General features: G+C 41.6%; 6 protein-coding genes and 1 pseudogene across 9 annotated transcripts; 4 read left to right on the plus strand and 3 right to left on the minus strand.

The window, feature by feature from the left end:
- Positions 1-55,810: 55,810 nt before the first annotated feature.
- Positions 55,811-69,163, minus strand: RBX1 (ring-box 1). Its single transcript, XM_061204430.1, has 5 exons — positions 69,055-69,163; positions 67,059-67,137; positions 62,313-62,383; positions 59,077-59,162; positions 55,811-56,002 (listed from the first exon to the last, which is right to left on the minus strand). Exons 1-5 carry the CDS (start codon positions 69,130-69,132, stop codon positions 55,990-55,992), a joined length of 327 nt encoding a protein of 108 aa, XP_061060413.1. The 5' UTR covers positions 69,133-69,163; the 3' UTR covers positions 55,811-55,989.
- A 20,449-nt stretch (positions 69,164-89,612) lies between these two features.
- XPNPEP3 (X-prolyl aminopeptidase 3) lies at positions 89,613-145,806 on the minus strand. Its single transcript, XM_061205516.1, has 10 exons — positions 145,652-145,806; positions 135,841-135,957; positions 124,155-124,562; positions 121,577-121,779; positions 106,653-106,715; positions 105,693-105,806; positions 98,475-98,560; positions 95,963-96,143; positions 94,763-94,883; positions 89,613-93,274 (listed from the first exon to the last, which is right to left on the minus strand). The coding sequence occupies exons 1-10, from the start codon at positions 145,713-145,715 to the stop codon at positions 93,108-93,110; spliced, it is 1,524 nt and encodes a 507-aa protein (XP_061061499.1). The 5' UTR covers positions 145,716-145,806; the 3' UTR covers positions 89,613-93,107.
- DNAJB7 (DnaJ heat shock protein family (Hsp40) member B7) lies at positions 139,977-140,632 on the plus strand. Its single transcript, XM_061205505.1, is given in 4 exon segments — positions 139,977-140,172; positions 140,175-140,342; positions 140,345-140,414; positions 140,416-140,632. Coding segments are annotated over 4 exon segments (651 nt in total).
- Positions 140,807-140,888, plus strand: LOC133101853 (U4 spliceosomal RNA; annotated as a pseudogene).
- A 369-nt stretch (positions 145,807-146,175) lies between the features above and the next one.
- ST13 (ST13 Hsp70 interacting protein) lies at positions 146,176-173,868 on the plus strand. Its single transcript, XM_061204728.1, has 12 exons — positions 146,176-146,466; positions 151,663-151,720; positions 153,791-153,866; positions 155,566-155,636; positions 160,111-160,177; positions 165,759-165,843; positions 165,965-166,075; positions 168,318-168,420; positions 169,524-169,640; positions 170,278-170,326; positions 172,407-172,540; positions 173,049-173,868. The coding sequence occupies exons 1-12, from the start codon at positions 146,357-146,359 to the stop codon at positions 173,175-173,177; spliced, it is 1,110 nt and encodes a 369-aa protein (XP_061060711.1). The 5' UTR covers positions 146,176-146,356; the 3' UTR covers positions 173,178-173,868.
- A 4,692-nt stretch (positions 173,869-178,560) lies between these two features.
- On the plus strand, positions 178,561-231,662 carry SLC25A17 (solute carrier family 25 member 17). Of its 4 annotated transcripts, XM_061204910.1 has the most exons (10): positions 178,680-178,711; positions 204,523-204,627; positions 207,774-207,834; positions 210,619-210,685; positions 212,047-212,198; positions 221,495-221,611; positions 223,004-223,149; positions 223,238-223,333; positions 225,385-225,467; positions 230,939-231,661. In XM_061204910.1, the coding sequence occupies exons 3-10, from the start codon at positions 207,780-207,782 to the stop codon at positions 231,084-231,086; spliced, it is 864 nt and encodes a 287-aa protein (XP_061060893.1). In that variant the 5' UTR covers positions 178,680-178,711; positions 204,523-204,627; positions 207,774-207,779; the 3' UTR covers positions 231,087-231,661. The 4 variants fall into 4 exon arrangements, with proteins under 4 accessions (XP_061060889.1, XP_061060893.1, XP_061060890.1 ...); XM_061204906.1 differs by lacking the exon at positions 204,523-204,627 and having other exon boundaries at positions 178,561-178,711; XM_061204907.1 differs by lacking the exons at positions 178,680-178,711; positions 204,523-204,627 and adding an exon at positions 187,023-187,158 and having other exon boundaries at positions 230,939-231,662.
- A 51,808-nt stretch (positions 231,663-283,470) lies between these two features.
- MCHR1 (melanin concentrating hormone receptor 1) lies at positions 283,471-285,939 on the minus strand. The gene is made up of 2 exons (XM_061205461.1): positions 285,858-285,939; positions 283,471-284,631 (listed from the first exon to the last, which is right to left on the minus strand). Exons 1-2 carry the CDS (start codon positions 285,937-285,939, stop codon positions 283,652-283,654), a joined length of 1,062 nt encoding a protein of 353 aa, XP_061061444.1. The 3' UTR covers positions 283,471-283,651.
- Positions 285,940-288,358: the final 2,419 nt, after the last annotated feature.

Below are 288,358 nucleotides of genomic sequence, written 5' to 3' on the forward strand. Positions count from 1 at the left end.
CGGTGCTTTGTGACCACCTAGAGGGGTGGGATAGGGAGGGTGGGAGGGAGACGCAAGAGGGATGAGATATGGGGATATAAGTATACGTATAGCTGATTCACTTAGTTATACAGCAGAAACTAACACCAATGTAAAGCAATAGACTCCAATATAGGTGTTAAAAAAAAAACAAAACACCACTACAGTCACAAAAGGTCATATATTGTATGATCCTGTTTTGTTTTGTTTTTTGGCCGTGCCAAATGGCTTGCGGGAATCTTAGTTCCCCGACCAGGGATTGAACCCAGGCCCTCAGCAGTGAAAGTGTGGAGTCCTAACCACTGGACCGCCAGGGAATTCCCTGTATGATCCCGTTTTCATGAAATGTGCAGAAATAAGCAAATTGATAGAGACAGAAATCAGATTAGTGGTTTCCAGGGCCTGTGGAAGTTGGGGGGAAGTGGGAAGTGACTGCTAACGGGTACCGGGTTTCTCTTGGGGGTGGTAAAAATGTTCTAAGATTGACTGTAGTGGTGATGGTTGCACAAGTCCGTGGATATACTGAAAGCCATAGAATTGTACACTCTAAGTGGATGAATTGTACGGTATGTGAATTACATCTCAATATAGCTATTAAAAAATGTCAAGGAGGCAGGCTTCCACGGTGGCACAGTGGTTAAGAATCCGCCTGCCAATGCAGGACATAGGTTCGAGCCCCGGTCCGGGAAGATCTCACATGCCTCGGAGCAACTAAGCTCGTGCGCCACAACTACTGAGCCTGCGCTCTAGAGCCGGCAAACCACCACTACTGAGCCCTCGTGCTGCAACTACTGAAGCCCGTGTGCCTAGAGCCTGTGCTCCTCAACAAGAGAAGCCACCGCAATAAGCCCTCGCACCACAACGAAGAGTAGCCCTCGCTCGTCGCAGCTAGAGAAAGCCTGCACGCAGCAACGAATACCCAACGTAACCATAAATAAATAAATTTTAAAAAAAACCACAAAAATGTCAAGGAGGCAATTGGGTGTGCCCCGGAGAAGAGAGGCTGGAGCAGGAGAAATAAGTTGGAAGTTATTGGGCCACAGACAGGGATGGGAGAACTCTTACTGGAAAGATGAGTAGAGGGGTAAGAGGATTCAGGACCAAGTCCTGGGACCCTTCATCACTGGAATGAGGAAAGGAGGGGGGTTCAGGAAAGGAGGCCAAATAGGAGCAGACAGTCGGGTAGGAGACACCCATGTGATGTGGACAAGCTGAGGAGGACTAGCTGAGGCCAAGAGAGGAGAGTCTTTTGAGAAGGGGGAGGGGCCAAGTGTGTCACAGGCAGCGGAGTGGGCAGCAAGGTGCAAGCAGGAAGCAGGGCCGATCCCCGGCTGTCTGCCCCCTTTGGCAAGAAGTCCACGGTGTGCCCCAGTGAAGCCTCCCTGAAGCAGCAGGGGGTGTAGTTAGGTGAAGGGGAAGGAAGAAGAGCAGAGTTTGGTGCTCAGCATGCCAAGGACAATCTCAGCCCTGCTGCTCCCTGCCTAAGTGACCTTAGGAAAGACACGGGGCCTGCCTCCTCAGCTCCTGAATGGCCTTTTCGGGTTGATGAGGAGATTGAATACTGTACCCTGTGCAAACTGCCTGACACATAGTGGGCACTTTAGTTGTTAAAAGCTCTGGCTCCAAAGACAGGCAGCTAGCTGTGTGATCTAGGCCGGTTTCCTTAACTTCTCTGAACCTCCGTTTTCAGGAGGTTCGAGGGTATATTAGTCAAATCCACCTCACTGGCCTGTTGCAAGAGTTAGATGACAAAATGTAAGTAAAGCATTTGGCAGGGGGCTGGGACACAGGAAGGGCTTCACGAAGAGCTGGATGTTCCTTTCTGCTCTCAGCCCTTGCCTTGATGCACGCCTGGGCTGGGTGACAATCGGGGGCCATGGGGAGCAGCTCCCACTAACCATCTTCCTGCAGGGCTGGGCCCCGGCCCCTAAACAGCCGTTCGGCTCAGCCAGCCCGGCATCAACGCGCCACCAAGAAGCCTGAGACAGAGCAGAGCGCTGGGCCTTAGCTGGAGCGGGGTGAGTGTGTGCACGTGGCCGGGTGGGGGGCCTGTAGCCTCTCCCTGGCTGGTATTGGCTCGCAGATCGGCAACATGATCACCGCCTTGACCTCGGGAGGGAACAGCTGCTCTGAGGCCATCCCATGACTCGAGTACCTCACATAAAGCCCCCTTAACCTTGGGCAGCTGCCGCGTCCACGCCAACAGCTGGGCCCCGCGGGCCGTAAATCACTGACGACACAAGCCGGCCAGCGCGGCTGGCGGCTGCTGCCGGGGGTGGGGGCGGGGCGGGGGCGCAGGCAGGGCCTCAGAAACACTCCCCCCGCCCCCCCCAACCCATTCCATTCAAGCCAAGGGTGGCGGCTTTGTAGCCTTGCTGGGCAAACTTTCCTCAAATCCGCAGAGGTCTTTCGACACAACAGACGCTGCACTGCAGAAGCAATGTGGACGTCCACGGGAGGCCACGTGTATAAGCCGAGCCGGGAACTGAAAAGTCTGACATGAAAGTCGCTCGATCACACGCCGTGGGGCTGGCGGGGACCGGCGAGCCCGCGTCTCCAGCCGGAGGCCCCGCGCGCGCGTCTTGCCTCGGTCCTGGCGGCGAGCACCGGGGCGCACGGGAAGCCAGCTAATCCCGCGGATTCCACGAATGCGCAGAACACACGCTCCGCGCTGCCCGCCGGCGGCCACCGGGCAGAGGCAGGGGGACCACCACCCGGGGGACTAGGACACCCGCCCCGGGGTATGTTAGTGCAGGGCACCAGAAGACAGCCTGGATTTTTCCATTATCTGATGAGAGCGCATTCCAGACCGTTCATCCACGTGTTTGCTTTGCTCCCGTGTGATTTGTCTAGAAATGTCTGTAATGGCATTTTCCCTTTAACATCGTAATAGGCAGCGGAAAGGAGAAGAGTATTAACCATTCTTTGCCGTTAGATTCCTCATGGCAAAGAACTGGCAGGTGGTGGAAACAAACGTGGGTGTCAACTACCTTCTGGCAATCGTCACCACTTGTTTACATCTTGAAAAGAATGGAAGGAAAAGTGCAAACGTGGAAACAGTTGTTTTAGGTGCTGGAGTGATTTGCTTTTAATTGTCCCTGGCAAAAATAATCTATGGGGTGGGGAGGATGGTAGCCCTGGGGCCCGGTAGTGACTGGGAGGGGTTTCTGGGTATGTTCACTTTATTCACCAAGCTGGACACTTACAATTTGTGTGCTTTTCTGTGTGTTATATACTGCAATAAAATGTTTCCTTTAACAAATGTTTGTGAATGATATCTTCTTATTTGTAAACAATAAAGTATTTTCAAAGTTACTCATAATAGGATGAAAGGGACTTTAGTGATTACCTAAACCAATTCCACTGCTGTCCTGATGAGAAAGGAAGGCTCAGAATGAAATTAGTCACTGAGACCCACTGAGTCAGAGGCTGAACCAGAAATGGGACCTCAAAACCCTCTCCCTTCCGTTCCACTGAACCAGGTGACCTCTGCAAGCCTGGATTAAGAAAACTTTTAGAGGATCATGGTTTTTTTTAAAAAGAATAGTGGTAACATTTTCAAATTTAAAAATCAATACAGTGTTACTTTAGGTTTTGAATTGGTTATATGTACAAAAGCTACAGAATTCAAAAGTCACAGAAAAGATTTATGATACAAAGTGTCATTCCCATTCTGAGGAACTCTGTCCCACTCTGCCCCAGGTGCCACTGCAGAGACTTCTGTGCATCTTTCTGGAGACAGTCTGTGCCTGATTAACATGCTCCTTTCTTATTCACAGAAAGGGAACACACTGGACACACCATTCTACACCTCGTTCCCATCACTTCATTAACACACCCTGAACCCTGTTCATTTCAATACCCTTAGCCCCTGCCCACCCCCAGCCCGCTTTTAAAGGCTATAGAGTGATCCTTTGTATGGACTATTTAAGCAAATCCCCTATTAGTGGACATTTAGACTGTTTCTAGCATTTGATATTAGATCGATGCTGCAGTATATAGACTTTTTCATGTTGTTAGGCAAAAGTGTAAGTAGATTGTAGGATAAATTCCTAGAAGTAGTATTAGTGGATCAAGGGTGCATCCACTTAAAATTTTAGTAAATATAGCCAAATTGCTAGCCATAAATTGTGCCATCTTACAGTCTCATAAACAAGGTATGAGAGCACCTGTTTCCCTCTACTCTTGCGACACAGTGTTTTCAAATTCTTTGGACTGTGCCGATCTGATAGTTTCAAAAGCATATGTCAGGCTAATTATGACGTACGTTTCTCTTATTATGAGGCAGACTGAACATTTTTTCATTCGCTTGGATCATTCGTTTTTTTCACTATGAGAACCATCTATCCATATCCTCTGTCCATTTTTCTATTCCATTTTAAATCGGGTTGTTGGTTTTGTATTGTCAAATTTTTATTTGGAGAATATAATTTACAGAGTGAAAAAAATTACACCCCTTCAGCACAAAAATCACAGTTAATTTTGGTGTGGTCCTTTCATGGTCTCTTCCAGGAGCATATACATATTTTTACATTATTACAACTAATTAATAAAACGTAGTGAGTACTTCCTGGGTGCTAGGCATTGTGCTAAACAATCATAGGGGCACATGAAATTTCTTGTTCTGCTTTTTCACATAATGTAGCAGGAGTGGTTTTTCATGTTGCGACACTGTCTTTATGACTCTCATTGGCAATGGCTACTTAGCATGCTGTCAAGATAGTGGATATCCCATCATGTAATTAGCTGTTCTCTAATTGTTAATTTTCAGTTGTTGCATCTATTGCCTTATCATTTCTGATTAGTAAACCCTTCAAATCTATTTTAAAAATTAAATTCTTACATTGATGTTGTAAATTGCATCTTACCTTAACATCAAATAAATATCTTTTAAATACTTATAAATATTCAATCATCGTAATTAAAATGTTTGTCTCATGAAGTAGAGGGAAATGAAATAGCAAAAGTAGCTACTGGCTGGGGGAGGGATAAATTAGGAGTTTGGGATTAACATGTATGCACTACTATATATAAAATAGATAAACAACAGGGACCCACTGTATAGCACAGGGAACTATACTCAATATTTTGTAATAACCTATAAGGGAAAAGAATCTGAAAAAAAATATGTATGTATAACTGAATCACTTTGCTGTACACCTGAAACTAACACAACATTGTAAATCAACTATACTTCAATAAAAAAAATTAATTTGAAAAAAAGTAACTCGTGGTTATAAAGGGCACACACAAACACACAATATATATGCGTACGTTGTTCATATATTACCTACCACAGCTGCTTTTCCATTTGGTGGAAAAGTCTCCCATAATTTAAAATTAAGGATGAAAAATTATGTCACTCTACTTGCTGCAAAAAGTTTCATTTAAAACAAACTTTATTTGTAAGCACTTTAAAAACTAAATGAATATACACACTTTTTAGTGTGACTTTCTCCTCAATATCAATATAAAAAGTGAGTGCAATTTCCCTTCACATAGCATAAAACTGTAAGAAAAAGAATTACTTTTTCCCTATGCTACCTTTAACAGTATGGTTGTGAAACTGAAGTGGCTGCCATTATATATGCTTATGTATGTAAAAGCTTGTTTTACAAAAAGGCTTATTTTTCTAAGTAGAAATGCTTTTTTATAATGCCAAGTTAAAAAAGAAAAATAAAAAATTACACAAACAATATGAGTAAAATCATATTTAAAAAATAAATATACCTAATAAAGGGGAAAAAAGACTATAAGGAAATACACAAAAAAGTTTACAGTTGAGTTACCAAATTTTCTTCTGTAAGGTAATATTAGTTTTACAATGAAAACCAAGAAATAAAAAAAAATAATTTTAAGGAAAGAAATGAAATCATAACAGCTCTCGAACAATAATCTGATTTATGGGCCAGAATATTTGGGGAAGAATTTCTGGGGTCCAATGTACAGTGGCTCGTCCCAAACTACATGGCAGGGCCTTAATTGATTGTTTTCACCCATGCACAGCCAACTCAGAATTCAGACTAGGCAGGATCTCTTTGCCTTGGAATAAAACAGACCAGAACTGATGTCAGATGTGGGCAGGGACAGATCTGAAAGGGGCTTCCCACCCAGCGGTTAAGGTTCACCTGCTCTATGGACGGACATCAAAATGATAATTATGGGGACAAGGTAACCCAGCACCACGAAAAACTCATTGTATTAAGTGGTTGTGATTATAGGTGAGTCCCCACTTCCATGTTATAGAGCATTTTCTAGTTAAAAAGTGGGTGGTGAGCAGAGCTGCAGGAGAGATGAAGTGTTCCCAGAGTGGGAGACAGAGGGGAACAGAATTCTGAGAAAGAAAATGGGGAGGGGAGAACCAAAAGAGCACAGATTGCTCTGGTCATTGTGACACAGCAAGCCCACGAGGGCATCTGACTTGATTTTAGTGTAGGAAGGCCTGAACTCTTGCCTACACACCTGGATGGGTGCAGCCAAGACAGACAAAATCCTGTCGGTCCCCAGTATCCCGGAGTGAGGGGACCTGCCCCTCTGAGCAGGGGCCCAGGCTGTCACGTGGGGTTATTTCTTTGCTGCACTGGTGAATGGATGCTCAGCACTCCCGGCTCCTCGTATCAAATCACCCAGCTCCTTCCCAGAGGTTCTCTCCCTGAACACCCAGGGCTCTGCTTGCTGGTCTCAACGTGCTAACAGGTGGTAGGTTGCAGTTTTCTCTGTGTTGTGGCTCTGAGGTTTTATCACTAACAAATGTGGTTGCCAAGGCAACCACACAGCTGTTTAGTCTCCTGATACTCGTCCACCTAGGTTGGCTTAAGTGGCAGGAGTTTGGGGCTGTATTTGGTGTTCTGTAAACTCTCTCATTAAATCTTCTTTACCTCAAAAAAGCACATAGAAATGGCCACTCAGTGGCTGTCTGGGTTCACACTGCTAGGTAGAATTCTTTCTCTCTTGTCTTCCTCCTTGCCTATCAGACAAATGCAGAGATCACCAGAGGGAAGGGCCGGTGTAGGAAGGAGGAGGGCATGGTGTGTCCAACGAGAGGCTCAGCCATGAGCCGAGTGGTGGTCCTTTATTCTTGCGTTGCTCTTCACAGCTTGCTGTACAAGCCCCTCCCTTGCTGATGCCACCTGCCCAAGGTCACACAGCCAGCGTGGCAGAGCTAGACACAAATTTCAGTGTTCTTATGTCCAATCTGCTGCTCTTTTTCCTGCACCAAGAGGGGGAAGCTGGGGAATCACAGAGGAGGTGGGTCTCCAGGGGAGAATGGGAACAGCAGGGAATCACTGCTCGGCTATGCCACCCCAGGTGCCAGGCCACATCAGCCAGCTCAGCTTCCTTCAACCCCAGTGAGAAACAACAGCTTCCTGGAGTTCAAACTCACAGAACCCAGTACCGACCACAGTGTGCTGAAATGATCCGTTACTTGCCTGCCTCCTTGTAGTGAACGCCTGCTTTTGTTTTCCTAGCACCTCTCTTTCCACTGGGAGACCGACCCTACCCCATCCCATGGTGGGATGGTCACTCCCAGGGACTTGACCACCACCTAACTGTGGGACTGGGCCCAGTAGCCAAGGTTTGGACAATAATGGTGCCAATCTCAGTCCAGAGTGACCGGTCAAAGGGGCATGTAGCCCAGTCTTGGCCAATCAGTTCTCTCCAGTCCATCTGGCTTAGGGACACCAGGAGGGACAGTTGTAACCTTTGAGGCTGGAGGCTGGGGGTTGCCAGCAGTGGCCTTTCCCACCAGATGGTGAGGGTCTGGCTGTGGCCAGAGGGAATGAGACAAACATGTGAGGAGAAATAGGGACACGCAGAGTCAGGAAAAGGAGAGCCTTGCCCACCGTGTGCCATCCAGTCATTCCTACAGCAATGCCTCCCCTGGGCTTCCCTGTTACCTGATCACCCAATTTCTACACCAATTCAAGGGGAAGCCCAGGTGTATTTCTTCTGGCTGGGCTCCAGAGTTACCAATGATAGGAATTACCAGAGTTGCTGTATACTCTCAGGATAAGTGAAACACCCCAACATAAGTGAATCAGTAGAGAACAGTGCTTAAGAGCATGGTTCTGAAGCCAGATTACATGGCTTTGCGAATTCACTAGCAGTAGAAATTTGGCTATATTACTTGACTTCCCCTAAGCTTCATTCTTCTTATCTGTAAAATGGGAATGATAAAGATACATGCATCATAAGTACTCAATATATGTGGGTTGTTATTATCACATGATTGTTATTGTTTGGGCAGATGCTAATAGTACCCGACATGTATAGTGAAGTTTGACTCTGTTAACTTATTCTTTTATTGTTTTTTATATTGGTAATATTTTCATTTGAATATTTTTTTTTTTTAATGTTAGCAGAGGTTCATTTTTTTTTAATTAGTTAATTAATTAATTAATTTATTTATTATTTTTGGCTGTGTTGGGTCTTCCTTTCTGTGCGAGGGCTTTCTCTAGTTGCGGTGAGCGGGGGCCACTCTTCATTGCGGTGCGCGGGCCTCTCACTGTCGTGGCCTCTCTTGTTGCAGAGCAGAGGCTCCAGACGCGCAGGCTCAGCAATTGTGGCTCACGGGCCTAGTCGCTCCGCGGCACGTGGGATCCTCCCAGACCAGGGCTCAAACCCGTGTCCCCTGCATTAGCAGGCAGATTCTCAACCACTGCGCCACCAGGGAAGCCCTGAACATTTTATATGTATTTGGATTATGAAGAATTGTTGGCTAATACCGTTACAATTAACATTTTTTGAAGGCTCACCGTGTGCCAGGCGGCATGCTAAGTCCTCTACGTGATGATCTCACAGCAAGTATGGGAAGGAATGTTTACAAGCCCCTCCTCTCACGGCTGCCTCCACAGGAAAGGAGGGCACTTCACCCAAATGCCCACAAAGAACACTTCCAGCCTTTCTGCCCCTTCCTTGCTCCTCCTTAAGGGGACAGGAGCTAACCCAACAGTCAGAGCTTGACAATCATTTTCTTAGTGGGTGGGGTCGTTTTAAAATGATTGGCAGGTGCCCATTCCCTTTCTTTTCTACCTGTGACGAGCTGTGTGGGACAGGTGGCTGGTCTCATGCACTTGCAGCTTTTCTACTACACCTGGTGGGATGTTGAGTCAGGCCGCACCTGGGTCCAACCATCTTTATTTCTGGAGGAGAGAGTAGGAAGGTGGAATATAGGCCCATGGCCAAAGGGAAATTCTCAACACGGTTAACTAAACGCCCTGGATTGAAGTTATAGACTGCCCAAGTCAACAGAGTGTTTTATCTAAAGTAACCTATGAAGATTCTGGTATATGGGCTTGGCAATTACAGAAAAGAGAGACTGAGAGAAAAACTAAAGATTGAAGTAATGTAGGTTCCACTCACCATTCACCTGGGAACCTCTGGCCCAGAGCCAAGAGAGAAAGACGACCCAAAGCTGCTGTGTCTCCAGTCTACTCAATTCCAACACACTTGCCCCATAGCGTGTGGCCCTCTCACCATACTAACAGTGATTCTAATGCCGAAGGACGGGGATTTTTCACAAGACATCAGCCTGCAGATGCAAGCTAACTACTTCCTTTGGTGCTTATCAGTGATCTTCTTTTCTAAAACAGGAGGGGAAATTGGTTGTGTTGGACTCACTGTGGGAGTGCGTCATTGCATCGGAGCCCTGGAGGGGATAAGAGGTGAGAAGCATCCCGCACCCTTGAACAGTACATCACTTGTGCTCAGAGAGGGTGAAGCATCCTGCCCATGGCTGCACAGCAAAGTGGCACAGCCTGGATTTGAACCCAGGTCTGCCTGGAAGCACAGCCCATGCTCCTAGCTCCTTGACTGCTTCCGTGGCCTAATTTAGTAGTTTACTCACTTAAATGTTACAGAAACAGGAACGTTCAGACCAAGAAAGCTAGAAGGAACAGGTAACCATCTAGCAGAGCCTCTTACCCAATGTGGCTCCCCTTTTCCCAGCATCTTTAGTGGGCGGTCAGCTCATCTCTGTTCAGATACCTCTAGGGATGGTGAGCTTCTCACCTCCCTCCAGGCCAGCCACCCATCTCATTGTTAGAAATGCTTCCTTTTTTGGCCCTGCCGCAGCTTGTGGGATCTTAGTTCCCCAACCAGGGCTCGAACCCAGGTCCCCTGCAGTGGAAGCGCAGAGTCCCACTCCAAAATGCTTCCTTCTAATAAAGGTCCAGCTCTGCCCTCTGGACCCTGCCTAACCTGTTTGCCAAATCCACAAGACTGTCTTTCCTTTACTTGAGGCCTGTGTCCCCTGGCGGCTTCGTTTGTGAACATCTATTGTTCTCTTATATGCCAAATGCAGAGATACACACAATGCTATTACTGCCCTCATGATGCTCACAGAATAGAGGGGGAGCCAGTTGTAGACACAGAAACCAACAAACCAGAGGAAGAATAAAGTTAAGGGAGACACTGCAATGGTGGGGTTACACGCAAGCTGGCAAGAGCAGAGACTCCTCCACCGATGTGCTCCCAGCACCAAACGCAGCTCCTGGCACCCAGCTGGGGTTTAATTAATGTTGAATGAACAGAAGAGCCAGTGATGCCAGGGAAGGGTCCCCTGGGAACATGTTCTCCAGCCTGGGGCTTGGAGGAAAGAGCTGTATTGGGCCAGGGGGAGACTGAGTCTGAAAACCCCAGGCTTTGCAAAATCCAGATTTACTGGGTTTTTTTTTTTGGCTGCGTTGGGTCTTCACTGCTGCATGCGGGCTTTCTCTAGATGCAGAGAGCAGGGGCTACTCTTTGTTGCGGTGCGTGGGCTTTTCATTGCTGTGGCTTCTCTTGTTGTGGAGCACGGGGTCTAGGCACACGGGCTTTAGTAGCTGTGGCTCACGGGCTCTAGAGCACAGGCTCAGTAGTTGTGGCCACGGGCTTAGTTGCTCCGTGGCATGTGGGATCTTCCCGGACCAGGGCTCGAAACCGTGTCCCCTGCATTGGCAGGCAGATTCTTAACCACTGTGCCACCAGGGAAGCCCCCCAGATTTACTTTTAACATTGAAAACTTGGGAAATCTCATATTAAAACCTGGACTTGGGGGGCTCTCCTGAAAAGTTGGAAGATCTTGCAAACTGGGGCCCACAGTTCCTCAGGTGACTGTCTCTCTGTGCTGAGAAGCAGGGCTCCTTCCAGGCATGAGCCTCATTCTCCTCCAATCAGCTGCTCCCACTTACACTTTCCTGCCTGGTCCTCACAGGCAGCTGTGTAGACTCTTGTATTGAATCCACTCCCCTCAGTTTCCTCATTACTCTTATTTGGAAAGCTTTTAATTCAGTGATTCTCAACTTGAAGGATGCGGGAAAGACAGCCTCTTATATACTGGAAAGATTCTAACACAACTCCCTCCCCCTGTCCTTCCTCTCCGCATGCACAATGAAGATCGCTGTGGGAAGCCCAGCCACACCCCTGCCACGCTGGCAGTGCTGAAGTGTGGAAATTCCACCCACGAAGTTTCCCTGATCCTGCGGGAAGATGTGTAGACTCTCATCTCACACAACAGCATCACCCCCCTCCTCTCTAATCATCACTAGAGTTTGTCACCTAGCAACACAGCATCCATGGGGTAGCAACTGCTCACCAATTCATTCATCCCTTTAGCAGACATTGACTGAGCTGCTCCCACGCCTGGGATGAGCAGGGACTCAAAAAAGATTTGTTGCACTAATGAATGAAGATATGGGGATGAATGAGGCCCAAAAGGAGGTCAGACTCTGGAGAAAAACAGATTTAAAAAGAAGACTTGTAATACAGGCCATAATAGATGTGTTTATGCATATTTTTATTCCAAGGAGGAAGCCACAGTCCTGTATAGGAAAGTCAGAGAAAGAAGAGGGAGTAGTTCAGTTAGGTCTTGAGAGAGGGCAGGAGTTTGTTAGGACAGGAAAACGGAACAGGAGAACCACGTTCCCGGGCAAAGGAACATCATAGGCAAAGGCTCCGAGGTGTGGAACTGCATGGCAGGTCTGAGACCACAGAAAAGTTCAATATCAATAGAGCAGAGGATGTACCAAGATTCCTAAAATCTATATCCACAAAGGTTCAAGCCAGTCCCAACGCTCAGACAACAAGACCAGAGTTCTTTTGAGACAGACCGTAGACTCGTATCCACGCATGGCCCCCTCTGAGCACAGGGCCTGGACTGCCCTGGTCAGGAGAATGTTTGCAGAATAAAGTTGAAGATGAAACAGAGACTGGAAGGGAAGACAGGAACCATCCACATACCAGGCACAACCAAGATGCTGCCTTGGTGCTTCCCAAATACTTTTTTTTTTTTAAATTAATTAATTAATTAATTAATGGTTGCATCGGGTATTCGTTGCTGTGCGGGCTTTCTCTAGTTGCGGTGAGCGGGGGCTACTCTTTGTTGAGGTATGTGGGTTTCTCATTGCAGTGGCTTCTCTTGTTGCGGAGCACAGGCTCTAGGCACGTGGGCTTCAGTAGTTGTGGCACGTGGGCTCAGTAGTTGTGGCTCACGGGCTCAGTAGTTGTGACTCACGGGCTCTAGAGCACAGGCTCAGTAATTGTGGCACACGGGCTTAGTTGCTCCGTGGCATGTGGGATCTTCCTGGACCAGGGCTCGAACCCGTGTCCCCTGCATTGGCAGGTGGATTCTTAACCACTACGCCACCAAGGGAAGTCCCCCAAATACCTTCTTACAGTAAGTCCCCTACATATGAAAGCGTTCCCTTCCAAGAGCACATTCATAAGTCCAATTTGTTCGTAAGTCCACCAAAGTTAGCCTAGGGATCCAACTAACATAATTGGCTATATAGTACTGTACTATAATAGGTTTATAATACTTTTCACACCAATAATACATACATAAAAAACAAACAAAAACAAAAATAAAGAAAACATTTTTAATCTTACAATACAGTACCTTGAAAAGTACAGTAGTACAGTACAACAGCTGGCATACAGGGGCTAGCATGCACATTTGCATCTTTGAAAGTTCACAACTTGAAGGTTCGTATGTAGGGGACTTACTGTACTTGTTCCCCTCAAGGTTGTTACACGGCCCACAGGCCCTTCCAGAGCTGGCCCTGCCTACCTCCCCACCCTCACTGTATACTCCTTCCCTCGTTCTGTTCTTCTTACTCATGCTGGTCTGTTTTCTCCATTCATTAATTCCTTTATTCATTTCCAGGCAGGAAAACAGAGACCAAACCAGCTGTTTTAGCAGGGAGAAATTAATGGAGAAAATTGATTCAACAGATATTGAAGGACTGAAAAGGTGAGGGTGGAACACAGGTAACACTGAGATAGTAACTGCAGGAAGCAGCTACCTCCCCTGGGCCTGAAGGACAAGGGCAAGGGCTGGGATTGTAGAATCTACACACCTGGAGGAGGGGCCACGGAGCTTGGACTTCGACGAAGCCATCATGACGGCACTGCACCCCACCCCCATTTCCTCAAAGCGCCCGTTGTTCCTATGCACCCCTAGGCTTCCTGGTGCAAGCACCCAAGACTCTCTACCTAAAGGACTTTCTCAGGGCCACAGGAACATGCTCAGTGAGAATGCGGGAAGTACGGAAGTGCCAGGACGTTAACACTTCCAGGGCAGCCCTCAAAGTATGGGAGGTGGAAGTTAGTGGTTAAATACCATGCTTCCCTAATCCTAGTGTAGGACAATCCTGAGGACTTCTCTGCACGCCTCCCAGAGGGAGTCTGCGATGGAGCCCTAGTTGCCCACAGTGGTAACCACTCATTAATGCACCCTGTATATCAACCACACCCCCTGTACATCAGCTTCCTTACCTTCCCCGTCTTACTTTCCCACTACTCTTACTAGGGTTTCGTGGAATCATTTTCAAAATAAGCTATCTGCTCTCAAATTCATGCTCCATGGGCCCCTCCTCCAGGGGTGCAGATTCTACAGTCCCAGCCCTTGCCCTTGTCCTCCAGGCCCAGGGGAGGTAGCTGCTTCCTGCAGTTACTATCTCAGTGTTACCTGTGTTCCACCCTCACCTTTTCAGTCCTTCAATATCTGTTGAATCAATTTCCTCCATTAATTTCTCCCTGCTAAATCTGTGTTTGATGGAATCGAAAACAAGATGTTACCGGAAGTGGCTCCAGGAAGTAAACTCTCAGAACGGGATTTTGGAATTGGATCACTTACCAGTCAGATGGCAATGAGAACCCTGTTACTGATGTTGAGTGGGACGGCGATAACCCCAAACATGCTGGGCCAGCGCAGTGACTAAGACTCTCACCTTTGGTAGATGGGGATGGGGTACAGGTGGAAGAAGCTGCATTGGCATCTGCAACGACGCTGTCACTTGAAAAACACGAGGGTAATGGATTATTACAAGGATGGTGGGGGGGACTTCCCTGGTGGTCCAGTGGTTAGGGACTCTAAGCTCTCACTGCCGAGGGCTCTGGTTCCATCCCTGGTCAGGGAACTAAGATCCCGCAAGCTGTGTGGTGCAGGCAAAAAAAAGGACTGTGGGGCTGGTTGGCTGTTTTAACTGCCGCCCAGAAGGAAGAAAACAATAGGCTCAAGTCAGTCCACTATCAACTCAGAGCATAATGTGAAAGTCAGAAAGTCTCCATAGTGACATCTAAAGAGACCCTAATCTCCTGTAGCCGGAGGAAAGACAGGGCTGAAAATCAGGCCCAAGATTTTATTTATGAGTTACAAAGGAGACTGAACTCACAGCCCCAGCAAGTCTCCTCTGCTAGGGACTGGAAAGGGAAGGAGTGGGGCTCTGAGGCCTGGATGTGACATTTGAGTAGATGCCGCTGAGAACCTAGAGCACCCAGAGTCACCATAACCACCCTGGACAGCAGGACTGGCCCCTCCCCTTCACTGGGGAAAGCAGCTTCCCGTTACCTGGAGACCATGCGCAGGCCTCATCAGAGGCAGATGTCTTCCACGATGACACTTGTCCTCCTTGAGATCTGCCCTTTCCTGCCCTTAAGGATTCTAGAACAAAAACTAGGGTCAAGTTTTCCCCAAAGAGCTTCAGAACCTGGCTAATATTTTCCAGCAGGAACAAGGAGAACATTCCTGGGAATGGATCCTGCTAGTGAAGGACCAGGGAGGGTGGTGCCTGGAATTATAAGGCTGGAATGGGGAGAGTTTATTGATGTGAGAGGAACCCTCTCATGATTCAGAATTTAATATTCTGGCAAGGACTTCTGGAGCCAGTTCTGGTACCCTTTGGAATGGCCCCTTCAAGCCTGGAAACAATGATGTCCCACAGAAAATTAGATGGAAATGCTGGCCTTGCTTTAGCAGTGTGAGGAAAAGGTCAAAAGCTGAGAGAGGTAAGCATGTTAGGATGGATTACGTTAAACCAGTGAACCTGACCATGATCTCTAGAAGACACTGTCTTCACTAAAGCAGTACGGAATGTACCAGTGAGAGGTCAACATTGTTGAGAAACTCAATGGTAGCCATTCTCTGTGGGCCAGGGTTTACATAAAAGATGCAGCTGTCTACCTGGGCTCCCTAGTGCCAATATGCATGATAGGATTCTGAAATAGCAGAGGCCAAGTGGTAGCACTTAATCAACAGAGGCAAGACACGCAAAATGACTGTAATGGGGAACAAAATGGGAATGGCAATCAGGTGGCCTTTAACGCAGAGACCTTGAGGTGATTGATGGCTTTGGCAGATGGCTGATGTCAGGCATTAAATTGGAAAAGTCTAAATCTCTCACCTATTTAGCAGACATTAGCTGGTTCTTATGCCCAGAACCCATCAAATGAAGGCGAGGCCAAGTCCCCTCAAGAAAGGACCCTGCAACGCCACAACAAGTAGTATATACTTATATACTTCCATGGCTTCTCCAAAAGGACTTTTAATCATTTACCAGAGTAACTGTACAATACAGAACAGAGGAATGCCAAGATCTTCTGAGGGCTCTTATATATGGGTCTGAGCTGACACTGATACAAGGAGACCCAAATACCATCATGGCTCCCTTGTTAGAATGGGGGTATATGGAAGCTGATGATACCTGGAGTCATGTTCCTCTGGTCATTTCCCAAATCTGTGAGTGAGTAATCAGAATGGATATACTTATTAGCCAGCAGAACCCACACATTTATTCTTTGACTTAGAGAGTAAGGACCCTTATGTTTGGAAAAGTCAAGGAGAAGTCCCTGAAACCGCTGGCGTTCTTTCCTTGGCCAACATCATATATCAGAAGCACTCTTGCATCCTAGGTGGAATGGTAGAGATTAGTATCCTGTTTAATTCATTGGTCTAGCCCTTGTAAAAGCCAAATGGATCATGGTAGATGACAGTGGATTATTATAACCAAATGGTAGCCCTAGTCACAGCTGCTGTGTCAGATGTAGCATCTTTAGTGTAATAGAGCACCAACACAGCCTCTAGCACTTGGTATGCAGCTATTGATCTGGCAAGTACATTCTTTTCAATGGGCAAGAAGGAGGCTCAAAGCAGACTGCATTCACCTGTGATGGACAGACGGCCACACTCACAGTCTTACCCCAGGGCTAAGTTAACTCTTCTGCTTTCTATCATCATATAGTCCTAAAGAATCTTGATCAACTGGACACTGATCGTATGATATACCACATCATCTTGAAGCTGCTCGTCTGATAGGATGTTAGAATGATCTCTAAAAGGCACAGCTGGAGTGTATAGCTGCTACAGTCCTCTGTATGTGGTCTGTAACTGCTCACAAGGTTAATAGTTATTAATTCCTTCTTCCACTACCCACTCTGTTTCTTTTGCCCTCAGCCAGGACTTCATCAAGTTAGGGTTCTCTACCTGGTAGAATGCCTTAAAACTTCAGGTCTAAAAGCAATTAAAACAAAAAGCAACTTCATGTCTAAAGGGTTTTAATTCTCAGTGGCCCTGATTTGTTGGGTTGCTTTAATTTCCCATTAACTCTTGCTACTCGACATGGAAGTAATAAGAGGTGTTACATAGGATCCTCTGGGTTCCAGACACAGTTTTGCAGCCCCCTTTGTAAGTAACAACTTGCTTTGCTAATTGGGGTGAATCACCCCAGCCAGTAGATAACCTCTTTCTTTACCAGTTGGGAAGTGCCAAATGTCCAGATTCCAATTGAATGGAACCATAGCCGTGTCCCCTAATATTAGGAAATATTCCTCCTTTGGGAACTAAGCCCTCCCATCAAGCTTAAATGTGTGGGAGCAGGAATTGAAAGTAGGTGTAACCGTGAGAGGAGCTGCTCCTGTTCCAGACCTTCAAACAGCACCACGTATCGACCACGTGTGTAAGACAGGCTCCCATCCTTTCAGGGGGTTCTTCTCAACTGGCATCAGAACAGAACATTCAGTAGGTCATTCCACCATTCTTTCAGGCCAGCCGCTTCTAGGTGATGGGGTACATAGTAATATTACTGAGTTCTACACACGCGTGCTCACAGCAACAATTCTTTTGCTAAGAAGACATTCCCGGGTTTCCCTGGTGGCGCAGAGGTTGAGAATCCGCCTGCCGGGGCTTCCCTGGTGGCACAGTGGTTAAGAATCCGCCTGCCAATGCAGGGGACACAGGTTCGATCCCTGGTCCGGGAAGATCCCACATGCTGTGGAGCAACTAAGCCCGTGTGCCACAACTACTGAGCCTGTGCTCTAGAGCCCATGAGCCACAACTACTGAGCCTGCGTGCTGCAACTACTGAAGCCCGTGCGCCTAGAGCCCGTGCTCCACAACAAGAGAAGCCACCACAGTAAGAAGCTGCTCACCACAACTAAGAGTAGCCCCAGCTCCCTGCAACTAGAGAAAGCCCGCGTGCAGCAATGAAGACCCAACACAGCCAAAAATAAATAAATAAATAAAGTTAAAAAAAAAAAAAAAAAGAATCCGCCTGCCAATGCAGGGGATGTGGGATCGAGCCCTGGTCCGCGAAGAGCCCACATGCCGCGGAGCAATTAAACCCACGTGCCACAACTACTGAGCCCACGTGCCGCAACTACTGAAGCCCACGCCTACAGCCTGTGCTCCACAACAAGAGAAGCCACCGCAGTGAGAAGCCGGCGCTCCACAACGAAGAGCAGCCCCCGCTGGCCGCAACTAGAGAAAGCCCCGTGCGGCAGCAACAAAGACCCAGTGCAGCCATAAATAAATAAATAAAAATAAATTTATAAAAAAAAAAAAAAAGAAGCCATTCCCTTGATCGGATACACTGCTGAGTGAAACACCATGAAAGTGCAAAAGGCATTCCAAAAGACTATGGATGGTGACGCTGGGAGAAGCATTGCTGACAGGAAAGGCAAATCCTATGCAGAATGCATATTTATTCTAGTAAGGAAAACTGCTGCCCCCTCCATAATGAAAGGGGTCCAGTATAACCAGCCTACAGGCAGGTGGCTGGCTGGTCCCCCTGGGGGATGATGGCATGCAGGCTGGTAGGTCAGTGCTAGTCTCAGCTGTTGGAAGGGTAAACACTCAGGAATGACAGGAGCCAGATCAGCTTGTCGAGGGGATGGCCTTATTAGCCGTACATATTCTCCATCCCTGTCACATGGACCCACTTGAACCAGGGTGTCCAGGGAAAGAGGCTGACTGACAGCTGCAGAATGTGTCATTTTGTCCACTTGATTATTGACATCCACAGTAGATGTCCCCTGAAGAGCATTCACATAAGACACAAATATGGGGGACTTCCCTGGCGGTCCATTGGTTAAGAATCCGCGCTTCCACTGCAGGGGGTGTGGGCTCAAACCTTGGTCAGGGAACTAAGATCCCGCATGCCACGCAGCACGGCCAAGAAACTAAAGAAAAAAAAAAAGGCAGATACAAGTATGTCCACACTGTGCCCGTTCTGAGCGTTCCATCCACATACCTCCTCCCCAGATTCCGTTACTCATCTTCCAGCCCTGTTCCTTCAAGTCTCTGTTAGCCACGGCCCGTAAGTCAGTCTAATTTCAGGTCATCTCTAAGTCTAGACCATGTGGACAATGAAATATTCTGCTCCAAGTTTTGCCCCTTAGGAAGATTTCTCTTCACCATTGTTTTTCAAGAACACTCATGATTGGGGCTGTAATGCTGATGGGGTGACAGGTGATGGGGAACTTTATAATGGAAGGATCAAGCTGAAAACACCTGACTAGTCACAAACAGAAACAACCTGGCTTTATGTGATGCATTGGGAAGTTCACATCCATTATAAGGATGCCATCAGCAAAACCCAGAATGTAGGAAATTCTAAAAGACAAATGATCTGGTTTCTTAAAAAATTTTTCAAGGAGGGAGAGGAAATGTTATAGATTAAAAGAGGCTTAACAGACATATCAATCAAGTGCAATATGTGGACCTATTTGGACCCTGACTGTAACAAACCAATTATTAGAAGATCATTTATGGCATAATCAGGAAAATATGAACACTGGTGACTGGATATTAGATGATATTAAGGAATTATTATTAATTTTTTTAGGTATAATTATGTTGTGGTTATGTTAAAAAACAAAGTCCTTAACTATTAAAGATTGAATCCATACCTGTTAGAGATATATACTGAAGTCTATTTATGATTGAAATAGAATGAATTGTAAGATTTGCTTTAAAATAACCAGGCAGGTATAGATGAAACAAAATTGTATGTTGATAATCATTGATGCTGGATGATGGGTATGAGTTCATTATATTATTCTACTTTCGTGTAAACCTTAAACTTTCTATATTAAATGGTTGTTTCATTTTGTTTTAATGTATCTTGACCTTATGCTCTCTTTGGCCTCATTTCTCTAGTTTCTCTTCACATCGAAATTTCTTCAAAGATTAATCACTCCCTCACTCCTGTTCTCTCAATTCTCTCTGGTTTGGTTTTCAGCTCTGTCGCTCCTTTTGAAATTATTCCTGCCGAGGTCACCAAGGGTGTCCCTGTTACTAAATCCAATGGTCACTTTTCTATTGTCCTCCTCTTCCTTGACCTCTCTGTGGCATTTTACACTTTTGATCCCTCCCTCTTGCTTGGAACACTTTCTTCCCTTGACTTCTGAGAGGCCACTCTCCTGGTTTCCCTCCAACTTCAATGGCCACTATCTATACCAATTCCAGTCCCACGATTTTGAATACACTACAGGTTCTCAACTTCTGGATTTAAATCTCTAGCCCTGCTCTCATCCCTGAGAATTCTTTCAACACCTTGCTTTGTGGTATCTCCACTTGGATATCTCAATGGCAGCTCAGGTATAACATGGCCAAACTCCATTTTGGTTTCCCCCATAGCTGCTCCTTCCCCAGTCTTCCTCATCACATTTAAAAGCACTGCCATTCATCCAGTTTCCCATCCTTGAAGCCTCTCTCCTTCAAGACCCCTGTCTAATCCATCAGCAAATCTGGTCACTTCTACTTTCAATTAGTGCCCTGAATCACACCTCTTCTCCCCAGCTCCCTGGTTCCTCTCTGCTCAAGCTCTCACCTGGGCAACCTGATATCCCAGAAAGCATTGCCAGGGCTTTCACCCATCATTTCAGTCTTTCCACTCCTTCCACTGTTTAATCTCCTTTATGTTCATCTCCACTCCTTAACGTTTTAATCTACTCAATTTTTAAAATGTTTTCTAAACAAACAATGAGCTTTCCATCAGAAGCCAGTAAGTGTTTCAGGGGGCATAACTGAAATCTGGCCTGATGTCAAGGATCTGTTTCACAATGCCAGGCAGGGGCAGTGGGTGGAGAGTGAGGGACAGACAAAGCCAGACGGTCATCAGTTGATCATTGTATTTGAGTGATGCGCACCTGGGGGCTCATTTTACCATCATTACTTTCGTCTATGATAAAAACGAAGATGACCGACTTCTCTGTAACTTTATGGACAGGAAGTCTTACCGGGCCCTTCAGGTCCGAGCTAGTGGCTGTGATCTCGACCATTTAGTGAGGGCTGACTGTTATTAACCGCTATTAGCGCGGCACTGATCCTTCCCGAGCTCCACCAGGGCAGGGGCCCAGCGCTCTCCGGCGGGCTCACGTCTGCAGCGCCCGCCCCCGCCTCGGTGCCTGCTCCAGGCCCGCGGCCAGAACACCTTGGCGGCAGCGGAGCGAAGACGGGCTCCGTCCAGGCAGAGGCCCCGCACGTGCAGCCTCGGGGACCCCGGGCACCTGCCTCCCCCGCCCCCACCGCGGGCACGCGCCGCACCGCCCGGGGGGCCGGATGAGGACTGAGACAGCGGGATGGCGATGGGAGTCAGCGAAGGTTAAGGGTCGACGTCCGTACAGAGCCCTGGGGTGAGGGTGGACGGGCCGAGGGGATCGCGAGTCGAAGCCAGAACAAAGGTTGGAAAGAGCAGAGCCCGAGGGCGCGGCGGCCCACCCAGCGCCGGGGCTGGAGGGCGGGCGCGGCCCGCTCCGCCCGGGTCCAGGTGTCGGGGTGTGGCCGGACCAAGCCGGCCGCGGCCGCCGGGGTCTCCCTCCTCGGCGGAAGTGCCCCGGGGCGCCGGCGGCGCGGGACGAGCCTGGGGGCGGGGCGGGCGGGGCCTCTGGGCCGCCTGCCCGCGCCGAGCCGCCCGCCGTCGCCTTTGTGTCCGGATCTGGGCGAACGAAACCGCCGCCGGCTTGCTTTCCGGTCCGAGTTCCCTTTTCAGACCCGCTCCCACCCCCTCCGCCCGGGCCCTCGGAGGCCGGAGGAGAGACTCGGTCTTTTAAAAGCAGATGTGGCCCCTACCCGCGCCGCCTGCGGAAGTGGCGCGGTCCCCGAACCTGGCCGGTCCCCCTCCCCCCCGCCCCCCGCCCCGAGGCAGCTGTGCGCGGGCCCGGGCCGCACAGCGAGGCGGCGGGGCTGCGCCGTGCGTGGCGGGGCCGCGGCGGGAAGGCAGGGGCCGGGTGCCGGCGCGGCTGCGGCGAGGAGACTCCGCAGAGCAGGAGGCCGGGTGCTGGACGGTCCGCCCCCATTATTCGGGGCCCGGGGGTCGAAGGCACGAGGACAGAGTAGACAGGACGCTGCCCAAGGGGCAGGCAGCGCTTGCACACAGGATCTGTGTGATGTCAGCAAGCCGCCTCTCTGTGCCTCGGCTTCCCGGTCTGTATAATGGGAATGGCATTTGTGCGGGGTACCTGCGGTGCTGGGCAGATCGCCCCTCGGCCTCCTTGCTCCTGAAGGAGATGCGCGCACAAATCTAGCAAAGGTGCCATAATACGCTTCCACGAGGGACAAACCCAGTTACACAGGTTTTCGCTCCGTCCTCCCATTAAATATTCTGAGGCTTCTGGCACCGGGCCTGTGCTGGGCGGAGGCTGCCGTGATGAAGGCAGGAGGCTGGGCCTGGAGGAGCCAATAAAAGAGACTCTTCCCCTCTGGCCAGGAAGTAGGCCCTGGAAGCCTGCGGAAGCCAGCCTGCCTGCCCTGGGCCCTTCCGTGTGCCAGGGCCCAGGGTCTCCAGGTAGTGCCGTCCACTTGGAGTATCTACTCCCTGAACTGGTTTTAGAAAGGCACGTGACCTGAACACGGTTGGTGCTTCTAAATGATGGTGAGATTACTCGGTGTAGACTGTGAGAAGCCAGACCCTGACCCTTCAGTAGGCTGAAAGATCCTTTTCTGTTGCCACCTCTGCATTATAAAGAGCTCCAAAGGGACCCCCTTTCCTCCCCAACTTTTCTCAGTCCTGCAGTGCTTAGTGCCTGATGCCTTCCCTCAGTCGGTACCAACACTGTGGCTTACTTGGTCTTATCCAGGGCCTGTCCCCAGGCTGTTCAGTAGGTGAATATTGAGTGAATGGAAGAAGTCTTCTTTTGTCCCCCCCTGCACGCACCCCACAAGATGTAACTAATTAATAATCCCACCTACCGTTTACTGAGTGTCTGTGCTGTGCCAGGTTCTATGCCAGGTGCTAAGTTCATGCTCTCCTATAAGAGGGGGCATAGACAGGTCACTTGGGCAGTGCAGCCAAGCCCAAGCTGGACGCTGGCGTTGGATGGACTCTGGAGGCAATGGGCTGCTCAGCCTGCTCGGCCAGGCTTGCACAACTCCAGTGTCAGAGAGGCCCGATAGTCCCAGCGCGGGCACCTGGGCGGTCATTCTGGAAGCTTGCAGGACCATCAGTTCAGCCAGGGTCCAAGTCCTACTGATTCTACCCCTAAATGTCCCTCAACTCCATCCAGGTCTCACCATTTGTCCCCAGATCATCATCCAGAGCACCCTGCCCCTCTGACTGCCAGTTCTCCCTTTTTAATCCATCCCTACCCTACATCTTCTGGAAAAAGCAAATTCCGTCCTTAAAACCCCAGGGAGTGGGCTCTTTGCCCTCTGAATAAATCCACACTTTTTGGGATGGCTCAGGAGGCTCTGGCCATCCCAGGCTCCATATCTTTAGCCTGTTCTCCAGCCACCCCGCTGCAGGCTTTACGATGCAGCAAAACGGAACAGTTCTCACTTCCCTGCCTTGCCTCAGCTGGGCCTTCCCTCTGGGGTCCCACCATCCACACCTGCCTCTCCAGGAAGAGCCCGATGGTCCTGATGCTGCCAGATCGAAGTCACCTGTTTGCTCTTCTGGTTCCTCTGCGAGGACTGTGAGCTCCTAGAGGGCAGGACTGTCATTTCGCACAGACTCCCTAACGTCCAACACGCCGTGTGTTGAGTGAGTCGAATGAATGACACAATAAGTGAATGAAGGGGCTGCATATGAGGCCAGCCTGTCCCGTGGCCTCCAGTGAGTTTCCCAGGCACACCTCAAGCAAATAACCCTAACCTGCTTACACTCCACCCAGCAGAGAAGATCAAGGGCAGGTCGAGGTTGGGAGCTATGAATCCAGGAAGCCCCAGGCCTTGCCACAGGGCACTGCTGAAGGCCAAGTAAATCCCATCCCTCCCCCACCTCAGGCCACCCTGTTGATGATCCCAGAAAACTGTTCCCGCACCTCAGTTCCGCTGCGTGAGGACACCTCTGGGCTTCCCGTCAGACTTTTCTGCAGAGGACGGGAGGGATGGGATTTAATATTAGCTAACATTTACCACCTGCCAGGGATTTGCGAAAGGCTTTCTATGTATAATTTCATTTAATCCTCACATTCCCACTGTACAGTTGGGAAAAGTGAAGCACAGAGAAGTTTAGCAACTTGTGAGGATGCGAAGTTTCAGAAAGTGTCAGGGCTGGGATTTGATCGTAGGTTGTCTCCCTCCACTATGATTTGAATTTAGGATAAACAGTGGGCCTTTCTTGGCTCACTGGCTTGCAGGGGCCATGGGCTACCTGGTGATAAGCTGGTCTTCCTTCCCTCTCAGTGCGGTTGAGAAGCAGAATCTGAGGAAAACTGCAGAAGTGACCTTGTTACCACAGTAACAGCCCTGTCACTGCAACTGGGATTTTGCAGGCAGGATATCAGCCATACCAGCACGTGCCTCACCTGAGAAGTTCAGGCAGCACCAAAGTGGCTGCACCTGTTAGGGTTCCAGGGCGGTGAGTGGGGCAAGCCACAGAGGTGGGCCCAGGGGTGAGGGACCCTATTATATTGTGTCAGACTGAGGCAACTTCCAAAATATAAAACATGCAGGACAGTGCCCATCGTGGAATAATTGCTTTTCTACTCAAAAACCTTCAGTGGCTCCAAATAATCTGCTGTGATTTACCCCTTTGGGATGAATAGGATGTGGACTGGCCATAATGTGTTTTCTCACCATTAAAAACAAACATCTAGGGAATTCCCTGGCAGTCCAGTGGTTAGGACTTGGCGCTTTCACTGACGTGGGCCGAGGTTCAATCCTTGGTTGGGGAACTCAGATCCTGCAAGCGTGGCCAAAAAATAAAAAATAAAATAAAAAAATAAAAAGCCATCTAGATTCTAGCTCTGCAATTCCTCTCCCATCTGGGCTTGTTTCTCACCTCCACACCCCATGGACCCAGCACAGACCTACTTTAATTTTCACCTTGACCGCTGTGATAATTTCTCCCTTATTCTCCCACTACAAGCATCCATTTGCCCAACATGTATTTCTTAGCTGGAGGCTGTACTTGGAGCTGGGGACGCCAAAGAGGAGGCCCACTCCTGCCTCCTGGAGCTGGTGGTCCAGCAGGAAGTGCACGCAACACCAGCCATTGTCAAAACCCAGTCATGCTGAGTGTAAAGATATGGGGAGCTCAGGTGCTCCTGAAATGCTCAGAAGGACAAAGGTGAGCTAGGGGAGGCATGGGGTGAAGGGCAGAGAGATGAGAAGCTTGAGGGCTGGGCAGGGCTGGAGCCCAGAGGGCATCATACACATTACACTGCAGGCAATGGATGCGGGGTCCACTGAGGGCAAGAGGGAGAGGCAACAACTTTGTCCAATTTCTTTTTTTTTTTTTGGCCGCACCATGTGGTGTGCGGGATCTTAGTTCCCTGACTAGGGATCGAACCTGTGCCCCTGCAGTGGAAGCATGGAGTCCTACCACTGGAACACCAGGGAAGTCTCAACTTTTTCCAAGTTCTAACCTGATTACCCCACCATGGGCTCACCGGGATAGCCCTGGGACCCGACAGCAATTCCAGCCTTGGTCTCCCTTGTAAAAAGGGGGGACTGGGTGAGATAGTCTTTCAAACCTTTGAACAATTTTAAACCCTAGAGAAAGGTCAGATTTGCAGCACAGAACGTTTTCTCAGGCTGGAGAGAGGCTACCCCAGGCCTCTCTCGCTGCTTCTCCCTAATCCATCCTACGATACCTGAGGTTACAATAAAGGGCCCACACCCCCTCCCCATTAACTTGGAATGTTGGACTTTCTATTTTTCGAAGTAAATTAGAAGTTTAATATATAATGGAATAGAGCTTTAAAATGTCAAGTCACTATAACACTAGGGATACTTTAATAGGAGGTAACTGAAAAAAAAAATCTTGGCCCTACCTTGGAACATTACAACCACAGTGAAAATGGATGAACTATATCTGCATAGACCAACCAGGAATGAGCTCTAAAACATAGTTGAATGTTTTCATTCAGGAGGGCCTGTAGAGTATGAACCCATATTTTTTTTTGTTTGTTTGTTTTGTTTTGTTTTTGGCTGCATTGGGTCTTCGTTGCAGTGCACGGGCTTCTCATTGCGGTGGCTTCTCTTGTTGCAGAGCACGGGCTCTAGGCGTGTGGGCTTCAGTAGTTGTGGCATGTGGGCTCAGTAGTTGTGGCTCGCGGGCTCTAGAGCGCAGGCTCAGTAGTTGTGGTGCACGGGCTTAGTTGGTCCGCGGCATGTGGGATCTTCCCGGACCAGGGATCGAACCCGTGTTCCCGCATTGACAGGTGGATTCTTAACCACTGCGCCACCAGGGAAGTCCAATCCCATGTGTTAAAGGTCTCATTTTTTTTTCAACTGTAAAATGAGGATATAAGATAGTGGGACCTCACAAGTTAGTTGTGAGGATTAAATGAGTTTATGCTCCTATGACAGGAACAACGCCTGTAACTTGGTAATCACTCAATAGATGTTAGGCATTCTTACTGTTCTTAAAATTATTTTGGAAACCATTGGAAGTGTGTACTCCACAATCATAACAGTGGTTGGTGACCCAGACATTATAAGCAAGTAAACACTCACACAAACATGTAATTGTTAATTATGATAAATGCAAAGCAGGAAAACGGACCTGAGGGTCAAGCGTGGGAGTCAGCAAGCAAAGGGGAGGATACAGGTTTGGGGTCTCCTACCCAGACCACGGGAATTCAGTACTCAGGAATTAGGGTAAATGAGACTTCATGCTGAAGGGAGAAAGGTTACTAAAAAGAAGCTGAGAATTACACATTATTGGGTGGAGTCTCTGCTTCTTCAGAAAAGAGTGGATGGAATCGTCCCCAAAATGCAAGTTGCATAGTGTCAATTCTAGGCTTAAAACCCCTCAGTGGCTCTCTGTCCTGGGGATAAAGACCCAATTCCATGTTTTCCACCAAAATTGGGCCCCACATCCCCCCCCAACCCCCCACCATTCCTCTGATATCTGGCCTTAGCTGCCTAGCTTTTCCCACCCGAGAGTGGTCCAGGAATATTCCTTCGGCCCAGACAGCTCGTCCTCAGCTGTTTTGTTTTATTTACCATTCCCGCTTCCCCCTGCAACTGCCTCCCTGAATGTCTCCAGGGCCTGGCACATAGGAGGCCCTGGACAGACACATGCTGAGTTTCCATGTCCCGGCCATCTGGCCCATCCACAATGCCCCTTGAGTGACCTGCTCCCTCTCACCTGTTTCCTGAAAGACTTTCTCGCTCACATGCCTCCATTCACCTCACTAATACCTGAATAACGTTTGGCTCCAGATGGAGGCTCCCTCTTCTGAGAAGTCCTCCCTGACCACCCCTCTGGGCTTTCACACTGTGCTATAATTGTCCCCTCCTATTGTCACACTGCAGTCAGTACCTCTGCTCCTCCTGGAGCTTAGATTCCAGTGGAAGGAGACAGAAAACACAAAAACAAACAGGAAAAAATATGTAGTGCTATGGGGAGAAGGAAGGAGGCAGTGTGGGAAGAGAGGTGGCAGTTTGGGGTAGGGTGGTCAGGGGAGTTCTTGCGAGAAGACCTGCAGGAGGAGAGGGACTGGGGAGCCAAAGCAGACATCTAGAGGAAGAGCAGTCCAGGCCAGTGCGGAGACCCTGCCTCAAGGAGTACAGCCAATGTGACTGGAGCTGAGTGAGCGAGGGGCAGAGAGGAGGAGAAGGGGGCCCGGAGTATGTAGACTCTGAGACCTTTGTAAGGCCTTGGGCTTTTACTCGGAGTGAGGTGGGAAACTTTGCAAAGCTGTAGGCTCAGGAGGGGCAGGATCTGACTTAAAGGAATGAGCATTCATTGCACCTGCCCTGGCCAGGCTGAGTCCTGAGGACAGAGAGAAAAACAGCCCCCCAGGGGCTCCCAGGGCAGTGGGGTGGCCCCCAACCAATTAGAAAAGCCCCTCCCACCAGCACATGGATGGATTGGAACACTTTGCCTGACCTGTATAGTGTGTTCTGATAAATATTTATTAGGTATAAATGATTAAGACAAGTTCCCTACCAATTTCTTCTCCTTGTCTTTCTCCTTCTGTGCTTGCCTTGCTTTCTTCCAGAAACATTTATTCAAAGCCTATTATACTAGCAGCAGTACTGGATTATAACCCATAGAATAAAATATCCACAAATCCGTACTGATACAAATGAATGAATGAATAAATGAATAACTAAATAAGTAAATGCAGGGAAGGAAAGGACAGCTCTTTCTTACAGAAGGATTCCAATTAATAAATGCAGAAGGAATGAGGGAAATAGGAGCTCACCATTAGAACACCATAATAATAAGCATGGGAGGCAGGATCCACTGATAGATGCAAAAATTAGTGGGAAAAGTTTAAGGAGAAACAGAATATTTGCATTGTCTAAAAGATATTTATTAACTACAAAAGGAAAAACAATAATTGGACAGTGGAAAAATCTGGCAGACATCATCTTAACCAAGTGATTAAGCTTCATATCTCAAGAATAAGACATCTCAACATCACTTACCCCCTGATGTACTGAAAAGAGGGCCACTTCTGTGTTATGCTTCCCCTGAAGGCATAACCTCCCTCTAATGATGAGAAAACGTGAGATTAAACCCAAGGTGAAGGACGTTCTACAAAACACCTGACCAGTACTCTTCAAAAGTGTCAAGGTCATGAAGATAAGGAAAGACTGAGGGACTGTTATGGATTAGGGGAGACTAAGGTTACATGACAAGTAGATTCGACGTGGGATCCTGGATGGGACCCTAGAAACGGGGTGGGGTGGGGGAACACTGATGGAAAAATTGGTGAAATCTGAATAAACTCTGTAGTCTAATTAATTGTATTGTCCCGATGTTATTTTCTTGGTTTTGATCATTGTACTGTGGTTATGTAAGATGTTAACCTGAGAGGAAGCTGGGTAAGAGGAGATACGGGAACTCTCGGTGCTATTTTTGCAACTTTTCTGTAAGTCTATAATTATTTCAAAATAAAAAGTGAAAAGAGAGGACTTCCCTGGTGGCGCAGTGGTTAAGAATCCGCCTGCCAATGCAGGGGACACGGGTTCGAGCAATGGTCCCAGAAGAGCCCACATGCCGCAGAGCACCTAAGCCCGTGCGCCACAACTACTGAGCCTGCACTCCAGAGCCCGTGAGCCACAACTACTGAAGCCCCCGAGGGCCCGTGCTCCCCAACAAGAGAAGCCACCGCAACGAGAAGCCCATGCACTGCAACGAAGAGTAGCCCCCGCTGGCCGCAACTAGAGAAAGCCCGTGCGCAGCAACGAAGACCCACGGCAGCCAAAACTAACTAACTAACTAAAAGAAAAGAAAAAAAATTAAAAAAAATAAAAGTAAAAACACCTGCAATCTACAACCTAGAGATAACAACTATTAACATTCTGTAGTCTACCAGTGTCAATATTTAAAAAAAAATATGTGTATGTGCCTGTGTATTTTACTAAATACAATGTATTTACTAAATATACAATGTATAATCCTTTAGCAACCTGTTTCTATCATATATTGCCATACCAGTAAATAACCGACCAGTGGATACTTTTTAAGTCTTTTACACCCTGGGTGCTGCAGATGCAGAGTTAAGCCTGATTTCCCACCTCCAAGGGAGACTGCGATCTAAGGGAGTGAGCAAACTCACCCCTGTGACTCAGTTTGCCCCTCTCTACGATGGGAGTGCCCTTTCTACCTCCCAGCTGTACAGTTTCAAGGACAGAATATTCACTCCGCTGCCCAGGCCTCCCTTCCAAGGGAGACGTGGACTTGATTCTAGGCAGGGAACAACTGCCAGGATCCATCCCAGTGGCCTCCAGGCCTCTGAAGGACAGTGTCCTGTGCATAGTAGGCACTTAAATTAATATATTCCCTAGCTCCACTTCAGTGGCCGGGGTCTCACTGAATTATCACTACTTTATTGTCCTTCGCATGTTTCTCTGGGCAGCGTCCCTGCCTTCCAGGCTGCAGCAGGGACTCCTCCGGGGCCCAGACCGCCCCCTCCCCTGCCCGTGGCTGCAATGTGGTTTACAGTCGCCTTTCTAGCTTCCCCGGACCCCGGGCTCGTCAGGCCCCCAGCGCCTGGCAGAGGGTCCCGCCCAGAGGAAGCTCTCATAAATGTGTGTTGACTAAACAGGAAAAGAAAAGCCATCAGCGTGCAGGACCAAGAGGGCGTGTGTTTAATCAAACTCCAAACCCCAATACCAACTCCTCAGCGACGCTTTACAAAACGAAGCGCCGAGAAGTTGAGGATTAGTTGGCCGAACTGTTCCCCCCTTTCCTTGGGAGGCGCAGGAGGAAGGATGAAGGGGGAGGGAGGGGTGCTGGTTCTGGGCAGGAGGAGCGGGACCAGGAAGAAGGGCCCCTTCGTCCAGCCACTGTGCTCTGCTCCGTGAGTCCCTGGGGTTGAGAAAGGGGGAGGAAGCCCCGGGCGGGTGTCTGGGGCTGGCGTCTCCCGTGTGGCAATCGTGATTGCTCCAGAGCCAGCACTCCCCCTCGCCCACACTTCCTCCCAATCTTCCCGCCCCTTGGCCCTGGGCCCGCACCCCGGCCTCCCTCCTTCGGGCTTGTTTATCTACCTGGCCAGGTGCAGGATGCTGTGAGGTGTGCTCCTTCGGCCTCGCTCAGCCTGGGGGCCAGGGCTATAGCGTGGGAAGCTGTTTTGTTTCTGCTGTAAACGAGGGACATCAGTTCAGATGGTCTCCCCTTTAGTAGAGCTAATGAGTTGCTGGGGAGAGGGAGCCCCCTTGATCAGTTTACAAAGACAGGGGGACACGTTGCCCAGACCTTAGGACCTGAGCTCCTCGCGGCAGGATCCAGACCCACCTCTGTGAGGGTCCCCAGTCGGCTGTACAGGGCCTGGACTTTCAGCGGGGAGGGGTGGAGGAGGCTTGGGAAATATTTACTGAATGAATGAATGAATGAATGAATGAACCATGTTAAGTACAGCTGCAGTGACCACAGGGCAAATCAGAAAAGAGCAAGAATTCCAACGTCAAGCAGACAGGCCTGGGTTCCAATCCATTCTCTGCCAAGTATAACTGTGTGACTTGGGATAGCTGTCTAAAAAGTTTTGAGCCCCAGGTTCCTGTAAAATGGAAGCAAAAACATTTTACCTTCTTTATGAGATTTGTGTGGCATCTTTGTAGAGTATGTGGCACATAATAGGCTTAATAAACAGTTACTATTGTTGTTAGTATTGTTTACTAATTCGAGAAATGTGCATCAAGCACCTACTATGTGCCGGGTGCTTTCTAGGTACTTGGACTGATCAAACTTTCTAGGTACTTGGAGTTCACTGAACAAAACAAAGGACTCTTCTCCTCAGGGGGTTTGCATTCAGGCAGAGGAGAGACAATAATACAGAGTGAAGTAAGCCAGAAAGAGAAAAACAAATATCATATATTAATGTATATATGTGGAATCTATAAAAATAGTACAGATAAACCTATTTCCAGGGCAGGGATAGAGACACAGACGTAGAGAACAGACATGTGGACACAGGGGAGGAAGGGGAGGGTGGGACGAATTGGGAGATTAGGGTTGAAATATATACACTATCATGCGTAAAATAGATAGCTAGTGGGAACATGCTATAAAGCACAGGAAGCTCAGCTCGGTGCTCTGTGTTGACCTAGATGGGTGGGATGGGGGGTGTCCAAGAGGGAGGGGATATAGGTACACATATAGCTGATTCACTTCATTGTACAGCAGAAACTAACACAACATTGTAAAGCAATTATACGCCAGTGAAAAATTTTTTTTAAAAATACAATTGATTTTTGTAACAACAACAACAACAAAAACAGCAACAAATGAGTAAATAAAGCAGCAAGTTGGAAAGTGATAAAAGCCAAGGGGAAAAAAAAGCAGAAAAGTATGGGGAATGAGGAGTGCAGGGGGTGGGGTTGGATTGTCATTTTAAATAGGGTGACAGAGTGGGCCTCATTGAGAAGGTGGCGTTTGAGTGAAGGATTTAGGTGAGGGAGACAGATGTGCCAATATCTCAAGGAAGAGTATTTGCACAGGAGGCACATGCCCGAGCAAAGCTCCCCAGGTGAACCGTGCCTGGTTTGGCTGGGGGCGGAGTGGCGTGGAGGCAGTGAGCAGGGAGATGACGTCAGAGGTCAGGCGGCCAGATCCCACGGGGTAGTGCGGGCCATGGTGAACTTGGCTTTTACTCCAGGTGGAAAGGGGCCACTGCAGGGTTTTGTGCAGAAGAACAATGTGATCTGACTTACATTTTAAAAGAATAACCTGGGCAGCCAGGTTGAGCATAGACTGAACGGGGTGAGGGGTGAGTTTGGAAGAACAGGTGCAGAGGTCCTGGCGGGGCAGTGGTGGCAGTTGTGGCAGTGGTGGCGGTGAGAAGTCATCGGATTCTGTATTTTGAAAGTGGGGCCAGCTTGGTTTCCTGAGGGTTTGGATCTGGAGTGTAAGAAAGAGAGGAGACCCGGATGACAGCAGTGCTGAGCCTGAACTAGCAGAAGGAATCAGGTGCCACCAACTGAGATGGTCAAGGCTGCAAGTGAACCGGGTTTGGGGAGGAGATCCAGAGTTCAATTTGGATGTATTAAGATCTAGATGCCAGACATGCGCACAAAGATATCTAACAGGATGCTGATGTAAAACAGAGTTGTTAGCGCTGCTATGACTATTTTCCTCCACTTTCACACCCAGTCCTCACGCCAGCCAGTGAGGAAGGCAGGCCAGGGATTATTCCCCCAGCTTGACAGAATGGAAATCCTATAGAGTGTATACCCAACAGAATTGAAAACAGGTATTCAAACAAATACTGGTACATGAATGCTCACAGCAGCACTATTCACAGTCGTCAAAAGGTGGAGATAACTCACACGTCCATCAGTAGATGAATAGATGTGTAAAATGTGGGATACCCATACAATGGGATATTAGTCAGGCATAAAAAGGGATGAAGGACCAATACACGCTACAAGGTGGATAAACCTCAAAAACATTATATTAAATGAAAGAAGCCAGTTGCAAAAGACTACATATTATGATTCCATTGATATGAAATATCTGGAATAGTTAAATCTATAGAGACAGAGAGCAGAATAGTAGTTGCCAGGGACTGGGGGGAGGAGGAAATAGAGAATGATTACTTAATGGGCACAGGGTCTCCTTTGGAAGTGATGAAAATGGTTTGGAATTAATAGGGGTGATGGTTGTACAACATTGAAAATGCACTAAATGCCACTGAATTATACGCTTTAAAACGTTTACATTTATGTTATGTGAATTTTATCCCAATGAAAAATAAAAAAACCCTCTATGAAGAACCTAATGCCAGGCTTATGGCACCCTGCACCATGCAGTGACTCCCACTGCTATTTTCCCGGAAGCCTGTGAAGGACTCTCACGAGTTCCCCATCTCCCTTCTGAGTAAAGTAGCCCAGTGAAGCAAAGGAATGTATCCCCTGCAAGGTCAGTTTAGGGCAATTGGATTTTGCAAACTCCAAACCAGGGAATCTGGTCTGACAAGCATGGGATTCACATCTGAAATCAGCCCTGCCCTGGAAAACCTGTGGCTGGGGGTTGCTGGTGTTCCAGGGAAGCTGTGCTTCCTGGTCTGTTCTGGTTGGGGAGGAAGGAGCAGGAACTTCTCAGAGCTGCCCTATTTAACCCTTCAGGGTCAATGCTCCCGAGCCGGAAGGGACTTTATGGATCATCTATGAGGAAATGGAAACTCCAGAAAGATAAATACCTTTTCCCAAGTACCCCAGCCAGTAAACGGCTGAGCTGGGACTAGGAGGAAGGGAACCATCGTGGATATAGCACCTACTCCACGTGCAGGAGCCTCAGGGACATTACCTCAACCACTCTGGCAAACAGCTCTTGGCAGCTCCATCTGCAGATGAGATTCAGGGAGGTTTAGGGACCAGGCTGACATCATGCATCTATTAAGAGGCAGGGCTGGCAGCTGAATATAGGTCTACCTGACTCGTACAATCTGTAATTTTTGCTAGGCCTTTATCTGTCTTCACATGTGTATCCCCAATACGGAGGAAATGAATGAATGAACCAAGCTCTTTCCAGTCTCCCACACCTCCATCCAGATTCACCCTGATCAGAGCTAACAGACGCTCTGGGGCCATCACATGGTTGCCATGGTAACTGAACTTTTAGAACTTTTAGAAATAGCAGCTGCAGGCAATCCAGGACAAAACCAGTGAACCCTTCTTTTGCTGCACTAGTTAAGGCTTTTCTGTCCAAGCTGACAAAGGTTAACACAAAGCAGCAAAGAGGAGAGATTCCTTAACATACTTTATTGTTCTTGACCATCCTTGTTGACCAAGGACCCTTTGTTTGCCCCACCACTGCCACCTTCACCACACATCCATGGTTTTAAAAATGGTATCTACTGAGGACATCTCCCTGTAAGTGGTAACGAAATTGTAACCCCGCTCTTTACACATCAACAGTTACAGAGCTACCACCGGAGCTTCAGATCAGCAGGAGACAACCACCATCCCCCCACAGGGTTGACAGCATTTTAGCCCAAAGTCAGAAACTTGACAGTTTTATTAAGTAGTGCATGCCTGTAAGGGTTTGGACTTTTTGAAATATGGAAAATAGCTTCTTGAGGCCATTTCAAACAAAGCAAGAAGTGAGAATGAGGAAATAACCACAGCTACAAAGAACTTTCAAAGAGTTGTGATTATTTTGTAAATGAGAAAGCCTGAACTAAACGGGTGGTTTTCTAGGAAACCATAAATTACCAAAATCAATCCTTGGAGACCATTAAATTTTAAACAGACCAAATATCACGTAAGAAAACGAAAATGTTATTAAAGAGCTATTCTCACACACACAAAGGGGAAAAAAACTAGCAAGTCCAAACAAGACTTCAGGTGAATTCAACCAAAACTTTAACGAGTGATGAATAAAAATGCCATTCAAATGGTTCAAAACCCTAGAAATTATAATAAGAAAGCCGCTACATTTATTGAGTCCCCATGTGGCAGATACAGTTCTGAGTGTTGTATTCATTTAATTCTCACAATAATCCTGTTGAGAAGATAAATTATTGTTCTCATTTTAGATATGAAAAAACTCAGGCAAAAGCAGTAAATAAATAGTTTAGGGTGACACAACTAGTAAGTGGCCGATCCAAATGTGAACCTAGTGAGTTTAGTTCCAGAATTCACTTTTTTTATTATTATTTTTAATATTTATTTATTTATGGCTGCGTTGGGTCTTCGTTGCTGCGCGCGGGCTTTCTCTAGTTGTGGTGAGCGGGCGCTACTCTTCGTTGCGGTGTGCGGGCTTCTCATTGCAGTGGCTTCTCGTTGCGGAGCACGGGGTCTAGGCGCATCAGCTTCAGTAGTTGTGGCACGCGGGCTCAGTAGTTGTGGCACACAGGCTTAGTTGCTTTGCGGCATGTGGGATCTTCCCAGACCAGGGCTCAAACCCGTGTCCCCTGCATTGGCAGGCGGATTCTTAACCACTGCGCCACCAAGGGAGTCCCCAGAATTCACTCTCTTAACCACTACGCCGGGTCAACTCTTCCAAATTCCTTTTATGAATATTATATATCAATACCCAAATCTGTCAAAGATAGCACAAGAGAGGAACACTACAGACTATCTCATTTATGAATATAACAGCAAAAATTGTAAACCTAATATTAGCAAATAAAATCCAGCCACACAAACAAAAATTATATACTACAACTGAGCAGGGCATACCAGGAAAACAGGGTGGTTCAATATTAGGAATACCATTAATATTATTCACCATATTGACAAATCATTGGAGAAAAACTGCATGATGATTATGACATAGATGTTGAAAAGTTATTTGAAAAAATTCAAAAATCCATTCTTGATTTACAAAGAAAATCCCTTAAGAATTGGAAGGGAAGGATGCATCCTTAAAATACAATTACACCCCCCCCCCAACATACATATATACCTCAAGCCAGAAAGCCAACTTGTAAGAATAAAATATTAAAAGATTTCTCATTAAAGTCAGGACAAAACAAGGATATCCACTACCATCACTTTTTAAAAAATTTATTTTTATTTATTATTTATTTATTCTGGCTGCACTGGGTCTTCGTTGCAGCGCGGGCTTCTTTAGTTGAGGCTCGTGGGCTTAGCTTGCGGTATGTGGGATCTTAGTTCCCTGATCAGGGATCGAACCCTGACCTCCTGCATTGGGAGCATGGAGTCTTAACCACTGAACCACCAGGGAAGTCCCTGCCATCACTTTTATTTATAGTTGTTCCAGAGGCACTTACCAATGTAATTAAACAAATGAAGAGGAATAAAGATTAAAAAAGTGATATAATTATTATTTACAGGTGATGTGATATAATTATATTTTAGAAAACCTACAAAATTCAACTAAAAAATTGTAGCACAAAGAGAATTCAGTAATGCATCTAGGTACAAATTTCATATACAAAAATCAATAGCCTTACTAGATATGAAAAAGATTGTTTTGAAAATATAATGGAAGACTTACATTTTGGCCCAGCAATCCCTCCTCTGAGAATTTATCTTACCAACATACTTGTGCATTCATTCATTCATTCATTTATTCATTCATTCATTTATTCTGCAATTATTACTGAATGCTTACTTATTCAGTATCAGATACTTTTCTGAGTGCCAAGAATACAAATAAATGAACAAACTGACAAAAACAAAACAAAACAAACAACAACAAACCCTTATAATCTGGTGGTAGGAAACAGATAATAAGTATAATTTTATTTTTAAATTTTTAAAAGCATTTATTTATTTGGCTGAGCCGGGTCTTAGTTGTGGCACATGGGATCTTCATTGCCACGTGCAGGATCTTTAGTTGTGGCATGCGGGATCTAGTTCCCTGACCAAGGATCAAACCTGGGCCCCCTGCATTGGGAGCACAGAGTCTTAACCACTGGACCATCAGGGAAGTCCCAATAAACATAATTTTAAAAGTAGGGCTTCCCTGGTGGCGCAGTGGTTAAGAATCCGCCTGTCAATGCAGGGGGCACGGGTTCGAGCCCTGGTCTGGGAAGATCCCACATGCCGTGGAGCAACTAGGCCCGTGAGCCACAATTACTGAGCCTGCGCGTCTGGAGCCTGTGCTCCGCAACAAGAGAGGCCGCGATAGTGAGAGGTCCGCGCACCGCGATGAAGAGTGGCCCCCGCTCGCCGCAACTAGAGAAAGCCCTCGCACAGAAACGAAGACACAACACAGCCATAAATAAATAAATTAATTAAAAAAAAAAAGAGGGGCCTTGCTGAGGGCTACCTGGCTAGTTACTGAAAAAGCTGGCCTGAAATCCAAATCTTTGGACTCCTGATAAATTTAAAAAAAAAAAAAAAAAAAAAAAGTAAATGATACAGTGTGTTAGAAGATGATGATTACTATCAGGATAGGGAAATTAGGAGCACTGGGTGGTCATGATGGACCTCCTGGAGAAGGAAGGAGGTAAGGGGCTGAGCCATGTGAAGATGGACAGGGGGCAGGCACAAGTTCCTGGGGTGGTATTGAGCCTGGTGTGTGCACATAAAATGAGTCATGTGTGTAACAGCAAAAGATTCAAAGAATAAGTTATTCATCTATAGGGAACCATTTAAGCAAAGGTACATCTACCAAAGTCTAAGGAAACTCTCTGTGATGTGAGATGGGAAGATCTCCAGGATATATTGTTTAGTGGAAAAAAGCAAGGAGCAGAATAGATTATAAGGTATGCTAGCTTTGTGTACCCAAAGGAGGTAAATCAATGTTAGAAAGATGTCAATTCTTTTTCAAATAATTTATAAATTTAATATGGGCTCCCCCAAACGGAATCAGAAAAGCTAGTTTTTAAGAGCTAAGAACATTCTTTAAAAGGAGAGTAAGGAGGGGGGCTAGCCCAACCAGATATTAAAACATATTGTAAAACTATGGTAATTAAGATATTGGGTTGACCAAAAAGTTCGTTCAGGTTTTTCCATAAGATGTTACAGAAAAACCCAAATGAACTTTTTGGCCAACCCAATACTTTTGTATGGGAACATGAGTAGAGATCAACAGAATACAATAGAATATCCAGAAACAGATCCAAATACACACAGGAAATAATTATGTAATAAATTGTCCTGGAAATGTTGAATAGCTTTTCAGAAACAAATATATTTGTATCCTTCCTGCATTACTTACACTAAAATAAGCTGCAAAAGGCTCAAAGATATAAATCTAAAATGTGAAACCATAGAAGTACTGGATTAAAAAAAATTTATAATCTTGCAGTGGGATGGGCTTGCTTAAGCATGACTCAAAACTCAGAACTCATCAATTCTGACCGCAATAAAAGTTTTAAAATTTTCCATGGAAAAAATAGCAAAACCAAAAGACAACAAACCAAGCAATAATTTATGCAACACATGTACATACATACAGACAAATTTCTGTAACATAAAAACAACTCCTATATATCAAAATGCAAAAGTCTATGATCCTATAGAAAAAGTCCCCAGATATGAACAAAGAGTTCACACAAATGGAAATTAACATGGCCCTTATATATATATATATATATATATTTTTTTTTTTTAATTTTTATTCATTTATTTATTTATTTTTGGCTGCATTGGGTCTTCGTTGCTGCACGCGGGCTTTCTCTAGTTGTGGTGAGTGGGGCTTCTCAATGTGGTGGCTTCTCCTGTTCTGGAGCACAGGCTCTAGGCAATGGGCTTCAGTTGAATAGTGCTGATCTAGATTGAAACAAATTCTCCCTTCAGCTGCTAAGTCACTGAGCTACAGGGTCTGGAGGACTGGTCCTTCCGTATCCACCAGGACCACTGTGGGAGCCACCTGGCCTCAGCCTTCTGAGGCCCAGGCACGGCTGCTCATCCCACCGTGCCTGTTATCCTCGGTCACTGCCCCAAATATCAGCTCTTTTGGCCATTTCTTTTCTCCACACCGCTCTGTAATTCCCCTCTTGTTTTAACAACCCTCTGCTCTCCACCTTCTGAAACCTTTTTCCTTGGTTCTTTGGAAAGCTGATTCTTGGGCAAGAAAATCACCTACACCCTTACTCTTCTACCAGCACAGCCTAGGGTTTACTCTGGGACCCAGCAGGTAAAGAAAACGCGTGAAGTGTGAAGGTCAAGGGGTGAATGCCCGTGCCCGCACTGTGTGGTGAGAACTGGGCAAGCTGGAGAGTTCCTGTGCCCTCACTCAGCTCCAGGCTGACTGTTGGCACGTGGGAATGTGGACCCAATAGGGCCAGACCTTCAGATGGTTCAAGAGAGGCCAGAAACCCTCATATACCCCTGGCGGGAATGTAAAGTGGTACAGCTCTGCCGAAACCATTTGGCGGTTCCTTAGGAAGTTAAACATAGTGTTACCATATGACCCAGCAATTCCACTCCTTGGTATATACCCCAGAGAACTGAAAATGGTTCACACAGAAACTTGGACATGAATGTTCATAGCAGCAACATTATGTCCAAGAAGTGGAAACAACCTGAAAGTCCATCAAGGGATGAATATATGAACAACATGTGGTCTAGTCATACAAAGGAATATCATTCAGCCATAAGGACAAATGAAGTACTGACACGTGCTACAACATGGATGAACCTTGAAAACATGCTGAGTGAAAGAAGCCAGACACAAAAGGCCATTAATTGTATGATTCCGTTCATATGAAATGTTCAGAATAGGTAAGTCCATAGAGACAGAAAATAGACGAGTGGTTGCCAGGGGCTGGGGGAGAAGGGAGAATGGGGAGTGAGTGCTAATGGTACAGGCTTTCTTTCAGAGATGATGAAAATGTTCCAGAATTAGATAATGGTGCTGATTATACACCTTTACAGATATACTCAAAACCACTGCATTGCACACATTAAAATGGTGAATTTTGTGGTATGGGAATGATATCTCAGAAACAAAGAGAAAGAGGCCAGCAATCTGGCTCTTTGTGAGAAACCTGATATTTTTCATATTGACTTAATTTTTGAGCAAGCAAAGCAAAGTAAGGTTTGGCCTGTAGGCTACCAGTTCAGAACCGCTGAACAGAAATCACGCTCTCCTCTGAGGTCACCCCTTCCTAGCACCCCTCCCTCGCTCAGCGGTTCCTTTTTCCCCCATTCCTGGCTCCTCTTGCACCCGCCCCAAGGCTTCTTCCAGACCATCGTCCTTTCCTGCCTCCTCTGTCTCTGTCTCTCAGCTGTGCTCATTCACTGACAGCTCACATTCTATCTTCCTCTCTCCCCCAGTCCCTCCTTTGTTCTTTTTTAAAAAATATTTATTTATTTGCCGTGCTGGGTCTTAGTGGCAGCACGCAGGACCTTTGTTGCCCCGTGCGGGGTCTTTTGTTGCACGTGCGGGATATTTAGTTGCGGTATATGGGCTCTTAGTTGCAGCAGGTGGGATCTAGTTCCCTGACCAGGGATCAGACCCAGGCCCCTGCATTGGGAGTGCAGAGTCTTAGCCACTGGACCACCAGGGAAGTCCCCCTCCTTTGTTCTGCTCTCTTTGTGTCCACATCTGAGCCCCTCCTTACTTTCCAGCTGTTTGTTCGTTGCTCGAACTTCCTGTTCTTTGACTTCAAGCCTGTCTTTGACTCCACTCCTGTCCTCACTTCCTTCCCCTCCCTCACCGATTCCACAATTCCCCACCTTGGCCACTCTCTTGACAACATTCTGACTTCTCTCGACCTGCCTCTCTGTTGTACCTGCCTGGAAGCCCCAACTCTGGGTCAGTCTGATTGCCCTTCCTCTCCCGGGGAGCACCTGGGCCCTGAGCTCTGCTGAAGAAAATCACAGCACCACAGAGTCTGGTGCCATCAATTCATGGACGGTGACATAACCGGGCCCACAAATACCGTACACCAGCGACGCTGTCCTCCTCATCAGCTCACCCTGCCACCCTCCACAGTGGCTATTGAAAACCCTCACCACTCCCCCCAAACCTCTGACCTCACCTTCTATTCCACACAGAACCTGGAGGCCTTCAGACAGGAACTCTCCCATCATCCGGCCACTGATGCATGGATTTGACAGGTATTTAAGAGGTTAAGTTGATGGAGATAGATTGGCGGTAAGTTGTATAGATGAGGGAGAAGGGAGATCAAAGGAGACACCCATGGGGAGCTCCCTGGTGGCCTGGTGGTTAGGATTCTGGGCTTTCACTGCCATGGCCCGGGTTCAACCCCTGGTCAGGGAACTGAGATCCAGCAAGCCGTGTGGCATGGCGTGGCCAAAAAAAAAAAAAAAAGGAGAGAGAGAGATGCCCATGTTTCTTACTGGAGCCTAGATGGATGTGGTGCCGTTTATGACATGGGGAAGACTTCACAGGAAGAGGCAGAGGAAGAAGGGCAGACCCTGAACCAGAAAGCAGGAGGGAAATCTGGGGAGTTTGGCATCACAGACGTCAAGGCAGATACCAAAACTGAAGTTACAGAACATGCGATGGGCTGAGAGCAAACCATTGCCACATATATAACAGATTCGTCATGGAAAACATAGAGGCTCTTGAAAAAACAGGAATGACAAACAACCCAATAGAAAAGTGGGCAACTGATATGAGAGGGCGATTTGCAGAAGAAAGGATCCAAATTTCCAGTAAACATATGAAAAGATGTTTGATGTCCCTAGAATTAGAAGAATGTAAATATTATGGGTTGAATTGTGTCCACTCCCCCCGCCCCCAAATATGCTGAAGTCCTAACCTCCAGTACCTCGGAATGTGAACTTATTTGGAAATAAGGTTGTCACAGATGTAATTAGTTAAGATGAGGTCATACTGGAGTGGGGTGGGCCCCTAATCCAATATGACTAGTGGCCTCCTTATAAGAAGAGGGCCATGTGACAACCGAGACCCAGGGAGAATGCCCTGTGGGGACAGAGAATCAGAGTGATACACCAAAGACTGACAGGCACCGCCAGAAGTTAGGAAGAGGCCAGGAGGAATCGTCCCCTACGTCCCCTAGGTTTCAGAGGGAGCACCACCCTGTTGACGCCTCGATTTCAGACTTCTTGTCTCCTGAACCATGAGACAATACATTTCTGTTTTTTTTTTTAAGCCACTAGGTTTCTGGTACCTGGTTACAACAGCCCTAGAAACTAATACAGTGAATTAAAATAACACTGAAATGCTTTCTTATATTTCCCATCAGCTTGGAAAAACAAAAACAAAAAAGATGTAACATCCAGTGCTGTCAAAGACATGAGACAATTCCCCCCATGACTGCCCACTGGAGTGGAATTTAGTGATGCTTCATGGGAGGGCCTTTGGCAGTAAACCATCAAATAAAAATGAAAAGGCCCATGACCTAGAACTTGGCAATTCCTATTCTTTCTGTCCCTGGAGAAATACACGTGTTCACAAAAGAGTCGCGTGTAAGAATGTTCTTTGCAGGAGTTCCCTGGCTGTTCAGTGGTTAGGACTCCGAGTGCTTTCACTGCCGGGGGCCCAGGTTCAATCTCTGGTGCAGGAACTAAAGTCCCGCAAGCCGTGTGGCCAAAAAAAAAAAAATGTTCTTTGCAGTACTGTTGTAATGGCTCATCCATCCTGTTCATTGGTAGAGAATGCTTACATAAACTTGTCTCTTCTCAGGGGGGATTTGCTGTGAAGTTAATGAAGCTTAAGCTTCAGGGCCCCTCACTTGCAGCAGCCCAGGAGAGAATCTAGCAATTTCTCAATGTAACTTTGTAATATTTTTCTTAAAGAGGTTCCCCCCAAATGCATAAACTTCAGGACCCAAAAAACTTGAACCTGCCCCATCATACTATATAATGCATGGCAACAGTTAAAAAGAGATGCGGCATGGGCTTCCCTGGTGGCGCAATGGTTAAGAATCTGCCTGCCAATGCAGGGGACACGGGTTCGATCCCTGGTCCTGGAAGATCCCACATGCCACGGAGCAACTAAGCCCGTGCACCACAACTACTGAGCCTGCGCTCTAGGGCCCGCGAGCCACAACTACTGAGCCCACGTGCCACAACTACTGAAGCCTGTGCACCTAGAGCCTGTGCTCTGCAATGAGAGAAGTCACCGCAACGAGAAGCCCGCGCACCACAACAAAGAGTAGCCCCTGCTCGCTGCAACTAGAGAAAGCCCGCGTGCAGCAACAAAGGCCCAAAGCAGCCAAAAATGAATAAATAAATAAATTGTTAAAAAAAGAAAAGAGATGAGGCAGACAACAAGAGAGTGGAGGGTTTCACCAAGTGCAGGTCTGAATTCTTACAGAGAAGGACTGAAAGTGGCAAGTTGGTTTGTTATTGGAAGTTCCTGTTGACCTGGGTGGGCAGTTTCAGTGGAATGATGGGTAAGAAATGGCAGACTGCTAGGAGGGATGGTGACAAAGTGGGGACTGTGAATGTGGACAGTCCTTTCAAGAAATCTGGCTGTGAGGAGAGATGAACTGCAGGAGGAAGTCTCATGAGGGAGGAAGAGGCTTGAGCCACTGTGTTGAGGAAGAAGAACCAGATAGGCCTGAACATTGAGGTTAACAGCAATTCTGAAAACATTGGTCATGCGGTTGCCTAGCCTCCAAACACTCTTCCAATTTGGGGCATTATCTCAAGCCCCCATCTCCTGTCACAGGAGCAGAAATGGATCAGACATCACCCCCTTCCACCCACCCAGAGTAGCTAGCCAAATTTTTTGAAATATTTGATTTCTACTACCGCTTGCTTCAACTAGAATTTCATAAAAATTGGTATTTGATCTGACACACTTTTGTATGGCACGCTTGCACGGGCTTATTTTTTGTGGGCTTAGTACGAACCCCCATCTTGTGCTCTGTCATTCAGGAACCCAGAGTCCTGAAAGTCTGAGGCTTCCTGGGCAAATCCCTTTCCACTGTGAGATAATCCACCAAATAGGAAGATTCTTATAACACTCAACACTTTGAGATTTTGGTTCCCTGTGTAAGAGGTAAAATGATTGAGACTTCGTGCAAGTCTAAGCTTGCCTTTGACTAACTGTGTGCCTTTAGGCAAGACTCTTAAATGCTCTAAGCCCCAATATCCTCATTTGTAAAGGGGGATTATTGTACTCCTACTGATGAGGACATCCTACTCATGATCTGGGAGACCTGAGACTGAAGAAAGAGTCCGAAATGGTTCTTGTGAACAAGTTGTTATGTTTTATTCCTTGGACCTCAGAAATGGGGACTGAGAGAAGATCAGGGCCTGTGGCCAGGGCAGCCAGTTTTGGAGGCCAGTGCCTGATGAGCTGGGCGAGTGTGAAGAGCCCTGCCCAGTCAAGGCGGTGACTCCACCAGCCACCCAAGCTTCTCTGGAGGACAGGTTAAATGCAAGACTTACACAGAGACTCGGGCAGCAGAGTGACACAGAAACCCAGAGATGCACAGAGATTAAAGCCAAAAGTAGAAGTCTGCTGCAGTGGAAGCTTTGAGCATGCAGAACTCATGAAGTAGTAAAGGCAGAGAGGCGGTAGGTGGTGGTAGCTGCAGACGCTGTTGGTGCCCTGCCCCGCGGCCCCTCCATCCTTCTTAATTTACCTGCAGGTACAGGAGATGCTTTTCTGCATGCACTTAAAAAAAAAAAATTAATTAATTAACTTTTGGCTGTGTTGGGTCTTCGTTGCTGCGCGCGGGCTTTCTCTAGTTGTGGCAAGCGGGGGCTACTCTTCGTTGTGGTGCATGGGCTTCTCATTGCGGTGGCTTCTCTTGTTGCGGAGCACGGGCTCTAGGTGTGCAGGCCTCAGTAGTTGAGGCACGCGGGCTTCAGTAGTTGTGGTACGTGGGCTCTAGAGCACAGGCTCAGTAGTTGTGGCGCAGGGGCTTAGTTGCTCCGTGGCATGTGGGATCTTCCCGGACCAGGGCTCAAACCCGTGTCCCCTGCACTGGCAGGCGGATTCCTAACCACTGCGCCACCAGGGAAGTCCCTGCGTGCACTTTTTACCTCTAGTATTCTCAGGGCTCTGCTTCTCAGCTTGAGGGTTTTTTTCTGGAGATGTGGGGACTTGCTCAGCCCTTTGTGCTGGGCAGCCCAGAAGGGCCAGAGATTTGAAACCTCTAGGGCAGTGGGAGTCAGCGGATAAACCCCCCAGGAGCACAGCGCTGTGCTGAGTTCTGCGAGGCTCCTCCCAGTGAGACTGGGCCCCAGCTGCCCACAGAGGCTTTCCTCACTTCCTTCTCCCTTTCACTTTCTGTCTCACTTTCCCTTTCCCTTGCTGTGCTTCCGGGAATCTCCTCCAAAATAAGCTATCAAGTTCTTGTCTCAGGGTCTTCTTTGGGGGAATGTGAATTTAGACAGTAGCACTAGAAGAGAGAAGCAAAATGGAAGATCTACTTCAGGTGCTGAGAAGCAGTGGACACTTGCTCAGAGACAACCAGATGACGGCCTATTGAGACATTCTGGTCTCCCCAGGCTGAGTGTGCAGGTGAGGATGGTTTCCCATTAGACAAACTTCCCAGTGTGTCTGAGGGAGCCTGAGTGTGTCCCTGGTCCTTCCAGCCTGAAGGCACATAACCAGCCTTCCCCTAAGGATAGTTGTCGTTTCTTAAGCACCTACTATGTGCCAAGCTCTGCACCAGGCACTTCACTTTCATTATCTCTCATTCTCATGACAACTTGCAAGGGGGGTAATATCATCTTATAACAAACAAAGCAGTGTGGTACTGGCATGAAGACAGACATGTAGACCAATGGATTAGAATAGAGCACCCAGAAAGAAATCTTCACATATATGGTCAAAAGATTTTTGAGAAGAGTGCCAAGACTATTCAATGGGGAAAGGACAGTCTCTGCAACAAATAGTGTTGGGAAAACCGGATATCCACAAAAAATGAAGTTGTGCCTTTACCTTATACTATATACAAAAATTAACTCAATGTAGATCAAAGGGCTAAATCTAAGAGCTAAAACTATAAAACTCTTAGAGGAAAAAATAAGAGCAAATATCCATGACCTTGGATTTGACAATGGTTTCTTGAATATGACACCAAAAGCATAGGCAATGACATTTTTTAAAAAAAGATAAATTAGACTTCATCAAAATTTAAAACTTCTGTGCATTAAGGGACATTATCAAGAGTGAAAAGACAGCTCACAGAAAGGGAGCAAGTTTCTGCAAATCATGTATCTAACAAGCATTTAATATCCAGTTTATATAAAGAACTCCTACAACTCATCACCAGACAACCCAATTAAAATGGGTGGGGGGGCACTTCCCTGGTGGCACAGTGGTTAAGAATCCGCCTGCCAATGCAGGGGACACGGGTTCGAGCCCTGGTCTGGGAAGATCCCACATGCCGCGGAGCAACTAAGCCCGTGCGCCACAACTACTGAGCTTGTGCGCCCCACAACTACTGAAGCCCGTGCGCCTAGAGCCTGTGCTCCACAAAGAAGAGTAGCCCTTGCTCGTGCAACTAGAGAAAGCCCACGCGCAGCAATGAAGACCCAACGCAGCCAAAATAAATAAATAAATTAAGTAATTAATTTTTTAAAAAAATGGGTGAGAATTCCCTGGCGGTCCAGTGGTTAAGACTCTACACTTTCACTGCCGAGGGCACGAGTTCAGTCCCTGGGTGGGGAACTAAGACCCCCCAAGCCACGTGGTGTGGCCAAAAAAAAAAAAAAAGGGTAAAGGATTTGCATAGACATTTTGCCAAGGAAGACATACAAATAGCTAATAAGCACATGAAAATATGCTCAACATCATTAGTCATTAAAGAAATGTAAATCAAAACTACTATTGCTTCACACCCCCTAGAATAGCTATTATTTTTAAAAAATGGAAGATAATAAGGGTTGACAAGGATGTTGCTATGGATCCAATTGTGTCTCTCCCCCATCCCTAATTCATAGTTGAAGCCATAGCTCCCAATGTAACTGTATTTGGATATAGGCTGAGGGAATTTTTGGTAAATATTTATTTATTTATTTGGTTGTGTCAGGTCTTAGTTGTGGCACTCAGGATCTTCGTTGCGGCATGCAGGATCTTTCATTGTGGCTCGCAGGCTCAGTAGTTGCAGAGCGCAGGCTTAGTTGTCCCACAGCCTGTGGGATCTTAGTTACCCGACCAGGGATCGAACCTGTGTCCTCTGCATTGGAAGGCAGATTCTTAACCACTGGACCACCAGGGAAGTCCCATAAGGGACTTAAAGTCAAATGAGGTAATAAGGATGGGACCCTTATCCAATAGATTTGGTGCCCTTTTAAGAAGAGGAAGAGAAACTCTACTCAGTGCTCCCTGGTGAGTAGAAGGAAATCCAAAAAAGAGGGGATATATGTATATGTATAGCTGATTCACTTTGCTGTACAGCAGAAACTAACACAACATTGTAAAGCAACTATACTCCAATAAAAATTAATTAAAAAAAAACATAAAGAGGAAGAGAGACCAGAGTTCTCTTTCACTTTCTCTCCCTAAGTTCATGCACCAAAGAAAGGACATAGCCGGAAAGTGGTTATCTACAAGCCAGACAGAGAGCTCTCACCAGAAGGCAAATTTGCCAGAACTTTGATCTTGGACTTTGCAACCTACAGACCTGTGAGTCATACATTTCTGTTGTTGAAGTTGCCGAGTTTGTGGTATTTTGTTATAGCAGCCTGAGCGGACTAATACAGATGTAGAGAAATTAGAGTGCATTGCTAGTGAGAATGCAAAATAGTGCACTGCTGTGGAAGACAATTTGGCAATTCCTCAAAAAGCTAAAATTTAACATGTGATCCAGCAATTCCACTTCTAGGTATTTACCCAAAGGAACTGAAAGACGAGTCTCAAAGAGATATTTGTACACATCATGTGCATTGCAGCAGTAGTCACGATAGCCAAAAGATGGAAAAAAAACAAGCATCCATCAGCAGGTGAATGCATAAACACAATGCGGAATGTACATACAATGGAATATTATTCAGCGAAAAAAGGAATGAAATTCTGATATGTGCTACAGTATGGATGAACCTTTAAAACCTTGTGCTAATGAAGTCAGTCAGACACAAAAGGACACATATTGTATGATTCCACTTATATGAGGTACCTAGAATAGGCAAACTCATAGAGACAGGAAGTAGAACAGAAGTTACCAGGGGCAGGAGGGAGGAAGAAGTGGGGAGTTACTGTTTAATGGGTAGAATTTCTGTTTGGGATGATGAAAAATTTTTAGAAATAGTTGGTGATGGTTATACTATGTTTGAGTGCACTTGATGTCACCAAATTGTACCCTTAAAGTGGTAAATTTTATGTCATGTGTATTTTATCGCCATTTTCAAAAACTTGTAAAAAACAAAAACAAACAACAACAAAAGCATGGGAAACAACCCAAGTGTCCTTCAACAGGTGAATGAATAAGAAAACTGTGGTACCTCCATGTGATGAAATGGATAAAATGGAACAAACTATTCACACACATGATAACTTGGATTAATCACAGAGGTATTATGTTAAATTAAAGAAGCCAGTCTTAGGCTTCCCTGGTGGCGCAGTGGTTGAGAATCTGCCTGCCAATGCAGGGGACACAGGTTCGAGCCCTGGTCCGGGAAGATCCCACATGCCACGGAGCAACTAAGCCTGTGCGCCACAACTACTGAGCCTGCGCTCTAGAGCCCACGAGCCACAACTACTGAGCCCATGTGCCACAACTACTGAAGCCCGCGCACCTAGAGCCCATGCTCTGCAACAAGAGAAGCCACTGCAATGAGAAGCCCGTGCACCGCAACAAAGAGTAGCCCCCGCTCGCCGCAGCTAGAGAAAGCCCGTGCGCAGCAATGAAGACCCAACGCAGCCAAGAATAAATAAATTAAATAAATAAATTTATTTAAAAAAAAAAACCCAGTCTTGAAAGGTGACATACTGTATGACTCCATTATATGACATTCTTGAAAAGACAACACTGTGCGGATGGAGAACAAGTCAGTGGTCCTCAGGGATTAGAGGCGGGGGAAAGAGAGAGCGCGGGGGAGGTTTTGGGGGCAATGGATTGTGGTGATGATTACACTAATCTGTATATACATTAAGATTCATAAAACTATTCACCGAGATGTTTTAAAAAGTTGAGTTCATTGTATGATAATTTTTAAAGAAATGAGTGACTCAGATCAAGTGACCTGTCCAAGGTCACATGACTCCTCGGTGGTGGGCTGGGATGTGGACCCAGGTTTATCTCCTTCCAAGGTTGCCTCCTCTCCACCGGCCCAGGCTGCCTCTCCAAGGGCTAGTGTGAGGGAAACACGAGATAATGGAGTGAAAGCCCTTTGTAAATGGTTAAGGGCTACACAAATGTCAGGCCTCCTTATCAATCAGGGAACATGGCTGTTCCTCCAAGCCCCAACTTAATGAACAGCATTATTATTATTGATTTGTACATTCAACTCTGACCTTCAATATATTAAGAACTGAGCTTCTAAAAAAACAAAGCAAACAAACAAAAAACAACAGGTGGCATCTTCACTCCTTCCCTAAATGTCATGTCTCTAGAAGAGAAAAGAGCTTAAAAGAGGAATATCTGCCCACAGTTTAAAATAAAAAGACTGCCTACTCTGGGTCATGGATGACAGCATTGCAGGGTGGGCAGGCCTCTGCAAGTGTGAGGTGGAAACATCATCACCAAAGACCAAGAGAGGGTGAGCTGAATCCCCTGGGTGTAGGTAGGGGGAGGGTTCAGTGTCAACTGTGGGCCCAGGGAAGAGCACACTAGTTTTTGCGTCAGACCAACCTCAATTAAAAATTTGTCTCTGCCATGATTCCCTACAGTGAGAACTTACACAGTCATTTAAGCTCTCTGAGTCTCATTTTCTTGATGTGTAACATGGTCCAGAGCAGCACTAATCTCAAAAATAGATTTTATTTTTGTGAAGATTAAGCGGATGGTAAAGTTCCCATCTATGGCTGGCACATCATTAACAGTCAATGAATAATAAATAGTCATAAAAATAAACATCAGCAATAATTACCAAGCTCTTAGACTTATATATAAAAAGATAACACAAAAATAATTTCAAAGCAAACCACAACTATTACAGGAATCAGAAAAAAATACATCTACACCATTGGTTTAAGACTATTTCCCAGTAGACCACCAAACCCTGATCAGACAGTTGGCTTGGTAGGCATGAACAAAATAAATGAAAGAGCAGTTTATTTGTTCATTCCTTTGTTTTTTTATTCAACTAGTGAAGGCACTGTGGTAGGTGCTGGGGATTCAGGGGTGAATAGGACAGGTGAGGTTTTTGTTCTCCTGGAAGTTCAGAACCAGGTAAACAAGTGATCACATAAGAGACCAAGACAATGTAGATCACTAAGTGCTGCGCGGACAATAAAATGGGTTGATGTGATAGAGTGAATGGGGTGGCAGGGAAGTCCTCCTTGGGGAGGTGACAATTAAGGTGAGTTCTGAGACCTGGAGAAGCCAGCCATGCAGAAATGTGGGAGAGCCCCAGGCAAAGGCCAATGGCCAGGTGATGACTCCCAGAGGTGGGGGGAGGGATGGAGCTCTGCGAATACCAGAGGGAATGACATTCTTAGATGACCTCGGGAAGGAAGCCAGGGGTCAGCTCACCTGGGGATGAGGTGCTCTGGGTAAGAAGTTTCAATTTTAGTTATAAGTTCAATGGGCGGCCAAGGAAGAGCTCTTTAAACTTAGTTAGACGATGCATATATTTAAAGCAGACTAAGATCTCCAAACAGAGGTTAGCTGTGTCAATGGGCTGTTACTAGTCGAAGCCTATTGGCCAAGGCTGCTTCTTCTGCAGAGAGTAGGGGTGGGCACTGCCTACTTTTGCTTCAGTGAGGCTCCAGTTTTAGGTTTCCAAGATGAAGCCCCTTTAGGAGTCAACGTATTATTTACTTGGATATATTAACGCCCTCAATCCCTTTACAGTCCATTCTTGCTTGCCTAGGATCCTCTTTTTCTCTGTCTGTCCGTCAGTAATCCCAGCTCTTATCTCTTCGATGTTAATTTCAGCAGGTAATCTAATTTTCTTTATTTCTCACTTTTCATCCCTAGGTATACCATTTTTATTCTTCCGCCTATTTGATTTTTTTTTGGCCGTGCCACGAGGCTTGTGGTATCTTGGTTGCCCCACCAGGGATCGAACCTGCGCCCCCTGCAGTGGAAGCATGGAGTCTTAACCACTGATCTCCAGGGAAGTCCCTCTTATGCCTATTTTAAAAATGAGGATGCTAGGCTCAGAACCTTGTTCAGAGTCACCTCGTGTGTTGGTAGCAGAGCCAGGATTTTAACCTAAACTCATTTGACCCCTCACCATGGGAAGACAGTGGGGATCAAGAAGGCTTTAGGGAGAAACCTGAGTAGGAGTGTGAAAACACACAGATAATGCTGTATACTCAGGAGGACAGGGATATAACGAAGTAAGATATAATGACAGCAGAGGAGGTGCTTGGAAACTCAGGTAAAGCAAGAGAGAGAGAAGGGCTCCAGAGCTTTACATCTTTATAGCAACACACGGTGGGTAAGTAATGAAGAGTGAAGTTGTCAGTGTGACACAAGCGGCTAAACGCAGTCTCAGTTGTCTCCAAGATGCCCTGGGATGGGAGTGGAGACAAGGAGCCCAGAAACTGACTTTGTTTAAAAGCAAAGATCTGATAGAAGCAGCGATTAGGTAGATCAGATGAGATTGTGTATATGAGAGTATGATGGAAGTGGTGAATTGTGAGGCTCATCCTTCAAGAGCTTGAGTCACTGATCTTGGTAAGTGGAGCCTTCCAGAGTCTGAAGACAATTTAGCATCTTAGGGGGGGATTCTTTTTTCCTTAGTTTAAATGTGAGAGAAAACATAGCAAGAATAAATGAAACATTTATTTATGTGGGTTATAAACGACCCACAGTGTAATCTGCCTAAGTGCAATCTCATTTTTGCATGTTGTATATATTTTTTACTGAGGTATATTGTAGATTTCTTATATTGTTGCGATCACAATGCCCATGATAATTCTATTTCCTTTTGGCATCATATAATAAATGCTTTCCTGTGTTTCTTATCAGTTGGCACAATTAAAGAAAATATTCTACCCCATCGAAGTCTCATCGTGTAATTATTATTCCACTTGATTAGTGTTAGAGCATTTCTATATGTTTATACCTTTTGGGCAATTGTATTTTTAAGAAGTTCTAAAATTCAGTGATGGGAATTCCCTGATGGTCCAGTGGTTGGGATTCCGCCCTTCCACTGCAGGGGGCACGGGTTTGATCCCTGGTGGGGGAACTAAGATCCCTCATGCCAAGTGGCACGGCCAAAAAAAAGAAAAAGGAAAAAGAAAAGAAATTGATCAAATATGGGACAAAAACAAAGGAGAGAAAAGACAGGCAAAGGACTCTTAGAAGAGTGTTCTGTTGGCTGAGGAAATGAGTGAAAAATGTCAGATGACATTATAATAAAATGATGGGCTTTTTAGGAATGTTTTGAGAATGAAAAGGAAATGGTGTGGGCCTACCCGTTAGGGACAGGAGGAGATAATGATGAGCGTTGAAAACCAAAGACCTGGCCGATTGTTGTAGCAGAGTGGATACGGAGAGAATGTTGGAGAGCTCACAGCACCACAGGGCATGTTGGGGAATCAATCAGGCTCAGGAAATGGGTGGCAACTGGGACCACGGCCAAAATGATGCCACAAAACTAGTCTGGGGAGGTGTTGGCTATTGAGGCTGTTAAACACCGGATGCCACCACCCATTTGGCCGTCTGCACTGGGACTTGGGTGCTACCCACAGCCGTAAGGGATGGCAGGTTGAGTATCTCTGATGGAGGTTAGCAACCCTACCTTGCTCCAGCTACACAGAAACTGGAGGAGGCAGGATTCGGCATGCTCAACGTCTACGATGGGAAGTGAACTCTGCATCCTTCAAGGTGGGGCTTTCTCAACTAGTGGAGGGGGCATCAGACCAAATTAAAGACTCGTTTCAGGTTGTAGCAAGGAGACTAATGACAGCATGACCAGTCAAGGAACTGCAGTTGTTTCAGAGAAAAATGAAGAAGGCCTGGGCTCTGTCAGTGGCGGTGGGAATGGAGAAGAGGGTACAGACTGTAGTGAGAGTACAACAGCAGAGTGAATAGAGTTTAATGACTACTTAGATGCAGAGGCGGAGAGGAGAATATCTAAAATGCCTTTGAATGCCTATGGCTTCATGAATTGGATGAGTGGCAGTGCCATTAACCAGGCTAAGTCATCCAGGAGGAGGGGTATGCTTTGCGAAAATGACAGGTCAGTCATTTTTGACAGGCTGAGTTTGAAGTGTCCAAGAGACGCACAGCCAGGGAGAGACAATGGACACATTTGGGTGCCGTGTTCCTAGACAGTAACTATGCAGTGGGGTGCTGGTAAATGACTAACAACAGGCTCTCCGGAGAAAAGAAATTCTGATTTGTAGCATTTCTCAATTCTGTGGTGTAAATACAACCACTATGGTCAATTTCTAGGTATCAACACAAGGTTACTAAGAGTGGATTTGCGGGACTTCCCTGGTGGCACAGTGGTTAAGACTGTGCTCTCAATGCAGGGGGCCCAGGTTCGATCCCTGGTTGGGGAACTAGACCCCACATGCATGCTGCAACCAAGGAGCCCACGTGCCTCAACTAAGGAGCCCGCCAGCCGCAATTAAGACCCGGCGCAACCAAATAAATAAATGTTAAAATAAATAAATAAAATATTAAAGTTAAAAATGAAAACATTGGAAAAAAAAGAGTGGATTTGGGAAGAGATGCACACAATCAGTTGTCAAGAGGCCACCTGGGGGTCCACTATGGTGACTATGGGTGAGGCTGAGGTCTCCCAGACAGAGCAGAACCCGGAGAACAGAATCTTCAGGGACGGACTGAAGAAGAGGGGCTGCCGGAAGGAATCTAAGAGAGAATGGGCAAGTCAAGATCAAGCCCAGATCTGGGCCCTGTCAAGCTCTCCAGAGGTAGCTTCCACCACTCATTCATTTTAAGCAAATCTGCTAGAAGCTATTTGAGGGAAAAGACTTTGTCTACTTCAGCTGTGTCCTCTAGGTTTGGAACACAGTAAGCGCTCAATTAATTCCACTAATATCTTAGGGAAGAATTATGTCCACCAGTTTCATGAGGCAACACAAGAATAACTGAATTGTGTTACAAGGAGACATTTTGGCTCAATGTAAGAAAAACCTCCTAGCAAGTCTTGCAGACGTAGACACCTTGTTTGGTCTGCTCCATACCACTCCCATTCTTCTGGGAACTGTCACTCTACCTTTCAACTCTGAGGTTCTCAAGACCGTCACTATTTTCTAAGTGAATCTACCGATTAGTCCAGGTGTCGGCACCTGACACAGCTGGGATTTTTGGAATCAGGACTTGGAGTAAGTCCCTCTCTTGTGGCAGAAACTGGGAGAAGAGGTGGCAGAAGAGGTGTCAGCATCCAGGATTTTCCTGCCATATATGACGCTAGTTTCAGGGATTCCCTGGCGGTCCAGTGGTTAGGACTCCGCGCTTCCACTACGGAGGGCAAAGGTTTGATCCCTGGTCAGGGAAGTAAGATCCCGCAAGCCGAACAGCACAGCCAGAAAAAAAAAAAACAAAAAAAACCAAAGCTACTTTCTGCGAAACAGAGGCAGGGAGAATCCCAGCAGCAATGCCCCAGTTCTATTCATTCATTCTTAGGTCCAGCTAGTTCTCTGTCCCTTTCTCTTATTACAGGACATAGCCCCATAGCCCTCTCATAAATGTCCCGTGCCTTAGAAGCTGGATTCGGGTACCCTGCAACCAAGGGTCCCAGTGAATACCCAAGCAGAACTCTCCAAACGTGTAATGCCACCTGTGTGAAAAATGCTGTGCTCTTCACCGCTCAAGTATTCATGCAGTTTGAATGGCCACTCGAAAAGGGTTTAAAGGAACGGATTTCTGCCGAGGGTGGAAGCTCTAAAGTAACAGCGACGGCAGCAGCCACCTCTCCGTAAGCACTTGCTCTGTGTGGTGGCAAAGTGGGGAAGCTGCGCTCGATCCAGGTTTGAATTCGAAGTCCTTAATTACTAAGCTAGAGGTTCTCAAACTTTTTAGTCTCAGGATCCCTTTATGATCTTAAAAGTTGAAGACCCCAAAGAGATTTGGTGTGGGTTATAGCTATTTACTACAATGGAAATCAGACCGAGAAATTTAAAAGATTTTAAAAGAACAAAAACCCATCACATGTTAACGTAAATATCTTTATTAAAAGTAACTATTTTTCAAAACAAAAAATTAGAAGAGTGGCATTGTTTTACATTTTTGCAAATCTCTTTTATATCCGACTTAGTAGAAGACAGCTGGATTCTCACCTCTGCTTCTTCATTCAATACGTTGCTTTGGTTGAAGGATATAAAGAAAAGCTGGCCTCGTACAGTCATGCAGTCGGAAAGGGAACTTTGTGAACCTCCTGAAAGGGTTTCTGGTACCCTCGGAAGTCCTCAGCCCATACTTTGAGAACCACTGCAGTACACTAACCTGCCTCTCAGTTAAAGACTATATAGCCATTGAATTAGTATTAGACCTGGCAGTTCTTTCCATGGCCAAGGCATTTTAAACAAACTGCAAAGGGTGGTGGTGGGGAAGGAAACTTGAATTCTCCTGTTAACTCAATTTTAAATGACATCGATTTCCAACTTGAGTTCATAGATTACTCCTTTGGCAGCCAAGATTACTTATTAGATTTCTTCAAGTTTACTTTTCTAAACTAAGAAGAGAAAGCGACATGTCATACACAAAGTTAACATTTGTATAGTGTTCTTAACAGTTCACAAAGCCTCTTTCTGTGCCCACGTGACGCCATTTAGTCCTCAGCAGCCACTTTACAGAGGAAGAGCTCGGAGCAGAGAGGCGACTTGCCCAAGACTGCCATCAGTAGCCGGGCTGTGGACCAGGCTTCCTCGTGACCAAGAGACGCGCTCGCAGGACAACTCTGCTCTGGCTCTAACGAACAAACATCTCACTTTCAAAAGCTGGCTTTCCAACCTAGAAAGAGGGGTCCCTTTATGTTCACTTTTTTCACATACACAAGAGGCGGCATCTGTTCTAGAATCCAACTGGATTTTATTTGACACAGAATACAATATGGGTGCAGGAATAGCAAACTGAAAAGACAAAGCAGAAAAAACACGGTTCTATCTAATTTATAATTAAGTAACAGGAGGGCAAGTCATTAAATGGCTAATGAAACAGTTAGGCTTGATGGAAGAATTCTCTTTTTCTAGTGCCCATATCTGAAAGACAAGGTAAATTATTTAATTAATTCCTTAGTAATTTCCTGTTTGAGACTATAAAACCTGCTTAAATATATCCGCAAACTCGGTTAAAACTTTGAAAAGAAGTAAGTGACCACAAGTGTGTGCCAAGACCGGGTTACGACCCTGGTCTCTGCCCCTTTCATCTTACCGGCCCCTGTAACATCTTACTTATCACCCCCTTCTTATGACGGTCCCGCCCCACCACGGACTCAGCTGCACCCGCCTGACTCCTTCCAGTTACCAGGCAGATGCCCGGCAGTAACCGGGAGGCGAGAGGGAGAAGTCAGGGCCGGTGGTTGTTAAAGGGAGCTCCACCTGTTTGCCCCAAGCAGTGGCTCAGACAGCATGAACTCTTGGCCTCCCCTACCTGTGGCGGCCTCTTCACCTCAACTCCAGTCCTCAGGCAAGTTTAGGGTAAGGCAAATACAGAAACCAGTAACTGAACAGCCTTCAATTTCAAAATCTATCACCAGTTCCAATTATAGCCCTGAGTCCACTCAGCACTGCAGAAAGAGAACTGTGGAGAGAAACTAGGTATGGAGATCAGGTCCTTTCTGATTTCCCCAGAAGCCAAAAGTTGGCTCTAGCAAGATTATAAACAAGGGCAGTTAATTTCTTCCACATATAAATGGATTTTTCTTTTTTTTAAAAAATATTTATTTATTTATTCACTCATCTGCATCAGGTCTTAGTTGCGGCACACAGTGTCTTCATTGCCGCGTGCAGAATCTTTACTTGTGGCACGCAAACTCTTAGTTGCGGCATGCGGGATCTAGTTCCCTGACCAGGGATCAAACCCAGGCCCCCTGCATTGGTAGCGTGGAGTCTTAGCCACTGGACCACCAGGGAAGTCCCTCAATGGATTTCTTGAACACAAAATCCTTCATTATTATCTTACTTAATAATCTTTTTTTTTTTTAAATAATAATTTGTGTGGGTTTTTTTTGTCTGTGTTGGGTCTTCGTTTCTGTGCAAGGGCTTTCTCTAGTTGCGGCGAGCGGGGGCCACTCTTCATCGCGGTGCGCGGGCCTCTCACTGTCGCAGCCTCTCGTTGCGGAGCACAGGTTCCAGACGCACAGGCTCAGTAGTTGTGGCTCACGGGCCCAGTTGCTCCGCGGCATGTGGGATCTTCCCAGACCAGGGCTCGAACCCGTGTCCCCTGCATTGGCAGGCAGATTCTCAACCACTGTGCCACCAGGGAAGTCCCTTAATAATCTTTTGTTGTGGTTCTTTGTGGGCAGTTCACCTCTGATTAAAATACTTTGTTATATGGATGGAAACCAGGGCACTAGAACCCTGCATCACTGCTTCCATCATCCTGAAGGGCTACTAGATTCTTTAAGCACTTCACGTAAGAAATTCACTTACATATTGTCTAAAAAAGTCCTCACAGGGTAGAGCTCCAGTGTGTGTTAGCGGGCTGGAGAATAACACGGAAGTTGTCCATCAGATTAAAGCATGCTGAAATTTGCTTCTTATGAATTTGTTTTCCCAGTGCACTGATAACCATGGCCAGGCAGTCACCAGCTGGATACAGTGACAGTGTCAAAGCCCAACAGGAGGGTTCTTTACACCCCCCACTTCTTAGGGTCAGCCCCAGGCACATGTAATGGGCTACGTGAGACAGTTTTGGTCCAAGACGGAACCTGGAGCCTGCCCCAGGGCAGAGCCAATTACAAAGGCCTCTTGAGAACTTACAATAGTGCTTCTGCCTTGACATGTATTACCTGTCATGGCTCCACTCAGAATGCAAGCTCCCCAAGGACAGGGAAGGACTGTCTCATACATTTTTATATCTTACACATTACTTAGCATATACTTTGCTGAAAGGAATGTGATGGTATGAAGATATTGAGTATTTGGCAGGTTTCTTAAAAAATGAACATGCATCTCACAAGACTTTCAAAATTCTTTACCAAAATAAATAATCAAGTCTAAAAAACAAAATAACTGTACCAATAAGTGATTTGTAAACATTTCACAAACTAAAGAACCCTATTTATTGGTTTTTAAACATAAGAATATTCTGCTAGTCAAAACTCATATTTAAGTAAAAATCTCCCTTTTCATTAAAAATTTGATCAAGAAAATGACTGAAAATTCAACAGATAAAAGAGCGGTTCGCACAAAAATATAATAGGCATAAAATATATAAAAAGTAGCCCAATTTCACTGAAAATTTTTAAAAATGCAATTGAGTACTAATTTTCACCTGTCAGTAGCTAAGATGGAAAAGTTTGATACCAGAACACTGGCAAGAAATGGAGAATGGAGCCTCCTGCTTCACTGTTTGTAGGGACTGTGAATTAGTACATATTCTTGGGAAAGGAAAATCTGACACTATCAAAAATAAAAACATACATACTCTTTAATCAGAAATTCCTCTTTTAGGAATTACTACTACAGATATAAAAAATTCTACATGTATATCCAAATACATTCAAGTACATATACGGGGACACTCGGGAAAGCCGCTAAGAAGCTGCTGCTGACGGTCACCTCCAGGAAAGAGATGAGAACAAGGTGAGACTCATCTTTTGTGGAATACTCTTTGACCACTTGAACTTTTGAAAATTTACATGTCATGTTTTATTTACATACTACTAACAGCCACGACAATAATGATTTAGTTGAGATAGCCATAAACGCTGTATCAGAATTAATCAGCATGAGATAAACCAATGAAACATGATAGGTGGATATAATTCTAGCCCAAAGCAAAGACACTTGACATTAGTTAGCCCCTGGAGCCTTATTACTGATGTGATTTTGGAAATATTTAATAGTTTGCAAATTCTCATATTTTCTACTTTCATAGAACCTGGATAGTTGGGAAACTCTAGGCTGCAAGCTTCTAATCTGGATTCACCTATGCATTTTCCACATAGATGAGTCCTTGTCTAACTAACCAAAAGCTAGTTTATGAAAACAACGCATGTTCCATGTCTCCATCTTCTAAGACTGTGCACCCTCCAGCTTGACGTGAGTCCAAGAATGATACTGACCACAAAGCCCAACCTTAAAATGTCAAAACATCCAGAGACACCTACTTTTGGAATTCCCACTCTCTGTTGTCCAACGGACACACCTGCCGTGTTTTGAGCCAGCGGGAGATGCAGTGGAAGTGAAAAGCATGCTGGAAGAAAAGATACATTTTATTAAAAATAATTCTGTGAAGGCTCAGCTCTCTCATGACAATACATCTCAAGGCAGTGGGGTAGTTACACACAGGGGCTGGAGAAGAGCGATGGAAGGCAACACACAATGGGAGACAAGAGGTCAACAACGGGTTACACCTTGGTTAGGTACGAGGCTAAGTCCAGTGAAACATGTCAGAAACGTCATTCCTACAAAAGGAAGAATGCATTTAGGAAGCATGGCGGTGTTCTAGCAGTGAGCTCTCTTTCCCTAAGGGAAGATGGAGCGGGGCTTCCTGGTCCTATGCGGCCTGTAGGGGAGGCTTACTCTACTGGGACTCACGCAGGGAGGCCCTTGATCACACTCTGATCACACTCGGATTTCAAACATTCCCCCTTCTTGGTCCCCAGCTGCCCTCCCCCCCCTGGAGAAGGGAACCCCAGGAGCAGAGGCATCTACTCAGTGCGGGGAGTGCACCACCCCTGCCACCCACCCAGAGCTGAGAGGGGCACTTCCCCGACCTTCCACACCCAGCTCAACTCTTTCCGAAGGACTTGATTTCCCGATTTGTTTATAGGTGTATTGATATGACAACAGCCTGGTACTCAATGAGCCTTTAGTGGGTGAGAGACTGTGTCTTAAAAAGGAATGAGATAAAAAATTAGGGTAAAAGGAAGTATTACGATGGGCACACTGCACGCAAACAGCTGAAAGAGCGTCGAAGGGCTTATTCCATGATCAAGACAGGAAGTAAGAGGGCAAAAGTACCAAGACTACTGGGAACTGACAGGGAGCGAGGAGTTGGCCTTCGGATATGGGGAGAAGGAAAGCCTGTGTGCAGTTTTTTGGTACGAGTTAATGACGTGCAGACGCTAACCACAGCACCTCTGCAATGGATGTTTATCCTCCGCCCCTGCTCGTGTGAGCAGCGAACTTGGACGGAACAACAAGAGTCCCCTCACCTGAGCCATGATGGGTCGGCTGAGTGGGGACAGGGGAGAAGTGCTGACACCCCAACACACCATGAAAGCTTTGGCAGGCTTGGCTTAATAACAGCCCTTAACTCTGGTCAGCGTGTCCCCCCAAACATACATGGAACTTAAGAATCATAATGTGGATTATCATCTGTGAATTGTCTTTGCACAAAGACAGAAAGAGAATTCAGTGACAAACACTAGAGTCCGCGGCTAGTGCACTGGGGCTACTCAACAGGACAGACTCTCCCAGAGCAGTGGCCCCTTGCAAGACCCCTTTCCTCCTGATGCTCACACAACTCATTATTTCTGAAAAAGAGAAAAAACAAAATTTCCGAAAGGCAGAAAGCGGAGGCATTTTTCTCAATCCCCAGGCGGTGGGGACAGGCTCACGTAAGGGCGTTCAGGACACCCTTCTCCACCTCCCAGCTGCCCCGTTAGGCACCTTGCAGCAGTACAGGGTCCTGTACTCCCCAGCCACCTCCGAAGACGGAGGGAAAGACGGGCTGCAAATGAGGCTGCAGGGCTGGTGACAGCACCCCTGAACGTCCCTGTTCCCAGCTTTCTTCCTGTTAACCACCCAAGGCATATTAACGAGCACACTGAGCAGTCTCAGAACACACTTCCTGGCGCTTCACACTTTGCAGGCGGTCTGCAAACATCCACTACCTCACTGGAGCCTCCAGCAACCCAGGCGAGCAAGCATGACGGCTAGTATTATCTTCATTTTACAGACAGGAAACTGAAACCCAGAAGAGTTAAGTGACTTGCCTAATTCATAGAGCAGGTTAGTAGAAGACCCAGCACTAGAACCTGGGACTAGTCCAAAGGTTTCAGGCACACCTGCTGGCTCTTCTTGGTGGCAGGCTCTCTGAGCTTGACTCTCCCGAGCTGAATTTAAGGAGAAGCTCACTCCTTTTCCTTCCACCACAAAGTGACAAGGTTCTTAGTATACGCCTGGATGCCAGGGAGAGCAAAGGGACCGATAAGCTTTATTCTTTATCCCCATAAATGATAAACACTGTCCCTTGGCCAGGGGCTACTGTGAAACTGTCGAAGGGCCCCAACAGCAGGGAGAAGGCGCCCCACAAGGTGTGGGCTGGGAGGAGAGCCTCAACCCGAGGGAGAAAAGTACTGATAGCTCTCTCTTCAGGAACTACAGCCACCCTAAATTTTATTTATTTATATTTATCAACAAAGACACTTACTGCGTGCAGGAGGTGTTCTAAGCAGTTTTTTTTTTTTTTGAGCAGAGAAAGGTTTACTGCAGGGGCATGCAAGGAGATAGGTGGCTCATGTCCCAAAACACCCCCAACTCCTCTAAGCACTTTTTAACATAAAATCACCTCATTGTAATTGTGACACTATGCAATCTACTATCAGCTCCATTTCATACGAGGCTTAGAGAGGCCAATACCTTGCCCAAAGTCACCTAGCAAGTAAGTCCCAGAGACAGGGAATGATGGTCTGACTCCAGAGTCTGACTTCTTAGGCCTGTGTCATGCTGGGAGCCCTCTGTCCCCTGGGCACAGGACGCCCGGACAGGACAATTTTAGCTCCTATGACGGGGACTACATGTCTATAAGGATGAATTTTTAACACGTGCTGGAAATAACATATTTGATGCCTATTATCCTTCACAGCTGTCACTCCCTGGAAGGCTGTACATTCAGTCCAGAGATGCTGTACAAAACATTTCTGGCATGAGCCACATTAAAAAAAAACCCCAAATCCTAACTTAGTACATTTGCCACACCTAAAACACACACACACACACGGACACTCAATTTATTCACCTTAGTTCTACAAGACACCTAGCCTTTTAAAAACGTGTTACGAAAGTAAAGATTTCCACTAACAGAATATTCCAAAGACTGTGCCATAGGCTTTGAAGGCAATTCCCAAAGATGAATCCCCAAAATGTTGCTGACAAAAGTTGGTACACTTTATAATTAAGACAAACTATTGTCTCTGCAATAATTAATAATTTTTACCCTATAACAGGTGAACAGTACAATGCTTTTGAATCTTTTTTTTTTTTTTTAAATATTTGTGTACCTTTTGGGAGGAAAGTGGGCTAGTCATTTTTTTCCTAGTTAGTTTCAAGACTGGCAAAGCAGGAAAAGCGGTACTATGTTTACAAGCCATGCTGATAGGGAAAGATGTTTCCTTACGTTACAGACTCCCCACGCAACGGTGCACTCTTCGGAAGTAGCAGACGCCTGGTTGGCTTGACACTCTATGCCTGTGGGAACAAGAGCAACAACCTTTTCACCTACAGCTGCCCTACCTGCACGATGACACGATGACGCGACTGGGGGTGGGGGTTGGTGGTGATGGCATAAACATGAACAAAATCTCAAGTGGTTAATTAGTCATAATTGTTTTTTAATGAATGTGGAAAGGGGTGAAGAACAGAGAAGCCAGAGATATGACTTAACAGCATGCTTTGCAATGAATCCCTCCCCTTGTTGAAAAACAGAGTAACGAAGGAAAGAGCACTTTTTAACTCTGAACATAACCTGACTTGTCCAAATGACAGTGATTCCTCCTAATCTGGTAAATTTAGTAAATTCTTAAAGCCACCTCATAACTCTTACTGTTCGGAGAACTGGCATCTCTATTCTTGGTGAATGCTTCCTCTCAGGCCCTTACGACACCCAGGTTTGCCACATGCTCTAGTCCCTAAAGGAGTCAGGCAGACATATGGAGCTGGGACAGAGCAAGTAAAAGGGGGTGAAGAGGCCTGTGGCGAAGTGCCGTGTACGCTCTGCATGAGGACGTCAAAACTCAAGTCCTTAAAACACCGTCAACACAGCAGATCTGTGAGGCCAACGGGTTAGAGGAGACTCGGGGCTACCACTTAGCGACACTTATTGCCCCTGAGGTGATTCTCACTGGTGAATGGAGCAAATTACTGCAAATGTATCCAAATATCAATTTCACAGAGGGGGAAGGGAGGGAACTTAAATAGAATAAAAAATCTGACTGAGATCCAGAAAGGATGAGTAAAGCTCTATTGGGGATAAATATTCAACGAACAAGAATTACTAATGTGTAATTTGCTTTCTCTGAAGGTGGTAACTAAATGGAGTCTCCCTTCTGAAGAACAAAAAGCTTCAGGAAAGACTATTTAATAGGAGACAATTACTTCAAACTTCCATAGGCGGAAAATAGTAAGATTGTACGAAAGTAATGCTGAGATGTTAACGCATACATTTGGTCTTAGGGGAAGAGATATACCATAATGCTTTTTCCCCCACCCTTCAAAAATATGAAAGGCAAAGGATCTGAAATCACAGAAGTTGCTTATGCTACCCAGATTCACACTACAAAGAGAATAACTGGTTTTCCTTCTGATAAAAGTGGAGAATCTAGGGCCTATGCCATATATTCAAGAATGTATGGGGGCTGTGAATGCACCCGATTCAAAGAGATGGCAGAGAAGATAAAATCTGATGTCTTTCAAGTTGGATCCTCTCACTTAGATGAGGACTATGTATTAAGAAATTAGCTAAGCAAGAGGCACAATTATTATTATTTAAGTAAATAATGAAACTGTTTCAAGGTACATTATGTTTAAATTTTTCTAGGTCTACGTATTTTTAAGGGGCTGTTGTTCTATGCCTAGCGCAAAGTAGGCTCTCAGTACCTGAATAAGCAAACAAAAAACACTTCTATAAATAGAGAGAATGGGGGTCAAATATACATTTATTCTTATCAGAAAACTCCTAACAAAGAACAAAAATATATTGTACAGCACAGGGAATATAGCAAATATTTTATAATAACTTTAAAGGGAGTATAATCTATAAAAGCATTCAATCACTATGTTGTACACCTGAAATTAATATAATATTGTAAATCAACTATAATAATAAGAAGATCAGAAATAGGATTGCAATACAGAACGTCAGATAAAAGGGGATAAGGCATGAAAAATTACTAAATACAAGTGTAAAATGTTCTCAAAGATAAAATGTTTTCAAGCTTTTGGTCCAGAGGCTGAGCATTGGGGTTTAGTCGTTTGTTTAAACAGGGGAAGGAACTGTTCTCTGTCAGCCTAGAGAAGACAAAAGAGCAGCACACAACAGGTTCCTATCAGACCCCTGCAAAGGCAGAAGTTTATTTCATGTGACTTATAAAGCTTGAGGACTTTTATACTTCAATACAAGAGCATTACAACCAGAGGACTGCTAAGGAAGCAATGGCTTCTTCTTGGAAGTGAAGAGATTTCACACTTTGAAAATATTGATGGACCTGTGGTTTTAGGAAAAGACTAACTTACGGGCAGAGGCTGGGTCTAAGCCCTTCTGGATGCCCCCTTCATCTGGAACAAGATTACCTGAGGCAATGGAGAAAATTACACCTAGCAGATTGTGTTCTTTAAAAGAACCAAGAAATAGGGCAATGCAAAATAAGTATGAGCTATAGTAGGACAGATAGTATCAATCTGGATTCCAAAGAGGAAGTCTTCAGACCAAGAGTGCTTTGTAGGTGAGTTCAACTGGAGCCCAGCCATAATCACTCGTTTATTTACGGCTCTGTATACAATTATTCATTTAATGCCAGATCAGAATTTATTAGAAAATGGCCACTGCTAAATCAAGATTCTTATTTTCATCTTTAACAAAAGTGTCTTTTTACAAGCATCATAATTCATCTATTTTTGAAAGGAAGACAAGCCCAGTTGCAGCAACCAGATTTCTTTTTAGTGTCTGTAATAAACAGAAGGGTATGTTCCATAAGGGTAAAGACCTGATCTCAGGTCTTTTATCCTAGACCTTGCAAAATGCCCAGGATATAAATATTCATCAAATGAACATAAGACATGACTTGAAAATACTCTGTTTGTTATAGGAATTCAGTGTTCTACTTCTGCATCTGACATTTAAAATATATGATACAGCAGGTGGCTAACTAAAAGCCCACACTGACCCCTCAAGTGTTCAACACTAAGAGAAGACAGAATATCAGTGGCCTTTGTCTGTCACCATCTTCCCAAGAAGTGCATTCTCTTGCATCCAGAGAGACACACAATGACTTAAATACAGAGGTTAAAAACAAGTCAGGATTACAGAAAAGAGCCCCAAGAAAGTAAAATTTTCTCTGGGCACAACTCCTTGTGAAAACGCACAGCAAGGAATTGGCAAGCACGTAATCAAAAACCCCACCCTAGCACATTTAACACTGTGCATGTGTTTTTCTGTGATGGGTTCCTTCTCTCTACATTAAACATCATGGTAGCTGCTGATCTGCTTTGACTGTTGTGTGAAAAGGTAAACAGGGTCAAAACTCAAAGAAACCAAGGGCAGTAAACTACCAACACATGCCATGATTGTTGTCCCACACAAAATATTTGATTTGTGCTTTCCAAGTTGCAATGACCACAGACTAGTCTCCTATTTTGTGTTTTTATTATTCACTGAGCAAATATCTAGTGAGAACCTATTATAGTTTCTCACTAGATATAGTAGTATTAGAGTACGAGACACTATGCTAGATGCTAGGAACACATCAGTAAATAACATGGAATTATAAAGAACCAACTAAATTAAATGACTGCTACAAAGGAAACTATAGGATGTCTTGGAAATATTTAACAGAACTGTCATAGCTTGTGTTTGTGTGTATGTAAGTATGGTCAGGGAAAACATCTCTGAGCAAGTTCAAGGTGAGATCTGAAAACCAACTATGGGTTAGTTCTACATTGCCCAATAAAGTAGCCACTGGCCACACGTGAGAATTGAGCACTTGAAATGTGGCTAGTCTGAAATGAGATGCTCTGGAAGTGTGAAATACACTTTGAAGACTTAGTACAAAAAAAAAAAAAAAAAGTAAAATATTTCACTTTAAAATATTGATTACATGTTGAAATAAAAATATTTTGGATATAGTAGGATAAATAAAATACAAATCATCTGTTTCTTTTAACTTTGTTAATATGAGTACTAGAAAACTTTAAATTACGTTATTTGCTCACAACTGAGGCTTACATTTAGATTAGACAGTGCTGCATTAGACAAAGATAGGGGGAGAAGAGGTGAAGAACATTTCAGCAGAGGGAACAGGATATGTAAGGGCTCTAAACAAGAGCATGGACACTTGAAGAATGGAAAGAAAGTCAGAGGAGCCACCAGAGTAAGCAGGAGAGTGGCTCAAGATAAAGCTGAAGAGGCAGGTAAGTCATTTAAAAATTAAGTTATAATTTCAATTCTAGAAAGTTGCAATTTCTTTGCCCTATTCCTGATCTCAGTAACAAACCATTTTAGTACCTGGATGAACTAGTAACTGGATGAATAGTGACTGCCCCTGGTGTGATCAACATTCTTGCCCCTACTACGACAAGGATACTAAGTCCATCAACAGCTATAATCAAACCTACTATGTGTTGACCACTATGTGTAATGAAATATGTGGAAATTTAAATTAAATTTCTTTAGAGCAATTAACTGCCTATTTAGATGTCGGCAGTGATGTCCCCTTAACTACACTTGGGCTAACACTGAAAATCCATACTCAGGCTTCTTTTCTTCATAAATCCCCAGCAAAAACTAGTTCTAACAGAACATTTTAGCTTAAAGTTATTTTTCTTTCTTTCACTATTTTTGCCTTTGAGTCTGGTTACAAGATGGGAAACAGAGAGGATATAATCAATAGTACCTCTGTGTCCAAAATTCATTCTAAAGGTGGCCTTGCCATCTTTAGATTGAGTAGATTTATTCTGAGAGAGGGGTATGCCTGCAGGACATCATAAAAAACTACTTTATTTCAAACATACCAACGGACTAGATGCAGAAGACCCCAAGTGCTCTGACTGTACTTTATATCTCCTTGTGAAGAAGAAAACTGGTCACATCAGGATGGCCGCAATCTCTGTAACCTTCTCAACTTCCTCCCATCCTCCTCCAATTACTTACAAAGATCCATAATGTGGTTCCGGCAGATGGCACAGTTATCAACCACAATATCCCAGGCCCAGAGGGCTACCGCATTCCACTGCAAAGAGAAAAAGGGGGAACAATGCACTCTACTCTCCTTGTAACACAAGCATAGACACACATAGAACACACACACGACACTCTAGGATTTCATGCTGCAGTTATCATCTTTTTGGCCACAAGGACCACTAAACAAAAGAGCTTCTAGAGGTTACATTACTCTTATTTATTATATCAGAGAGCAAGAGTAAGCTACACGTACGCTCACCCATTCTCCAAACAGCTGAGTATATAAATACAGAAATGAATGTCATCTTTTAATTTTATTTTTTCCTACAGTTTAGTCAGCCATATCAATGCAAACAAATCAGGAATAATTTATAAGTGCCTGTTTTAGGTCTAATAATCACAAACTTGAATTACTGTGCAGGTTCTCCTGGCAGTTGCAGAAGAGCTCAGTTTCTGCATAAAAAAATATCTGCTTTTCAAGGCGACTTTGGAAGCAGGAATGGGGAGGTTGAAAACAAGGAACAGAATGAACTAAGATGATGATTGGATCATAAAACGGGTAATCGTGGGATAAGCTGGATAACTAAGTACCCAGTGTCAATAAACAGAACAAGGTCATCACTTAAATCTTACAAGATAACTGCACAACAAACTCTAAAATTCACTAGAATTTTGTTTAGTTCCTATCATCAAATAAACTGTTTTCAACTTTTACATGCTCAGACTGTTATATTCAGTTAAGATAATTTCCATAAGAGTTTATCTAAAAGTAGTATTTAAGTAACTCAACCCTCTGGCTTCTGCAATTATAAATATTCCCAAACTCCCTTTCATCCACGAATTTGGTGCTACTTCTCAAACCTTCATCTCTTTCAAGCCTAATTCTCAGTGTCTAGTAACTTCTTCAGCACTTTTCACCCTACAGCTTCAACTTGGAGGAAAAAAATCCTACTTCTATTCTTCAACATGGCTGCTGGCTGTAACTGAGCATGCAGGGCCCACAATGAAACGCCAAAAAGCACTAGGAAGGGGAATATTGTCAGGGTTTAGCCAGATGTTCCAGGAATAACGTCTTCCCTATTTCAGGTCTTCATTTTGTACAGATCTGTTTTATCTTAGGTGGGAATCGGCACTTTTCTCCCAAACTGCTGGCAAACAACTATAAGGCATTTCATGCAAAAAGACACGTCCCACATTTCTGCTTTCCCACTTTTACCAGGTCGTTCGCAACTATTACTCAACCCTCCCTAAATGACACAAGATTTGGGCTCGCATTTTCTTTTTAACAAATTCCACCATGTTTTTTTTTTTTTGGACAGCGGGATTCTGAATATGACCACAGGACTGGGGCGGCTGTGTGACAAACCAACAGACCTCTCAGAAGAGCCGAGAGTTACACTCGAGACACTTTAACTCGGCAGGGGCGAGGACCAGAGAGGGCTAATGGAGGCCTCGATTAGGCGAGGACCGGGTCGGGGTCCCTCAGAGGGACCCCAAGCTTCGGACAGGGGCGGGGCACGGAGATCGCCAGCCCGGGTCCTCAGAGGCCTCCAAAGCGGTAGGACCTTAGGTTCCCGGCTTTCGCCACACCGCCCCATCCTCCACCCACCGCAGCACTCCGACTCCCCCTTCCTCCCACCCCACCCTCTCCTTCCCCACCCCTCCACCACTCCAGTGACAGCTCAGGCGCTTGGCTCCTGCAGCCAAGCCGCAATCCCGCGTATCTCAATAAGCACCTCCGTGATTGGCCCCTCAGCCTCCTAACGAAACCAACACTGCCACTGACAGTGGGCGGCAGTCACGCCGATCAACCCTAAAACCCGCCCCCCGGCTTCCTTTCGTGGTACCCTGTCCCAGGAACGCCCTGAAGTGAAGCCCTTTCCTCCGCGCCTTGGTCATCCTCGGGCCTGCCAGCCAGATCCACGCCTCTCTAGCTTCCCTGAGGAAGGCGCTGGCGAGACCCAACCTTTTTCACTTCAAAGCGCTTCTTGCCCGCGCCGCTGTTCGTGCCGCTCGGGGTATCCACATCCATCGCTGCCGCCATTTTGGAAACACACGCTCCGTCGCCCGGCTACTGCGCCTGCGCGTCAGCGCACGCCTCGCTCCCCCTCCCGCCCCGGCACCTCCTCCCGCGCCCCACCCCTCACTGGCGCGCGAGGGGCAGGTCGGGGCGGAGCATGTGGCCACGCCTCTTAAAGGCGCTGGCGCCGTGCCCCCCCCAACCCCCACCTACCCAGCGTTGGCGGAGAGGAGGCGGTGGCCCGAGCGCCTGGGGCGGGGCAGGGCGGGGCCGCGCCGAAGTGAGCGAGCCGGGTGGAAACGTTCGAAAGGGCTCGTTTTCGTCGCCCTCCCCCGGGAAGCCCCCGGCCACACTCCCTCAGCTGGGGCGGCGGCTGCTTCCTCCGCTTGGGCCGCGACCTGCAGCACCGGCCCCGCCTCGCCTTCCCCGGCGCCGCGGAGCTCCCCGGCTCGCGGGTCCTTGTCGCGTTCTTCTGGGGAAGGGGCGAGGGTGGGCGTCCCGCCTCCCGCTGCCGAAACCCGAGACCTCACACTGGTCTTTCCAGATCCTGACCCGCTTACGAGCCCGGCCAGAGTTGCTACCCTCCCTGGGAGGCCTGAAGCACCGTTTGGTTTCCTAATTCCAATTCGAGAAATACTCAGGATTCGATGGGGAGGCTGGAGCCCCCGCCTCCAGTGTCCTCCGCAGGATCAAATTGAGCAGGCATTATGTAGCCCTGCCTTCACCTGCCCACCTGAAATAGGTGGAGGGAGGAGGCTTAGGAGACTGGGAGATGACAGCCACAGCCCACCCAAAATACCAGTCCAACTCGGAATGGCCTTTGGTTAAAGAACACGATTTACATTTAACTCACTTGAGCACACACTTCCCATTCCTCAATTGGTCATCGGACTATGGGGTCCTTTCTCCTTAATTTCGGTCCTCTTTCCTCTCTTTGAGCCATGATCACATCTGCAGTCACTGTACTTCTTGAAGTATTTCTGTGAGGCATTTGCCACTTATTCTTACTGGTCATTCCTTCCCAGCCAAGGCACCTGAACTTTATGTCACCCTCCCATTTCTAGACCAGCCCCCCCCCCTTTTCATCTCTAATCTTGCAGAGGTATGACTCTGCTAGATCACTCTTAAATCTTGTATTAGCTTGTTTGAAATCTCATATTTTCTATTAAAAGAGAATTGAAGAGTGATGGATTGTGTTGACTCCATTGTTAAACCAGAAGAAGTAGGATTTGTTTCCTTGTCTTAATCATAAACAAGAACAACAAATCTGTGAAAACACCACCACAGCTTTAACCAGACTAGAATAGAGAATAATTGTGTGAGACCTTAAAGCATTATAGGAACCTGACAAAGTTTTTCTAAGCCCAAGTTTTGTTAAATTAATGATTCCATGTTAAGAGTTCTGTCATCTTATTTATTGTGTTCCTGCAGGAATACCCGAAACGCATAGTAAACTAAGGTGTTGAGTGCATATTTATCCTTCATTCAACAAATTCACTGAGTATGTACCAGGTCCTGTTATAAACAGGAGAGACACTGTGATGAAGACTCTAACTCCTGGTAGGGGGACAATACACAAGTCAACAAATAAACACATCAGAAAATCTCAGATATCAATAAGTGGAAACAAGGTCATGAGACTGAAGGGAGATGGAAGCAATATTAAATTCGGTGATCAGATAAGGCCCCTATGAGGAGTAACATTTCAGCTGAAGTCCTTCCAAGGGCTTAAAAGGCCCTGTATGATATGCTTCCCATTCATTTTACTGTGCTTTTCTTCTTTTCTTTAATGGTACATGTACCTTCTAACATTTTTTCACTTACTCATTAGATTTATTTTTGTGTGTGTGTCCCACCAAGAGGGGATTTTTTTATTGTTTTCTTTATTGGCAACAAATACTCCTAGAACAGTGCTTGGTAAGTTGTAGGTGCTCAGTATGTGTTGAATGAATAAATTTGAAGCTTATTGAGCAAGGGGAGTGTGGTAAGAGATGTTGGACAGGCAGGAAGGGGCCAGATCAGATAGGGATTTTATTGAAGATGTTATGGGAAGATATTGGAGGGATAAAGTAGGGGAGGGGACTAACAGTGACATAATCTTATTTAAGTTTTTTAAAGTTTTTAAGCTTTGTAGGAAGAAGGTATTGTAGAGGTACAAGAGAGGAAGCACCAACAATTTACAAGTTGTTTGCTTTGTAAAGAGCTACAGTGGGGCAGTTCCATTAAGCTATGAAAACCTCATGTACTGATCTCTCCTTTGGAGATTTAACTTGCTGTGATGATTGGCCACCGCGTTCTGTATACTAGATCCTGCTGCATGAACCTAAGAAAACTTTTTGTAGACCCCATACAGATTCCTATCCTTCAAAATTTTACTTAGTTTACAGTGCCATAGGTTGTAATTTTACTTTAGTTCTATTCAGTTCATCCATCCATCCATTCTTTCATTCAACAAATATTATTTATTTATTTATTTAAAACTTTTCCCCTCCCCAGCAATGGTAGGTCAGGAGCACAGGTAACAACCTGGACTTTTTAATTTTTTAAATTTTTTTTAATATTTGGCTGTGTTGCGTCTTTGTTGCTGCCCACGGGCTTTCTCTAGCTGCGGCAAGCGGGAGCTACTCTTCATTGCAGTGAGCGGGCTTCTCATGGCGGTGGCTTCCCTTGTTGCGGAGCACGGGCTCTAGGTGCGTGGGCTCAGTAGTTGTGGCTCATGGGCTCTAGAACTCAGACCCAGTAGCTGTGGCGCACGGGCTTAGTTGCTCTGTGGCATGTGGGATCTTCCCAGACCAAGGCTCGAACCCGTGTCCTCTGCATTGGCAGGCGGATTCTTAACAACTGCGCCACCAAGGAAGCCCCTCAACAAATATTTCTAAAACATCTACAGAACCTGCTGTGTGTTAATTATACCATGCTGATCTGGATAAAACGACATCTGACATTTTAAGTACTTGCAAAAGTCCCCTTTCATCATTGAACTTATGATGTGTAACAAGAGAGGCAATAGTCAGTTCATGATAATTCCAATGAATTTTAGGAAAGGGGAAGTACAGGGTGCCTTGAAGCAGAAGGACAGTCTGGAGGGTGGGGGAAGTCTTCTTAGAGGAAATGTTTTGAGATTGAAGGATGAGCCAGACAAAGAGGAGTGGATGCAGTGGTATGCTGGTAAATGTTAAAAAACCAGCTCTTAAAAAAAGAAAGGGGGAAAAAAAAAAGCCCTGATTTGTAGCTTTAGCAGCCAGATTGCAAAATTCCTGAAAATTTAACAATTGCTTCCGTAAGCTGATGCAAGCTGGCTCCAGCACTCACACATACTGAGGGATATGGAAGAAGGTGGCGTTCCAGGTTGAGCCAACAGTGTACAGAAGGAGCTGGAAGCTGGAGAATGCATAGTGCACTCATAAAGAAGCCTGGAATGGCTGCAGTATGAAGAGAATGAGGGTGATATAAAATGTCTGCAAAGATGTGCAAGAATCAATTGTTAGTCTCTCTTCCCAATTCTATATTTAGCAATGTCATGTTGTTAGCTTGAAATTGGCCATAATCGAGTATTTACATTGTGGAAATCAGCCAACACTACAAACCAGGGGTCCCCTTACCCTCCTAGAGTCAGTTGTTAAACATTTACTGCTGGTATGGACCAGGTCTTGCAAGAATGTTCAGTAGAGCCATGCAAAGAGTTTTGGTCTTTATCCTCAGTGATGAGAAGCCACTGAAGGATTTTAACTGGTCAGCCACATGGTCAGATATGCCTTTTTCAAAAGTGCTCAGCGTGTTAATGGAGACTAACTGGGGAATCTGGACTTCTACCTCTACCCTCCCTTGCAGGAGCAGTGTCAAAAAAGGAAGGTTTAAATAAGATCCAGAGTCTCATAAAATAATATTAAGATGTCCAATTTTAGTTGAAAATCACTCAACTTACCAAGAGCTGTGAGATCTAAAAGTGAATGAAAAAAGACTATCTATCAATAGATGCCAACACCAAGATGACAGATGTTAGAATTATCTGACAAAGATTTCAAACCAGCAATGATAAAAATTTTTCAACAAGCAATTACACACAAGCTTGAAACAAATGAGAAAACAGAAAATCTCAGGAAAGAAATAGAAGAGATAAAGAAGACCCAAATGGAAATTTTAGAACAGAAAAATTCTATAACTGAAATATCTCAGTGGGTAGGCTCAACAGCAGAATGGAAGTGACAGAGAAGAAAAAAAAGTCACTGAAATGGAAGATAGAGCAATAGAAACTACTCAATCTGGACGAGAGAGAAAATAGACTGAAAAAACAAAACCAAAAACCTCCAGAGCAAAAGTAACAAAAGATCTAACATTTGTGTCGTCAAGAGTCCCAGAAAGGAAGGACAAAGAGAGCCAGGCTGAAAATGTAATTGATGAAGTAATGGCTGAAATACTTCTCAAATTTGGCAAGAAACATAAAACTATAGATTCAAGAAACTGAGTAAATCCTAAATAGGATAAGCCCAAAAAATCCATGCCAAGACACAATTAAACTTCTAAAAACTAAAGAGAAAGAAAAAAATCTTGAAAGCAGCCAGAGAAAATGACAACTTACCTATTGAGGAAAAATAATTTGAATGACAGCAGATTTCTCATCAGAAACCATGGAGGCCAGAAAGAAGTGGCAAAATATTTTTTCAGTACAGAAAAAACAAAAACAAAATCTGTCAACCCAGAATCCTATAGCCAGTGAAAATATTCTTCAGCAATGAAGGGGCAATCAAGACATTCTAAGATGAAGGAAAACTAAGAGAGAATTTGTCAGCAGCATACCCACCCAAAAAATGGCTAAAGGAAGTTCTCTAAAATAGGAAGGAAACAATAAAACAAGGAACCTTGGAACAACAGGAATAAGAAAGAACACACAGTAAGCAAAAACAGAGGTAAATGCAATAGGCTTTCCTTCTCCTCGAGTTTTCTAAATCATGTTTGACGGTTGAAGTAAACATTATAAGACTGTCTTATGTGGTTCTAAATTTATGTGGAGGAAATATTTAAGAAAATTATAAATGAACATAGAGGAAGGTAAGCTATCTATACTTCACTCAAACTGGTAAAATGATGACACCAGTAAACTGTCATAAGTTATGTATATATAATGTAATACCTAGAACAACCACCTTAAAATATACAAAGAGATACACTTAAAAACATTATGGATGAATCAAGATGGAATTCTAAAAAATGCTTAAGTATCCCACAGGAAGGCAGGAAAATAAAAATAGAGAAATGAAAAACAGAACAAACAGAAAACAAAAAATAAAACAACAGACTAAATTCTTAACATATCAATAACTACATTAAACATAAATGGTGTGCATATACCAATTAAGAGACAGAGATTGGCAGAGTAGATTAAAAAAATGACCCAATCAATATATACTGTCTACAAGAATCTCACTTCAAAAATTATGATATAGGAAGGGTGCCAGTAAAAGAATGGAAAAAAGATATGTCATGCAAATATTAAGCAAAGGAAAGTAGAAATGACTATATTAATATCAGATTAAGTAGACTTTAGACCAAAGAATATTACCAGAGAGAGGAGGTAACATCATAAATGCTAAAAAAAAAGTCAATCCACCAAGAAGACATAGCAGTTCAAAATGTATATGCATAAAAAAAAAAAAAAAAACCGTGCTGCAAAACATGTGAAGAAAAACTGATAGCTTTTAAAGTAGAAATAGACAAATCCACCATTACAGTGGCAACTTTTAACACCTCTCTTTCAGCAATGGATAGAACAACTAGACAATCAGCAAGAATATAAAAGAACTCAACACCACCAACAACCAAAGGGATCTAATAAACATATTCAGAACACTCCATCCAATAACAGCAGCATACATGTTCTTTTTAAAGTGCCATGCAGCATATACCAAAATGGACCATATCCTGGGCCATAAAACAAACCTTAGGGCTTCCCTGGTGGTGCAGTGGTTAAAGAATCCACCTGCCAATGCAGGGGACACAGGTTTGAGCCCTGGTCCGGGAGGATCCCACATGCCGCGGAGCGGCTAAGCCCGTGTGCCACAACTACTGAGCCTGAGCTCTAGAGCCCACGAGCCACAACTACTGAAGCCCATGCACCTAGAGCCCGTGCTCCGCAACAAGAGAAGCCACCGCAATGAGAAGCCCACGCATTGCAACAAAGAGTAGCTCCCTCTCGACGCAACTAGAGAAAGCCTGCGCGCAGCAACGAAGACCCAATGCTCTGTAATGGCCTATATGGGAAAAGAATCTAAAAAAGTGGATATATGTGTATGTATAACTGCATCACTTTGCTGTACACCTGAAACTAACACAACACTGTAAATCAACTATACTCCAATAGAAAAATAAAAAATACATTAAAAAAAAACCTTAAAAAATTTTAAAGAATTGAAATCATACAGTATATTCTCCAACCACAATGAAATCAAACTATAAATCAATAAGAGAAAGGTAACAGAAAATTCTCTAAACACCTAGAGACAATAATCCATGGGTCAAAGATGAAGTCTTTTTTTTTTTTTAATTTATTTTATTTATTTATGGCTGTGTTGGGTCTTTTTTGCTGTGCACAGGCTTTCTCTAGTTGAGGCGAGCGGGGGCTACTCTTCGTTGCGGTGCGCGGGCTTCCCATTGCGGTGGCTTTTCTTGTAGCGGAGCACGGGCTCTAAGTGCCCGGGCTTCAGTAGCTGTGGCATGTGGGCTCAGTAGTTGTGGCTCACGGGCTCTAGAGCGCAGGCTCAGTAGTTGTGGCGCACGGGCTTAGTTGCTCTGTGGCATGTGGGATCATCCCGGACCAGGGCTTGAACCTGTGTCCCCTGCAGTGGCAGGCAGATTCTCAACCACTGCGCCACCAGGGAAGTCCCAAAGACGAAGTCTTAAGGGAAATAAAAATATGTATATTGAACTGAATGAACATAAAAACAGAACTTGTCAAAATTTGTGGGACACTGCTAAAACAGTGCTGAGAGGAAAATTTTTAGCACTAAATGTAGACATTAGAAGAGAGAAAAAGAAGGACTTCCCTGGAAGTCCACTGGTTAAGACTCTGAGCTTCCACTGCAGGGGGTGTGGGTTCGATCCCTGGTTGGGGAACTAAGATACCACATGCCTCACAGCGCAGCCAAAAAAGTAAAAAAAAAAAAAAAGAAAAAGAAAAAGGAGAGAGGAAAAGAGTAAGTTCCCATTTCAAGAACCTAGAAAAATAAGAGCAAAATAAACCCAAAGCAAGCAGATTGAAAGAAATTATAAAGAACAGAAATCATTAAAGTTGAAAACAGAAGAACAATAAAGAAAATTAAGGAAACAAAAAAATAGGTTCTTTGAAAATATCAATTAAATTGACATACTTCTAGCAAGACTGACAAAGGAAAAAGGGAGAAGACACAAATTACCAATATCAGGATTGAAACAGGAGATATTATTACAGACATAAAAGTATCATAAGGAAATACCACAAACTCTACACATAAATTTAACAACTTAGACAAAGTGGACTATCTCCTCAAAAAACACAAATTACCACAACTCACACAAACAAACCACAAACAAATAATTTGAATAGCTCTATAACTATTATGGAAATTGAATTTATAATTTAAAAAAAACACATCATGCATTGAGTTATCAATATTTGAACAGCTTTATTGAGATGTATTACACATATCGTAGAAGGCGCCCATTAAGCGTACATTTTAAAGTTTTCAGGATATTTGTAGATACGTGCAATCATCACCACAGTCAATTTTTTTTTTTTTTTTGGCTGTGCCACGTGGCACGTGGAATCTTAATTCCCCGACCAGGGATTGAACTGGAGTCCCCTGCATTGGAAGCATGGAGTCTTAACCACTGGACCAGAAGGGAAGTCCCTGAATTTATAATTTTAAAGTTTCCTCAAAAGAAATCTCCAGGCCCAGTTGGTTTCACTGGAGAATTACACCAAATGGTTAAAGAAGAATTAAACCAATTCTACAAAATCTCTTCCAGAAAATAGACGAGCACTTTCCAATTCATTTTATGAAGCTAGTTTTACCCTAACAAAACTAGACAAAGACAGTGCCAAAAAAGAAAACTACAGACTAATACCTCTCATGAATATAGACACAAAAATTATTAACAAAATATTAGCTCACATAATTTATCAATATACAAAAAGAATTATTTACCATGACCAAGTGGGGTTTATTCCAGGGAGGCAAGTTTGGTTCAATATTTAAAAATCAGTCAGTGGATTCTACCATATTAACAGGTTCAAGACGAAAAAAATCACATGATCATATCAGTAGATACAGAAAAAACTTGACAAATTTCAACATCCATTCATGATAAAAAAAAAACCCTCAGAGAAATAGGAATAGAGGAGAACTTCCTGAACTTGATAAAGGACACTTACAAAAACATGCAGCTACCATACTTAATGGTGAAAAACTGAATGCTTTCCCCCTAAAATTGGGAGCAAGGTAAGGATGGCTTCTTTTATCACTTTTATTCAATATGACACTGGAACTTCTAGCCAGTCCAATAATGGGGGGGGGGGGAACAATATAAAAGGCATATAGATCAGAAAATTGGCTGCGTTGAGTCTTCGTTGCTGAGCACGGGCTTTCTCTAGTTGCAGCAAGCGGGGCTACTCTTTGTTGTGGTGTGCGGGCTTCTCAATGCAGTGGCTTCTCTTGTTGCAGAGCACAGGCTCTAGGCACGTGAGCTTCAGCAGTTGTGGCACGTGGGCTCAGTAGTTGTGGCTCGCGGGCTCTAGGGCGCAGGCTCAGTAGTTGCGGTGCACGGGTTTAGTTGCTCCGCGGCATGTGGGATCTTCCTGGACCAGGGCTCGAACCCGTGTTCCCTGCATTGGCAGGTGGATTCTTAACCACTGCACTACCAGGGAAGCCCCAAACTGTCCTATTTTTAGATGACACATAGTTTGTGTAGAAAATTTCAAGGAATTAAAAAAAAAAAACCAAACTCTTAGAACTAATATGTAAGATCAGTAAGGTCACAGGATACAAGACAAACACATAAAAATTAATTGTATTTTTATGTACAAGCTATGAACATGACATAGAAATTAAAAACAATATGCCATTTATGATCATCAAAAAATTAAAGTTATAAATTTAATGAAACATGTATAGGACTTGTATGCTTAAAACTGAACAGCACTGATGAGAGAAATTAAAAAAAGAAAACTTTTTGAACTTTTTTTTTTGCCATGCCGCACAAGTTGCAGGATCTTAGTTCCCTGACCAGGGATCAAATCCGGGCCCCCGCAGTGAAAGCGCCAAGTCCTAACCACTGGACTGCCAGGGAATGCCAAAAAAAACTTTTTTAATAAATGGAGACACGTACTGTGTTCATGGAGTGAAAGATTAAACATAGTAAAGATGTCAATTTTCACCAAACTGATAAAGTTGAACACAATTCCTATCTAAATCCCAGCAATTTCTTTTTTTTTAAGTTACAGACAAAATTATTCTAAAATTTATGTGGAAAAGCCAAGGTACTAGAGCAGCTAAAACAATTTTGAAAAGAAAGAATAAAATGGGAGGAATTACTTTATCTGCTTTTAAGGCTTATTACAGGTAATCAAGACTGTGTGGTACTGGTTGAGGAACAGAGAGATAGATCAACGGAACAGAGCAGAAAACCCAGGAAAAGACCCACCCAAAATGCCCAAATAAAATTTGAAAAACGTGCAAAAGCAATTCAGCGGAGAAAAGAGCATTTTCAACAAATGGTGCTGGAGTAATTAGACATTCATAGGCAACCAAAACCAAACAAACAAACAAAATCCTTGACCTATTCTCACACCGTATATGAAAATTAACTCAACATGTATCATGAACTTAAATAAAAACATAAAACTATAAAACTTTTAGAATAAAACATAGGAGGAAATGTGCTGGATTTAGGGACAGAGTTCTTAGACGTGGGACTTCCTGGTGGTCCAGGGTTAAGACTCTGCCCTTCACTGCAGGGGGCTCGGGTTGGATCCCTGGTCAGGGAACTAAGATCCTGCATGCCGCACATGGCGCGGCCCAAAAAAAAAAAAAAAAAAAAAAAAAAAGAGAGAGAGAGAGAGAGAGAGATCAGAGGAACAATTAATAAATTGGACTTCATCAGAATTAAAAACTTTTGCTCTGTGAAAGACTGTTAAGAGGATGAAAAGATAGTTACAGAGTGGGAGAAAGTATTTGCAAAACAAGTTTACGACAAAGCGCTAGTATCTAGCATATAGAAGGAAATCTTAAAACTCAACAGTCAAAAACCAAACCAATTAGAAAATGGGCAAAAGACAGAAAGAGATATTTTATTGATGAGTATATGCAGATGGCAGATAAGCACATGAAGAGATGCTCAACATCATTAGTCATTAGAGAAATGCAAATTAAAACCACAATGAGATATCACTACACACGTGTCAGAATGGCTAAAATAAGAGCTGAGACAACACCAAATTCTGGTGAGAATACAGAGAAACTGGATCACTCATACATTGCAGGTGGGAATGCAAAACGGTACAGCCACTTGGGAAAACAGTTTGGTAGTATCTTTTTTTTAAAAAAATAAATTTATTTATTTATTTTTGGCTGTGTTGGGTCTTTGTTGCTGCGCGCGGGCTTTCTCTAGTTGCGGCGAGCGGGGGCTACTCTTTGTTGCGGTGCGCGAGCTTCTCATTGCAGTGGCTTCTCTTGTTGTGGAGCACGGGATCTAGGCGCGTGGGCTTCAGTAGTTGTGGCACGTGGGCTTCAGTAGTTGTGGCTCTCGGGCTCTAGAGCGCAGGCTCAATAGTTGTGGCGCACGGGCTTAGCTGCTCCGCGGCATGTGGGGTCTTCCCGGACCAGGGCTCGAACCCATGTTCCCTGAATCGGCAGGTGGCTTCTCAACCGATACGCCACCAGGGAAGCTCTGGTAGTATCTTTAAAAGGTAAACATGCAACTCCCATACAACCCAGCAATTGCATTCCTGGGCATTTTCCTCAGAGAAATGAAGACTTCTGTCCACTTTAACATCCATACACAGGTTTTAGCAGCTTTATTTACGGTAGCCCCAAACTGGAAGCATCCAGATGTCCTCCAGTGGGTGAATGGTTAAACTGTGGTACCTCTATACCACTCAACCAGAAAAAGGAATGAACTATTGACACACGCAACTACTGGATGACTCTCCAGAGAATTATGCTGAGTGAAAGAAGCCAATCCCGAAAGGTTACATACTGAATGATTCTTGAAATGATGAAATTATAGAAACGGAGAACAGATTAGTGCTTGCCAGGGGTTAAGGAGGGAAGGAGGTGGGGGGGAAAGTGGTGGGGGGCAGGGGTGGTGGTGGGATGAACTGGGAGATTGGGATTGACATGTATACACTGATGTGTATAAAATGGATCACTAATAAGAACCTGCTGTATAAAAGAATAAATAAAATAAAATTCAAAAAAAAAAAAAAAAGAAAGAAGGGAAGGAGGTGGGAGGGAAGTGGGTGTGGCCATAAATGGGCAACTTGAGAAAACTCGTTGTGATGGAAATGTTTGGTAGCTATGTCAATATCCTGCTGAGGATGTTATACAAGAGTTTTGCAAGATGCTCCCACTGGAGAAAACTGAGTAAAGGGCATTGAATCCTACTGTATTATTTCTAACAACTTGCAAGTAGAATCTACAATTATCTCAAAATAATCAGCTTAATTAAAAGAAAATGCTAGGCACCATTTTAAACTATAGACAGGACTGAATAAGGTATTATATCTGCCTTCAAGGAACTCATAGTCTATCTCGTGAGGAGTTGAGCATATAGCTGCATTGCTTAAGGTAGATGTACACAGTGTCCAGAGTTTTGGACTTTCCAGAATCCTCTGACCTTGTTTTGGTAGAAATATTGCCTCTTTTCCCCTTTCTCCTCCCTCACCATCCATTCGATGTGATCAGGACCAACTACAAAATTTGCAGTGCCCTGTATAAACTGAAAATGCAAGGGTCCTTGTTTAGATATGATTAAGAATTTCAAGATGGCAACAGCTGAGCATAAACCATGTGGAGGGCCCTTCTGAACTCACAGACCGGTGCAACTGCACAGGTCACACTCTTGCGATGCTGGCTCTGCTTGTGATTCTGGTAAGACTGAAAATCCCCTTCTCACCTCCCTTGGCAGGAGATGGTCCTGAATCACCCAGGAGTGGTCATTCATAATATCTCATTGCCCTGGTTACTTCTATTAGAATCCTTCCGGGGAAGTCATATATAATAAAGCAGGGAGAGAGAGAACTCTGTTTCCTCTGGGGTGAGTTATTTATTGAACAAATATTTATTGGGTATCTTCCATGTGTTACACATCAGAGATACAATGGTGAACAAGAGGCATATAGGTAGTCCTAGCCCTCATGTAGCTTATATCCTACAGGTAGAGGCAGATAACAGCAATGAATTACAAATTGGGTTAAATGCAAAATAAAAGAATAAGTGGAGATGCTGTGAGTAGAATAACCAGGGTGGCCAGATATGTACGATTACTATTGTATAGAGGAGGAAAGTGAAGGTAAGAGAAGGTTAAGCAAATTGTCTTAAGATCAGAGAGCTGGCAAATGGCCAAGGAGAAATTCTAACGCGCGTGTGTCTGACACCAACTGCACCATGCCAGTTTGGAAAGTACTTACTTCCCATAAAGATGGGAAGTAGCATAGTGTAGTAGAGTTTTTAAGGGCTCAGGTTCTGAGGCATAGCTAAATTCAAATCCTGGCTTGGACAGATTATTTTAACTCCTGAAAAAGTCTTGCTTTTCTCATTTATAAAATGAGGAGTGATAGGAATTGTTGCTACAGGGAGTAAATGAGATACCGCACATGGAATGATCAGCCCAGCACATCACACCTAGTAAGTGTTCAATGAGTTTATAAATCATAGTTTCAAGTCCAAAGAACTGAATTCCATCCAGATCTTCTACTTACTCTGTGAAGTTGTGTAAATCACATCCTTAGGGAGCCTATTTTCCTCATCTGTAAACTTAGGATAATGGCGTGCCTCATGGGGTCATCACAAGCATAAATGAGATAATGTAAGTGAAAGTGCTATCCAAATGTGGCAATTCTATAATAAAACTCATAGGGTATTTTCTCTGACCAGTGGTCCGAATTTATTCTCAAATGCAGCTCATCCCTCCGACCTTTGTGCCATCACTGTAGCTCTAATATGACATGATACTGCATTGTAATTTTTTTTTCAAGGGAGAGGTATAATTTTATTTTTGTTTATTTATTTAATCTTTTGGCTGAGCCACATGGCATATGGGATCTTAGTTCCCCAACCAGGGATCGAACATGTACCCCCTGCAGTGGGGCACTGGAAGCACAGAGTCTTAACCACTGGACAGCCAGGGAAGTCTCTGCATTGTAATTCTTTATAGGCTAGTGTCTCTTAGCAGACTAAGAACTCTTTGAGGGAGGGACTGTGTGTTGCCCCTTCACCTAGCACCTGGCTCAGTTGCAGCTAGGGAAAGTTGAATGAGTGTGGACCCTGCCCCTGGGTTCGCACATGGGGTGCTATGTTCGCTCGGGGACCCCTCACCTAGCAGCTTCGTGTGGCAGCTCCACTCATGTATTTCCCCCACAGCAAAATTTCAATTGCAGGGAGGCTCTTCCTGTGGCCCAGCAGGACACATCTGCGCTGCCTCTCTCTTGTGCCAGTTGTTTGTTTGTGGAGAATACAAAACCACATTTGTTATTAAAAGAAAAGGTCTATAGGGTTCTACGTTGACCCGTTCTATCTTCTTCCCTTTTGCATTGAGAAATTTATTTATTTGGGATGCATTTTGGTATAAATCATTGCATTCTGTAGTTATGTTGTGCTGATGTGTGCTATTGTGAAAGTCTTGAGGCCAAGATTTACTGTAGAGGGAAAATGAACGCTTCATTATCCCAAAAAAAAGAAGGGCATTCAGTCCTTTAGTCAACTGTGTATCCCAACACTCACTATTGAGCTGTCTCCTGGTATGCATCTGTCCTCACCCTTTGCCTAATTCGCTCTGGTCAGGAGCTAGTCATCCTTGGGGCAATGCCAAGGATATCTGCATAATCTTCTCTCAAGCTCAGAATCAACATTTTAAAGTTAAGAATGATCATGTCATTCAAAGAGTTTGGGGATAATTTGGGGGGGGACAATTTTTTTTTTTAATTAAAAAAAATTTTTATTTAGGCATAATTGACATTATACTAGCTTCAGGTATACAACATAATGATTTGATATTTGTATATATCATGAAATGATCAGCACAATAATTCTACTTAACATCTGGGATTATAATTTTAATGTCGAATTTTTACTGGCACAATTCATAGAATAAGAAATCATCATTCTTAGTGCCACCATGTTTTTTTTATTATTTTCACTTATTTTTTATTGAATTATAATTAACATACAATATTATATTAGAATCAGGTGTACAACATAGTGATTCAATATTTTTATACATTATGAAATGATCACAATAAGTCACTGTCACCATACACACTCCTTACAATATTACTGACTATATTCCCTGTGTATACAGTACATAGTTTGTAACTCTTTTTTTTTTTAATTAATTTTTATTGGAGTATAGTTGCTTTACAGGGGACAATTTTTTATAAGTAATATATTGGATGGAGCTGGCTGGGATTGCAGCTAGACTTTTTATATTAATTCCTATGAAAGTAATTCCCCCTTTTCTATAACTTGGAGTTTTCTTGGAATGTAATCTTGACATAAAATGATACCATTCCATAAAAAAAATTCCAAAGTAAAAGATAAATGAGTTGAGGATTGTTTTTAATCCTCTCCATGTACATATTAAAACAAGTAATTGAAGTCTCTCAGAAAACACCTTTTGGTTGTACATTAGTTTATCAGGGTGTGTTTTGGTTGTCCAGAAATGATTTAGGTAAATATGATCAAAGTGGTTGCCCAGGATTGCAATCAGATGTAAGATGGATTCTAGATGGTCCAGAACCAAAAGTTGGGAAGAAAATGGAGAAGGAACTCAATCAAGAACATACTCTGGGGCGACTTCCCTGGTGGTGCAGTGTTTAAGACTCCGCCTGCCAATGCAGGGGACACGGGTTCGAGCCCTGGTCCGGGAAGATCCCACATGGCACGGAGCAACTAAGCCCGTGCTCCACAGCTACTGAGCCTGCACCCTAGAGCCCGTGAGCCACAACTACTGAGCCCGTGTGCCACAACTACTGAAGCCTGTGTGCCTAGGGCCTGTGTTCTGCAACAAAGAGAAGCCACCACAATGAGAAGCTCATGCACCGCAACGAAGGGTAGCCCCTGCTCGCCACAACTAGTGAAAGCCCACGTGCAGCAACAAAGACCCAATGCAGCCAAAAATAAATAAATAAATAAAATAAAATTTATTTTTTTAAAAAAGAACATATTTTGGGGACTTCCCTCGTAGTCCAGTGGCTAAGACTCCGTGCTCCCAATGCAGGGGTCCCGGGTTCGATCCCTGGTCAGGGAACTAGATCTCACATGCTGCAACTAAGAGTTCGTGTGCTGCAACTAAAGACCCCCGCATGCCACAACTAAAAAAGAAAAAAAAAAAAGAAAAAAGATCCCGCATGCCGCAACAAAGATCCCGTGTGCCACCACTAAAACCCGGTGCAGCCAAAATAAATAAATAAATAAATATTTTAAAAAAAGAATGTATTTCATTTTCAGTGTGACCTTGTGCAAGTTACAAGGTGTGTTATATCAATTAGCAACTTGATGTAAAACAATAAAATGGCAGAAAAGCTGATAATTTTTAGAAAGAATGGTATCAAGCTTTGTCATTTTGTTGGAAGAAGGTTTATACACTGTGTAACTTAGTTATTTGTACACTCATAAAAATCACAAAATCTGTTTGCCTTCAGGTCTGTTCCTTGCCCTTTCCCTGTGTCGCTTCATGTCATTAGGTGGGGGTGGCCCTGACCTAGAGGTCAGCGTCAGCTGGCCTTTGGCTTGGCCAGTGGGATGCACTGGCTGGAGAGGAGAGGATGGTGTAAAAGGACAGTCAGTGGATGTCCCTCCCTCTCTTGGCCTCGGGCGGCATCTCTGGAAGCAGCTGAGTCTGAGATCTCAGCTCCTGCCAGCAGGCAGGCCTTCTGAGGCCCAGCTTCTGCAGTTGACCTAGCTCCTGGTCTAGAGAAACTCCACTTACTTCTCTCCTCCTCCAGCCTGGAGGTAGTGTCTTCCTGGTGTTGCTAATCTTTAGGATGCCTCACCATCCCATTTGGCTGCTCTTTCGGTTCCTGTGAAACCAATTCTGGATGTTACATTTTCTGTTTAAATATTTAGAGTAGCTTGTTTTCCTGACTGGAGTCTGACTGATGCATATGTCCCTAAGCCTTTAGTGGTTAAGTATTATGATAATGAATAATAATCCTTTTGTCACCCTGGTTGGTTTCAGAGTAGTAGTACCTGCTTAGTAGAGAATCTGTTGATTCACTCAAGAAATGTAACTACGAAATGGAGCAAAAGGGAACTCCCTGGTGGTCCAGTGGTTAGGACTCCACGCTTTCAGTGCCAAGGGCCTGGGTTCAATATCTGGTCAGGGAACTTCCCTGAAGTGGAAGCACAGAGTCTTAACCACTGGACTGCCAAGGAAGTCCCTGATTTAGCATTTTATTAATTCTTATTTTAAATACTTAAATACTGTCAACCTCAGTTTGCCTTTAGCCCTCCTCTTCCCCTTGCCCACAAGCTAATATAGTTGAAAAAATTTTATTGTGGTAAAATATACATAAATGTTACCATTTTAACCATTTTGGGGGGCTTAGCCTCATTTTTATTTATTTAAAAAATTTTATGTTTCAGGTGTAGCATTATAATTTGACATCTGTATACACCACAGAGTAATCACCCCAAGTCTAGTTGCCATTTTAACCATTTTTAAGTGTACAGTTCAGTGACATTAAGCACATTCACATTGTTGTACAACCATCACAACCATTCATCTCCAGAACTTTATCATTTTCCTGGATTAAAATTGTTCCCCTTGCACAATGACTCCTCCTCCCTCCCTCCGCCAGACCCTGGCAACCACCATTTCACTTTCTATCTCTATGAATGACTCCCCTGGCACCTCATATAAGTGGAATCATAGAATATTGGTCCTTTTGTATCTGGCTTATTTCACTTAGCACAATGTCTTACAGGTTCAGGTTCATCCATGTTGTAGCATGTATCAGAATTTCATTCTGTTTTAAAGTTGAATAATATTTCATTGTATGGCTTCGCCACATTTTTGTTTATCCATTCATCCGTTGGTGGACATTTGGGTTGTTTCCATCTTTTGGCTTTTGTGAATAATGTTGCTATGAATGTGGGTGTACAAATATCTGTTTGAGTCCCTGCTTTCAATTCTTTTGAGTATATGCTCAGAAGTGGAATTGCTGGATCAAATGATAACTGTTTAATTTTTTGAGGAACCACCATACTCATATTTTTGTCAAGAGCAACTCTATCAGGCTTCTGCAGGTGGACTCAGCCTGCTCTAACTACTTTATGAAATGTCAAGTACAATTTATTATGCATAGCAATCCTTATAGTAAAGTAGAATCATTCACATATAACATATAGTCCACTGCCCAGATTATAATCAGTGCAGGAGTTAGCTATAGTTCATTAGAGATTTTAATCCATGTAACATGCAGATAAGCATAACCAAACACTGATCAATGAAATACTAAATAACATTTTTCAAGATGACTATTTTTATAAACATTTTTGGTATACCATTGTAGGCTTCCCAATCTCAAGGTTGCTAGGAAAAGAAAGACAGCATTTAGTGGCAACTATCCAGAACCACTGAGCTTTAAAAACTGGCAATTTGAATCAATATTTACGTAGTGCCACACATTTTTATGTCCAAGGTAAGTAAGCTCTAGTCAGCATAATTCTAGATTTTATAATCCTAAGTTAAATACCCTAAGTGATGTGCCTTGAAATTCGTATGCTGGGAGATACTGGTCCCTCCTGTCCTTAGGATGGCCAGATTGATGGAGCTTGGAGGAGCCAGAGCCCCCTTACCTGTCACCGTATCACCAGGAGCTGTGGACTCACTGAAATATGGCCAAGGGGGGTGCTACCCCCTGGTCATATTCAGCATGACCACCTGGCCCAGCTCAGCAGCAGGTGTTGAGTATGCTGCTGTTCATCGAAGACCAGGGAGCCATGGAGTCACTGCAGCAGTTGGTGTTTCAGGTGCCAATGCCTAAGGTGCTGCTGGCCAAGGGTGTCATGGGGGTGAAGACTGGGCCAGTGCTCCTTGCAGGTGCAGCTCTAGACAGCCCCGCCCTCTGCTTCACATACACTGGACACCTCTGACCTCTGTGGTCAAAGGTATAGGCAGGATGACTGTTCCAAAAATTCACATATGTTCTGTGAATTATAGCTTAACTTGAAATATTTGATGGAAATGATTTCGATTTGATTGGAAATCCACATTATAAGAAATTTTACATTGGGACGTCCCTGGCTGTCCAGTGGTTAAGACTCCACGCTTCCAACGTAGGGGGCACGGGTTTGATCCCTGGTCAGGGAACAAGGATCCCACATGCTGCCAGGGGAGGCCAAAAAAAAAAAAAAAAAATTTCACATTGCATTTGTCAATGAAAGGAAGTTATTAGAGTCTTTGAAATTTAGTTTCAATTGTAAATTATTGAGATTTAATTCATATACCATAAAATTCCTCTTAAAAGTGTACCATTCAATGTTTTTTAGTATACTCACAGAGCTGTGCAGCTACCACCACTAACTCCAAAACATTTTCATCACCTAAAAAAGAAACCATACCTGTAAGCTGTCACTCCATTTCCTCCTGCCTTCAGCCCTTTGCAACCACTAATCTACTTTCTGTCTCCATGGATGTGCCTATCCTGGACATTTCATATAAATGGAATCATAGAATATGTGCCTGTTGTGCCTGGCTTCTTTCACTTAGAATGTTTTCAAGGTTCTTTCATGTTGTGGCCTGTATCAGTGCTTTGTTCCTTTTTATGGCTGAATATTTCATTGTATGAATAGACCACATGTTGTTCATACATTCATCTGCTGATGGATGCACGTTTTATTTATCCATTCATCAGTTCAATTACACATTTAAAAAATTATTTTATTTTTAAAAAAGATTTATTTATTATTTATTTATTTTATTCATTTTTGGCTGCATCGGTCTTAGTTGTGGCGCGCGGGCTCTTTGTTGTGGCGCGTGGGCTTCTCTCTAGTTGTGGCGCGCAGGCTCCAGGGCATGTGGGCTCTGTACTTTGCAGCATGCGGGCTCTAGTTGAGGCGCGCTGCCTTAGTTGTCCCGCAGCATGTGGGATCTTAGTTCCCTGACCAGGGATTAAACCCGCATCCCCTGCATTGCAAGGCGGATTCTTTACCACTGGACCACCAGGGAAGTCCCCAGTTATACATCTTTGAATGATCATAAAAATGGTTTTAAATTTCTCATCACCTACTTGTGCAAACAGTTTCTTGTAAATGGTGATTATGAAGAATCTGAAGACAATATCACTACAAAGTTTGGATCAGGAATTGTGTGTAGGTGTTTCAGCCTGTTATCAAAAAGTCATGTTTCCAAAGGAAGCTAAGTCTTCTATTGACATTTTAAAATTTATCTTTTGGAAGTGTTATACAAATTTAAAAATTCCTGTAAAACTTTGCACGAATTTTTGCTTATAATTATATAAAGGGTATGTAATTAATTTTCTTCTCTAAGTCACATGTACACATTTCTAAGTCCCCTTAAGTTTGTTCCATTGTGCCATATAAAAAATATCTTTTTATGTGTTCCAGGATGTGAAAAATGTTGGAGAGCACATCTTAGAGAGCCCCAGATTTTAAAGAGGTTTCCTAATAGTAAGACATGCTTACATTTAGGATTCTTTATATGGCTTGCTGAGAAAGTTCACATATTTATAATTTTGCAAAATTCGCCCTTCATAAAATGCTCATGGCTATAGTGTAATGTCTTGAGTTCTACAGGGGCTGTCTGCAGACCTATGTGTCAATTTTGTGGAGAGTCAACCTTTTTTCCCCCCAGCTTACTTGAGCTGTAATTGACAAAACTGTAAGATATTTAAAGTGTACATGTGATGATTTGATACACCTATACATTGTGAAAAGATGTCCCCCATCTAGTTAATTAACACATCCATCAACTCACATATTTATCTTCTTTTTTTTTTTTTTGGTGAGAACATTTAAGTTCTATTCTCTTAGCAAATTTCAATTATAAAATACAATGTTATCAAGTATATTCACCACGTTAATACGTTTGATCCTTGAGTCAATCTAATCCATTGGTTTTCCCCCTTCTATGACTGCTAAGATTACCTCAAGTTTGCTATCATGATTTTGTGACAGTAGTTAATGAATACTCTGTAAAATAAAATACTTCATAAAACAAAGTGTCACATCTAAAGCTATAAACTCTAGATTTGAAAATAACACATACATACACGCACAAACCAAACACTCTTACATTGTTTTATAGTTTATTTTTTAAATGACAGTAACAAATGGTCTTCCCTTGTTGGGGAATGACGTATCTACTTTCAGTCAATAGGGCCTTAAAAAGTAACAGCATTTTGTCCAAATTGAACTTATATAATTGCACAAAAGTCATACAAGGCATTAAGAAATGCTCACAAAGACTGCAGTTCTCTCAGCTTCTCATGAAGCACACCCCAAGAGGTCGTGGTTTCAGTGGGGACCCCTGATCTGAATAATACTGATGCTTACCCCAAGTTCCTCAGTGACACATAGGCAGAGGTGAAAGGAGCCAGGAAGACAAATGTGCTTTGTGACAGTGGAATTCTGCTCTACAATTAGGGTTTAATGATGTATTCACCTTCTCATATTAGGATTATTAAACACTTCAGCTTGAAGTATTTTATTTGTCCAGGCTTAAAACTTAACCCTATCAGCTTAAGTTTTGGGATACAGATCCCACTTCAGGAAACTAAAATTAAAAACAAACAAACAAAAAAAAACCACACCGTAAAAACCTCTTCCAAGCAAGATCCTTTATGCTGCCACCATCCTGGGCCCTCACCTAGTTTCTAACATACAAACACAAATAAGTTACATTATTATTGATCATATGCCAGTTGAGGGATGGTAGACAGAGTCTCACTCAAATCCCAACTCTTGTTTTACTGACAGCAGTTACTGGAAACACTGTGTTACAAAGGACTCTGAGGTCACAGCTGGAACTGGTGGGACAGCCACTATGCAGTACATGTGATGTGACATGGACACAAGACAGGGAGAGGCAGCACTCATGCCTCATATCTGCAATCTTTCTATTATTCAGAAAGCTAAGGAGGATGTTGGTTATGTATGTTTTGAAAAACATAACAAAGCCCAAGTTTTCTATTTTAATGAGTTACAATGTCTTTATCTGGGGATTTAACTTATTTTATGGATCTTAAACCCAATTAAGATATAATGTCTATAGTAGGAGTTTTCCTTTTCTGACCTTACAAAAATTAATAAAAAAGGTAACAATATTTTGAAAGAAGACACACAAAGAGAACTTTGTCACCATGAGAAGTACCTTCCTAACTTGGGTACGACTATGGGAAGAGGAGAGTTATTATTCTATTTCTACTGCTGTGTTTCAAATAAAAAACACAGTCCCAGTTTAATTATAGAGAAAAATAACAATTCCTGAAATAAAACCATACAAGTATGCGGCAGAGGCCATCTAGATATACTTCTTGCCTTTAGATTATTGTTAATATTTTAGCTGTATCTCTTCAATTCAGGGAGAAAAATTCCAGTGTAACATTTGAAGCATTTTTTAAAAATTAAGGTTTTCATTAGGAGAGCTTGGTGTATATATGAAGTATTTATTATACTGAAACAAGGAGGGAAATGTGGGGCATGTCTGTGGTAAGGCTAAGAATTAATGAGATTCTGGCACTGTGCACAATTATCTGCTCAACCAATCCTGAATAGATCAGACAGTCCCTAAACCGCTGCTCTGAGATGTTCACTGTGTCACTTCTTGAAGGTTCGGATAGTCTGATGCAAATGTTAGCTGCTGTGGTTAATCGGGGACTCAAAGGACAATATGCCTGGGTCAGGGACTATAAATCACCAGAAGAATTCCACAACGGCCGTTCTACGTGTGACTTGCAACACCTGTAGAACTTGCCAGGAATCTAGCGGGAAGAAGTCTGTTTCATGTCCAAGTAGGCTGCTATTCATAAAAGCCGCCTAAGCTTTTAGCTAGAAAGTTGAAGACTACAGAAAATGATTTATAGGAAGAAAAGGAAATTCCTTATTCCAGGATTGTAAGTGAACAAAGGAAACCCAATTCCAGAAAAAGGTTGTTGAGGCCATACAGGCCAAGGGAGTGAGAAGCCAGAGTTGTGCGTTTCTTTTCAGTCCCCTCTTAGAAAGTAACAGGCACAGGACTGAGAAGTTGGAGGGGGGTGAGGAGGGCAGGCGCAGGGATGATGACTCCAGCTGTGCAGCCATCCATTCCCACAGCTGCTGAGCAAAGCCAAGCATTTGCGGGTGAGCACCGTCAGGACACAATTTGTATCACTTTGGTTGCTAACATTATCTTTGTCTCCTGATGAAGTCACTGCCTGTCTGCTTTGGGCTCTGTACCTCGGGTTTCTCTGACAAGACGGGCAAACCTCTAGCACTGCAAGGAATGTTAATCTCCTAGCCTGTTCTTCCCTAATGCAAATATTTTCTTAAAATTTTTCGAATTTATGTTCTAACAATCAGCATGTTTTATACATCTTGGGCTCATATGCAGGTTTAAAGAAGGTGAACACATTAGTTCTTAAAGCTTTCCCCTACGACAGAAGCTCCCAAATAACTTATCTGCAGCAGTCTAGCCCTGTTCACTTTGCAAACTGAGTTTTATATAATTGCATCCCATGCTGTGTTGAGGGAAACATGAGTCTTTACCAGTGTCCTTCCAGTGCTAACGTCCAAGGAAGGAAAGGATCACAGGGTGTTTACGGGTACTGAGTGGGTTGCATATTTTGTTTTTATTGGCACTAGAGGAAATCACAGAATGATAACTGGGGTGTCTCTCTGAATACTGGGTGCCATTCCTCTGACTTTAATAGGGTAAGTAGAGGATCCGCCCTTGGCCAGGGAAGCAGCTTCAAGGGTGTGCTGAGGGTCAATGCATTAAGAATCTATAAAGAAAGCATGGATGTTTGGGAAAGGAATCATCTTTAGATTGAGAAGAGATGGATGGCGGTCTGGATCTATAGCAGACACATATACTTTTCTTTCTCTTTCATTTCCTTCCTTATCAAGAATCTAAACACCTTCCAGGTCCCAGGTAACCAAATAGCAAGAAAGGCTCAAAAATTTGTTCGATAGCTAGTGTTGCTGGAATCTGGACTGTGGCTGAATGGTGTGACTGTAGGACACCAGTGCCCTGAGGGCTCACGTGGCTCCAGTAGATACATGGGCTCCTGGATAGGTAGGCAGGTGTTATGGAAGGTACGTACTGGCCACCCACAATCACTGACAGGTGGTTTTCAGTGTAGGCAAAGACCTTGGTGATTGGCTCAAAATATATAGGCATTACACAAAAATCTTATGATATTAGGAGGATCTCAGGAAAAGTGCAGAAGGGGAAGGACCTGGAGAGAAGCAGAGAATTTTCTCCATGTGCTAACTGGGATGCGTGGACATATGTAACCAAGATCTTTCTTTACATCTTAAAACTAAACTTGTCTCAGTCATTAATTCTACAGAATTAATGTTAATAAAGTTGCAGTAACATACAATCCAAAAACTCAATTTCCCAGATTTCTAGCTACATAAAACAAGAAAGACCGCATACACAATTACATACACTCATACAGCTGCTGCACTCCCCAGTGGAACACGTGTATAAATGTCCACACAGAGACCCCCAGAAAGCACATGTGCACAGAGGCCAACGTCCACCCCTTCTGAACCTGAGATGCATGTGGGCCACAATGAGGGTCAAGAGGCCCTACTGCATATCTGTTCGATGTCATTCATCTCTCTGGGACAATCTGCAGAAAGGATGAGAGGTGAGTCCTCAGTTACCACTACATCATCCTCAATTCGTACACCAAGACCACGGAACCTCTCAGGGGCATCTTTGTCATCCTCTGGAATATAAATACCTGAGAAGTAGAAAAAAGAAGCAGAACATTCTACTCATAAATGGCAGTAACTGGATGATTTGGGGCAAGTAAGTTAACCTCTATAAAGTTGGGATCCTAACAGTACCTACCTAATAGAAATGTGGAGATTAAATGAGATAATATATATAAAAATGTCTGGTACATAAATGGTCAGTAAATGTTGCCTATCATTACTAGAACTATTATTATAGTTATTTTGTATATTAGACTACAAGATCTATACAACTACAATAATGTTGATCATGATTCTGTCACGTTCTAATGGCTCAAATGGGCACTAAAGTTACTTAATTTATGAGTATGTCAATATATGCTGGGACCCAGTAGATTATATAAATGCATTCTTTCTCTGCCTAACAGTCCCCTGGAAAAAGGGCACTTTGCTAAAATAAAGACTTAAGGCATTTTAAAATGTATTTAAAAAACACTTACTTAGAGATTATTAGCCTCAACAACCAGAAGCTGCAGAAATACTCAAATAAGTCATAAATGTAACTGACGTGTACATGATGTAAAGAGGGAAAAAGAAGACCTTAATGAACGTTTGAAAAATTCTAAGAGACCAAGGTTCCCTTTCTAATCATGAAGTCAGACAGACACCAGGTCTCTTCATATTAAAGAAACTAAACTTCCTTCTCTGTACTCACAGATACTGTTCTGTGATAAGAAGGAAAAGACCAGCAAAGGAAAATGTAGTCGAAGTCTAAGGAAGCGCCAACTAGATTGGACTTAACGGTACGTAAGGTCACAGACAGCAACATATGCCTGGACTTAAAGGGTGGCATAAAAGATGTGTCCCAACTATAACTTACATAATTTAGAGGTGAAAACACTTGAAATCTAAGATTGAGATCTGCTTTCATGACAGAAGCAGCATCGATGTTTAAAACTGACTGGTAATATCAATCTTCACACTCCACCGCGGCCACCACTTTTCTACTGAATCCTGCCCAACATCCAGCATCATTCAAGCTGGAGAACCATTAGACTGCCTGCTCTCTCTGAAGCTTAGAAGAAAGGATCTGGATACTAAAAAGTGGAATAATGCAGGCAGTTCAATGCAGAGGAGCTGCAACTGAGAACATGGGGAGTCTGAGTGTCTCTGCAGAAAAGCGCCAGGGGCTTCACAAGTGTCAGCAGCCCACCAAGATGACGGGAAGGACTAGTACAAACTGGCCCTGGCAAAGGCAGGGTTAAAAAAAGATTTATTTCTTAATATCTACTGATCAAAAGTATTCCCCATCTGTTGTTTATTGGAGAAGTCAAATTAAACAAATTGTGTGATGTGAAATAAAAAAGCTCAAGAAAAATCTAAAATAAAGTTCCCTTCTACACTGGAGAGATTCATTTTCCTGTCTCTTCTAATTTAATTACATTTGTTCAGGTAAAAATAAATTGTTTACCTTTCTATCTAACACTAGAATTACATGTCCCAAGGGATCAGAGGCTGCTAGCACCTCCCCTTACCTGGCTCCACTGTGATTACCATACCAGGCTGCAGAGGGAGGGAGCGGGGCATGTCTGGAGTGTCGTGGACATCCATCCCGAGGTAATGGCCAACATGATGCGGGCAGTATTTTCGAGCAGCCTGGAAAAGATATTACCTCAGTGTTATTAGAGCAATGACCCCTTAAGGGGAAAGTTGGGCATATATAACACCGTGAGATATGTGTTAATACTGCCTCCTGCCCCCAGTTCTGCCACTTGGTTCACCTATCCTCGGGCTAATGCTTAAGAAACTTGAAAACTGCCACCTCTTGTACGCAATTCTGCCAACAGCATTCTAACTAATCCACATTTCTATTCTTACAATTTAATATACTACACACATGCTAACTGGGGTAAGCCCAGTAATGACTATGGCAAATGAAAATCTCTTTTCTTGGGGGAGGGAAGATAATTATGTTAGAATAGTTCTCTTTTCAATGTTCGCATGTCCCTCTTAGGAAGGCTACTCTGGAGACCCTAAGTATCTCACAGCAACTTGCGGAGTAGGTATGAAACACCATGTAACACAGTAATTATTAGGCATTTACTAGCTTGGATATTTCTATCCGTTGATTAAAGATCTGTTGGCATTAACAGGAGGAATTTATAGCTTTCTTCCTATTGATAAAAGAAACCCTGGCAGCCTAAACTTGGAGCTAGGAGATGCCTTACTGGTCTGTTTCGTTTGACCACCTGGCATGGTCACATGCCATTTAATTTAAAGCTGAGGCTTTAAATTTCTATTGAACACCACCACATTTTGGATGCAGATGAAATTCACTAAACATGGCAACTGAGGATATTGTTAAAAGTCTCAACAATGTTACTGAAGCAAGAAACACCCTCCCCTTCGACCCCTACCTTTTCAAAATCACTACAAAAGAATTAAGAGTTAACCTCTCCTCCGTTTTATGTCCTCTTCCACCCTGTCTGTACCAGACTTCATTTTGTTTTCTGAAGACTGAGCTAGTTACACAGTATGCAATGAACCAGATGTGCTGCCATCTTCTGGTAGAAATAAGTACTGCACCTTTTGTTTTAATCCATGTTCAAAAAAAGTCCCTCTTACTGGTGAACAATCACAAACACCATTTCTAAATCTAATTAGCTTTACATAGGATAAAAACTAAGCAGCATGTCAGGTGTTCTTAAGAAATGGGGTCAAAGGAAGTGAAGTACCTTGAAGGCATTATTTTCCTTAATGTTCTTCATGATCCCCAACTCTTTAAGCTTCTGTCCTATCAGTGTTAGCATCATGCTGTAGATGTTATCCAAGCTTGTTCCAGGGGAGCAGAGGGTCAGACAATCTTTCTGGACTTCTAGAACAGCTTCATAGAGTTCTGCCTGAGGTGCCGTGAACCTGGGGACAGGAAAACCCAAGAACTCGAATTTGGAACTCTCTGATATTGTAGGAAGTTTGCTTCTAAGTTTGATTAGAAAAACTCCAAGGCAATGATGATGGGGCATTGTTGATATTTAGTCAGTACCAGTATATCATTAATGACAGGACCTCAATCATGCCTAGATGCTCAACAGGAAGAGCAATGACCCTTCAAGCTGGGGCAGCAACAACAATCTCTCCTTCAAACGGTCAGCTGACGGGGTGAGGCTAAAAGACGCACCCAGCCATGGGCTTCCCTGGTGGCGCAGGGGTTGAGAATCTGCCTGCCAATGCAGGGGACACGGGTTCAAGCCCTGGTCTGGGAAGATCCCACATGCCGCGGAGCAACTAGGCCCGTGAGCCACAACTACTGAGCCTGCGCGTCTGGAGCCTGTGCTCCGCAACAAGAGAGGCCACGATAGTGAGAGGCCCGCGCACCGCGATGAAGAGTGGCCCCCGCTTGCCACAACTGGGGAGAGCCCTCACACAGAAACAAAGACCCAACACAGCCATAAATAAATAAATAAATAAAAACAAATACTTAAATAAAATAAAATAAAATAAGGCAGCTTGTTTCAGATCTTTCCTGGTTTAGTTCCTCTCCCTCACTTTGGTTTTATTTATTTATTTATTTGGCTGCACTGCATGGCCCTCGGGATCTTTTCCCCCGACCAGGGATTGAACCCGGGCCACGGCAGTGAAAGTGCCAAGTCCTAACTACTGGACTGCCAGGGGACTCCCTTTCCCCCTCTTTGATTTGGATCATCTCATTCCTTCCTCTCTTTAGTTCCTAACCTGCTCAATTTCTGTTCTACTTCCAGCAGTTTCCCTTAAGTGTGAGTCCCTGTCCTAGAAGGGAGCCCAGCACCTTCAGACTTTCTTGGGCCACTGGATTGGCAAATCCTTCCCGTTTTCAGCTTCTGTTCTGAAATTGGCTCATCATCCTGACCGTGAATAGCTGTTGGTTATTTTGGGGTTCTCCTGTTTTCAGGTCTGTCAGTTAGCCTCCCCCACCATTGCTGCTTCCTTCTCCTTCCACACAGATACTGATATCACCCAGGTCTTGTGGTTGTACATAACGTGTTCATAACTGTTTGTATTTTGAGATTTTAGTGATACCTCATTACCTGGTGTTTGGGGTACCAGTCACTACCTAGTCGTTCTATTCTTATTTGAAAATTCGGAAAGACTGAAAAACTATTATTTGCTGCCATCTCTCCAGAACCCCTGATTCTTTTTATAGTTTTTGGTTTCTTACTGAGATTCTCTATCTGTTCACACATTACACTTATATCTTCCTTTAACTCCTTGAGCACAGCTATTGTTAGCTGCCTTAAAGTCCTCATCTGCTAATTGTAACATTAGGGTCATTTAGGATCTGTTTTTATTGACTATATTTTTCTTGATTATGGGTCACATTTTCCTGATTCTTCTTATGTCTAGTGATTTTTTAAAATGAACAGTAGAAATTATGAATGATACAATGTAGAGGTTCTAAAATTCTGTTATGTTCTTCTGAAGAGTGATTTTGTTAACTTGGCTGGATTCAAACTGCAAGCTCTGCTCTTAGTGGGAAGCAACTAAAATCTCTGTTCAGTCCATTCAAATTCTGGCTGCCACTATTTTGCTAAGCCTCCTGGGATCTCGCCCTAGAATATAATGTAGTGATCAGCCAAGGATTTTGGAATATTTTATATGCAAATTTTGGACCTCACCCTTTTTTGCAGTACCCTCTCTTTCAGGATTTCCCCCCATCTTTCTGGTTCCTTGCTAGTATCTAATTCTGTCCTTTGACACCTTAGGCCAATAAGGCTGTGGCTTTTTGCTGCCCAAGCTGTGTGTATTGGGGAGTGCCCTCAAGCAAAAAACTCTAACCACTTACATCTAACCCATTATAGCTCTTCTTTCAAGGACAGACTTACGCTGCAGTTTCTGCAGGCTTTTAGGAAGCTCTCTAGTGCCTTCAAATACTTGTTTTTAATATTTTGTCCAGATTCTATAATCGTTATCTGTGGAGGGTTAATCTGGCCAAACTATTCTACCATAACCTAAATATTATCTTTGCACTCAGAAAATAAAAACTTAAATTTGTTTTTAAAAAATGTGTGTGCACACATGTTAACTAGGTGTTTTTAGGTGCCTGATCCTTGATATGATGAATCAAACAGTCTTAGAAAATAATCAGGACCTTTGTAAAGGCAGTTAATGTGAGCTAGAGGGAACGTGTATATTTCTTTAGTTCTTTACTCCAAATATATCCATATTCTAACTCATACTCCTAAGAAGCAGTGGGATCTGTGGAAGCCCTACCTGCCATTGACAGGCCAGGTACGAGTGATGTCACTCACATAGCAAGAAGACTCACAACCTCCATCCAGCAGCACCATTTCCCCATCCTGGAACAAAAGTAAGACAGGTAAAAGTAGGTGACTTAATGACTGTCAGTTGTTTCTTCTTCTAATTTAAACTCGTCATGCCTTTCATTTTATAAAAAACAAAACAAAACAAAAGCTCTATTTTAAAAGAGACTAATCTTCTCTGGTTCCTTCTCACAAGAAATAGCATCTAAGTTTTTCATATGAATTCACACTGGCTCAAGAAAGATGGCACTGTAGAGTGGTTAAGTGCATTGGCTCTGGAACCACAGTGCTTGGGTTTGAATTACTAGGTGTAAGCATTAGCATTTATGATTTATTAATATCATAAATATTACCATTATCACTATTAATTAAAAAAATCCTATATAGGTTGGTATCCAGGGCCTTTATTCAAATATAATTACCTGTAACCATTTAACTTTAGAATATCACTTCCCCTTCTGCTCTCCATCAAAATACATGTGGGGGGAAAACAAACAAACAAACAAACCCCAAACAAAAACCAAACCAAAAAACCAAAAAACTTTGGGTACATCTCTCTTTCACTACTTGTCATGTTATACTGAAATTTTCTATTTATGCCCTTGAAGACAGGCCATATCTTAATCATATCTAAATAAGCACAGAACTTGGCACATAGTAGAATAATGGTCAAATAAGTACATGTATAATAATGGCAAGAATAATGAATGTGGTTTTTGTTTCTGGAAAAATGATAGAACAAATTTTAGATAACAACTAGATCCTGGACAAAAATATATTTTATGAAATGTTGACATTACATCATATAAGAGACATCTTAAAGACTTTTTTTCTTGTATAAAAACAACCCAGAACTGAAACTAGAGCTGAGTAGTGATAAGGTTAAGTGTTACAGTATATAGGAAAGAAGGTGTTGCAAAGTAGGGAAGATGAAGTGGAGATTCCTGCATTAACCCAGGACACTCACAGGGGATAATAGGGCCCCAGGTCATTAGGACCCACTTCACTTCTGGCAAAAGCATATGCAAATAACATTTAGAGGAAATAGCGCCCAAATTTGGGATTGCATAATTTCCCAAAAATAACAACAAGCAAATATGAGCTCACAACCAAAGGCTGTCAAGCACAGGAGGCAGTAGGTCACTGTGAGTGAGAGTCAGCAGGAACAACAAATACCAAATTTAGATCTTCCAGAATTCCACACAATGGAGTTATCAGATACAGAGTTGCTATTATGAAATGTTTAAAGGGATAAAAAATGGAATCACAAAGGATAACAAGCAACAAGAGACAATTGAGAATAACTGTGGATTTGAAGGGAACCAAATGGAAATAAAAACAACTGCTGAAGTAAAATACTCAGTGGATGGCTGAAGTAGTAGGTTAGACAAATGAAGAGAAAATTTAGTTTCCTGGAAGACAGACCTACCAAAATCCCCTAGAGTATGACACAGACAGACAAGGCAAATGTAAAATGAAAGAAACATTAGCTATTGAAAACAGAAAAGAGGTTTAACATACATCTAACTGAAGACCTTGAAGGAGTGAACAGAGAGAATGTAGGAGAGATGGTATCTGAAGAAATAATGTCTGAGAATTTCCTAGAACTGATGAAGACATGAATCTACAGATTCAGGAAGCAGAGGTATCATAATGAGGACATGTAAAAATAGATTTGTATTTAGATATATAATAAAACTGAGAAATACCAAAGAAAAGGAAATCTTAATGCAGAAAAAGCAAAAAGAAACTTCATAAAGGAATGATAATTATTATACTTTAAAATCAGCAACACTGAAAGTCAGAAGAAAGGGGCATAATCTATTAAAATTGATGACTGAAAATAACTGTCGATCTAGGATGGTTTTCCTCAGCATAGCCATCTTTCAAGAATGAGAATGAAATAAAGATGTTTTGGCTAAACAAAAGTAGAAAAAGTTTATCAGCTACACACCTTCATCTAAAGGATGTTCTTCAGGTAGAAGGAAGGTGATCCCAGAAAGGCCATCTAAGATGCAAGAAGGAAAGATCAACATGCAGGTAAATCTAAACAAACTCTGTTAGAAGGGGGCTCTGCTTTGACCTGTTCCTGACAGCTAGATGTAGCCGTGGTGAGCTGAGAGGCAGAACCACAGGGCAGCCTGCTGTCTCTGACTAGATCTCTGCCAGATGCCTACCAGCTGGTCCATGACAGAGTCCTTCCAGATGCCCCAACAGTCCTCTGCATTTCTCATGGCTTCTTGATGACCCTGCCCGCTAAGTTGAAAAGTTTCAGATAACTGAAGCCAGACTATGACCTAGAAGTTTTTGACTATTTTCTCTTATTTCTTATTTGGGTCACTTCATCTAATAATGGCAATATGTCTCTCTCCCTGTAAAGCTAGATTTGTGTTTATTCTCTAGTTTTTCAAGGATGAATACTATATTGTTTAGGAATAGGTACACTGGTGGTAAAACTATGAAGAAAAACAACAAAAAAAGGTTAAAACAAACGTCAAGATGGTAGGAGACAGAAAGGGAGATGTGCTTGAGATTGCCCAAGGGACTACTAAGGTATAAGCAATGATCTTCTTATCCTTGATGGTGAATACATGGTTGTTCATTTTCTCATTATTATTTTAAACAGCACATTACATTTATTGTTTATAATATATGATAAATTTGTATTTAGAAATATAATAAAACTGAGAAATACCAAAGAAAAAGAAATCTTAATGCAGCAAAAGCAAAAAGAAACAGTGGAATATAATGAAAAAAACACATGGAATATAATGAAAGTGAAATATTAATCCTTAAATAATTATAATTAGAACAGAAGAAAGGATGAAAATTAATGAGTTTAGGGAATTCCCTGGTGGTCCAGTGGTTAGGACCCAGTGCTTTCACTGCAGGGAGCCCAGGTTTGACCCCTGGTCCGGGAACTAAGATCCCGTAAGCCGTGTGGCACGCCCAGAAAAAAGAGTTTAGCGTCTAATTTAAGAAGCTTAAAAAAAGAACAAGAGAATAAACACAAAGAGTAGAAGAGTGAAATTAACAAAGGCCAGGGCACAGTGTGATGAGATAATAAACAAAGACAAAATAGCATTAATGATGTGCAGGGTTTTTTTTTTAGTATTTTTACTTATTTATTTTAAAAATTATTATTTATTTATTTATTTTATTTTTGGCTGCGTTGGGTCTTAGTTGCTGTACGCGGGATCTTCACTGAGGCATGCGGGAGCGAAGTTGGTTTTAAAAGACTAATAAAAACCCACAAACCTCTGCTGAGATTTCTTTGCACAGATCTTAAGTATACAGAATTAAGTCTGTTTTGTCAAACGTATACACCCATGTAACCACACCCTCATGGCCTTACCCAGTCAACACCCCATCAGAAGCAACCACTGATCCGATTCCTATCACCATAGATTAGTTTTGCTTATTTCAGAACTTCATATAAATAAAATCATATAGTTTATAATTTTCTTGTGTCTGGCTTATTTATTCAGCGTAATGCTTTTGAGATCATTCATGCTGTTGGCAGTGCTGTAGTTTGCTCCTTTTTATCTCAAGGATATACCACACGGTAATTTCCATATCTAATATCCTGGTTATGGACCCCTGGACTATTATGAGTACACTTGCTATCAACATTCTTGTACAAGGCATTTTTTGGACATACGTTTTCATTTTTCTTGGAAAAATACCTAAAAAGAAACTGCTGGTTCACAGAGAATATGTATGTTTACTTACTTACTTACTTACTTTATTTATTTATTTAATTTTTTTGGCTGTGTTGGGTCTTCGTTTCTGTGCGAGGGCTTTCTCTAGTTGCAGCAAGCGGGGGCCGCTCTTCGTCGCGGTGCGTGGGCCTCTCACTATCACGGCCTCTCTTGTTGCGGAGCACAGGCTCCAGACGTGCAGGCTCAGTAGTTGTGGCACACGGGCTTAGTTGCTCCGCGGCATGTGGGATCTTCCCAGACCAGGGCTCAAACCCGTGTCCCCTGCACTGGCAGGCAGATTCTCAACCACTGCGCCACCAGGGAAGCCCTGTATGTTTACTTTTAAAGAAACTGTCTATTAAGATTTATTAGAAAAGGGACTTGCCTGGTGGTGCAGTGGTTAAGAATCTGCCTGCCAATGCAGGGGACACGGGTTCGAGCCCTGGTCTGGGAAGATCCCACATGCTGTGGAGCCACTAAGCCCGCGAGCCACAACTACTGAGCCTGCACTCTAGAGCCCACAAGCCACAACTACTGAGCCCTTGTGCCACAACTACTGAAGCCTGCGTGCCTAGAGCCTGTGCTCCGCAACAAGAGAAGCCACCGCAATGAGAAGCACGTGTATCACAACGAAGAGTAACCCCTGCTTGCCACAACTAGAGAAAGCCCACACACAGCAGCAAGGACCCCATGCAGCCAAAAATAAATAAATAAATAAATAAACAAACAAATAAAGATATCGAGAATGTAAAAAGGTACATAGACGGAAAAAAAAAACAAAAGAAAAAAAAGAATGTAAAAGGGTACATTATTACAAACACAAAAGATTAAAATGTAAGATAATACTACGAGTAATTTAAAAAACTTAGACAAAATGGTACAAAAATATAATCTACCAAACTGTCTCAGGAAGAATGGAAATATAAATTGATAAAAACACTTCGGAAATGTCTGGCATTTTCTATGAAAGTTGCAAATATGCATATCCTATGACCCAGCAATTCCATTATTAGGTGTCTCTTAGGCAACCTTGATAACTTACATACCATGAATAATGTACAAGAATGTTCACAGAACATTGTTCATAATGGTAAAAACCTGGAAAATATATAAATATCCATCTATGGATATTTATCACATTAAGAAATTCAAACTGAGAAAATTTTATAATATTTATTCATTTAAAAATAACAATAAACCCATTAATTACATGCTAAAATAACATTTTTAATGAAAATAACTATTTTTCTAAATAAAAATATTTAGTTAGAAAAGTGGCATTGTTTTACATTTTTGCAAATCTCTGTCTAGCATAGACAAATAGAAGACAGCTGGAGTCTCATATTTGCTTCTGCATTCAATCTGGTGTGATATTGCATGTCATAAGGCCTCTGGGATACTTCACCGTACAGTTGAGAGAAAACAAGAGTGAAAAAGAGCACATAATATAATGTCTTAGCATTCTTATGAAAATATATTTAACTTCACAGACCATGCTCTACCTGCTATTCTACACTCCAGCAATTACAATGAACAAACTACAGCGGCATACAACAATATACTGTTGTACAAAAGAAGACACAGACATAATATTTCAAATACATAAAGTTCAAACATGACCAGAACCAAACTATATAAACTACATTATTTATTAATTGTAAAATAAAAAGAAAAGCAAAGACATGATCACCATCAAAATTGGGAGAGTGTTACCCTATCAGGGAGAGAAGGAGTTATCACAGGGAGGGAAGGACCACATGGTGGAAAAGCTTCTTGGGGGTGGGGGGGACACAGTAATGTCCTATTTAAGGGGTTAAGTGTTTCCTGTAAAGGGCTAGATAATATTTGTTTTGTGGACCGTACTGCCTCTGGTGCAACTACTCAACTCTGCCATGGGGTGGGGGTGGGGGTGGGGGAGTGGAAACCACTGTGTTCCAATAAAACTTTATTTAAAAAACAAAGTGCCAGGCTGGATTTCGCCCAGAGGGCTGTAGCTTGCCAACATGTTTTATTTCTTGACCTGGGTAACGGTCACATGGGTGTTAACTTTATAATTACCCATTAAACTATTCTTTTATGGTTTAAGTACTTTTCCAGTAGTTACATTTTACAATAAGAAATGTAAAATAAATAAATAAATAAATAAAAATAAAAAGAAAGAAATAGAAAGCCTCAGTATTAAAGAAATTGAATCATAGTTAAAAATCCCACAAAAGATATCTGGCCCAAATAATTCCACAGGAGAGTTCTACCCAATTTTCAAGAAACATTAATTCAAACCATTTTATAATATTAAAAAATAAACTATTCATTTTATGAGTTTAGTTTGACCTTGAAATGAAAACCATAAATTCAGTATGAGAAAAATTATAAGACAATCTCACTCATGTACACAAATCAGAATATCCTAAACAACACATTAGCAAGTTGAAAGCAGTAATGCCAAAGATAAGAAAAGATGCTTAACTTCACTGGTAATTGAGGTAATGGAAATTAAGACCACAATGAGATACTGTTTTATTCCAACTAAAATGGCAAAAATTAAGAAGTCTGATAATATCAGGGGATGGAAAGGATGTGGTCAACAGAATTATACACTGCTGGTAGGAGTGTAAATAGATACAAATACTTGAGAAAAAATTTGTATTATCTTATCATACTTGAATTAAAAGAAAAGTTTGAGGCCCCAAAACTACATATAGCAATATATGATTTTTATATATTTCATAAACAAGCAGAACTAATTAATATTGTTTGGGGAATCATGTCTTTGTGATAAAACTATTGAAAAAATCAAGAGAATGACAAACAAAAATTTAGGATACTGGTTAGTGACCTTTGGGAGGGAGGCAGTAGGGTGCCAGAGCATAAGGGTACGTACGCAGATGTAACATATTGGTAGTGTTCTGGCTCTTGAGTTGAGTCATTGGTTCATGGGTATTCATTAAAAAAAATTATATTGTGTAATTTATGTTTGCTATATATATTTTTTAATTTACTGTAAATTAAAGTAGATAATTAAAAATAGACTTAATAAAGGAATACACGATTCTTTACTTGTATAGTCACTTGGGGAGAAAACCATAAAAAATAAGTTCCCTCACAGCTAACAAGATAGTCGTAAAACCTGTCTGCTCCCAAAATATGCTTGGCCCACTGTTGCCACAAGTCCTTAGCAAAGGAGTTTTATCAAATGAAATGAGCAGAGGCTTTAGACTAGAATAGTTGGCTCTATACTAATGAGTTACCTAATTTTTTAGTTTATTTTCCTCATCTATTAAACAGGCATGTTAATAATTGTTCCTATCTCACATTGCTAATGTGCAGATCAAATGAGATCATGTCTGTAAGGGATTTATAAATAGCAGTTAGTTTGTGAAAGCTGAAGGTTAGGGGACCATGAGGTTAGAGTTTTCTACTAAGGCATCTGGACCCAGAGGAAGCAGCACTGAAGGGGATCTGTGTACCTTGATGCGTTGATTGTTCTTCACATAGTGCAGAGTGTTTGACCGATTACCTCCAGCAACCACAGGTGGGTAGGCTAAGATGTCCGCACCACGGGCCCGGCATTCAAATTCAAACTGAAAAACAACAGCAAAGTACGACCGAAAGTCTGACTGAGATTTCCTCAGGGCAGCCCCAGCCCAGGCTCTCTTCAACAGCTCATACCTCCATTCAAGTACTTATCTTAAGTTAACAATGGAAAACTATTCGTCACATCTTTTTAACCAAACTTTTATGCTGTAACTTCAGGCCATTTCTTTTATGCTCACCCCAATACTGTTATTCAACTCTATTATTAAATCTGTTCTTTTCTCCTGAGTACTCTAAATTTCCTGCGATTTTCAAACTGTTAAGTCCAGAAGAGAACATGGAAAACCTACGATTGGGCTGAGTACAGAGAAACGGTCAGATACTTTACATGTTACTATTTGTTTTTTCTTATTTAGATCAACACTGAAATATGGCTTGCATTTTTAACAACAGCTCTAAATTACCAATTTCAACCTTTCAAATAGCTACCGACCTACATGCTCTGGAAATGTGAAAAAGGATGCTAGGCAAATGGTAAATTCTACTAATTTCATTATATCCTAGGATGGAGCTGGAGACTGGTTCATATCTGCTACTATCTGCAACACCACCTCAGATTCTTTGCCTTTACATTTACTTAAACAGTATTATTCTTCTTAACTCACACTTGCGAAAGTCTTTCCTTCTTTACCTGTTCTACTTTGCAATTTTCTCCATCTAATTGTAGATCTACATATTTTAGACTCATCTAATAAATTACCACTGACATTTAAGAACCAAATCCTCTCCACTGATATCTTGCTCACTTCCATGAAAGCCAACTGGATGCCATATGCAAATCAATGAAATTACATTTGCGTCCAACAAAACTTTTCCAGCCATTTAATGCTCACCTTAGCATAAAGAAAGCCTTCCTCTACAGGGGCTTTACTGGCAAACATGGTCTCTATGAAAGCCTGCAAAAAGAATGAAGAATGAAAAGAACATAGTCTCATTTTAACTACGCTGCTTATTCAAATGTTCAAAATACTGGCGCTCAAACGAAAAGCACACTTCTCCCCAACTTTGTCAACCTGAAGTTATGGCTTTGTGGGCATCATAATACCGATTTCCGAAGAGGAAAATATTGCTTTCAGGAATAGTTGACTGATGACAGACTTAGTGGAAGGGCACCCAACCTACCCACTTAGAATATACATTGTATATTAGAATAAGCCACATGGAAACATTTGACATTTACATTACAAAATGCTTCTACAGCCCTGGAATGTATGAAATTGTGGATTGACTGGTCCAGTCTACAGCAGGGTTTCCCAACCCTGGCACTATCAACATTTTGGGCTAGATTATTCTTTGTTTGAGGGCTGTCCTGTTCAATGTAGGATGACAGTAGCATTTCCCAACTGTGATAATCAGATGTTGCCAAATGTCCCCTGGGGGACACAGAACTGCCCCCAGTTGAGAACCACCGGCCTATACTATCAATATAAGTACTGTAATTCTCTGTGATAGCCACATTATATGTGTCATGTTTTCTATCTTTATAAACATACATGTTTATAATTCACCACTGTACCTTGTTCCAAAAAGGATTCTGATTAGCTTACATGGATACATAAAATACAAGATAGCATGAATTCATGGTAGAGTTAAAAAAAAGGAAGGCTTGAGAGGAATGGAGCTAAACAAAACCAAACCAAAAAGAGGCATAATGACCTTCACTACTACTATGGCTAATATGGACAGGCCACAAATTAATCTCTGAGTTTTCTAGCAGTCAATGTGAAAAGGGAAACTCTGTCGGCTATATAATTTCCAATGTCTGTGGGATAAAAACAAACCAGTTGCACAGGAATATGATTATATGATACTACAACTAGAAAGGAATTTCTCTCAAGTTGTTAAATGAAGTAATGAATTGAAGAAGAAATGTTTTTAATAACACTTCTTAATACAAGGTAACATCATCATAAAGCCCAAGAGAGGAAAAGCAAGTGGGATGTAATGGGAATATCTGCACGGCCTGCTGCCTTTTCTCATTCTGATCTTTCTTCAGATGTCTCATCCTCAGAGAGGCCTTTCCTAACCACCCTATCTAAATTAGCATTTTCCATCACACTTTATCCCCCTCCATTGCTTCATTTTTCCTCACAGTATTTAATTCCAGCTGACTATATATCATATATTTGTTTACTGTCTCTCCTCAGTAATGTATGTAGACTGAGGATAGGGACACAGGGACAGTCTGTTTTGCTCACCACTGTATCCTTAGAACCTAAAGCAGTGCCTGCCACCACAGGAGGTACTTAAAATAAGTATCTGCTGAATGAATTAGCAATTAAAATTAGTTAGGGACTAATTAGGTGGTCCAGTGGCTAGGACGCCGAGTTTCCACTGCAGGGGGCATGGGTTCAATCCCTGGTTGGAGACAGGGGAACTAAGATCCCATCCCGCAAGCCACGAGGCGTGGCCAAAAGGAAAGAAAATTAAAAAACACAACAGAAAAAAGGAAAAGTGTAGTAGCTCTACTGAGGCTCATACACTTTTTTTTAGAAAAATATTTATTTATTATTTTATTTATTTATTTTGGCTGTGCTAGGTCTTAGTTGAGGCACGTGGGATCTTTGTTGAGGCATGCATGCAGGATCTAGTTCCCCGACCAGGGATCTAACCCGGGCCCCCTGCAGTGGGAACACGGAGTCTTACCCACTGGACCCACCAGGGAAGTCTTGAGGCTCATACACTTAAAAGAGGGATTTGTCTTTTTGTTTATTTCCTTTCAAACTGTTAATGAATAGTACAGAGAATTTTTGAAGTCATGGTCCTTTTACACTGCTATGCAGACTAAACAAGGTAGAAAACTTCCTTTTGCTTCGTAGGTGGTCAAATGCCTGATTTTGCTTTACTTCTTTTTGTAATCAGTGTGCTTCCTATGAATCCATTTCTTCACAGATGATTCCAGGTATATATGGTATGTGGTTCATGCCACCTATCCTCACTATGTGTGTGATACCTCTTCTGTAAAGACCAAGGGGCAAACTTTATGACTGCCACTTATTAGGTTGTTTTGTCACAATGTAGCCCACACTCCCAACTAACACTTAACTCTCTTACCTCACTAGGTGCTATTTATTTATTTTTTTAAACTTTGTTTTATTTATGTGTTTACTATTTTTTAAAATTTTATTTAATTTCTGGTTGCGCTGGGTCTTCGTTGCTGCGCGCGGGCTTTCTCTAGTTGCGGTGAGCGGGGGCTACTCTTTGTTGCGGTGCGCGGGCTTCTCATTGCGGTGGCTTCTCTTGTTGCGGAGCACGGGCTCTAGGTGTGCAGGCTTCAGTAGTTGCAGCGTGAGGGCTCAGTAGTTGTGGCTCATGGGCTTTAGAGCGCAGGCTCAGTAGTTGTGGCACATGGGCTCAGTAGTTGCGGCTCATGGGCTTTAGAGCGCAGGTTCAGTAGTTGTGGCGCATGGGCTTAGTTGCTCCGCAGCATGTGGGATCTTCCCAGACCAGGGATCAAACCCGTGTCCCCTGCGCTGGCAGGCGGATTCCTAACCACTACGCCACCAGGGAAGTCCCACTAGGTGCTATTTAAATGTTTGTGTTCTGACTCTTTAAAAATGTAAAATGGGTTTTCTTTGCATTTCACCCTGTGCATCTCATAATCAGAGTACATCACTAATAGATACTGTATAGTTTATGGAGAAGGGAGAGTGGAGAGAAAAAGCATTTCACAAATGATTTCATAAAGGTTTTGTGTGTGTGTCCCCACATGGGTGATGTTATAATAAGGAGACTGTGCCATTTGGAAAGGAGGGGAAGGGCACTCAGGGCAGAGGGATGACCCAGGACTATGGCCCATCTCAAAGAGTTCAGGATGGCCAGCACATATGCTGGAACACATATGTCAGCACATATGTCAAGCACATATGGAGGAACGAGAAGAGATGAAGCTGGAAGGGTAGGTAGGAGGGGCCACACCATGAAAGGCCTTGCATGAGCATGTTGAAATGTAATCCTGAAAACAACAAGGAGCCACCCTGTTGTTTAAGTAGGAGAGGGACATCAGATTTATAAAGATCACTCTGCCACGGTAGAGTTATACTCAGGCAATAATGGAAGCAAGTAGACAGCAAAGGGATACTAGGTGTCCCACTGTGCTAGGCATAGGTCAAAATAACACAGCTTGGTATTTAAACCCAGGTCTGTTCTCTACTACACTATTCTGCCTCCCTAGGAGGGCACTTGTGGACTAGTTAATTAGATATAAGGGTTGGGGAGAAGAAATTATCTGGATAATTTCCATATCTCTATCTATGGTTGTTGGGTAAACATTGATATTATTAACCATGAGAAACAATACAGGAGGAGAGTCGGGTTTGGTGGAGGGAGAGCACAAGTTTAGATACTTACAGGAAATTCAGGGAGAGATGTCCAGGAGGCAGGATATGCGTTCAGCCACAGGCGAGATCAGACCTGGAGAAAGTCTGACTCCCACCCCACTTTTCCTTCTGCCCAAATATTCTAGCAATCCTCTGTCTGTAAACATTACTTAACTCTAATGGCAAGGTCCTTTACTTATTTTAAACCAAATCAGAGTGCCACACAGTCCAACTGATTAGTATCACATAGGCACAAATTATATTTGGCTTGCCCCCCAAAAGAAGGGAAATTTTTGTTTGGGCTAAGCCACAGAAATATAGCCTAACTATTCTTTTTTGTTGTTTTGGGGTTTTTGTTTTTGCTTTTCTTAGCATAACTATTCTTAAGGAAACTATTTTGCCCAAATATCCAAAAATCTTACAGAAACATTCTAGATTAGAATAGGGAAAACTGAGGGAATACAATCACTGACAGCTAGAAATTGTTTATTAAGAAAAATAAGGCCAGGACTTTCCTGGTGGCGCAGTGGTTAAGAATCCGCCTGCCAATGCAGGGGACACGGGTTCGATCCCTGGTCCGGGAAGATCCCACATGCCACGGAGCATCTAAGCCCATGCACCACGACTACTGAGCCTGCGCTCTAGAGCCCGCAAGCCCCAACTACTGAAGCCCATGCGCCTAGAGCCCGTGTTCTGCAACAAGAGAAGCCACCACAATGAGAAGCCCGCACACCGCAACGAGGAGTAGCCCCTGCTCGCCGCAACTAGAGAAAGCCCGCACGCAGCAACGAAGACCCAGTGAGCCAAAAAATAAATAAATACATAAAAATTAAAAAAAAAAAATTAAAAAATCCTCTTTGGATTTCTTAAAAAAAAAAAAAAAAAAGAAAGAAAAATAAGGCCAAATTCCATCTCCCTGTCGGTTGTCATTACTGAATTGGTAGATAAAGGGAATACCACAGACTTAATACTTCTACATTTTAGGACAATACTTAAAATAGTCTCTCAGGATAACTATGTGTGGACAAGTGACAGAAGTGTGGGTCAGAATACTCCTAGGTAGATTTAAAACTGATTTTACACCTTATTCAAAGACATCTGATCATTGGACTGATATCAATTCCTCTGGAGCCCTTAACATTATCCCACAGATCTAGTCTTAGTTTTTCTTCCTTATTTTAAAAATCAGTGATTTAGGGCTTCCCTGGTGGCGCAGTGGTTGAGAATCTGCCTGCCAATGAAGGGAACACGGGTTCGAGCCCTGGTCTGGGAAGATCCCACATGCCGCGGAGCAACTAGGCCCGTGAGCCACAACTACTGAGCCTGTGCGTCTGGAGCCTGTGCCCCGCAACAAGAGAGGCCGTGACAGTGAAAGGCCCGCGCACTGCGATGAAGAGTGGCCCCCGCTTGCCGCAACTAGAGAAAGCCCTCGCACAGAAACAAAGACCCAACACAGCCAAAAATAAATAAATAAATAAATAAATTTATTAAAAAAAAAAAAAAAAGAAAAGAATTAAAAAAAAAAAATCAGTGATTTGCAGGAAGACAAAGACATATGCTTATCACATTTATAATTAGCTGTAAGTAGTCTTTGCTGGTCTGGCCGTGGCAAGAGCACTGGACACTACTTGAAAGACACTGACAAACTACAGCACATACAGAGGAGGGTTACCAAAATAAGGGAAAATATAACAAATGAGGAATAGTTAAGGAAAACAAGTCTTCACTTTGGAAAGACTAAGGCAGAACACAGGAAAGCAGCCTTCAAATGTCTGTGTGCTATTCTGCTGTGAGGTTAATTCCAGCAGGTCTGGAATTAGCCTGAGCTGTTTTGCTAAAGTTCCCACTCGGCACTGATCCTGGTCAAAGTCTGAAATATGCTGGTTAACAGCGTTGAGAAGAGTTTCCAAGCACTTTGTTATCAGCTTGTCAGTACTGATAACAGTGAGATTAATGGTTTGTACTTGGTCTCCCTGGGACCTCTGAAGGGCTATGCTGTTTCATAGCAGGAATATGCTAATGTGACCAAAACCCAAAAATCGCTAGCTGAGATTCCATCTGGGGCTCCCTGGTTCCAAGGTGTTCTATCCATGCATCTGTGGTTCCTGAGCCACAGAGAAAAAGCACCATGCCCGGTCCTAAGGGAGGACAACAGAAGTTTGCACCCAGCTTCTCTGGACCTGGCTGTGAGACAGCCACTGGGTGTGACAGGTATTCTTACATTAATGCTGTTGCTATACTGTACCCTTCTTCTGTACTAACTGTAGACTTGTAAGCACTGTCACTGAGTCTTCCTTAACAACTGACCTGTTTAACTGCCATTGTTAGTACAGTTGGCATCTAAATCATTCATTCTTTTTTTAAACCTGAGATGAAATTCACATTACATTAAATTAACCAATAAAAGTGAACAATTCAGTGGCATTTACTATATTCACAATGTTGTGTAGCCATCACCTTTATCTAGTTCAAAAACATCTTCATCACCCCAAAAGAAAATGCCGTACCCAGTAAGCAGTTACTTTCCATATCCCCCTCACCCTAGCCCCTGGCAAGCATCAATCCGCTTTTAGTGTCTATGGATTTACATATTCTGGATATTTCATATAAATGGAATCATACAATATGTGATCTTTTGTGTCTGGCTTGCTTCACTTAGGATAATGGTTTCAAGGTTCATCAATGCTGTGGAATGTATGTCATTCCTTTTTATGGCTGAATAGTATTCCACTCTATGTATTGATATATATATTACATTTTGTTATTCCATTCATCCATTGATGGACATGTGAGTTGTTTGCACCTTTTGGCTATCCTGAATAGTGTCTCAATGAACATTCGTGTACAAGTATTTGTTTGAGTACCTGTTTTTAATTCTTTTGGGTATATCCCTAAGAGAAGAACTGTCAGATCATATGATAATTGTTTAATTTTTTCAGGAACCCCCCAAGTATTTTCCACAGTGACTGAACATTCCCACTGGTAATGTGCAAAGGTTCCAATTTTTCCACATCCTCGCCTACATTTGTTATTTTGTTTGTTCGTTTATTTTTTAATAAGCTATCTTATTGGGTGTGAAGTGGTATCTCATTTAGATTTTGATTTGCATTTCCTAAGTGGCTAATGATATTAAGCATCTTTTCATTTGTATATCTTCTTTGGAGAGATGTCTATTCAACTCTTTTGCCCATTTTGTAATTGGGCTGTTTGTGTTTTTGTTTTTGAGTTGCAAGAGTTCTTTACATAGTATTCTGAATACAGACCATTATCAGATTTATGGCTTGAAAATATTTTCTCCCACTCTGTAGGCTGTCTTTTTATTCTCTTGATAATGCCCTTTGACACACAACAGTTTTTAATTTTGATCAAGTCCACTTTATCTGTTTTTCTTTTGTTGCTTATTTTCATTTCATATCTAAAAATCCATTGCCAAATTCAAGGTCATAAAGATTCACCCTATGTTTCTGTTAAGTTTTATATAGTTTTAGCTTTTAAGGTTAGGTCTTTGATTTATTTTGAGTTAATTTTTATATATGGTATGAGGTAGGGGTCCAAGATCATTATTTTGCATGTAGATATCCAGTTGTTCCAGCATATCTGAATTATTCTTAATATATGGTAAAGGCATTATTTTGAAAGAAAAAGAATGATTCTGATAAAAAGGGTGAAAAAAAAAAAACTATGAGCTTGGATGATTGCCAAGCCACCACTGGTTTAAAGTAGCACTGGTTTTGAAATCAGTGGAATCTGAAAACGACAGACCCTGAACTTTAGCAGCTAGCATAATGGACTGGAAAGGAATGGCAAACCGATAGTGGTCTTGTTAAAAACTCAGTGATATGGTTGCGGCTTTCAGCATTGATCTGAGAAAGTTCAGAATCCTCTTCAGATGAGTTTCACCCACTTTGAGCTGCAGGTAAAGCTCTAACCAAAGGAACCTGGGCCACTGTAATTTTTGATGAACCAGCTAAGCTTGTGATACACACTACAACTGAGATAATTCAGGTAGGGCAAACTGTTTGATGGGGGACAAAAAAAAATCATGGAAGGGGTTATTCAGTGAAGGAAATGAGCCATTTTTCAGATTTACATGCAACACCCTGATGAACTAAAAATGGTTCCTAAGAATTTTAGATCAAGGAGCAGTGTCTCTGGCTTTAAACACTGTTGAGTGAAGAGGAATTAGGGCTCACTGTAGCTACAGAGAAACCCCTAGTTTACTAGAATGCATTAAGGGAGGGGTCCACCATACATATCCAGAGATGGGCAATTGCCCTGCTTCTCCCTTGTCTTAAAAATGGTTGGTGCCTACTGAAGCTGCAGAAATGCTGTAGATGTAGGCAGTATTGCACTGGCTGTATGATGAAGTAAATGAGCACCCTTATGGAATGCCCCTTACTAAGTTTATAACAGACACTGTGATAAAGGATGCTCACCAGCAGGGGCTTCATATATGACTTTGCTGTTGGATCTCAGGAGGATGTAAACAGGTAGTTTCAGATTTTTTATCTCAACTTCCTCATATGGATAATAAACAGATAATAATGAGTTTAGGACTTTACAAGATAAATAAAATCAGTAAGAAAGAGGACACCAAGGGGATGAAGTTGAACCCTTGTCTTTTTTTTGTTGAGTTGTTAAGAGTTCTTTACATATTCTGGATACTAGATCTTTATCGGATATAGGATTTGCAAATATTTTCTCCCATTCCAAAGTTGTCTTTTCACTCTCTTGATAATATTCTTTGATGCACAAAAGGTTTTAATTTTTTTTTAAGTTTTTAATTTTGATGAAGCCCAATTTATCTATTTTGCTGTTGTTGCTAGTGCTTTTGGTGTCATATCTAGGACTCCACTACTAAATCCAAGGTCATGAAGATTCACCTCTATGTTTCTGTTAAGAAACACATACAAAAATTAACTCACAATGGATGAAAGAACTAACCTTATGAGCTAAAACTAAAGAAAACTCTTAGAAGAAAATATAGGGCTGAATCTTTATAGCTTTGAATTTGGCAATGGATTTTTAGATATGACAACAAAATAAGCAAAAAAAGAAAACTAGATAAATTGGACTTGATCAAAATTAAAAACTGTTGTGTGTCAAAGGGCATTATCAAGAGAGTGAAAAGACAACCTACAGACTGGGAGAAGATATTTGCAAGCCATATATCTGATGCTTTACATAGTATTCAGAATACTACGTAAAGAACTCTTACAACTCAAAAACAAAAAGACAAACGGCCCAATTACAAAAAGGGCAAAAGAACTGAACAGACATCTCTCCAGAGAAGATATACTAAGATCCAATAAGCACACAAAAAGATGTCCAATACCATGAGTGACTAGGAAAATGCAAATCAAAACCAAAATGAGATAACATTTCACATCCATTAGGATGGCTATTATCAAAACAAACAAACAAACAAAACCCCCAAAAACCTAAAAACAAGTGTTGGTGAGGATGTAGAGAAATTGGAACCCTCGTATATTGCTGGCAGAAATGTAAAATGGTGAAGCCACATGGTTCCTCAAAAAGTTAAACATAGAATTACCATATGATCCAGCAATCCCACTCTGATGCATATATCCAAGAGAATTTAATGCAAGGACTCAAACAGATACTTGTACATCAATGCTCATAGCAGCGCTATTCACAATGGGCAAAAGGTAGAAACAACCCAAGTATTCATAAACAGATAAATGGATAAATAAAATACAGATACAGGCTATACATACAATGGAATATTATTCAGTCACAAAAAGAAATGAAGTTCTGATATATATATGACACAGATAAATCTTGAAGACGTTCTGCTAAATTAAACAAGTCAGACAGAAAAGGGGAAATATTGCATGATTCTACTTATATAAGAAGAATATTTGCCTATTCTTACTTAGAATAGACAAATTCATAGTAGATTAGAGGTTATCGGGGCTGGGGCGAGGGGAAATTGGGAGTTATTGTTTAAAGGTTACAGAGTTTCTGTTTGGGATGATTAAAGAGTTCTGGAAATAGATAATGGTAATGGTTGCAAAACAATGTGACTATACTTATACCACTGAATTGTACACTTAAAATGGTAATATGTATTTTACAATAAAAAGTAGCAAATGGAAAGAAAATAAGGGAGCAACAATTCATTTTTTATATGGCTAATTAAAAATGCTATGAAAAGGAAGAAAATGACAGAGTGCCAAACAATGATAATTTTACAGTAAGGTGGAGAACCTGCAACGGCTTGTCCTCAAAGTCCTCAGGATATAAAAATCTCAAGGAAGATACACTCAATTAATCTGATTTAGAGGAATTTTAGAAAGAGAAAGATTCCAATGAGCCACTATCATCAGATACCAAAATACTGGCTTTCAATATTAAGGCGGTAATGGAAGAAGAAGATTGATATGAAGGCCAAGGTCTCTTGACCCAATTCCTGGCAGGGGACCCAAGACGTTTTACAAATGTGTAAGTCAATGACTGGAGGTCGAGAAGAAATTCTTTTAGGTCTACTGGATATAGGAGCACAGTGTGCAGTACTGCTTAGGGCTGAAAATAAGCCCCTTAGGGATGACAGAATTAATTCAGGGGGATAAGAGGATGCTACTGTGAAAGGAGTAAAAATTAAGGTCTGGGGACTTCCCTGGCAGTCCAGTGGTTAAGACTTCACCTTCCAATGCAGGGGGTGTGGGTTCGACCCCTGGTCGGGGAACTAAGATCCCACATGCCTCGTGGCCAAAAAACCAAAACATAAAACAGAAGTGATACTGTAACAAATTCAATAAAGACTTAAAAAAAAAATTAAGGTCTGGTTAAAAGTTGGAATATATGATAAAACAGCATATACTGTGGTATCTCCCTTACCTGAATGTATAACTGATATGGCTATAATGTTTGAATGGAAAATCCTCCCCCTACTGGGTAATATGAAGAAAAGAATAACATGGGTCTTCCCTTCATCCAGTACTCACTGGACATGCAACGCGGGAGCCTTTAGAATTAACCTAAGCCAACTCAACTAGAAAACTGGAAACATTATTGGATACCTGGAAGGCAGTACTGCCCTGAATAAAGAAATGTCATATGCAGGTATATTAGTGTCCATAAATTCACTGTACTAGCCCAGTGGCCAATAAGGAAGGCTAATGAACCAGGTCACTAAGAGTAGGCACAGACTCAGCTGTCCCCAATACACTCCACACTATTCAACTGATACAACAAGCTAAAGGAGACTGGTATCCTGTATTGATCTGGTTAATGCATTTTCCTCATTATCAATCACCAGTGAGAACCTACAACAACCTGCATTCATGTAGAATGGTTTCCAATATACATTTACAGTATTATTTCATGCCAGAAAGCATTCCAACAAGAAGGGCAATGCCCAAAGGAGCTCCATCATGAAATGGAAATGCACTACATGGAGTATGTTACCAGGGATCCATGGGACAGACTCATCATCTTTATGAGCCTTTTTTCCTCAGATCCTTCCTTTTGACCAACTGCCCAAGGATGCCAGGCAATTGGTCTGGTTCACAGATGGTAGTTCAGAACTAAAGGCAATTCTGTATGGAAAGCAGATATTGAGTCCAGCAGAAGGTGAAATCCTTATCAAAGAACAAGTTGGTCCACTGAGCTGAATTACATGCTGTATTCCTAGCCATGATAGAAGAACTGGACACAAATAAAAGCCTCACTATTTGGGTAAATACTGACTCCAATGCACTTGCAATTGGTCTAACAATCGGCCATAAATAACTGAATAAGATTCCCACATGTGGGCCACCACTCTATATAAATCTCTACGGAAACTCTGAGGGTAAAACAAAGTAGGCCATGTTGATGCTCACCAAAGAAACCCTATGCCAGGGTTTGAAGGTGATTGGAATCAACTAGTTGATGGCCTAATTTGATCTCCTGAAATGTCAAAGGCATGAAGAGGAGGAGGGACATTTGGGACACTTGGATCACTGACAAAGAAAAAGTTAAAACTTAGTGGGCCTACATTCCTGAGAACTTTGGAATTTGTTGTGGTTGGTTATGGGAAGCGCTACGGAAAACTCAAACCAAAGTCTGTTTAGGAGTAGACCAAAGTCTACTCATATGATCTAGGCCTGGAGGAATTACCATTTTGGGGGTACCAAATTTATTTCCTAATTGTACTAAAGCAGTTAGTACTCAATGGCAACATGTCTGGTGTTGGCCCACTCGAAATGAGAGCCTTAGAGAATTAGGAGCTGGGCTATGAGTAACTGGCCAGGCAGATTTGCTTTTAATGAGGAAAGACCTACGAATGAAAAAGACCTACTAACATGAATAGGGTGCCTTGAAGGCATCCTATTCCAGGAGTAAAGACAAAAGTGGCAAGATACTTGAAGTAATAGCACAGCGCTCACAAAATGAATCTTTTAATTACAGCATACTCTAAGACAACATGCCCAAATCAACCCAGCAATGAGAAGGGAACAAGGTGACGTGTTAATATAAGCTAGGTTAATAGATACCTTAATTCAAATGGAGTCCAAGGCATCCCAAGCCCTATGGCCAGGAATTCCCATAGCAGAAATCCAGGGTATGCATTTGTGGGAGACTTATGGGCCCTGTAGTCTACGGAAAACATTAACTAGAGGATGCAACCTGTCGAGGTGCTCTTTACCAGCTTCAGCACCCCAAATGAGGGCTAACCATTCTTTCCCGATAGTGTAGTTTGTGAGTACTGGACAAACTTTAAATACTATAGTGCTTCCTGTGGTAGATAAATGGGTTCTGTTGCAGGACTCTTCTCACTGGGCACCAGTATCTGTCAAACTATGTAACCTGAGAGTAGAAATCTGGCTGTGTACTCGAGATGTTCTGAATCCTGAAAAAACAGATATGGTCTCTGATTTATACTCCTATGAGGAATAATACATAGTATATGGGAAAAGGTAGATTGGGTTGGGAGGGACAAATTGATTACACCATTATTTTGTCCGATTTATACTGTAACTACAATGGTATTGTTATAAGGTATAATACGGAGTCATAAGTAAAATTAACACTGTAGATACTAATAGTGATCTAATATAATGGAAGATTGAGTTAAAGCCTTCTCAGGATCTTATTCCCTATGCAGCAGAACTGGACTGATGAATACTTACAGCTGATTAATGAAAGATTATGATTCTTAATAATTCAGACAATATATGCCAAAAAGAACAGATAGCTATAGATCTGAGAAGCAAAAGAATTGTACGGTTAGTACAAAAACATGAGAAAGTACAAGTGGAAGGTTCAGCTGTCTGTTTAAATCTCTACCAACCCCATACTTTGTAGATATTATAAATGGATTCAGCATGAGCACTTTGATTGTCTATCTCATTGTATGACATTGTAAGGCAAGTAACTGTTATCAAACTAAGGATTTTATTTTATTAGAAAAAGCCTTGACAATGGGTCGGGGAGTGTGAACTGTTAATTCCTAGAATTAGCTTGAGCTGTTTTGCTAAATTTCTGCATGACACTACTTTGGTCAAGGCATGGCATGAAACATACTGATTAAAAGTGTTGTGAGGGCAATAAGCAAATGAAAAGATGCTCAATATCACTAACCATTAGGGAAATGCAAATCAAAACCACAATCAACTCAGCCATAAAAAAGAAATAATTCTGCCATTTGCAGCAACATGGATGGACTTGGAAGGCATTAATTATGCTAACTGAAGTAAGTCAGACAAAGACAAATACTGTATGATATCACTTATATGTGGAATCTAATAACTACAACAAATTAGTGAATATAACAAAAAAGAAGCAGATTCATAGATACAGAGAACAAACTAGTGGTTACTAGTGGGGAGAGGGAGGGAAGGGGGCAATATAGGGATCGGGGAGTAGGGGGTACAAACTACTGGGTGTAAGACAGGCTACAAGGATGTATTGTACAACATGGGGAATATAGCCAATATTTTGTAATAACTGTAAATGGAGTATAACCTTTAAAAATTGTATTAAAAAAACACAGATACTCCTTCATACCCATTAGGATTGCTATTATTAAAAAAAAAAAAAACCCAGAATGTCATAGATATGGAGAAATTAGAACCCTTATGAATTGCTGAACACAGTATGGTGGTTCCTCAAAAAATTAAACACAGAATTAACATTTGATCCAGCAATTCCACTTCTGGGTATATATTCAAAATAAATGAAAGTCAGGTCTTAACCAGGTATTTTTACTGCAACGTTCAGAGCAGAATTATTCACAACAGCTTAAAGATGCAAACAACCCAAATGACCATCAGTGGATGAATGGATAACAAAACATTGTATATACATACAATGGAATATTATTTAGTCTTAAAAAGGAAGGAAATTCTAATATATGCTACAACGTGGATGAATCCTGAAGACATTATGATAAGTGAAATGTTAGAAACAAAAGGACAAATATTATATGACTACACTTATGAGTTGCCTAGAGTAGTCAAATTCATAGAGACGGAAAGTAGAACAGTGGTTACTAGGGGCTACAAGAAGGGGGAATGAGGAGTTACTCCCTACTGGGCACAGAGTTTCAGCATGAAATCACGAAAAAGTTCTTGAGATGTACAGTCGTGGCGATTGTACAACAATGTGAAAGTATTTAATGACACCAAACTGTACACTTAAAATGGCTAAAATGGTAAATTTTATTTTATTTTATATATATATATATTTATTTATTTCACCACAATAAAAACAAAGTATTGCAAGAAATTTCAGGGCAGTACAGTTTGTATTAGCCTGTCAGTATTGATAACAGTGAGATTAAAGGTTTATACTTGGTCTCTGCGAGAGCTCTGTTACCTAGCAGGAATATGCCAATGAGACCAAAACCCAAAAATCCCTAGCTGAGATTCTATCTGGGGCTCCCTGGTTCCCAGGTGTTCTATACATGCATCTGTGGTTCCTGAGCCACAGAGAAAATGCACCTTGCCTGGTCCTTACTGAGGGAGGACAATAGGAGTCTGCACCCAGCTTCTCTGGACCTGGCTGTGAGACAGCCATTGGGTGTGACAGGTATTCTTACATTAATGCTGTTGCTATACTGTATGCTTCTCCTGTAATAAACTGCAGATTTGTAAGCACTGTCATTTTAGGTCCTACGAATCTTCTTTAACAAACTCTTAACTGCTGCTATTATTGTAGATATGGTAAGGAAAGGAAATAAAATGAATTAATTTATGTTGTTGCAAGGAGAAACAACTAAGATCATGGGTAAAAGATACAAGAGGGATATTTGATTTGCCTTGCAAGGTACTGAGCAAGTCTCTAGACACACTCAGTAAACATCGAAGCAGAAGCTAAATGTCCATGTGCCATGAGATTACTGCATTGGGTACACAAACTCAAGGTGCCCACTGAACCCTAAGAGCTGAGAATTTTTAATTTGGAAAGAACTTTTTCAGTAGGAGCCATACCTGTGATGTCAGCTTCCCAGCAATCTGCATTCGTTCAATTTCTGCAGGAGATTTGATCAGCCTGAGACGCTGTACCAGCTGCTGCACAGCCCGAACCTTGTTCTTGCTCCTGGCTTTGACCTCTGCCAACTGCTGCATGTAGTCACAGTGGAGCTGAATGTGAGCGGGCCTCATCCAGTCATACCACAGTGTATGTGTCTCAGCTTAAAACAGATTTAAATAAAACAGCAACAAGAAATACCACCTGTCATAATGACTTGAACAAGAGTCAAAACTATAAAATATGTAGTATAGAACTCTAAAGGGTTGAACACAAACTCTCAGGACCGAAGTAAATGAAGGATTGGATCGTAAATCATTGGAAAGGCCATTCCCTGAAAATAGCAAGATATTCTGAGACTGAACACACAGCTTTTTCTGCCCTCAAACTTCAGTGTTTTTAATAAAGATGATAGATGAGACTAAAGCTTTACTCAAGCTTTGATTTTATTATTTATTAACTGTTAAAGAACAATTACGACAATTGTTCTCCACACAACTGAGCTAGAGGCATCATTAAATAACTAAACACGAAAGGACAGAAAAAAGTACTCAGCTCATGACCTTATGGTTAAAAGTGTTCCATCCCTTACAATCTCAGTATTGGTGAAAGGAGCTCTCATAGTTGATAATACATGCTAATCCACACTTACCCAGGAAATCCTTCCTTTTCCATCTGCCATGTATTCTCATTACAGACAACCACAGTTCACCATTTCACTTTAGAGACCCAAGGAAATGGTCAATTTTTGCCTGAGATATAAGATGAGGCTCATTATGAAAATCTTTTCCACTTACATCAGGTCTCTATTTGTTCTTTTCTTTTTTTTCTGACAGAAACCTATGAGTAGGGGATTCCCTGGTGGCGCAGTGGTTAAGAATCCGCCTGCCAATGCAGGGGACACAGGTTTGAGCCCTGGTCCGGGAAGATCCCACATGCCGCGAAGCAACTAAGCCCGTGCGCCACAACTACTGAGCCTGCGCTCTAGAGCCCATGAGCCACAACTACTGAGCCCATGTGCCACAACTACTGGAGCCCGCGTGCCTAGAGTCCGTGCTCCGCAACAAGAGAAGCCACCACGATGAGAAGCCCGCGCACCGCAACGAAGAGTAGCCCCCACTCGACGCAACTAAAGATAGCCCGTGCGCAGCAACAAAGATCCAACACAGCCAAAAATAAATAAATAAATAAATAAAATAATAATAATAAAAAAGAAACCTATGAGTAGTATTCATGACAATCTAAGTCTGAAGGTTTGTTTGTATGTTTTATACAATGGACTTTGGACCAAAGAGGGAAAAAATCCTAAAAATTTTGATCGGATATGTATTAGTGGTACAATCTCCTAAATATTTTCACTTTAAAATAAAAGTGATTTTAAATGTAGATTACATGTAAAACTCTAATCTTATTTTCAATAGAAATTTAATTGTTGTAATTTTTAAAAAGTAAAACAACCATGACCATCTGCTGTCAGCTTATAAAATCACAGACCAACCTTTTTAGGTTTTTAAACTTTCAATCTATGATCACTGGAAACAATTTTGAAATTCTCTTTTTTTTTTTTTTAAACATCTTTATTGAAGTATAATTGCTTTACAATGGTGTGTTACTTTCTGCTTTATAACAAAGTGAATCAGTTATACATATACATATGTTCCCATATCTCTTCCCTGAAATTCTCTTTTAGAGACTTCAGAAATGTTTATAAACCTTACAAGAAAATCAGACTAAAATTTTACGATCATACATTTTTTTGTCTAAAATCAAGTATTTTCCAACTTGATCATCTATCTTATTTATCAAATTTGGCTCTAAGTGACTTCTGGACACTTCAAAAAATAAAATGCTTACTAGAGCTGTAGATTTGTAAGAATCACTAAGGATAGTTTATAATGCAGTGTACATTCTGAAAAGTTCCAGAAAAGGAATCCCAAAACATTCTGAGCGATCATAATTTCACCAGAATAAGCGTAGAGAAAGTGACTATTTCAAGGGGCATGAATTCAACCGTGTACACGAACCACCTGAGAATCTTGTTAAAATGCAGATCCTGATTTAGTAGGTATGGAATGGGGGCTGCAGATTTTACATTTCCAGCATCTATTATGCATTTGTAACTCTATAATGCATCACCAGGTGATTCTGATGTTGGTGATGAATAAATCATTCTTTGAGAATACTGCCCTTTTTTGAAGAGTTGGCAAAAGCAGTAAGATAAGTAGTAATCAAAGGTCAATAGACTGGTCAGTAATCTTGAAAAGCAGCCCATGCTCATCCTCCACTTTAAAATTCTCTGTCTGGGATTTCAAACTAGAACAGTTAAAAGTCTCTGTGAATGAATAATCCAATGAAGATTTAGCAAATGAATAAATGAAATCTTTAAAGTCTTGTGGAAAAGATTTATATTCTTTTCATGGTGCCCAGGGAAATGCTGCTACGATAATTATTTTAGGAAATGAAGAACTTTGTCTAAACGGGCAAGGAAGGTCTTGTCCCAATCTGGCCTATGATTTGACTTATGCTCCCATTTGTTACCTTTCAGTTTTGGTACAAGATGTTGAAATTCTTCCAGCGTATAGGCTTCATCCACTCCAGTTAGAGCTATTGCTCCATCAGTACCAGATCGGGGGCCATCCCAAAGTTCTCGACTGGGATCTCTCTGAGGCACAAAAAGTATGGCCTTGTGTGCTGGTAACTGCTTGCCGGGGAGGCTTTGAAGGACCAGAATGCTATCAGGCTCTTGGAATCCACACAGGTACAGGAAATTGTTGTCTTGGTGGAAAGTATAGGGGATATCATTGCTCATATAGTATGTAGGGTTGGACAGCAGTACCACTGTGTGGTCTGTACCACTCTGCCCTTGTGCTTCCTTGTGGATCAGAGATATTAGTTTGTGTCTGCGAAGTGCATATTCCACCTGGGATAGTCCTGGCGTCACCTCCCCTAGAAATGACAAATAACAGTGATGGTTTGCATTTCTATAGTGCCAAAGTACTTAAGATAGCTTAATATTAGATGGAGACACCCAAGTTCATTTCTTCAATTTATGCCCAATCTCCTCATAGCACATGGCAAATTAAGGAGATAACCCAGGTTTCAAATTTCTATTCCATTGCAAAAATTTGGAAGAAATGATAATTACATGTGGTCCTGCCTGAAAACTGGGATCATGACCTCTTAAGATCTCTTTCAGCTCTTTGGTTCATTCTTTTACTCATTCAATCAAATATTTACTAAACATTATTATATGGAAGGCATTGTTAGGCAAATAATCCAAGTTGCCCTGAAGTTTCAATATACAAGGTGAGGAGAAGGATCACATTTTCTGTGTAAGACTTCCCCAAAAGAATGTAAGCTCCTCGAAGACACAGATTTTTGTCTGTTTGCTCAACGTTATATTCCCAGGGCCTAGAATAACAACTGGAATATAGTAGGCATTTGATAATTGTCAAATGAGCTATAGTATTTTTAGAGTTTAAGGCCAAAAAGCTTTCCCCAATTTCAAGAGCTAGAATAAATTTCTCCTTCTGAATTTCCAAGGCATAATAATATCTTTCTAACAGGGCTTTTCACTTTCTACCTTGTAGTAACAGTGAGCTGGGTATACATAAACTCTTTGATGGTCAGAACCATCTTCGTATCCTTCAAAACTCTAGAAATATTATCCACCTCTTGGGGCTGTCATGAGAATCAAATTTGATAAAGCATGTGATTCTTAAGGATTTGAAGACATCCCAGAAAATCTTTTGAAAGCTATGGATGTATTCTGTTTACTAAACGGCATGTAGGCACATACAAACATTTTTTTAAAAATTTATTTAATTTATTTTATTTTTGGCTGCGTTGGGTCTTCGCTGCTGCACGTGGGCTCTCCTCTAGTTGTGGCGAGCAGCAGGGCTACTCTTCGTTGCGGTGCATGGGCTTCTCATTGTGGTGGCTTCTCTTGTTGCGGAGCACAGGCTCTAGGCGCGCGGGTTTCAGTAGTTGCGATATGCAGGCTTAGTTGCTCCGCAGCAAGTAGGATCTTCCCGGACCAGGGCTCGAACCCGTGGCCCCTGCAGTGGCAGGTGGATTCTTAACCACTGCGCCACCAGGGAAGCCCAAATACAAACTTTTGACATACAATTTCAAGAGTCTCAGATTCCTGTAAGCGCACGCAAAAAACCCATATTAAGAACCCCTGTGGGACCTCCCTGGTGGTCCAGGGGTTAAGAATCTGCCTTCCAATGCAGGGGATGTGGGTTCGATCCCTGGTTGGGGAACTAAGATCCCACATGCCGCGGGGCAACTAAGCCCACAAGCTGCAACTACTGAGCCCGTGCACCACAACTACAGAGCCCATGTGCTCTGGAGCCCGCACGCCACACTAGAGAGAAGCCCTCGCACCACAACTAGAGAGAAGCCTGCATGCCGCAAAGAAGATCCCATGTGCCACAACTAAGACACGATGCAGCCAAAAATAAATAAACAAACAAACAAATATATATATATAAAAAAAGAAACTTTGTTATGAAGTGTTATGTGTTAGTTCTTTTTTTTTTAGCTTTTTCTCCTTTTATTTATTTTTTATTTATTTTTTTAACATCTTTACTGGAGTATAATTGCTTTACAATGTTGTGTTAGTTGCTGCTGTGTAACAAAGTGAATCAGCTATATGTATACATATATCCCCATATCTCCTCCCTCTTGCATCTCCCTCCCATCCTCCCTACCCCACCCCTCTAGGGGGACACAAAGCACTGAGCTGATCTCCCTGAGCTATGCAGCTGCTTCCCACTGGCTATCTATTTTACATTTGGTAGTGTATATATGTCCATGCCACTCTCTCACTTTGTCCCAGCTTACCCTTCCCCCTCCCCGTGTCCTCAAGTCCATTCTCTAGTAGGTCTGTGTCTTTATTCCCGTCTTGCCCCTAGGTTCTTCATGACCATTTTTTTTTTTTTTTTTTAGATTCCATATATATGTGTTAGCATACGGTATTTGTTTTTCTCTTTCTGACTTACTTCACTCTGTATGACAGTCTCTAGGTCCATCCACCTCACTGCAAATAACTCAATTTCATTTCTTTTTACGGCTGAGTAATATTCCATTGTATATATGTGCCACATCTTCTTTATCCATTCATCTATTGATGGACAATTAGGTTGCTTCCATGTCCTGGCTATTGTAATATGTGTTAGTTCTTAATACTAGTACCTAGCAGACTGCCTGGCTGCTAGCCCAGTGATGACTGGGTGAACGCTTCACTTCTGAAATGGAAATTATGCCTGCTTTCACTTTAGGTTCCCAAACAAAAGAACTACTAAAACAATTACTCACAAAAGCTGTATCCCTAAGCCTACACTTAACAATAATAATAGTAAAACAACATCTAATGCTTATTGAACACTTACTACGTGTCTGTACTATTCTAATTATTTACATGTATCAACTTATTTTATCTTTACAATGACTCTGTGATGTGGGGAACTATTATTATTCCCTGTGGTAGCCAGTCTCCACATGCAAGTATGGGAAGATAGCCATGAAACACTGCTGTGTAAGAAAGTTAAATAAGAAGATGGACAATATGTTCTCATTATGTTTAAAAAAAACAAAGGAGAGAAAAAAAAGAATTTAGAAAAGAATCAGAATTTTTATAGTGGTAACCTATGGAGAGTGACATAAACTGAAATTTTCTATTTAACATGATTTATTATATTATTTGAATTGTTTCAATGAGTATATACTCTTATAATTAAAGTCCCAAATAAAGAGAAAAAGGTTAAAAAAGGGAAACCATGGACAGTCCACTCCATACTCATAACCTACAATGGTGCTTTATTGTCTGTCAGATCAAATTCATACTCTTAAGCCATTTTAACATTTACATTTAAATGTAACATTTTAATGTTCTCTACCAGGTGACTCCAACTTACCTGGCCAACTTTTTTTGGTAACAGCTTTACTGATATATTTTCATACCATACAATTCGCCCACTTACAAGTGTACAATTCAATGATTTTTGGTAAATTCACAGATTTGTGCAACCATTACCCTAAACAATTTTAGAATATTTCATCACTCCAAAAAGAAATCCCATGCCAATCAATAGTCACTCCCTGTTTCCTCCGAATCCAATCCAGCCCTTGACCACCACTAATCTATCTTCTGCCTCTCCGGGTTTGTCTATAGTACAGATTTCATATAAATGAAATCACACAATATGTGGTCTTTGGTGACTTGGCCAACTTTGTTCTTATCATTCCCCCAATTATTCTGAAATTAATGCCTTCTATATCTTACATAAGTCCAACCTGTTACCTTGCTTACAATGTGTCCCCTTTCTAAAATTTCTTCTCCCTCCAAAGCAATTCCACTCAAGACTTGGAGCTCAGTATATGTTTGTTTTTAGACCCTTCTGGTTCAAAAGGCTTTCTTGATTAGCCCAGATCAAGTTGATTTGTTCCTTTGAATTACATTTTTTTTAAAGTCAACTATTTCATTTTCATATACACATCTTATAGTTGTGTATAAATGTAATCATACCATACTCTTTCAATAGTTACACACTTTTCCCCCATTTCTTCATTGTTTGAGACCTCACTCCCCTTCCCTCCTTCTACCCACATTAGAACCACCCCCATACTTGTAATTTAGTATGTATCCTTTCCTACTTTTATCAATACTCATATAATCACATACACATATACCTGCACTTAGGGTTTTTTGAGTCACTAGTGTTTTACAAAAATGCGATACCACACAGTCTTGTGTTTATGTTGCCTTTCTAACACAACAATACCTCATAGAAGTCCCTCCCACCAACTCATTTAGCATAGCTTCAACTCATTCTGCTTGATGTCTCCATATTATTTCTTGGGGGAATGTATCATAACTTCCTGATCCATTTCCATACTGGTGGGCATTCATATTATTTTCAGCTTTTTTGCTGCAATAATGAACATCTTTGTACTTATATACATAGGGTACTTTTAAATGCCCTATGTACTGTTGCTTTTATTTCTGTGGGATAGTCCCAGGAGAGAAATTAGTGGATCAAAGTCCTTCGAGTTTTCTCAGTACTCACGTTCAGTACATGCAACTCAGCTGTTTATGATTACTTTGGAACTGTCTAGTTGTTTTACCTATGCATAGTTTATCTCTCCAGAAAATTCTGTAGTTGTATCCCATTAATAATTTTTTATTTAACTTTTATTTACCTACAATAGAAAAATTTACATTTTTATTAATGAAATTGGTAAGAAACAAAAGAGAAAAATAAGAGAGGGCCTTATAGGCCAGGCAAAGCAACAGAGTTGGTCCTAGAAGAGCTCACATCACATTTCTTTCTCTGAGGACTGAGTTGGCTAAGAGTCCCCTAGGGCTCTAGGGCAGAATACCGAACTTTGTACCAGAGCCCAAGAACTGCTTAACTATTTATCTCCCTGATAATTATTCATGTTAAGTCTGCCACTGTTACTCAACATTGGAAATTTCCTAATTTACCCAAGCAGCAAATACTCTTTTCTAAAAGCAGAGGCTGGTTATAATTGGTGGATTATCCAACTTTTCCTTTTTGTCATTTTACTTGGTCCCTATCCTGTGCTTTGCTTTTGGTCATTTCCCAGCTATGGTCCATGTAATAAAACTAAACTTAAAAAATCAATTCATTGTGTTTTTAAAAAAACTTTGGAAATAAGAAAATTCACAATATTAATGATCTTAATTAATCAATGTGTTATCTCCCATTTTCATTAATAACAGAGTATATGTATATGTATATTAGGAAGTAACTTCTGAAAAAAAGATAAAATTATTTAAAAATCAAAGCAGGATTGCGAAACCATCTTTTACGCCCTTCAAAGCATTCCTCGTTGCTGAATCTAATTTCATACAAATGACTATATGAGAAATATTTACTTAAAACACTGACTACATTTTCCCAAGCTTACTAATTGTAAACACTATAGAGTGACCATTAACTATATGCTTCCAAACTTCTGAAATTTCAAAGAACTCTTCGTCACAACAGAAAAATTATCCAAGGAAAAACACACCTTATCAACTGAAGGAGGGAAAAAAAGTATGATAAAGCAATGAACTTCAACCCTAGAGGTAAACCTGGCAGTTGTTATGGCCTTTGATCATAGAACTAACCATTACAGTCAATCTAGCCTGAATTTCTTCAGATAAAACTGTATCTGAATAGACATTCTCGTAACTTTGTCAAATTGTAAAGTATTAAGAAGCAAAGTCAGTATTTTATCATGTGGAGTCAATTAAGGATAGAAGGGCTACTCTAACAAGTTATTTAATCAATCAAATGCCTAGATGCCACAATCTCGACTCTGTAAATAGCAAAGTCTCACAATCAATCCTGAGACTGTGCAGCCAAGAAGAAAAGCTCTTCCAGGACATCTAGGATTGGGCCTCTCAAAAGAATAAGAAAAATGTTCTTCATATTTTATCAGCCAGGCAGAAAACCCAGAGAGGAAAAGTTTTATGAAGACTGAAAATGGATGGAAAGATGCAAGTCTTTGCTACAATCTAGGTATGTATTTTAATTATTTCCTGAAACTAACTAGGTTAGGATTTTAACGTGGCCTGAAGCAGTGTCCTTGAATTCTGTTTAATATTAGGTAGTTTTTATTGTATATAAGGAAGTAGTGCATAAAATGATCTATTAATATGTAGTTGGAAAATGGGGGTAAAGAAAAAGCTAATAAACATTTCCTTTATAAAGCAAAGCACAGACCTCTCTGAAAAAATGAAATGACCAAATAAATAATTAAAAAAATACTCTCAATGGATTTTATTTGCAAATACTGAGCAAAACAAGCCAGACAGAAAGGGTCATACTGTATGATTCCACTTACACGAAACTCAAGAACAGGAAAAACAATCATGTTGATTGAAACTAGAGCAGTGGTTAAGGATGGAGGTGGGGACTGACTAGAAGGGTATGAGGGGACTTTCTGGGGTGACGGAAATGCTCTATATCTTGAATGGGGTATGGGTTATATTGCTGTACCTTTGTCAAAACTCACTGGATTGCATATTTAAGATCTGCGCAATTCACCTAATGTAAATTTTACCACATTAAAAAAAAAAAAGTACAGCTGGCCCTCCATATCCATAGGTTCTACATCTGGGGATTCAACCAACCACAGATCAAAAATATTTGGAAAAAAAATTCCAGAAAGTCACAAAAAGCAAAACTTCAATTTGCTGTGCATGAGCAACTATTTACATAGCATTTACATTGTATTTGGTATTATAAGTAATCTAGAGATGGTTTATAGTATATGGGAGGATGTGCATGGATTGCAGTCATATACTATGCCATTTTATGTAAGGGACTTGAGCATCTGCAGATTTTGGCATCTGAGAGGGTCCTGGAACCAATCCCCTAAGGATACCAAGGGATGACTATACCACTCTCTAAAGCTGAAATAACTTTTACACCAAGACTTCTCTCACTTGAATTTCTTCTTACCAAAAATATTATAGCAAAAAAAAGACTTAAAAAAAAATTCCCATATAGTATTCTTTGGCATGGGTGTTATGTGCTGTTTTGTGGTTAAGTGTGGACTCAGACTTTTGTTGAGTTGGAATTCTGGCTTAACAACCTACTGAGTGACTTGGGGAGAGCTACCAAACTGTTCTGTGCCTGTGTCCTCATCTGTAAAGTGGAGATAATAATAGCACCCACTTCACAAAGTTGTCAGGAGGATTTAATAAGTTAATGAAATACTTAGAACAGTTAGCACTATATAAATATTAGTTATAATTATTACCACAATACATAATTTACACTTGAAGAGGTTGTCATCCTGGTAATACAAAGCCAGGTAGGATCTTGAAAGAGTAAAATTTATAAGGATGACCATTATCCCTATCAAAGTAATTATTTACATGAAAGCCCTGAATTATCTAGTTTTCTCACACAATGACAAGAATGAGTTTCGAGTGATTCAGGAGCTTTTTATTATTCAGTTTTTTAGAAGATTCCTGATTCTTTCCTGGGGTAGATTCTTGCTAATCTTTACCTCAGAGAATTTCTTGATATGAATGAGAAATATGCACAAAGGTTAAAGTGAGAAATAGACAAGTCATATATTTTTAATGTACCAGTATTTAAACCACATGAAAATTATTACATTTCAAAATTTTCTTTCTTCTCTCAGTAATAAAAAGAGAAATATTCTATAACTCTGCACTGGATGGCAATTTATGGCATTTCTATAAGCTAGTTATCAGTATAATGGTACCTTGAAATAAGTAGTCAACATGTATCATACATATGGGTTAAATATACATTTATTCACCTATAAACTTATATATGTAAAGACTCCAGTCTTTACTCTGCATTAAAATCTAATTCAGAAGATGAAGATGAGAGGAAATTGTATAATCAATATGAATATATACTATTTTTAAAATTCCATAGGTACAAAGGGAGTGAGAAAAGAAAATACATTACTTAATAAAAACAGGTCGACTTCATGGTGAAATATCTATGGAAAAAGTAGGCCTAAATTTTAAAACTCTAGAATACGAAACTTTGGATTACTACCCTGCTTATCAGGTGAAATCTATAAAATGTGTTTTGAAATGGCCAGATAAATGTGAAGTCATCATTCAGTAAATGTTTGATGGTGGTGATTTAAGAACTGAGTGTTTGGGGATGAGGACACCAGAGAGGCATGGGGAGGGCACACTCTGCTTCAAAAAATGGCCTGTGGCTTAAGATCTAGCTTGTCTTCTTAAGTTGGTAGGCATCTCATGCACCCAAGCGGAGTGAGTGAGTACCCATTAGGCCAGCGGTGTGCATCAGAAACACCCAGGGAGCTCTTCAAAACTCACAGTCTAAGCCCTTCCCTTGAGATTCTGATTCAGCAAGTCTATGGGATCCTGGCTTGTACGTATATTTTGAAAAAGCTCACCCAATGGTCTAGGCAGATTCAAACCACTTTCAATTTCTGTCATTTCTTGGACATATATTTTAATCTTTGAAATAGTATAAAAATCTCACCCCATCAAAATAAATCTTTATCTTTTAGATGTTATTAAAGTCAACCATATTTAACAAAACTTAAAACCAACCAAAAAAATACACCCCTTGCTTAAGGCAGAACTACAGCTAAACTATCACTAAACTAAAGATGGATACCTAACTGATTTTAAAACTTTTAAGGGAAGAACATTTGGGAATTATTATCTATAACCCACTCTAGAAGCAATCTTTTCATCATTTTAAGTATTCTACTTGACAATAACTATACAGTCTCAGCCACTGTTTTGATGATAAGGGACAAAAAAGCATATGGTAAAAGCATTCCCTCAAATTGTGACCCACACAATTTGATTATTTCCCAATGAATCTATTCACTGCTGTAGTTGAAAGAAAACCAAGAAGTGGTTCTGGATACGTCAGACAAGTCATTTTGACAAGCCTAACTCTTTGCATAGCCCTTTCTTAAGCTCCAAACTATATCACATATTGCAAAATTAATTCTGCTTAGGAACATAAAAATGTTAGAAATATAGGTTTTTGGAAATAATGCTTAATTAGGCACTAATTCTTCCTATTTCCTGGAAGGGAGCTGTTTATGGAGCTGAACACCTTGCAATGTCAGGGAACTACGTAAGTGTCTTTCTTATACAGATACTATAAAAAGTAGATTCATGGTTCATAATAGTATATAGCTCAGAATGCCACCTGCCTTCCTATATGGAATCACTTTTCTTCCTGCGTGATAATAAGTGGAGGGCATATTAATGATCGAGGAGGATGAACTGACATTTTCTGTTTCTACAGACATGGTCCTTAACACAGAGATGGCAATGTCATAGAAAGAAGAAATAGTCTACAATGCTCAGATTTCTTTAAGCAAAGGATAAGTTTTAAAAATCACTAAGAGGACTTGGGGGAGTGAATCTGACTCTTTATATCCATCTAAAGCAGTAGTAAGCACAGCCAGCACAGAACTCCTTTATCTCCCGTGTCATTCTGCTGAATACCTTCCAAGTTACTGTTGCTTCAGGACAGTATGGCCGAAAGAAATCCAGGGAAATTCAAAATTCAGAAGGTGTTGACCCAGTAATTTCACCTCTAAGAATTTTTTTTTTGTCTGCGCCACACCTTGCAGGATCTTAGTTCCTTGACCAGGGATTGAACCCAGGCCACCGCAGTGAAAGCACCGAGTCTTAACCACTGGACTGCCACGGAATTCCCACTAAGAATTTATTTTAAGGAAATAGTTGATCAGTATATAGAGTGTGTATACATGTACACACAATTCTAAATAAGAAATAAGTCTAGAAAGATACATATACTAAAATCTCAATAGTAGTTATCCCTGAATGGTGGGATTATGAGTAATTTTTCTTTAAAAAAATCATGCTTATCTGTATTCTCTAATTTGTCTATCATATATATGGAACTTGTATAATAATTAGGAAAGGGACTGAGATATTTTCCAAAAGTTTAAAGTACTGGCAAGTATTGGGGAAATATGCCAAACATGAAACCTTTTGGAGCAAACCACATAATAGAAACACACTTTTACACCCCAAACTAACAAACTGACCTTGGCTTTGTAAAAGAGATTTTTAAAAAAGTATTAAATGCCTCTTAATTTTTCTTAATAATTGACTCTTCCTCCACCCCACAATTATTTTAACACTTCTGTAAGTTTTGCTTCTTTCTCTACGTGGAGAAAGATAAGTGATTAACACTTTGGATATTGTATATCTGGTGGTTTCTTTAACACTGATAATTCTCTTTTAAAATTCTATGTACTTCTATCCCTTCTCACTTACCCCAATCCCTATCGTACAGGAGAATAAAAATTATGATAGGTATTCCTTTTCCCCCATAGTTTATATGAACATATGTATATATATGAACTTGTATGTGTGTATTTATTTATATTCACTTTTTACATAGTTAACATGCACATAACACAAATAACAGTCTAGATACAGAGGCCATCATCTTGACAATATGATTACTAGTTTCAAAGCCTGGAAAATGCAGCTCACCATGTAAAAGTATCTCACCACGAGAAATCAGTAATTTTCAAAGCTGGTAAAACTTAGTATTAAATTGAAGCTACAGGTAGGTTGATTGGATGGAGAAATACTTAAATTAATACCAACTGTATTGCTATTAAGCTTACCTTACAGCTTTGAAAAACTCTGATTTCCTGTGTGTTTCAGTGGTGAGCTGCATTTCCTGAGTCTCAGTCAACTTCCCAGCAGGAATTCCAGTCAGATGAAGAATCAGCAAAAGGAAGCCCTCACTGAGAGACACACTGGTATCATTCACTGAGTGGAGACAGTGAAAGAGCAACATATTTCCAAAGGCAATTTAGATTATTAATATATATGCTTACACAGTAAATACAGATTTAACTTCCCATGGCAGAAGCAACAATTAATCTCCCTTGAAAACCTGACTGCTTTTTCTACAAAGCATTTGGTTTTACCCTGCCTACCTCTTTGGGATGATATTCATTCATCATAGTTCATCCCTTAACTGACTTTTTAAAAAAACAAAACAAAACAAAAAACCTTAGGTATGAATTTGAACAACAGTGATGACACATCTTCCAGCAGCAACATTGGAATCTTAAAGCAGAAAAAAAAAATTAGTGAAGTAAACCTTTTTCAACTTTTTGCAGCACGTTTATCACTGTTATCACTTCTCAAAGCTGTGACAATCACATCTGGAAATCTTGTGTAACCTATATAAAAATATTTTTCTTAATATTGAAATGAGCATTTAACGCTTTCAAGAAAAATGTTTTTTAAAATGTCTTTAACACAGTAGTTCACAAGGAATCAATAGTTAGAACACAGTCCTAGACACCATGTTTTAGAAAGTAACAGAACTTTTCTTTAAAAACATCTTGAAATACATACTTTTCACTGATATTTCTGAATTATAAGGCTAATCGTATTTATTGCTCTAGATGGTGCTGTCTATACAGTACTATTAGCCACATGTAGCTGTTTAAATTTAAATTAATTAAAATAAAATTTAAAAAAATTTAGTTCCTCAGTTGCACTAGCAACATTTTAAGTGTACAGTAGCCACTTGTGCATAGTGGCTACTGTATTGGACAGCACAGCTCTAGAACATTCCCACTGCTGCAAAAATTCTATTGGATAGCACAGTTCTAGACAAAGCGCCTAAAGAGAGAGACAGTCATTACAGTTAAAAGGCCTTACCTGGTCTGAGGAGGTGTGGGTGTGTAAAGGGGCTGGGCTGGCCTAAGTATCGGTTTGGAATCCTCCTCTCTGGGATGGGTTGCAGGGAGTACCTTCGCTGTGAACGTGAGATGCATCCTGAAGGAGAGATAAAGAGGATGAAATGGAACAGTGTATCTAGAAAGTCCCCACAGTATATACACATTTATCTACCTCCAGCAGTAGGATGCTTTAGAAAAATGCAAATTAGTATCTCCTTCAGTATTTACATGGCCCTTACTTTGGGCCAGCCAGAGCCTGTGTTGGGCCTTAGGGATACAGAAATAAGATTATCTTTACCTTTAGTGACTTTAGTCTACTGGAATATAATAGAGGTATATATACATACAATATGATTAACATATGAATAGGAGCTATGGGAACAGAAGAAAGACAACAAACAAAAGCAGGGGAGGGGGTAGGAAGTATTTCACTGAGCTATGTTATGCTGTGTCCTAAAATTCAGAAAAAAGAGAATTAATATTTTTATTGAGAATATGTGAAGTTTGAGAAAATATGCACATCCTATCTCATTTAATCTTGGAATGTTAGAGCTAGTGAAATAATGTCTGAAAAATGTTTAATCATATTTAGCCCATAAGAAGCAATATTATTAGCATTGATTCAGCAAGATTTATTAAGTGTGTGATTGGCACATGCTGGGAAAGACACAAGAATAACACAAGACTATTTGTCCTGGTCTGCAAAGAACATACAGTCTAGTGGAGGTGAGACAGAGTAGTAATACTACATGGTGAACGCAGTGGTGGATTCATACACAAGGTTTCTGAGAGCACAAAAACTAACACAACGCTGTGGGACGGGTACAATGACGATAGGACACAGTGCTCTGGGGTACAGAGAAGCACACAAAAGGCGCTTGTGTGGGACTGCAGAAGTAGGTGATGCCTACTCTGAGTAGGAATTAGTCAAGTGAAAGTGACAAGGGGAGCCGAAGGTATCATGAATGAGATTATGAAAGGGAAGGCATAGAACGCGCCACATTCACATGTGCGCATGCGTGCGTATAGAGGGAAAATGGATAGAAAGAGAATTTCAGGTCGGTGCTGTTGCTGCTGGGAGAGGAAAAGATCAGCAAGGTAAGGATAAGACCGTTGAAGACTTTGTACGCCAAACTAAGGAATTCGATTTTTAACTGTTACGTGAGGCAGGCATTATCATTGCCTTTTTTTTTTTTTTTTTTTTACAAATAAGGAATCAGACTCAGAGAAGTAATTTGTGCAATGTTACACAGTTAGTACTAGGGAAGCTGGGATTCAAACTCAGTTTTATTTAACTTCAAAATCTTTGCTCTTATCCCTCCACTCTGCCACTCAGTAAGTCTTCTCTGCTAAATCCCAACAATACAATTAGTACCGTACAATCTCCCTGTGAACATACAATCACTACAACAGCAAAACGTGGTAAGTCTGGATCAAGTTAAAGGTTTTAGTAGGGATTATAAAGTATGAATGACAGCGTATGTATTTGGAGAGTTAAGAAGTCTTAAACATTAACTTTGAATTAAATTTACAGAGGGTTATTGAGAAAAATTATAGCTCCTTGTATGATTAAAAAGACAGAGAAAATGGTACAGGTTTCCAGGCAGTATGAAAATACAGTTAAGAATAGTGGGGGATTCCCTGGTGGCGCAGTGGTTAAGAATTCGCCTGCCAATGCAGGGGACATGGGTTCGAGCCCTGGCCTGGGAAGATCCCACATGCCGTGGAGCAACTGAGCCCGTGCGCCACAACTACTGAGCCTGTGCTCTAGAGCCTGCGAGCCGCAACTACTGAAGCCCGCACGCCTAGAGCCCGTGCTCCACAACAAGAGAAGCCGCCACTATGAGAAGCCGGCTCACTGCAACGAAGAGTAGCCCCCGCTCGCCGCAGCTAGAGAAAGCCCGCGCCCAGCAACAAAGATCCAACTCAGCCAAAATTAAATAAATAAATAAATAAAACCAAAAAAACTTAAAAAAAAAAAAAAGAATAGTGGAAAATGAGAAAAAGGACAAAATATTAAACAAGTAGTTCCTGGACTCTGTCTTTAGAAAATGTACAGAATACATATTAAGGAATATGCCCAGTCTACATAGGTTGAAAGCTTAACAAAGATGAGGCAAGCAATTTACAAAAATACAGAGAAACTTGCTAAGTGACACCACAGGGAAGCAATCAACAAAGTCCAGACTGTGAGAGACACTACCAGACAAACAACTCAGCTTTTTCCACATAAATTCCAAGGCAGGTAGGGGTGGTAAGATATGGAAGGGGGAATCTATAGATTAAGAAAGCCTTAAAAGACATTATCAACCAACTGTAATATGTGAACCTTAACTGGATCCCGATTCAAGCAACAAACTGTAAAACAAATACATTATTACACTTATGAGATCACTGGAAATTGGGAGTGATTGCATATTTGATGGTATTATGGAAGTAACATTTGTTTTAACGTGTGATAATGGTGATTATGTTAAAAAGGAAGAAACTTATCTTTTAGATATAAATTGAAATATTTACAGATGAAGTGATATGATCTCAGGTTTGTCTCAAAATAATATGGGGGTGGGGTGGATTGCGGAGAGGATGAATAGAGATTTGAATGAAACAAGACTGGCCATGAGTTGATAATTATTGAAGCTGGGTGATGGGTACATCAGAGTTCATTATACTACTCTACCTGTGTATATGTTTGAAATTTTCCATAATAAAAAAGTTGAAAAAAAAAGAAAGACGAAGCGACCATAGAGAAAAATGAAGGAAATAAGTATGCACTCCGGAAGGCAATCTAAGACAAAGAATTAAAGGCAGCATGGTATAGCAGAAAAAAGTGCTAGTTCTAGTTTAGTTCTACTATCTACGTGATCTTGGCATGTTACATAACTCCTCTGCACTTATTTCTTCACCTGTGAAATAAAGCCGTTATATTAGGTAGTGGCTTTCAAATTTTTAAAACCAAGACCCACAGTAAGAAATATATTTTACACAGTAACCTAGTATAAACAGACATATATATGTATAATGTATATAGAAATTTCACTAAATACTATTCTTTCTGTGACTGTTATTTTTGCTGCCCTATTCCATTAAAAATAAGCTTGCCTCAGTGCACTAAAATGATTTTATTACTGCAGTGTCTTGAGTGGTGGCCCCCAGAAGATACGTCCACATCCTAATCTCCAGAACCTGTGACTGTTAATTTGGAAAAAGGGTTTTTGCAGATGTAATTAAGGAACTTGAGATGAACGGATCATCCTGCATTATCTGGGTTGATCCTAAATCCAATGACATGTGTCCTTGTAAGAGAAATGCACAGGGAGAATTGAGACAGAAGAGGAGGAAGCAATGTAACCATGGAGGCAGAAACAGGAGAGATGTGGCCACAAGCCAAGGAATATGTATAGCCACCAGAAGCTGGAAGATGGGAAGAACGGATTCTCTCCTAGTGCCCCTGGAAGGAGTGTAGCCCTGCTGACACATGATCTTGGGCTTCTGGCCTCCAGAACTGTGAGACAACACATTTCTGTTGTTTTAAGCAGACATGTTCATGGTAATTTGTTACGGTAGCCTCAGGACTAACACAATGACTTACTAAGGTTGAAATAAATATGTCAAGTGCTTGAATATTTTTTCATAGTTCACAAATTCTTCATTTTTTCAAACCAAAACATGGAACAACTGAGAAGTAAGTTATTAAAGCTCAGTGACCCAGAGGTCATATTATGCAAGGGGCATGCTGTGGCCATAAACAACAGGTCCCACTGGTTTATAAGGCACTGTTTGAGGCTTCCAGGAAAATATAGGAGAAATAGTCCAGAGGGTTAAGGATGGTCTGGTATGACTCTGGACTAGCTCCGTTTGGAAGGTCTAGTCCCTACCCCAACCCCATAACACCATAATGCAGCCCTCCCTGACATAAGCTTGTAACTCTGCTTGCCATATAATCAGTATCCTAATATCTCCTAGCAGTGGTCCATGGTAATAACATTGTCTTCAATGTAAAAATGTGCCTATCTGCAGTCACTGCCTCTACCACCATCACCAGCAGAGCCTAAGCTGAGAGGAAACCACGGTTCTCACTACCCCGAGCACCCCTTTCCAACCATCTGTTACAACATGGTGGATTACTATGAAGTTCTAGAATTGCAGAGATATACTTCACCTGAGGACATTAAAAAGGCTTATTGAAAAGTGGCACTTAAATGGCACCCTGATAAAAATCCAGAAAATAAAGAAGAAGCCGAGAGAAAATTCAAAGAAGTAGCTGAGGCATATGAGGTATTATCAAATGATGAAAAACGGGACATTTACGATAATATGGCAAAGAAGGATTAAATGGTGGAGGCAGAAGTCATTTTGATGATTCTTCTGAGTATGGCTTCACATTCCGTAAGCCAGATGATGTCTTTAAAGAAATTTTTCGTAAAAGGGACCCATTATCATTTCATTTCTTTACAGACTTGCTTGAAGACCTTTTAAATAATCCAAAAGCTCCTATGGAAGCAGAAACAGAGGTGAAAGATCCTTTTTCTCTACATCCAGTGAATATCCAGCTTTCGAGATTTTCTTCATATGATACAGGATATATACCATGTGGTTCACTGGGCCCTGAGGGCCTTAATTCATTCTCTTCCCTGACATTTGACAACAGTGGGATGGGCAACTACATATCTGTTACAACTTCAAGTAAAATTGTTAATGGCAGAAATACCAATACAAAGAGAATTATTGAGAATGATCAAGAAAGAGACGAAGACGATGGTGAGTTGTAGCCCTTTCTTTTAAATGGTATGGCAGATGAAGAGAGCTTTGCTGAGGAATGCAGTTGGAGAAGACGGTCATTCAACAATTATTCACCAAAGTCCTGCAGCCCCAAACATGTATCTCAATATACTTTTGCAACTGGAATCCCTCTATTTTCTCAGCAGGATTCAAAGAAGGTGGTAAGCTTTGCGCAGTGGCAGTATCGTAGCCAATGAGGTTTATCCGAGGCGCGATTGTTGCTAATTGAAAACTTTTCCCAAAGAAGGTGGTAAGAGGAAAAAAAAGAAGCATAAAGAGGTACAGAAGAAGAAGTCAACTAAAAGGAATCATTAAATTGACTCTTCAGACACATTATGTTCATATAACATTTGAACACAACTCTTTATGTGTTTCTTTTTTTTAAATTTAAATTTATATTTTTATACAGCAGGTTCTTATTAGTTATCCATTTTATACATATTAGTGTATATATGTCAATCCAATTCATCACACCATCTTTGTGTGTTTCTGTTAGAGTTTTGCAGATAATATTTGTTTAATACCACACTAAGATTATGTTTTTAACGTATTTAGCAGGACTGTAAACATCTGATGAGTGGCTGTTTGGATTAGGTATGTTAGAAAAAGATGAATTTGTGGTAACAGTGATATTAAGAATTTAGAAAACAGCAAAGATTAATGAGTTTTGAAATTTTAGCTAAGGTAGCCAGGAAAAAGATCTAAATGAAATGAAGGAGTTAGCCATGTGGATATTTGGTCAAAGAAGATTCCAGGCAGCAGGACTAGCAAGTGAAATATCCCTAAAGCAGACTGTGTAAGGTGTGTTTGAGGAACATGGAGATCAGTGTGGCCAGTTATGAGAGCAAGTAGATGAAGTAAGAAAGGTAACAGAAGACCAGATTATGCAGGGACTGCTAGATCACAGTATGAACTATGTTATAATTGTCAGACAGGAAGCCAATGGAGGCTTTGAGCAGAAGAGTGGCATAATCTGACATACTTAAACAGGCCTACGCTGGTTGCCATCACTTAAATAGGCCTACGCTGGTTGCTGTCATTAAAAACAGACTCTAAGTAAGCAGGGGTAAAAGCAGGGAAATGCAGGCTACTGCCACAATCCAGGCCAGAGACTGCAGTAGCTTGGCCAGGGTGGTGGAGGCGGTGGTGGTAAAGAGAGATCAGACTCTGGATATATTCTAAAGGTAGGGCCAAACGGAATTTGCTGACAGACTGGATGTGGGGTATGACAGAAGTCAGGATTTTTGGCCTTAGCAACTGAAAGAAGAGAAGTGCCATTAATCTGAGATAGGCCCGGAGGTGTTAAATTTTGGATGTGCTACATTCAAGGTACCCGAATTTATTAAGCAACAAAAAAAGAATTTCCTATGTTGACTTGCATCCTGCATGTTCCCTGTCACTGAATTCTTCCTTTTTTTTTAAACAAAAAGATCTTATTGATCATATTAATCTTTTATCTTAGAAATATAATTACTATAAATTTTAATGTGACTAAAAGATGGGAGCAAATAATCTAGTAGCACTTAAAACCCAATCACCTTTCGAAAAACATAGTTCAGTGATATATAGCAATGCAACAAATTTGGAAACCAGAAAAAATTCTAGGATCTACTATTTTTAAATGACTGCTAGAATAAAGTGTGAGCTCTTGTTTTGTTTGATTTTTAGTTGGTAGGTGGGTGGGAAGGAAAGTTCATTTATTCTACAGGAGAGACTGGGGACAATTAGCATTTAATGCTTATTTACAGAAAATAAAATCATAAAAGCTCAGAGTATTTTAAATGCTACTTATATAAAATGTGACATTTAGTAGAATTTATTTATTGTTACACATGTGGGACTAATCAGACTTAGAAAAAAATGCAATTTTCCAACAAAAGCAAAAACCAGTGTCTCTGAAAATTTGAGAATGTAATAACATGCCCGCTGGTCATTTTTTATTTTATTCTTAACAGATAACTAAAAATTCAGATTTAATCTTATTCAATAGCTTAAAATTATTCGTTTCCTACTGCCTAGAGGAACAAGCTCAATGTTGCTTAACATAATATACAAGGCACTCCACGAGCCAGCCACCAGCTTTCTTCCCAACTTGACTTTCTATCATGTGCCTTCTTACACATCTCATGCTTGAGCCCAACTTTTCCCAAACTGTGTTCAAAGGGATACCAGTTCAAGACTCACCAGAGAAAAAGGGCTCCATGGTCAGATACATTTTGCAAATTAATGCCAAAGACATTTCCCTCTTAGAGACTTGGAAATAGTCTATTATGAGCACTATAAAATGCAGCATTCCCCATACTTATTTGACCACAGAACCCTTTTGGTGTAACAGCTATTAACATGCCCAGCAACATATTTCAAAAAAGCTCCAGGCTTATTAATGATGCAAAGCTTTGTACCAGTCATTCTGTTTCAGAGTTCTAGGCCTTTGCATTTATTCTCTCTGCCAGGATGGCTCCATCACTCTAGTTGGCTTGGTGAATTCAAGCCTTCTTTCAAGTCTCAACTCTCCTAACCTTTGACGTCACGCCCACGTTTCCTCTTTGCCCCTCTCTGCCCAAGAAAATATCAACACTTTTTCCTTCTCCCCACAAGTATGTTACATTACAATTACTTGCTTTTTTGTCCGTCTCGCATGATGGCAGAAACTTTTTTTGTGTGCTTAGTTCTCCTATGTGGTGCTCAATTCATGTTAATAGAATTAACTGCAAACAGGCTTTTAAAAATTATTTGCTACTTACTCTTTAATATTTTCAATATTTCCCTTCCTCATCTCACACTTATATTTAAATGATCTAGTCTTTTAAAATATAAAACTTACTTATGCATCATTAATGCTTTATTTTGCTCTTTCTCAAATGACTAGGTGTTAATAACTATATCACAACTAATGAAATCACACTCTTAATTAGCCAAAGCATTTTCACTTTAGGAATGCATGACTTTCGTAGAACAGGAAGTTACCTATGGTACTCAACACCCTGTTCCCAAAGCCTTCCTAAGGAAAAGCAACCAAGAGCACCACAGAATTCCAAGTTCTAAAGTCGGTTGAATTTTCAAATTCTAAAACTTCATAAAATCCCAGAATAACATACTTACAACCCATTATTGCCTTTCTTGAGCTCCCATGTCACTTAAGTCAAGACTCTATTACCATCCTTTGCTATATATATTCTCATTTATTTGTTGCTTCTCTATCATCTGACTAGACTGTAACTCCAGGGAAGTGGAGATTCACCCACAATGACTCTAACTCAAAAGTTACTGAATGAAGATACATTCTTTCTGGCTCAATAAAAAGGTCAAAAAGGACTCTACTAAGCAGAGTAAGACCTAGCAGAGGTATAACAGAAAAAGGACTAGATGGCAATCATACAACTAACATTCCTGACTTGCTACTTGTGATATTGTGTTAGTTTCAGTTCCCCATCAGTAAAATGATATTTGCTCTAACTTACTGGACTTGTGAAGGTCCAAGGAGATCATTCATTCATTCAAAAAGCCTATATATGTATATTATGATGTTAATATGAGAGGTGGTTAAATTTACTTATTCCACTGAAGCAAAATGAAGCATAATGACTACATTTTCCCAGGACACTGGTGTGTATAATCCAGTACCTAGCCCTAAATCTTGGTTAATCAGGTTTTACACAAAGCCTCAACAAATGGAAAAAAAGTTACAAGCAAAGAATGGTTCCAGCTCTAAATCATAAGTTATGGCCTCTGTGATCAAGACTGACTAACAGCATATCTACTCACCTACTCCCATGGAGAGGGACAGCTTTCTGGAGCTTAACTGTTAGAAGCAAAGAGCAAGTTCTGTGCACTGAACAATGATTACTTTTTATTTTTACTTTTTAGAGTAAGGCTCCTAAGTCGATATAATTACCATTCCATTTTCAATAAATTCAGGTATACCAACATAAGAAACATGTCAAGACATAACTTTGGTGTCAAATACCATATGTTCCGGCTCACACATTGTTCACCTATCGGCCCCCAAAACTAAAATATGATCCAATGGCAGATCTGCCTGAAAGACTATTCATCTTTCACCGATCAAGCTTCATGTTCATCGCATTAATTGCTCGCGACAAAATACACCTTAAAAAAATGCCCCCCCATTCCTGGACTACTCTATCTTGCCTTTTCTTTTTTTTTTTACACTTTCTTTTTTTTTGAATTTTTGAATTTTATTTTTTTTTTTATACAGCAGGTTCTTATTAGTCATCAATTTTATGCACATCAGTGTATACATGTCAATTCCAATCGCCCAATTCATCACACCACCATTCCCCCCCCCCCGCCGCGGCTTTCCCCCCTTGGTGTCCATACGTTTGTTCTCTACGTCTGTGTCTCAACTTCTGCCCTGCAAACCGGTTCATCTGTACCATTTTTCTAGGCTCCACATATATGCGTTAATATACGATATTTGTTTTTCTCTTTCTGACTTACTATCTTGCCTTTTCGAGCAAGGCTTTCAGACATAAAAAGCCTCAGGAGTATTTCCAAACATTACCTCTTCTGAGAGGAACTACTCAAAGGATCTGTAGTACTAAACATGTGCTTCTTGTACATTCTGCAGCCAGCTCTCACGTCTACTCTTTGAAAACACGAAAATCCGACTGTAGGTTAACCTAACAGAAACAAGAGCTACGTGATGTGAGACACTGTGTCACCTGGGCAAGTGTGATAACTGACACAACTTCCATGAATCCGAGTTACTTTGAAGACAGCCCCTCTGGGAAGACAGCACACCCTTTTCTCTCTGCAGTCATTTCAACCTCTCAGAATACCTCAACTGCAAAGAGAACCCCGGGCCCACCCTTTTCCAGGGGCAGCGGGTAGAGAAGAAATCCAAGGAGCGCACAGAGGGTTTGGGAGTGGAGACCCCAGCACAAGAGTCCGCTAAAGCAGGGGTCGCCTCAGACCAACCTGGACCCCTCTGGTGCGCCTCAGGCTTCTCAGAGCAAGCCCCGAAGGAGACACTGTGGGAGTCTAACCTGAGAGGCTGCGGGCGCTTGCTACCGAGGGAACAAGCTTAGTTGCCGAGAGTAGCCAAGGCATAACCGCCACGCTTGCGCTTCAGGAAGGAAACGCGGAAAACTGCCGAAGAAGCCGCGGCCGGTAGGGTTTAGTCGCCCGGAAACCAGGCCAGGTGTCCCTCCCCTTCCGGCCGGCGCTGCTCGCCGGGCTTTCCTCCCACAGGGACGCAGAATGTTGACGTCACGCCCGGAGCTGTGACCGCCGCTCCGGCCGGAGGGCCATTTTGGCGTCATGACGTCGTGTTCCATTTAACGGCCACAATCACAGAATATTCTATTCTAAATGACTCCCCGCAGGGGCTGACAGCTCCCGCCTCCTTGAAAGCACCGGATAGGAGATTGATCCATCTAGAGCACTAGTTCTGAGTGAAGATAAGAATGGGTGCATGGAGAGGCAGGCACCAGCACGAACAGCCACACTTCCAGAAGATTCTAGCCAGTGCGCAGCGCAGCGGTAGAGGAGTAGGAATGAACGGGCGAAGGACCCGGGGTCACGAGACCGTTGGGTGGGCGGAGCCAGTGGCCGGGGAGGTTCTAGTCTGTTCTGCCTGGCAGCAGCCGCCCCCTTTACGCGGTCACGCTGCGCTAGCGCCCGGGCTTGGTATCGGGCCGCAGCCTCCGCCGTGCCCGCCGCCTCCTGCTGCCTCCCGCCGCCTCCGGACCATGGACCCCCGTAAAGTGAGCGAGCTTCGAGCCTTCGTGAAAATGTGCAAGCAGGACCCGAGCGTTCTGCACACCGAGGAAATGCGCTTCCTGAGGGAGTGGGTGGAGAGGTGAGACCCGGGCCTGAGGGCCGATGGGGGAGGGAACAGGGACAGCGGGAGGGGGAGCTGGGCCGAGCTGGGCCCGAGCTGGCGCGGGGCGGAGGAACCTGGAGCTCGGCGGCGAGTCTCGCTCCCTGGCGGCGACCTCGAGGGGCTAGTGGAGGATCAGGAAGCTTAGATGGTTCAGAGGCAGGGAAGGAAAAGGCAGAGCTGGGTTCCCTGCACTCTGAGGTCGCCAGCGGTGTGTCTTCGGCGAAATACGGAGATGCAGATGGTTGCGGGCAGTAGGGCACCGTAGGCGTGAGGGGGAGGGGTGAAAGCGGCAAGACTTCGCATGGAGTTGTTTTTCTTGAAACCTCTGGTGTCCTGCTGAGGTGGCAGTGACACGAAGCAGCTCCTTTACGCACTGTGCCTTTAAAAAGTGGTGTGATAATGTGGAAGTTATTTAATAAGTTACAATAAAAGTGGTAGCTGTGTTTGATTACTTTTACAGTTACAGCGATTCTAAGTGCGTACAATTATTTTGGGAATCGTTTATTGTACCTGCATAGTGGCAGTGCCATCACGCCAAACACTTTTAAAAAACTGATTTTTCAAGGACCCACATGTTAACACGATCTATTCTTGTTATCTTTAACTCCAGAGTACGGCGCTACGAGCGTGGAATTAATTGGACAGGCATTGTGCCAGATGCTAGCTAGGAAACAGTTTAAGTACAATCTATTTAGGGATACAGATGGATAAGTACAGAAATTCGTCTTGATGTTTAGCATGTAATAGAGATTAGTATTCTGCGTATTGGAGGGGAACTTAAGGGAGTAAGGGAACTCTTCCCCGAGATGATTTTTTAGAGTCAGTACTTCTGGTGAGGAATTTAAGAGATGACATACAAATTGCATCTCACGGTGATAAATAGCGAGTAAAAAGGTGATAAATAGTGTAAAGCAATATGACTCCTAAAAGGTACTACCCTAAACATTGATTTGTTTATTTTAGTAATATTTTTATAGGGGAAGATGAACCAATGATTAGCCAACATTTGAAAGAATATTTCTTCCAGTGAGCTTGTTCTAATGAAGAAACTTAAGTTCAAATCTATCAACCTTGTCTGTGGTGGGATAGTAATTTTTTTCCTCTAAGAAGTTTCTCAGTCCTTTTTTCCCCCACCAGTTTTCTAGCTACTGTAAGATTTTTGCTCATGTTATTTATGTAAAATTCTGAGAACGCTTACAATTAGTTACTGTAGTAGCTTAATAACAGTTAACAGTTAATACCGTTTTGCAAATTCTGCTTTTTAACAGAAAAATTTTTAGGACTGGGAATTGAGGTCTAGATTTTAGTCGTTTTCTCTGTTGAGTAACTTGATCCAAAAGTGTTACTTAAGATATTTATATGCTTTTGTCCTCTTCTTATTTACTCATTGGAGAAAAGAGCCTACAATTAGTAAGTTCTTAAAATTCCAGGTAAAGCGGACCCATACTGCAGGAAGAAATATCTGGCACCAAGAGTGAACATTATATTGAGTGGATACAATGTTATGTTCCACTCCTAGAGAGGTAGAGAGAGGACACAGTGAAGAAAAAGTTAACTGCATCCGGGAACAGTGTTGTAACTTGTGCTGGAGCGATTGTGGGTGTGTAGAGAATTCCGATTTATGGTATGAAAATTCTGTCAAGTATTGTAGTCTTTGAAGTGTATCAGTTCCTCTCTTTTCTGTCTTGGTATCAGTCTTCTTAAAGCAGTCCAAAGTTACAGGAGATAGGGCTGAATGTGGAGACTTATAGGTCCAGTAATATTCCTAAACCTAATCCTACTTTTAGGGTTCCTCAAGTAGAAACCATCTCAGGTTTTCCTCTACTCCATACTAAATTAGTCATGGATATCCAGGCTTAGACATTGAAGAACAGTCCATTTGCTTATTTGCCATAATTTCTACTATTGTTTATAGCTTAAAATTTTATTTGGTTTTAAGAATATATAAGTTTAGTAAATTGAACAAGAGAAATATGAAGAAAACAATTTTGGCCCAATAGTCAGTGGGAATCAGGGAGACTACATTCTTTCCAAGAAATATGTTTTGGAATATTTTTGTTTTTCTAGGGAGAGAAGAATTTTCTGATGCTATTTTCTCCTATATCACAACTCGGTCTACTTCGTATCTTGCAGTTACTTTTATCCTTTCATTTTATGGCAATTTAAGATCAAAGGGAGTATCTTTGTATTTTAGTCTCCAGCACAGTGCATGCATGGCACATGGCTTTTCAGCAGATATTTTAAATGAAGTGAACAGGATGCATTTGTATCCTCAGTGAATTTAAAATATAGCACCCAGTTTTTTGTACATGTGTGTAAGTAAATATAGCACAGAGTAGGTTTAATGTTACCAAATTAAGAGAATTATGATTGAAGTCTTGTGTGGTCCCACATAAATGCCTATATTGGCAAAGTCCAGTTTGCAATTTTTGGCAGAGAACTATCTTGTTTTAAATCTTGGAAGCATAAAATGAAACTTCTGTACCTATAAATTGGTGTTACCTTCCAATAGTTAACTAGAATTTGGAATGTGAGAAACTCTAAATCTAGTTCATGAATAAACCCTCTTGGGTTTTCCTCCCAAGTTTTAAATTTTTTAATTTTTTGGAAACAGTTTCTAGCTTGCAAACAAAATGCAAGTATAGTACAAGGAACTTTTTTCCTGAACTATTTCCAACACTGTGTCCCCAACACCATGTAGGGTGTGTTTTCTGCAAACAAGGACAGTCCTCTGCAGTACGGCCATCAACTCAGGAAACTGATACTGATACATTAATAGTATCTAATCTTCAGAATTACATGTTGCACTTCGTTGTCATGTCTCTTCATTCTGAAATAGTTCTTCAGTCTTTTACTGATTTTCATGACCTTGGCAATTTTGAATATTATGGGCCAGTTATTTTGTAGAATTTCCCTCAATTTGGGTTTGTCTGATATTTCCTTAGGATTAGATTTAGTTTAACACATTAGTTGGCAGGACTATCACCTCCCAAAGTTTTAACATAAATTACACTGTTAGGACTGTGTTTGGATGTCACTCTAAATACATTTATGGATGCTGCATTTTGAAACTTAGGAAAAACACAGTTTAGGAAATCTGGTGCCTTCATTAAAATTTAACTGCAAAGAACTGGTATTTGATTACTGTGCTTTTTCGAAAAGTTTTTCGGTAGAATAGAATTTTAAAGAATTTTGTCCTGTTTGTATGCTTGTTTCTTATCATTAAACCATTTCACTTTGCTGAATTGCGTAGTTAGATGTTTTGGATTGTTTAATGATTTAATGATTGGCACATGGGAGCCATTTTTCCTTATCAAAGGTACTGAGTAACTGAAGATTTTTTTTGTTACTGTCACGTTAAACAGAATGGGAAAGGTGCACATTTTTCTTAATTGAATAGTACATACAAGAAATTGCAAATTTTGTTTCTCATTACATTTGTTACTTTGCATTTATATTTTTACTTCATGTTGGGTTTATCAAAAGATACCATTGAGTGAATAGACAAGCCACAGGGTGGGAGAAGACATTTGCAACTTGTAAAACTGACAGAATGTGCATATTCGGAATATACAAAGAACACCTACAAACATGATAGACAGCATAATAGAAGGCTGGACAAGAGGTGAACTTTACAAAAAAGGCTTTTAAAATGGCCAGTCAGGGGCTTCCCTGGTGGCGCAGTGGTTGAGAATCTGCCTGCCAATGCAGGGGACACGGGTTCGAGCCCTGGTCTGAGAAGATCCCACATGCCGTGGAGCAACTGAGCCCGTGAGCCACAACTACTGAGCCTGCGCGTCTGGAGCCTGTGATCCACAACAAGAGAGGCTGCAATAGTGAGAGGCCCGCGCACCGCGATGAAGAGTGGCCCCCGCTCGCTGCAACTAGAGAAAGCCCTCGCACAGAAACGAAGACCCAACACAGCCATAAATAAATAAATAAATAAATTAATTAATTAATTAATTTAAAAAAATGGCCAATGTATGATAAGAGACTCAAATTACAATGAGATACCACTACACACCTGTTAAAAATGCTAAAAATTTAAAAGATGAACAATAGCTAAGTGTTGGCCAAGGTGTGGAACAGATGAATTCTCATACACGTAATAGATGTGTAAGTTGGTAAAAGAACTTTGGAAAACCAGTATCTATTTAAATCCAGTATACTCATACCTTATGTCCAGAAATCCCACCCAACTGAAATTAATGTAAGCATGGCTCTGATAACTCTAGTTATAAAGAATCGACGCTTACAGGTGTTTTGGACTAGGTTCCTTTCTGTTTTCCAAGTTAACATATCTCTGTTTTACATAAAAGTTAATGGCCCCTTTCTTTTTTTTTAAGGCACATGTTAAGTCTTTGTGATCTCTAGCTCTCACTATTGTGGAGTGCTCTTAATCCACTGAACTTTTTAATCACTGGACTGTTGGATGTAGCCCATATGCTTCAGAGCCTGCCCCAGAAGGAGCATATAACACTAATTCTTCATGGTCTTATTTTTTCCTTATTTTTAAGTTATTTATGTATAACTCACTTCGTTGGCCTGGAGTATTTGGGAAAGAAGGGCTTGCAAGGTCAAGAAGAAATTCTAATGGGTGAAGTTTAGAGGTGATAAGGAGAAAATCTGCAGTGTGAGAGGCATATGAATATAACCAAGAAGAATCCTTGTAGGTACTAGTCAGAGGAAACAAGTGTTTTGAATCATTATACTGTGACTTCATAATGGTTATTTTATAAACTGCCTATTTGAATTTAACTGAGCTATTCTTACTAAATGTCAAACTTTTGATTCAAAAATTCAAAGTTTTGAATTCAAGTATATCTACTGAATTCTAAATTAACAACTTGTACAAATGATTTTGTCATTGCATGTTTCTCTGCCTCTTTTCCTTTTTCTCTGGGAATGGGCAGAGAAGCTATATAATTAAGTTTACTAGACTTATTGAGACAAGGAAAGGGTTAGGTTTTTATTAACCAGTATCCTAAAAGTAAATAAATTTTTAAGCTGAAAAAAACTTACAATACTGAAGTATTCAAATGAGTTTACCCTTAAAGGTTTGAAAAGGTAACTATTTAAATATGTAACCTTTTACTCAGCATAAATAAATGTTGCTTGGCTTAGTCAATTTTAGTTTTCTAAACAAGTATCTTTTTTTTCATTTTCCTCAAGCATGGGGGGTAAAATACCACCTGCTACTCATAAAACTAAATTGGAAGAAAATACCAAGGTAAGCTATGAATTTCATTTGTATGTTTAGTGATAAAGTACTATAAGGTTTCTTAGGGATGTTTGTCACCTTCTGCCCTCAAATTACCATTCCTGATTTCCCCAAGAAATCACTTGGAAGTAAGATCTTTGTAAAATTTCTATTTGGACATCAAATCTCTGTAATCTGATATAACACTGAGAATGTGGGGTTGAATGTTCACTATATTGTATAAAGTAAGTGAGAATAAATGCTGGATGTATGTTATATGCATGACCTGTAAGTGGTAAGCTCTGTGACTGTGTGCATTTGTAGTCTTAATCTTTTTTTTTTTTTTTTTTTAAGCCACTCAGTGCTGCTTGTGGGATGTTAGTTCCCTGACCAGGGATTGAACCTGGGCCCACAGCAGTGAAAGTGCTGAGTTCTAACTACTGGACTTCCAGGGAATTCCCATTCATCATTTTTGTTTGTTTGTTTGTTTCTTAGCACGTAGCATAGTGTTTTTGTAGGTACTTTATTAATATTTGGAAAGTAAATGAAAAAACAGCCCAAATTAGTTACTCTCAATTTTTTCTGCCCTACCACCTGAGGGATATTTCTGAGTGTGATTCATGGAGTTGCTTTAGCATATTTGCCAAAAAGGTGTGTACAAACAAGAGGAGGTTGCTGGTATCTAAAGTTTAGAGATGGGGGTGGGGGAAGATGTACTCTTAATGCTCCCTTGGGACTTCCCTGGTGGTACAGTGGTTGACAACCTGCCTGCAAATGCAGGGGACACGGGTTCAAGCCCTGGTCTGGGAAGATCCCACATGCTGCGGAGCAACTAAGCCCGCGAGCCGCAACTACTGAGCCTGTGTGCCACAGCTACTGAAGCCCACGCACCTAGAGCCCGAGCTCTGCAACAAGAGAAACCACCGCAATGAGAAGCCCATGCACCGTGACAAAGAGCAACCCCCGCTCGCGCCGCAACTAGAGAAAGCCCGTGCACAGCAAAGAAGAAGACCCAATGCAGCCGAAAATAAATAATTAATTAATTTTTTAAAAAAAAGAATGCTCCCTTTGGAATTCCTTTTTCTCCTATTTTCTGCCTTCATGTCTAAAAGGTTTTTTTCCTCAGAGTCTTCTGACTAGCTGTCTTAAATTGATAAGAAAATTTGCTGTTTTATTATTTAGCATATCTTTGAACAGTGAAATGAGAGAAGTTAAGTAAAAGCTTCAGAAGTAGTAATTCTTTTTTTTGGTGAGTCATTTGTCAGAGTTTGGTAGATTCTGAGCCCTAGGTAAGATATTTTGCCATGTGATAAACGTGTGAAGACAAAATTGTATTAACTTACATCTCTGCTAAAAAATTTTTATTTTGCGAAAGTAGTAATGTGTTTGATTATGGAGAGTTGTGGACTACAGTGCCTGTTAAGGGTGTTACATAATATGGTATATCCACTTTATTAGCTTCCTAAGATCCAAAATTTTTAAAATTCTAAAACTCATTTTCTAAATGGTTTGGATGAGGGACTGGACCTATACTTAATTTTATTTATTTATTTTTTGGCTCTGTTGGGTCTACATCGCTATGCGCAGGCTTTCTCTGATTGCGGCGAGTGGAGGCTACTCTTCTTTGCGGTGCGTGGGCTTCTCATTGCAGTGGCTTCTCTTTGTTGCGGAGCATGGGCTCTAGGTGCTTGGACTCAGTTGCGGCACATGGGCCCTACAGCACGCGGGCTTCAGTGTTGTGGCACATGGGCTCAGTAGTTGCAGCGCATGGGCTCTAGAGCGCAGGCTCAGTAGTTGTGGCATATGGGCTTAGTTGCTCCACTGCATGTGGGGTCTTCCCGGACCAGGGATCGAACCTGTGTCCCCAGCATTGGCAGGCGGATTCTTAACCGCTGTGCCACCAGGGAAGTCCCTTTAATTTAAAAAGAGAAATAAAAATAGAAAACAAAAGCTAATTTACCAAAACAAAACAAGAAAGAGCATCAACAACTGAAATACAGTGTATCTGAATAGTTTATACATAAATCGGTATAAATTAATAGCATATATGTTGGGTGTGTTATTAAATGCTGATAGCATTGTTTGCCTTCCTTTTGCTAGGAAGAAAAAACAGATAGTAAGAAGGCGGAGGAAAACATAAAGACAGACGAACCATCAAGTGAGGAGAGTGATCTAGGTGAGGAGATGGTAGTTAGTTTGTATTTGATAATCTCATGATATGGTCCTATGTTGATTTTTACTAAATTGACTAAATCAGTGCTATCTAATAGAAGTATAACATGAGCTACATATGAAATTTAAAATTTTCTAGTAACCACGTTTTAAAAATTTAAAGCAGTTGAAATTAATTCAAATAATATATTTTAGACAATATGTAAAATGTTAACATTTCAGCATGTAATCAATATGGGGAAATTATTAATGAACTGTTTTCCTTTTTTCATACTAGGTCTTCAAATCCAGAGTATTTATAGCATATCTCAATGCAGATGTTACATTTTTAATGGAAATACTTGATCAGTATTCAGACTTCATGAAATTTGTATTTGAATAAGTTGGGTCGGATACCCAGGTTTTTCTAGACATATGTAAAAGTTTTCCAATAACTGAATCAAGTACCAAAAAATTATTTTCCTTTAGTACCTGCATCTGTGTTAATAAAACTGGTTCAGTTTAGAAGAACTGATGTCTATGCCATGGGCTTGGGGTTTTATTTGTTTGTTTGGTTTGGTTTTTGTAGACTGCAAACTGACAAATTTCTTCATAAATTTAGAGGTCCTTTGAGACTATAAATATATACCCCAATTATTAATTGGGCAGTCTCTTAATTCACAGAACCTATCTAAAAGCTAAAAAAAAAAATACTCATTTTTCAAATTTTGAGTCCGTTGATCTTTGGTATGTTAGAAAGGGTTTGTTTGGGGGCTTAATCAGATCTTTTACTTTTTGTAAAAATTTTTTAATCTTACAATTTTCTAACAATTACCATGACTAATATTTTTTAAAAAATTAACTCCATCTAAAAGCATTTTGTGCAGCAATCAAGCTGTTTTATAATTAGAAAAAGTTACAAGCTCAGTTCCTGTTCAAAATTGATTAAAAATTTTTTGTTGGATGTTAATTCTGATTTCAGGTAGCCAATTTTAATTTCATTCTTTTTTGACTGTTGAGAGGAAACTGCTTTTATCAAATTTACTCTTTGCTAAAAATGTCTCCTAATGTTTATTGTTTAAAAAATTTTTTGATATATAACAGTTACTTTGTTTTGTTTATACAGTTGTCCATCATGAAGTTTGCAGCATAGCTCTTTCTAGTGCTATCTTTGGGGGTCAATTCTGTACGAGTAGTATACCTTTAGTTTAAAATTTATCCATACTATGTTTTCAAAGGCAGAAAATGGTAAAATTAAATATTTTATCATGATTTACATCAGAGTACCGCTATAACTTGTGCTATCTGCATAAAATATTTTTTTAAAAAACATTATAGTATATTGGTGTGTAGAACACAGTATTTCAACTGAATCAGTTTGTTGACACTGACTAAATCAGTATGTCTGTGTAATATGTAATAGAAATACAAACTATGCACTTGCCAGAGTACCTACTACAATGTGATAATAAATACCTTACATTATGTGACTGTTAAGATGAAATATAGTTTTACCAAAACAATAAGATTGTGTTTAACAGGGAAATATTTTACAGTGTACCAGTTTAAATAAAATTAACAAAGTAAAATATTTAATCTAGAGTAAAATGTTCAGTTCATCAGTTGCACTAGCCAAGGTTAATTAATTTTTAATAGCCTCATTTGGCTAGTGGCTACTATATTGGATAGCACAGGTCTTATTTTCATTTTCTTAACTTCGACAGAAATTGACAATGAAGGTGTGATTGAACCAGACACTGATGCCCCTCAAGAAATGGGAGATGAAAATGTAGAGGTAAGTTCAATGGCTTATTTTCTGCTTGCTGCCAGGAATGTGAAAGCCTACCTACTGTAATAATTTTATGACATATCTCTTCTAGGAAAAGCGCAAGTTGAATCTTTCTCTGACTTAAGGCATCTAGGAAAGCATTTTATTATTTAAAATATTTGTGAAAATTCCCTTTATTTTTAATCATGCTCTCTAACAATCTCTGGAATACTTGTTTTCTGTTTACCTATTTCAGTTTGCATCTGGTTGGACTGCTCTTGAGACTATAGAGTTCATCTAACATTTATTTCTACAAGTGGAATTGCCTGTTAATGGGATATCTATCGCCAGTTTTCTAAAATGGTTTTGTCCCAACAAAAGATATTGCCCTCAAGGTGGTGAAAATCAGTTCTTGGAAGGGGGGCTTGAAAAAAACTTAGGTGTTAGGATGGTTAGTGGTACTCCAAAGGTCATAGCACATTCACGTATATGCACTATATCTGCAGTATTAAAATGGAGGGGGTGAGAAGTAAGAAAAAATTGCCTAAAAAGGCTCTTTAGGGGTTGATAATGAAACAAAGCTTGAGAAACACTGTAATGTACTAATTGCAGCTTAAAAGATTGGTCCATATTCTCACCAGTTCTTGATATTGTCATATTTCATCTTTGCCAACCTTACTGTGTGAAATGATATGTCCTTGTGGCTTTTAAATTTGCATTTTCCTGATTTCTAATAAAGTTGACATATTCTCATGTTTATTGGTTATTCACAGGTGTTTGTGAAGTCTTATTCTGACTTTTCCCATTTTTTTTTTTTTTTTACTGGTTCATCTCTTTCTTGCTGATTTTTAAGTTGTTTATATTCTGCTAACAATTGATGCCAACAATTTGTCGTCTGTGTGCTCCACATTTTTTTCTGCTAGTTTGTGGTTTCTCTTCACTTTCTTTACATTGTCTTAGTATACAAAGTCTTTTTTAAAATTTTTTAATTTTATTGGAGTGTAGTTGATTTACAATGTTGTTAGTTTCAGGTGTAGAGCAAAGTAATTCAGTTATACATACACATCTATTCATTCTTTTTCAGAATTTTTCCCACATAGGTTATTACAGAATATTGAGTAGTGTTCCCTGTGCTATACAGTAGGTCCTTGCTGGATATCTATTTTATATACAGTAGTGTGTATGTTAATCCCAAGTTCCTGATTTATCCCTCCCCCCATACAAAATCTTCTAATGCAGTTAAAATGAAAGTTCTTTTATATAGTATGCTTTATTACCTTAAGGTTATAATTGCTGTAATATATTGTTTTTTTCCTTCTGAAAATTTTATGTTTGCCTTTCACCTTTAACCATCAGCACCATAATTGAGAAATCCTTTTCCTCAGCAATGCCAGAATACATGGTTTCTGTATATGTGTGGGTCTGTTTTGGTGTTTTCTTGTTCTGCTTGTCTAATTTTTTTCCATGCACTAATGACACATTGTTGTATATAGCTTTATATTAAGTCTTGTTATCTTGTAGGGCAAGGACCCCCAACCCTTTAGGAATATTTTTGGTTGCTATTGGCCCTTTGTTCATCCATATAAATTTTAGAATCAGATTGTTATCCCCCCTCCGTTAGAATTGCATTAAATCTAAATTAACATATGGAGAAGCTACATCTCCTCATTATTGAGATTATCCATGAATGTGATATCTGTTTTATTTTTAGGTCTTTTTTAATGTCTTTAAATAATTTAACTTTTTCTCCATAAAGATCTTGTGCATCTTTGTTAAGAACAAATATAAATACTTTGTCAATATTTGTTTTAAAAAAAATTAATCATGTTCTGTTTATTGATGGTGCTGTTCATGTTGGTGTGTCTAGATTTATAATACTTTTTATTTATCCTACTTGGGGTTTACTGGGCATCGTAAATCCTAGGGTTGTTAACTTTTTTTAGCTCTGGAATATTTTCAGCTAGTATCTCTTTCAAAAATGGCCTCTTTCCCATTCTCTCTACTCTCATTCTGGAGCCGTAGTTAGATACAGACTTTTTCACTATTAAGTTCCATTTCTTTATCACTGTGACGAATTATGTATGCTTTCTAAATCAGCTGTTCCATTGATGTTTGAGTTTGAATGCTTGTTTTTCATTTTGATACTTTCTCTTTGATTCTTTTTAAAGACCACTTGGTTATTTATAAGTCTCTTGATCCTTACTCATTTTCAGAACTTGCATTTATTTTCTTAAACATATTAAATTCTTTATCGGACTGTTTTGCTGGTCTTATTCTCCTGTTATTTTTCCTGACTCTTGGTCATTGAGGTACTTTGTTTACTGTAGTTTGTGTGTGTGCGTGCGCACGCACGCGTGTGTGTGTTGACCATGAGTTCTTGTAAACTTTACCTGTGGAAAGGTTTTGAGGCCTGAGTAGAAGGTGTGTTCCTCCAAAGAGAGAGATGTTTGCTTCCATCAAGACGCTGAGTTGGTGCGACCAGCTCAAGAATCACTTCAAATTCTCAACATGGTTTTTTCATTGCTTATTTAACTACAGAAGTAATGTGAGTTCCAGTGGAAAGGCTGGCTTGTGGTTATGAATTTTCAGGGGAGATTTCTTTTTCTTCTCTCTATATAGGTTTCCCTCTTTGGCACAGGTTTATTTTTGGTATACCATTATGCCTGCAGGTATAGGCATTTGGGGTTCCAGATTTGTTTTGGAGGATGTCTGATTAGACAACATACATTTGTTTCACCTGAATCTAGACTTTGTTTCATGTGTCCTGTACTATCTTCAAAAACAGAATTGCAAGGTCACCCGGTTTGACACCTTCCGCAAGGGTGAAAGCAGATGGAGCACTTGGCACCTGGCTGGATTTCAAGCCTTCACTTTATTTTGCTCTTTGAGGATTTCTACATTCTTAGGCCAAAGATGGCTTTTATTGATAAAAGGTGTGTTTTAGACTTGTTCAGAGTATCATGTGCATCATATTGCCATAAACTGAAGTCGTCTTTTTGCAAATTATCCTGGCTCTGTAGGATGTCTTACTATGTGGCAAAGTGTGTTTTCCTTTATTCTTTTAAAAAGTTTTAGTTTGTCCAAAACTTGTAGGGATTTTTGTTGGAAATGCTTTGAATTTATTGAGTAACTTGGGGGTAGATTGATACAGTTGATAATTTTTTTCATGAGCATGGTATATATCTGTGTCCTGTAATAGAATTTTATGTTTTCCCCCGCTCCCTCCCATGAAAGTCTTGTGTGCTCTTAGAATGGTATCTTGTTCTATTATATTTTATAATTGTTGCTGATGTGGAAGAACTCTTGGGTTTGTTTTTTACGTTGCTCTTGTATTCTGTTGTTGTTCTCTTCAGTAAAGAGAACTTTACTGAATTGTCATAGTAGATCTAATAGCTTGTCAATTCTATTAGATTTTCTAGGTATGTATAAAGACAGCTGGTATTTTCCTTCCAGTTTTTAAACGTATCAAATCATTTTCTTAATGATTAGCCAGCACCTTCAGTAATATTTTACAGTGATGGTGATAGAGTGGATTTTTGTTTGTTAAAGAAATCGCTTCTTAACTTGTAGAACGTTTGCTATATGTTTTCGTTATTAATAATCATTGTACTGTCAGCATCTTGTACGGTGTTTGTTCTGTCTAGTATAGGTGCTCAGTAGATGTTCATTGGACCAAAAGAATGAGACATTTCTCTTCTAAGATTCAAGCCTCTTAGGAACTAGCTTTTCCACTTGTGGGGAGACTGGGTTTTAGTACAGGCATACCTCCAAGATCTCATTGTGAGTTAGGTTCCAGACCACCACAGTAAAGTGAGGCACACAAATTTTTTGGTTTCCCAGTGCATGTAGAAGTTATGTTTACACTATACTGTAGTCTATTAAGTGTGCAATAGCATTATGTCTAAAAAACAATGTACATACCTTAATTTAAAAATACTTTATTGCTAAAAAATGCTAACCATCTGAGCCTTCAGCAAGTCATAGTAGTAACATCACAGATCACCATAGCAAATACAATAATGAAAAAATTTGAAATACTGGAAGAATTGCCACAATGACACAAAGTGAGCAAATGTTGTTGGAAAAATGGCTCCAGTAGACTCACAGCGTTGCCAGAAACCTTCAGTTTGTAAAAAGTGCAGTGCTGTCTGCCAAGTGCCATAAAACGAGCTATGCCTGTACTTGTGAATAACTAGAAAGGATTTGGTAAAAACTAGGGCAGAAAAACCTGCTCAAATCGGGATGGAGGGAAGCAAAAGTCACGTCTAGGGCAGAGTATAGGGAATGAAATTTATTATTTAGTATGAAAGGTTAAAATGTATCCTTATATAAGATTTCTTACTAATCATTTATTATAATTATCCTCTTTGTTCCCTTGAGACCAGAGAAGAATGAGTGGAAATGGGGGTTGTGACTACCACATCCCTAAGAAAGTCCAAATTGTTTCCTCCTTCCCTTTGCTTCTCTACTACTTCTTAGTTGATCTTCAATTTCCCCGTAGATAACCGAGGAGATGATGGATCAGGCAAATGATAAAAAAGTGGCTGCCATTGATGCCCTAAATGATGGTGAGTGATTTTTTTTTTTTTTTCTCTTTGCTACATTTCCTATAGTAGTCTGAATATTCTCTTCTCTACTTCTCTGCTGCAGTAACTGTTAATGGTGGGAAACTGGAAGGGAACTTAAATTTATTGAGTATATGGTACTGGAGAAGAAAGCGTCCTGTCCTCCACTCACCCCTTTCCCATTAATAAAGAGGCTGAAATCACTCAGGTATCAATTATCTTGCCTCAGGGCGTGTACAGATCCTGATTGTAACTCAAAGACTGTACTTTACTGACTATAGTCTAGTGTTTCTCCACTGACAAGAGGCTTTGGAACCTTCTTTATAATAAAAGCCTGATGGGAAAACCTGAAAAAATAATAATCATAAAAGCCGAAAGGTTTTCCCCAAAAGTGGTATTAGATCAATGATCCTCAACTTTTTACACAGTAACGCCCTTGACAAATATTGTCCATCGATATAACACTCTTGTTCTAGTCTCTGCATGTTAGAACCCCTTCAGAAAATCCTATCAGAGTGGGAGAGTGCTGGTAGTATTAAGTATTATGTTTAAACAAATTATTTATTAACTTGGGTACTGTGCAAATGCCTTTATAGCTGTGTGGTGTAGTGTGTCACAATGCCATCATTGAATAGATGCTATTGTATAATGCTCTTGTGCATTTGTACTTCATCCTTAGACTTAGAAGATGACTATTTTAGAATGAGTTCAGTATTGATTGCTGTTCAGGTTCCTTTTCTTTGTAATCCCACCACCTTCTTAGCTTAGGTCCTTATATGTTTATACTATTACAGTTACCTTAATAGTTTGTCTACCTGACATGTCTCTACTTCATTGCTTTCTCTTCACTGTCCCTAGATTATTCTTATTTAGAACTTGTTTTTATTGGTACACACTCCTTTGCTTGTAACCTGTGACTAACTTTTGCATACATTTTGAAGCTCATCATAGCATTGGACCTGCTAGAGTCAGATCCTATATTTTGCCTTCCCAGCCTTATTCCTTTTGAGTATTAACCTTCCATTCCAGCCAGACCTCACTTTCCTAGAATGTTCCTTTACTTGTGCTTCTTTGTAAAGTTCTTCTTCACCTATTTCAACTTTTAAGTTGTACCCATCAATTCATCCCAGCCACTTCTTTTCCTGACCATTCCTTTTCCACACTAATCTTTTCTTCATTTCCCTACCACCTAAGATTTCTATTTACCTAGCATATAATTGTGCCTTCTACATTCCTGCCAGCTTTATTATATTTTAATGTGCATTATTTCATTAAAATCTCATACTAGTCCCATTTTACAGATCAGTGAATAATCTGAGGGCTTAGAGGGGTTTTGACTTGCCCAGAATCTTACTGTGCCATACTATCAACTCATTATTTTTGTCACTTATTTTGGCATATTGTCTTGTATTTTTTTAAATTTACTTATATATTGTCTAAGTAATATTTAACAAAGTGAAAATGAAACAGCCACCACCTAATAAGTCACATTTATGTATTTCCTTATTTTTTTCCAAGCTGTGTTTATGTGTAAATATAGCCTAATTCTAATTTTATAATAGGTACAATTTTATGGTGTATCTTACAGGGATAAAACACTAGTATTATAAGCTAGGGATTGTAGGTTCAGGCCTCACCTGGGGTCGGAGAGGCAGGAATATAGTTAAACCCTGGGTTTAAGGAGCCCAAGTTCCTGGGTTTGAATCCCAGCTCTGGGGCTTACTAGCTACGTAAACTTAGAGAAGTTACTCTCTCTGCCTCTGTTTTTGTTCCCTCCCTTGTAAAATATGGATAATAATACCTACCTAATAGAGTCATAAGGAATAAATGAGTAAATGTGTATAATATGCCTAGAATAGTACCTGGTACTAATATTAAGGTACTGGTACTATTCTTATTAAGTCCTTAGTGTTTCCAGCTGTCACATTATTAGAGGTATTTCTATTATGCTTTTTCAGTTTAATATATTTATTCAACAAGTATTTATTGAAGGCTTACCATGTTCCAGATGCTGGATATACAGCGGGAAACAAAGCACACCAAGTTCTTTACTTCGTGGACTTTATATTTTGGGAGAACAAAAATAAACAAATTTATAATATAAAGTTAGGTGGTAATTAGTGCTATGAAGAAAAATAGAGCTGAGTAAAGGGATAGTCAGTGATGGAAGCTATATTTTATATAAGGTGGTCAGGAAAGCACCTGATGAAGTGCAGGGAGCAAGCCGTGTAAAGAAGCGCTTTTGGGGACGTAAGGGAGAACAAATACAGAGGTTAACTGGGAGAGCGTTGGGGGCAGTTACGTGTTCAAGGAATAGCAGAAAGTCCAGACTATCTGGAGTGTGCTGAGCGAAGGGATAAGAGTGATAGAGTTGAGGTCAGAGAAGTGCCTGGGGGTGGGAGATGGGTGGTGGGAAGGTGGTGAGGGGGACAGATGATTGACAGCTCACTAAAGAACTTGGTAGATCATGCTAAGGATTTAGGATTTTATCCTTGATTATGCAAAGCCATTGAGGGTTTTTTGACTAGGAGAGTTTCATAGTGAGAAGAATTTACTTTTGAAAAGGATTATTCTTGCTACTCTATGTAGCTCAGATTTTAGGGGCAAATTAAGGGTATGTTAGTTCATTGGAGAAGTAGAAGCCAAGACATGAGTTGGTGTGGCAGAGGTATATTAGGAAAATACCTGTGAGGGAAGGTGGGGGAGCAGGGAGAACTGGAGGAGTCTGGGAAGACAGTGAGGCTATCATGTAGGTCTTACCCCTCTGTAGGAGAGATGGAAGGTTGTGTAGGGAAAGTCTTCAACTGTGTGTGTGTTTCTAAAAGTCTAGGCAAGCCAAGGTTGCCCATTAGAGGAGTTGCACGTCTCACAAGAATGGGCCTACTTGGGTATTCTTCCTGTATTCAGTCAGTAGCTGGGAGCAGCTTATGGAGTATAGCCTTGAGCCTAGAGGACGGCGTTCTCCATCAGTTGTGCTCACTGCAACAAATCTAGGGTGCATTTTCATGACTCCACAGAGGGAGGGAAGAAATTTTTGTAGTCCAGGTAGCTAATGATGATAGCTTGCATTGGGGCAGAGTTTCCCAAACTTGCTCTGTTTATAGTGTCCTCACCATTTTCACTTTTTTCACAGCACTTCTAGGCCAAAAGATATACGTAAGAGTTTAGTTTATAATGTAGTTAGGTTCAAACAATTTAATAAGTATCTATGTCCTAACAAGTTAGTGATTGTTTGAAAAAAATAATAGAGACAAATGGAAAGAAAATATATTTAATTTCATTCTTTAATAACCATGTTTATTTTCCAGTAAGCTGTGGATATATGTTGGGCATTAAACAGCTTCTCAGATCTTGGAATCAGATTGGACATGGCCACCCTCACTGCTCCACATCTCTTTTTCTACAGTTCTTGCTTTTTTATCATAGAAACAACTTCTTTTTAAAAAATAATTAATTAATTACTTTTTGGCTGTGTTGGGTCTTCGTTGCTGTGCGTGGGCTTTCTCTAGTTGCGGTGAGCAGGGGCTACTCTTCGTTGCAGTGCGCCGGCTTCTCATGGCGTTGGCTTTTCTTGTTGCAGAGCATGGGCTCTAGGTGCACGGGCTTCAGCGGTTGTGGCTTGCGGGCTCTAGAGCGCAGGCTCAGTAGTTGTGGCGCACGGGCTTAGTTGCTCCGCGGCATGTGGGCTCTTCCCGGACCATTGCTCGAACCCGTACCCCCTGCATTGGCAGGCGGATTCTTAACCACTGGGCCACCAGGGAAGCCTGAAACTTCTTAAAAACAGTTTTTTTCAAAGGTACTATCAAAAGGAATATAGTGATCCAGTGCTGAAATTGTGAACTATATCAAGCCAGTAGTTCATGTGGTGCTAGATAAACTGTCCTGTGTCTCTTTGTGCTGTGTGGAAACCTTGGGACTAGGCTGATAAGGTGAGGAGTAGTTAGATTCTTGATATATTTTAAAAGTAGAGTTACAGGGATTTTGGTTTCAGATTGGGGAATCAAGAATGACTCCCAAGGTTTTGGGCTTGAGGTAGATGAGGAGTTTCCAAACTGCAGCCTCCTCTTTTTATAAAAAATTAATGGGACATAGCCACACCCATTTATGTTTTGTTGGTGGCTGCTTTCCCACTAAAACAGCAGAGATGAATAGTTAAAATTGTTAGAGTCTGCAAAGCCTAAAATAATTATTAAATGGCCGTTCCTAGAAAATGTTTGCTGACCTCTAAACTAGACTGAACGGAGGAGCCATTTAGTTCAGAGTCAAAGTCTTTGTCTCTAATATATTTACATGTGTTATCCTACTATATATACATAAAATTGTTTAGTTGGGAATGTAGGGTTGGGGAATAGATTTGGAGATGGGGTAGGAAGTAAGAGTTCCAGTTTTGAACATGGTAGATGTGAGTTGCTTGTTAGACATCCTAGTGTAATAACTTCTAATAGACATCTGTAGTAGTAACTAATAAGACTGACAAGACAGAACATTTTTCTGCATTTCATGAGTTCTGTTAACTGGGTAAATATTTTTCATAGTGAATTGTGGCCTTTACTATAAAATTCTGCTTGCCTTGTGTCTCCCCATGTTTCCTGTCTCCGAGAATTAGACTTTGTGCGAAGAACTCTTGTAATTCTTTATTATGTTTATTTGTTAAATGACTTTATTGAAGGGATTAATAAAAGAAGCTAACTATGAGAATGGGCTACAATAAGTGAATTTAAAATATGGGTATGGTCTCTCATCAGTTCTAATTTTCTTTCTTTTTTTTTTGGCTTGTGAGCTGTACTTTATTGGTCTCTGATATGTATAGTTTTCTTGAATTTTTTATCAGCCCTATGAATTTAGTATGGGTACTTTTTCCTTTATAAGTTTAATTTTATCCTTTTTTTAAAATAAATTTATTTATTTTATTTATTTATTTTTGGCTGCGTTGGGTCTTCATGGCTGTGCGCGGGCTTTCTCTAGTTGCAGCGAGCAGGGGCTACTCTTTGTTGCGGTGCGCGGGCTTCTCATTGCGGTGGCGTCTTTTGTTGCAGAGCATGGGCTCTAGGCGCGTGGGCTTCAGTAGTTGTGGCACGCAGGCTCAGTAGTTGTGGCTCGTGGGCTCTAGAGTGCAGGCTCAATAGCTGTGGCGCATGGGCTTAGTTGCTCCGCGGCATATGGGATATTCCTGGACCAGGGCTCGAACCCGTGTCCCCTGCATTGGCAGGCAGGTTCTTAACCACTGCGCCACCAGGGAAGCCCTATCCTTTTAACTTAATGGATAAAAGAAAATGTAATTAATAGAATAAAATTGACTTATCCTTTGATTTTATCTAAATTTAAAAGCCAATGAGTCCTACCAAGAATGTGGTATTCTAATATTTTTTAGGGGGGTTATGTTCCCCAAAATTGTGTGTCTTGAGTGATTTACAGTATAGGTATGGTTAAAGATTTTGCTTTGAAGAGCCAGTTTTGTATGTTAATTTAGAAACTAGTCTTACTGGGCTAAAAGGGAAATGTGAAAGGCTAATTTAAGAGACCAACAGTTTTTATTAATTTTTTTTTATCCACTATTTCTCAATAAACTTTTGTTTCACTTTAGGTGAACTACAGAAAGCCATTGACTTGTTCACAGATGCCATCAAGCTAAATCCTCGTTTGGCCATTCTGTATGCCAAGAGAGCGAGGTGAGAACTCTAAATAAAAACTAATTTCTGCTTATTTGTTTAAATAGAATTGCTTCTGTGGCAATCCCCAAAAAGTTACTGTTTGAAATGAATACTTTTTAATATCATACTTATTTTTTAGTGTCTTCATCAAATTACAGAAGCCAAATGCTGCCATCCGAGACTGTGACAGAGCTATTGAAATAAATCCTGATTCTGCTCAGCCATACAAGTGGCGAGGGAAAGCACACAGGTAAATAATGAGGCTTAGTTATTTTCAGAGCTCTTTAAGTTTAAATCTGATGTTTCAATATACCTTATTTTTAAAAAAAAATTGCGGGATTTCCCTGGCTGCCCGGTGGTTAAGACACTTCGCCTTCTAATGCAGGGGGTGTGGGTTCGATCCCTGGTTGGGGAGCTAAGATCCCACATGCCTCACAGCCAAAAAACCAAAACATAAAACAGAAGCAGTATTGTAACAAACTCAATGAAGACTTTAAAAATGGTCGACATCAAAAAAAATCTTTAAAAAATTGCCTAAGGATTTAATTTTAATGTAATACATGCTCAATATGTAGAATTGAGAGAATGTCATAAGGAACAAGTAAGAAAATAAAAATTCTTTTCGCTGCTTCCATTCAGTGAATACCAGTGTTAACAGTTTTTGGCCACATATAGCCAAATGTAAGGTAAGGATTTTTCTCAGTTATCTCCAAGTAAAGAGAGTGGCTTTATATCAGTGTCTTACAAACTTTCTGTTATTTTCAGACTTTGTAACTTAACATTAAACAACCAATATATTATGGAAGAAGGAATATACTAGCTTCAGACTACTTCGGTCACTGATAGGTCACATGAACAGTCAGATAAGGGGGAAAATAAAGAGGTGAATTTAACCCAGATCAGTAATCAAACCTGGAAGCAAAACTTAATATACAGATGAGTCTTTGTGGTTTGGGATGAAATGTCCTGTGCTATTACATCTTACATGGATTGAAAAGGTACTGTGCTTCAAGTGTGGATGGAGATGAAGATGAATATGCTTGGGACCAACTGTATTAGGTGACTTAAAAAGTAGCTCTAGTGATTATGAAGACAGATGTCAAAGATACAGGTAAAAGATTGGAAAATTTGTATTAATGCTCTCTGGGTATATGAAAGGTCATGCATTGCTGTTGATTGTCTTGAGATCGACCCCATTAGTCTTTGAGCATTTCTTGGCCTTCTGGTATAAGAACTTATCTTGTACTTTAGCTTGGAATAGACCAGGGACTTCCCTGGTGGTCCAGTGGTAAAGAATCTGCATTCCAATGCAGGGGATGCAGGTTCGATCCCTGGTCAGGGAACTAAGATCCCACGTGCCACAACTAAGACCCGAGGCAGCCAAAAAAGTAAATAAATAAAAAATAAATTAAAAAATATATATATATAATATCAAAGAAAACCATTTAAAAAAACAACTTGGAATAGACCATTTCTCCAGAAAGTCTTGGTTTGTTTTAGTGGGGATTATTTTGTGGAAACTGAAGTTTGGCCACTAGGTATGTTTATTGTTTCCAGGATATCGTCATTGTCATTTCAATTAGCAGTCAGAAAAAACATTTAAAAATAATGATTTTAGGGAAAGAAATAGAGAAATTTTGAGTTTACACTGATATTCTCAATTAAAATTCAACATTAAATGTTTTCCATTTTGTATTTTAGACAGTATTCTCCTAGAATCATGCCTTAAAAATAATATACCCTTTAAGTAAAGTTTATTTTGCAGTTCTTTCTTATCCCTAGAATATGTCTCACTTAAGATATACAGTCAGCATACTGGTTTAAAAATTACTTGAATTAATATTTCCTGTATGGTTTATGTTGTCAATGTGATAAATAGCCTCTTTTTATTTCTGTTTGTATTCAGGGTTTGGGCTTGCTTTATTTCTGTCCTTTCTGATTTAATTTTCTTATTTGAGTATGTAAAACATTTGCATGTTTAAAAGAGTCAAAACTGAGTTAATATGTATACCCAGAGAAGTCTCATTTCCATTGCTATCTCCTCTACTCCATATTTACCTATCTCCACCAACCTTTAGTTTCTGATCCATCCCATCTCTCCTTTTTAAATAAAATGTGCACACGTGTTGTTTTCTATCCCATATAGAAGGTAGCATGCTGAATACGCCTCATGTTAACCCTGTTTTTAATGAGTTGAAAGTTGCGGCTCTACATAATTTTTTAAAATATCATAATACTGTGAATTAAAACAATTTTTTAAAAGCTTTTAAACATTTTTTAGTGGAACAGCTTCACAGTTACCATAGAGGAAATTTAAACTCCTAAATTTTTCTAGAGTGGAACATACTAATTGAATTGGTTCATGAAAATTTGTAGTTGAATATCTAAACCTCTTCTGTAACAGTCCTTTTTTATAATAAGGAAGTAAGACACCATGCTACATAAGTGAATATGTGTAAAAGGCTCCAAAAATTACTTAAAATCTGTTTCAGACTTTTGGGCCATTGGGAAGAAGCTGCCCATGATCTTGCCCTTGCCTGTAAGCTGGATTATGATGAAGATGCTAGTGCAATGCTGAAAGAAGTTCAACCAAGGGTATGGTAAAGTAGAGAAGGGAAAAGTCATTACTAATGGCTCTAGTACTTAACACCCTAGCAGTAAATTAACTGCAAAACAGATGCAAAGAAACAATCTTTGGAAGTTATAACCTGTAATCGTTAAATTTGTGTTGAACTCAGGAAATCTCATTGGGTTTTCATGCTTTAATTTCTCATGCAGTATTACAGCAAGCTATGTTATTTTGTTTGCAAGTCTGCAAAATTATAACCAGAAGGTTAGAAATGGAAAAGGGGCATCAAGTTTACAGCAAAAGAACAAATAGAAAATTTATAAAATGCATCCCAAGATTGAGTCTGGTTTGTCCTTATTTCTATCTAAAATTGTTAGTTAAAACAACTTAGTGCGTTTACATGGTAAATCCTTCAGCTTTGTGGGAAGTTCAAGAATTTACTATCAGAGGCTTTAAGATGGTGGAAGTTTTATTGAATGTAATCTGTCAGATGATTTGATTTTCTTTCTTTTTGTAACAAGGCTAACTCAGCGAGGTTATCGGATGAGATATTCTAGAACACAAGGTTCTTAAAAAATAATCATAAGCTGAAATAATGGTTGAATATGAATCTCTTACATTTATATTATTCTGTGAATAAATACTAGATTCCAAATATTTGGCATGGACTATATACTAGTGCCTGGTACATATTTTCTCTTGATTCTTATAGTTAAGACTAACATACTTCTCCCTGCCCCCTCATTTTATTGATGAGGAAAACTTCAGTATAGTTAGACTGTGGGAAGTAACTGGTATGTGTGTTCCCAATCTCTGCCTTCCCATGGCAGGTATCAGGCAAAAATTGTCATGCAATTTGACATCTATTTGTCATCCTTGCACTAGGTAATTGTTTGAAATTAACATTTTTCTCTAACTTCAAATCCCAGCCTCTTTTCTTTGTTTCACAGTGGACTTGTTAAAGCCTGAGTTAGGTCTTTTTCTGTAGGGTAAATCTAACCCATTTTTCACAACTATGTGTTGAATTAAATCTCTCCACAAAGAAAAGTAATTCTGTAACAAAACCATTGATTTGTGCTGACCTTATTCAACTTTCAGAGAAGTTTTTCTGTGGCTGTTTCTTCCCTAGGCCCAGAAAATTGCTGAACATCGGAGAAAGTATGAGCGAAAACGTGAAGAGCGAGAGATCAAAGAAAGAATAGAAAGGGTCAAGAAGGCTCGGGAAGAACATGAGAGAGCCCAGAGGGTAAGGTTTCTATACTTAAACCATTAAAGCGAAATATAGTAGATCAGACTTTTTTGGATATCATTCTAATTCCTGGCTCTTCCTAAATAAAAAGAGCTGGCTGCAGTTCTGTAGGATAGTGATACTACTTAAAGGACGTTTTCCTTCCCTTCATTGCTTAGTCTTCAAATTCTTAAGTGAGTTTGTATAGCACCAATTTATATCCTTGTTTGTGTTCTCCTAAAATCGACTTTTTCCTGATTAAGTAATTAATTTAAAACTTGGCAGTATTATTTGCTTTCTTTAGGATGCAAGCCCTGATATTTTAGGTTTTATGATTACTTCCGTTTTAATAGTGGATTCATAGCTATTTAAAATTGACTCTAGTTATTTTTTAGTTTTAGTTACAAATCAAAAATATTACTTGAAATCATTACCAAAAGTAATACTTACTCATTGAGAATCCAATTGAAAATTGTTTTTTTGGGAGATGCGGTGTCTCCTTTAGTCCAACATCGCCATTTGAAACTTGTCATTCTTGTAAGTCCTCTAACTAGCTTATTTTACAGTTTTTTCATGGTTTTGCATGGATAAGGTAGGCGTGGACAGCAGACTTCCCCCTTCTTATTATATAATTTATTTCCTTTTTGTATTAAAGGAGGAAGAAGCCAGACGACAATCAGGAGCTCAGTATGGCTCTTTTCCAGGTATTTTGAAAGAAAAATTAAAACTCTTAATATTGTAAATAATTGGGTAATATTCTGATTTGGAGGCTCAGGTATGTATATTGTATTTTGTACCATTAGTCCCTGGAACACTGAGTCTTTAGAATGTCAGCCTCTAGAAAGTTTCATTCTTGTTAAAAATTTTGTTAGTGGAAATACAGTATATTATTTTCCTCATATTTTGAGCAGTATACTTTTTAAAAATAGATAAAATTTACTGAGGTCTGAGCAGTGTATTTTATTAAAAGACTATAAGAATTTATTATGATGTAAGTATTAGAGTGTTCCTAAATGGCCATAATGGAATTTTGTTCTATTATACATTGATATTCATGAGGATACTAGGTAAAAGCATGGAATCATTAAGCACAAAAAGTTCTGCATCCAGTGTAAAATTAATATATCAACACATTCTTCCCTTTCTTGCAAATGTCAAGTGATCAGAAATTACTAGTGAGGCAAAGCCTTGAATGATAGCAGAGGCCTATGCGATACAGGTAGAAGAGCTGTTAAAAAGGCACTCAGAGAATGCTTCCTGAATGAGGCAGTGTGAAATTTACGTAAAAAGAAGAGAGTTTTTTTTTTTTTAAGTTTGTAATCGTAATGGGGGATCAGCAGCTGCAACTAGCTTCCTTGTAAAGGTTTATAGAGGCAGCTGCACACCACTTATGCTTCCCTTGCTTAGAAGTTACCACATGGTCAGAGGCTAGAAAAGGTAGCCTCTCATCTGAAAGGTCATGTGCAAGCAACTAAAAAAAAAAAAGGAAGGAGCATACATTGGGGATGACTTGGAGAAAAAGCAAGAAAATAAATTTTAGCTCATAGCTTACTTTCTGTTTATAAGATAATATCTTATGTCAGGTACCTTTGTTTTAGAAAATGACCACTAATGTGGACTAGTACTAGAGATAATTTTTTGTTATGTGGGTTAAATTATATGGATTTGACAAGCAGACTGGCTAACTATTGTTGCCTTGGGTCAGTTTTTGTAGAAAGTAGTTTTAAAAAGTCAGCAGTAGCATAAGAAGCTAGAAGTTGTTTTCAGGCCCCCAATTAGATCTCCTTATCTGTGATTGTTAGTTATTTATGGGCACGTTTGTATTGTTGAGACAGATGGAAATCACTGTGTTATAGGTGTTTCTTCTTTATGATAGCTTTATTTATAATGACCCTTGATCTGTAGATTAATATTACCTGTATTTCTTTTTAGGATGTCCCTATATTGGTGTTAATTGTGATTTTAGAGTATCTCCAATGGACATAAAGGTTTATGATAGTGAAAAACTGAGTAGAAAAGTTTGGGTTTGTAATCTAAAAATTTACTGGGAGAATTAAATCTTGTTTACTAGAACATTGTTTTCAGTGTAAAAAAGAAACACCAGGACTGCTTGTTAAAAATGCAGATTTTCAGTTTTACTTTCAGAAATTTTGAGGCAGTCAGGGTGGAGATTAAAATCCACAGCTTTTTTAAAAATTTTGGCTGAGTCCTGCAGCTTGCAGGATCTCAGTTCCCCGACCAGGGATTGAACCTGGCTCGCGGCAGTGAAAAGCACCGAATCCTAACCACTAGACCACCAGGGGACTCCCAAAAATCCACAGCTTTTTATAACAAGCATTTCAGGTAGTTCTTGAAGGAAGCAGTTAGCTTAGGGGAATATAGTTTCTGGGGGAAAAAAAAAAACTAAACTCTTATGAATTAACTTGAAATTGAAACAGACAAATAATATTAAAGAATGAGAAGATAAGATATGAGGTGACTTACGAGACTTTTTAATTTTATAATTCCAAGGGACTGTTAGTTTTCTCTCTGAGGTAAGACTAGTTTTCTTTTTAAAGTCTTGTTACTAGGAAAAAAATATTTACAGCCTTATTTTTAAATAATTAATGTTAAAAATTGTGCCTTGTTACATCCAGTTAGAATGTTCAGACTACTTTGTGTTTAGTAGCACCCTTGTTCTTTGTGCATGCACATGTGTTATTTTAATCAGGAGGAAATAGTGTACTCTCAGACTGCTTGGGAATATGCTTGGTGTCTGTACAGATCTTTCATTTATTCTTGTAGGTGGCTTTCCTGGCGGAATGCCTGGTAATTTTCCTGGAGGAATGCCTGGAATGGGAGGGGGCATGCCTGGAATGGCAGGAATGCCTGGGCTCAATGAAATTCTTAGTGATCCAGAGGTTCTTGCAGCCATGCAGGTAAGACTTGGAAGAACAAAGTTGGACTTTATATCACTGAGGCATTTCTTTCATAGTTCTGTGTGGAGACAGGTTAAGGTTACTCTGTTTGCCATATTTTATTGAGCTGAATTACCAAATAGCTTATTATGCAGTTGTGACATTCATATTCTTTTTTTCAGAATGAGTAGCTTAAGTTTTTAAAAGTGGTTTATAGGGAAATACTCTGTAATAGTTGATAATTACATCCCGTTGTCCTTTTCTTTGTATCAAAATTGTATATCTTTTTTTTCATTGTCTGAAGTGACATCATTGAGTTGGACTTGGAAGTACACATTAATAATATTTACACTTCAGGGGCTTGTCCAAACCTGAGTTGACTTAGCCATGACAAAATTTAAAGGTCTGAATAAAGAGATAGGATTTAGGATAACAAAATTGATGACCCATAGAACATTTTTTTAATACTAAACATACATATATATATATATGTATATATATATATACACACATACACCTTTCTTTGCAGGATCCAGAAGTTATGGTGGCCTTCCAGGATGTGGCTCAGAACCCGGCAAATATGTCAAAATATCAGAGCAACCCAAAGGTTATGAATCTCATCAGTAAATTGTCAGCCAAATTTGGAGGTCAAGCATAATGCCCTTCTGACAAAGCCCCTGCTGAAGAAAAAGCAACTTACATCACCTAATGGATGTCGCAATAATACAAACCAGTGTACCTCTGATCTTCTCATGAAGAAAGCTGGGGTGCTTTGAAGATAATCCCTACCCCTCTGCTCCAAATGCAGCTGAAACATTTTACAGTGGTTTGCCATTAGGGTATTCATTCAGATAATGTTTTCTTACTAGAAATTTAAAACTTTAAACAATTTTTAAATCTTAAAAATATTTAAAACAAATTAAAAGGGTGTGTTAATCCCTACATTTTTCTTTACTAATCATTTTGTTTTTTTCCTTTGAATTAGCTAGGCAAGGAAGATACTTCAGTATGGAAGATTTATTGTTCAAGTTTGAGTGAAATAAAGATTTATTAGTGGGAGACAAATGTAACATTTAAATAGATAAAGTTTGAGTTGGATATATGGTCACTGAGGCATTTTGATTTGTCTTTTTAATTGCTTTATTATTATTTTTAATGATTTGCTTCCATGAAACTGTTGGGACCACCAGTATTGCAGTAGGACCTGGGTAGGGACTGGAAGTACTTGGCAGGGCAGCAGTAATCTTACTACATTTTATAGAATGTGTACCCTTGTGCAGATGTATTTAAATCTTACACTGTGGTGAAAGGATGATTTTTATACTGCTGCAGTAAAATTGGATTACTTAGCTCTGTTGTTTGATATCTAAAATAAATGTTTCACATTTCCACACAGGGGAAATAAGGGAATACTTTTCTTTTTGTATTTCTATGTTTAAAATGTTCTTTTCAGATCAGAAAATGCCTAACTCTTTGTCTGCTTTCTACTTGTTTTCACATTTTTTTCATCTTACTCTTCTTGGGGTAAAGATGATGCTTTTTCACTAGCGTCATCACTGCTATCATCATTCACAGCATAATTATGCAAGCATATTTAGCGCTGGGTTTAATTTAATATGTAATACAAATAGTGGCTATGTAGGGTAATACCCATAATAGCTGTAGTTTCTTACTTGGCCAAGAGATTTCATATTTAAGTGTTAGATTTCCTCTTTGGTGAAAACATACCAAAAGATGTTGGAAGAAGGGATTCCCTTTGGTGTTTGGTCTCCTACTTAGGAAATAACCTATTGCAGTTAGAGTTTATCTTGTAGTATTAATTTTTGGAGAAGTTTGAATTAATTGATAAACAAAGAGGGGGATCTAAATTCCTAATCCAGCATGAACTAAAAAAATTGATGAGATTCATGGTGGTTCTTCTTTGTGGAGTTCTCAGCATTGTGAAAGATGCATTGTTCTATTCAGCTCTTAAATACTGCAGCCATGCCCCCACCTCTCCTTATTCCTTCCCTCTCCTCCAAGGATAAAGAAAGTGATAAATTTTCTGTTGTACATCCAATTCTTATATTAAATGAGGCTAAGTCCAGGCACTGTACCAGGAATTGCTAGGTTTCTACTTATTTTTCAATGTAAAGTGCTAGTTTAAAAGCAATTTCAAGGGATGAGACCCTCTGTACTTTGCTTATTTGAAGAATCAATGGTAGGAGCAGTGAAGTAAATTCCATGGAATACATTTCTGAAATCATAAGTAAGTTGATTCAAGTTTTTACCCTTTGCTGTACGCAAGCAAATAGAAATGCATCTGTTAAGTGAGAAAAAGCTGTATGCTGATTATGCTTTTTTAAACCCTTTAAAAATACTCAGCATATAAACTTGAGTTTGAGCTTGCTGGTGTTCTTTTTGTTAATATGTGTTCTCCTTTCTCAAAATTTCCAGTGTGTGCTGTAATTCAGGACCAGCTGCTTCTGGATTTTTCATTTGATTTACACATTACCTAAGTACATTCTAACATTGCACATATTACCGTAAGCGGGTAAAAGTAAAATTGGTCTGAAAATGTATCCTATGCTTTTTTAGACTTTTAAGTTAATACAAAGTACATCTTCATTTTTGTAGAAACTGAACATCATTTCTAAACCAGAAATGTTCTGTTCTTGTGCCAATGATGCTATAAGAAGGAAAACTAAAGGACTTTTTTTCTGCTTAAAAATACATAGTTATCGGATATTTCTAGATATGTTAAAAATAAAGTGTGGCTTCAGACTGTATATTGACTCTTCCCACCACCACTCCCTTTTTTTCAGCACATGTTCTATTTCTTTTATGTCTCTATCACTAATCCTAAGGTATTTACTAAGCACAGTAGACTTTAGATTATACAGTGTTAACAAGGACCCCTAAAAATATATTAGCTTAAGTAAAACAGAGCTTTACATTTCTTCAGGTCACAGTTCAGAGGTAAGCACTTGTGCCATATTCAGAAGGGAGCTTCCATTGCCGTGTTCAAAGGTGCTTGCTTTGGTGCTCATCTAGCCCAAAAAAAACTGGAGAAGGCACCAGGGAAGTGTATGCTGAGATACTGATGCTAATCCATGGAATTAACATTCTGTCCTCATATCCCATTGGTCATTTTTGTTTTGTCTTGAGACAATATTTAGCTCCAAGTAAACCTAGAAAATATTCCATAGCTGTGTGGTCATGTGCCCAACAAAAATAATTACTACTGCAGAGAAATGGAGAAAAGACCCAGAGTAACAACTAGCAATCTGCCACACTAGGAAATACTGGCCTAATGGGATAAGGGAGAAGCAGTATTTTAGAGATTTGCTCATATCTAAAATTAATGCACCCAAGTAGGCACATACATCAGGTGAGTAGTACTTAATCTGTGCCAAGCAGTTTTATTCTGCAAGTATTGACTTGATTCTGGTAATGACCACAAGGGTGAGTACTCCTCCCCATTTTATATAGATGAGGAAACTGAAGCACTTAGGTAAATTGTCCAAGATAACATAGTTGTTGATTTGTGGAGCTGAGATTCTCATCAGGCGTGTGGCTTCAAATGTCTTGTTCCTGAATTCTGTGCTCTGCTGCCTCCCCTCTGTGTACTAGGTTGCTTCTTGCAGAATTGTTCATTTAAGAAATTGAAAACTAAATGTACATCTGAAGGGCATTAGTTAAATAAGGCATATCATATCATTGGTGCTGATAATGCACCTCCACGGGGGTTTTTCCTAATAGAAGTCTGATGGCATAATTGTGCTATTAGTCCACTTGTGATGGGCCCAATTAGAGGGACAATAAAAAATTAGTTTTAAAAAGTTTGGTGCAGTAATTTTAAAAATTTAGTATGTACCAATATTTACAACTAATAAAGCATACTTTGGAGTGCATATAGTTGGGGGGGTGGGGGCGTTCCCTAAAGTACATAGGAAAATATAGTTAAGGATAGCTGGTAAACTTCAAGAAGTCAAATCTAAACTGAGTAAGGCATGTAGTGTTGGCAGATGTTTTAAAACTATGGATTCTAAGTATTAGGTGGAACCAGAGTAGTGAGGAGGTAAATAGAATTAGCATAAACTCGTGTGTAAGTGCTATGAAATTCTAGGTATCTGGTATATAATCAGGATGTCCTTAAGTAGTTCACTCGCAGATCACGAGGAAATTTTCAGGTTTCGGTGTAAGTAACCTGACCATATGGCAGTGTATAAACAAATAGGAAGGTAATCAGTTATGGCTAGGTTATTTTTAACTATTTTGTAATGATGGTATGGGTGTGAACAGAATGATGCTAAATTTTTAGTATATCGTTTATGTAGTGTGGGACTTAATGCTTATATAATTCAGGGAGCCCTCTTTAAGAAAAACAGTATATAATTAGGAATACTGAGATGTGAAAGTGAATGTTTAGAATGAGCAAAATGTTACGATTTTTAGAAATTGGAAATATCTCAAACATCACAACTATAGAGAGAGTTCCATTTAATAAATGATATACCTATGGAATTGCTACATTTTCTGCCTACTCTGATTATATGACTTTTGTGTTTTCAATAGAACAGATAATTCCATCTTGATCAAAATATTTTTTGATAGCTGGGATGCAAAAGATTTCACACGGATGTGCTGTCTGCTCTAGGTCATACCTGACAAATGGGAATTCTGAAAAGTATTGTGTTCAATTACCATCATAAAGGGAAAGTATTTGTAAAGTGTGTTTATAAATCTGTATGCTACATAATCCAGTTTTTTCTTGAGAGGGCTTCCAATTTAAGTAGGAGTCTGTGAGAACTGAGTCCTCTGGTTAAATTTTACAGCGGACAAGCTTCTATGTTCCACTGCCAGAATCCTATCTTCATTTGACTTTTGGACCTGCACCTCATGTGATGACCTTAGGGAGTGGTGGGAGTATTCCTGGAAGCGATTCCTAAAATAGGACGTCTAGCAGTAACCTGTATTAATACATATAAATATCTCTAAATCCAACTGTGTGCCCAAACTTGCTTTTAACTTAGCTGTCGTCACTGTAGCACCACTGTAAATGAAAGGGAGTTTAAGTGGAAAGGGGTCTTAACCAATAGCAATTAAAATATTTTCTGCAAATTTTGTGAAAACATGACCAGGTAAACATTGTTGGGGCCCTCTCTTGGGAGTAAATGTGATAAAGGGCGTAAAGCACTGGGCCTGGCTGTAGCAAGCAGTCAAGGACTATCAGCAAGGATATTATAAAAGTGCTATGGTGCTCGAGTAATTGAGGTTGAAGTCCTGAAACCTGGTGTGTCTCAGTATTTTGTGGGTGAGGGGTAGAATGTGATTTTTCTAGTTCTGTGTAGTTTGAGTTTTCGCTTTGTAACATGGAAATTTTTTTTCTTCGGTATTTTATAAAGTACGTCTACGTAAATTAACTTTTCTAATCCTCACGGTATTAACACTTGTCATTCCACAAAGGAGGAAACCAAGAGGTCAAATGATTTTCCTGGGTGCCTACTAGTTTGTTCCCACCTCCATCTGATCATTTTGATTTCCTGAAGCTCAAGTTCTCTTCCCACCAGCGTTTTTCAGAGGGGAGAACCTTGCCCAATCAACATTTATTTCCTCTTGACCAAAATGTGACTAAAAATACTGGCAAGAGAAAATACGAGTAAAGTTTCAAAAGAAACAGGAAGATGAGTCCCCCATCTTGCTTGTCTCCATCTTGTCTTATGGAGAAAAGTGGAGAAAAAGGAGGCTGTCCAGGTTTTCTGAAGTCTCCGGTGTTGCAGTAGGTGTGAAGTACGACCGGCCAGGTCCCGAGAACGTAGGGGAAGTCGGAGCTGACCCATCCCGTTCTGAATTTCGGCCCGACCCACCGCTCCGCGTGGTAGGGGCAGCACCGTGCTGCCCCGCCCCGCGCAAGGCCCGGGGACCAATCAGAGCCAAGGGGCGTTCCCAGTCCCGTCTTTCCCTCGTCCCTCCCCTGCGGCCTCCGGCCGGGAGACTGGGCGGACGCCCTGCGACCCGGAAGTAGTTCTCGAGGAGGTGGGCCTGAGGGGTTGGAGCTGGTGACGTTGCCGCCCGGGGCTCCGGCGTTTGTTACCCCGTTCGGCTGTTTGCGGCTCCTGCGAGAAGACTGTGGCCGGGTCTGCGGAAACCGCACCTATGGCTTCCGTGCTGTCCTACGAAAGCCTGGTCCACGCTGTGGCGGGAGCCGTGGTGAGGCGGGGTCTTTATGCCCGGGCCACTGCGGGGTGTGGGGCTTTTCTGGGGCCAGACCGGGATATGGCTGGGGGATGGGGATGAGGAGATCGTATCGTGACTGGGACGTAGAGGAATGGAGCATAGGCGAAATGTTGCTGGAAGAATTTGGGGCGAGGCCCGACACTCACCCGCTGCCGCTGGCTACCGCTTTGACCTCTTACAGAATATCTGGGATGTAGGCAGCGGTGGTCCCACACCGCCACAGGGAGTCAGGAAGAAGATAATTGCTGTTTTCTTTGCCTTCTGAAATTTAAAGGGCAGTCGTCCCCCTAACCCACCCCACCGCACGCACAAACTTTGTCTGACTAGGCCAGAGGAAAACCTAGGTGTGAAGCTGTGTTGCTGAATCACATTCTTAACTACAGACTATTTTCACACACTTGCTGCAGACAAGTGGCAGTACCTAGCAGGGATATCTCCGGCCAATATCATTGGCAGGAGAAGATACTTTTTTTAAAAAATTAAATCAAGATCAGAGTCGCTGTCTACCACAGATGTGGTTTACTGTGAGGAATGTGCTTGGTCCTTGGGCTTCTGGATTTCTCACTTCCATTTGACACCACTCCCTTTTCCTTGAAACTTTCCACTCTTGGTTTGAGTAACTTCCTCTCTGGTTCTCGTCCTGTCTGTCTGCCTGCCCTTTCTCACATCCTTCTCTAGCTGTCAACACGCACATGGAGTCACTGGGACTTCAGAGAAATATCACTGACTGAGTCCTTTTCTCCAAGGCCCCCAAAACTGCACTGAGAGCTCATGTTCTGTGTAGGCTAATGGAAGTTGAACCCCAACTCCATCACTTGTTAGATAGGTGGCCTGTAAACCTCACTTTCCTAATCTGTAAAGTGGGGGTATTGACACCTACCTCACAGAGTTGTTACATGAATTAGATGACACAATAGTTCATGGAAGTGCCTGCTTCAGGAGTCCTGGTTCATAAAGTTAGACCAAGCTTTCAGCCAGTGTAAAGGCGCTGAAATGGAAGCTTGGTTGATATGCTCTAGGATAGGCATGGAGGCCTGTGTATCTGGAGTGGAGGGAACAAAGAGGCAAAAAGGTTTCAGGAGACCAAATTGTGTAAGAATTTTAACTTTGAGTGTGAAAGGCAGCTAAGTAGCTATTAGAGCAAGTTATTTTGAGCATGCAGCAACTTGCAGATTTACATTTTAAACATCATCACCCTGGCTGCTCTGTTGAGAGTAGACTGTATGGGAGCAAGGGTGGAAGCAGGGAAACTGTCAAGGGACTAAGATGGTAGCAGTGGAGGTGGTGAGGAGTGATCATGAACCTGGAATATATTTTTGAGATAGAGCCACCAGGGTTTGATGGTAGATTGGATGTTGGGTGTAACACGATGAAAGTTGGTTGACTCCCAAGAGTTTGGGGCTTGAGCAACTGGAAGGATGATATTCCCATTTACTGAGATGGTGAAGACTGTAAAGGAGCAGCTTTTGGGGGAAAGATGAGAATGGTTTTGGATTTTGACTAGTTAAGTTTGAAATGCCTAAGAGTAGTCATGAGACTAGATGAGCTAACAAAGAAATGAGTGTGGACTGAGAGAAAAGTCTCAAAGACTTAGCCTTGAAACATGCCAGCATTAAGAGGTTGGGGAAATGAGAGCACCAGCAAAGGAGACTAAGGAAGGGCCACTAGGGTAGGATGAAAACTAAGAGAATGTGGTGTTATGAGAGTCGCATGGAGAAGGGTGTAGACCAACTGGGTCAGGTGCTGCTGGTGAGTCAGATAAGATGAGGACTGAGAATTAACCATTGGATTTATCAACATGATAAATCCAATGGTTAATTGAGAGGACTTGTTTTGGTGGATTCGGGGGGAGAATAGTGCAACAAAGAGAGAATGGGAAGATAGGTAATGTTTGTTCTCCTTTCTCTCAATAAATGCCATTCATTCAACATCTTTACTGAGTGCTTTTTACATGCCATGCACTGTTCTAGGTGCTAGAAATATAGTGGAGAACAAAGTCTTTTTCTTCATGAAGTTTGCATTCCAATGGGGAAGTCAGACAATAATTGAGTAAATCAAAAAATAAATAATTTTAGATAGTGTTAAGTTTTATGAAAGAAATAAAATAAGTGTTGGCAAACTTTTTCTTTAAGGAGGCAGATGGTAAATATATAGCTGTATCATCTCTGATGAAGCTACTCAACCCTGTCATGATAGTTTGAAAGCAGCCATTGACAATAAGTAAATGAATGGGCAGAGGTGTGTTCCAATAAAATCTTATTTATGAAACCAGTCAGTGGATCAAGTTGGCCCTTGGTCTTAGTTTTCTGAGCCCTGCTATAGACAGTGATTGGGGGTAGAGGTGATACTATCTCTATTTAACCTGCAAAGACATTTCTATTTTTTTTTCTCTCCTCGTTGCCTATTTTTCTCTTGTTAAAAGTTCTGCTTGAAATTATGCACCCTGAATTTGCAGTGGTTTTTCTTTCTCCCATAAGCTATGTTAGATTATCTAATAGATATACTTTTGTAAAAATAATATTTTTTTCTCTTGCTTCCCTCGGGGCAGTACTGTTCCTGGCACATGTCTAAATGAGAAATTGCATTGTGTTTTGTTATTCTTTTGAACTTTCATGCCAAAGAGTGGTTCTCAAACTCTTTTTGCAAATTTTTGAGTTAAGGATAAACCACACAACATGGACCCTGCTTTCTTCTGGTTGCTACCAAAGGAAAACAGTTCCACCACAAAATGTCACTACATTTGATGAGACGTTTGACGAGAAAAATGGCATTGCTTTTAATGGTATAGTACTGTGGTAATGAATGGCTCATGTTTAATTAAATGCCTTGGCCATGATGTTCAACCAAAGCTTTGAGATGATCCAGGAGAGCATAGTGGTTAAGAGCATTTGAATGCCTGACTTGAGCTAGGCAGCCTGGGCCGGAATCCTGGCATAAACTTCAGGATTTGGTATAAACTCCAGAGCTGCCTGGAGTAATTAGTTGTGGCTTCTCCCCAAAAGATTGTTGGGTCATTGTTTAAGATGTTGATTTACAACCTTTTTGAGTTGACATGTTTCATGTTTGCTTATTCACTTCTTTCCAGGTTCTACACTTTCTCACCCCAAGTGTGGTGTTATGTGCGCACACACACACTTTAAAAATTAAAATAAACAGATTAGTGATTTTGAGTGTTTTATGCTTCACTTTGGTATAAGTGCAGATAATCTCAAGTATTTGAAAATCAGAATTGTGCTGTTTCAGGAGAATGCTTTATCTCCAGTTGATGACTATTGTCTGATACAATTAATGGCCTCGCATGTAAATACTTCTCAAAATTTTGAGTATAATTAGGTTTATAATTTTATATTTTTGGTTCTCAGATTAGCTTCCAAAGATAGATTTTATTTGTAAAAGTGTACATTTGTAATTAAAAGAGATTTTATTAGTCTAGAATTTGAAAAGTGAGATTGGTTGGAATTGTCTAGGGGGTTTAGATGCCAAAACAGACTTTGGAATTGTAATGATAATTATTAATCAGTAACTTTCAGGGGTCTTCTTTTTTCCCTATTGTTTATTTAAAAATTAAAAAAAAATTTTTAATTGCATAATTTGTTTTAAAAGACTTACATTTCATTGAATAAATGCTGACCATTAAAAAATTCAAGTCATACAAAAATATGAAAGAGTTCTCCTTTCTCCTTCCACTCTACCTATTATTGTGCTGTGACTCAAAGCCCAGACATACCTCTCCTTAGAACTGTGTAAGAAGGCTTATTCAGAGCACTTTTCTCCAGTTGGTATCAAAAGAGAAAATTAGGCCCAACTATCTGACTCTGTAGCTCATACACTTAACATTACAGTGGACCTTTTACCATATAGACTCACTACCTGCCTTTTAGAAGTAGAAACCAAGTAGAACTTGTTGATTTTCTGTACAAGGCCTTCTGGATATAAAGGTCATCAGTGGAAAAGTCTCTGTCCTCAGGAAGCTCTTCTTAGGTGTATAGTGGTGGTGTGGATAAGACCCCTGGTGGTACCTAGGAAGAAGTGGTGGGCTGCCCTGTGAAGATAATGGGAAGCCCCCAAGGTTGACATATTACCAAGATTGTGCACAGTGGGAAGAGGTAAAGAAAATCAGCCCACCCATAGGAAAAGGGAATGTTGCTGTGTGGCCCAAAACATCAGATATCCACTATATCATGTTGTTAAAAAGACTTCAAAAATCATTGGCTTTTTAGTATAAAATATTCTATCATATGGGTATCCCATAATTTATGGACACTTGCATTGTTTCTAGCTTTTCACTGTGGTAAATATTTAGTTTAAATGTTAATGTGACCTCCCAGCACCCCATTATGAAGTAACTATGGGATTGCTTGGTTAAGCGACTTTCCTAATGTCACTCATTGATTTATAGATTAGAAAAAAAACCCTAAATTTTCAGATTCAGTTTAGTTAACTCTGATTCTAATTTGTTAAATGCCAACAACCTCGCAGGGTTCTGTGAATATTAATAAAATAACTTAATTAAAACAGCTTTTTTACTATCTGACACATAATAGGGGCCCAATAAGTGAAAGCCATTAATCATTTTGTCCACAACTATGTTTTCTAATTTTTGATGCGTCCTAACTTGTTTGAGTTAGTTAATTTAATATTAGATTTAATAATAATATTTAGTACTTATAGAATTCCCTATCTTCTCACATCTGTTAACAACTTTGATAGGTAGGCAATATAACAAGTGGTTAAAAGTATGGCCTCTGAAACCAGACTGCCTGAGTTCAAATCCCAGCTTTGCCACTTATCACATGTGTGACCTTGGGCATGTCTCTCAATCTCTCTTGCCTCAGTTTCCTCATCTATAAACTGGGGAAGATAATAGTACTCACTTCATAGGGTTGTTTCCGAGGCCCTTAGACAAGTATCTTTATTCTCATATAGAGACAGGAAAATGGAAACAGGTATGTTAAGTGTTTTTGCCAAGATTACCAGTAAGTGATTTGGTTATAGGCCTGGGGCAAGAACCCAGGTCTTCCTTCTCTGCTACTCTTCTGTTGCTATGCCTAGCTGCCTGTTCCTTCATACTTCTTGTCTCTTTTCCCCATCCCTTTGTTTAATTCAAAACTAGCCCCTGAATATCTTCAGATTTTCAGAAAAAAGGGACATTAAATATTACATATACACATGTATAATCAAACTGGAGGCACTTGGAAATTCATTGTTCATCAGGAGCACTTTAAACCACATATCTAACAATTTAAATGTTCAGTTCTTTTTGGAAGGGTTTTCTTTTCCACAGCTGGCTCATCCAGACCCATAGTTTGAATCTAATCAGATTCTCATAGAATTAACTTAGGTTAGTATACATTTGAGGGCGTTGTATTACTTTGGTTTAGAAACCTTAAAAGGAGGTAATTAGAAAAAGTCTTCATTGTCTTTACTTCCTTGCTGTTTTATTTCATTTAGGCTTCCACTAAATTATGATTGAATTATTATATAGCTTTTAATCTTTAGGACTTCTTTGCCTCACTACTCATCATCCAAAATATATCTTGATATCTTGATAAACTTTTTTTCAAGACTTAGTTTTTTAGAGCAATTTTAGGTTCACAGCAAAATTGAGAGGAAGGTACAGAGATTTCCCATGTATCCTCTGGGCCCCCCCCCAGCCCCCCCTCCGGCCAATGCACAGCCTCCCTCATTATCAATATCCCCCACCAGAGTGGTACGTTTGTTACAAATGATAAACCTACATTGGAACATCATAATCACCCAAAGTCCATAGTTTATATTAGGATTCATTCTTGGTATTGTACATTCTGTGGGTTTGGATAAATTTTGTAATGACATGTATCCACAATTACATTATTATATGGACTATTTTCACTGCCCTAAAAGTCCTCTGTGCTCTGCCTGTTCATCTCCCCCCCTCCCCCCAATAAACTTTTTAGCTAATAGGGTCATTTCAGTTCACTTCTCTTAATCTTAAAGGTTCTTACGTAGTCTTGATTGGAATTATTTTTCTAACTTTAATTTGCTTCTTTATGCCTGAGTAGTCTGTGACTTTATTTTTTTTTTTTGTAATTTTTTTTTTTTAACTTTGGGTTTATTTATTTATTTATGGCTGTGTTGGGTCTTCGTTTCTGTGCGAGGGCTTTCTCTAGTTGCGGCAAGTGGGGGCCACTCTTCATCGCGGTGCGCGGGCCTCTCATTATCGCAGCCTCTCTTGTCGCGGAGCACAGGCTCCAGACGCGCAGGCTCAGTAGTTGTGGCTCACGGGCCTAGTTGCTCCGCGGCATGTGGGATCTTCCCAGACCAGGGCTCGAACCCGTGTCCCCTGCACTGGCAGGCAGATTCTCAACCACTGCGCCACCAGGGAAGCCCTGTGACTTAATTTTTTTTATTGAAGTAGAGTTGGTTTACGATGCCGTGCCAATCTCTGCTGTACAGCAGAGTGACTCAGTTATACACATAGAGACGTTCTTTTTTAAATATTCTTTTCCATTATGGTCTATCCCAGGAGACTGCATATAATTTGCTGTACTATACAGTAGGACCTTGTAGTTTATCCATTCTAAATGTAATAGTTTGCGTCTACCAACCCCAAATTCCCAGCCCATCCCTCTCCCTTCCCTCCTCCCCCTTGGAAACCACAAATCTGTTCTCTGTGTTTGTGAGTCTGTTTCTGTTTTGTAGATAAGTTCACTTGTGCCATATTTTAGATTCCACATATAAGAGCTATCATATGGTATTTATATGACTTAATCTTTTTAAAGGAACAAATATGGTAGAATAGCTGAAAAAGGGATTTGGAGTAAGACATAACTATCCGTGTCATCTTGGGTCATTTATGTTTTCTTTCTGAACCTGAGTTTTCTGATCTATAAAATGAAAACATAACACTTTACTTACTGGGTTCTCCTGAGAAGCAAATGTGGCAACACTTGTGGAGTACCTATTACAATACTTGTAATAGTGTAGTAAGGCCATAATCATTCGTTTCTTTTTCAGAGATATTCTTGAAAATACAGTATTTGTACCCAATTTTAGAAATTCAGTGGAATTGAAATTTTCTCTCATCTTGTATGATCAACTGTATCCATTCACTTGTAACAGATGATCTCGGCTTTTGCTCTAGATAAAATAGAGGCTACTTGGGATGAGCTTTCTAACGTTTCTGTTTTTTCTATTACAGAATCAACTGCAATTGTACCCAGTATTTCCTACATTGTGCTGATCTCAGGAAAAACAGATGTGGCTGGTCTCTGCTATCTTGATTCCACCCCCGCCCAACTTACACCACCCACAGTTATCTTTTGGGACTTTGCTCCATTCATTTTCACGTCTTTCCTATAGCTTTAATCTTTTTCCATTGTTTTTCCCTTCAGCCCTGTCCTGTAATAAAACCATACCGATCCGGTCTACACACTGCCTTCTCAGGTGCTGCTCATTCTCCTTCCCTTTATGCTAAGTTTATTTAATGACTATTCTGTACTTCCTGCCTCTCCTCCTCATCCTACTCTGATTGCTGGAACTGCTCTTCCATAGGCCATCACTGACTTTCTGATGGCTTGGTCTACTGACTCTTTTTCCATTCTTATTTGATTCGACTTCTTTGTAGTATTTTACACTGTTGACCCTCCTACCTTCTTGAAGCTCCTTCTGAAAGAGCAGTTATTCTTTATTTTTTTTTAATTAATTAATTAATTAATTTAGTTTTGGCTGCATTGGGTCTTCGTTGCTGCGCATGGGCTTTCTCTAGTTGTGGCGAGCGGGGGCTACTCTTTGTTGCGGTGTGTGGGCTTCTCACTGTGGTGGCTTCTCTTGTTGTGGAGCACGGGCTCTAGGTGCGTGGGCTTCAGTAGTTGTGGCGCACGTGCTCAGTAGTTGTGGCGCACGGGCTCTAGAGCGCAAGCTCAGTAGTTGTGGCTCGCAGGCTCTAGAGCGCAGGCTCAGTAGTTGCGGCACATGGACTTAGTTGCTCCGCGGCATGTGGGAATCTACCCGGACCAGGGCTCGAACCCGTGTCCCTTGCATCGGCAGGCGGATTCTTAACCACTGTGCCACCAGGGAAGTCCCTTTATTTTTTACTAAATGACAATTGCTCTTTTGGAAGGAGTGTAAGTAACCGTTGCTAATTTTAGGACCCTGATTAATATTGAGCCCTACTGCTAAAAAATGCTGTAAAAAGGACATATAGGAAGCAACATTTGTTGAATGCCATCTGTGTACTTGGAATGATGCTGGGTCTTTCCATAAGTTAATTCTCACTTCTCACAGCAACCTCCACATTTTTTACTGGTCCCAAAATTACAAATGGGGAGATTGAGGCATGGAGATTTGAAGTAATTTATTGTACAGTATGTACTACAGCTGAGACCAGAACCCCAGTTTATTTTATTCCAGAGCCCATGCTTTTTCCGTTGGGCACTCAGGTTTGTTATCTATTAAGCCTTTTGTTTAACTTGTGTATCTTTGAATGGTTATGAGAGTTAGCTTGTTTGTTGTATCAGGGGAAAGACTTACATTAACTCTGATTAGGTAAGTAACATTTTTGAATGTGAAAGCCACAGTAAGTGGCTTTCATCTTTGGAATTTCATTAGCTCCAGATCTACCACTGACAGTGTATTTTAGTGATTTCTTTTTAAAATAATCTTCTGTCCAGTAATGCCATATACTTCATCAGGAGATGCTATGCACTGATTTCAGTTGTGCTCCTGTGACTCAACCACCATTTCTGGACTCCTCTGGAAATTGACTTTGGAACTAGCATTGCATTTTTTTGGATTATTTTTCATCCTTCAAGGGTGAAGTAGCATTTTGGGAATGGTTGAATTTGGTTAGTAGGCCATCATTGTTCGTACTTAAAGGGCGTGATACTCTGCTTCTGTATTTATGTGTGTCCCTGTCTGTTATTTCCATAAGATTGCACACGCTTGCAGAACCAAGCCTTGACCAAGTTTACCCTACTGTTGCCTTCTGACTTTGTGGTGTTGAGTACTTCAGTTCAGCACCACGTGTGTTTGTGTCAGCCAAATTAAAAGGTAGACTGGATATTTATTGACTGGATATTTATGCTGGTGCAGGATCTTCATTGCAGCATGCAGGATCTTTTAGTTGCGGCATGCCGGATCTTTTAGTTCTGACATGTAGGATCGAGCTCCCTGACCAGGGATAGAACCCGGGCCCCCTGCATTGGGAACGTGGAGTCCTAGCCATTGGACCACGAGGGAAGTCCCTGATTCTTTCTTTTATAGTTCTTTTTTAGTTCTTCTGGTAGATATCCCTTCTCTGTTTTCCTAGCCACTACTCAAAGTGATTCAAGGCCTTAGTATTTTAAATCAGATGTACTTTGCTAAAGCAGTGTTTGTATTTGTGCTCTGGTCTTGCAGGTTGAAAGCTTTTAAGGTTACTTGGATGGCTCCCTAAAAGGCCTTTGGTGTGTCTTTTAATCAGATACTTGTGTACAAAGGGCCTAATTTAAGATTTTCTGGGTTTTTTTCTCCCTGATTTTGTCATTTTCCTAATTTTCACGTCCAGGTGAAATGGTAGCTATTTTATGTTTGTTTTGATTTGCATTTGTTTACTATTTGTTACACTACAAAATTTTATAAATTTTTGGAGGCAGGGTGATTAAGTTAAGAATAAATTTCTTAGTTCACTTGTTAAATATCCAAGGAACATAGAAGAGAGGTGGTAGATGCTATGGGGTAATAGATTCAAAATGCGAATATGTCACCAACCTGCCCGTATACAATCTTGTGAAATAAGAGCAAAATAGAATAAATAGCAAAGGAATAAACACACTCACAAATATTTTAAAATATTTATTTGCTAAGACTAGCAACAGTCCATTGTAAAGTACCTAAAATGGGATTCCTGTTTCTAAGGAGCTTATCAAACTTTCTCCTGAAAACTTCCCTTCATAATTAAAAAAAATCTGTATAAAATATTTTTTAAAAAACAGTTACTTCTTAAAAGTGTTAATAAGGTGACAGGAAGGTAAGGAGCTTTTAGAACTAGAGAATGAGTGAAGTCAGGACCCAGAGTCAAGGAGAGCAGTCTTTGCCCTGTAGGAATTGCTTAGCCAGGTAGACACAAGCTTTAGATTTGTAGCTTCCAGAGATACAGGGAAGAAAAGAAAGAGCCCATTCTGTCCAAGATAAGAAGTCCAGTAGGGGATCACCGAATAAACCTGAAATCCCAAAGGAATGCGCTGTAAAGGTAAATGGGAAATAAACTTACTCTTCCCCAGGAAAATCGGCTGTCTCCAACCTTGGCACTAATTTGAGAGAGGAAATCACCACTGACATTTTGAAGCCACAAGTCCTCCCTTAGGTTGCAGCCTGAATTCTCACTATTTGATTGGAAAACCTAAAGTGAGTAACTTAGAGCGATTCCAGGTTGGTGGGTCCCCAGAGTGCCTGGCAGAAATCCTTTCCAGAGGTACTTACCTTTATCAGGTCTAAAAGAAAGCCCAAAAATAAAAATTTAAGGGGAATGAGCAGCTCGATCCAAACTAACGAAACTCACAGAGAAACAAGGCGATGTGAACAAGAACAGTAGACAGGAGCAACAATCAGAAAATGGACTTCTCAGTCACAATCTAAAAAGCTGTTTAGTCTGTATAAGAAAATAAAAGGCTAGAAAATATGTGCAAAGAACAAGAAACTAAGATTGGCCAAGCAGGTTTGAAAATTAACCACGTAGACTATTTAGAAATGGAAAGTAAAATAATTGAAATTTAAAAATTGATTGTGTGATAGTCATGGGAACACTAAATATTGATTTAAGCAAAAAATCAAAACTCTTAGAGGGCTGGCACAAGAAGCAGAGGGGAATATGAGAGCTAAATTCTTACCCTCCGTAATAGAAGGTGAATAATGTCTAAAATTGATGAATCAAAAGATACCAGGATATTTTAAAGTTATATAGAGATGTGTAAATTACAAAAGATACAGCTTAAAGAAAATACTTTCCTCTGGGGAGGAAGATTGTATAAAATGGGCAGGAACTACTTATTTTGTCATTTATATTACATGACTTTTTAAACTATGTGCATGCTCTGCTTTGATCAAATAAATATTTAAAATTAAAATATTTAATGCATAGCTATGAATTGATCATTGTTGAAGCTGAGTGATGGGTTCAAATTCAAGCGTTTTTATACCATATTAGACACAGCTGAAGATAGAATTAGTGAGCTAAAGGATAGTTTAGCTGAAACCTGATTCTCACTTGCAATGATTGTAGTCAGGAAACTGGAATGTTTTCTACATTTTGCTGAGAGAAAATGACTTCCTACCTAGAATGCTATGTCCAGTGAAAAGTTTAAAAACATACACGAAATAGAGACATTTTCAGATCATCAAAAGCAGTTTGCCACTAGCAAGATTCTCACTTGGAGAAATTCTAAACCTAATGAATATTTTTAGAATTGATAAGTTAGGAATATATGTTGTAATTACTAGATAGCTTGTAAAAGAATTAGAAACTATATTTATAACTTAAAATTTATTGGAAACTCTAGTCAAATAAGAAAGCAGTAAAGGGCAGAAAAAGCAACATAGAACATGTATGACACATAGCACAAAATAAGATGACAACTGGGAATTCCCTGGTAGTCCAGTGATTAGGACACCAGGCTTTCACTGCTGTGGCCTGGGTTTGATCCCTGGTCGGGGAACTAAGATCCCACAAGCTGCATGGCATGGCTAAAAAAAAGATGACAACTATAAATCCAAATAAATGTTCATGAACTAAGTGCTTCAGTTAAAAAGAGATTGTGCTAGATTGGTTTTAAAAAGGGAAAAATGCTATTTATAAAAGATATGTCTAAAAGAAAAGGATACAGAAAGTTTGAAAGTAAAAATGTGAGAAAAGACATGCTAGACAAATACTAACCCAAAACTGTTAACATCAGACAAAATGGACTTTATAGTAATGTCATTACTAGAGATCAAGAGAATGACATCATAGAGAAAAAGGCTCAGTATGTCAGGAAAATAAAGCAGTTTTAAGTTTGTGTTCATCTAATAGTCTCAATATGTTTAAAGCAAAAATTAAAACTTTAAGAGGAAATATACCAACCCATCATCGAAGTAGTACATTTTAATATATCTTCCAGTAATTGATAGAACAAGAAAGGAGGGAAAAAATATAGAAGATTGAATATGTATTTAACAAACTTGACCTAATAGATACATACAGAACATTGTACCCAACAACCGCAAAATACACATTATTTTCAAGCCAAACATGGAAAAGTTATGAAAACTGACCATTTACTGGGCTGTAAAGCAAAACTTAAATTTTGAAAAAGTTTTGAAATAGTACAGAATGCTTGAAGCACGGTGCAATTAAGCTAGCAACCAGTAACAAAAAGGTAACTTTAAAATATAAATACATATATACATATTTATATAAAAAACATGTTTGGGAATGAAACACATTACTGAATGATCTATGGGTTAAAGAAGAAGAAATCGTAATGGAAATAAGAATGCATTTAAAACTGAGTGATAGCACAGATGGTGCATACTAAAACTTGTAGCTATACTGAAAATCAGTCATCACTGAAAAAAATTAAAATTCCTAAGTAAGTGGGAAGGCATCCTCTGAATAAGTGGATTGGAGACCAATATTGTTAAGATGGCAATACACCCTAAAAGGATCTACAGATTCAGTGTACTCCCTATCAAAATTCCAATTTGCTTTTTTGCAGAAATTGATAAGATGATCCTAAAATATATATGAAAATGCAAGGGATCCAGAATAGCCCAAAAAATCTTGAAAAAAAAAAAAAAGTTGGAGGACTCATACTTCCCAATTTCAAAACTTAGTACAGAGCTACAGTAATCAAGAGACTGGTACTGGCATAAGGATAGACAGGTAGATCAACAACAGAATTGAGAGTCCAAAAAATAAACCTACAAATCTGTGTTCAAGGATGCCAAGGAACATCAATGGGGAAAGAACAGTTTCCAATAAATTGTGCAGGGACAACTGGACATCCACATGCAACAAAATGAAGTTGGACCCCTACTTCACACCATACACAAAAATTTACTCAATGAACCACAGACCTAAACGTAAGAACTAAAACTGCAAAACTCTTAGATGAAAACGTTGGCATAAATCTTTACGACCTTGGATTAGGCAGTGGTTTCTTAGATATAATGCCCAAAGCACAAGTAATAAAAGAAAAAAATATGTAAATTGGACTTGATCAAAATTAAAGCTTTTTGTGCTTCAGATACTATCAAGAAAGTGAAGACAACAGAATGGAGAATATATTTGTAAGTCATTTATCTGATACAGCGTCTGGTATCCAGAATATGTAAAGACTGCTTACAACTCAGTAATAGAAAGGCAAATAGCCCAATTAAAAAATGCACAAAGGATATGAATAGACATTTCTCCTGTGAAGTTATATGAGTGGCCAATAAACACATGAAAAAATGCTGGATGGCATTAGTTATCAGAGAAATGCAAATCATAACCACAATGAGATGCTATTTCACACCCACTAGGATGGCTATAATCAAAAAGCACAGGTAATGACAAGTGTTGCAAGGATATGGAGAAATTTGAAACCTTGTTTTGCTGGTGGGAATATAAAATTATGTTGTCACTGTGGAAAACAGTTTGGTAGTTCCTCAAAATGTCAAACAGAACCATATGACCCAGCAATTCCACTCCTAGAGAATTGAAGACATCCATATGAAAACTTGTTACAGGAATGTTCGTAGCAGCATTTTTCATAAAGCCCAAGAGTGGAAACAACCCAAGTCCATCGACAGATGAATGGATAAACAAAATGTTATATATCCATATAATAGAATATTTTTCAACCATAATATAGAACGAAGTTCTGATTCTATAACATGGATGAGCTTTTTTTTTTTTTTTTTAATATTTATTTATTTGGCTGCGCTGGGTCTTAGTTGAGACATGTGGGGTCTTCGTTGTGGCATGTGGGATCCTTAGTTGAGGCATGTGGGCTCTTAGTTGTGGAGTGTGGGATATAGTTCCCTGACCAGGGATCAAACCTGGGCCCCCTGCATTGGGAGCGTGGAGTCTTAGCCACTGGACCACTAGGGAAGTCCCCGTGGATGAGCCTTGAAAGAAGCCAGCCACAAAAGATCATGTGTTATTTGGTTCCATTTACATGAAATGTGCAGAAGAGGCAAAATAGAGACAGAAAATAGATTAGTGGTTGCCAGGATGTGGGAGGAAGAGAAGGGAGAGTGACTGCTAATGGGTATGGGTTTTCTTTTAAGGTGATAAAAATGTTCTGGAGTTAGTAGTGATGAATGTTGGGCAACTTTGTGAATATATGAAAAACCACTGAGTTGTAAAGAAAAAAACTTGTCAGATACAGCTAAAATACCTCGAGGGAAATGAGTAGCTTTTAAATCAAGTTTGAAAAAGAAGAAAGACTTAAAATCAATGAGCTAAGCATCCATCTCAACAAGTTAGATAAGAATATAAAAATAAATGCACACAAAGGAAAAGGAAGGTAATAGAGAAGAAATTAGCAAAATAGAAAATGTGAACACAAAATGTCCTGACGTGGTATGTTTTCAGTTATTTGTTGAGAATGAAAATTTGGTTATGAAAATAAAACAATATGTGACCACATATTGTTGGTAAAATAATGATCTCACCCACCCCTAACAAAAATCTAAGCCATGGTACAATCATTATTGTCTTAAAGGTGAAGAAATATTCCAGTAACTTCCGAACCTACATTTCTATCCTGGAATCTCTGGAACTCCAGATGGATCTGGCTACCTGCTGGACATCTTCAAGTAGATGTCTTTGAGGCACTTAAAATACAGCTAATGCAAAGACAAACTCAATATCTCTTGCCCCAGAATTGCTCCTCCTGCAGTATTTACCATCTCTGTTAATGACAACACTGTCTCCCTGTTTTTTTAAGCCAGAAACCTGGGAGTTGTCCTTGAGTTCTACTTCTTCCAGAGTCCCCACATCTGTCCAGTCGGTCACTAGAATAGTCCTTAATATACTTAGCAAAAAGCCTTTGATTGACCTCTGCTTACCCCTAGAGTCTTTCATTCCCTTCTTGGTTGTGCTCTGTATATTCTGACAATAATAGCCTTTCAGTTTCCAGGATGTTCAGGTCACTTCCAGACTGGCACTTGCTTTTCCTTTCAGCATCCTATTAGATGCCTTTTATCAACTATCTAGTATCCCTGTCACGAAAAAAAAAAAAAAAAAAAAACCCCAAGCCTCTAATAAATGATTCCCCAAGCCTCTAATAAATGATTCCCCTAAGGTATTCATTATAGGCTATATTTATTTTTCCTAGAGTTATTTGCCTTTTGAAGAGTTTCCTGGAGAGGGTAGTGTCCAACCCAAAGGTCATGTGGTGTTTTCAACTGCTTGTCACACTGGTATAACATCAGCTGAAAGGAATATTAGAAGTGATATGTTAAGTAATAATAAAGTTTTTAAATAATGTACTGTTTTTCATGTTAAATGGCATGTTTATAACAGCAGTTCTCAAACTATTTGGTCTCATAATTTCTTTATACTCTTAAAAATTATTGCAGACTCTGAAGAGCTTTTGCTTATGTGGTAATAACTATTGATATTTATTGTATTAGAAATTAAAACTGAGAAATTAAGATATTTATTTGCTAAAAATATTAAACCTGTTACATGTTAACATAACATTTTTTAAAACTGTATTTTTCCCCCAATAGTAAGAGAGGCAGTGTTTTGTATTTTTGCGAACCTCTCTAATGTTAGACTCAGTAGAAGGTAGCTGGAGCCTTTTATCTGCTTCTGCATTCAGTCTGTTACAGTATCACACATCACGGAGCCTCTGGAAAACTTCACTGCACACTGTGAGAAAATGAGAATGAAAAAGGCAAAAAACGTAGGAATTATGTTGTAGTATTTTTATGAAAATAGCTTTGATCCTGAAGACCCCTGGAAAGGGTTTGGGGACTTTAAAGGATCCCCAGACCCAACCTTGAGAATCCCTACGCTATATTATTCTCTTGTATTCTGATGTCTTTTTTTCAGATTTTTTTTTTTTTTTTGGCCGCACCGCACTGCATGACTTGTGGGATCTTAGTTCCCCGACTAGGGATCGAACCCGCGCCCTCGGCAGTGAAAGTGCAGAGTCTTAACCACTGGATCGCCACTGATCGCCAGGGTATTCCCCTGGTGTCTTTTTGAAAAAAATATTTGCTTTTTCGTCATTTCAAAACTAAAACTAACACGTACTTATTGTTTACAAATAATAATTATACAGAGATGCATCACAAGAGAAATGGAAGCCACCTTTAATTCCTTCCTCTCCTTGTATAGTCCCTGTTAAGAATTTCCCGGATTTTGTGTGTGTATGTGTGTGTTTGTATTGTGTATACTTTTACAATTAGAAGAGAAAAATGAAAAGTCACTTATATCTTGATTGCAAAAAGGTTGAGAACTGAGGTAGAACAGTGAACAGTAGAACTCGGAGTTGAAGAGAGCTAGGTTCTAACTCCGCCTCTGCCACTCTGGCTTTAGGCAGACCTCTTAACAACCCTGGCCAAGACTTCTCAGTTCACAGGGGAAGGGTCTGCACTGCTAGGTGATCTCTGAAGGCTTTTCCAGCTCCAGGTGCCAGTGCGGTGTAGGAATTCATTTGCTTTCCCAGCACCAAATGGTTAAATGCCAGAAGGGGATGGTAGAATGTTGTGACTAAAAATGTTTGGTTTTGGTGAGATACAAGACGGTTGTTTCTCTGGAAATAGAGTCTTTCAAATTGTAATTGTTGTCAACAATAGAACTCCCACTCAGAAGGTTAGAATTCTGTGGGACTCAAAATAATGGGTTGATTTGTGTGCCTCTCTGGCATAACAGTATGGTACCTTGTAGTTACTTTCTCAGTATTTTTTGCCTTCTAATTTTATATAAGTGAACAGGCAGTCCTAGAGAAAAAAAAAACAACATTGAGTATTTATGAAAAGAGGAATTTAATTCAAATTCTGAAAAATCATGATTGTATAGCTTAGCATAAGACTTGCATATATAATAAATATTTTCCTTCAGGTAACAGCTGCTTACGAAAACAGTCATCTGTCTGTGTGTTTGCTTGGTCAGGAGACAAATATAGCAAATCCCCAATGTACAGAATAGCTATATTCTAAATTTACCTTTAGCATTTGCAGTACACTTTCTCATAGATATTAAGTTTATTTGTAGGTGGATACAGTCATACATTTATTAACAAGTTCAGGGCTTATGCTATGCCAGGCTCTCTCTGCTGGGTTTCCAGACTAATCCATAAAAAAAAAATTTTTTTTTGACACATAAAGTAGGTCCCATATTACTATATTGCCTTTATTTTTTTTTTAAACATCTTTATTGAAGTATAATTGCTTTACAATGGTGTGTTAGCTTCTGCTTTATAACAAAGTGAATCAGTTATACATATACATATGTTCCCATATCTCTTCCCTCTTGCATCTCCCTCCCTCCCACCCTCCCTATCCCACCCCTCTAGGTGGTCACAAAGCACCGAGCTGATCTCCCTGTGCTATGCGGCTGCTTCCCACTAGCTATCTATTTTACATTTGGTAGTGTATATATGTCCATGACACTCTCTCACCCTGTCACATCTCACCCCTCCCCCTCCCCATATCCTCAAGTCCATTCTCTAGTAGGTCTGTGTCTTTATTCCCATCTTGCCACTAGGTTCTTCATGACCTTTTTTTTTTCCCCTTAGATTCCATATATATGTGTTAGCATACTGTATTTCTTTTTCTCTTTCTGACTTACTTCACTCTGTATGACAGACTCTAACTCCATCCACCTCATTACAAATACCTCCATTTCATTTCTTTTTATGGCTGAGTAATATTCCATTGTATATATGTGCCACATCTTCTTTATCCATTCATCTGATGATGGACACCTAGGTTGCTTCCATGTCCTGGCTATTGTAAACAGGGCTGCAATGAATATTTTGGTACATGACTCTTTCTGAATTATGGTTTTCTCAGGGTATATGCCCAGTAGTGGGATTGCTGGGTCGTATGGTAGTTCTATTTTTAGTTTTTTAAGGAACCTCCATACTGTTCTCCATAGTGGCTGTATCAATTTACATTCCCACCAACAGTGCAAGAGTGTTCCCTTTTCTCCACACCCTCTCCAGCATTTATTGTTTCTAGATTTTTTGATGATGGCCATTCTGACCGGTGTGAGATGATACCTCATTGTAGTTTTGATTTGCACTTCTCTAATGATTAATGATGTTGAGCATTCTTTCATGTGTCTGTTGGCAATCTGTATATCTTCTTTGGAGAAATGTCTATTTAGGTCTTCTGCCCATTTTTGGATTGGGTTGTTTGTTTTTTTGTTATTGAGCTGCATGAGCTGCTTGTAAATCTTGGAGATTAATCCTTTGTCAGTTGCTTCATTTGCAAATATTTTCTCCCATTCTGAGGGTTGTCTTTTGGTCTTGTTTATGGTTTCCTTTGCTGTGCAAAAGCTTTTAAGTTTCATTAGGTCCCATTTGTTTATTTGTGTTTTTATTTCCATTTCTCTAGGACCTGGGTCAAAAAGGATCTTGCTGTGATTTATGTCATAGAGTGTTCTGCCTATGTTTTCCTCTAAGAGTTTTATAGTGTCTGGCCTTACACTTAGGTCTTTAATCCATTTTGAGTTTATTTTTGTGTATGGTGTCAGGGAGTGTTCTAATTTCATACTTTTACATGTACCTGTCCAATTTTCCCAGCACCACTTATTGAAGAGGCTGTCTTTTCTCCACTGTATATGCTTGCCTCCTTTATCAAAGATAAGGTGACCATATGTGCGTGGGCTTATCTCTGGGCTTTCTATCCTGTTCCATTGATCTATATTTCTGTTTTTGTGCCAGTACCAAACTGTCTTGATTACTGTAGCTTTGTAATATAGTCTGAAGTCAGGGAGCCTGATTCCTCCAGCTCCATTTTTCGTTCTCAAGATTGCTTTGGCTATTCGGGGTCTTTTGTGTTTCCATACAAATTGTGAAATTTTTTGTTCTAGTTCTGTGAAAAATGCCAGTGGTAGTTTGATAGGGATTGCATTGAATCTGTAGATTGCTTTGGGTAGTAGAGTCATTTTCACAATGTTGATTCTTCCAATCCAAGAACATGGTATATCTCTCCATCTATTTGTATCATCTTTAATTTCTTTCATCAGTGTCTTATAATTTTCTGCATACAGGTCTTTTGTCTCCTTAGGTAGGTTTATTCCTAGATATTTTATTCTTTTTGTTGCAATGGTAAATGGGAGTGTTTTCTTAATTTCACTTTCAGATTTTTCATCATTAGTATACAGGAATGCAAGAGATTTCTGTGCATTAATTTTGTATCCTGCTACTTTACCAAATTCATTGATTAGCTCTAGTAGTTTTCTGGTAGCATCTTTTGGATTCTCTATGTATAGTATCATGTCATCTGCAAACAGTGACAGCTTTACTTCTTCTTTTCCGATTTGGATTCCTTTTATTTCTTTTTCTTCTCTGATTGCTGTGGCTAACACTTCCAAAACTATGTTGAATAATAGTGGTGAGAGTGGGCAACCTTGTCTTGTTCCTGATCTTAGTGGAAATGGTTTCAGTTTTTCACCATTGAGGACAATGTTGGCTGTGGGTTTGTCATATACGGCCTTTATTATGTTGAGGAAAGTTCCCTCTATGCCTACTTTCTGCAGGACTTTTATCATAAATGGGTGTTGAATTTTGTCGAAAGCTTTCTCTGCATCTATTGAGATGATCATATGGTTTTTCTCCTTCAATTTGTTAATATGATGTATCACGTTGATTGATTTGCATATATTGAAGAATCCTTGCATTCCTGGAATAAACCCCACTTGATCATGGTGTATAATCCTTTTAATGTGCTGTTAGATTCTGTTTGCTAGTATTTTGTTGAGGATTTTTGCATCTATGTTCATCAGTGATATTGGCCTGTAGTTTTCTTTCTTTGTGACATCTTTGTCTGGTTTTGGTATCAGGGTGATGGTGGCCTCGTGGAATGAGTTGGGGAGTGTTCCTCCCTCTGCAATATTTTGGAAGAGTTTGAGAAGGATAGGTGTTAGCTCTTCTCTAAATGTTTGATAGAATTCGCCTGTGAAGCCATCTGGTCCTGGGCTTTTGTGTGTTGGAAGATTTTTAATCACAGTTTCAATTTCAGTGCTTGTGATTGGTCTGTTCATATTTTCTATTTCTTCCTGGTTCAGTCTTGGCAGGTTGTGCATTTCTAAGAATCTGTCCATTTCTTCTAGGTTGTCCATTTTATTGGCATAGAGTTGCTTGTAGTAATCTCTCATGATCGTTTGTATTTCTGCAGTGTCAGTGGTTACTTCTCCTTTTTCATTTCTAATTCTATTAATTTGAGTCTTCTCCCTTTTTCTCTTGATGAGTCTGGCTAATGGTTTATCAATTTTGTTTATCTTCTCAAAGAACCAGCTTTTAGTTTCATTGATTTTTGCTATTGTTTTCTTCATTTCTTTTTCATTTATTTCTGATCTGATGTTTATGATTTCTTTCCTTCTGCTAGCTTTGGGGTTTTTTTGTTCTTCTTTCTCTAATTGCTTTAGGTGCAAAGTTAGGTTGTTTATTCGAGATGTTTCCTGTTTCTTGATGTAGGCTTGTATTGCTATAAACTTCCCTCTTAGAACTGCTTTTGCTGCATCCCATAGGTTTTGGATCGTCGTGTCTCCATTGTCATTTGTTTCTAGGTATTTTTTGATTTCCCCTTTGATTTCTTCAGTGATCACTTCGTTATTAAGTAGTGTATTGTGTAGCCTCCATGTGTTTGTATTTTTTACAGATCTTTTCCTGTAATTGATATCTAGTCTCATAGCGTTGTGGTTGGAAAAGATACTTGATACGATTTCAATTTTTTAAAATTTACCAAGGCTTGATTTGTGACCCAAGATATGATCTATCCTGGAGAATGTTCCATGAGCACTTGAGAAAAATGTGTATTCTGTTGTTTTGGGGTGGAATGTCCTATAAATATCAATTAAGTCCATCTTGTTTAATGTATCATTTAAAGCTTGTGTTTCCTTATTTATTTTCATTTTGGATGATCTGTCCATTGGTGAAAGTGGGGTGTTAAAGTCCCCTACTATGATTGTGTTACTGTCGATTTCCCCTTTTATGGCTGTTAGTATTTGCCTTATGTATTGAGGTGCTCCTATGTTGGGTGCATAAATATTTACAATTGTTATACCTTCCTCTTGGATCGATCCCTTGATCATTATATAGTGTCCTTCTTTGTCTCTTGTAATAGTCTTTATTTTAAAGTCTATTTTGTCTGATATGAGAATTGCTACTCCAGCTTTCTTTTGATTTCCATTTGCATGGAATATCTTTTTCCATCCCCTCACTTTCAGTCTGTATGTGTCTCTAGGTCTGAAGTGGGTCTCTTGTAGACAGCATATATATGGGTCTTGTTTTTGTATCCATTCAGCCAGTCTGTGTCTTTTGGTGGGAGCATTTAATCCATTTACATTTAAGGTAATTATCGATATGTATGTTCCTATTCCCATTTTCTTAAATGTTTTGGGTTTGTTATTGTAGGTGTTTTCCTTCTCTTGTGTTTCTTGCCTAGAGAAGTTCCTTTAGCATTTGTTGTAAAGCTGGTTTGGTGGTGCTGAACTCTCTCAGCTTTTGCTTGTCTGTAAAGGTTTTAATTTCTCCATCAAATCTGAATGAGATCCTTGCTGGGTAGAGTAATCTTGGTTGTAGGTTTTTCTCCTTCATCACTTTAAGTATATCCTGCCACTCCCTTCTGGCTTGCAGAGTTTCTCCTGAAAGATCACCTGTTAACCTTATGGGGATGCCCTTGTGTGTTATTTGTTGTTTTTCCCTTGCCGCTTTTAATATGTTTTCTTTATATTTAATTTTTGATAGTTTGATTAATATGTGTCTTGGTGTGTTTCTCCTTGGATTTATCCTGTATGGGACTCTCTGTGCTTCCAGGACTTGATTAACTATTTCCTTTCCCATATTAGGGAAGTTTTCAACTATAATCTCTTCAAATATTTTCTCAGACCCTTTCTTTTTCTCTTCTTCTTCTGGGACCCCTATAATTCGAATGTTGGTGCGTTTAATGTTGTCCCAGAGGTCTCTGAGACTGTCCTCAGTTCTTTTCATTCTTTTTTCTTTATTCTGCTCTGCAGTAGTTATTTCCACCATTTTATCTTCCAGGTCACTTATCCGTTCTTCTGCCTCAGTTATTCTGCTATTGATCCCATCTAGAGTATTTTTAATTTCATTTATTGTGCTTTTCATCGTTGCTTGGTTCCTCTTTAGTTCTTCTACGTCCTTGTTAAATGTTTCTTGCATTTTGTCTATTCTATTTCCAAGATTTTGGATCATCCTTACTATCATTATTCTGAATTCTTTTTCAGGTAGACTACCTATTTCCTCTTCATTTGTTAGGTCTGGTGTGTTTTGACCCTGCTTCTTCATCTGCTGTGTGTTTTTCTGTCTTCTCATTTTGCTTATCTTACTGTGTTTGGGGTCTCCTTTTCACAGGCTGCAGGTTCGTAGTTCCCGTTGTTTTTGGTATCTGTCCCCAGTGGCTAAGGTTGGTTCAGTGGGTTGTGTAGGTTTCCTGGTGGAGGGAACTAGTGCCTGTGTTCTGGTGGATGAGGCTGGATGTTGTCTTTCTGGTGGGCTCGTCCACGTCTGGTGGTGTGTTTTGGGGTGTCTGTGGCCTTATTATGATTTTAGGCAGCCTCTCTGTTAATGGATGGGGCTGTGTTCCTGTCTTGCTAGTTGTTTGGCATAGGGTGTCCAACACTGTAGCTTGCTGGTCGTTGAGTGAAGCTGGGTCTTGATGTTGAGATGGAGATCTCTGAGAGATTTTCGCCGTTTGGTATTACGTGGAGCTGGGAGGTCTCTTGTGGACCAGTGTCCTGAAGTTGGCTCTCCCACCTCAGAGGCACAGCCCTGATGCCTGGCTGGAGCACCAAGAGCCTTTCATCCACACGGCTCAGAATAAAAGTGAGAAAAAATGGAAAGAAAGAAAGAAAGAGGATAAAATAAAATAAAATAAAGCAATTATAATAAAAAATAAGAAAAATTATTAAGAACAAATTTATTAAGAAAAAAATTTTTTTTAATTTTTAAAAATAGATTTATTAATTTTTTATACTAAAAATAAGAAAAAAATTATTAAAAAATTTATTAAGAAAAAAATTTTTTAATTTTTTAAAATAAAAACTGTGAAAAAACTTATTAAAAAAATTTTTTTTAATTTTTTTAAAAATAGAAAATAAGGAAAAAATTAAGAAAACATTTATTAGGGAAAAAAAAAATTTTTTTTAAGTAAAAAAAAAAAAAACGGACGGACCTAACCCTAGGACTAACGGTGAGAGCAAAGCTATACAGACAAAATCTCACCCAGAAGCATACACATATACACTCACAAAAAAAGGAAAAGGGGAAAAGTTAATATATCCTGCTCCCAAAGTCCACCTCCTAAATTTGGGATGATTCGTTGTCTATTCAACAGATGCAGGCACATCAAGTTGTTTGTGGAGCTTTAATCCGCTGTTTCTGAGGCTGCTGGGAGAGATTTCCCTTTCTCTTCTTTGTTCGTACAGCTCCCGGGGTTCAGCTTTGGATTTGAACCCGCCTCTGCGTGTAGGTCGCCTGAGGGCGTCTGTTCCCCACCCAGACAGAACGGGGTTAAAGGAGCAGCTGATTCAGGGGCTCTGGCTCAGTCAGGCCGGGGGGAGGGGGCGGTACGGAGGAGGCGGGGCGAGCCTGCGGCGGCAGAAGCCGGCGTGACGTTGCAGCAGCCTGAGGCGCGCCGTGCGCTCTCCCGGGGAAGTTGTCCCCGGATTACGGGAGCCTGGCCGTGGCGGGCTGCACAGGCTCCCGGGAGGGGCGGTGTGGAGAATGACCTGTGCTCGCCCACAGGCTTTTTGGTGGCGGCAGCAGCAGCCTTAGCGTCTCATGCCCGTCTCTGGGGTCCGCGCTGATAGCCGCGGCTCACGCCCGTCTCTGGAGTTCGTTTAAGTGGCGCTCTGAATCCCCTCTCCTTGCACGCCGCGAAACAAAGAGGCGAGAAAAAGTCTCTTGCCTCTTCGGCAGCTGCAGACTTTTTCTCGGGCACCCTCCCGGCTAGCTGTGGTGCGCTAGACCCTTCAGGCTGTGTTCACGCAGCCAACCCCAGTCCTCTCCCTGGGATCCGACCGAAGCCCGCGCCTCAGCTCCCAGCCCCCGCCCGCCCCGGCGGGTGAGCAGACAAGCCTCTCGGGCTGGTGAGTGCTGCTCGGCGCCGAGCCTCTGTGCGGGAATCTCTCCGTTTTTCCCTCTGCGTCCCTGTTGCTGTGGGATCCGCGCTGATAGCCGCGGCTCGCGCCCGTCTCTGGAGCTCGTTTAGGCGGCGCTCTGAATCCCCTCTCCTTGCGCGCCGCGAAACAAAGAGGCAAGAAAAATTCTCTTGCCTCTTCGGCAGCTGCAGACTTTTTCTCGGGCTCCCTCCCAGCTAGCACCGAAGCCCGAGCCCCAGCTCCCTGCCCCCGCCCGCCCCGGCGGCTGAGCAGACAAGCCTCTCGGGCTGGTGAGTGCTGGTCGGCACCGCTCCTCTGTGCGGGAATCTCTCCGCTTTGCCCTCCGCACCAATGTGGCTGCGCTCTCCTCCGTGGCTCTGAAGCTTCCCCCCTCTGCTACCCGCAGTCTCTGCCCACGAAGGGGCTTCCTAGTGTGTGGAAACCTTTCCTCCTTCACAGCTCCCTCCCACTGGTGCAGGTTCCGTCCCTATTCTTTTGTCTCTGTTATTTCTTTTTTCTTTTGCCCTACCCAAGTATGTGGGGATTTTCTTGCCTTTTGGGAGGTCTGACGTCTTCTGCCAGCGTTCAGTGGGTGTTCTGTAGGAGCAGTTCCACGTGTAGATGTATTTCTCATGTATCTGTGGGGAGGAAGGTGATCTCCGCGTCTTACTCTTCCGCCATCTTGCCCCTCCCCCCTCTGCCTTTATTTTAAAGCTGATTTTTAGTTCTATATTAGTAAATTTTTAAGTTTTAATTACAACAGTGGTTAAGTGTGTGGACTCTGGAGCCAGATGGACTACGTTCAAATACTGATTCTGCCACCTGCAAAGTGTATGACTTGAGAAAAGTTGCAAAACCTCTTAGTATCTTTTTCCTCATCTATAAAATGGAGAGAATAATAGTACTTAGCTCATATGGTTGTTGTGAGGATTCAATTTTTTTTTAAATTGAGATGTAACTCACATAACAAAATTAACCATTTTAAATTGTACAGTTCAGTGGTATTTAGTCTATTCACAATGTTGTGCAACCATCACCTCTATCTCATTCCAAAGCATTTTGAATAGATAAACAAAATGTCATATTATACATACAAGGGAATTTTACTCGGCCATAAAAAAGAAAGAACTGATACATACAAAGTGGATAAACTTTGAAAACACTGTGCTGAGTGAAAGAAGCCAGACACAAGAGGTCACATCTTGCATGATTGTTTTTATATGAAATGTCCAGAATATGTACATCTATAGAGACAGAAAGCAGATTAGTGGTTGTCAGGGCTGAGCGGAGGGGGAAGTGGGGCATGCCTGCTTAACAGGTACAGGGTTGTCTTCGTGGTGATGAAAATATTCTGGAACATGATACAGGTGGTGGTTACACAATATTATGAATGTACTAAATGTCACTGAATGGTATACTTTCAAGTGGTCAATTTTATGTTATGGGAATTCCACTTCAATTAAAAAAATAATAATAACAAAGCCCCTTGATCACTTAGACTCGCAAAATAAATCCTCGCAATGAACACCAAGGAGCCTGCTTAACCCTATGGGTTTCTACTCTTCTTTGTGGCCCCAAGGAGGTTCAGCTAATCATTTAAAGGGTACGTGTTATATTTTATTTTTTAATTTTTAAAATATTTTATATTTTAGTTAACAGTTCTAGGTATTTTGTAGTGTGTGGTCTATGCCAGCGTATTGCTGGCAGTGGAAACCCCCATTTCACCCTTACATCTTTAACTCTCACATTTAAACTTAGGTTTTTTTGCCAAAACCTGGAATAAATTCATGTGTGTATGTGTATATCCTCTTCTTAAATAGGGTAAAACTAGTAAGCTTTTTATTTCCTTGCCACTGCGCGCCCCTCCCCCTGCCTGTACTTGTTTACTGCCGCCAGCTTCCAGGAATTGTGGTGTAAAGGTGGCATGGGTTCTGGCAAGATGTGACAGTGGCTAGGTCTGAGCGTTTCTGCCCACCGCAGGCAAGTTCAGGTTTCCATATTCACAGTCACTGCCTGGGATGGGGCCTGCCTGGCTGTGGTGGTCACGGTACCAGCTAGTCAACCAGAAAGTCACCCCGGAGCGCCCTTCTGCTTCCCTGGGCTAGGCCCCACCATTTGCAGTAATCCTGTTTTATTAGTTTTCTATTGCTGTTGTAACAAGTTACCAGATTGAATGGTTTAAAACAACACAAGTTTAATATCTGTAGGTCTGTAGGTCAGAAGTCTGATGCACAGCTCACTGAACTAAAATTAAGGTGTCAACCGGGTCATGTTCCTTTCTGGAGGCCCTTAGGAGAAAATCCATTTCCTTGCTTTTTCTGCCTTCTAGAGGCTGCCCACATTCCTTGGCTAGTTGCCCCTTTGTCCATCTTAAAGCCAGCCATGATGGGTTGAGTCCTCCATTGCCTCACTCCCACCTACTCTTCCACTTTTTATTTTATTTTTTTTGGCTGCGTTGGGTCTTGGTTGCTGTGCGAGGGCTTTCTCTAGTTGCAGTGAGCGGGGGCTATTCTTCATTGCGGTGCGCGGGCTTCTCCTTGTGGTGGCTTCACGTTGAAGAGCACGGGCTCTAGGTGCGCGGGTTCAGTAGTTGTGGCTCGTGGGCTCTGGAGCGCAGGTTCAGCAGTTGTGGCTCACGGGCTTAGTTGCTCCGCAGCATGTGGGATCTTCCCAGACCAGGGCTCGAACCCGTGTCCCCTGCATTGGCAGGCGGATTCTTAACCACTGCGCCACCAGGGAAGACCTACTCTTCCACTTTTAAGGACCCTTATGATTACGTTGGGCCCACTCAGAAAATCCAGACTAAACTCCCTATTTTAAGATCAGCCAGTTAGCAGCCTGCCATGTAATGTAACATGTTCACAAGTACTGTGGATTAGAATGTGTTCGTCTTTCAGGGGGCCATTATTCTGCCTGCCATAGCTATCTTCTGTGCATTTCAGTCTGTGATTTCTTCTTTCAGAACAGCCTCACTCTGCTATTCTTTTAATTTCTGGTCCACCATTCAGACCCCTTTTGTTTTTCTATACAACACTTTTATATATAAATCTTCTCTCTCATTATTAGGGATTGGAATGGGGAGGAGGCAATGGTAGGTTTTCAGTTCACCATCTGGATCCAGTCTTTCCAGTACTAATACATTTTTAAGTGTTTTTTATTTTTACAGATTTGAGTTTTTTATGCTAGTCCTTGAGGAGGTAATAGACTTTTGAGCTCTGGACAGACTGTTCTCTTTATCTTGGTGTAAAATGTACTTTAAGGTTTCAAGGTAGGTAGGGCAGGGTCTTCTAAGTTAGGAAACTTCAGGTGTCTATTTAAAGCTGACAGGGAAGAGGGATGGAGGCGATCCAATTGTTTGAAAAAGTAGTTTCCAGGCAGGACTTTTCTGCATAGATGTGCTAGTACCACGTGATAGGAAGTAAAGGCCTTAATAACCTTGATAAGCGTTCTCCAGCTTTCCAGCCCCCATTTTTCTTGGAAATTGCCTGTAAGGTGAGCAAGGATGCCGGAAGAATAGATTTGTAGACTGTAAACCTTTACAGATCCAGTGTTTCTTGAAATATTAAGTATTATCTAGTTCTTACTAGGAAAGATCATTTATGTGGGAGCCATCTAAATTGTATAAATAACTGAAAGTAGAGTGAATTTAATAAACATTTATTTAAGAATCTATGGTATACAAAGAGATAAATGGATATTCTTACAATCCGGTGGAAGAGTTAGGTTTCACTGCAATATGAGTGCTCTAAGAGACATATAAACAAGTGCTGTGGGAACACAGAGGAACCTGATGGGTAGGGGTGGTAACATTTAATTTGAGTTTCGAAGAGTAACTAATAGGGGACAATACAGTGTTCTCCCTTGTCAAACAGGCTGATCTATTTAAATAGATAAGAGACCTAGCACATTTTTGTTCTTATCTGTAAAGTTGACCTAGTTTCCCATTGTTGTCATGATAAAAATATGTATGTTACTGTTATTATATCAGTAGCTTAAAACTTGACCTTATGCCTGAGAATATATACCACTGGGCCTGCATCTAGGTTGAGAACCATAAACCCACCTGGAGATATCATGCATGTAATTTTATCCCTAACTGTATACTTGTGGTTTTTATCTGTCATAGGGCCTTATGAATGAAAAGACTGGTTGTTGGCTTCTTTTTTTTTTCCAGTGATAATTTTTGTCGTGTTATCTTGGATAAATTATTTATAGAATTTTTAGCAAAGATATTGTCCCTCTTTTTTAAAACACGAGCAAACAGAACTATTTTAAAGAACAATATGATTCTTAAACCCCTTTTACTTTGTGGTGAATATATTGATTAAGCAGAGAGTATAGAAATACATATCTGTTTGATCACTAGGTTTTTTGGTTTCTGGGAGTATCAGAGGAGAGCATAGGAGCAGTAACTGACCAGTAAAAGGTTAAAAATCCATTTACCTGCTGTCTTTGACATGTGTCCTAGGTTGTAAATCCCTAAGTTTGTCATCTCCAGGGACCCACTACATTTTCTTTTTCAATATCAGAGAGAAAGAGATTTCTTCTGGAAAATTAAATATGTCTGTTCAAGTATGTAACTACAGAAGTTTGAACACTAATGATCCCAATAGATAAAAATATTCTGTATATTTGTTCACTGAAAATTTGATCTGACCCATTGATAATAATGAACTTTTGTTCATTTAAAAGTTGTGGCTCATTATTTTTGTGATACTGTAATGGCTAAAGGCTTTTCAAACTTTTCAGGGAAGCATGACAGCAATGACAGTATTTTTTCCCTTGGATACAGCTCGTCTTCGACTTCAAGGTAAGTATCTTATTGTCATCATATTCCTGTTCATTTGGTATCAGGAAGCAAACATACTTCTCTACTAAGTTCTAAGTTAACATAGGATTTTCCGTTTCATTAGAAATCTGTTGTCCATTTTCACTAACTTTAAATACTTTTATTTTTGATGTTTGTGAATGAGTCATAGCCTCAGCCATTTTCTAATCTGAGAGACCTGAGTGGGCTTGCATTAGTAATTTTGAATCATTACAGTTCATTCTTATAAACAATACGACTTTTGAAAGGCACAATGTAGAGATTTTTTTTTTTACTGGGGGTAGATTTTCTGGAAAGAGAACAGATAATAGGAAACATGGTGGAGCCAAATGCCATTGTCACTGCTCATGTAGGCACGTAGTCCTAGTCTCTCTCTTTCACTTTATAGGGCTATGCGACTTTCTGTAACTCCTGCTTGTTCTTTCCTCAGTATTTTTCAACTTGAAATTATAAACCTATGCCAGAACTTACATGAAGAGATAAGAGTAAGATTAGCTTTGAATAAACTAATTCCTATATTAAAATCCTTCATGACTACTATTTTTAATTAATTTTAGAGATTTTGGAAAGGTAATAATTTTATATGACTCCAAAACCAAAATACATAAAAAGATAGGCAGTACAGTGAAAAATCTCACTCTAGACTGTCTCCTTTTCTCTCCCCTGTAGATAATGTCTTTATTAGTCTCTCAAAGAGCCCTGAGAGTTTCTTTATGTAGAAAAACAAGCAAATAATATATATTCTCAATTTCCTCTCTTTATTACTCAAAAAGCATACTTTTCACACTGTTCCATATCTTGCATTTTTCACTTAACAGCATTTTTTAAATATCTTTATTGGAGTATAATTGCTTTACAATGGTGTGTTAGTTTCTGCTATACAACAAAGTGAATCAGCTATATGTATACATATATCCCCATATCCCCTCCCTGTTGAGACTCCCTCCCACCTTCCCTATCCCACCCCTCTAGGTCGTCACAAAGCATCAAGCTGATCTCCCTGTGCTATGCAGCAGCTTCCCACTAGCCATCCATTTTGCATTTGGTAGTGTATATATGTCAATGCTACTCTCTCACTTCGTCCCAGCTTCCCCTTCCTCCCCATGTCCTCAAGTCCGTTCTCTACGTCTGGGTCTTTATTCCTGCCCTGCCACTAGGTTCATCAGTACCGTTTTTTTAGATTCCATATATGTGTGTTAGCATACGGTTTTTTTTTTTCTTTTTCTGACTTACTTCACTCTATATAACAGACTCTAGGTCCATCCACCTCATTACAAATAACTCTATTTTGTTCCTTTTTATGGCTGAGTAATATTCCATTGTATATATATGCCACACCTTTATCCATTCATCTGTCGATGGACATTTAGGTTGTTTCCATGTCCTGGCTACTGTAAATAGTGCTGCAATGAATATTGTGGTACATGTATCTTTTTGAATTATGGTTTTCTCAGGGTATATGCCCAGTAGTGGAATTGCTGGGTCATATGGCAGTTCTATTTTTAGTTTTTTAAGGAACCTCTATACTGTTCTCCATAGTGGCTGTATCAATTTACATTCCCACCAACAGTGCAGGAGGGTTCCCTTTTCTCCACACCCTCTCCAGCATTTATTGTTTCTAGATTTTTTTAAAAATAAATTTAATTAATTAATTAATTTATTTTTGGCTGCGTTGGGTCTTCGTTGCTGCGTGCAGGCTTTCTCTAGTTGTGGCAAGCGGGGGCTACTCTTCGTTGCGGTGCGTGGGCTTCTCATTGCGGTGGCTTCTCGTTGCAGAGCACGGGCTCTAGGTGCACAGGCTTCAGTGGTTGTGGCACGCAGGCTCAGTAGTTGTGGCTCGTGGGCTTAGTTGCTCCACAGCATGTGGGGTCTTCCTGGACCAGGGCTCGAACCCGCGTCCCCTGCATTGGCAGGCGGATTCTTAACCACTGTGCCACCAGGGAAGTCCCCATATGCTAATTTGTTTCTGTAAGTTCTATGGGATAAATTCCCAGAAGTGGGATTGTTTGATCAAAGGGCAAATGTTTGTAATTTTGATAGTTATTGTTAGATTGCCTTGTACAGGGGTTTCCTAATTTGCCATCCCATGAGCCATACAGGTACCAATTTTAATTCTTAAGAAATCGGTTCATTTTCCTATTTTTATGTTCTCAAAATAGTCTTCAGATATGGGTAGGAAATTTGAAGTTAATTAAGGTAGGTTTTGTTTTCATTTAGAATGCCAAAAAAAGCAGAGTTCCCATCTTTTTGAGACCTTTTATTTTTTTAGATTAGGGAACAGAGCACAAGGTTAAAACTTTGCAAACTTGAATTTTAATCCCGGCTGTGCTGCCAACTACATGTGTCCTTCACAGCTTTGTGTCTGTAACCTCGTCTCTGAAAGGGAAATAGTAATTTATTTCCTCTCTACTTTGTAAGATATTAAGATAAAAAGGAGAATATATAACTTTGAAAAAAAAACTAGAGAGCCCTATGAAATATAAGAAATAAATTTCTCCTGTTACATCTTTTACTTTGGAAATTAGGTATTGAATTAAAACGCTTTATGGTTCATGAATAACAGATGAAACCATGGAATCAATAGTAGGGAATTTAGCACATGGGAACACAGGAGGATCATTGAGTTCTGAGGCAAACTAGGGAGCTCAAAGAATAGGGTGAGAGATTGCTCAGGTGAGGTAAATGGCATTTCAGTGAAACTTGCTGATGCTGAAGATAACAATTCTCACAGGATTTAGTTTAAACATGTACTCTTTGGTCTTGTAGTTGATGAGAAAAGAAAGTCCAAAACGACACACATGGTGCTCCTGGAGATCATTAAAGAAGAAGGCCTGTGAGTACTACCTTGTTCATCTTTGTTAGGTAGAGCAGCTCATTAGGAGATTCCTGGGCGTCCATCCTACCTACACTCACTTTCTATCCATTCCCAAAGCCTCACAGTGTTGTGAATTTGTAATTGCCTGACTTGTAAGTAGATACATAGTTGTTTTCATTTCCTTAAAGTTCTGTGGTTGACCATTTTGATTCTCGATCATGGAGTCTTACATGAAACCAATGAACAATAAACTGAAAAAGGTAATAGTTGTTTAGCTCATTCCTATCAGATGCATTCAGACCTGTGTAACTTTTTAAAAACTTTTTATTTGGAAATAATTTCAAATTTACAAAAAGTTGCAAAACTAAAATAGTACAAAGAATACCAGTATGTGCTTTAACCAGATTGACCTGTTGTTAACACTCTTCCGTTTGTGCTCATGCTTTCTCCCTCCCTTCCCCACTCCCTCCTTCTTTCTTTACTACACAGACACATACACACACCACACACAGATTTTTTTCAGAATTAATTTGAGAGTACATTACATACCATACATCAAAGCCCCTTACCCCTATGACTGACATTTTCAAAGATGTGGACCTTCTCCCCTTATTTTTCCTTAAATAAAATTTTTCTCACTTTAAGTTTGCCTCATGTTTCTTCATGATTAGATTGAGTCTATGCATTCTTGGCCAGAATAATGTATAGGTGAAATTGTGTCTTCCTCAGGATGTCACATTGGAGTCACATATTGTCTACTTGCCCTTCATTGGTTAATTACGATTTCTTAGATTCAAGTTAGCACTGAATAATTTTATTTTTCCTCTTTTGCAACTATAAGCAGTCTATGAGGAAATACTTAATTTAGTATCATACAGACTCAGAAATTCAATAGTTTACAATTAATTACTTAATTATTTTGGTGCTCAAATTGTCCCAGGTGTGGCCAGTGTGAGTTCCTTCAGTCTGATTCCTGTGCCCTTATAACATGCCCCCATCACTTTTTTTTTTTGCACTTCTATATTTACTTCATTTTAAATGTTCTAGCCCTGTAATAAAATGTGAATGATGCTATATTAACTAACAGCCATGAGGAAATTGTCTTTAGTTTTATGTAGTAATTTACTAAAGGAAATTGAGGGGGGAAATCAGTAAATCAGTCATAGAATGTATATTGTTTCTTTGGTATCGTTAATGCTAGAAAAGATTTCTTGGTTTGGGCATCCTCAGAATGTAGAATATGTGTACAGTTTGGAGTACCTTGTAGTGTAGGAGTGAACTTTGAGAATATGTGAATGATGATCAGCCTTTTCTAGGACTCTCATTTCTAGTGCCTTTTGTTCAGCATTTTTACTTTGCTTATTATGTTCTTCCCCTAGCCTGGCACCATATCGAGGGTGGTTTCCAGTTATCTCCAGTCTCTGCTGCTCCAATTTTGTCTATTTCTACACTTTTAATAGCCTCAAAGCAGTCTGGGTCAAAGGTCAACATTCTACTACTGGAAAAGATCTGGTAGTTGGATTTGTTGCAGGTAACGAAGTTTTCTGAATATAAGATATTTTTATATTTTATTGTTTATATTGTGGTCCATATACCCCCTGAGAGGTTATTTTAACACAAAGTAATGCTACAAAGAATGTAATTCGTTTTCTGACTTGACTCTGTGTGTGTGTGTGTAGTAAAAATGCATAACATAAAATTTACCATCTTAACAATTTTTAAGTGTACATTTCAGTAGTAGGTTTACTTACATTACTGTGAAACAGATCTCCAGAACATTTTCATTTTATAAATGAGAAGTTCTGTACCCACTAAATAACAACTCCCCTTTCCACCCTCCCCCCCAGCTCCTGGTAACCACAATTCTACTTTCTGTTTCTATGAATGTGACTACTTTAGATGCCTCATATAAGTGGAATCATGCAGTATTTGTCTTTTTGTGACTGGTTTATTTCATTCAACATAATATGTACTCAAGGTTCATTCATATTGTAGGATGTAACAGGATTTCCTTGTTTTTTAAGGGTGAATAATATTCTATTGTATGTATATACCACATTTTGTTTATCCATTCATCTGTTGATGGACATTTGAGTTGTTTCCACCTCCTGGTTACTGTGAATAGTTGCTGCTATGAACATGGGTTGTATGAATAGCTCTTTGAGTCCCTGCTTTCAATTCTTTTTGGATATATTCCTAGAAGTGAGATTGCTGGATCATATGGTGGTTCTTTTTTTAATTTTGAGAGGAACTACCATACTGTTTTCCACACTGGTTGCACTATTTCAAAATCCTACCAGCAGTTGGTTCCAGGTTCTCCACATCCTTACCAACACTTGTTATCTTCTGTTTTTTCTATAGTAGCCATCCTAATGAGGGCGAAGTGATAGTTCACTGTGGTTTTGATTTGCATTTCTCTGATGATTAGTGATGTTGAGCATCTTTGGAGAAATGTCTATTCAAATCTTTTGCCCATTTTTTGAGTTATTTGATTTTTTGTTGTTGTTGAACTATAAGTTTTTTTTTTTTTAATTTTATTTATTTATTTTTGGCTGTGTTGGGTCTTCGTGCGAGGGCTTTCTCTAGTTGCGGCAAGCGGGGGCCACTCTTCATCGCGGTGCACGGGCCTCTCATTATCGCGGCCTCTCTTGTTGCGGAGCACAGGCTCCAGATGCGCAGGCTCAGTAATTGTGGCTCACGGGCCCAGTTGCTCCACGGCATGTGGGATCTTCCCAGACCAGGGCTCGAACCCGTGTCCCCTGCATTGGCAGGCAGATTCTCAACCACTGCGCCACCAGGGAAGCCCTATAAGTATTCTTTATGTATTCTGGATATTAGCCCCTTATCAGATATATGATTTGCACATATTTTCTCCCGTTCTGTAGGTCGCCTTTCACTCTGTTGATATGTCCTTTGATGCTCAAAAGTTTTTAAGTTTGATATTGTGCCATTTGCATATTTTTCCTTTTTTACCTGTGCTTTTGGTGTCATGTCCAAGAAATCATGCTGAGTTTAATGCCATGAAAGCTTTTCTCCTATGTTTTCATCTAGGAGTTGTATAGTTTAGGTCTTTAATCCATTTAGAGTTAATTTCTGTGTGTGATGTAAGATAAGGATCCAACTTCATTCTTTTGTATGTGGAAATCCAGTTTTCCTAATACCATTTGTTGATGTGACTAGACTGTCCTTTCCCCTGAATTAATCAGGGTTTTATTAAAGAGATGGGAAAAAAGTAGATCTCTTTCCTATGGGTTTTTTGTGTTTATCTAGTCTGTGTCTAAATTAATTTATTTAAATGTTGCATGTTTAGTGTTAGTATTTTGTGGACTCACTTATTGATATATTCTTTGAAAAATTACTGATTTGGGAGCCACACAGTTGAATAATGTAAATGTCCATTTGAAATGAAAATGATTTGATTGAAAAATAGTTACCAGGCCAGTAGTATTCATGGCCCCCAATTTTTCCTCTTCACCTATATGAGACCACTGCTGTTCTTTTATTTGGTCTCTGAGCCTTTCTTATGCTTAATACTCTCATTTTAGTCTTAAGTTGATTTTGATATAATAAACTTTCACTTGGACCAAATTTTTTTTATTGAGATATAATTGACATAATATTCTATTAGTTTCAGGTGTACGACATAATGATTCAATATTTGTGTATAATGTGAAATGATCACCACAAGAAGTCTGGTTAACATCCATCATCACAGATGTTTACAATTTTTTTTCTTTTCTTGTGGTGAGAACTTTTAAGATCGACTCTCAGCAACTTTCAAATATGCAGTTCAGTATTATTAAGTATTGTCACCTTGCTGTACATCACATCCCCATGACTGACTTATTTTATAACTGGAAATTTGTGCCTTTTGACCACCCTCACCCCCAACCCCCGCCAGACCAACTTTCACGTAAAGAGTTTAACACACAGGGTTCCATTTTCTGAGGTAATAAATGAATACTTGTAGGTAGGTCACTCAGAATAGAAATCTGGAAGTCTTCATAGAGGGTGCTGTCTTACCCTCCGTGTCTGCCTGGTTTTCATGAACCATCAGTCTGTCTCTTAAATATCTCTTGAATCCATTCCCTCGTCTCCATGTCCATAGCCATTTCCCAAAATCAAGTGCCATCATCTCTCACTTGGACCATTGCTCTGTTCTGATCTCTTTGCCTCTCAAGTCTTTCTCACTAACATACTTTGCATAGTTCTGCTTCAAGTAGCCTTTCTAGAAGAATGGTTTTCAAACAGTGTCATAATTCAAAGAACTCAAGTTTGAGATTTGTTCAGTTGAAAAAGTATCAGAATAGATCCAACCTGAAGAGGAGGAATCTTCTTTTTTACATAATTGCAACAAATGGCAATCTGGTATGATCTTTTATACTTGAGACCAAGTATTGGTAATACCTTGATTTTAATACTTTTTTGGTTTTTTTTTTTGCCCGTGCTGTGTGGCATGTGGCATGCAGGATCTTAGTTCCCCGACCAGGGGTCAAACCCGTGTCCCCTGAATTGGAAGTGCAGAGTCTTATCCACTGGACCGCCAGGGAAGTCCCTTAATACTTTTTAGATTACTGTGGTTCATATGTATTTACATTTAAAAGGTTATGACTCACTGTCAGAGACTAACTCATATAACTTCCCATGAAACTACTAGTTTATGAAATATATGATTAAATCTTCTCCTTTTTAGGTGTCCAAAGTTGTTTGTTTGCTGTATCTGGCATCCCATTATCTACTAGGTACACACAACCCCTTGTTATTCTCTCTCACTGTGCTCTGCTCATTTTCTTTCTAACTCTTATGCAGTTTATAATTACAATAGATCCTCCCATACCTAAAACAGCTAGACTGGTATGGTAGGGCAGTTAGTTTTAAAAAGTCAGTGGAAGTAGGGACTATCATAAATAGCCTACATGCCTTAAGTATTTTATTTTAACCCAAGATATGTGAATATATACTTCTCCAATTTTTTGTATGGCCAAGGCATATCCACTCACTGATGGAAGTTTTGCGCTTTTTTTCTTGTATAACCCATACCTGTAAATGCTTTGCCTACTGTAACAGATATGACTGACATAAGCAGGTTTGAGAAAAGACATAATTCACTCCTGGTAAGCCTAAACCCCTGTGGGATGGAAGTAGAAGAGCACGGGTACACTAGGGAGTAGCCTACTGGCCGCAGGTATCAGCGTGCTGTGGCATCTGTCGGTGTGTCCTGTAAAGGGAAAGAGGAACACAGGTTTATCTGGTGAATCCATTATATGGAACTGGTTAAAAGAGATCCCACTGTATTAATATCTTTCTAATTCACTTATATTCTGAAATGTTTTCTTGTGAGCATGAGAAAAGAATAGAATTACGCTTGACGTACAGGGAGAACCCGTGGGTCTGTGTTGATTGTGAACATCATCTGTTACATGTCTTGTCAGAGAAATGATTGAGAACTGCTATTCTAATATCCGAATCTGATTATGTTATGCCCAGCTTCAAACCCTTCAGTGTCTGCCGCTTGCATGTAGGATGGAGTCGCGGCTCCCTCAGCAGAAAAGGCCCCCGTCGTACAGGTGCAGGATAAGAGCCTAACATACGGGATCTGCTGTGATACCGCTTACCTCCCTATCTTGGTCTTTTCTGTTCCTGTTCTCCTGTGCCAAACTGTGATTCCTTGAATAGACCGAGCCCTTAGTTAACTTCATTCCTCTACAGCAGCTGTTGTCAGTCTGAAGCAGCCTTACTGCTTTTTTAAATCTTATTAACTCCTAGTCATCCTTTTATTCTCATCTCAAGCCACCTTCTCTTCAGGAAGCCTTCCCTGTTTCTCATGTCCACCACCCCCAAGTTTTGTTCTGGGTTAGATGCCTACCCTCTGTGCTCCAGCTCTGTATATACCTCTGTCTCAGTGCTTACTCTGCTGGATAACAATAGTCTGCATATTTGTCTTTATCTTTTACTAGACAGTGAACTCCTTAAGGGCAGAGACTACATTTTTTTAAATCTCTGTATCCCCAGTGCCTGATACACAGAAGGTGCTGATTAAATGTTGAATGAATGAATTCAATTTAAAGGACCACTCCTCCTGTAATCTTCATCATTTTACTAGTTGCCCTACCAAAAGTCTTGAATTCATCCTCTTTCTCTTTGACCCTGCCTCCAGTCTGTGAGCAGATCCTATTGCCTGTTTCTTCATATGGTTTCTAGAATTCAGCCCCTTCCCCCACTACCACCTGTGTCCAAACCACCACTAAATCTTGCCAGGATTATCTTCAGAGCCTCCTAACTGATGTCCTGCTTCCTCCTTTGTCCCCCTCAATATGTATTCAACACAGCAGCCAGTGTGATCATGTTAAAACATAAGTGAGGGCTTCCCTGGTGGCGCAGTGGTTAAGAATCTGCCTGCCAATGCAGGGGACACGGGTTCGAGCCCTGGTCCAGGAAGATCCCACACGCCACGGAGCAACTAAGCCCGTGCGCCACAACTACTGAGCCTGCGCTCTAGAGCCTGCGAGCCACAACTACTGAGCCCGCGTGCCCCAACTACTGAAGCCCATGCATCTAGAGCCCATGCTCCGCAACAAGAGAAGCCACTGCAGTGAGAAGCCCGCGCACCGCAACAAAGAGTAGCCCCCGCTCACCGCAACTAGAAAAAGCCCGCGCGCCGCAACGAAGACCCAACGCAGCCAAAAATAAATAAATAAAATAAATAAATTTAAGAAACATAAGTGAGATTGTATTATTTCTCTGTTCAAAGGACTCCAATTGCTTCCCTTCTCACTCAGAGTAAAAGCCAGAGTCCTTACCTTGTCCTACAAAGCCCTGTGTCACCTGGCCCGCCCGTTCTCCTCACTCACCCCACTGCAAGCCTCACTGACCTCTTCTCCAGGAACACTCCTGGCATGCTTCTGCCTCGTGGCCTGTGTACCTGCTGTTTCCTCTGCCTGGTTACTGCGTGGTTCACTCCCTCACCTCCTTTAAGGTCTTTCCCTAAATGGCCACACTGTTGAAAATGGTGCCCCTTTCTACCCCGCAAAACTTTATCCCCCTTCTCTGCTTAAATTTTCTCCTTAACCTTATCCTCTAACATACTACATATTTTACTCATTTATTCTGTCTTACACCATTAGAACATAAGCTTGAAAAGGACAGGGATTTTCATTTTTTATTTACTTCTGTATCATCAGCACCTACTTAGCACATACTAGACACACAATACGTATTTGATGAGCAGACCATGGATGACTGACTTGCAGGTCATAAACATTTACTTATCCTAAAATACGCATAAAGTTATTTAAGAATTGCTAATTCATACCTCAGATAAAAAAACACCTATTAGCTAGTTTTATGTGTTTCCAGTTGCTTTTAGAAGGTAGGTTTAATATCAGTAAAAATAAAATTTCTAACAGCTCTTGTAAAAAATAGGCTATTGGGGTGAGAATGAATTCCTATCTTTTGAGATTTTCAAAAATAAAGTGAATAATCACCTGGTGATTGGATTAGATGAGTGGATCCACAGGGAACATATGACCATGTCTGGAGACATTTTTGGTTGTCACAACTGGAGGATGCTACTGGCATCTAGTGGTAGAAGGCCAGGGATACTGCTAAACATCCTACACAATTGCACCCCTGCCCTGCCCCAAACTAATAATTATCCAGTCCCAAATGTCAATAGTGTCACAATTGAGAGACCCTTGATCAAATGAATTTTATAGTCCTTTATAATTCTGTGATTCTCCGATTATAGGTCCTCTCTTCTTCTGAAGGTAGGGAATTCCTTGGAAATCACTTTTGCGAGTTTTAAACTCCTCATAACATGTTTTTATATCTTAATGCTTACCGCATTTTTACAATAATTAAAACAGCTTTTTCTCTTCCTGCTGTGAACCCTGTCATTGTGTTACAGTCACTGTAGGAATGAGTTTCATTATCGCCAGGGAGAACTAGGAGCAGTATTATTGTTACTCCACTTCTTCTAGGAACTTAGAGAGTTATTACTATTTATTTTATTTTCACAGAAGAAAACCCAAATAGCTTAATACCCTGGGGAAGAATTTGAGAGCAGAACCTTACAGATAACTTAAATGAAGATGATACTTGCCATTTTTATGAAATTGGAATTTTTATCAATAACTCTTTTTGAATGCCAATGGTGTTATCATTGTTGTGACAGTTGAAGTTAATTTCCTGTCCTTAGGCCTTAAATCTGGTAAGGCAGGTTTGTTCCTGTAGTGTATCAAGTTGCATTCCTTTGTAAGGAGCCAAGCACTTAGATTTATGACCCTGATCTGCCATTTTCTTATCTCAGTGGTCATTGCACGTGTTCCCCAGAAGTGCACCCAATTAACATTCTCCATTTTTGTTTTCTGTCCTTAACTCAGGAGACTCACTACTAATAAAACTTTGTTTTTAAGATTTCAGAAGTAAATAGCTGTGTTTCAATTATCCTTGAATCAGTGAGTGATTTTAGTGAGTGTGTTCAGTTACTGTTCTTCATCTTTTAGCTTTGGTTCTGTTTTCTTATAAATGATTTTTTATGAAGAAAGAAAATAGAATCATTTGAATTGGAAGAAAAACAATTTCCTGTTCTTAAGTAGGTAAGGTATTAGTATTCCCATCTTAGAGCTGAAGTAACAGCCATGGCTTGGAACTGGCAGAAGAATTTTCTACACATAAATAAGCAGACAGCTTGCTTTATCCTGCAGCCGTATCCATCGTGCTTTAGTCAGAGTCGGAATCACTCATCATGTTCGTTTGCAGCTTGTTTTTCCTCCATGGAATGTTGTCCTTTGCTTGATTATATAGGTTGCAAGTTTTTAGTAAAGTTTGGATCCTCAGGTATTTTCCCAGAACTCATAAAATGATAGTGGTTAAAAAATACCTCTCCATCTATTTTGGCTTAGAGGATTAAAGAACTTCTCAGATAAAAAGCTTTGAAATACAAAATGTTCTTACAAGGACTTTATATTCTCTTATTTAAATAATGTGATGCATTTTTGTACTTGACAATGTCCTTAGAATCCTCTCCATCTTTCAGCCTGTGTTAATAATGGGGATGTGTAAGCAGAATTTTGAATAGTGGCTAAATCTTAATCTTTGCTGCATTGCCTCTGAAATGTTTTGTGTGTGCCTACCTCTTGAATAGAACATGAACGGAATTTTGATTTCCAAAGAATTTATTTAATGGGCAACCTATTTCATTTGTTTAGAAAGGTATGTACACTGCGCCTGTCTACAGTATCCACAGAAGCTTGTGATCTCTGGTTCTGAGCTCTCCTGTCTTCATCTTAAAAAAAAAAAAGCGGTAGACTGCTCAGTAGCACTTTCTAGTCTGATTTTTCTGGCTGTTGATTTTTTTTTTGTTAAGTGATGTGTACATTATATTGCATAGGAATACATTATAAAGTCTGGGCAAATGGGCGTGTATTGATAGTCTTCTATCTTGGCCTCTTGGGCACTGGTGCTTTTGTAAAATGAGACTAGCAAGAATCTCTAGTTAAGACTTTTTCAGATTATGATCAATGCCTCAAGTGATAATGTATGACTATACTGAGTCATAACTAAAGATGACTCCTTTGTGTTATGTGAAAAAATATAACAAATACAACTTATAAAATTATTTGATAATGCCTTTTATTTTGAGAAATGTGTTCTCACAATGTTTCTAAGAGAGAGGTGCCAAAATATCTTACTTTTGAAACTGCATTCAGCTAATGAAAATTTAGAATTTGAATTTCCTGGTGTTTTCACCAAGCTTAGCCTTCGTGCTTTCTATATATAGTATGTTTTGAGACTCCTTAAATCAAAACATTCTTAATCATGTTGTATTTAAGCGGCTTTTAGTAAAAGAAGATTTCTCTTCCTTATAATTGTGCCTCTTGGTTCTTCAGAGTATGGCTAGAGCCAGATAGCTTGATATACCATTGTTTGCTGAGTTTGCTCATGAGTTTACTTGTTAAGTATTTATTTAACAAACATTTATAAAGTATATACTGTGTGTCAGGCACTTTGTTACAAGTCTGTCTGGTATTTTTCTCTAATCATTTCAGGACTGATGAGGAATATTTTAATAACTCAAGGTGGTGTTAAATTGGGATCATGTGTTTTCAAAAAAGAAGCACCTGGCTCATTATATTGTTCCACTCTGAGGCCACCTTGGGCGGCCAAGATCCCCATCCTTAAACTTGTAAGGATTATGATGCTTGTGAAACTGTTTCAGGTGTTTTTGTGATGGTTCATAACTACTGCTTGCTGCCTGCCTATCCTAATTCCCCAAGTGATGAAGAACTCTTCTGTGAGCCTTCAGTCCCTGTTGAAGCACTTTCAAATGTCACACTTTCTCTCATTTATTGTCCTAGATCCATACTCACTTAAAACCATGTGAGCTACTTACATGAGAGTTGTAAATTGTGTGTTTTATGTGATATTGTCATGGACTTATTTAGCATGTGATCAACAAGTCACTTCCCTGTCTTAAAGCTGTTTTTAAAAACTGTACTTAGAACTATATCAAAATTGCTACTTTGGTGGTTATATAAATTGACAAACAGATTGCCTCCTGTTATACAAATGAGGAAACTCAGTACTCTCTTCATGTGGAGAAGTACTGCTGCCAGCCATTCTGCTATCAGCAAGGCTTCTGAATTGCTTCTAACAGTAGTGGCTTGTGTTGTACCCTGGCACAAAGGGACACCTTACCTTAGGTCTCCTAGTAGGTCAGTGGCAGAAGTATAACTGAAACATTGGTGTGTAGCTTTAACATAAGACAGCAAAGCTTTAAAGGTTACATTTTGCTTTCCCTTTGTCTCTCCCCCTTTCTTTTTAAAGGAGTGGTGAATGTGCTGCTAACAACTCCACTCTGGGTAGTAAACACCAGACTGAAGCTGCAAGGGGCAAAATTTAGGAATGAAGACATTGTACCAACCAACTACAATGGTATTATTGGTGAGTGTCTCTTGGGTGAGTTCCTTTTTAAAGATTTTCTTTTCTCTTTGTATCTGGAATTTATCACCATGATAATGCTACAACCTCAAATCTCAGTGCCCAACAGTAAGTATTTGCTTAGCTCATGTGTCTCTGGATTGACAGGGATTTGACTCATCTAGGCTGACTCCAGCCCAGGAGTCTCAGCTCCTTGTGTCTAGGAGTCTCAGCTCCATGTGTCTAGGGGTCTCAGCTCCATGTGTCTCTCTTCCTTTTCCTGGGACCAACCTGAGCATATTCTTCTCTTGGTGATGGCAAAAGCACAAGAGGACATGCCCAATCATACAAGCATATTTCAAGCCCCTGTTTGCATTTTGTCTGCTAACATACTCTTTGCCAAAGCACAACCAATGGCCAAGCCCCAAGATAAGGGGTAGAGAAATATACCCATGGAGTATATCCCATGGAGCATAGGTGGGAGGGGATGAATATTTCTGAAGAGCAATCTGCTACTTTTTTTTCCCTAGTGTTTTCTTTAGATAAAGATACCAGATTAGCATCTGATATCTTTGTGCTTCTGCTTTTTAATAGTATTACATTGCCAGGTTCTCCTTTCCCATGCTTCCATCTTTGTAATGAGAACAGTGGTTTTCTTATAAGGCAATCCTATAAAATGGACTCCAGAGAACTATCTAATCTTCTTCTTTTTTTAATAAATTTATTTATTTATTTATTTTGGCGGCATTGGGTCTACGTTGCTGTGCACGGACTTTTTCTAGTTGCAGCGAGCAGGGGCTACTCGTTGTTGCGGTGCGTGGGCTTCTCATTGTGGTGGCTTCTCTTGTTGCGGAGCAGGGCTCCAGGCACGTGGGCTTCAAGAGCTGTGGCACGCAGGCTCAGTAGCTGTGGCTTGTGGGCTCCAGAGTGTAGGCTAAGTAGCTGTGGTGCACAGGCCTAGTTGCTCTGCAGCATGTGGGATCCACCCGGACCAGGGCTCGAACCCATGTCCCCTGCATTGGCAGGCAGATTCCCAATCACTGTGCCACCAGGGAAGTCACCTCTAATCTTTTTCTGTACTGACCTTTGTTGTGAAACACATGGGCTATCAGTTCACAATTCTGTGTAGTACAGAGTTCCCAGTGGTGGTGATGATTACTTAGGAAAACTTGACATGCTAACCCCAGATTTGTCAGGAAGGGTTGCCTATGAGTGAAATTGGTCTCTCAGTAACTTGGTGATGGTCAGTATCTGATGATTATTCAAAAGTAGTTAACTGATTAACTTGTCATTGCAAGAAGGAAATCTTGATAGAATCAGTATGATAGAATACTGATAGAATCAGGTTTGTGTTCTGGGTACATTGTCTTCTCTAGTTAGGGGATTGTCATCAAAGGTCCTTGATTTCTTGCTCAGATGCTTTTCACCAGATCATTCGCGATGAAGGAATCCTGGCTTTATGGAATGGCACATTTCCCTCCTTGCTGTTGGTCTTCAATCCTGCCATCCAGTTCATGTTCTATGAAGGTTTAAAACGGCAGCTTTTAAAGAAACGAATGAAGGTAAGCCCTGATTCTGAAAGCAGCAGACAATCCCTGACACCTTCTTGCTGTTTAGATTGATGCAGTTTGTTCTTCCTTTGCTTTCCAGCTTTCTTCTTTGGACGTGTTCATCATTGGTGCAATAGCCAAAGCAATTGCCACCACGGTCACCTATCCTCTGCAGACAGTACAGTCAATTCTGAGGGTGAGTGCAGGGGTTCTCCCTGCATTTAGTCAAACAACATTCTAAAATACGTGGGTTCCCTGTTTGAAGCAATGTTAATAAAGCAGTAAAGTAGTCCGGAGCATTCCTCATCCATTTTTTCCATTATTTGATATTTTGCTAACCAGTCTGGCTGTCAGTTGGTTTCCTATTTGGTTTGGAACGAAGTTTACATTTGCGGTTTCTTTGGTAACATGCTGTCTCAGAAAACCCAAATATGGAAGACATTCTTTATTTTTATTTATTTATTTATTTTAATTAATTAATTTATTTATTTATGGCTGTGTTGGGTCTTCGTTGCTGCTTGCGGGCTTTGTCCAGTTGAGGTGAGCAGGGGCTACTCTTCGTTGCGGTACGTGGGCTTCTCATTGCGGTGGCTTCTCATTGCGGAGCACGGGCTCTAGGCATGTGGGCTTCAGTAGTTGTGGCACACGGGCTCAGTAGTTGGGGCTCGCGGGCTCTAGAGCACAGGCTCAGTAGTTGTGGTGCATGGGCTTAGTTGCTCCGCGGCATGTGGGATCTTCCCCGACTAGGGCTCGTACCCGTGTCCCCTGCATTGGCAGGTGGATTCTTAACCACTGTGCCACCAGGGAAGTCCCGGAAGTTCTTTAAAGACCTCAGGAAAATATAAGTTTGCTTCCTTCACATTCAAGTTGATTTGCTTGGTGCCCAGGGTAGATTATCCTTTATAAGATCAGAGATTCATTCAGGAGGAATGAATGATTTAGCTTTTCTGAAGCACTTTAAAATTTGTAGCTTTTCATTCATTCAGTTATTTATTCATTGAAATATTTTTAAGCACCCACTCTGTGTGAGGAACTGGGTGCACACGGTGAATAAAAGCCATAGTCCCTGCCCTTATGGAGGCAACAAAGGAGAGAATGAACATGTAAATAAGCAAAATAAATAGGTAATTGCAAATTGAGGAAACAGCTATAAAGGAAGTGAACAGCATTCTATGATTTAGTGGAGAGGGGCATGATGGGGGTCTTCTCAGGTGGCATGATTGGAGATGGGCTCCTCTGAGGAGCCATATGTAAATCAAGACTTAAAGGAAGGTAAGGATCCAGCTGTGCAAAGAGCAGAAGAAAGAGCATTCCAGGTAGAGGGAACGTGATGTACCGAGAGCTTGGTGAATCCTAGGAACTGAAAGGAGGTCATTGTGGCTGGAGCAGGGAGCAGGTTATTAGAAAAGGAGCAGGGAGCCTATAGGTAAGGACAAGATTTTATTCTCTCTGCAGTGGGAAACCTTTGCAGGGCTTTAGACTAGAGAGTAATGTGATCTGATTTACAATTCGAGAAGATTACTGTGACTGTTCAGTGGTGAATTGGTCAGAAGGCTAAGAGAAAAGGAGGTTGTCAGGTTAGGAGGCTATTTCGGTCATACAGGTAACATGTGAGGGTGGCCTGGACTATGGTGGTAGCAGTGGGGAGGATAGATTCGAGGTCTGTTTGGGAGAAAAAAGTCAAAGGACTTGCTGATAGGTAAAATGAAGGTGGAAGTGAAAGTATTTCAGTTCAAAAAGATTATTCCCTTCTGTTAAAAGTATTTTTACTAATGTACTATTTTTAAATTGGTACTTAACATAAAGAAATTCAGTAGCAGTCAAATAAATGTATTTTGACACTTTTATAATAGAAACATATAATGTGAAGAGCTTAGATTGCAGAGATTCTAATTAATTAGTGTTTATCATAACTTCTTAAAGGATTGGAAGCCATACCATCAATATCTAAATCTTCATCGTGGGCATGGCTTTTTCTTTTGAGGTAGAATTTTCCCCATGATTCTCTGTAAAATGAAAATTCTCCTGCTTGCTTCATTGAGAAAATATTTCTTATTTTCACTTATTTCATTGAAATAATTTATTTCAATGAAATAAGAGGATTAATTAAATCTGAATACTAATGGATATTTTTATTACCATATGCTGTAACATGTTACTCCAACATAATTTCCTCTGCAAGTGGAAATTGAGATAAAGAAAGCGGTAGCAAGCAGTAATTATTTATCTTTTTTTCTTCTTCCCCAGTTTGGACATCACAGACTGAACCCAGAAAACAGAACACTGGGGAGTCTTCGGAACATTCTCTATCTTCTTCACCAACGAGTAAGGTGAGCTTTGTAGATGGTTCACATTCTGTCCTCTCTCTTTTTTTTTTTCTTAATTTATTTTATTTATTTATTTTTGTCTGCGCTGGGTCTTCTTTGCTGCACGCGGACTTTCTCTAGTTGTGAGCGGGAGCCACTCTTGGTTACGGTGCACAGGCTTCTCATTGTGGTGGCTTCTCTCATTGCGGAGCACGGGCTCTAGGTGCGCGGGCTTCAGTAGTTGTGGCACGCGGGCTCAGTAGTTGTGGCTCACGGGCTCTAGAGCGCAGGCTCAGTAGTTGTGGAGCACGGGCTTAGTTCCTCCGCGGCATGTGGGATCTTCCCGGACCAGGGCTCGAACCCGTGTCCCCTGCATTGGCAGGCGGATTCTTAACCACTGTGCCACCAGGGAAGCCCTCTGTCCTCTCTTTTAACAGCCCTCTCTGCCAAGAAGTGGTTGGATTTGCTTACCTTGCACTTCTGTCTTGGCAGTGGCAGCCTAGAAACCTCTCCCTTGCCTGCTGTGCTCAGACATTTCTCACTTTAGGGGCTAAGTGAGATATGACAGCATTTTGGGAAATTATGGAAAAGTTTAGGTCCTTATTCTTTATTAGTTACAAAGATTCAGTACTCCTTTAGAAAAGGAATCCTCCTATGAAATCCTGCCATTTGTGACAACATGGATGGACCTTGAAGGTATTATGAAGTAAGTCAGGCAGAGAAAGACAAACATGTGATTTCACTCATATGTGGAATCTAAAAACAAACAAACTCATTGATGCACAGAACAGACTAGTGGTTACCAGAGAGGAAGAGGGTTCAAGGGTGGGCAAAATGGGTGAAAGGAGTCAGCTGTACAGTAATGGACGTTACTGGACTTGTGGTGGTGATCACTGTGTAGTGTATACAGATGTCAAATTATAATGCTGTATACCTGAAACATATAATTTTAAAAAATAGAGAGCGCCCTCCTGTAATCTAATATAGAGACCACTCTGCTGAGTAGTCCTCCATCGATGACATATCCTATGACCTCTCGTAGATAGAAATAAGCAGCTATTAGAGAGCAGCAGTCATAGCGGGAAAGGGAGGGAAGAGTAGGAAGAGTTACAACAATTATCATCATAATGATGACAACAGTGATGATGATGATGAGAGCAGCTAACACTGTTGAGTGTTTGCTATGTGGCAGACACTAAGCCAGACGCTCTACCTGGGTAATCTCACTTAATCCCAACAACAGCCCTATGAGGCAGGTACTGTCGTCATTTCCCCGTTTCATTTAAAGAAACTGACCCCTAGGGAAGTCAAATAGATCAGCACCTTTGAAGCAAAAGCTGCTGTAACTTTATTACTGTTTCTAGATGTAAGATATTTTAAAATAAATTTATTATAAAGATAGAATATGCTTGGGATAAAAAATAAAATCAAAGATAAAGAATTGGTATAAAGTAAAAAATAAATGCTGACCATACCAAGTGTTGGCAAGAATGTGAAGCGACCAGAACTTTCCTATGCTGGTGGGAATTTAGAATGGCACAACCACTTTGGAATGCAATTTGGCATTTTCTTATAAAGCTAAACATACACCTACCATAGACCCAACCATTCCCCTTCAAGGTATTTACCCAAGACAAATGAAATGCATCTACACAAAGACCTGTGCATAAATGTTAATAATGGCTTTATTTGTAAGAGTCAGAAACTGGAAACACCCCAAATGTCCATCATCAGATGAGTAGATACAAGTTGTGGTATACCTATACAGTGGAATACTATTCAGAAAGGAAAAAGAAATAATTACTGATACATGCAAAAACGTGGATGGATCTCAAAATAATTTTTCTGAGTAAAAGAGGTCAGTATGAAAAAGATTTCATACTGTATGATTCCACTTATGTAAAACTTAGAAAATGCAAATAATCTACAGTGACAGAAAACATATCAGTGGTTGCTTAGGGCCAGAGTAGGTGGAGGGAGAGTGATTGCAAAGGGACGTGAGGATACTTTTGTAGGTCATGGATATGTTCACTACCTTGAAGGTGGTGATTGTTTCATGGGTCAAAACCATCAAACTGAAGTCATTTAAACTCCAGTAAAGCTATAAATATGTGCACACCTACTGTGTTTTCTCTCCTATCTCTTTACCAAGAGTTAGTCACTGCTAACAAAAAGTGCATGTATTTCCAGAATACTGTATAAAACATATATTTTGGGTATTCATTTTTATACAAATGGAATCATATGGTAATACTGTTTTGTACCTTGCCTTTTTGTAAAAACGTTACAAACAATCCTTCACATCAATATCTGTACATTTATCTAGTTTTTTTAAATGACTGCGTTTTTTGTTACATAATATGCCATAATTTATTGACCAATACACTTATGATAAATATTTAGTTTGTTTCCAGGTTTTTGCCTTTACAAACATTGACAAATGAATAGCCCATAAATTTAGCTTTGTATACCTCAATTATAATTGTAGAGAAAATTCCTTGAAGTGGAATTACTTAAGAAGTTTGAACATACAAAATTTTGATAGGTATTGCCATGTTGACCCAAAAAGATGATACCCATTTCCATTTCTACCAGCATTGTGAGAGTTAAGGAAGATGTAGTTAAGAAAGTTAAGAAGGTAGTGTCAACAGGAAATCTTTAGAGTTATATAGTTTTTAAATTCAGCGTGTTTTTACATCTTTCATCTTGTTTGGTTCTCACTCAGCCTTGTGCGTGTGGAAGGGTGACTATATTCCCATTTTTGCAGATCAGGAAGCAGGTTTAGAGAAAGTGACTTGCCCAACACCAGACAGATGCAGGCAGAGCCAGATGTTCAAACTCACACTAAGTAAGCACTCAGGGACCATTGAATGAATGTTCATCCACTAGAACATTCTACAATGATGGAAATACCTGTTCTGTTCGGTAGGGTTGCCACCAACCACGTGTGGCTGTTGAGCACTTGAAATACTGCCAGTACAATTGAGAAACTGAATTTTAAATTTTATTTAAATTTAAATGACCATGTGTGGCTAGTAGCTACCATATCGGACAGTGCAGTATACCATGCCAGGCCTCTCCAAACTTTTGATTGATTAAGAACACCTGAAGTGCTTATTAAAATACAGATTCATGCCTCCCCTCTGGAGCGGGGCCTGGCAGTCTTCATTTCTAAACAGACCCTGGTGATTCTGATGTGAGTGGATGTGAAGAAAATCGACACTACTGTGTATCTTTCCTTTACTACTGACACAGAGCACTTCACTTCTGGCACTTCCGGTCACTAGACGTTGCATGGGGGGTTCCCCGCACCAGGCAGTTCTGTGTGATACCAGCCGGGCGTCCCGTGATTTAACTCCGTTCTGATGCTGCGTACCCGGGGATAGCATTAGATCCCACAGGTTAAGGAAGGGCTCACTCCTAGGATGCTGACCCTCACTTCAGATGACAGTCACAGGTAGTCGGTCCCCAGGTTACACAAAACTTCTGTCTGACTTGGCTACGAATTGGAGGTTGCCATGACCTCCTCCCCCTTGGGTATGATTGTTTGCTAGAGCAGCTCACAGAACTCAGGGAAAGGGAAACACGTACATTTACCAGTTCATTAAAGAATACAGATGAGTAGCCATATAAAGAGATCTGGGAGGGTCCCAAGCACAGGAGCTTCTGTCCCCGAGGAGTTGGGGTACATCACCCTCCTGGTACATGGATGTGCTCACCAACTTGGAAGCTCTCTGAACCCCATACTTTTGGGATTTTTATGGAGGCTTCGTTATGTAGGCATGATCTATCATTAACTCCATTTCCGGCCCCCTCCCCTCTCTGGAGAATAGTGAGTGGGGCTGAAAATTCCAAGTTTCTTATCACAGCTTGGTCTTTCTGGTGACCAGCCCCATCCAGGAGCCCACCAAGAATCACCTCATTAGAACAGAAGACACTACTATCACCGAGGAAATTGAGGGATTTAGGAACTCTATATCAGGATCTAGGATCAAAGACTAAATATTAGAATAAGAAATGTTCCTAGTGCTCTTATCACTTAGGAAATTACAAGGGCTTTAGGAGCTCTGTGCCAGGAACTGAGGACAGAGACCAATATATATTTTTTCTGTTATCTCCCAGCAGACCTCACCTTGAGAAACATTGAAGTGGACTTTCTTGGCTTTCTTGGGGGAACATAATTCAAATTAGTCAATGAACTAGAAATTCATGGGTCAAGGCTTTTCATTCCTATTTATCACATGATTTGCTCCAAATAATAAGTTTTCACACATAGCAAATGTATAAAATGTAGACTAGCTTCTGAATGGAGTGCTTGATTAGCTTTAATCTCTCAGTCTGCGTGCTGTATATAGCCCTGGAGTTGCTGATGAACTAGCATGTGAGATTAATTCACTCTCAAAAAGTAACTTTGGAGACATCAGTTACTCTGAACTCCTGGTTCTAGCTGAAGCATTCTTCTCTGTGGTTAGAGCAGTGGGTCTAAAGGGCTGGTGTCCAGGCTGGCCTCATCATCCTCATCACCTGGGAGCTTGTTAGAAATTCAAATTCTTGAGTCCCATCCCAGACTTAATGAATCGGAAACTCTGGAAGGGACCCAGCAATCTGTGGTTCACCAAGCTTTTCCAGTGATTTTGATGTATGCTAGATGTGAGAACCACTTGGTTAGAAGATCAAATGTGGACTTCCCTGGTGGCTCAGTGGTTAAGAATCCGCCTGCCAATGCAGGGGACACGGATCTGAGCCCTGGTCTGGGAAGATTCCACATGCTGCAGAGCAACTAAGCCCGTGCACCACAACTACTGAGCCTGCGCTCTAGAGCCCACAAGTCACAGCTACTGAGCCCACGTGCCACAACTACTGAAGCCCGCGTGCCTAGAGCCTGTACTCCGCAACAAGAGAAGCCACCACAGTGAGAAGCCCGCGCACTGCAGCGAAGAGTAGCCCCCGCTCGCCGCAACTAGAGAAAGCCTGCGTGCAGCAACAAAGACCCAATGCAGCCAAAAATAAATAAATAAATTAATTTAAAAACAAAAAAGAAGATCAAATGTATGGGAAGACTCAGAATTGGAGAGCTTTTCATTTCTGTCACTTTCTCTCGTTTTGATGAGGCTACAATGATCTAAACCAATTGGCAGCTTTCCTACCATTTAGGGACTGTTAGGTTGAAATAACTGAGTTGGGAGAGTGTTAAAGTCAAGATCTAAGAGTTCTTTGTTAGATCCCAGATTTTGGCATAAAAATGGTTTTAGGATTTTAGGATCTGTACCCTATCTGTGGGATACTGTCAGCATTCCACTAATTAATGGTGGCTGTGAAGAAATACTAAACTTTCATCAATCCCCAAATGCGTTTAAAGATAAGAAGTACTTAAACAACAGAAGTCCATTATATCTAAAACGTCCATTGCTTCTTTTGATCCTAAGAATAAACCTTTGCAAAACAGTATTGCTTCTTTGAAAACCTTTTGTTTTTTCTCACCTCTTTCCTTTTAGGCGTTTTGGAATAATGGGACTCTACAAAGGCCTTGAAGCCAAACTGCTGCAGACAGTCCTCACTGCCGCTCTCATGTTCCTCGTTTATGAGAAACTGACGGCTGCTACCTTCACGGTCATGGGGCTGAAGAGCGCACGCAAGCGCTGAGGCACCTTCCACCGCCAGGCACTCAGAGATGCTCAAGACAGGGGATCCTTCTCTGTGAAGAGAAGCGGTTCCCCTTTTACTTGCGCCTTCCACTGAGAATTTTACCCTCATTGGCTTGAAATGCATCTAAGTTTACACATGGAGTATAGCCAGCTTGACCTGTTACCAACTTAGTTTTTGTGATGGTTGGTTGAATTTTGTGGGGGAGGTTGGGCCAATGGCCATATGAAAAGAGAACATTATTGAAAACCTAAAACTGAAAGTTTATGGGGGTTTATTGGTTTTTTTGAGGGGAATAGACTCTTGCTCTCATGTATAATCTTTTCCAGGTAAAGTCTTTTTTAGATTTACCAGATGGTCCCTTTCCCTTGAACCCTCCCCCAGGTCCTAGGGCAAATTTGCTACCATGTAATTCTCCTCATATACTCTTGTATGTCTTCATCTTGGTATTTTCTTCACTAAAAATGTTATGACTATGCCATAAGCATGACTTTATTTTTCTTGGCATTTTTTTCCTCCTGCTTAAGGAAAGGTATCTTCTTTAGTGTGTGAGCTATTTATTTTGTGGGGGAAATGAAAATTATTAATTCCAAATGATTCTCTTATAAACTATTTGTAAATATCACTTATTTAGTATTTGACGTAATTTTAAAATATTTATTTTGAATCAACCTTTTCATTACAAAACTTGAGGTTTTACGTTCATCCATCTAGGCCCCAATAAATTGTCAGCACAAAAGTCATTCTTAAAAGTTGCCCTTTACAGTATTACATTGAGTTTACAAGCAGCTGGTACAAATCACAGAAAAGGGAGAGGGAGCAGATACCTTGTTTAGGCTCTGGAATATTATCTTCTTTTATAAACTCTTGGTAGAGACTGTATATTTTGAGAATAAACTTGATTGAGGTTATTTCTATTTGGAAACATTCCTTAGAGTCCTGCTACTCAGAGTGGTGCCTCAAGCAATAGCATCGACATCACCTGGGAGCTTATGGACATGCAGTCCCAGATCTTCTGAATCATATTCCGCATTTTAACAAGATACCTAGGTGATTTGTACTCACGTCAAAGTTCAAGAGACCTTAGAGCTCTTGACCCCGCAGAAGATACAGTTGGTTTCAATTATGGAAACCAAGACAAAGATTGTTCTCAAAGGAAAGATAGACTAATGTATTAGAGCAACCTCTGAAAAAACTGGGAGTCCTATGTCATCATTTACTTTCACCTCGTAGCACATGTTCAGGTTCGTAGGACTTTTATTATGTGGCCAGCAATGAATTTAGACATCTCAAGGCACTTAAGAAGCAAACTCCCTTGATATTAGTAGAACAACAGCTTAGTTCTACTTAGTTTGATTTAGTTTTTGTCCCTATAACACAATGACAGGTTTTTCATTTATAAGTCTAATTCAGTCAGAGTCAGAGTAATAATCAAGTGTCTGTGGACTGCAGTATTTAAATTCAATTTTGAGAGTGGAAATTTCTTTCTCTTATTTCTCCTCTGGTTCCTGTGGTAATTTCAAAATATGTAATTTTTAAACTAGTAATAATTGAAAGATCATTGTGTTGTTCTAGAAAACAAGAACTAAGAGGAACTGATAATCTGGGAACTAGACTGAGCACTCCCCTATTTAAGCTAGAGAACTGAAGACAGAGAATTGGCCCCATTACTACTTTTTATTTTATATTAAGGTATGTGTTGTGTCTGTGGCGAGGCTTGGGTGGGGAGCATGGGAGAAGAATGATCATAAAGGTGCCATGTGTACTTTTGTTACTATTTTAATTTTGATGTTCACTTTGGAACTTGAATTTTGAGCTCAGGGTATTGTGTATTGTTGGTATGTTTAAATAATTTCCAAGTCAGATTATATAGTTATATTAGATGTTTATGATGTGAGAATGTATTTGATGCTTCTTTCTTTTCTGATTTTATGAAGGAACAATTTCATAATGAGGTTTATATTCCCTTTGGAAGCTTACAGACTCACTGCATAGTTGAAACTAGGTAATGACTCACCCGGTTTTGTAACCTTTGATTATTAATAAGTTACTTGAGAAAACTAAGGAGCCGAAGTCTATACTAGGGGAATGGAAAATTTTTTCTTTTTGATTCTTTATGAGGTTTCTCTAGAATGTGAGGATTAAGAGCCTTAGGGATCATGTCAGTGTCACCTCAGTAGAAAATTTAGTCTGTGTTTTTAAGTGGACACTAATATTTCCACCCTTGTCTATTTTACAATTAAGTTCGAAATGCAGAAATAGGATTTACCATAAGAACAAAAGCAGTGGGAGTTAGAATCTTGGGTTTTATTCCCGGCTCTGTCACTGACTAGCAAGTTATGTCATCTCCTTGTGCTTCAGCTTTTTGATAAGTGGAGATAATAATACTCACTACCCACTTCAGAGGATGTTTGAGAGCTAATGATGTCAGCTAAATCCCTTTATGATCGTGGGAGAGGGAAGATCTGAGTGAAACTTGTGACAAGCCTAGATTTATATAGCAATTTCCCTTCTTAAAGCTTGTGCACTTTCTCATTTTATAACCCCAATATCTCTGTGAAATAGGTAAGGACGAGTAACAGTATCCCCGTTTAATTAACAAGGAAATTGAGACAGAACTATCAAATGACTTGCCTGGTTGGAGTCAGGGCTAAAGTTGGGTTTCCTGCAGTCTAGTGTGATGATTGCGAGAATAGGTTCTGGAATTAGACAGACCTAGGTTCAACTCCAGTCCTACTCTTTACCAGCTGTGGGAACAAAGCAATCGCTGAACTGGTATAAAACTCAGTTTTCTCAACTGTGAAGTGGAGATCTTGATAAACCTACCTCATAGGGTGATCGTGAGGATTAAATGAGATCATATACGTAAATTTCTTAGCACAAGGCTTGCCACATGGGAAAGCTAGATAAATGTTAGTGATGACTATTATTATAATATTATTATTATTGATGAGGGATATGACTGTTTGAATAGATGCAACTGTGGTTTGGTGGAAAGCACACTGGATTTTGAGCCAGATCTGGGTTCGGATTTTCATTCTATCACTTGAAAGCATTGTGGCCACAGACAAGTCATTTCCTCACCTTTCTTAGTCTTTATGTGTTTATTTGTCTAATAGAAATGATTACCGCACAAGGCTGTTTTATATATTTTTTAAAATTTTTCTTTAATCCTTCTTTAATCTTTAGAACAGGATGTAAATATACATATATATATAAGATATAGATATACATATATATATGCATCTGGCATATATATATATATAGATAGATGAGGATGTAGATATACATATATATATGCATCTGGCAGAGTACATGATGTATAAATGTGCTTGATAAATGCCAGGGTTTTCTATTCAGATGTAATTAACATATAACATTTTATTAGTTTCAGATGTACAACATAGCGATTTGATGTACATATATATTGCAAAATGATTACCACAGTAAATCTAGTAAACATCTATCACTAAAACATCCATCAGATAAATGCTGTTTGAACCAAGAAAACCTTCTAGGTTTTACTTTGGGGCAGTGTTTCCTCTTTCCATTTGTTTTAATTGTGAACATTTCTTTTCTGGGAGGCTTTTGTGTACCTCCTCAAAAGTGAAGCCAAATCCAGTAAGTTAATGTTTTATCCAGTATTCAGATTAAGGCCCCCAAACATTTATCAGTTCATCAGTAAAATACGAACTGGTTCAGTAGCAGAAAGTCACTGGCTGAGCTAGCGTCTCATCTTGGCTCTCTGGAAAAGCTAAAGAATTGTGACTTCATGGTGCCAAATGCCACACATCTCTGGAGAGCCCTCCCTCTGGGCAGGTAAATAAATTACTTACCTAGCAGTGTTGACTGTCACCAGAATACCAAATATATATGAAGATTCACTTGTAGGATATTTATATATGCAGTGAATGTAATTAATGTGACCCCCACAGGGTTTTTACCACTATAGAAATGAAAGGGCCTTGGGTTAGTGCTGATGTTTATGGGGCATACTGGTAGCCCCTGAAAACTGTGTTCACTGGGACATAAGAGACAAGAAAATAACTCATCCATGGGCTAGGTGAGAGAAGAAAAGAAAGAAAATTACTATGTAAAGGCAGAGTGAAGAAGAAATTAGGAGATGGATAGAAGGTTCAGGGGGAGGGAGGGACAAGGCACCAGTGCCTAGCACAGCACTCAAGGAGACATGCTCAAAAAATGTTCATAGACTGGGCAGTGAACTGTGGAACCCAGCAAATGATGTCCAGTCTGGGGAAAGGGAAGGAAAACTCAGTTTGGAACTAACCATGAAAATGGGTAATGGAACTTCCGTGCATTAGTGCCTGGTAAATGCCAGACACAATTAACTTACATACATCTTGATATCTTTGTAATAACTCTAAATATATGAGGTTCATTCCCATTAACAAACTAGTTAAGGCTTCAAGAGTAACTTATCTATGGTCACTCAATCATTGAGGGTCAGGATTTAAAATTTAAGCTGACTCCAGGACTTTCTACATTGCCACACTACATCCCTCAGATATCCTTAAAAGTAAGACTTCTAAGCCAGGGCATGGTTCCCTTTTACAACCTAGAGGGGCATATGATTGAAGATATGTAATTCTTTCTGTAATGAACTACCTGAACCCCAGTATGATGCTACAAGTCTCAAGGAAAGCCTGTGGCCTCTGTATCCAAGGGTGGCTCCATAAATCCATGCTGTTTCTTGCTTCAGTGCCTGTGTTTATAGTTTCAGGAATCTCTTCCTACTATTCTTGGTGAACTGCCCAGATCAGGCATCAGCTCTTCCTGGAAGCCTTTCTGGAACTTTGCTTCCTCCTACCCACCCACCTCCAAAGACTTCTGTACTCCTTTACTATTTTGTACATATGTCTATCATCGACCTACTCCATTGAGTTTTGAATCGCAGTATCTCTGTCTTCCCCTAGATACCAACTTCTTCCAGCGCAGGAAACGAGACTTTCAAGTAGAGTGTCACTCAGGGTAGGCACTCAGTTGTCGCATGAGTGTTTTTGGCTAAAGATAGTGCTGACCTTTCTCCAGTCAAGTGCATCTGTTAATTATGAGTTTACATATTTTAGAATTCTTGTCCTTTGGCATTTTCTTGGTTGTTGATGATCAGTTTTTCATATTTCTTTTCCTTAGATTAATTAGTTCACACTTTTTTGAAGTATACTTTATTTTGCTAGTCATTTGGCTTTTTTAACCTTTACAGATCAATTATTTCTTTGCTTTAATTGTAGTCACCAAAATTACCTAACTGTAGTGGTATCGCTTATCTAATTCTTCCATGTGTACTTCATTCTTGTTTTGCTTTAGTTTCTGTAGAACCTATTGACAGAGTAGATGGCCAGCCAAGTAGGTGATTCTCCTATGTGGGTGTGGTACGTAGGACCTTATTAAATTGCAAATTCCTATTCTAGGAATAACATTCTATTCATTTATTCAAGAAATCGTTTTTGATTACCTCCCATATCCAAGCACTATGGCAGTTTGCTGGGATTACCCTGATGAATAATACTTAGTCTCTGCATGGGGGTCAGACAAAAAACAACTTGCAATTCTACCACTAATGAGTTCTCATAAGAAATGTAATGTAGGGAACTCCCTGATAGTCCAGTGGTTAGGAGTCTGTGCTTTCATTGCCGAGGGCCTGGGTTCAATCCCAGGTTGGGGAACTAAAATCCCACAAGACACGCGGCATTGCCAAAAAAAAAAAAAAGTAATGTAAATGTTCAGGAGTTGCTTTGGGAGCATGGAGAGGCTGGGCCCACCTCTGTCTTGTTCTGTGTAATCAGAAGGCAACATTTGAATGAAGAACACACCAAGTAAGACTTCCCTGGTGGTGCAGTGGTTAAGAATCCGCCTGCCAAAGCAGGGGACACAGGTTCGAGCCCTGGTCTGGGAAAATCCCACATGCCACGGAGCAACTAAGCCCGTGCGCCACGACTACTGAGCCCGTGTGTCACAGTTACTGAAGCCCGCGCGCCTAGAGCCCACGCTCGGCAACAAGAGAAGCCGCCGCAATGAGAAGCCCGTGCACATCAACGAAGAGTAGCCCCCGCTCGCCACAACTAGAGAAAGCCCGCGCACAGCAACGAGGACCCAACGCAGCCATAAATAAATAAATAAATAAAGAGCACATCAAGTAATGGGAAGAGGACCTTCTTTTTTTTTTTTTAAGTTAATTAGGCCACTAGTTTATTTATTTTTTAAAATATTTACTTATTTATTTGGCTGCACGGGGGCTTTAGTTGTGGCATACGAACTCTTAGTTGCGGCATGTGAGATCTAGTTCCCTGACCAGGGATTGAATACGGGCCCCCTACATTGGGAGCACAGAATCTTAGCCACTGTACCACCAGGGAGGTTAGAGGACCTTCCTGATGGAGGAAATAAGTAGTTTTGCAAAGTAGAATGAGGGTGATGCTTTATTATTTGTACATTGGTTTGAATTGGATACAGAAGCTTCCCAACCTAGATCTCTGAGTTGAACACATGTTGGAATGGTGGTGGCTACTGAGAACCTGCAACAAGGAAGAAGAGGCGATCAGGACCCTTATCCTGCTTAACAGTTTTATCTATAGTTAGATTTGGGTCTAAACAAAGAAGATACATTCCCTGTACTCCATGAATTTAAAATCTAATTTTAAACATACTTTGAAAATTAGACGTAACATGAATCATTTTGTTCTACCTCTATGAAGAAGGGCCAGCAAGAGTAGTTTAGGGTATCGTGAATTGCTGTGACTATCAAAAGGTCTGGAGTTGCACTTTATCTGGATCAATGTGGACATGTTTACTTAGAAAATAGCTCTGAGCCTAGTTGAGGCTAAAACCCTAAGTACTTTATCGTGCATTTGTTCGTGTATTAAAAATTATGAAAGCAGTGAAGACTTAAGGGAAGGGGAATTTTAATACACATTTGTTCGTGTATTAAAAATTATAAAAGCAGTGAAGACTTAAGGGAAGGGGAATTTAAAAATTGAGGCAGTCCTTTCTATTTCTCTTTTAATTTACAACTAGTTTATAGGTGTGGCATTTACAGATTTTTTTCCTAATGCACTCATTCTCACTTTATTCTCTCTATTGTAAGAATTACTTTAATTACTTTTATACTGTATAGATGGGGAAATGGAGACACAGATCTGGCTCAGGTCACTTAGCAAAGGATTGGGAGTCAGAAACGTGAATTCAGACCTCCTGATATTCTATCCAATAATCTTTCACTGTCTTGTACTGCTTGGAGGTATCTCTGTTTTCATTTTGGTTTAAAGTTTTTCTTTTAGCTTTTTTGGGTTTTTTTTAACAACAATAATACACAGTCATTAAAAAATTTTCAGAAAATACAGAAAAGAAGAATGAAGAGAGTAAGGATATATTCCTGTATATATATGTTTATATATCTTCCTATATTCTTACTGCCTAGAAATCACTGCTAATATTGAACTATATCTATCTTCAGACTTGTTTAAATATATACATTCACAGATATATTTATAGATAGGGTTTTTAAAATGAGATCAAACTATGCCATTTTGTAACTTTTTCATCTCAAATATAATTTGCTGTCAGTAAATATCTATGTCATAATTTGTTACATAGAATTGCATTGTATGAATGTATCATTATTTAGTTAGACTCCTATTGATGGACTTCTAGGTGGTTTCCAATTTTTTGCTATTATAAATAATGTGATAAAATCCCTAATATATGATTCCTTTTATATTTTCTGATTACTTCTTTAAGAAAAATTTCCAGGAATATCCAGTTACCAGGTCAAAAGGTATGCCTCCTGTGAATTATGTTATTAAATTAAAACTTCATCCTATCTATTCCTTTATGTTCCTTGTCACTTTGGAAACACTTTCTTTCTCTCCTCCCCTCTACTTTGGCAAGCTGCAGGAGAATTCCATTCTGAGTGTGAAAGGGAAGAAGAGTTGTTGTATGCCAGGGGCTGAGCTTTACATGCTTTTTCATTTAATTCTCATAACAGTCCTATGAAATTCAGAGTTAAATGAGGTATATCAAAAGTAATCATAATAGGAGTTTAGACTTGCTGAAAATTAGATTTCTTCCAGCAGATGGCTGGAATCATTGAATATCACATGCTAAAACATAATAATTTATTGAGCACCTACCATGAGCCAGTTGCCATACTAGATGCTTTACATAAATTATCTTATTTAATCCTTCTCCAAAGTTCTAAAGCCTGTGTACTTTCCACAGTTCTCCCCTTTGAGCCTTGGTTCCAAGTCTGTATCCTTGCTCCTGTGCCTTTGTTAGATGGCAAATTCTAGAGGGCAGGGACTTGCTATTAATCATTTTCTGAATCACCATGAACATGGGGTCACATTGGGCAAGTGCCTCTGTAAAAATGCTTTATGATTATGATCGTTATGAAAAGCAAAGAAGACTTCTACAATTTGTCTTTGTTGACTTTTTAATTTATAAGTAAGCTATTTGATAGAAAATGGCTGTTTTTTTGTTTTTGTTTTATGCAGCTGCAGATATGGCGAAACCTTTAGGCCACCAGAGGGCATTGCAGTCAGCCTCCTTTATCATCATTATAAATCACTGCTGTCAGAGATGCCTAGTGAAATTTGTTCCCAGTTAAACCAAAAAAAGAAGCATTCTTAGACTCGATGAGCAATCTGCATAGAACCTGTGGCTTGAACTTGGTGGAGCACTGCCTTGAAGCACCCTTTTTATCTATAAAAGGGTAGAATGGAGTAGGTAGTATTTCGCTGAAATTATATTCTTTTACTTTTTCCTTTCCCCAAGCATATGCCTAAACTTTTAATTTGTCATCCACAATTTATAATCTTCTCTTGGCCAGATATTAAAGCTGGCAGCTCTCAATCTCTATAGAAATTGAAGGCAGAGAAACAATGGACACAGCCTTTGTCCAGTAGCATCCACCTCTTTACTGGTTTTTACTGACACTAATAAAAACTTGCAAAATTGACTGATCCGCAGTTGAGTGACTCCCTCATTTCTGTTCACCATCTGATAGAAGTGCCAATAGGCAGAAAAATGATTAAAATGCAGAGCAGGAAAGAAAAGAGGTAAAAGGCATTTTGATAACCCATGAATTTAAAAATCAATTTAAATCTTTACTAGACAAGTATTTGTTAAAATGTAAACAGGTAGGGACTTCCCTGGCAGTCCAGTGGTTGAGACTTTGCCTTCCAATGCAGAAGATGTGGGTTCGATCCCTGGTTGGGGAACTAAGATCCCATGTGCCTTGGGGCCAAAAAAACCAAAACATAAAAAAACAGAAGCAGTGTTGTAACAAACTCAATAAAGACTTTAGAAATGGTCCACAGAAAAAAATCTTTTAAAAAAAAATGTAAACAGGTAAATCTTACCACATAATTTGAAATAAATTTTCTAAGTATTGAGGCTTCTAAGTTGCAGCCAACTAGACCTCTCATTGATTTGTGCCCCAGGAGCATTTAAGATACTAATTTATTTCACAGATATTTTTGAGTACATTCATACTGGGCACTTGATAAGCACTGGCATACAGATATGAATAATAATCTTTATATGTCACTTTATAGTTTAGAAAACAATCTGGCATCTACTGTCTTACTTGGTACTCACTTCATACCACTGAGATGAATTGGGCAGATGATAGCTCTCCATTTTACAGGTGGGGAGATGGGTTCAAATGGTGAAATGACTTGTTCACAGTTACACAAAGAGTGACAGAGTAGGACTCAAACACAGGTCTTCTGACTCCAAGTCCCATCCTTTCCCACAACACCATGCTGTCTTCCTGGAAGAAGTGAGCCTATTACTCTCAAAGGAGGACTTGAGGGATATACTATTACAAAGGACCCAGGGTTTGAAGTAGATACATTATAGCCACTTGGTGATTTTGATTGTTAGTTTAATAAGCAACTTAGCAAGTAAGTTCAAAAGCTTACCAGTACTATTTCTCTTTTTTTCCAAAAATGTAAGGTAGATTCAGTATGCAGGCAATGAAAAAAAAAAACTGCATCTTTTTTCCTACTTGGTTGACATATTTACTAAGAATTTAACTCTTTCAAGTCTGTGAGTCCCTGCATCTTTCCCTCAGGTATGATTTATGCAGTAATGCCCATGTGAAAAAGAATAGGCGCATCATTCGAGTGTCAAGCTCGGGTAAGAATGTCTCTAACACAAAGTTCACTGTGTGCTTTTATTTCTTTGGTCTTTTTGGAACATAATACCCTCGCTAGAGCTCTTATCAAGTAACCTCTGCATTAAGTTGTATTTCTGTTTACTTCCCTACCTCCCTGGATAGATTAAAGGCCCACATTTCTCATCACCATTACTGTGTCCCAGGCATTATTATGAGTACTCTATAAATATTTGTCCAATGAGTATATGTATTGAGGGAGGTGGGGTATAGTGTTGAATTTAGGTTTGTCTAAGCCAGAGTACCTAGAGCTGTAATCCCTGGGATAATATGTATTTTGACAAAAAGTAAGACGTGGCTTCCCCAAGATTTAGCATCTTGGTAATTTCCCCACATTAAGTACAACATGATACCTGTATTCCTTAGTCTGAAGTGAATAAAGTGTGCAACGTGTCCAGGCAGAAGGGAGCTGAGAAGCAAATGCACAAGCTTAGGACTATGTAAGCAGAAAGAATACTATGTAATTAAAACGAGAATGCTGGCATCATCCTTCTCACATGTTTTTCATCTGTTGCTCCTGGTCCTAGAGTGAAGTTTTCATTTTTGTGTCTCCGGTACCTAACAGGAGACTTAATAATGGTGCTTAATAAGTATTGTTGCCTTGTACCAAAGGTACTCTGCTAATCAAGAAGTCAACAAAGAATTTTTGAGCATATGCCATGTGCCAGCCACTTTGCTAAACAATAGGGATACACTGTGAGCAGAACAGACGAGGTCCCTCCTCTTGTGGGACTTGGGTTGGGATGGAAGGAGATAGACAAGGAGCATACAAACCAGTAAGGGGATTTTAGGTGCAGATAAGTGCTGTAAACAGTATAACGTAGGGAGCATATCTATCTAACATACTCTAAAGATATTTTAGTTACCAGCATCCGTGTGAGAGAGAGTGTTCAAGCAATGTGTGGAAGCGCTGATATGAGGAAGGCAGTAGAATATCAGAGCAGGAGAACACCAAGCCATGCAGAGATAGAAAAGGGCTAGAATGCAGTATAAAGTCACCAACTAAGGGAATTTATATGTTATATTAAATGTATATGTATATATTAATATGATAATTGAGACTTTTCCCTCAGCTTTGGGTCTTTGTATTAGACTATGTGACAGGTGATATGAGACCAGCCTTTCTTCCGCCCAAACTTCATAAATTCGATTTCTAAAGCTGATTCACCATCCTCATAAACAGTATCTTCTTTATCTGAGGTGCCGATTGGGCTTTACGTGTGCTATACTAAGTTCCAAAATACTGTTTCCACCCAGAATGGCCTCCCTGAGCATTCTAGATCCAGCAGGTAGTGGCTGCAGATTGCCATGATTCTACTTGCACTCATGAACTTGGTGCCCTTTCCCCCACCTACATCAGTAGGGATCAAATTCCTCCAAATCAGAACTTGGTTCAGAACTGGATTTAGGCATGACCAACTAAAATCTGGAGTAAGTTAAGCAGTCACTTTTCTATCATTTATTTTATCTTTTTTCTTCTTCTTTTTTTGGCCACACCATGCAGCATGTGGGATCTTAGTTCCCCGACCAGCAATCGAACCTGTGCCCCCTGCATTGGAAGCGTGGAGTCTTAACCACTGGACTGCCAGGGAAGTCCCTTTCTTTCTATTTTTATTTATAAGCTCATCCTTAGTGGTGATGCTGATTTTTTTTTAAACAGTTTCATTGAGGTATAATTCACATGCCATATAATTCACCCATTTCAAGGGTACAATTCAATAGTTTTTAGTAAGTTACAGATGTGTGGAACCATCACCACAGTCAATTTTAGAACATTTCCATCACCTCAGAAAGAAACCCCATACCCTTTAGGCATCACTCCCTCATCTCCCAGTTCCCTCCCCCCCATCGGTAAGCAACCACTAATCTACATTCTGTCTCTTTGGAGTCCTCTGTTCTAGACTTTTATATGAATGGAATCATATAATATGTGGACTTTTGTGACTGGCTTCTTTCAAATAGTACGTTTCTAATGTTCATAGAAGTTGTAGCGTGTATTAGTACTTCATTACTTTTTATGACTATATAACATTTTATGAATATACAACATTATTTTATCCATTCATCTGTTGATGGACATTTGGCTTGTTTCTATCCTTTGGCTATTGTGAATAATGCTGCTATGAACATTCATGTACAAGTTTTTGTCTGGACATATGTTTTCATTTCTTTTGGGTACAACACATTCTCTTTGGTACATTCCTAGAAGTGGAATTGCTTGGTCAGGTGGTTACTCTATGTTTAATCATTTGAGGAACCACCAGATTGTTTTCCAAAGTGGCTGCCCCATTTTACATTCCCCCCAGCAATGTATGAAAGTTCCAGGACTTCCCTGGTGGTCCAATGGTTAAGAATCCGCCTGCCAATGCAGGGGTCACGGGTTCAATCCCTGGTCCAGGAAGATCCCGCATGCCGTGGGGCAACTAAGCCTCTGTGCCACAACGACTGAGCCTGCGTGCCACAACTACTGAGCCTGCGTGCCACAACTACTGAAGTCTGTGTGCTCTAGGGCCCGCGTACTGCAAGTACGGAGCCTGCGTGCTGCAACTACTGAAGCCCGTGCGCCTAGAGCCCGTGCTCCACAGCAAGAGAAGCGACTGCAGTGAGAAGCCCGTGCACCACAACAAAGAGTAGCCCTCACTTGCCACAACTAGAGAAAGCCCACATGCAGCAACAAAGACCCAATGCAGCCAAAAATTAATTAATTAATTAAAATATTTTAAAAATTATTGAAACATCTAAAAATTAGTTATAGTGTCTTTGGGGGCTGATCCTCTAGAACCACAATAGACTTTTTGGTGTGAAATCCTCATTAGTGACAAAACTCCTGTTTTGTTGAATCGTGACTATGTACACAGTTAAATAACACATTTCCCAACTTTCCTTACAGAGACAATGGCCTCCTCCCCTTCTCCTCCTCATCCTTCTTAATTGGCAAAAGTTATATGTGAATACATTCTGGCTGTACAGGCTTCAAACAGTAAAAATGTACGTCCTTGACCTGCTCTCCACCCAGGAGTAATTACCATCAACAGTTTGATACACAACCTAACAGTACCCTTCTATGAATTTAAGTCTGTTTATTTTCTACATAGTCACCCAATGTTTTTGATTCCTTATTTCCTAAGTAATGTTCAGCAGCCTTTTTTATTGAGGAATTTCAAGGCACATTTTAAAAAAATATCCCTTTGTAAGGAAAAGAAATCCAGAAATTTTAGGTTAGAGGAGCCTTTTGGAATGCACTACCCTGTTACCTTCAATCACGTCTCTCCTGAGTCTGAGTTCTTGTTTTCCAAAGAATGGTGAAAATCTATTTTTCTCCCTTATTAGTCCTCTAGTACCCAGGTTAAAGTGAGGTCACTGTGACTGTATAATCTTCAGAGAGGAAGCACCTCCCCTTCCTTAGGATAGAGGCACCTGCTGGCTAAGTAGGCAACAGGCCTAAAGATTTAGGGGCGACATATAATTTCCAGTCCAAACATCTACCAAATATAGAGTGTTACTGTATTCAAGGCATTGTGGAGACACTGGGGGGTGTATGAAGAAATGCAAGGCAATCCTAGCCCCCAAGAAGCTTGCAGTTTATTTTGGAAGATAACCAGCAATACAAGATTGTTTACTTTTATGTAAAAAGTAGTATCTATGGGAGTCAAGATGGCGGTGTGGGAAGACACGGAGTTAGTCTCCCCACGACTAGGGCACGTGCCAGCCACTGGTGGGGGACTCTGATGCCCAAGGAGACGGGAGGAACCCCAGAGTGAACCGGTAGGACATAGGGGGACTGAGGGGGAAGGAGAAGTGGAGGCTGGACAGGGTCGGCGCCCCTGAGGCCGGGAAGATCAGGAGAGGCAGGTGGGAGGGACTCTCCAGGAAGAGTGGGAGAGGAGCGGAGAGTGGTCGCCTGGCCCACTCGGGCCGGGGAGCCTGCTGAGCTCCCAGGCCAGTACCCCCCCTCCAAAGCCCCATCCAGGCCGCATGGGTCCTGGGGGCATAAGAGGGAGGCTGGGGAGATCAGGAGAGGCAGGCGGGAGGAGCCATCCAGGAGGAGCAGGAGAGAAGCGGAGGGTGATTGCCCTGCCCACAAGAGGCCAGGAAGCCTGCTGGGCTCCCAGGTGAGGTCCCCTGCCCTCTGAGACCAGGGGTGGGGGACATGTCTGGGTCCCTTCTGTGTCTTGAGCCTAAGCCCCACCCCAAACAACCCCCAGGGCCTTTTCCAGCCCTGTGGGTCCTGACCATTGGCCCCGCCCACCTCCCAAACGTTGCCCCTGCTTAGGCCCCGCCCTCCACAGCCAAGGCCTTTCCCCATCCTTTTCCTTTTTCTTTTCCCTCCTCTTTTTTACTATTGTGGTACTGATGTACCTTCCAGTTGTTGATTTATCTATATTTTTGTTTTTATATTCTTCCTAACATATCTGTTAGTTTCATAGTCTAATTTTATTTTTTATTTTGTTTTTTTTTTGCCACCTCAGGTGGCTTGTGGGATCTTGGTTCATGAGTCCGGGGCTGGGCCAAAGCTCCTGTGGTGGGAGCTCCAAGTCCAAACCACTGGACTAATGGAGAACCTCAGACCCCAGGGAATATTCATCAGAGTGAGGTCTCACGGAGTTCCTCATCTCAGCACCAAGACCCAGCTCTACCCAATAGCCTACAAACCCCAGTGTTGGAAGCCTCAGGCCAAACAACCAGTAAGACAGGAACACAATCGCACTCATAAAAAAAAAAAAAAATGAGACAGCAAAAAAATATATCACAGATGAAGGAGCAAGGTAAAAACCTACAAGACCAAATAAATGAAGAAGAAATAGGCAATCTACCTGAAAAAGAATTCAGAGTAATGATAGTAAAGATGATCCAGAATCTCAGAAATAGAATGGAGGCACAGATTGAGAAAATACAAGAAATGTTTAAAAAAGATCTAGAAGAACTAAAGAACAAACGCAGAGATGAACAACCCAATAACTGAAATGAAAAATACACTAGAAGGAATCAATAACAGAATAACTGAGGCAGAAGAACAAATAAGTGAGCTGGAAGACAAAATGTTGGAAATAACTGCCAAGGAGCAGAATAAAGAAAAAAGAATGAAAAGAATTGAAGACAATCTCAGAGACCTCTGGGACAACACTAAACGCACCAACATTAGAATTATAGGTGTCCCAGAAGAAGAAGGGAAAAAGAAAGGGTCTGAGAAAATATTTGAAGAGATTATAGTTGAAAACTTCCCTAACATGGGAAAGGAAATAGTCACCTAAGTCCAGGAAGCACAGAGAGTCCCATACAGGATAAACCCTAGGAAAAACACACCAAGACACATATTAATCAAACTAACAAAAATTAAATTCAAAGAAAATATATTAAAAGGAGCAAGAGAAAAACAAAAAATAACATACAAAGGAATCCCCATAAGGTTATCGCTGATTTTTCAGTGGAAACTCTGCAGGCCTGAAGGGAGTGGCAGGATATACTTAAAGTGATGAAAGAGAAAAAACTACAACCAAGATTACTCTACCCAGCAAGGATCTCATTCAGATTCGATGGAGAAGTCAAAAGCTTTTGACACAAGCAAAAGCTAAGAGAACTCAGCACCACCAAACCAGCTTTACAACAAATGCTAAAGAAACTTCTCTAGGTGGGAAACACAAGAGAAGAAAAAGACCCACAAAAACAAACCCAAAACAATTAAGAAAGTGGTAAGAGGAACATACATATCGACAATAACCTTGAATGTAAATGGATTAAATGCCCCAATCAAAAGACACAGACTGGCTGAATGGATACAAAAACAAAACCCATATATATGCTGTCTACAAGAGACCCACTTCAGACCTAGGGACACATACAGACTGAAAGTGAGGGGATGGAAAAAGATATTCCATGCAAATGGAAATCAACAGAAAGCTGGAATAGCAATACTCATACAGATAAAATAGACTTTAAAATAAAGACTGTTACAAGAGATAGGAGGGACACTACATAATGATCAAAGGATCAATCCAAGAAGAAGATATAATAATTATAAATGTTTATGCACCCAACATAGGAGCACCTCAATACATAGGCAAATGCTAACAATGATGAAAGGAGAAATCGACAGTAACACAATATTAGTAAGGGACTTTAATACCCCACTTACACCAATGGACAGATCATCCAAACAGAAAATAAATAAGGAAACACAAGCTTTAAATGACACAATAGACCAGATAGATCAATTGATATTTATAGAACATTCCACCCAAAAGTGGCAGAATACACTTTCTTCTCAAGTGCACATGGAACATTCTCCAGGAGAGATCACATCTTGGGTCACAAATCGAGCCTCAGAAAATTTAAGAAAATTGAAATCGTATCGAGCATCTTTTCTGACCACAACACTATGAGATTGGAAATCAATTACAGGGAAAAAACTGTAAAAAACACAAATACATGGAGGCTAAACAGTGTGCTACTAAATAACCAAGAGTTCATTGAAGAAATCAAAGAAGAAATAAAAAAATACATAGAAACAAATGACAATGAAAACACGACGACCCAAAACCTATGGGATGCAGCAAAAGCAGTTCTAAGAGGGAAGTTTATAGTAATTCAATCTCACCTCAAGAAACAAGAAAAATCTCAAATAAACAATCTAACCCTACACTTAAAACAACTAGAGAAAGAAGAACAAAGAAAACCCAAAGTCAGTAGAAGGAAAGAAATCACAAAGATCAGAGCAGAAATAAGTGAAATAGAAACGAAGAAAACAATAGCAAAGATCAATAAAACTAAAAGCTGGTTCTTTGAGAAGATAAACAAAATTGATAAACCCTTAGCCAGACTCATCCAGAAAAAAAGGGAGAGGACGCAAATCAATAAAATTAGAAATGAAAAAGAAATCACAACTGACACTGCAGAAATACAAAAGATTATAAGAGACTACTGCAAACAACTAAATGCCAATAAAATGGACAACCACGAAGAAATGGACAAATTCTTGGAAAGAAACAACTTTCCAAGACTGAACCAGGAAGAATTAGAAAATATAAACAGACCTATCACAAGTAATGAAATTGAAACCATAATTAAAAATCTTCCAACCAACAAAAGTCCAGGACCAGATGGCTTCACAGGCGAATTCTATCAAACATTTAGAGAAGAGCTAACACCAATCCTTCTCAAACTCTTCCAAAAAATTGCAGAGGGAGGAACACTCCCAAATTCATTCTATGAAGCCACCATCACCCTGATACCAAAACCAGAAAAAGATATCACAAAAAAAAGAAAATTATAGACCAATATCACTGATGAACATAGATGCAAAAATCCTGAACAAAATACTAGCAAACAGAATCCAACAGCACATTAAAAGGATCATACACCATGATCAAGTGGGATTTATCCCAGGGATGCAAGGATTCTTCAATATGCACAAATCAATGTGATACACCACATTAACAAATTAAGGAATAAAAACTGTATGATCATCTCAATAGATGCAGGAAAATCTTTTGACAAAATTCAACACCCATTTATGATAAAAACTCTCCAGAAAATGGGCATAGAGGGAACCTACCTCAACATAATAAAGGCCATATATGACAAACCCACTGCAAGCATCATACTCAATGGTGAAAAACTGAAAGCATTTCCACTAAGATCAGAAACAATATAAGGATGGCCACTCTCGCCACTCTTATTCAACATAGTTTGGAAGTCCTAGCCACAGCAATCATAGAAGAAAAAGAAATAAAAGGAATACAAATTGGAAAAGAAGTAAAACTGTCACTTTTTGCCAATGACATGATACTATACATAGAAAATCCTAAAGATGCCACCAGAAAACTACTAGAACTAATCAATGAATTTGGTAAGGTTGCAGGATACAAAATTAATACAATCTCTAGCATTCCTATACACCAACAATGAAAAATCAGAAAGAGAAATTAAGGAAACACTCCCATTTACCATTGCAACAAAAAGAATAAAATACCTAGGAATAAACCTGCCTAAGGAGGTGAAAGACTTGTACTCAGAAAACTATAAAACACTGATGAAAGAAATCAAAGATGACATAAACAGATGGAGAAATATACCATGTTCTTGGATTGGAAGAATCAATATTTTGAAAATGTCTGCACTACCCAAAGCAATCTACAGATTCAATGCAATCCCTATCAAACTACTCATGGCATTCTTCACAGAATTAGAACAAAAAATTTTACAATTCGTTTGGAAACACAAAAGACCCCGAATAGCCAAAGCAATCTTGAGAAAGAAAAACGGAGCTGGAGGAATCAGGCGCCCCGACTTCAAACTATACCACAAAGCTACAGTAATCAAGACAGTATGGTACTGGCACAAAAACAGAAATATAGATCAATGGTTCAAGATAGAATGCCCAGAGATAAACCCATGCACATATGGGCACCTAATTTATGACAAGGGAGGCAAGAACATACAATGGAGAAAAGACAGCCTCTTCAATAAGTGGTGCTGGGAAAACTGGACAGCTACATGTAAAAGAATGAAATTAGAACACTACCTAACACCATACACAAAAATAAACTCCAAATGGATTAAAGACTTAAATGTAAGACCAGACACTGTAAAACTCTTAGAGGAAAACATAGGAAAAACACTCTTTGACATAAACCACAGCAAGATCTTTCTTGACCCACCTCCTAGAGTAATGGAAATAAAAACAAAAATAAACAAATGGGACTTAATTAAACTTAAAAGCCTTTGCCCAGCAAAGGAAACCATAAACAAGACAAAAAGACAACCCTCAGAATGGGAGAAAATATTTGCAAATGAAACAACAGACAAAGGATTAATCTCCAAAATATACAAAGAGCTCATGGAGCTCAATATCAAAAAAACAAACAAGCCAGTTAAAAAATGGGTGGAAGACCTAAATAGACATTTCACACAGGCAGACATACAGATGGCCAAGAGGCACATGAAAAGATGCTCAACATCACTAATTATTAGAGAAATGCAAAGCAAAACTACAATGAGGTAACACCTCACACCGGTCAGAATGGCCATTATCAAAAAATCTAGAAACCATAAATGCTGGAAAGGGTGTGGTGAAAAGGGAACCCTCTTGCACTGTTGGTGGGAATGTAAATTGATACAACCACTATGGAAAACAGTTTGGAGGTTCCTTAAAAACCTAAAAATAGAACTACCATATGACCCAGCAATCCCACTACTGGGCATATACCCTGAGAAAACCATAATTCAAAAAGATACATGTACCACAATGCTCATTGCAGCACTATTTACAATAACCAGGACATGGAACCAACCTAAATGTCCATCACAGATGAATGGATAAAGAAGATGTGGCACATATATACAATGGGATATTACTCAGCCATAAAAAGAAACGAAACTGAGTTATTTGTAGTGAGGTGGATGGACTTGGAGTCTGTCATACAGAGTGAAGTAAGTCAGAAAGAGAAAAACAAATACTGTATGCTAACACATATATATGGAATCTAAAAAAAAAAAAAAAAAAAATGGTACTGATGAACCTAGTTGCAAAGCAGGAATAAAGAGGTAGACATAGAGAATGGACTTGATGACATGGGTGGGAGGGCGAAGCTGGGGCGAAGTGAGAGTAGCATTGACATATATACACTACCAAATGTAAAATAGTTGGCTGGTGGGAAGCAGCAGCATAGCACAGGGAAATCTGCTCGGTGCTTTGCAATGACCTAGAGGGGTGGGATAGGGAGGATGGGAGGGAGGCTCAAGAGGGAGGGGATATAGGGACATGTGTATGCATATGGCTGATTCTCTTTGTTGTGCAACAGAATCTAACACAGTATTGTGAAGCAATTATAGTCCAATAAAGATCTATTGAAAAACAAAAGTAGTATCTATAATCTTCCTATACTGTAATTTCTTCATATGTAAATATCTCATCCATGCAGCTAAATTATGAATTCCATGAGAGCAGAGATGGTATCCTGTGTTCCATTGCGTATTCCAACACGGAAGATCTCAGTTTGGGTTAAAGATGATACTGAGCTATACAGATGATAATGTTCCCAAGTTTAATCCTGTCTCTTCCATGAACAGTGAGCTTATTTGGAAAAGAAATATCATCAGTTGCCAGAGGTTTACTGTGAGGACGTTTGTGCCCTGTCAGGAGGCATGGTCAGCGGATGTGGATCGGCTGTAGAGCACAGACCATGCCTCGTGTTCCTCCTCTTCCCTTCCCTCTGGCTCCAGCCAAGTGGGCAGAAAGGTGAAACAGAAAACTTGGATTCAGCTGTGAGAGGCACAGGTGTGCTCTGTGGGTAACTTGTGTGAACCTCCCTCTCTCGGCACGTTTAACTCTGAGCAGAAAAGAAGACCGGGGCTCCCCAGCTCACGTGGGATTGTGGTCAACATGACAGCTGGCAATACCACCCACTGAATGACAGTCAGGGTTGTGTGCAACCATCATATCCCCTTATTATGCTTTCTTCCCGTGCTAACCCACCCATCTAATGCCAAGTTCTAGAACCAATCCTTTTACAGCAACCTGAACTTTGAAAAATTTTCTAGTCCACACTCTTTACACCTAGGCAAGTTTTGCTTAAATTACTCCCAATTGTGACACAATTTAAAATTCCATACCTTCATTATATAGATTTTCTCACTAAAGAAAACTTGGGCCAATTAGATAAATGAATGAAGAAAAAAAAAGTCACCCAGAGTTCTACTGCCCCAAAACAACAATTGTTAACATTTAGCATATTTCCCATTTATTTGCCAGTATGTGTATATGTATAACTAGGATTGAGATGTATAGCTACAGGGGTTTTTTTTAGTTCTTTTTTTTTAAATTAATTAATTAATTTATTTTATTTTTGGCTCTGTTGGGTCTTCGTTTCTGTGCGAGGGCTTTCTCTAGTTGCGGCGAGCGGGGGCCACTCTTCATCGCGGTGCGCGGGCCTCTCACTATCGCGGCCTCTCTTGTTGCAGAGCACAGGCTCCAGACGCGCAGGCTCAGTAGTCGTGGCTCACAGGCCTAGTTGCTCCGCGGCATGTGGGATCTTCCCAGACCAGGGCTTGAACCCGTGTCCCCTGCATTGGCAGGCAGATTCTCAACCACTGTGCCACCAGGGAAGCCCTTTAGTTTTTTTTTTAATTGAAATATAGTTGTTTTACAATGTTGTGTTAATATCTGCTGTACAGTAAAGTGACTCAGTTATACATATATATATTCTTTTTCATATTCTTTTCCATTCTGATTTATCACAGGATATTGAATATAGTTCCCCATAATTACAGTTTTAAATCATAGTGTAAAAGGCAAGTTTTACATACTATTTTTGTCACTCTACATCAGATAACACCTAGTTCCCATGTTATGCCATGGTTTGGTAAACATAATTTTTAATGGTCCACTCCATTGTTCATGTAAACCAATGAGTGCTGGGGATCTCCACATCTCACAAATTAGGAACCAATGAGAGGGTGGGGAGCAAACCCAGAAGTCTTCTGTTCAAACTGCTCGCCTCAGGAAGAAGAGTCAGGGACATCTCAGACTCCGTCTCATGGTTGAGACCCCAAGCCTGCTCAGGCTCCAATCTCAGCTCTACCACAACCTGGCTGGGTGACCTCAGGCAAGCTACTTTGCCTTAGTTTTCCCATCTGCAAAGTCAAGATGATACAGCTCCTTCCTCCTAGGGTTTTCAGGAGGATTCATATATGCAAACTGCATAGAACAGTGCCTGGCAAATCCTGAGAGTTATGTAAGTGTTGGCTATTTTTCTTAGCCATGGCTGGAGGTCCTAGAGTGAGACTGGCTGGGTGGAGGCTGTAATATTTGTATTTTGTATGCCTCTTCTGTGATTTAATAGCTTTTATGCCTTTAGATGAGGTCCTCTATTTCACTTGGGGACAAATGTGTTGTTGCTTCAGTATGAATATTAGAATTTAATTTAATTCAGAAGGAAAGGAAATAGATTCAGGGAAAAAAAATTCTCTCATAAACTTAGCATATCATTAATAATTTTTTCCCTCAAAAATGCCAGAAGCCTGATTCCTCTGGGTAAATACTCCATAGAGCTCTCCTAGTGCTCTGAGATACCAGTTTGCAAAAGCCTCTCATGTGGCCCTCTATGTGAGCTCTATGATCACTCCCATAATATTTGCTTCTGGAAAATCATTTCATCTAAGTTGATTTTCCAAGAACTCAGACAGGAAAGTGAGTTATTTATTTATTTAATAAAGATGATTTTGTTTTATTTTATTTATTTATTTTTGGCTGCTTTGGGTCTTTGTTGCTGTGCGTGGCTTTCTCTAGTTGCAGTGAGTGGGGGCTACTCTTCGTTGCGGTGCGTGGGCTTCTCATTGTGGTGGCTTCTCTTGTTGCAGAGCACGGGCTCTAGGCACGTGGGCTTCAGTAGTTGTGGCTTGCGGGCTCTAGAGCACAGGCTCAGTAGTTGTGGTGCACGGGCTTAGCTGCTCTGCGGCATGTGGGATCTTCCCGGACCAGGGTTCGAACCCGTGTCCCCTGCATTGGCAGGCGGATTCTTAACCACTGTGCCACCAGGGAAGTCCCAAGTGAGTTATTTTTTAAATTGTCACTGGGTACGGTAGCAAACTCACTGGATGTACGTAGTAGGGTCAGGAGACCTGGATTCAAGTCCTAGCTGCTTCCTTAGTTCTTTCACTGATTGTCTGGGTGGCTTTTGGCAAAGCACATGACATCTTTGAAGTGTGGTTTTCTCTTCTGTAAATGGGAATGGGTGTTGTCCATAACAGCCTTGGAAGGATGATAGAGGATTAGATTAAATGCAATAATATGCAAGAAAGTGTTGCAGAAATTAAAAGGCATCATGTGGCTATGTCATTCTTATTATTAGACCGAGTAACCTCAACTCGTTGCTCTGATTCCCCATCTGAAAGGGGTTTTGTTTTTTTCATTCTCCACCATGTCTTCTGCATGTGCCTTCTGGAAGCGTGCCATGTCCAATAGCGAAAATGCTTCACAGTGAACAGATAATTGCAGTGTCCAGCTTTGTGTTTTTTCTTGGCTCCCATAATGAACCAGCCTGTTTATTTCCATTATTTTTATCGGATTTTGTTCTGTCACGTTCATTAATTATAAGTTCCAAGGGAAAACATCTCATTTAGGCAGAGATCTACATCTCGTATGACTAGCATGACCTTCTTAAGGCACCTACTGTGTGGTGTGCTCCCTAAGAGACAGGCTTGTAGCTATGGTAACTGAAACCTCACCCAGGCCCATGGTGTGGATAAGGCAGGGACAGCATGACTGTTGATTTCTCTCTTCTTCACTGTGGTTCTGAATCCCCTGGGGATTACTGTTGGTGGGATTACTGAGAGCTGATTCCCTTGGTTCTCGGCTGTGTCTTTTGTCCTTTTGTAGTATTAGATGTCCAACTAAAGAAGAGAGTACATAGAGAATTGCATGTGTTAATACTTTTGTGCCCAAATGATCTAAGACACTGAGCACAGTACCCAGACCTAGCGGGAACTGGGATTCGGGTATGCACGTGTCAAAGAACATTTATTGAATGAATGGTTTATAGATGAGTGTGAACGCATTTATAACATCCACATCATAAAACCTGTTTTCAGGTTCTGTTCTGTACTGATACTGCTTCTGCACCAATAGTAGATACACTTTGGTTTCACAGTAAGAGGAGTTGTGGTGATCTGTCTCCCTCTCTCTCACCAAGTCCTCCTCATGAATTGCAAGAATTTGCTGAAAGGCTGGTAGGGGTTAAGGATGAACCCACACTGTGACCAAATCTGAACATGAGCCCATTGTCTTTGATCAGCCTTTATTAGGTAACCTAACCACATGCCAGGCATATGCTAAGTGCTGGGAAAACAGAAATAAATGGGAGCTGGCCTCCGTCTGTGGTTCATATTCAGTGGGGAACACAGACGTGGAGCAGTGACAATGAAGGGCTTGGTCGGGGGTGATAGAGCGCTGTGGGAACACGCCTGCCAGGCCTGTGCTCCACGTCCCTTCCTTTGCACCAGCTGGTCCCCTGCAGAAGATGCTACTCCCTCCCTTTTCCACTTGGATAACTTCCCATCTGACTTTCTAAATCCAGTTCAAAGGTCACCTTCTCTGGAAAGCTTTCCTGATATTTTGCCCACCCCCAAACCTGTTTTCCCAGAACCCTTCATTAAATTGTTAGTTTGCTTGTCCAGTTCACCATTTTTTTGGACTATACACTATGTTTAGCACTGTGCTTAGCACAAAATTAATTGCGCCCTTGAGGATTGACTCATCTGATTCACACAAAGCAAACTCACAAGAATCCAGTCTATTAACCAGGGAGTCATTTTCCTCATTTCCTTGGGGCCGGGGGGGGGGGGTGGACACGAAGCGGGGAGCAGAGGAGAAGGCTACACCTTTCCAAGACCCCTCGTCAGGCTCCCCTACTGTCCAATGCAACCTCTGTTCCATGGCAGAAGCACGGGGGTGCCTTCTTCCAGCTGGACTCTGAGACCCTGAGGGCAAGGGCAGGGTCTTCATGAGGATGGAAAGAAGGGAACAGAGATTCTACCTGAGGGTATGGTAGTTAATTTTATATCAACATGGTTAGGCTAGGGTACCCAGTTGTTTGGTCAAACACCAGTCTAGATGTTGCTGTGAAGATATTTTTCAGATGTGATTAACATTTCCATCAGTAGACTTTTGAGTAAAGTGGATTACCCTCCATAATGTGGGTGGCCTCATCCAGCCAGTTGAAGCTGTTAAGACATAAGACTGAGGTCCCCAGAGAAGGAAGGAATTCTGCCTCCAGAATGTCTGAGGACTCAAGACTGCAACGCTGACTCCTGTCAGAATTCCCAGCCTGCCGACCTTCACTGCAGATTTCCAACTTGCCAGCCCCATAATCACATGAGCCAATTTCTTAAAATAAATCTCTCTATATAAATACAATCTTTTGGTTCTGTTTCTCTGGAAACCTGGACTAATACAATTGGTCTCACATGGGGACTTATACTGGAACCACAAGAATTAGTGAAAGTTGTGGACTTTGATCAAAGTCATCGTATCTTAAGCTTTTAGACTTGAAAGCGCTCTGAAAGGTTATCAGAATTACAGTTTCATTTTATTATTGAGAAAACTAAGGTTCAGAGAGGCCAAGTTTCCTATCCAAGGTCACCCAGCAGAGAAGTAATTGTAATAGGTGAGACTGATACCTGGTCTTCTGACTTATCTCACTTTCTATATAGCAAAAGAACATCAGTGAAAAATGAAATATATAATGTCTTTATACTGTGCCTTGATTTTATGATGGCATAAGTAATGAATATCCTTGCAGGATCTGATTTACATGTAAAAGGGCCATTTTTGTTCCAATATGGAGAATAAAAATGTGTGGGGCTTGGATTGTAGAAGCAGGGAGATGGGTTAACAAGCAGGTTCATAAAGTAAACTAGACTGTAAACTCCATTTGTGACCTAGTGATACTTGCTTAAGGAAATCCTCAAACTCTCATAGATGATGAGTTTGTTTCCCCAACTGATTCTAAGAGAAGCGCCTATTCCTACTCCTACTGCTAAAACTAGAAAAGGGCCTGGAGCCTCCTGATCCCAGGGACCCTTCTGTTCTTCAACACTTTCCCGGGACTTCCCTGGCGGTCCAATGGTTAAGACTCTGCGCTTCCACTGCAGGGGGCACGGGGTTTTGATTCCTGCGGGGCAAGATCGTTCGGCAAAAAAAAAAAAGATATTCAACGCTTTCCTGCAGGGCAGGCTGTACACTTAGACGTGGCTGGTGACAGCCTATGGATTTCGAAAGACACCAGGAAGACATCCTCTAACAGTTATTCTTTTTAATGTTTGAAATTCACCCATCAGAAGCTGAATCATCTATGTTAAGTATTGTCCTGGACAAGTGATAAAATTTGGCAGCTTTTGGGAAGAGGCTGGAAAGATTGTTGTAATATTCTGGTTTATAAAATTCTTGTGGGAGGATTTGGGGAAGATGGTGGAGTAGAAAGCACCAGGAATGTTTCCCCACCTAGACAACAACTGCACTGGCACATCTGTCTGATGTAACTATTTTGAAACTCTGGAGTCTGCTGAAGGCTTGCAACTTCCAGGCTTTGGCCCAGAAAGAGAACTTTTACCAAAAAAAATTCCCCAATTTTTAAAAAAATTGTAAAATACACATAACATAAAATTTACCATTTTAAGTGTACAGTTCGGTGATATTAAATACATTCATAATGTTGTGCAGCCATCAGCACCATTCGCCTCCATAGCTCGTCATCTTGTAAAACTGAAACTCTGTACCCATTAAACACCAACTCCCCATCCCTCCCTCTCCCCAGCCCCTGGCAACCACCATTCTACTTTCTGTCTCTGTGGATTTGACTCCCCTAGGGACCTCCTATGAGAGGAATCATACAGTATTATCTTTTTTTTTTTTTTTTTTCAGTATTATCTTTTTGTGACTGGTTTATTTCACTGAGCATAATGTCCTCAGGGTTCATGCATGTTGTAGCATATGTTAGAACCTCCTTTACTCATGCAAAGGAAAATATACTTTCTGCTTTCTGTATTCTGCTGTATACGGTAATTCCTTATGAATTTAGGTGTGAGTTTGATAAGTGTGAAGCATATGACTCAGTCCCTAAGAACCTGATCCGTTTTGTATGCACTAGAAAAGGTCTGTTTCTTCATTCATTTCTTTGACAGACATTGAGCACCTACGCTAGGACCAGCCCCTATGCAGTGCTCAGGGTACAAAGAGGAACAACACAGTCTGTGCCCTGAAGTAAAGGGGTCCCTATATTAAGCGAGGAGATGAACTAGAAAAACTTTAAAGCTCCTTTTATAAAAATAGGTTGTGTGATTTTATAAAAATCACAGCTTCTTGGTGCTGGCAAACTCTACCCTTCCCAGGACTGGGTCCTGCCATCACCTCTCTTGCCCAGCAGTACCAGAATTCCTTTTTTTTTTTTTTTAATATTTATTTATTTAATTTATTTATTGGGCTGTGCCAGTTCTTAGTTGTGGCCCGCGGGATCTTTGTTGCTGCGTGCAGGATCTTCGTTGCGGCATGTGGGCTCTTTAGTTGCGGCATGTGGGCTTTTTAGTTGTGGCATGTGGGATCTTAGTTCCCTGACCAGGGATCGAACCGGGCCCCCTGCATTGGGAGTGCAGAGTCTTAGCCTCTGGACCACCAGGGAAGTCCCTGTACCAGAATTCTTTTTTTTCTTTTTTTTAGTTTGTTTTTGGCTGCATTGGGTCTTTGTTGCTGCCCATGGGCTTTCTCTAGTTGCGGTGAGCGGGGGCTACTCTTCGTTGCGGTGCGCATGCTTCTCGTTGGGGTGGCTTCTCATGCTGCCGAGCACGGGCTCTAGAGCGCAGGCTCAGTAGGTGTGGCGCACGGGCTTAGTTGCTCCGCGGCATGTGGGATCTTCCCGGACCAGGGCTCGAACCCGTGTCCCCTGCGTTGGCAGGCGGATTCTTAACCACTGCGCCACCAGGGAAGCCCCGAAAAAGGCATTTTTATACCTCTGTGACCTTGGTAAATTCTGACTTCTCACCTTGTCCTGGTTGGCCACCACTGGGTAAGTTTCCAAATTGCAACAGTGAATGGCTTTGAGATGATACCCTGTCGCATTCTCACCAGTAGCCTCAGAGCTGGAGCCCAGCCATACCTTCACCTGGACTAAAGAGCATCAGATGGTGGGGTTAAAGGATGGAAGAGTGATAGGGTAAGGGAAAAAAGGGAGAGTGAAAATGAGGATGCGAAGAAAAAGAGGGGAAATTTTTAAAAAAAGATCAAACATTAGGGAGAAAGAAGAAGTACAGGTCTGTAACAAATCACAGTGTCATGCCTTATTCTGCACCCGTAGCTTGGATGATGTTAGAGAAACAGAAGGAGTGCAGGATGGTAAGATAACATTTTCCTAAAAGAATATAATTCTAAAAAAAAGATTATAGTGATAGGGATCAAAACTCCTACTTAAATTATTTTCTCACTGTTCTTGTTCATTCCTTCGGCTGAGATTGATATCATGGAACAGGAGGTAGTCACCATTTCTTGAAAGTCTGAGGTCAAAAGTGAACATAAATATTTTCTGATCTGTTGCTTTCTGCCTCTCACTGGCCTGTAGACTGTCTGGTGGTGTGAGTAGATGGAAGGCAGGTGGTATCAGTGAGGCTTGTGTTTGGCTGAACATAGTAGAAACCTAACCATGGTGGCTTTGCCAAAAGGGAGTTATTTTTCTTATATACCAACTCTGGAAGTAGTCAGTCTATGAATGTCATTCAGGCTTCCTATCTATTTGACCATCCTTGGCCTGAGCTTCCCTCCACATGGTCACAAGATGGCTGCCAGACCTCCAAGCATTGCATTCAAGTTCCAAGCAGGATGGTTAAGGACAAAAGGTAAAAGAAACATATCAGCTGATTTTATCCCTTTTCCAAAAGGTTTTTAAGTCATTGTCCATAACTGAGTCAATTGCCACGCCAAGGTGCAAGGTAGCTCCTACCCCAGATAAGCTTGGGGTCGTTAATAGGGAAAAGAGGATAATAGAATGTGAACAGGCAATTAGTAGTGCCTGTTACACAGGGTCCTTAACCTGGGCTCCATGGACCGCCGAAGAGCTATGGGGAGTATCCATGGAAACATTTGCACAAATCTGTTTATATGCATTTTTCTGTAAATTCTCAGCTTTTATCTCTTCAAATATTTCCTCTCTTTCATTCTCTTCTGTCTTTTCTTCTTGGACTTCTAGCAGACATACATTAGACTATCTCACTTTTTGACATTACTCTCTTTGACATTTTCATCTCATTGTCTCTTGTGTTGTATACCGTGTAATAGCCTCAAATCCAATTCACTGATTTTCTCTTCAAATTGTCTATAATCTCCAGCTTAAGCCACCCACAATATTTTTTTAACTTTTAAAAGTTCTAGTTAATTCTTTTTCCTTAAAATTGTCTGCTCACTTTGTAATAGTCTCTTGCTCATTTTTATTCTGTCTCTTTTGTAAAATTTTATGTAAGGTTATTTTACATTCTGATTCTCATATTCCAGTATCTGACTGCCTGGATTTGAATCCCAGTCCTGCCTCTTATTAACTATAGAACCTTGGTCAAAGGATTTAATCTTTCTGTACCTCATTATCCTCAACTCTAAAGTGGGAGTAATAATAGTCCCTATCTAATGGAGTTATTATGAGAATTAATGAGTCCATATAAATATAGAATTTAGAACAATGCCTGGCACATAGTAAGAACTATCCAAACTTTTACAATTATTATTATACTTTATTTACTATTTTGTTGTTTGCCTGCCTCAGCCTCCTAGAATGAAAGTCTTGGGCGACTTATCTATTTTGCACTGCTGCAGCCCCTTACCTATAATCGTGCTTGGTACAAAGCAAGCACTCAGGGATTTGTTGAGCACATGCGTGAATACGTAGATCATACCAAAATTAGGGGCTATGTGTTCTTTCAAGTACATATGGGACATCCTCAAAAATTAACTACATACAAGGCCTAAAGTTAGTCTCAACAAATTTCAGAGAATCAGTGTTATATAGACCGTATTCTCTGTCCACCATTCAAATGAGTTAGAAATGAATAAGAGATCAATTTTAAAACATATATTTGAAACTTTTAAAGCACCTCTTGCAATAACTCATGGGTCAAAGAATAAATCATAATGGATACCAAAATTATTTAGAATTGAATGACAATGGGCATGCTTCATATTAAAACTTATGAGATGCTGGGGCTTCCCTGGTGGTCCAGTGGTTAAGAATCCGCCTTCCACGCAGTGGTTAGGAATCCGCCTGCCAATGCAGGGGACGCGGGTTCAAGCCCTGGTCTGGGAAAATCCCATATGCCGCGGAGCAGCTAAGCCCGTGAGCCACAACTACTGAACCTGTGCTCTAGAGCCCATGAGCCACAACTACGGAGCCCGTGTGCCACAACTACTGAAGCCCGCGCACCTAGAGCCCATGCTCCACAACAAGAGAAGCCACCATAATGAGAAGCCTGTGCACTGCAACGAAGAGTAACCCCTGCTCACCACAACTAGAGAAAGCCCGCGTGCAGCAACGAAGACCCAATGCAGCCAAAAATAAATAAATAAATAAATAAATAAATAAATAAATAAATAAATAAATAAATAAATAAACAAATTCATTAAAAAAAAAAAAAAAGAATCCTCCCTCCAGTGCAGGGGATGCGGATTCAAACCCTGATCGGGAACTAAGATCCCACATGTCCCAGGGCAACTAAGCTCACACGCCGCAGCTACTGAGCCCGTGTGCTCTGGAGCCCAGGCGCCACAACTAGAGAGAAGCCTGTGCTCCGCAACTAAGAGCCTGCACGTCACAACAAAAGAACCCACATGCTGCAACTAAGACCCAACGCAGCCAAAAAAAACCCAAAAAACTTATGAGATGCTATAAAAGCCATACTTCAAGGGAAATTTATGGCCTTAAATGCCTATATTAGAAGAGCAGAAAGGCTAAGAGTAATGAGATAAACATCCAAACCAAAAAACTGAAGGACAGTAGAAAGAAGGGGATGATATGGGTAAAATCTGTAACTCAACCATGGACCTGAGCAGAGAGGCCAGGGTCATCCAGCAGAGGCCATAGCTGTGATGCATGTGACAGGTGTCCTGGACGTCCTGTGTCCAGCTGCAGGCTGCTGCCTGGGGACCTGGGGCTCCCTTTGATGAACCAGCAGACCAGGCTACACTGACTCCTTGCCAAGAAGCCCCGGGTGCTCCCACCCACCAGGAGCTTTTCATGTGGCCCCTGCTTCTTCCCACCTGCCTCCCACTGAGAGCAGCCAGTACAGACTCTTCCCAGTGGAACCCCGTTCAGTGGTGAACCACGTTCCCTTCCTCATTCACCTCCCTGCACCTCCTCTCCTCTCCTAAGGTCACCGCCCCCGGCCCCCTAGTTCTCAGTCCTCACACCCGTCAGAACTAGGGGTCTGGAGATGGGCCTGCATCCTCCTCCATCGCCGCCCACAGCCCGTGAACTACGCTCCTCTGCCCCACCTCCTACGTGTCTCCTCCCCTCCCCCTCCTCTCCAGTCCTGCTGCTTCAGACCTTCTCCTGTCCTTATCTCGTCCTGATTATTTCAAGACCCTCCTCGTGGCCTCTGCGCCTTCAGTCGGGACCCTCCTTTCCACTGTCTGCACAGCAGGCCGTTCCCAGAGCAATCTTTCTAGAAGCACAGATCCTGTGGCCCCCTTCACTCTGGCGCATTTACTGGGAGGGCTCCGTTAGCTCCCCCGGGCAGTTAGGTGCTCCTATAGCAACCAGAGCGAACCTTGGTCCTGTTACTTGTCACCTCCCTGGCCTATCTATGGGCTTCGTTGAGGGGGACCAGGTAGATGTCCGTCACTGTTCCAAGTGTGGTTTGTGGACCAGCAGCTCGGGCATCACACAGGGGCCCATCAGGAATGCAGAATCTCCCAGTCCTCACCCAGACCTACAGAATCTTAATTTGCATTTTTTAAAGATGCCAGGTGATCCGTTTGTACCTTAAAATTTGAGAAGCATTGATGACGGATGAGAAGCTCCTGCAAGGTGAGAGGGAAGAGAATCTAAAGTTCCGGTTGGTCTTTCCCTTGCCTTTGTTTTGGTGAGCTGGGGGTGGAGTGGGGGGGAGGAGACAGCCTATTGAAATGACCTGCGCACATTCTAGACTGACTACAATCAGTGCAAGCTTTGAGACTTCGATCAGGAAAAGAACTGATTATTCTGGAAGCAGCTGACAATTTCAGTTTGATGCTGTACTACCCTGAATAAGGCAGACAGGTGCCAGGATCTGTCAGCAAAATGACCTGTCACAGCATCGATTAAGAGAACTACTGAGCACTCGCCCCTTTGTCGGAGCCCAACATGAAGGCCCTGCAGCAGCGGGAGGCTGAGGCTGGAGACAGCTCGGTCCTGGAATTGCCTGGCGAAGATGGATTGAGTAGAGTCATTGTTAGACCAGAAAGGGCTTTGTGTTGAGCCTTTTGTGTGCGTTCAACTCACCCAGGTCATCCACCTAATATATTCTTGGCATCCCTGTTGCTAATCAAGCAGTCACAGGCAGTGGCACTTAAACAATGGCCCCTGAAGCCTGACTTCCTGAAAGGCTCCAATAATCTTTTATTGATAAAAAACACACCTCCAGGGCAGATCTAAGCTCTCCTAGGCAGAGGCTGCTGGGGGCAGGAATGGGGGCTGTAGCTACAGCCTATGGGGACCCAAGAGAGCACTGCTGGGGGGAGCTTCACCATGGTGGAAAATGGACATAACGTGACCCCACAGGTCCCTCTCTCCAGCCTCAGCACTCTGGTATTTTCATTTCTACAGCTGAAAAAGCCAAAGCAGAGAAGTTACTTGACTTGTGGCATCCCACAGCTAACAAATGGCAGAGATGGGATTATGGGTTGAATTGTGACACTCACCCCCCCCAAAAAAGATGTGTTGAAGTCCTACCCCCAGTAGCTGAGAATGTGACCTTATTTGGAAATAGTTTTGTAGCAGAGGCAGTTAGTTAAGATGAGGTCATACTGGATTAGGGTGAGCCCTTAATCAAATATGACTGGTGTCCTTATGAGAAGAAAAGGGGCACGCAGGAGAAGACAGCTGTATGACAAGGAGGCAGATTGAAGTGATGCACATACTAGCCAAGGAATGCCGGCAAACACCAGAAGCCAGTTGAGGCAAGGAAGGATTCTTTCCTACAAGTGTCAGAGGGAGCATGCTGCTGTTGACAGATTGATTTTGGACTTCTAGACTCCAGAACTAGGAGGCAATACATTTCTGTTGTTTTAAGCCACTCAGTTTGTGGTACTTTGTTGCGGCAGCCCTGGAAACTAATGCAGATGGGAGCATGGTCTTCCCACTGACATCACCAGGACACAGAGGGAGCCATTTGGGATGCTCAGATCAATTGCATCCACACCCACAAGCCCACTTCAGACCCCTCCTGTGCATGTGAGAGATGGTTGTCATGGTGGAAGGTCAACACTGCTTGGAGGGCTTCCAAGGTGGAGCTGACAACTGAAAAGCAGGAGGGCCGAACTCCTGCCTGGAGGGATCCTTTTGAAACCACAGAAATGCGTCTTGGGGGGGGGCTCTGAGGAGCTCCAGTTCTTTATGTCTCAGCACAGAAAGAATTCAGCAAGAGGCAAAGTGACAGATAAGAAGTGATTTATTAGAATAGGATGCTTGTAAGACTTAAAAGCAGGCGGGCAAGAGGGTGCTGCCCCGAGAACTTAGTGGGCTACAGTTTTATAATCAAAGGAAAAGTGGGGAGAGGGAGAAGACCACCTTCTTCCTCATTCTTGAGTAGATGTCAAGCTTCCATCATCAGCTCCTCCTCCACGTCAGGTGGGGGGGTTTTCTTGTCCCTCCATGGTCAAGCTGGGACTGTCATGGTGCAACAGAAATGAGCAAAAAGGTAGTAACATATACTAAAATATGGTAAATCATCTCAGGTTTCAGTATAATGTCACCCTTTCCTTATATTTTTGTTTTTAGTGTGTGCAGAGGAGCGTGCCCTAGGAATCATTAACTTACTGAGCTCACTGGGCAGGACGTGGGTCTCCTGCCACCATTGTTTTATTGTCTTGGGGCGTGTCTCATGCTTCTGTTGCATGGTTTTCTTGCTAAGCAAGCCTGCTTGGTTTTGTGGTTAAGCAAACCTGCTTTCTTGAGTGATCATTAACTTACAGGGGTCTCCCATGCTTTTTTCTTTACTTACAATCCCCTAGTGGGATTAACTATTTAATCACCTACTTTGTCCCTTTACTCTGTCCCTATCACTTTGAACACCATGCTTTTATAAAGAGAGCGAGTGGATGAGAGTGTTGTAGTCAGGCCCCAGAGAAGCAGGACCTGAGACTGCGGTGCTCGTGCAAGGGATTTATTGAGGGAGGGCTCTCAGGAGAAACCTATAGGGGAAAGATGTGGTTTCAGGAGAAGTCCAGCCTCAGCCTGACCCCCTGGGGAGCTCTGGAGCATAACTTGTCCCACAGAGGTGGTTCCCCCCAAAAGGCAAGGGGCTGCGGGGTGGCCATAACCTCCCAGCATCTCCTCAGCCAAGAGGGAGCCTTTAGGGGAGGGTGCAGGTGTGAGCCACTAGCAGCCAACACCTGCAGCATCTGGGGATGGGGGCAGCCCAGGGCAGCAGTATCATCTCAGTGCTGGGATGTGGGAGCCAAAGGAGTCCCGGCCCTGCCCCCCACTGGCCGTGCTCAGGCTGTTCCTGTCTACACACTGTGTTCACTTAGAGATGGGAGGAGATGGGGCCATGGGGGTGGGGGTGCAGGTGGAGAAGGAATAACTGGAAGTTAATCAAGGTCTCTTCTTTCTAATGTGACTCTGGAGGAGTACAGGGCATAGGAGTAAAAAAAACAAACTTGGTGCTGGCAGAATTCGTCCTGGTTTAATGACCAGTGTTCCAAGAACAACAACACAGCCTTTGACTTCTTCTTCCTCTGAAACTCATTATTTAAACTGAAGTTTGACTAGAAGTCAAAATACCTTTAAAAAAGATTTGGATCAAGACTTCCCTGGTGGCGCAGTGGTTAAGAATCCGCCTGCCAATGCAGGGGACACAGGTCCGAGCCCTGGTCCGGGAAGATCCCACATGCCACGGATCAACTAAGCCTGTGTGCCACAACTACTGAGCCTGTGCTCTAGAGCCCGCGAGCCACAACTACTGAGCCCACGTGCTGCAACTACTGAAGCCCATGTGACTAGAGCCCAAGTTCCACAACAAGAGAAGCCACCTAAATGAGAAGCCTGTGCACTGCAACAAAGAGTAGCCTCTGCTCACTGCAACTAGAGAAAGCCCATGCGCAGCAATGAAGACCCAACACAGACAAAAATAAAAAAAATAAATCAATTTATAAAAAAAAAAAAAAGAAAATATTGTTCTTCCCTCCATTGAATCATCTTGGCCCCCTTGTTGAAAATCATTTGACCACATACAAGGGCTTACAAAGGTTTATTTCTGGGCTCTCTAGTCCATTCCACTGGCCTATATATCTGTGTTTATGCCAGGACCACATTGTTTTTATGACTGTAGCTTTATAGTAAGTTTTAAAATCAGGAAGTGTAAAACCTCCAGCTTTGCTCTTCTTTTTCAAGATTTCAGGGTTCCTTGAGGATCCATATGACCTTTTGGATGGATTTTTCAATTTCTACAAAAAAACATTGTCAGGATTTTGATAGGGATTTCATTGAATCTGTAGATCAGTTTGGGTAGCATGGACATCTTAATCACATGAAGTCTCCCAATCCATGAACATGGGATGTCTTTCCACTCATTAATATCTTCTTTAATTTCTTTCTGGAACATTTTGTAGTTTTCATTATGTAGGTTTTTCACCTTCCTGCTTAAATTTATTCCTAAGGATTTTATTCTTTTTGATGCTATTGTAAATGGAATTGTTTTCTTAATTTCCTTTTAGGATTCTTCATTACTAGTGTATCGAAACAACCAATTTTTGTGTTGATTTTGTATCCTGAAACTTTGCTATGTTTATTAGTTCTAACAGGTTTTGTGTGTGTGTGTGTGTGAAAGTTTTTTGAATTTTCCAGTTGATGAGGAAAGCAATGAATGTAGATCTTCTTCTGCCCACCAGTGTCTCAAGGGAGAACACATTGGGTAAACGACTTCCATAGAGGACTGAAGCTGGGAGGATGTGCGGGCCTTCCATTCTTTTAGGTAATCCATATGTTGTCCTTGAGCTTGATCATAAAGTGGTGTCAATTTAGAACCCCTGTGTATAGCCCCTTTTAGATTATTTTTGCTTGTATGTTTTTACTGGATTATTTAATGATGTTGAATATGTAATACACTCCTGTGGTACAAAATTCAGAAGGTACAAAAGGTTGTATAATGAAAAGTCAGTCTCTTACTTCTATTGCCCTCCACCCAGTTCCCCTCCCCCAAAGTAAGCATTATTACTAGTTTCTTGTGATTCCTTTCAGGAGTGATCTTGGGTATATACAAGCATTTAAGTTCATATACCCTTTTTTTCATCTATAGATATTGTTCTGCCCCTTGCTTTTTTCACTTACCAGTATATCTTTTTTTTTTTTTTAAACCCACATTTGTTTATTTATTTATTTTTGGCTGTGTTGGGTCTTCGTTTCTGTGTGAGGGCTTTCTCTAGTTGTGGCAAGCGGGGGCCACTCTTCATCGCGTGCACGGGCCTTTCACTATCGTGGCCTCTCTTGTTGCGGAGCACAGGCTCCAGACGCGCAGGCTCAGTAGTTGTGGCTCACGGGCCTAGTTGCTCCACGGCATGTGGGATCTTCCCAGACCGGGGCTCAAACCCGTGTCCCCTGCATTAGCAGGCAGATTCTCAACCACTGTGCCACCAGGGAAGCCCCCCAAGTATATCTTGGAGATTGTTTCATACGAGTCCTAAATTGCTCCTCTTTCTTCTTAATAGCTGTATAATACTCCATTGGATGTTTGTACCTTACTGTGCTTGATGGACATTTAAACTATCTCTAACTTCTGATATTACAAACAGCACAGAATGAATATTAGGATTACACTTGAATGACATTACAGTGCCACTGAGAGCCTCCATCACCTTCTACATCTCAAGGTCATCTTTAGGTGGACCGGCAGAGGAATCCTCCCAAGTTTCAGTACCAAGGTTAAAGTGGTGCTTCTCCTGAGAAGTTCTGGTTTTCTTCATCTTATGGGCTCTGTAGTTCACATATTGGTTTGTTGTTCACGCTTTAGTTTGGTGACTAGGGTTCTCAGAATGAAGTTTATGGGCCTTGTTAGCAACTGTACAGGACTATTTATTATACATTTATGGATACTAATCTTACTCCTAGTTTCATTACCTTCCCTCCCTTTATTTTTCTTTCACTTCAATTCCCAAAGCTATCTGTTTTATTCCTTGACATTGCACACATTTTTCTAAGCTATTTCAAGTTTTCAGGTAATAAAGTGAGTACAAATAAATATACACATACGTAAACATATCCATCATACATAAATAAAATACAAATTTGAGTCGAGTACTCAGAGGCAGACTTGACCTCTCTTCAACCCGTCCAATCCAGGGAGATACACAGGCTCCCGCTCCCTGAGCCTCTCGGGGGATCCCCACCCCCCAAGCAGTCCCTCTTCAGCTGCCCCTGTGGCCTAGGAGCCTGCTTTCTATTTGCTGCAGGAGATATTCTAGTCCATCAGAGTGCTTCCAGGCCCTCCTGCCCCAGACAAAGGCAGAGGAGAAATCTGCTTCCACTCTCACACTCTGTAAAACCTTCACACAGAGCAGGGGTGGAGGGGAAGGCAAGGTGGGGAATCAGGGGAGGAGGAGGAGAGAACTTTGGCGGCTGCCCCCTGCCCTGCCTCAGCGCCCCCCACCTCGCCTCTCTGGTGTCCTGTTACGGCAGCTGCCCACACTCGTGCCATCTTTCAGCTGCAAGCCCCCGTCTCTGCATCCCACCCACCAGCGTTCTTTTGCATCAGTGTGAGAAAGCAATTTGCATCCAACCAGCAGGTTCAAGATAGATGGAGGCAGCCTGCCTTCTCATCTCAGAAACCCCTTTCATCTTGCAGAGGCCACTGTGCAGAAGGCGGATAGAGCGGTTTTGTTTTAATGTGGCCCCTGCAGGCTGAGTTTCAGATTTGTGGTCCATCTGCCTTAGAGATGCCGGGTGAGTGTACAGCTGGGAATGCTGCAGGCTGAGGACCCAACACCCTTGAACCCTTCCCACATGGCCTCTAGCTCCTGCACGGGGCGGCTGTTTTAAGTCAGAGGGAGGACCAGGTCTGTTTCCAATACCTGGGGTGGGCGTGGGGCACCAGAGCAGTGCTATGGAAAATGGGACCCAGGTCTCAGAGGCATCTGGACTGCTGCTCTCTCCCAGGGTTTCTCCTCTGGGATGGAAAGCTATCAGAAGAGCGGAGAAGCCAAGAGCTGGGCCTGTCCCAGAGCTGAGTGCCATCTTTGCCAACCTCAGTGTCTTTACCTGCAAAATAAGTATTTAATATTACTGGGCTCTCAGAGTTGTTGGGAGAATTAAATAATAACAGCTGGTGCTTTAATAGCTCTCATGACATGCCAGTCATTCCAAGTGCTTTACATATAAGAACTCATTTAATCCTTACAACACTCTTAGTTATTACTCTCCCCGTTTTTCAGAGGAAGACACTGAGGCTCAGAAAGCTTAAGCAATTTGTCCAAGTTCACAAAGCTGGTGAGTGACAGAGCTGAGATTTGAACCCAAGTAATCTGGCCCCAGAGTCTATGCCCTTAGGCGCTGGGGCTTTAAGACCTGGGGCAGTGCCCGGCACCAGGAGGCACTCATCAAAGGTAGATCATGTTCTGATATCTGAGTCACTGAGCAGGATTCCTGGCTCCACCTGGGAGGTGAGCTCCAGCAGCCGTGATCCAGGTGACTCTCTGGCCACCTCACCATCTCCTTCCCCTGGTTGGCAGCCCTTCCAGTCATCCAGGTGCTGCTTCCATCCATGCACTTAGCACCTGGGGCTGCTGGCAACTCTTCCCTCCCATATCCCAGCACTTAACATAGTTCTTGATATATAATAGCTGCTTAATGTTTACTTAAAGGTTGTTTCTTCTTTGTGTTGCACTGGAGCCAAGAGGTTCACTGGGGAGGCGGTGAGCCTATCGCTGGGTGGCCTTGCCCTCCTCCTGGTGGCCTGGGCCAGAGACCGCCCTTTCTAATCTGTTCTTCTGCCTTGTCAGCTCCTGTCTCAAGCAGGCTGTTCTGAGGGCCTTTAAAAAATATCTTTATAACTGTTATTGTCTTCCAGCACAAAGCAAACGATGCTTTTTAAAAAGGAATTTGAACATTACGGAAACTTTGAAAATGAAAGTCCTCTATAACCTGCACTTCTAAGTGTGGTTCCTGATTTGGCATCACCTGGGAACTTGTCAGAAATGCAGAGTCTCAGGCCCCTCCCACCCTGACCTGCCGAATGAGAACCTGCGTTTAACCGGATCCCACTGACTCATAGGCACCTGAGAGAGTGAAGAGCTGGCTGCAACCCTCCTCCCCACAAGCCCAGCTAAGACAACAGTGCCACTGGTTTTGTGTACGCTTAAGAGCCTTTTATTTTTTATTATAAATTTATTTTATTTATTTATTTATTTTTGCCTGCATTGGGTCTTCATTGCTGCGCGCAGGCTTTCTCTAGTTGCGGCGAGCAGGGGCTACTTTTTGTTGCGGCAGGCAGCCTTCTCATTGCAGTGGCTTCTCTTGTTGCGGAGCACGGGCTCTAGGCACGTGGGCCTCAGTAGTTGTGGCATGTGGGCTCAGTAGTTGTGGCACGCGGGCTTCAGTAGTCGTGGCATGTGGGCTCAGTAGCTGTGGCGCACGGGCTTAGTTGCTCCGCGGCACGTGGGATCTTCCCGGAGCAGGGCTTGAACCTGTGTCCCCTGCATTGGCAGGCGGATTCTTAGCCACTGCGCCACCAGGGAAGTCCCAAGAGCCTTTTAAAAAGCGCACTCTTCTAACCTCTTCCAGTAATTACCTGCAGTTTTCAGGCCTCATCTAAAACCAAAATCCTCATCAACGTCATTCAGCAGGAAGCTAATAAAGACATCATTATCTTGTCTGTAGGCTGCCACTCTTGCCCACTCTCCAACCCCAGCAGCCATGGTGATGGTTCTAAAACACAAACCAGATCACATCACTCTCCCACTTAGACGCCTGCAGTGCCTAAGGGTAGGTGCCTTTCCACTGCCCTGGGAGCACTGTCGCCCGCCCTCTACTTCCTGCTCCCTGCTCCTGACACGTTGACCTTCTCTCTTGGTCCACCTGGGTCTTTGCACTCTGCTTCTGTGCCTGGATGTCCTTTCCTCCTTCCTCCCCGGCTGGTTCCTTTTCATCCTTCACATCTCGGCTTAAATATCACCTCCTCAGAGGCTTGGGATGAAATGACCACGTGGGGAAAGCACGCCCTTGCTGCCAGTGCTCTATCACAGCTCACGTCCATCACCAGCCGTGGTCAGGACTGTCTCCCTGGAGGAGTGTACACCGCACGAGGGCAGGGATCGTCCTGCCCGCTCACTCTCTCTTGGATCGCAGTACTTGACACAGCATTTCACTAAATATCTGTTGAATGAATGCCTGCTTTCTGGAGACCAGGCATATGAGTGTCATCACCTTGTTTGTATTGACTTGTTGAAATTATAAAAATAATAGATGCTAATTTATATTTTTTAAAACTCTGCAGGAAGGAATAAATGAAAAGTAACATCCTTTTTCCCCTCAGTTCCTTCCAACTGCATAAGTAAACACTGATAACAGCTTATTTTGTCACCTTCCAAAATTGTAGAGCACTTTAAAAGCCACACTAATAAGATCATGCTATAATTATTAATTCTATTCTTCAACTTGCTTTTCTTTAAAATTGTGGTAAAATCCACATACCATAAAATGTACCACGTTAACCATTTTTAAGTGTACAGTTCAGTCGGGTTAAGTATATTCAGGTTATGTGTGGCCAGCCGGTCTCCAGAACTTTTTCATCTTGCAGAACTGAAACTTTACCCCTATGAAACTCTAACTCCCCATTTTCCCTCCCCAAGTCCCTGGCAACCACCCTTCTACTTTCTGTTTCTATGAGTTTGAACTACTGGCTTTTTGAACTTAATTATACATCTTCCCACTGGGGCCTGTGGGATCTTGCTCGCTATTCCTACAGCCACATAGTATTCCTCAGAGGCTACAGCTGATATTTAACCAGTGATATGAAGGTGGCTCCTGGTTTGGGGTGACTACAAACAATGCTGCAACACCAGGGTTAAACCCCCAGACCCGGGAGGTCAAAGGGTACACACTTCCATTCTGCCAAACTGCTGTGCAAGGAATCTGACCAGTCAAGCCTCCCACCCACAGAGGAAGAGGGGGCTCTTCCCAATGCAAACCAAGTAAATACCGTCCCATCCCAGGGACAGGCCTTGAAGGGAGGAGAGAAGCCTAGGGGGTGAGCTGGTGGCAAGACGGGAATCGAGCTGGTAGGTGTATACACAGGAGGAAGTCAAGTTCAAAAGCCATATAATGAGTCGACTTGGGAAGGAGCTCGTTGCTGTGGCAACCGGATTCCCCTGCTGTCAGGAGCTGGTTTCTTCTTCCTTCTGCACCTGGTGGGAGCGCCTCTCCCCTCAACATTACTTGAGAAAGACAGAGTTCGGTGTTCTTTTACTGAGGTCAGTGCACTGTTTCCGACAGTGACTCCCCATCACTGACACACTGTGATTCTCAGATGTCCTCTCCAGGCGAGGAGCTGGCTGGGCCCCATTCCCTGGACAGATGCCCCGGGTATGTCACCTAAGACCCTGATGTAATGGGGCCCCCAGCGGTGTCAGGTGGGCTGAGCCCCCAGGGAGACTGTTCTGTTCCCTTCACAAGAAAAGTTTTTCTAGATTTTTGTTTTTTAAGAATGCCAAAGGTCAAGGTCAGGGGACGCTTGCTTGAGCAGGCCTCTTAAACCAGTCTTGGGTTGTGAGTCACTTTGCTCTGCTTCCTCCAGGGTAGTTAACCCTGAAAGTGCTGACTGGGATAGAGCTGGGAGAGGGGGCAGCGGATGGATGACAGAATTAAGTTAAATTATTTTCACCTGTCCCTGCATCCCTGCTAGACACACGGTTTACATGCCCTCCTCCTGTCCCTTTAACCGCTCAGTAAGGTGGGAATTATCATCCCCATCGCTGTAAGAGTGAAACCTGAGGCTCCGAAGCTTAAGTGCTTTGCCCAAGATCTCCGAGCAGGAGTATGAACGGGCCGCTTTCTGCGTCTCAAGGTCATGGCCCCCGACCCCCCAACACCCCCTCCAGGGGGACAATTTAGAGATGCAAACCAGGCAGCAGAGGGCCGGCTCCTTCTCTGGGACATGATGGCAGCCAACTTTAAAGCTCCCCCTAGGCAAAGGGGTCTTGACCCACCAGTATCCCCTGTCCCTTCTTCCTTTAATCAGGCAGTGGGCTAAGCGGGGAACACATGGGATCCATACCAGCTGTGGCTCCTGACCTGGTCTGAACCCCAGCCTCAAAACAGAAATATAGGCAAACAGTGCCTCTGGGTTTTGTTTGTTTGTTTTTTGTGCAAACACCTAGTGCTGTGGGGAGGATTAAGTGAACCGAGGGGCAGGCTCCCATGCCGTCACTTTTCTATTAAAATCCAACAGCCCAGGTCTCCATCCCGGGCTTGGCGGCCTTTCCCACTCCCTCTCACCTGGTGCTTCCCCTCAGCCTCTGGGGTATACGACAATATTGATTTGTACTCTTGAATTTGACATCCTCTCCCAGAGGCAGCCATCCCCGGAGCCGTTCCCAGGAGAATCGCGTTCCACTCACACACATTTCATCTCCGCATCCCAGGCCCCCAGGAACCCTTCACCACGAGCCTCCCCCCCACTCCTCCGGCAGCTGCAGAAATGTTGCTCCCAGCCTTTGGAGCACTGCCTGGGTGACAGTGGCCTGGGTAGCAGAAGCACAGATTAGTATTCAAGGAAAAATGCCAGGACAAATGTAGCTTCTGTTTCCTGTGACTGAGCTGAGGAGCCCCTGCTTTCCCTGCGGGAAAGTGGGAAGGAATCCTGATTTGCCAATTCATGGTGCTACAGCGTCTTCCAGCTTAAAACGTCTCTCTGGGATGACTCAGTCTCTGTAGGCCACATGCTCAGTCCTTTGTTTCCCCTCCTCTCTGCTGCCACTGTCCTTGATGGTGGTGGCCAGGTCTGCCGAGCGGTCACCCGTGGGCCTTCCGGAGTGCCCTGCTGACACCCACTGCTGGAATCATGCCCCGTGCATGAGGGCCGCACAAGAGTGGCCTCTTTTTCCTGCCCTGAGACTCCGAGGGCTCCCAGGTCCTTTGGCACCTCCACATCTCCTTGCCGGACAGTTATTCCAGGATCCCCTGCAGCCATGGGGAGTGGGTCATTCATCTGGCCATTTCCCCACCTCCATGGGGCTCTTCTGCCCCCCTGACCGGCTGGACACAGGTCTTGCCCAATATGGGTCTCCTCCCAGGTATTCAAATGGGAAAGAGGGTCAAGGAACAAGTGCTTTTAGCTGTCCCCTCAACACCTGGCTTTGGCCAGAAGGAGGATTGAGACCACATGTGGGACCCCCTGTGTCCCTTGCCCCTGCCTTCCTTCACGGCTGTCCTGGGGCCATACCCACCGCATCATATCCTGCTTTCCTTCACTCCAAGCTCATTACAAAACTCTGGGTGACCTAGTCAACCAGGCCTGGCCCTGGGTATGTTAATGTATGCTTCAGTTATTTAAAAAATCCTTTTCTCTCTTGGCGAAGATTGGCTTTCGAGGTTATTCCCTTGTTTTACACTCAAGAATATTTTTTGGGGTGTTCAGAGCTGAGCACTTCCTCTTTGCATTGCTAATCTTCTCCAGGCAGAAGAGGAGGGAGGTCACCCGAGAAAGCACATGGATGTCTTTCAATGGGCATCTCCCCCGCCCACCCACTTACGCTGAAGCGTGTTTGAGGTCCTCCCAGCCCTGAAGTTCTGTGAGTCTGTGCATTCTGTCCTTTCAACCCTGTTGATGTAGGACCAACTGTTTCATTAGCAGTTTTGTTTTTTTCAAGGACCTTTCCTTTAAACGATATTGCTTTAGTTTCTGCCATAGCTGTCCTCCCCTGTATAGTCAAACTTCCTGGGAGAGTTGTTCCTACTGCTTCAGAACCCACCAAGGTCAACCAACAACCTCTCTATTTCTAAATCCAAGCCCTGGATTCATTTCCTAGGGCTGCTGTGACAGAGTACCACAAACTTGATAGCCTAAAACAAAAAAACGAAAAAAGAGACAAATGTATTCTCTTACAGTTCTGGAGGCCAGAAACCCGAAATCAAGTTGTTGGACAGGATAGGTTCCTTCTGGAACCTTCCGAGGGAGAAGCCATCCCACACCTCTCTCCCACTCCTGGTGTCCCTTGACTCAGGGATGCATCACTCCAGTCTCTGCATCAGGCTTCATGTGCTTGCCCTGGGTGTGTCTCTGTGTCTCAAATCTCCTTTTCTTTTAATAAAAATCCAAGGACATCACTGGGTTTAGGACCCACCCTAGATCCAGGATGATCTCATCCTGAGATCCTTAACTTCATTGTATCTGCAAAGATCCAATTTCCAAAAAGGTCGAAGTCCCAGGTGTTGAGGGTTAAGACTTGGACATATCTTTTTGTAAGACACCATTCAACCCATGTTTTCAGCCCTCAGCTTGACCTTTCTGCAGCATTTGGCACTCTTGCTCACTTTCTCTTGGAAACTGTCCTTTCCATTGGCTTCCAGGATGCCAAGCTCTCCAGGTTACCCTCCTACCTCTCTGGCTGATCCTCCGCAAGCTCCTCTACTGGTTCCTCTTCTTCTGCCCAGCCCTGCAAGGTGAAGGTCCCTAAGATTCTGTCCTGTCCTTAGCTCTCTTCTCCTCTCAGTCTTCCTCAGCCAATCACATTTGTTCCCACGGTCTTCAACAAAGAGAGCGGAGTCATCCTGGGATGTAAGAGGCCACATTATTGCAAATTTTAGGGCTAGGATGGGTCTTTGACTTAACCTGATGGTAATGGGACAGGAAGATTATAGGGTCAGAAGAGTGACAAAAGGAACATAAGAAGATTTCTCTGGTCTTGGTGTTTGGGATGGATTGGATTGGAGAAAGAGATTAGAAAACTGGGGACCCTTTGGCAAGTTACAGCTATAATCCAGGTATGTGATGAGAAGGGCTTAGACTAGGATGCTACAAAGAGAGAGAGGGGAGAAGAGAATTCATGTTTCACGGGACATCTGTTGTTTGCCACTTTATATATGCTTCAATTCTCACAACAACCCTGTAAGAAATATAGTCTTACTTCCATGTTACAGAATAAAAAAGCTCAGAGAGGTTAAGTGACCTGTCCAAGGTCACACAGCAAGTTAGTGGCCATGCTGATATAAACCCAGCTGTCTCTGAGTCTAGAAATCAGATGGAAGGAATGAATCTGTGAAATAATTTAATATAAGCCTTGGCAGGACTTTCTGATGGAACAGATATAGGGGGTGAAAAAGAGCAAAGGATGTAATGCCCTGAAGAAAAATGGGGAAATTTGGAGGGTGAGTTAGTGTGGGTGGTCAGTGGTAGGAAGATAATGAAAATATGGTTTCCATCATATTGAGTCCAGGATGGGAGAGATGTCAAGTGGACGGGTGGAAATATTGGACTGGGGTCAGGAAGGGAGATAGGGATTTGAGGGGCACCAGTAAAAAGGGGGAGTGGTCTGCTGAGTGGTCAAGGGGCTGGAGGTGAGGACCGAGGCTGTGACTGGTGATCGTGGGAGTGCCCCGCCTGCTTCATCTAAAAGGTACTGCTGCATTTAAGGTTCCCTTCCCATGTCCTTCAGAAAGATATTGTCTTCCTTTCTGATTTCTTCCTCTTAACGCCATTTCTCAAGGGGGGAAGGAGAGTTGGGGAGGCACTAGAGGTAATGAAGTTCCCAGCAAAGCTCTTGTTGTCAGGCAGCCGGGGGAGCAGGTGGGCGGCTGCAACTTCCCTGGCTCCACTGGTGTGGAGGGTGACTGGTAGCGGGGGAGGGGGAGCTGATCCAGGGAGTGCCAGGCAATGAGGTAGTAGCAGGGTAGCCTGTGCTCCAAATCCACTTGTCTGACAAGTTAGAGCTTTGTCAAGTGTTGGTAACGGAGCTGGCGTTTGAGATTTCAGCTTTATTTTTTTTTTTTTAAGTGAGATCCAGGAGAGACCAGGATGGAAAGACAGCAGAACCACTATGACCCGAACTCTTGTTTTTCCCTTTTGCAATGAGCTGGTTTGCCCCCAGGCTGCTGTTGCAACCACATAATTGCAACCAGATTTCTTTTTTTTTTTCTTCCAAAGGGCTCCATCCCAGATACCATGCATTCTGCCACCTCCGCACTTCTGCCCTTTTTTTAAAAAAAAAATTATTTTTAAAAATATTTATTTATTTATTATCTCCCTATCCTTATTTGGCTGTGCCCAGTCTTAGTTGCAGCACGCAGGATCTTCGTTGTCCTGTTCTGGATCTTTAGTTGCAGCATGTGGGATCTTTTACTTGCAGCAAATGGGTTCTAGTTCATTGACCAGGGATCGAACCTGGCCCCCTGCATTGGGAGCACCAGGGAAGTCCTGCACTCAGAGTTCTTTCTTGTTCCACATTACAAAACAGATTCCAGGAGGACCTGAGAACACAGTGTGTATCCAGTTGAGACATCCCCTGGGTTCCTCCGTATCAGGGCGTCCATTGGCATTCTCTTAAACTCCCCCCAAGCACAGGGCTCTTGCACAGATAAGGCCCCCTCCCCTCCTTACCCTTCAGAGCTCAGTGGGTGAAATGTCCCTACTTTTGCCAAGCCTTCCCTGACCTGCTTGAACAGCTTACCCCTCGCCCATGCACTGATTCTCATACCTCCCCTTTGTAATTTCACATTTCTCCACGAGATTATCTGATGAACATTCGCTCTCCACTGGGGTCGGAAGCTCGGCAAGGGCAGGGACCCTGCCTGCTTTTGCTCTGACAGTAAGCGTTGTGCCTGCTCACAGCCATCTGGGGTCTTCTGTCTGACTTTGCTCTCAGGCATCCAGATTCCTCCATTACCAGGGCTCCTCCTCGGGCACTGGGGAGGAGGTTATAAACCCTCCAAACTTATTTGCAGTGTTTTATGCGCATGCAAATGCGCACTCAGGGGGAAGGATCCAGAGTTTTCATCAGATTCAAGGTGAAAGATTCTTTCCTGTGCAGAGTCCTCCACAGTAATCACCTGGCTTCCTGGCTGGCCTCTCAATCTTCCTTGATTCTCCTGCCTGTCGTTTGCCTGTTCTCTTTTCCATGCCACCCTCCCTAATTATTGAGACCCTACCTGGTGGGATATCTGTTGTCTTTGTTTGCCCATCATCCTTCTATCCTTCTTTCTACTTAAGGCAATATAAATTACCTTTTTCTTTTAGGAACTGCAACACACACACACACACACACACACACACACACACACACAGTGGGGCTGCCAGTGAAATGACCCCAATCGGGTGAGCACGTGACCTGTTCTAGCCAATAAGAGTGTCCCATGTCCCCAGATCTCATGCTTGGTTGGGTGGAAGTGGGAAGGTGTGTAACTCACACGTGACCACTCAGAAGCTTTTTCGGGTTTTGAAACAGATGTTGGAGGGAAAGGTGGCAAGGACATGGCAGGTGGCAGGACAGAAGTCCTGGCTAATTCCTGGAGCTGCTGCCTGTGAGGATAATGCAAGTTCACACCCCTGCTGGTGGCCATCTTTGCTACCACATCAGGGGACATCCCTTGAGAAGGAGGCCAACAGAGAGGAAAACTGAGCTGAGTGAGAGAGAGAGAGAGGGTGTGGGGAAGAGAGAAAGGGAGAGTCCGCCTGATGGCAGAGCTTTTGAGCTGTTGGATCCAGTTATGACTGAAAGCCTTAGCAATCCCTGAGATTTTCCACTTAAAAGGCCAGAATGGGGCTTCCCTGGTGGCGCAGTGGTTAAGAATCCACCTGCCAATGCAGGGGACATGGGTTCGAGCCCTGGTCTGGGAAGATCCCACATGCCGCGGAGCAACTAAGCCCGTGCGCCCCAACTACTGAGCCTGCGCTCTAGAGTCCGCGAGCCACAACTACTGAGCCCACATGCCACAACTACTGAAGCCTGTGTGCCTAGAGCCCATGCTCCGCAACAAGAGAAGCCACTGCAATGAGAAGCCCATACACCACAACGAAGAGTAGCCCCCGCTCGCCACAACTAGAGAAAGCGTGCAGCAGCGAAGACCCAATGCAGCCAAAAAAAAAAAAAAAAAAAAGACAAAGGCCAGAATGTTCCCCTATTTTTTTGCTCAAATCAATTGAGTTGGATTTCTGTCATTTACAACTAAAAAGGCTCTTACCAATTGTCTTAACTTGGGCTGCTAAAACAAAATACCATAGACTCTGTGGCTTAAACAACAGATATTTATTTCTCACAGTTCTGGAGGCTGGAAGGCCAAGATCAAAGTGCCGGCTGATTTATTTCCTGGTGAGAGCTCTTCCTGGCTTGCAAATGGCTGCCTTCTCTCTGTGTCCTCACATGGCCTTTCCTTGGGGTGTGCAGGTGGAGAAAGAGAGAAGCAAGCTCTCTGGTGTCTCATGACCTCATCTAAACATAATTACCTCCCAAGGCACCATCTACAAATGCCATCACATGGGTTAGGGCCTCAACACACGAATTTTGGGTGAAGACAAGTCAGCCCATAACACCAATACTCCAACCTAATCTTTAAAATGTTCATATCTTTCTGGACTTCCCTGACAGTCCAGTGGTTAAGACTCCGCACTTCCACTACAGGGGGCAAGGGTTTGATCCCTGGTCGGGGAACTAAGATCTCACACGCCGAGTGGCATGGCCAAAAAAAAAAAAATTGTTCATATCTTTCTTATGACTTCCTAGTTGCAAATAATAGAAAGCCTGACTGAAATGGCTGTTAAAGGGAATTTATTGGTTCATATAATCAAACGGTTTAAGAGTATCTTAACTTCAAGCAAGGCTTGATCAAGTCCCCAACAACATCACCTGATTCTCACACTTTCTGTTTCAGCTCTGATTCTTCTGAGCTGGCTCCAGTCTCAGGAGGGCTTTGCCCAAGCAACCCCAAGGTGGCTGCCGGCAGCTCATGGAGCTGTGTGCTTCCCAGGTCAAGTCTAGGAGGGGGATGGGAGAGGCTCTACCAATAGCTCCAAACAAAGGAAAAAGACCTTCCTTCCCAGAAATCCTGGTTAATGACTTTTTACATCCCATTGATTGTTCTTGCCTCCCTGAATGAACCACTGTGGCCAGGGAGATGGGATACGGTGATTGGTTAAAGCCAGGTGGGGCCCATCTGTGGAGGTGGGGCTGGGGTCCGTATTTCCTAAACCAGGAAAGTTTAGGTTGGAAGCTTAGGATGTTATCAGGAGGGTTAACAGAACAGTTGCTTAAACAGATAGGGATTTACTTTCTTGCACACCTAGAAGCCTCGAGGTTGGTGTTGGTTCAGCAAGTCAGTGATGCCCTTGGGAACGCATGCTCTCGCTGTCTTCCTGACTCATCAGCCTTAGAGCACTGGTTTGCATTCTCATACTTGTCACCTCGTGATCCCAAGAGAGTGGCTGCAGCTCCAGATGATGCATCTGCATTCAAGGCAGGGAGAAAGGAGGAAGAGCCCAGATGCTACCAACCTGATCTGTTTCCTTTAGTCAGGAAAGCAAAACTTTTTCCAGAAGTCCCCACAGCAGATTTCTGCTTAGGTCCTGTTTTTGTTTTGATTTTTTTAAAAAACACATTTCTTAAGGAACCACACAGGTAGAAGGGGAACACAATTTTGCATTTTCCCCATTCAAAGTAGACGATATTGCATCTCAGCATTTCATAACGCCCAATTTTTATTTTTGGCCATGCCGCACGGCATGAGGGATCTTAGTTCCCCCACCAGGGATCGAACCCATGCCCCCTGCAGTGGAAGCTTGGAGTCTTAACCACTGGACCACCAGGGAAGTCCCTGCATCTCAGCATTTCAAATGAAGATGTCAAATACAAAACTGAGTGAAACATTGCACGCATCTCTCCTGCTGAAAACTAGATCATATGTGGACACTTAGCTGCAAGGGAGGTTGGGAAAGCAGGAAAGAGGGCTGTCCAATAGGGTTAGACTAATCATGATCCATACCCTGGGGGAAGAGGGAGCATGTGCTTTGGTGGTGGAGGGTCCCCGATACCGTCAGCAATGTTCCTTAAACACACTCAACTTTTCCCACCTCTACATATTAGCTCAGGTTTTTTCCACCTGCATGAAACTTGCTCTTCCCCATCTCTGATTGTCAAAGTCCTATCTACACTTCAAAATCTCTTCCACATGCCCTGAATCCCCAGTGAGAAGTGAAGACTTCTTCAGCCTCTCAGAGCATCTTCTGCCTTTGTTCTGGGACTTAATTCTATCCTATGGCTGGTCCCGTGCATGAGGCACAGCTTTGTGGCCAGACAGGCATTGGCTCCAGGGGCGCCTGTGATCGGTGACTTAACATCTCTCTAGGGCCTCAATTTCCTCGTTTATAAAATGGGAGTAATAATAGAACCTGCCTCATAGAGTTGCTGTGAGTGTTAAATAGGATAATCTACGTTAGATATTTAGCCTAGTGCCCGTCCCATAGCCGGCGCATAATTGTTAGCCTTTATTATTCTTACTGCCCTGTTCGCCCCATCACCTCCCTCAGGCTTTGCCTTCCTCAGCCTTGCATACTCTGCCACTTTTCTTAAAATTGATATATAATTCACATACCATAAAACTCACTCTGTTTACGTTACCACCCACTCACTTTCCTGTCTCAACCCACTTTGCTTCAACTTCAGTTTTCAATATGGGGTTGAGAGTCTCTGGGGCCATCAGCAGGTCATTCACCTGCCCACTCACCCGCCTGTAGCCTTGGTCACTTGCATTTCCTGGGAGAGGCCATCTCACCTATTTCCTCTCCCAGAGTCCTCCTTGGAGGGGGGAGAGGGTGGAGAAGATAGACCCTGGGGAAGACTTCCATAGGCAAACCAGTTACAGGAAAACCTCCTTTTCTGGAACTAGTGGGTAGGAGTTGCCTTAAAGCTCCCATAAGAATCTTTTTTGTTGTTGTTGGATGTGCATCTAAAACAGATTTGGAGCTTATCTGTGACAGCTAGAGACCCCACTGTAAATGAGTAAGGAAAACTGCTTTGTCCCCACCCCCCGACCCCAACTCCCCACGCACTGGGTGGGGTGGAACGCAAGCAGGAAATACTAATGATGATGATTACAAAGAGCTCGCCGGGACCTGAAGAAGCTGCCCAGAAGTTTGCTAATCAGGCTACCTGCTGCAACTCCGCAGTGAAAAATAACTGGTGAGAGAGGCTGTGCTGATGCACCTGCTTTAAGGATGCATCTGGACAAGTCAGGAGCTCACAGTTTGCTCCCACTATCTCCTCAACGTCTGCGGAGTGGTTCGCGCAGGACTCCTGGCTCCTGGCTCCGCTCGTGAAGAAGCTGAGGAGCAGCAGCCTTGGCCGCCGCCCAGCGGCCCCGTCTGTAATCTTCCTGCTCAACGTGGCTCACAGCAGATCTTAGCAGCAGCAGCAAGAGGCAGGTTCAGGCTCAGGCTCAGGCTGCCCCGAGAAGCCAGCCCTGTGACTTGTGACTCAGCAGGGGAGGTGGCGGGTGGGACTCTGGCCTGAGGGGCCAGCACTGCTAACCACCAAGTGCTTTTGAGCAGAAGACAGGAAGTTGAGTCCCGAGAACAAGACTGGCAGCGGAATTTCAATCTAATGAATTCACAGTAATCCTCCCTATGGGTTTAGACAAGCAGATCCCCTGCTTCTTGCTTCCTAAAATGCAGCCTGAACCAAGGTCTAGATTCCACGGCCAAATGACCCCCTTTTCCTTTTCGGCCGCCCGCCTCCACCGCTACGCCCATCCCCAAGCCCGAGCAATTATACAGGAGCGTCCAGAGAGATACGGGTGGAGATTTTCCTTTATTCGTTTTTATTTTGGAGAGAAAGGGCTAGAGCAAAAAAATGATGCCAAACACACCGGGCCTCAGAATGACCCCTGCACGTGCAGGACCCTGATGGGCACTCACTCTGGATCTGGTGACTGACAAATGTGCCCCCCGAAGAGAATGACCCCACAACTGCAAAGCCCCCTTGAACCTCCCCCTTTTTCTTAATTTCAAGGCCCTCACCCACACCCATCCCGGGTAGCCTTGTCATTCCCAATAAGTGGATCTCCTAGCAAATTGGGCTTTTACCTCCGTGGGCTCAGACCCCACCCCCACCCCCCAAATAAACATGCATCACCTAGAGATAAAGGGAAATTGACACTGGATGCTGGAACTTGGAGAGACCACATGCTTTATTTTTCATCATCCTCCAGCTTGGGAGAAAGGTTGCCCTCCATCATACTAATGAGAGACAGGAAAAGGTGGTGAGGCCACACCACCTTTCCCATTTCCCCAGGGGCCTGTGCCCATACCGCTGCTCACGCCCTGGCCCTGCCTGATTTTAAATAAACCCGGCAAGAAGCCTTCTACGTCTTCTCTCTGGAAAAAGACATTTGGGAGCTAGCAGATGTAGGGCTCAACTGAACATTTAAACCAATCTTCTTGCTCAGTTTCTGTTCAACCCAAAGGTCCATCTTGCTCTCCGAAGGAGATTTCTGATGCTTGAAGCCCCCAAACCTGGCTCCGTTGAGCAATCTGTGGGCCCCGTTGAATGTTTTTAGTTGTAACCACCCAGCCTCCCTACATCCTCCCAGAGCGGTCTTGGGCTTCTCTCAGCATCTTCCCCCATGGTCTGCCGTGGTGCCCTGACGTGGAAGTGCCCAGGGTGGCAGGAGAAGTGTCAGGTGCCCTTGCTTTCTGTCCTCTCTTCATCAGCCGTCTGGGCATTGCTGATGGCTCGAAGCTGCCCCTGGGCCGCAGGCTTCACCGATAGGACCAAGCGTTTTCGGAATGTCTCACAGAGCACGATGTACACAAAGGGGTTGAGGCAGCTGTTGGCATAGCCCAAGCTGATGGCCGCGTTGTACAGGTAGACAAAGGTGAGCGTCGGGCGGCTGATGGACAGCTGGGTCAGCTGAAGCACGTAGTAGGGCGCCCAGCACACAAAGAAAACCAGGCAGATAGCGATGGCCGTGCGGGTCACCCTCTTTGTCCGCAGCCGGATGCTGCGTTGAGAGGCGGGGGCCACGGAGGATGTCATGCGCTGCAGGATCCTCACATACGCGGCCGTGATGACCACGAAGGGCAGGGCAAAGGCCAGGAAAAACTGGTACAGGGTGAACCAGTAGAGGTCAGTGTCTGGGTTGGGCAGGCGGATGCCACAGCCCACGGTGCCTCCTGGGAAGGGGATAAGCCTGGCGTAGAGCCACACGGGGGTGATGCTGATGAAGGACAGGGCCCACAGAAGGCAGATCACCAGGGTGGCCACAGAGGGCTTCCGGAACTTGGTGGAGGAGATGGGGTGGACGGTGGCCAGGTAGCGGTCAATGGCCATGGCGGTCAGGATGTAGGTGCTGGTGAACTGACTGTTGGCGTCCATGGCCGTGATGAGGGTGCACATGGTCTCTCCAAAGTGCCAGACACCATTGCCCATGAGCTGGTGGATCATGAAGGGCATGCCCAGGAGAAAGAGGAGGTCCACCACCGAGAGGTTGATGATGAAGATGTCGGGGACGTTGCTGAACCAGTGCAGCTTGGATTTCTTCACCACCGCGAAGATGACCACGGAGTTCCCAATGATGCCCAGGAGGCAGATGGTACCGAACACCGAAGGCATGATGATGTTGATGTAAGAGACGCTCCCTGTGCGAGGCGGCAGCCCTGGGGACAAAAGGAGCGAGCGTCGACCATTTGACATGCACTCTGCTCTCTGAGGACTGACCTCCTACTGGCGTGCCCAGCCTCCAGCCGTGAGCCTGCCCCCCATTCATCCTCCTGCCATTTCAGCTCAGGGCCCATCATTCATCTGGAATCCCCCACACCACACTCCCTGCCCACACTGCTGCTAATCCTGCCCCCGTGCCCTCCTGCACCGGTTCCCTGGTCAATCCCATCAGAGTCTCCTGCACCACCTGTTTGTTGAAGGACCGGTCCTTTGCCTCCTGCATTTTCTCAGAAGTCACAGAGTCAAGAACCACAGCAGTCTGCAGAGAATTGTTCTGTGAGCCTCTGGGCTTCACCAGGAAACATCATCAAAACAGCCAGCAGGACATGAAACTGTGAGCATGTGTGGGTGTGTGCATGTGTTTTCTCCTTTCCTATTTGCAGCCCTGATCATTTCATTTCAGGAGTCGCTGGTTGAAAGCTGGGTACCGATTCCTGGGCATCTCTGTGGGTGACTGTCTCCTGGAGGCTTTTGCCCATCAGGCCCACAGCCCTCCCCTCTCCTGGGTTCCTATCCGGGATTTCCTTGGTTCCTATCTTCTGAGCCTGGGCTTCCCAGGCTTCCTGAGTGACCAGAGACTGAAGCTGTGTGTTGCAGCCCAGCCACCCGAGAATTTTCTCTATGCAAACCTTTCCTCTTTTTTCTTCCTCCTCTTATCCTTCAAAGCTAGAATTCCAGGGCATCTGAGCGCTGGAAATGTCCTCGCATCTCTGTGAGTTATCCCTTCCCACGCCTCTCCGAGGAGGCAGTAAGGATGTTTCAGACCCCATCACACATAGTTCGAGCGAAAAGCCAACGGGATCAGTGAATGAGTGAGCCTCCAGCTATCTCCCTACATACCACCCTCCAGCTTCTCTTGCTTGCTTTTCTAGCCTGGAATATTTTCTGCAAAGCATCTTTGGAACTCCTGGCAGCTCTCCCCTGACTCCCTCGCGGCTGGCCACCATCCCCGGCCACTTCCGAGTGTGCCTTTGCCCGCTTCTCTGCCACTGCCGTTTCATTCTCGTCCCCTTTTCCCCTGCCCCTCCGGGCAAAGCATACTGCACATTTTATCCCCAAGAACTGTAATAAAGTTTCGCCAGCAGTTTGGCTCAGAGGTGAAATCTTCCCATTTCCCACCCCCGGCGCAGAGGAGGGAGGACTCCCCTCCAACACGTCTCACCGGCCGTGGTGAGGTTATCCGGGCCATCCGAGGTGTTGCTGGCATTGGGGCCGGTGGGCAGCAGCGAGGCTTCCAGGTCCATCCCGCCGGCGCCGGCGCCCGCCCGCCCGTCGGCCCACGCAGGCTGCGGCAGCCTCCCGCGCCGACCGCTGCGTCCCGAGCCCCGGCCCCCCGGAGCCCCGCCGTCTGGAGGGGCGTCTTCCTAGGCAGCCCGGCAGCCTCCGCTGCCTCCGCTGCCCACCGCTCTCCCCTCACTCCTTCCCCGGCTCCCACTGACATCACCTAGACACATTAACATTCGGAGGCAGATGCGCATTAACCTCTTCGGTCCTGCGCCGCAGCAGCTCCAGCTTCCGACTGCCTGCAGAGCCCAGCGGCCGGAGCCGGGCTCAGGCATCCCCATCAGGGACGGGGCTTCCTTCCCTCTGGCACTTGGGCTGTGTCTCCTGTGCCACAGGGGGTGCTGCTTCCCTCACGTGAGGCTACAAGACTCTGCAAAGGCAAGGAGCCCGGCCAGCCCCTCACCCCAGGTACCGGTGCCTGGGCCACCGGGCCGGGGGCCGGGGGTGGCTGGGCGCAGAGCTTGGGAAGGGAAGGCTTGGACCACAGCACGCCTGCCCCCAGGCCACCCTCAGCCCCTTCCCAGCGCCCCGATGGATTCCAGCCTTCAGAAGCTGAGGAGTTGTTGGCTGCTGAGCCCTTGCAGGCACTCAGAGGCGGTTCAGGTCACCCCATGTTGGTGATGGCCAGGGTCTCGGGGACCAGAAGGGGACAAACTCCCTTCTGCCCAGGATCAGGATGGACCAGGCTTAGAGAGATGCTCTTAGGTCCTTGAGGTTTTACCTGGAACTCCTTGAGAGAAATTTCAGAACAAAGACCCCCAAAGAGATCATCAGGAACAGCCTGAGAGGGCAAAACATTCAGTAGATTCTTGGCATAGGCATCCTGCTGCCAGCCTCTAGTGACCCTCAGAGCCCAGAGCCACCACCAGACCCGCTGCCGGACTCAGGAGCTGGGGGTTCAAGGTAACCACAGTCTGATCCATACGTACTTCTTCAGTCTTATTTATTTATTTATTTATTTGCTTCATCCAACAAATATTTATTGAGCACTTACTACTTGCCAAGCACTGTTCTAGGTTCTGCAGTGAAAAAAACTACAAAGTCCTTGAGTCCCTGTCCTCATGATGATTGCCTTTAAGTTGGGGGTGGGGGAGCAGGCAGAAAATATACCCCCCCAAAAAAGACAATTTATGATATTGGTGATCAGTGCTATAAAAAACTTAAAGCAGGGTGAGGGGGCCAGGGAATACTGGGGGAGGGGGAGAGGTTACTACTTTACATACGAAGGTCTCTCAGGAAGAGTCCTGAAGGAAGTAAAGAAGCGTGCTTGGAAATATCTGGAGGAAGAGCATTCCAGGCAGCAGAAATAGCCAGTGCAAAGGCCCTGAGGCAGGAGTGTGCTGGGTGTCTTTGGAGAACTGTGGCTATAGTAGAGCAAAGGGGAGAGTAGCAGGAGGAACTAGCGGAATGGTAGATTCTGTCAGGCCTTAGCCCTTGTCCTGGGACAAGGACTTATGTGCACGTGGCTCTTCTGAGAGATGAACCAAGGAGCAGCCGTGAGGGGGTGGGGACAACAAGACAGGAAAGAAGACAAAGCCAACAGAAGGTGCATTATCAACTTCGCTGCTGTGGGCAATGGGAGCTTGCATTTACCAGGGTCCTTGAAAAGTGCACAGACTGTTTCCCAGAATCGTCTGCCTGAAGGATGGGGGGCAGGAACATTTTCTCAGTTGCCTCAACCCCCACTGGTTGAGTGTTGCCACTGGGGCATTGACTCTGCGCTCCTGGGTGCGTGGGAGGAGCAGGCTGCTACGGCATCAGATGTGGCACAGAACGACTTTTGATGTGCAGCTCACACTTGAGGCGAGAGGCTGTCGGCACAAGGTGAATCTTTTGCTGGAGCCAAGAGGGCTCTGAGAGCGCTGACGTCCTGGGTGAAAAGCGAACAGAGCCAAGGTGCATGCCGGAGGCAAGACACATCAGCACAAGATCAGCTGAGCTCACACACACCTGTCTGCTGCAGCTGGAGTCAAAGTCAGAGGTAGCTGAGGGAGATGTGACAAGGGTGACCAGAAGCATCCAGTATAGAAGACTATTGCAATAATCCAAGTGAAATAGGATGGTATCTTAGACCGGGGAGGTGGGGGTGGGGAGAAATGGTGGGTTTCTGTACATTATGTAGAGCCCAGAGGATTTGCTGCAGATTAGACCAGAAATGTACGAGAGAAAGAGGCATCAGGGATGACTCCTGGGTTTTTGGTCCAAACTACCGGCAGAATAGAGATAGGGAAGTCTGTGGGAGGAGAAGATTTGGAGGAGAAATGAAGAGTTCTGTTTGGATACGTTACATTTGAGACGTCTGTTAACATCTGAGCGAAAACTTTGGGTCGTGTTGGATGTGAGCCAGAAATTCCGAGGAGAGGTCATGCCTGGAGCTAT

This window comes from Eubalaena glacialis, chromosome 11, assembly GCF_028564815.1.
Source record: "Eubalaena glacialis isolate mEubGla1 chromosome 11, mEubGla1.1.hap2.+ XY, whole genome shotgun sequence".
Taxonomy (NCBI): domain Eukaryota; kingdom Metazoa; phylum Chordata; class Mammalia; order Artiodactyla; family Balaenidae; genus Eubalaena; species Eubalaena glacialis.

What these genes read in the sequence shown, in the direction of transcription:
- ST13 (XM_061204728.1), top strand. Translation starts at nt 146,357, where the DNA reads ATGGACCCCCGTAAAGTGAGCGAGCTTCGAGCCTTCGTGAAAATGTGC. An exon ending in TGAAAGAAGTTCAACCAAGG is followed by an intron (nt 168,421 to 169,523) that starts GTATGGTAAAGT and finishes TTTCTTCCCTAG; the next exon opens with GCCCAGAAAATTGCTGAACA. An exon ending in TCAGTATGGCTCTTTTCCAG is followed by an intron (nt 170,327 to 172,406) that starts GTATTTTGAAAG and finishes TTATTCTTGTAG; the next exon opens with GTGGCTTTCCTGGCGGAATG.
- SLC25A17 (XM_061204906.1), top strand. Translation starts at nt 178,658, where the DNA reads ATGGCTTCCGTGCTGTCCTACGAAAGCCTGGTCCACGCTGTGGCGGGA. An exon ending in CAACTACAATGGTATTATTG is followed by an intron (nt 221,612 to 223,003) that starts GTGAGTGTCTCT and finishes TTTCTTGCTCAG; the next exon opens with ATGCTTTTCACCAGATCATT. An exon ending in TTTTAAAGAAACGAATGAAG is followed by an intron (nt 223,150 to 223,237) that starts GTAAGCCCTGAT and finishes TTTGCTTTCCAG; the next exon opens with CTTTCTTCTTTGGACGTGTT.
- MCHR1 (XM_061205461.1), bottom strand. Translation starts at nt 285,939, where the DNA reads ATGGACCTGGAAGCCTCGCTGCTGCCCACCGGCCCCAATGCCAGCAAC. An exon ending in GGATAACCTCACCACGGCCG is followed by an intron (nt 284,632 to 285,857) that starts GTGAGACGTGTT and finishes TTTTGTCCCCAG; the next exon opens with GGCTGCCGCCTCGCACAGGG.
- XPNPEP3 (XM_061205516.1), bottom strand. Translation starts at nt 145,715, where the DNA reads ATGCCTTGGCTACTCTCGGCAACTAAGCTTGTTCCCTCGGTAGCAAGC. An exon ending in TCTTGTACCAAAACTGAAAG is followed by an intron (nt 121,780 to 124,154) that starts GTAACAAATGGG and finishes ATCTGTTTTAAG; the next exon opens with CTGAGACACATACACTGTGG. An exon ending in GGTAATCACAGTGGAGCCAG is followed by an intron (nt 93,275 to 94,762) that starts GTAAGGGGAGGT and finishes TCTACTTCTCAG; the next exon opens with GTATTTATATTCCAGAGGAT.
- RBX1 (XM_061204430.1), bottom strand. Translation starts at nt 69,132, where the DNA reads ATGGCGGCAGCGATGGATGTGGATACCCCGAGCGGCACGAACAGCGGC. An exon ending in AGCGCTTTGAAGTGAAAAAG is followed by an intron (nt 67,138 to 69,054) that starts GTTGGGTCTCGC and finishes TTCTCTTTGCAG; the next exon opens with TGGAATGCGGTAGCCCTCTG. An exon ending in TTGCGTGGGGAGTCTGTAAC is followed by an intron (nt 59,163 to 62,312) that starts GTAAGGAAACAT and finishes CTTTTCTTCCAG; the next exon opens with CATGCTTTTCACTTCCACTG.